The sequence below is a fragment of the Oncorhynchus kisutch genome, linkage group LG5 (genome assembly GCF_002021735.2).
Source record: "Oncorhynchus kisutch isolate 150728-3 linkage group LG5, Okis_V2, whole genome shotgun sequence".
Classification (NCBI taxonomy): domain Eukaryota; kingdom Metazoa; phylum Chordata; class Actinopteri; order Salmoniformes; family Salmonidae; genus Oncorhynchus; species Oncorhynchus kisutch.
The window spans coordinates 58,089,943-58,326,794 of record NC_034178.2 but is presented as its reverse complement, the minus strand read 5'-3'; the positions used below and the strand labels follow the sequence as shown (position 1 = coordinate 58,326,794).

The window sequence follows — 236,852 nt, the reverse complement described above, 5'->3', positions numbered from 1 at the left end:
TGTTTATTTTTTTTATTTTTTAAAAAATATTTAAATATTTAATTTATTTAACCAGGTAGGCCAGTTGAGAACAAGTTCTCATTTACAACTGCGATCTGGCAGAATAGCACAATGCAGAGAGATCAACCATCTCCTTTATTGTTTTTGTTTATGTCAACAGTTGGCCTTGTTATCTCGAGTTGGTTTCCTGCTGATCTGATTGTTCTCTTGTTGTTGGAAAACCACTACAGGGTCCGATTTTTGTTTGTCACTTATAAACCTCCCCGACTTCACGCGCCGACTTTCGTCTACAGCCGGCTTCGTTAGCCTTCCGGCTCGAACACACACACTGCAACACCACAGGATAATTGCCGCTCCCGAATGCAGCTCGAAGTGCTGCATGAGTTTTGGGATTTCGAGTGGTCACACCCATATTGATCAGACCACACCTCGCTGCTCCCACCAAACAGAAGCAAGTGTAGCTCCAAGGCTGTTTAAGAACAGTACGTACCGCTTCGGGGTAACGTGTTGTTCAGTACAAACTGTCACGAAACCTAGCAAATGTTGAACCAAACTGAACGCATCTGTCTGGCACCCTTTGAATATCGGAAGGCTCATAGATTTGGCAGAGTTAAATTTGTCTAATTAAGTGATAATGCCCGAGAAGCCAGTGTTTGGAGGATATTTTGGCACGGGTGTTGTTAGGCCCGAGACGAAGTCAATATATCCTCCAAACACCGACTTCGAGGGCATTATCAATTTCATACAAGGGGTTACCAACATACTCAAATAATGATTGACATATTTTCATTAAAAACTAAATAATTTTAATTTATTCATACTATTTTATCCTTTCACAATATATAGTCCTGAAACAAATGTAGGGTCGCTACCAGAGACACGACCCAGTCATTGTTCTAAATGTTCCATTACCATACTGGCTGGCAACGTTCTTTTCCCTTGCTTGCTAGCTAGCCAACTATGGATAACTTAGTCACGTCAAACAGTGCAGCCAGAATATCAGCAAAGTAGATCCATTTGCGTTTGTTTAATCTGTTTTCTAGTGACATTTATTTGCATACATCAATAACAATGAGTTAATGATGAGCGATATTGCCTGGTTCAGAAAATGTGCCCTCTCGTCAGGACACTGTTGTTCAGAGGAGCTAGACAACAACACAGCTCACACAATCACTTCAAACTGAAGCTGGAAATACTGCAAACTAGCTAAACTTCGTTTGACCTTTTTCCAATTGACATTTCTTTGTATATATCCATAAAAATTATGCCAGCTAATTCATGATTTCGACTGGCAGAGAAACGCTGCCTTACATGTCTGTCTCATCCCGACTCATTCATTACTAAAGGACAGTTGGAGTTCGAGGTATATACAAATCTATGCTGTTGAAAACATTTTAGTCTAAAAGAAATGTAACATAATGTCTAGATGCTTTTTATAGTGGAGATCAAGTTTATCAATTGCCTGGCTGGGCTGATGAGACAGTGGATTGCGCAGTCAGGTGGAACAGAGTAAATAGGCATTTTAAGGTCATAAATTTAGCCGGTGGTAATTTGTGGAATAGTCACCGGCTGGAATGTGGTTTTAACCAATCAGTATTCAGGATTAGAACCACCCTTTGTATAATACCAAAGAGAAATCCACTGGTTTCACAACCCGCTATGCCAAATAACCTCCCCCACCAGAACCACATTGCTTACATAAAATGTGGTTCTGGGTTGCCCAGATTATTATTCACTCAGACTATTGAGAAATACTTGAAGAAATTAGGAGATGGACATTTTAATTGCCAATAAATGGAGAAAGATTAAAATAACACCCAATTGACTTCCATTAACTCCTTGAAGGAGTGCACACATTGTCCCAGAAACGCCCAGAATGCACTGTGCGGCCCATTGACAATTTTGTTTTTATTCCACCTTTATTTAACCAGGTAGGCAAGTTGAGAACAAGTTCTCATTTACAATTGCGACCTGGCCAAGATAAAGCAAAGCAGTTCGACACATACAGCAACACAGAGTTACACATGGAGTAAAATAAACATACAGTAGAAAAAAATAAGTCTATATACAATGTGAGCAAATGAGAAGAGATAAGGGAGGTAATGGCAAAAAAAAAAGGCCATGGTGGTGGAGGAAATACAATATAGCAAGGTAAACACTGGAATGGCAGATTTGCAGTGGAAGAAAGTGCAAAGTAGAGATAGAAATAATGGGGTGCAAAGGAGCAAAATAAATAAATACAGTAGGGGAAGGGGTAGTTGTTTGGGCTAAATTATAGATGGGCTATGTACAGGTGCAGTCATCTGTGAGCTACTCTGTCAGCTGGTGCTTAAAGCTAGTGAGGGAGATGTGTTTCCAGTTTCAGAGATTTTTGTAGTTCGTTCCGGCCATTGGCAGCAGAGAACTGGAAGGAGAGGCGGCCAAAGGAAGAATTGGATTTGGGGGTGACCAGAGAGATATACCTGCTGAAGCGCGTGCTACAGGTGGGTGCTGCTATGGTGACCAGCGAGCTGAGATAAGGGGGGACTTTACCTAGCAGGGTCTCGTAGATGACCTGGAGCCAGTGGGTTTGGCGATGAGTATGAAGCGAGGGCCAGCCAACGAGAGCGTACAGGTCGCAGTGGTGGGTAGTATATGGGGCTTTGGTGACAAAACGGATGGCACTGTGATAGACTGCATCCAATTTATTGAGTAGGGTATTGGAGGCTATTTTGTAAATGACATCGCCTAAGTCGAGGATTGGTAGGATGGTCAGTTTTACGAGGGTGTGTTTGCAGCATGAGTGAAGGATGCTTTGTTGCGAAATAGGAAGCCAATTCTAGATTTAACTTTGGATTGGAGATGTTTGATATGAGTCTGGAGGGAGAGTTTACAGTCTAACCAGACACCTAGGTATTTGTAGTTGTCCACATATTCTAAGTCAGAACCGTCCAGAATAGTGATGCTGGACAGGCGGGCAGGTGCATGCAGCGATCGGTTGAAGAGCATGCATTTAGTTTTACTTGCATTTAAGAGCAGTTTGAGGCCACGGAAGGGGAGTTGTATGGCATTGAAGCTCGTCTGGAGGGTTGTTAACACAGTGTCCAAAGAAGGACCAGAAGTATACAGAATGGTGTCGTCTGCGTAGAGGTGGATCAGAGACTCACCAGCAGCAAGAGTGACATCATTGATGTATACAGAGAAGAGTCGGCCCAATAATTGAACACTGTGGCACCCCTCCAGACGAGCTTCAATGCCATATAACTCCCCTTGTGGCACCCCCATAGACACTGCCAGAGGCCCGGACAACAGGCACTCCGATTTGACACACTATCAGAGAAGTAGTTGGTGAACCAGGCGAGGCAACCATTTGAGAAACCAAGGCTATCGAGTCTGCCGATGAGGATGTGGTGATTGACAGAGTCGAAAGTCTTGGCCAGGTCAATGAATACGGCTGCACAGTATTGTTTCTTATCGATGGCGGTTAAGATATAGTTTAAGACCTTGAGCGTGGCTGAGGTGCACCCATGACCAGCTCTGAAACCAGATTGCATAGCGGAGAAGGTGCGGTGGGATTCGGAATGGTCGGTAATATGTTTGTTGACTTGGCTTTCGAAGACCTTAGAAAGGCAGGGTAGGATAGATATAGGTCTGTAGCAGTTTGGGTCAAGAGTGTCCCCCCTTTTGAAGAGGGGGATAACCGCAGCTGCTTTCCAATCTTTGTGAATCTCAGACGACACGAAAGAGAGGTTGAACAGGCTAGTAATAGGGGTTTCAACAATTTTGGCAGATCATTTTAGAAAGAAAGGGTCCAGATTGTCTAGCCCGGCTGATTTGTAAGGGTCCAGATTTTGCAGCTCTTTCAGAACATCAGCTATCTGGATTTGGGAGAAGGAGAAATGGGGAAGGATTGGGCGATGCATGGGTAACATACACAATGCCCGGTAATATGCATTGTATGGAGTTTCTTAAAATGTTTCTTAAAAGGCCGGTGCAGAAGGTTTTTATCTCAATATCAAATCATTTCTGGGTAACAATTACAGTGGGGCAAAAAAGTATTTAGTCAGCCACCAATTGTGCAAGTTCTACCACTTAAAAAGATGAGAGAGGCCTGTAATTTTCATCATAGGTACACCAACTATGACAGACAAAATGGAAAAAAAATCCAGAAAATCACATTGTAGGATTTTTAATGAATTTATTTGCAAATTATGGTGGAAAATAAGTATTTGGTCACCTACAAACAAGCAAGATTTCTGGCTCTCACAGACCTGTAACTTCTTCTTTAAGAGGCTCCTCTGTCCTCCACTTGTTACCTGTATTAATGGCACCTGTTTGAACTTGTTATCAGTTTAAAAGACACCTTTCCACAACCTCAAACAGTCACACTCCAAACTCCACTATGGCCAAGACAAAGAGCTGTCAAAGGACACCAGAAACAAAATTGTAGACCTGCACCAGGCTGGGAAGACTGAATCTGCAATAGGTAAGCAGCTTGGTTTGAAGAAATCAACTGTGGGAGCAATAATTAGGAAATGGAAGACATACAAGACCACTGATAATCTCCCTCGAGCTGGGGCTCCACGCAAGATCTCACACCGTGGGGTCAAAATTATCACAAGAACGGTGAGCAAAAATCCCAGAACCACACGGGGGGACCTAGTGAATGACCTGCAGAGAGCTGGGACCAAAATAACAAAGCCTACCATCAATAACACACTACGCTGCCAGGGACTCAAATCCTGCAGTGCCAGACGTGTCCCCCTGCTTAAGCCAGTACATGTCCAGGCCCATCTGAAGTTTGCTAGAGAGCATTTGGATGATCCAGAAGAAGATTGGGAGAATGTCATATGGTCAGATGAAACCAAAATATAACTTTTTGGTAAAAACTCGTCATGTTTGGAGGACAAAGAATGCTGAGTTGCATCCAAAGAACACCATACCTACTGTGAAGCATGGGGGTGGAAACATCATGCTTTGGGGCTGTTTTTCTGCAAAGGGACCAGGATGACTGATCCGTGTAAAGGAAAGAATGAATGGGGCCATGTATCGTGAGATTTTGAGTGAAAACCTCCTTCCATCAGCAAGGGCATTGAAGATGAAACATGGCTGGGTCTTTCAGCATGACAATGATCCCAAACACACCACCCGGGCAACGAAGGAGTGGCTTCGTAAGAAGCATTTCAAGGTCCTGGAGTGGCCTAGCCAGTCTCCAGATCTCAACCCCATAGAAAATCTTTGGAGGGAGTTGAAAGTCTGTGTTGCCAAGCAACAGCCCCAAAACATCACTGCTCTAGAGGAGATCTGCATGGAAGAATGGGCCAAAATACCAGCAACAGTGTGTGAAAACCATGTGAAGACTTACAGAAAACATTTGACCTCTGTCATTGCCAACAAAGGGTATATAACAAAGTATTGAGATTGTTATTGACCAAATACTTATTTTCCACCATAATTTGGAAATAAATTAAAAATCCCTATGTGATTTTCTGGATTTCTTTCCTAATTTTGTCTGTCATAGTTGAATCAAATCAAATCAAATTTATTTATATAGCCCTTCGTACATCAGCTGATATCTCAAAGTGCTGTACAGAAACCCAGCCTAAAACCCCAAACAGCAAGCAATGCAGATGTAGAAGCACGGTGGCTAGGAAAAACTCCCTAGAAAGGCCAAAACCTAGGAAGAAACCTAGAGAGGAACCAGGCTATGTGGGGTGGCCAGTCCTCTTCTGGCTGTGCCGGGTGGAGATTATAACAGAACATGGCCAAGATGTTCAAATGTTCATAAATGACCAGCATGGTCAAATAATAATAATCACAGGCAGAACAGTTGAAACTGGAGCAACAGCACGGCCAGGTGGACTTGGGACAGCAAGGACTCATCATGTCAGGTAGTCCTGAGGCATGGTCCTAGGGCTCAGGTCCTCCAAGAGAGAGAAAGAAAGAAAGAGAGAAAGAGAGAATTAGAGAGAGCATACTTAAATTCACACAGGACACCGGATAGGACAGGAGAAGTACTCCAGATATAACAAACTGACCCTAGCCCCCCGACACATAAACTACTGCAGCATAAATACTGGAGGCTGAGACAGGAGGGGTCAGGAGACACTGTGGCCCCAACCAATGACATCCCCGGACAGGGCCAAACAGGAAGGATATAACCCCACCCACTTTGCCAAAGCACAGCCCCCACACCACTAGTGGGATATCAACCACCAACTTACCATCCTGAGACAAGGCCGAGTATAGCCCACAAAGATCTCCGCCACGGCACAACCCAAGGGGGGGGCGCCAACCCAGACAGGAAGATCACATCAGTGACTCAACCCACTCAAGTGACGCACCTCTCCTAGGGACGGTATGAAAGAGCCCTAGTAAGCCAGTGACTCAGCCCCTGTAATAGGGTTAGAGGCAGAGAATCTCAGTGGAAAGAGGGGAACCGGCCAGGCAGAGACAGCAAGGGCAGTTCGTTGCTCCAGAGCCTTTCCGTTCACCTTCACACTCCTGGGCCAGACTACACTCAATCATATGACCCACTGAAGAGATGAGTCTTCAATAAAGACTTAAAGGTTGAGACCAAGTTTGCGTCTCTCACATGGGTAGGCAGACCATTCCATAAAAATGGAGCTCTATAGGAGAAAGCCCTGCCTCTAGCTGTTTGCTTAGAAATTCTAGGGACAATTAGGAGGCCTGCGTCTTGTGACCGTAGCGTACGAATCGGCTTTCTATTCCGCAACAAAGCCAGACCCACTGGCTCCAGGTCATCTACAAGTCCATGCTAGGTAAAGCTCCGCCTTATCTCAGTTCACTGGTCACGATGGCAACACCCATCCGTAGCACGCGCTCCAGCAGGTGTATCTCACTGATCATCCCTAAAGCCAACACCTCATTTGGCCGCCTTTCATTCCAGTTCTCTGCTGCCTGTGACTGGAACGAATTGCAAAAATCTCTGAAGTTGGAGACTTTTATCTCCCTCACCAACTTCAAACATCTGCTATCTGAGCAGTTAACCGATCGCTGCAGCTGTACATAGTCTATCGGTAAATAGCCCACCCATTTTTACCTACCTCATCCCCATACTATTTTTATTTATTTACTTTTCTGCTCTTTTGCACACCAATATCTCTACCTGTACATGACCATCTGATCATTTATCACTCCAGTGTTATTAATCTGCAAAATTGTAATTATTCGCCTACCTCCTCATGCCTTTTGCACACAATGTATATAGACTCCCCCCCTTTTTTTCTCTACTGTGTTATTGACTTGTTAATTGTTTACTCCATGTGTAACTCTGTGTTGTCTGTTCACACTGCTATGCTTTATCTTGGCCAGGTCGCAGTTGCAAATGAGAACTTGTTCTCAACTAGCCTACCTGGTTAAATAAAGGTGAAATACAATTTTAAAAAATGTACAGCAGGACCAAATCAGAGAGATAGGTAGGAGCAAGCCCATGTAATGCTTTGTAGGTTAGCAGTAAAACCTTGAAATCAGCCCTTGCCTTGACAGGAAGCCAGTGTAGGGAGGCTAGCACTGGAGTAATATGATCCATTTTTTGGGTTCTAGTCAGGATTCTAGCTGCCGTATTAGTTGAAGTGTACCTATGATGAAAATGACAGGCCTCTCTCATCTTTTTAAGTGGGAGAACTTGCACAATTGGTGGCTGACTAAATACTTTTTTGCCCCACTGTACCTGCTGGAGCACGTGCTACAGGTGGGTGCTGCTATGGTGACCAGTGAGCTAAGATAAGGGGGGACTTTACTTAGCAGAGTCTTGTAGATGACCTGGAGCCAGTGGTGAGGAAATTACTTTTAAAGAACGACCAGGAAGTTCTATTTGGTAGTTCTATCTTGACGGAAAATGTTGTAGTTGGGGATGGAAATCTCAGAATTTTTGGTGGGTACAGGAACACTGGTGGCAATCTTGAAACATGTGGGGAAAGCAAACTGGGATAGGGAGAGATTGAATATATCCGTCAACACACCAGCCAGCTGGTCTGCGCATGCTCTGAGGACGCAGCTAGGGATGTCGTCTGGGCCGGCAGCCTTGTGAGGGTTAACACGTTTAAATATCTTACTCACGTCGGCCATGGAGAAGGAGAGCCCACAGTCCTTGGTAGCGGGCCGCGTCGGTGGCACTGTATTATCCTCAAAGCGGGCAAAGAAGATGTTTAGTTTGTCTGGAAGCAAGACGTAGGTGTCCGTAACATGACTGGTTTTCCTTTTGTGATTGTCTGTATTCCCTGCCACATACTTCTCATGTCTGAGCCATTGAATTGCGACTCCATTTTGTCTCTATATAGACATTTTGCTTGTTTGATTGCCTTGCGGAGGGAATAACTGCACTGTTTATATTCTGCCATATTCTCAGTCACCTTTCCATGGTTAAATCCGGTGGTTTGAGCTTTCAGTTTTGCGCGAATGCCGCCATCGATCCACGGTTTCTGGTTAGGGTAAGTTTTTAAAGCCACAGTGGGCACAACATCTCCTATAGACTTCCTTATAAACTCACTCACCGAATCAGCATATACGTCAATATTATTTTCTGAGGCTACCCGGAACATATATCAGTCCACGTGATCAAAACAGTCTTGAAACGTGGATTCTGATTGGTCAGACCAGCATTGAATAGTCATTTGCACGGGTACTTCCTGTTTGAGTTTCTGCCTATAGGCTGTGTGCTTACGGTCATTGTCCTGTTGGAAGGTGAACCTTTGCCCCAGTCTGAGGTCCCTTAGCACTCTGGAGTAGATTTTATGACTCTAATCAATTTCATACAATCATATGGTTTCAGGGTGGAATATTCTAATCATTCATTTAAACATATAAATCTCATTGACAGCTGTAATGTAACCAAATGTGGAAAAAGTCAAGGGGTCTGAATACTTTCTGAATGCACTGTATATTTATAAACTGATGACAGCTTTGCACACTCTTGGCATCCTTGTTTTCCCATACTTCCAATGGTGAGACACGCTCTTCACATCTCCATCGCTCTTCAAAGTATTTATCCAAAGGTGTGTGTGTGTTATGGTTGGTCTGACACACTTAGATAGTGTGACATAGTTCTGTTCTTCTCTTTAAAGGGAATTACCTGTCCTATCTCACCTGTCACATTCCTTTTCCTGAACTTGTTGACTTCCAATCCCTACCAAGTCTCCCACAGATCCTTATGGTTAGTGAACAACATTTCCTGACATACTGTAAGTGCACAGTTGGATCATATAACCTCTGAACTATAGCGATGAGCTTACTTTGAGTCGCAAAACACAGTAGTCTTTGTGGCATCAGACAGTTAATTTCAGACATTATCTCGCTATGATATTAATATTTGCTGTTTACTTTTTGTTTTTGTTCGCTAAATTGAATCTGTAATCACATTCACAGGACAATATATATGATACCCAACAATTTGCATGATGTTGCTGATAAAAATTGAGTTGATGAAGTTGTAGATGTTCCTCGGTTGTTATGGTAGATATTTCCCATTTGTGTGTGAGTGTGGAGTTGTTGTACTAGTATAGTGGCAGTATTTCAGTGATTGTATTTCCCTCTAGATGGTTGAGGATCTCAATCCAGCTCCATATTTGGAGGAGGAGCACGTCAAGCAGCAACTTAATGAGGGCATGTTGATGTTGTTTTTACGGGCTGGCCATTCGAGTCCACACTAATCGTTATCTGGAGATGACTGATGTTTGGGGTCTTTAAAGTATGTCGTCTGCGTTTGATGTGAGTGTGTGTGTGTGTGCATACGTGTGTGATGTGTGTAATAGACAGACACGGCTGCAACTCAATCCCCCTCTCCCTGACTGTCTGTGACTCAGTCCCGGGCTCTTGTGTGAACCTTACTCTTCCCTAATCACAGAGAGCACACGCTCAGACCTGTCCCAGGCCACCCTGCAAATCACATCACATTTACATTTATTGTCATTTGAGTCATTTATAATTGTTTTAACTAAATAGAAAGAGTGAAGTCAAGAAATGGCTCTACTTTTTTATAAATGGCATGGTAAGAAACAAGTGGCACACAGAGTATCTTACATGTTCAACATACCACGATGAACACACAGAGTATCTTACATGTTCAACATACCACGATGAACACACAGAGTATCTTACATGTTCAACATACCATGATGAACACACAGAGTATCTTACATGTTCAACATACCACGATGAACACACAGAGTATCTTACATGTTCAACATACCACGATGAACACACAGAGTATCTTACATGTTCAACATACCACGATGAACACACAGAGTATCTTACATGTTCAACATACCACGATGAACACACAGAGTATCTTACATGTTCAACATACCACGATGAACACACAGAGTATCTTACATGTTCAACATACCACGATGAACACACAGCAGCAAACACAGTGCAGTGCAATCAATGCCATATAGTAAACACAATCAGATGATGATAAAGAACCATGTTGATTCAGACGATGGTTAATAGCAGAATCAGGTACTATAGCATTTACTGGGTCTGTGCATTTGCTCTGTTTAATTAATGGATCTACACTGAGTGTACAAAACATAAGAAACCCCTGCTCTTTCCATGACATAGACTGACCAGGTGAATCCAGGTGAAAGCTATGATCCCTTATCGATTTAACCTGTTAAATCCACTTTAATCAGTGTAGATGAAGGGGAGGAGACAAGTTAAAGAAGGACTGTTAAGCCTTGAGACAATTGAGACATGGATTGTGTCTGTGTGTCATTCAGAGGGTGAATGGACAAGACAAAAGATTTAAGTACCTTTGAACAGGGTATGGTAGTAGGTACCAGGTGCACTGGTTTGTGTCAAGAATTGCAATGCTGCTGGGCTCAACAGTTTCCTGTGTTTATCAAGAATGGTCCACCACACAAAGGACATTCAGCCAACTTGACACAACTTTGGGAAGCATTGGAGTCAACATGGGCCAGCATCCCTGTGGAATGCTTTCAACACCTTGTAGAGTCCATGCCCCGTGTAAATTCAGTGTATATTTCACATTGTAGGAGAACAGGAAGAGTGTGCTTTCTAGAAAGGGGGTCCACCCAATGAGATCCTTTATTTATTAAATATCTTCAGTGATTTCTATGGTTCTACCTAAATGACTAGACTGTTTAATCAGTGTTGGAAGTAGAGGATTAGGGATAGGAAACAGCAAACAGTCATTCTCAGGATGAAGCTCTGTGATTCTGCTCTGAACCAGTAAACCTGGCTATTACTCCAACTGACATTTAGTGGCAGTTTGAACAGTCCCTTCCTTTAAGACAATGAACAACAGGAGAAAAAAGGAGATGATCCTTAGTTGTCAGAACAATGTAATTCTCTTTAAGACAATGCTTACTGCAGTTGACTCAATCAGCAATATGAAATTAAACACAAATCAATAGTGTAATGAGGTTTTTTTCATGCTGAATTACTGGCACTCTCAGAGATCATTGAGTCCTGTGTGGATCAGTTGGTAGTTCATGGTGCTTGCAACACCAGAGTAGTGGGTTTGATTCCCACTGGGTCCAGTCTGGAAAGGTACCAGAATGTGTGCCCTTGCTACTGTAAGTTGCTCTTGATAAGGACGTCTGCTAAATCTGTCTGACTCGACATTACTTACTGCAGTGTTGACAAGCTTGTCATTAATGTCAAACTATCATTACATTCTTGAATTAAACATTGGGAATGGGTGTGTTTATAAAATTCCACTTCTTTATGCTACAAACACTTTCTTCATCTCAGTTGATTTCCCAACCATCTCATTGTGGGCGGGGCGTCCAGGGGTGAGAGCAGGTAAGAGCTGGGATCCACCTTCAACGTGACACACAACTACAGAGAGACCACACCACCACGGAATACCTGAGAGGGACCGCACTGAGGTCCTGACTGCAGAGAGAGACTACCCCAGGCTGGCTAAGGACTTTCCCGTCTCCCCCCTGAGCACCTGGAGGCCTGGCATTCAATGTGGAGGAACCTGAGTCTCATCTGTTCATCTGAAGGTAAGATGGAGAGAGTAGAATGAACACATCTGCAATGGAGGAAACACATTTGACTTTTTGCATTATGTACGAGTAGTCCAGAATCCATGCAAATAAATGCAATGAACTGTGTCATGTGACATGTAAATAATGCAGGATGAAGAGGTGTTAGTGTGGTCAAACAGTAAATATCCATAGTAGGCCTAAATATCTACAGTAAATATATATTATTTGTTCTGTCTTATATATCAGTAAGTTCGATTCAATGGACTGAAAAAGGATGCATTGTACATTATGCTTTAATATGATATCTTATGTTTGGTTCTATGATAATACGTAGAATGTAGATAGTATATAGATAGAGGTATATATAGATGGCGAGTATAGATAGATCATTCTTATTCGTAATATACTTTTAGATTATATGAATACCATTGTACTTATGAATTACAAGACATTGTAATTCTGCTTGTATTCCATCTATTCTATCTAAGTCCTAATACCTTGAGCAGCATCGCAATAGTGGAAACCAAGACTGTTCTCAGGGCAGACCAGGTTGTAGCTAGACATGTTTGAGTCACGTCAGGGACAATTTTAGCATTTTAGCTAACCCTATCCCTTGATGATTGTTTTTTTTCTCCAGTACTTCAAGATACAGCGTTATCTGGTGGGGGTGGTGTGTGCTTGTGTGTGTCTCTGTGTGTGTGTTTAAAATTGTTACTTCAAAAGACATATACAACTGTCAATGTTGTATACAATAACCCTCTCTTTCAAATGCCAAAGTGGTTTTGGCAGAAGTTCCACTGTCTTTGGGAAACCCAACACTGGCTTAAAGAGAGGGGAATTCCTCTTCTCTCTCTCTCTCTCTCTCTCTCTCTCTCTCTCTCTCTCTCTCTCTCTCTCTCTCTCTCTCTCTCTCTCTCTCTCTCTCTCTGTGTGTCTCTCTCTGTGTCTCTCTCTCTCTCTCTCTCTCTCTCTCTGTGTCTCTCTCTCTGTCTCTGTCTCTCTCTCTCTCTCTCTCTGTCTCTCTCTTTCTCTCTCTCTCTCTGTCTCTCTCTTTCTCTCTCTCTCTCTTTCTCTCTCTCTCTCTCTCTTTCTCTCTATCTGTGCAGTAGAGGGAGAGAAGAGAATGAAAGAAAGAGAGGAAAAGAAGAGGAGGGAGAGAGGGATTAGAAGATATTTTAAGATTATTGAGGGAAATTACAGTTCCGCCCACAATATTAACCCTTTCATGTGACGTCCATTGTTGCTTCTCAGAACAATTGACTTTTGATTTACAAAAAAGTCAAAGTAGATTAAAGCCAGAGTAGTCCAGAATTTGCATACTCTCATTGCAATAAAAAAATTAAGATTCTCAAGGAACCGAAAAGATCCTCAAGTGCAGCTACCTAATCCCTTACCTCTGAAGTTTATATAGCCTCACTTCATCTTTAAATACATGCAATAATCATCATTATCCTCAAAAAGTCCCTTGTTTGATGAAGGCGTCTCATTTAAATAAGCTCTAAACTTTCATCCTGTCTTAATTCATATCCACAGATCTACAAGAGGAGAGCAGAGGAGAGTGTTTGATGATGAAGCTTCACCTGGTTTCTCCTTCCACTTGAGGGGAACAAGTTCCCCAGAAAACTGGATGTCACAAGCGGAGGAAACAACAAAACAAAGTGATTCACTAACTTGCCTCTTCGATTCCTAATCCATCAATTTGTCCACAGAGGATCTCTATCTCTGTTCCTTTACACCATCAACATGAGTGCTGCCTTCTCCCACCCATTCGTAGATCAGCGGCCCACTTACCTTAACAGAGGCAGCATCCTGCCATACAGACTGTCTCCCTCTAGTAGCCACTCTGAGAACCGCACCCACTCCCATTCCCACCACCTCCACTCTGACCCTCTGGCCCACACCGTGCCCTTACTCCTCTACCCCACCACCATGGATCCCCGAAGCCTCTATGATGCCTCGTTCCGGGGCCCCCGAGGCCCCACCCTGCTCCCATACTTATCTCCCTTCCACCATGGGCGCTTCGGGGTGTATGAATGCCCCTTCGAGCCGGCGTTTCTACAGAAGAGGAACGAGCGGGAGCGTCAGAGGGTAAAGTGTGTGAACCAGGGCTATGCCAAGCTTAGGGACCATCTGCCAGGTGGCGCCAGTGAGAAGAGGCTCAGTAAAGTGGAGACACTCAGGGCAGCGATTCGTCATATTAAATACCTGCAGGGTCTGGTGGAGGGGCAGGGGAAAGGGAGAGAGGGGCATGAGGAGGAACAGGCATGCCACAGCCCCAGTTCTGCTCCATGTAGGACAGAGGACTCGGGACACAGAGATGGGGGGTCAACTCGCTCTCTCTCACACTCTTCCAGTATCTCCCCGGGGGTAGACTGTGGGGAGACAGAGGGCTCTGGGACCTAGGGGATTATGGGTAGTGTCGTTTGTGAGAGGGACTAGATGGACATTTGTAGAAAGGGTGTGAGTACCCCCTCTCCAAGGACTGCTCACCACAACATCACACCCTGAGCACAAAGATAAATAATGTAATACTTTTCCGCTTGATACTGTGTTATGTATTGGCAATGTGTATTGTTTTGTGACACTAAAATGTTGTACCAAACCACTTTGGAAATCTGATTATGTAAAAAAAAAAATACACTTCTGATTTTAAGATCAACACCTGAATCTCTGAGAGCAATTAATTCAATAATGCTTCTACACATGCATGCATTGCTTGCTGTTTGGGGTTTTAGGCTGCGTTTCTGTACAGCACTTTGAGATATCAGCTGATGTACGAAGGGCTTTATGAATAAATTTGATTTGATTTGAATAAGTATGCAATGTTTATTGTATTTCGAAATGAGAAACTGATCACTGTAGCGACACATTACGGTTTGTTATCAAAATAAACGTTCATTTTATTACAGCGCATGACTTCTTTTGGAAATTTCAGTGTGATATTGAGTGAAAAAACTGGAAATAAAGACATTTGATTCCTTTTTTAACACACATAGTCTTGGAAAAGAAGCAGATTCTACAACGGGACAACTGATACTGAAAGGGAAAAATAGTTTTGGTTAAACAGTATTTATGATAGTGTTCATCTAATTGTCTAATTAGTTGTAATAGTTTGGCATAATTGTGCTCATTCCTCAGACTTAGTTGACTGATGACTCAAACTAAATTTGTTTGCGAAACGTTCATAGGCTTGGGGTTAGGCCGGAGCAATGAGTCTGGGTAGCCAGGCAACGGACTAAGGGCCTGTCACAAATGTTTGGTTGCTGTATTTGGGTTCTACATGTATATATACAGCACAAAGCCTTTCACATATATTGCACAAAGCATTAGACATGATAGAGCACGAACTAATACTATAAATAGCAAGAGTCATAAGAGTGGCAACTGTTGACTTACACTACCGTTCAAAAGTTTGGGGTCACTTAGAAATGTCCTTGTTTTTGAAAGAAAAGCACATTTTTGTCCATTAAAATGACATAAAATTGATCACAAATACAGTGTAGACATTGTTAATGGTTGCTTTACTTTCTAAAACAAGGACATTTCTAATTGACCCCAAACTTTTGAACAGTAGTGTAGATCTCACTGGCAATAATTCCAACAAGATCTCATGGTTTGACACAGTCAATATTTGACATTTGTCCGGGGGGGAGAAACGTTGAGTTTTGATGGTTAAGTATAGGCATTAATTACGATTGGTGAAGTTAAAGGGGCAGTGCAGTCAAAACTTGATTTTCCAGTTTTTTTTAAATACCAGTCAAAAGTTTGAACACACCTACTTATTCAAGGGTTTTTCTTTATTTGTAGTATTTCTACATTGTAGAATAATAGTGAAGACATCAACACTATGAAATAACACATACGGAATCATGTCGTAACCAAAAATAGTTACTACATCAAAATATATATTATATTATGTCTACATTCAACTGGTAAATGTTGATTCTGATATGATTAAGATTTAAAAAAAAATCCTTAATAGGGTGTGGTGCCTGGCCTTAAACTAGAGATATCCTTTTCTTTGTATGGGCTGTGTCTCAATCCAACACATCCGCTTATGTCGGCCTTCCGCATCTGCGGTGGAAAGTGTCAGAGCTACAATGCTGTTTGTCAGAGCAGGAGGCATCCTGAAAATTGGTCTTCTCATGAAAATGGTTTGCCTACATACTAACCACTCTATGGAAAGATGAGACTCTGATGAACACAATGGTGTTCTCCGAAATAATGCATTCTTTATCCTTTTAGGGGCAATCTGGGAGGAAACCAAGACTATTATCCCCCTACTATTTGGTAGTAGTTGGGGAAAGACCAGAGAAGTGACCACTAATGGATGACAGTGAAAGTATGCTTGAATAAAACACACTACAGGTAAGTGCCCAGACGTCCAACGTTTTGGGCATAGAGGCTAAGGCCAGTGCATTGACGGGGCAATAGTGGAACAACAAAGCATTAGTAAATATATCACAATAATCTCATGTTTGCTCTTACCAGCGGAACAAGCAACACGCCATGACAACTATGTGCAATGTTTTATAAATAACAAAGCTAATACTTAACTGAGAGTCTTTTAGGTGCCCTTTGGCAAACTCCAAGCGGGCTGTCATGTGCCTTTTCCTGGGGAGTGGCTTCCGTCTGGCCACTCTACCATAAAGTTCTGATTGGTGGAGTGCTGCAGAGATTGTTGTCCTTCTGGAACAATCCTGTCTCGGGGCTCTACAGACAATTCCTTTGAACTCTTGGCTTGGTTTTTGCTCTGACATGCACTGTCAACTGTGGGACCTTATATAGACAGGTGTGTGCCTTAACCACTCTCTCACCACTAGCAAGACCTTAACCACTCTCTCACCACTAGCTAGGCCTTAACCACTCTCTCACCACTAGCTAGACCTTAACCACTCTCTCACCACTAGCTAGGCCTTAACCACTCTCTCACCACTAGCTAGACCTTAACCACTCTCTCACCACTAGCTAGGCCTTAACCACTCTCTCACCACTAGCTAGACCTTAACCACTCTCTCACCACTAGCTAGGCCTTAACCACTCTCTCACCACTAGCTAGGCCTTAACCACTCTCTCACCACTAGCTAGACCTTAACCACTCTCTCACCACTAGCTAGGCCTTAACCACTCTCTCACCACTAGGTAGACCTTAACCACTCTCTCACCACTAGCTAGGCCTTACCCACTCTCTCACCACTAGCTAGGCCTTACCCACTCTCTCACCACTAGCTAGGCCTTAACCACTCTCTCACCACTAGCTAGACCTTAACCACTCTCTCACCACTAGCTAGACCTTAACCACTCTCTCACCACTAGCTAGGCCTTACCCACTCTCTCACCACTAGCTAGGCCTTGCCTACTCTCTCACCACTAGCTAGGCCTTACCCACTCTCTCACCACTAGCTAGGCCTTACCCACTCTCTCACCACTAGCTAGGCCTTACCCACTCTCTCACCACTAGCTAGGCCTTACCCACTCTCTCACCACTAGCTACACCTTAACCACTCTCTCACCACTAGCTAGACCTTAACCACTCTCTCACCACTAGCTAGGCCTTACCCACTCTCTCACCACTAGCTAGGCCTTACCTACTCTCTCACCACTAGCTAGGCCTTACCCACTCTCTCACCACTAGCTAGGCCTTACCCACGTTCTCACCACTAGCTAGACCTTAACCACTCTCTCACCACTAGCTAGGCCTTAACTACTCTCTCACCACTAGCTAGACCTTAACCCCTCTCTCACCACTAGCTAGGCCTTAACCACTCTCTCACCACTAGCTAGGCCTTACCCACTCTCTCACCACTAGCTAGGCCTTACCCACTCTCTCACCACTAGCTAGGCCTTAACCACTCTCTCACCACTAGCTAGACCTTAACCACTCTCTCACCACTAGCTAGACCTTAACCACTCTCTCACCACTAGCTAGGCCTTACCCACTCTCTCACCACTAGCTAGGCCTTGCCTACTCTCTCACCACTAGCTAGGCCTTACCCACTCTCTCACCACTAGCTAGGCCTTACCCACTTTCTCACCACTAGCTAGACCTTAACCACTCTCTCACCACTAGCTAGGCCTTAACTACTCTCTCACCACTAGCTAGGCCTTAACCACTCTCTCACCACTAGCTAGACCTTAACAACTCTCTCACCACTAGCTAGGCCTTAACCACTCTCTCACCATTAGCTAGACCTGAACCACTCTCTCACCACTAGCTAGGCCTTAACCACTCTCTCACCACTAGCTAGACCTGAACCACTCTCTCACCACTAGCTAGGCCTTAACCACTCTCTCAACACTAGCTAGGCCTTACCCACTCTCTCACCACTAGCTAGGCCTTGCCTACTCTCTCACCACTAGCTAGGCCTTACCCACTCTCTCACCACTAGCTAGGCCTTACCCACTCTCTCACCACTAGCTAGGCCTTACCCACTCTCTCACCACTAGCTAGACCTTAACCACTCTCTCACCACTAGCTAGGCCTTAACTACTCTCTCACCACTAGCTAGGCCTTAACCACTCTCTCACCACTAGCTAGGCCTTAACCACTCTCTCACCACTAGCTAGGCCTTACCCACTCTCTCACCACTAGCTAGGCCTTACCCACTCTCTCACCACTAGCTAGGCCTTACCCACTCTCTCACCACTAGCTAGGCCTTAACCACTCTCTCACCACTAGCTAGACCTTAACCACTCTCTCACCACTAGCTAGGCCTTACCCACTCTCTCACCACTAGCTAGGCCTTGCCTACTCTCTCACCACTAGCTAGGCCTTACCCACTCTCTCACCACTAGCTAGGCCTTACCCACGTTCTCACCACTAGCTAGGCCTTACCCACTTTCTCACCACTAGCTAGACCTTAACCACTCTCTCACCACTAGCTAGGCCTTAACTACTCTCTCACCACTAGCTAGGCCTTAACCACTCTCTCACCACTAGCTAGACCTTAACCTCTCTCTCACCACTAGCTAGGCCTTACCCACTCTCTCACCACTAGCTAGGCCTTACCCACTCTCTCACCACTAGCTAGGCCTTAACCACTCTCTCACCACTAGCTAGACCTTAACCACTCTCTCACCACTAGCTAGACCTTAACCACTCTCTCACCACTAGCTAGGCCTTACCCACTCTCTCACCACTAGCTAGGCCTTGCCTACTCTCTCACCACTAGCTAGGCCTTACCCACTCTCTCACCACTAGCTAGGCCTTACCCACTTTCTCACCACTAGCTAGACCTGAACCACTCTCTCACCACTAGCTAGGCCTTAACCACTCTCTCACCACTAGCTAGGCCTTAACCACTCTCTCAACACTAGCTAGGCCTTACCCACTCTCTCACCACTAGCTAGACCTTAACCACTCTCTCACCACTAGCTAGGCCTTAACCACTCTCTCAACACTAGCTAGGCCTTACCCACTCTCTCACCACTAGCTAGACCTTAACCACTCTCTCACCACTAGCTAGGCCTTACCCACTCTCTCACCACTAGCTAGACCTTAACCACTCTCTCACCACTAGCTAGGCCTTACCCACTCTCTCACCACTAGCTAGGCCTTAACCACTCTCTCACCACTAGCTAGACCTTAACCACTCTCTCACCACTAGCTAGACCTTAACCACTCTCTCACCACTAGCTAGGCCTTACCCACTCTCTCACCACTAGCTAGGCCTTGCCTACTCTCTCACCACTAGCTAGGCCTTACCCACTCTCTCACCACTAGCTAGGCCTTACCCACTCTCTCACCACTAGCTAGGCCTTACCCACTCTCTCACCACTAGCTAGGCCTTACCCACTCTCTCACCACTAGCTACACCTTAACCACTCTCTCACCACTAGCTAGACCTTAACCACTCTCTCACCACTAGCTAGGCCTTACCCACTCTCTCACCACTAGCTAGGCCTTACCTACTCTCTCACCACTAGCTAGGCCTTACCCACTCTCTCACCACTAGCTAGGCCTTACCCACGTTCTCACCACTAGCTAGACCTTAACCACTCTCTCACCACTAGCTAGGCCTTAACTACTCTCTCACCACTAGCTAGACCTTAACCCCTCTCTCACCACTAGCTAGGCCTTAACCACTCTCTCACCACTAGCTAGGCCTTACCCACTCTCTCACCACTAGCTAGGCCTTACACACTCTCTCACCACTAGCTAGGCCTTAACCACTCTCTCACCACTAGCTAGACCTTAACCACTCTCTCACCACTAGCTAGACCTTAACCACTCTCTCACCACTAGCTAGGCCTTACCCACTCTCTCACCACTAGCTAGGCCTTGCCTACTCTCTCACCACTAGCTAGGCCTTACCCACTCTCTCACCACTAGCTAGGCCTTACCCACTTTCTCACCACTAGCTAGACCTTAACCACTCTCTCACCACTAGCTAGGCCTTAACTACTCTCTCACCACTAGCTAGGCCTTAACCACTCTCTCACCACTAGCTAGACCTTAACCACTCTCTCACCACTAGCTAGGCCTTAACCACTCTCTCACCATTAGCTAGACCTGAACCACTCTCTCACCACTAGCTAGGCCTTAACCACTCTCTCACCACTAGCTAGACCTGAACCACTCTCTCACCACTAGCTAGGCCTTAACCACTCTCTCAACACTAGCTAGGCCTTACCCACTCTCTCACCACTAGCTAGGCCTTGCCTACTCTCTCACCACTAGCTAGGCCTTACCCACTCTCTCACCACTAGCTAGGCCTTACCCACTCTCTCACCACTAGCTAGGCCTTACCCACTCTCTCACCACTAGCTAGACCTTAACCACTCTCTCACCACTAGCTAGGCCTTAACTACTCTCTCACCACTAGCTAGGCCTTAACCACTCTCTCACCACTAGCTAGGCCTTAACCACTCTCTCACCACTAGCTAGGCCTTACCCACTCTCTCACCACTAGCTAGGCCTTACCCACTCTCTCACCACTAGCTAGGCCTTACCCACTCTCTCACCACTAGCTAGGCCTTAACCACTCTCTCACCACTAGCTAGACCTTAACCACTCTCTCACCACTAGCTAGGCCTTACCCACTCTCTCACCACTAGCTAGGCCTTGCCTACTCTCTCACCACTAGCTAGGCCTTACCCACTCTCTCACCACTAGCTAGGCCTTACCCACGTTCTCACCACTAGCTAGGCCTTACCCACTCTCTCACCACTAGCTAGACCTTAACCACTCTCTCACCACTAGCTAGGCCTTAACTACTCTCTCACCACTAGCTAGGCCTTAACCACTCTCTCACCACTAGCTAGACCTTAACCACTCTCTCACCACTAGCTAGGCCTTACCCACTCTCTCACCACTAGCTAGGCCTTACCCACTCTCTCACCACTAGCTAGGCCTTAACCACTCTCTCACCACTAGCTAGACCTTAACCACTCTCTCACCACTAGCTAGACCTTAACCACTCTCTCACCACTAGCTAGGCCTTACCCACTCTCTCACCACTAGCTAGGCCTTGCCTACTCTCTCACCACTAGCTAGGCCTTACCCACTCTCTCACCACTAGCTAGGCCTTACCCACTTTCTCACCACTAGCTAGACCTGAACCACTCTCTCACCACTAGCTAGGCCTTAACCACTCTCTCACCACTAGCTAGGCCTTAACCACTCTCTCAACACTAGCTAGGCCTTACCCACTCTCTCACCACTAGCTAGACCTTAACCACTCTCTCACCACTAGCTAGGCCTTAACCACTCTCTCACCACTAGCTAGGCCTTAACCACTCTCTCACCACTAGCTAGACCTTAACCACTCTCTCACCACTAGCTAGGCCTTAACCACTCTCTCACCACTAGCTAGGCCTTAACCACTCTCTCACCACTAGCTAGACCTTAACCACTCTCTCACCACTAGCTAGCCCTTAACCTCTCTCTTCATAAAATAGGAAAGCACAACACAGTTGATGTCCCAACTGTCCAGCAACAGAAACCACAGTTCACGTCATCCTTCACTGTCATGGATACATCAAAGGCAGACTCAGAAGAAACACATTCATGGGAATGGGATCATTTATTTCCTCCGTTCATCATGTATGAACTAGCACTGCGCTTGATTCCCAAACATACATCAGAGGTCATGGAGGGTTCAGTCAGCCAATGAGGAGAATCCTCAACTCCAGTGGTAGAAGTCATGTCTGTCAAGGCAGCTAAAAAGTAATTGAAAGTCATACAGCAAAGCCAATGTCTGCTACGACCAATGACAGGACACCCCTCCAACCCTTTTAGCCAATGACACAATATTACTGTAGGCCCGAGAACGACATAGTACGTGTCTTACCCTGCCATACATTTCAGTCTTGATAAATGTACACACACACACACACACACACACACACACACACACACACACACACACACACACACACACACACACACACACACACACACACACACACACACACACACACACACACACACACACACACACACACACACACACACACATTCACCATACCTCCAGCCATGCCCACTCGCCCCTCTCATATATCTTTGCCCATGTCCCCCATGTCACCCCTCCACAGCAGAATGACAATGATTGTCTATATTTATTATTCCGCTGACCAACTGTTCCTCCAACCAATACTCTCACAGAGGCACAGTCCTGTCGTATCAGAAAGGGAGAGAGAGGGGGGGGGGGACCGGAGAGAGAGGGGAACAGGAGAGAGACAGTCAGACACTGTCAGTCATAGAGTGTATGACCAAGAAAGAGGACAGGGAGATATAGACAGCAGAGAGGAGAGAGGAGAGCAGACCCAGCAGGTTATGTGGAGAACTAGTAGGATTACCTTGTCAGAGCAGACCTAGATTAGCTGAGCTAGCTGACCTGGTGGAATACAGCACCGAAGGCAACCATCTTCACTTGGGCCACCTTGGGCCAATATCTGGAGGACCAGATCCGTTTGGGAGTACAGTAGGGGGCTGGCTGAGGAGGCCATTTTAGCGATCGACTTCACTTCATCCAAACTTTCCAGGTAGAGTCAAGATGGGGGACAGTGGTGGCGAACCGAACCTGCAGTCCTACATTATGGACGAGGAAACTCTGAAGAGAAAGCAGAAGGAGAAGCTAAAGAAGCTCCTGGCCACTGGAGGAAACCCTCGGCCCGCGCGCTCTCTCTTCTTCCTCACGCTGAAGAACCCTTTCCGCAAGGCTGCCATTAACATCGTGGAATGGAAGTATCCTTTAGTGGTCAGGGGCCAGGGGTCAGGGGTCAGGAGTGTGTGGGAAAATGGGATGGGTTGTCACTTGATAGCCATGCTCAGAGTCATGTAGACATGATGTAGCCTGGTCCCAGATCTGTTTGTGCTGTCTTGTCAACACAGCACAAACAGACTAGGTATCAAAAGGTTTTAACTATGAAGCAGGGTCATGCTCTTAGGCATTCATGGTTTGAAAGCACTGCACTTCTATTGTTTCTTACATGGCCAGATAGTGAAGCCTGTCTTTGGACTTGCAGGATATTAAATGACTGTTGATGACACTGATAATGCACCTTTAGTTTGGTCTTGTATTGATGGCCACTTCAACCCAGTAGTGTTTTCCACATGGTGGTCTGGATAACCCAGTAGTGTTTTCCACATGGTGGTCTGGATAACCCAGTAGTGTTTTCCACATGGTGGTCTGGATAACCCAGTAGTGTTTTCCACATGGTGGTCTGGATAACCCAGTAGTGTTTTCCACATGGTGGTCTGGATAACCCAGTAGTGTTTTCCACATGGTGGTCTGGATAACCCAGTAGTGTTTTCCACATGGTGGTCTGGATAACCCAGTAGTGTTTTCCACATGGTGGTCTGGATAACCCAGTAGTGTTTTCCACATGGTGGTCTGGATAAAGCCGTTGATGGACATTTTTGGACATGTAAAATATGAGCTTGTTAAAGTGGCGGCGTAATGATATTCCTAGGGTTGTACGGACACCTGTCCTCCCTCGTCACAGCCTAAAAACAGACATGCTAAGCTGTGAGAACGCTGCCTCAGATACAGACCGGTGGTGGGACTGGGTACCGCAGTCTGAGAGGGCACAGCATGATTTGTATTTATTTGATTTATTGAACCTTTATTTAACTAGGCAAGTCAGTTAAGAAGAAATTCTTATTTACAATGACGGCCTACCAAAAGGCAAAAGGCCTCCTGCGGGGACGGGGGCCTGGGATTTAAAAACATTTTTTAAATACAAAATAAATATATGACTAAACACACATCACAACAAGAGAGACAACACAACACTACATAAAGAGAGACTTAAGACAACAGCGTAGCAAAGCAGCAACACATGACAACACAGGATGGTAGTAACACAACATGACAACAACATGGTAGCAACACAACCTAACAACAACATGGTAGCAACACAAAGTGGTAGCAGCACAAAACATGGTACAAACATTATTGGACACAGACAACAACATAAAGGGCAAGAAGGTAGAGACAACAATACATCACATAAAGCAGCCACAACTGTCAGTAAGAGTGTCAAGGATTGAGTCTTTGAATGAAGAGATTGAGATAAAACTGTCCAGTTTGAGTGTTTGTTGCAGCTCGTTCCAGTCTCTAGCTGTAGCGAACTGAAAAGAGGAGCGACCCAGGGATGTGTGTGCTTAGGGGACCTTTAACAGAATGTGACTGGCAGAATGGGTGTTGTATGTGGAGGATGAGGACTGCAATAGATATCTCAGATAGGGGGTAGTGAGGCCTAAGAGGGTTTTATAAGTAAGCATCAACCACTGGGTCTTGTGCCGGGTATACAGAGATGACCAGTTTACAGAGGAGCATAGAGTGCAGTGATGTGTCCTATAAGAAGCATTGGTGGCAAATCTGATGGCCGAGTGGTAAAGAACATCTAGCCGCTCGAGAACACCCTTTCCTTCCGATCTATTAATTATATAAATTAATCTAGCATGGGTAGGATGGTCATCTGAATCAGGGTTAGTTTGGCAGCTGGGGTGAAAGAGGAGCGATTACAATAGAGGAAACCAAGTCTAGATTTAACTTTAGCCTGCAGCTTTGTTATGTGCTGAGAGATGGGCAGTGTACCATCTAGCCATACTCCCAAGTACTTGTATGAGGTGACCAAATCAAGCTCTAAACCCTCAGAGGTAGTGATCACACCTGTGGGAAGAGGGGAATTCTTCTTTCCAAACCACATGGCCTTTGTTTTGGAGGTGTTCAGAACAAGGTTAAGGGTAGAGAAAGCTTGTTGGACACTAAGAAAGCTTTGTTGTAGAGCATTGAACGCAAAATCCGGGTAGTGGCCAGCTGAGTATAAGACTGTATGATCTGCATATAAATGGATGAGAGAGCTTCATACTGCCTGAGTTATGTTGTTGATGTAAATTGAGAAGAGTGTGGGGCAAAGGATTGAGCCCCAAGGATTGAGCCTTGGGGTACTACCTTGGTGACAGGCAATGGCTGAGACAGCAGATTTTCTGACTATATACACTGCACTCTTTGAGAGAGGTAGTTAGCAAACCAGGCCAAAGATCCCTCAGAGACACCAATATTCCTTAGCCGGCCCACAAGAATGGAATGGTGATGATAATGTAGTTGTGGTATATCATCCATGATAGTACCCTGATTATGGCTTTGTATTTATTACACATCCAGGAGTGTAATACTACACAAGATTGACCATTTGAATGTGCTGTACTGAAGGGAGACAGATATTTGAACTCTCCACCATCTTCACCCGGTACAGCCAGAAGAGGCCTGGCCAACCCTCAGAGCCTGGTTCCTCTCTAGGTTTCTTCCTAGGTTCCTGCCTTTCTAGGGAGTTTTTCCTAGCCACCATGCTTCTACATCTGCATTGCTTGCTGTTTGGGGTTTAAAGCTGGGTTTCTGTACAGCACCTTGTGACATCTGCTCATGTAAAAAGGGCTTTAGAAATACTTTTGATTGATTGATTGATCTTTACCACAGGTGGCAATGTAAATAGGTCAGATTTTCTTGTAACTGACCCATTGTGTTGGCTTCAAACGTCTTCCAGTGTTTTAGATATGGGGACGTCCCTATTGAGGGGTTGGGTGGCACTAACATGCACATACAGCATACTCACTTTATTGATGACTCAGATTTTTATGATTCAGATTGCCAAGATTGCAATGGTTACTCTGTTAATAGTTATCCAGTAACCTAGTGTTTCTCAGCTCCTCCAATAGCCCTGAACAGCAGACATTGTTGTTGTAGCCCTGGACAAACAACTGACACAAAACTAGCTAGAGCACGAGTTCACTGTAACATGAGGCCTGTTAAACCATACTGTACATCTTAAGGCTATTTAGATCAGTCATCTGATAGTTGGGTGAGGTTGTAAGATCTCATCGAGATGCATGTGTGCTACCTGAAGGCCTCGAACAGTGGAATAGCTATCCATATCCATCCATACTGCTTGGTTAGGTAATATCAGTGTGTTCCTGTGTGTTTGAAAATAAATGAGCATACCCCACACACCGTTTAGATACTCTGTGAGCATCTCACTGTCTTTTGAAATGATATTAATACTATACATCTTGCATCCAGTGGTGTAAAGTACTTAGTTAAGTAAAAATACTTGAAAGTACTGCTTAAGTCGTTTTTTGGGGTATCTGTACTTTACTTTACTATTTATTTTTTTGACAACTTCAACTTATTTTTTCCTTATCCTTTTTACTCCACTACATCCCTAAAGAATAATAATGTACTTTCTACTCCATACATTTTCCCTGACACCCAAAAGTACTCATTGACATGCTTAGCAGAATAGGAAAATGGTCTAATTCACACACTTAAAAATGAAAATCCCTACTGCATCTGATCTGGCGGACTCACTAAACACAAATGCCTTGTTTGTAAATTATGTATGAGTATTGGCTATCCGTAAATTTAAAAAACAAGGTGTTGCTTGATATAAGGAATTTGAAATAATTTGAGCAATTACATTTATTTTTAATACTTAAGTACATTTAAAACCAAATACTTTTTGAATTTTGCTCAAGTAAGATTTTACTGGGTGACTTTCACTTTTACTTGAGTAATTTTCTATTAAGGTATCTTTACTTTTACTCAAGTATGAAAATGGGGTAATTTTTCCGCTAGTACTTGCATCTCTGTAATCCACTGGATGTGTGTAAACAGTGTAAGTTGAACCTTTCCTAAGTGTTTGCCTTCAGACCTTTCGAGATCATTATCCTGCTGACCATCTTTGCCAACTGTGTGGCCCTGGCTGTGTTTCTTCCCATGCCTGAGGAGGACAGCAACAACACCAACAGTAACCTGGTGAGTATGGACACGTATGGACCCAGTACCCATCTCACATCTCATATGATGCAGAGCATCTTATTCTACTAGTTGTGGTTGAATGAATTGAGGTTGGGAAGCAGGGTTTTCACAGGAAGCCTCCCTGTCTGACATGAATACACAGAACATGTATGTCTGAATGTGTAGTGAGCAACGCATTCCTACCTCGATCATGGAGGTGAATGAGCTGGTTATTTCGTGGCCCTACTGCAAATTGGTCACCGTTCTGTTGTAGGAGCACAGTTCATAAATCAATCAGACTGGGATCTGGAGCCTAGTGTGGCCATCTTGGCTCCACTTCTCATGACTTATAACAGGCACGAAGGCCTGGATGTTTGGTGTAATCCAGTTTCAGTGCAATTTGATCTAGCAGCAAAGGATTGAAATGTTGTGGGCCTGATGCCAGACTGGAACTAACTGCTATCCAACTATGATAGTTCTACTCATTTTGAGTTTTGTCTGAAAAATATAATGAATTCAACCACAAAATGCCCATTTAAGAAATGGGGAGACCGAGATGTCTATTTCTGAGTGACCCAGTCAGGAGATAAATATAGAGGTTGTCAAAACAGACGTGAAGAAGCCCTGCACCCTATCATCTCTGTATGTCATCATCAGTGGACATGTGTGAGTGTGGACTGCTGTACAATATGAGTATATTTGTGTGTCAGAGAAACCTGATGATGCATCAATATACTGTACTATGTCCATGTCCTCTGGGATGATAGTGACCTGTTGCTTGGTGTATGAATCCAGCCGTGTTGAAGCAGGGTGAGGGATACTTTTCGGCCCACTACACCCTATTACTGAGAATCATGTAGTGAGGGGGTGTGCAGTTTTCTTAATCAGCCACATGAGAAGCAGCTGCCATATGCTTTGCCTGGGGTGGAACCACTGACCTGATGCCTGCAGTATCTCAGTCATCCGTCACTTACAGTTACAGAGACACAGATCCAGGTTCAGTTTCATCTGCCTGTAGGTGGAAGGGATGGGGTGTTCTGTAACTGTAATGACTTGTGCTATTTGGGGTCTGGCTTTTTGAATGATCTAAGATACAGTTCACCTTTCGCCATGGCTGAATGTGCACTTTTCAAATATTGTGTGTACTGAAAAGAAAAAGATGTTTTTTTTTATGTAACATCAGTGCAAGATTTACAAGTGCTGTTGTAGTGTTGTTATACTGTGGTGTACTAGTTGGAATACTGTTATGGATAATTATAGTGGTCTCAGTTATTATAGGCTGTGAAATGCTGGGTCAGATTGTACTAGAGCTAAGTTGTCTACCCATCAAAGGCCATCTCCAAGAGGATATTTTTTGCATCCCTAATAAAGGCTGGTCATTTTTTTTAGCTCACAGACATCCACTAGAGAGTAGGCATAAGAACAGTATCATGAAGGAAATACAGACTGATGCTGTGCTGCGTCTTCTCTTTTGATAAGCTACAGCTGTACAGTAGCATGGGGCTGTCCCACTCCTCTCGTAGGTTTTTGCTTTATTTTTTGGATAGGAGAGATAGAGAGGAAAGAGAGTTTCATAGAGTTGCTGAAATAGCAGTGATCCAGATTCAAACTTTACATGTTTGCAATTGCAGCTTAGGCTACAGTAGAGTAAAAATGTATAGCTGTGAGCTTGATGCAACCGATTCCAAAATTGCCTCTTGGCTTAAAAAACATAATTTGTTCCTTCTAGTCATGATGTCTGTTCTACGGATCTTAACCTGGGCCACATTGTGATGTCAGAGACAGAGGGACTCTGTTCACACCAGAGCAGTGGCCATCAGGTTACAAAAGCTTTTTTTTACCTGTAAAGCACAGACCCATAGAGAGACTGGCCCTGTTCCTGCAGCATAATGTCCTCGACCCAGTTGACTGAGAGGGACAGGTGCTCCCTCTCCCCCTCCTGGTCCCCTCCCCTCCCCTCAGCTGGGTGTGTAAAGGCTATATATATAGACCGCCCCTCTTCCGTCCACCTACCACACCACATGGACTCAGTGGGGCACCAGAGGAATGTGTGACGCCACTGTTGAGCCGCATCATGTAATCAATATGTGTGTGTGTGTGTGTGTGTGTGTGTGTGTGTGTGTGTGTGTGTGTGTGTGTGTGTGTGTGTGTGTGTGTGTGTGTGTGTGTGTGTGTGTGTGTGTGTGTGTGTGTGTGTGTGTGTGTGTGTGTGTGTGTGTGTGTGTGTGTGTGTGTGTGCGTGTGTTAGTATGTGAAACCCAAAGACACATTCTATAAATGCCCCTATAGGAATGTTCATGACTTGACAGAATCTAACCCCAGTGTAATTTAGGTTCAGTGTGCAACATACAGTACAGCACTTTGAAGCGTTATTGAAGGTATTGTTTTTACGCTGTGAAACTGCTTACACATGCCCTTACCCTGGTGGGATGAATAGTCAGGCCCTATTAAGAAATCATACCTCAAATAGAACATGTTACCCATGGCCACTTGCTGGTGTATCTGTCATCACAGGCGTATTTATCGCTTGCCCATGCTCAAGATCCCGTTTCAAGTTCAACTTTAAGTTCATTTGCCAAGTTATGATACAGGCACAAAAGTATATACAAATGAGATGTTTTGTAAGTCAAGAGCCCCTATGTAACAGACCGTAAAATATAAATAAGTAGCCTGATTATTTGATATACTGCTTTGTAGATTTTAAAAAATGAAGTCAGATAATTGTGTATACTAATAACCATTATCTCTAAACTATAAGTCCCACGGAGATAAGGAAGCTCTGTCTGGAGGGAGACCTGGGTGCTGTCTGAGTATTATGTGAGGGATGTGAAGGGTTAATGAAATCAGACAGGGCGGTGAGTGAGTAGGTGCCATTTTAGGGACCTTAGCTCTGAAGTGTTCAGTTGTTAGTCCGCGGGGCCATTCCCTGTATGCCTGGCCTGTAATGGGAGAGGAGAGACACAGATACACAGATCAGGGAGCTGTACTGGGGGATTTTACCAAGCAGGATCAATGACTTAGTCAGATTAACTCTTGTAAATACTACAAAATTACTCAATATTCCCTGTGTAGTGTAAAAAGAATATACTAGAAATGGTTGTTATCAGTTATAGCATGTTTGGAGCATTTGCTACCAAGCGGAATCAATGAATTGTAGTCCATTACACATAGAAATATGGGAACTGTAGTTAGTACTTCATGATACCCTAACAAGCCGTCATTGATGTTTTACAGGAAAGTCTGGAGTATATCTTCCTCATCGTCTTCTCCATAGAGTGCTTTCTAAAGATAGTAGCCTATGGATTTCTATTTCACGAGAATGCATATCTACGGAACTGTTGGAACATACTGGACTTTGTCTGTGTGTCTGTTGGGTAAGTAGGGACAACGGATATGGAGATGGAAATGTACTGCCATGCTATAACTTTTCTTTCTGTGAACCCATATGATGTTGTTTATCTCCCTTTGTGCTCCTCATCTTTGAACTTCTTCCCTCTCCCTCTGTCTCTCCTCTCCCCTCTCTTCACCCCCTCTCCCTATCCTCCCCCCATTCTCTCCCTCTCCAGGCTGTTCGCAGTCATCGGGGACTCCATCACCTATATCAGTGGTGTGGAGGCTCAACCAGGGGAGAAGGGAGGAGGCTTCGATATGAAGGCCCTCAGGGCGTTCAGGGTGCTCCGGCCCCTCAGGCTGGTCTCTGGAGTCCCGAGTAAGGATCACTGTAAAATAGAGACCTTGTAGCAGTCATAAGGGCAGGAAATCAGCAGAAGGCAAGGCAGGTTAAAGTATAGATTTATTTACAAGTCTTGGTGATCCATATAATACAACATATTCAAACAAAAAGTAATCATAGTTTTACAATATAGATACAATGGCAACAGTCAAAATAAATAGCCTCTGAATCTGGCTTAACCAGTCCTGAATGGACACAGGTATATAGGGCAAGACAGCCTCCCCTTGAGAAACCAAAATGAATCTGCCTTTAAGGACCTCAAACACAAGGCCTATTGTATGCACTGGGCCCAACCAAATGGGCAATTACCAAGAAACTGGTTAATTTAGGGCCATTTTCATATCAATCATTACATAAAAAAACGAGTCAAAATTATACTTAATTATGATATAACATCACAGTTCCTAAACTGAACACTTTTATCTCAACTCACAGTAGGCATAGGATACTGACTCTGAGGAGTCACGTGACACCACGTATTTGTTGCATTCTATCGCAGTATTTGGTGCCTTGGCGTAACGGAGAAACCAGACAAACACGGAGCGATCCAAACAAAAGACATTAGAGAAATGTACAAAATAACCAAAACTTTTTTCTCACTAGTGTAGCCTAGTTTGTAAACTCTGCAAACAATATGTCTAAATTCTAAGTATGAGAACGGTAAATTAACTCGATAGCCCTAGCCTAATACATTTAATGAATTAACAGAAATGGTTGATATAAGCAAACACTAACATTCTAAATTACTGGGAAATTACGAGGATTAAGGACTAAATTATTTGCAGAGAATTCGGGCGCATTCAAAACAATGATCGCCCTATTGTCACGGGAAGCAGAGAGCCCGTTGCCCCCGTTACAGGAAGCAGAGAGCCTGTTGCTCCTTGTTACAGGAAGCAGAGAGCCCGTTGCCCCCGTTACAGGAAGCAGAGAGCCCGTTGCCCCCGTTACAGGAAGCAGAGAGCACGTTGCCCCCGTTACAGGAAGCAGAGAGCCCGTTGCCCCCGTTACAGGAAGCAGAGAGCACGTTGCCCCCGTTACAGGAAGCAGAGAGCACGTTGCCCCTGTTACAGGAAGCAGAAAGCACATTGCCCCCATTTCAGGAAGCAGAGAGCACGTTGCCCCCGTTACAGGAAGCAGAGAGCACGTTGCGTCTGTTACAGGAAGCAGAGTGCACGTTGTGTCCGTTACAGGAAGCAGAGAGCACGTTGCGTCTGTTACAGGAAGCAGAGAGCACGTTGTGTCCGTTGCAGGAAGCAGAGAGCACATTGCCCCCATTACAGGAAGCAGAGAGCACGTTGTGTCCGTTACAGGAAGCAGAGAGCACGTTGTGTCCGTTACAGGAAGCAGAGAGCACGTTGCCCCCATTACAGGAAGCAGAGAGCACATTGCCCCCATTACCGGAAGCAGAGAGCACGTTGCCCCCATTACAGGAAGCAGACAGCACATTGCCCCCATTACCGGAAGCAGAGAGCACGTTGCGTCCGTTACAGGAAGCAGAGAGCAAGTTGTGTCCATTACAGGAAGCAGAGAGCACATTGTGTTCGTTACAGGAAGCAGAGAGCACGTTGCGTCTGTTACAGGAAGCAGAGAGCACGTTGTGTCCGTTACAGGAAGCAGAGAGCACGTTGTGTCCGTTACAGGAAGCAGAGAGCACGTTGTGTCCGTTACAGGAAGCAGAGAGCACGTTGGTGGTGAGAGGAGCCTAGTGCTCACCACAACCACATTCCGAAAACACTTTCCTTCAGCAACAATGCTAGTGTCAAATTCTTGATTTGAATAATTCCAGTGAGTTTGCAGTCTGATTAAGTTAACTTAACATTGGTCGACTACAAGGCCTATGACGTTTATAATGTGTGGTCACCCTCCAGGCCTGCAGGTGGTGATGAATTCCATCCTGAAGTCCATGTTACCTCTGTTCCATATCTCCCTGCTGGTATTCTTCATGGTCACTATCTATGCCATCGTGGGACTGGAGCTCTTCAAGTGCAAGATGCACAAAACCTGCTACTACACAGGCACAAGTAAGGAACAGAACACACATTTATGCATAAACATGCACAAGCACACACACTCACCCTGCTCACTCATATATTTTCCCCAATTGTCCTTCAGATATCATAGCCACGGTGGAGAATGAGAAGCCATCTCCTTGTGCCCAAGCCGGGAACGGGCGGCGCTGCACCATCAACGGGACAGACTGTAGGGCAGGTTGGGCCGGACCCAACAACGGCATCACACACTTTGACAACCTGGGCTTCGCTATGCTCACTGTCTACCAGTGCATCACTACCCAGGGCTGGACCGACGTGTTATACTGGGTACTGTATTACACCCCCCCCCCCCCCCCCATACTCATATACTGTATATTACTAATGTATTGTATATCTCTGATTTACCCCACTTAATGAAGTTCAAATTTCAAAAAGGCACTTGCATATTTGAGCTATCTGGTTGTAAGAGCATGGTAACAACGACGTAACTTAAAAGAAAAGAGAAACCCGTACACTGCTCTTGCTAGTATCACTCTTTTTTTTATTGACTGTTACCCATCGGCCTCATGGCATTCGTCAAAAGCTCTGAAGAAATCCTAGAGGCCAACACATAAGCTTAAATAAAAAACAGTGATACTAGCAAGAGCAGTATGCAGGTTTATTGTTTCTTTTAAGTTGCCTCAATTAATGTAGCCCATATCTGTGCTATCACTCTGTCTCATGTCTGTCTCTCCATCTCTCTTTCTTTCTTTCTTTCGCTCTCTCTCTCTCTCTCTTTCAGTGCATGCTGGGAGTGGTTTGTAGTTGAGAGGCTGTGTGGAGGGTTCTGTCCTTACTTATTTTCTTGATTCTTTCCTTAGTCTTCTCTTCAAATTTTTATTTTCTATGGTGTAAGTTCAACGCACTGTTAGTTTAGCGGTACCCACAGTTTCTTTTTCAAAGTTAGGGAACAGGAAGAGGACAGAGTTTTAGTTTCCTGGGGATTTGAATGGTGTGGTATGCGCGATGGCTTCGCAGCCTAGCGCGGAGGAAACACTGTCGTTACGTCGTGGATTCAGGTGTGTCCTGATATGGTGGAGGAGGTTCAGCTCGCGGTCTGCGAACAGGCAGGAGCTGAATTCATACATTCCGCATCCAGAATGAACAAAGATGTGGTTGTGTTCGTGAAAATAGTAAATTTGGTAGGTAGTGCCAATTTCTCCTCTTTCGACTAGGGTGGTAGTTGCAAATCTGCCTCCATTTATTATGGCTGATCAAATCCGGAAAGAGCTGAGTCGGTTTTGTAAGTTTGCTAGCGGTTTTTGTGTACTGTCGGCAGGTTTTCAGGCAGATGCCATTAAGCATGTTGTTTCATTCCGGAGGCGAGTATTCATGTTTCTGAATAACAATGAGCAACAGTTAAATGTGCATTTTTAAAGTGGGGCATGGGGAGGAGCTCTACGTGGGGTTTCCTAGCACAGTGTGTGGGGATTTGCCAGTGTTTTAAGTGTGGGGATTTTGGGCATAAAGGCACATAAAGGCTGTAGACAAGGTGAGGGCACAAGCGCCAGTGGGGGAAATCAAGGTCAACGTGCAGGGGGGAATGAGACGCAGGCAGCAGAGGCTGGGCCTACTCATGCTATAGATTGTGGTGTAGATGAGGCTGGGTCTAGTCAGGCTATGGATGGTGGTGTAGATGAGGCTGGGTCTAGTCAGGCTATGGATGGTGGTGTAGATGAGGCTGGGTCTAGTCAGTCTATGGATTGTGGTGTAGATGAGGCTGGGTCTAGTCAGGCTATGGATGGTGGTGTAGATGAGACTGGGTCTAGTCAGGCTATAGATGGTGGTGTAGATGAGACTGGGTCTAGTCAGGCTATATATTGTGGTGTAGATGAGGCTGGGTCTAGTCAGGCTATGGATGGTGGTGTAGATGAGGCTGGGTCTAGTCATGTTATGGATGGTGGTGTAGATGAGGCTGGGTCTAGTCAGGCTATAGATGGTGGTATAGATGAGGCTGGGTCTACTCATGCTATAGATTGTGGTGTAGATGAGGCTGGGTCTAGTCAGGCTATAGATGGTGGTGTAGATGAGGCTGGGTCGTGAGGTGAGTCTGAGGAATAGGACAATGAGGAGGCTTTCTTTTCAGACTCTTCCTCAATGGGTCCAGAGCTGACAGCCTGTCAGGCAGAGGTGTCAAAGTACACGATGAGGGAACTGTCAAGGTTCCTGAATGAGACTGAAGGGAAAAAGGTTCATCTTGAAGCTTTTTTTGAAAGTTTGTAAGGTCAGAACAACACGCAATGAAAAATGAGGGGAATGGTATCCTCTTACCAAGGAAACGTTTTAGGTTGAGGAAGTGGGTCACAACCGTGCGTAAGGGTCGACCTTCAGATGCTGTTTAGATTAATAGTTTTTTTCTGGCACTGGGGCTTTTTGAGCTTTGTTATTGGTCTCTTTCATTGCGGGCCTTTCTCCCACTTATGGAGACTCTTCGGGTAGGCTCACTTAATATAAATGGTGCCAGAGATGCAGGAAAGAGGAGTGTGTGGGGTGAATAGTGTGTGGGGTGGCAGGGTAGCCTAGTGGTTAGAGCATTGGACTAGTAACCGAAAGGTTGCATGTTCAAATCCCCGAGCTGACAAGGTACAAAATCTGTCGTTCTGCCCCTGAACAGGCAGTTAACCCACTGTTCCTAGGTCGTCATTGAAAATAAGAATTTGTTCTTAACTGACTTGCCTAGTAAAATAAAGATATAAAATAAAAAATATGTAAAACCGAAAAAAGTACAGGTGTTGTATCTGCAGAAGACTCATAGTGATGTGATGAATGAAGTCAATTGGGGGCTCTGGTGGAAAAGGGTAAGTGTGCTGAGTTGTGGAACAAATGTTAGTGCAGGGGTGGCAGTCCTTTTTGCACCGGGTATGGTGGTAAGAATTTGCTCCGTAAAAAGGAGGTGTGTAGGGGTAGACTGCTTGTAGTAAAAGCAGACATTAACAACAAGGGTTTTGTCCTTATAAATGTATGCACCTAACACAGGGAGAGAGGGGGGGTGTCTTAGACAGGAAATCTCACAGGTAGCGCCTGAGGAGACGCTGGTGGTAGGCATGGACTGGAACTGTATGATGGATTTTTAGGAAAGATAGAAATGGGGAGGAGTCTCATTCAGGCTCAGTGTGGTGTTTAGAGACATCATTAAAAACATCTACAGGATCGGTGTCCTCCTCGTGGGACTGTTGAGCTAACGTAGGCTAATGTGAGTAGCATGAGGTTGTAAGAAACAAACAAAAAAATCTTAGAACATAGACATATCTGATGTGGGCAGAAAGCTTAAATTCTTGTTAATCTAACTGCACTCCAATTTACAGTAGCTATTACAGTGAAATAATACCATGCTATTGTTTGAGGAGAGTGCACAATAATGAACTTCAAAATGTATTAATAAATCATTTAGGCGCATTTGGGCAGTCTTGATACAACATTTTGAACAGATATGCAATGGTTCATTAGATCAGTCTAAAACTTTGCACATACACTGCTGCCATCTAGTGGCCAAAGCCTAAATTGCGCCTGGTCTGGAATAACACATTATGGCCTTTCTCTTGCATTTCAAAGATGATGGTACAAAAAAAACTAATGTTTTTTAAAATCTTTTACCAGATCTAATGTGTCATATTCTCCTACATTAATTTCACATTTCCACAAACGTCAAAGTGTTTCCTTTCAAATGGTATCAATAATATGCATATCCTTGCTTCAGGTCCTGAGCTACAGGCAGTTAGATTTGGGTATGTCATATTAGGTGAAAATTGAAAAAAAGGGTCAGAATCTTTAGAGGTTGCAGTTTGACCTAGTAGATGTTTGGAGAACTAAACATCCCAACACATGACAGTATACATGGGTAAAGGTCTTTGGGGCTAGGGTGAGTGCAGCCTGACTAGAGCTGTTTTACATGTCCAGGAATCAGAGCAATAGGCTGTTGGGCGCTACCATTCTCCCGGTGGGTTTTATGGATCGCCACATAACCATGGCTTGGCTGTCTATTTCACCAGGGCCTCGGCAGGAATCCTATTGGAAGTTTAATGTAAAGCTCTTACAAGATGCCACGTTTTTTTGCTCAGGTTTCCAGACTTTTTGGGAAAGGTGGGGGCAGCGAAGAGAGGAGTATGAGTCTTTGATTCAATGGTCGGATGTGAAAAAAGTCCAAATTCTGCTTTTCTGGTAACAGTATACAGCTCTCTCATCCTCAGAGGCTAGGAGAGTATTGGGGGAACTCGAGTGTAGTCAAATCAAATCAAATCAAATCAGTGAAGTGGAGGTAGAGCTGGTGGGGCAAGGCAATGTAGGCCTCCAGGCTAATTTAGCTGAATTACGTAGGGACCTGGGCAGTTTTTTCCAGGCATATTGTGAACCGGGACACTCAATCACGGACAACTTGTTCTTAATCAGGGACATGTTGGACTTGTCGAACGTTTCTAATGTGAACTTTGGACTGGTCTCTTTAGTATCTGTTCGATGTGATGTCTGTGTTTGGTGAAAGGTTTTTGGCTTGTGTGAAGATGTTGTATGCTGGGGCATCATGTATGGTCTGGATGAGGTGGGGCATTAGACAAGGATGCCCTCTATCGGGCCAGTGCCGCTGACGTTTCTGGGATAGTCAGTGATGGGCAGGATATGCAGGCACTAGAGACTAGTCTGAAGGTGTACGAGAGAGCTTCTTCAGCTAAGATGAACTGGGGCAAGAACAAAGCCCCCGCTACAACCCCCCCCCCCCCCACCGGTTTGCAACACATGATGGATTTTTTTCTGGTTGGGTCATCACTGGCTGAGGGAGGCAGTGTTGTACATGTCCGTCCACAAAGGAGATAGCAGATATTTTACCTAAGTCAAATATTGTGATTCATTGGGCTGCAGAATTTTACAAATTAATTGATATAAATGTTGAAAAGATTTGGATTCAAACTGCAGCCTTGTCTCACACCTCGACATTGCGAAAATAATAATGTTCTTTGGTTTTGGATTTTTATTGCACACATGTTTTCTGTGTACATACATTTTATTAAGTCATACACTTTACCGCCAAGCCCACTTTGGAGAATTTTGAAGAATAGACCTTCGTGCCAAATAGAATTGAATGCTTTTTTATAGTCAATATTGTAAGCAAAGATTTTGCCCTCTTTTTTTTCGGTGTATGTGTTTATTAATTAGTGTGTGTACAGTGTATATATGGAAAGTAGCGTGCTTTTTTATTTTACCTTTATTTAACTAGGCAAGTCAGTTAAGAACAAATTCTTATTTTCAATGACTGCCTAGGAACAGTGGGTTAACTGCTTGGTCAGGGGCAGAATGACAGATTTGTACCTTGTCAGCTCAAGGGGTTGAACTTGCAACCTTCTGGTTACTAGTCCAAAGCTCTAACCACTAGGCTACCCTGTCGCGATGGTTGGGGAGAAAGTCAATCTGACATTTACTTATAATATTTTTTCTTGAAGAAAGGTTTTAATTCATAACTTCAAAATGCTTTCCCAAGTTGCTGTTTATGCAAATTCCCCTGTAATTATCGAGGTCTGATTTGTCTCCACTTTTGTGGACACGGGAGATGAGCCTCTGGTTTCAGACATCAGGGAAGCAGCCAGAAGTTAGTACCATGTTGAACAATTTAAGCACAGCATTTTGCAACTCACATATGCTGTTTTTCAGCATTTCATTTCTGATGTTATTTTGACAACAGGCCTTCTTTGGTTTTATAGATTTTAGCTTTTCATTTAGTTATTGTTGGGTTATTGAGTAATCTAATGGATTTTGGTTGTTTTTAAATGACTGATTGAAGGATGTTAAACTTTGCTCAAATGTCTAATTGGGTATGCTGTAAGTCTTTTTGTGGGATGTTTTTGTATAGATTATCAAAATAAGTTTTCCAAATTCATTCATCTTGTAATGGCTAATTCTTGTAGCTTTGTTCTGCTTAAATTGTTCCACATGTCCCACAACTGATGTTGTTTAATTGCGTTTTCAATTTCAACAAGTGTCTTGCTGTTGTAATTCAATGTCTTGCATTTCAGTGTATGTTTATACTGTTTCAGAGTTTCAAACTATTCCTAGCATAGCTCTGGGTTGTTTTGTTACTTATGTTTTTCATTTTTACATTTGTTTTACATTGTTTTACATTCGTTATCAAAATGTTTTTTTGCTTCTAATGTTTTCTTTGGTTTTCTCTCTCTCTCCATCTCTCTCTCTCTCTCCATCTATCTATCTCTCCCTCTTCCCCTGTCTCTCCACCTCTCTCTCTCTCTCTCTCTCCATCTCTCTCTCTCTCTCTCCATCTCTCTCTCTCTCCGTCTTCCCCTGTCTCTCCACCTCTCTCTCCATCTATCTCTCTCTCTTTCTCTCTCTCTCTCCCTCTTCCCCTGTCTCTCCACCTCTCTTTCTCTCTCTCTCCATCTATCTATCTCTCTCTCTCCCTCTTCCCCTGTCTCTCCACCTCTCTTTCTCTCTCTCTCCATCTATCTCTCTCTCTTTCTCTCTCTCTCCCTCTTCCCCTGTCTCTCCACCTCTCTTTCTCTCTCTCTCCATCTATCTCTCTCTCTTTCTCTCTCTCTCCCTCTTCCCCTGTCTCTCCACCTCTCTCTCTCTCTCTCTCTCTCCATCTATCTATCTCTCTTTCTCTCTCTCTCTCCCTCTTCCCCTGTCTCTCCACCTCACTTTCTCTCTCTCTCCATCTATCTCTCTCTCTTTCTCTCTCTCCCTCTACCCCTGTCTCTCCACCTCTCTTTTTCTCTCTCCATCTATCTCTCTTTCTCTTTCTCTCTCTCTCCCTCTTCCCCTGTCTCTCCACCTCTCTTTCTCTCTCTCCCCATCTCTCTATCTCCGTCTCCTAGGTGAATGATGCTATTGGTATGGAGTGGCCATGGATGTATTTTCTGACTCTCATCTTGGTTGGCTCCTTCTTTGTGCTCAACCTGGTCCTGGGCGTGCTCAGTGGGTAAGTGGAGACACACACACACCACACACACATCACCTGGTCTGTCTCTCTTTCTCCTCCATTTCTCTCATTTTTATATTTTCTCTATCTCTCTTTTACCTCCGTCAGTGAATTCACAAAGGAGCGAGAGAAGGGCAAGGCGCGCGGAGAGTACACAGAGATGAGGGAGACCCAGCAGCTGGATGAGGATGTGAAGGGCTACATGGAGTGGATCACACAGGCCGAAGTCATGGACGCCGACGGGGAAGGACAGGGTACTTATAGCTTCCTAACCCAATCACCAACACACAACAGGATCAATTAGAATAGAATAGAAGAGTACAATATCAGTCAGCCCTTATCAAACCCCATGCAGTGACAACAGTGTCTCTTGTCCCAAGGCCTGCTACCCCTGGAAGATGGAGAATCTGAGGCAGGGAGTCTAAAGGACATGGACACAATGCAAAAAATCATGTACTACTAGTAAGTACACCAACACCTGCCTCTGACTGGGATAACACTCAGGTGTCTTAATGAAAGGACCTCATGAGTCTGACACATCTCCTAACATGACATCTCTTCCTCTCCTCTCCCTCATCTCTCACTGTTCAGCAAGCTTGCTCGTAAATGGAACATTTTCTTCCGGCGTAAGTGTCTTGTGTATGTGAAATCCCGTATGTTCTACTGGTGGGTGATCTTTCTGGTGTTTCTGAACACGCTGGCCATCGCTACTGAACACCACAAGCAGTCCCAGCAACTCACTGAGTGGCAAGGTCAGTATCTACACATATCTATAGCATATCTACACACATTTTTTTATTTTAAATTTTACCTTTATTTAACGAGGCAAGTCAGTTATAACAAATTCTTAATTTCAATGATGGCCTAGGAACAGTGTGTTAACTGCCTTGTTTAGGGACAGAATGACAGATTTTTACCTTGTCAGCTCAGGGATTTGATCTAGCAACCTTTCGGTTACTAGTCCAACTCTCTAAACAGTAGGTTACCTGCCGCCCCACACAAATCTATAGCGTGCCAACACATATCTACATCTACACATATCTATAGAATAAACTCACGGGTGGCAAGGTCAGTATCTACACAAATCTATAACATATCTATCAAATAAACTAACTGGTGGCAAGGTCACTATCTACGCATATGTATAGCATATCTACACATGTCTACAGTATGTATATAGAATAAACCGATATACATGTAACTGAGTTAGGAGTGTGCCATAAGCTTACTCTACAACTAGCTTAATTAAAATGTTGCCAATGTAGCTAGCGAATTGGATCCTTTTCTATAGCTCAATTGCTTGGTATGTTGTCAAGGAAGGCGGTCACGGGTGTTTGCGATTAGAGGATCACTAGTTCAAACCTGGTACGGGACAGGGACATTGGAGGAAGCAATACTGTTAGCGTCACATTAGCCTCACCAAATTGTATTAGTCACATTCACCAAATACAACAGGTGTAGACCTTACAGTAAAATGCTTACTTACGAGCCCCTAACCAACAATGCAGTTTAAAAAAATACGGATAAGAATAAGAAATAAAAGTAACAAGTAATTAAAGAGCAGCAGTAAAATAACAATAGCGAGACAATATACAGGGGGGTACCGGTACAGACTCAATGTGTGGGGGCACCGGTTAGTTGAGGTAACATGTACATGTAGGTAGAGTTATTAAAGTGACTATGCATAGATGATAACAACAGAGAGTAGCAGCGGTGTAAAAGGCCTTCCTCTGACACTCTCTCACTGCCTCTCCTTCTCTCTCCCTTCCTCTTCTCCTCTCTCACTGTCTCTCCTTCTCTCTCCCTGCCTCTCCTTCTCTCTCCCTGCCTCTCCTTCTCTCTCCCTGCCTCTCCTTCTCTCTCCCCCCTCCCAGACACTGCCAACAAGGTTCTGCTGTCTCTGTTTGCCATTGAGATGATAATAAAGATGTATGCTCTGGGCCTCCAGCAATACTTCATGTCTCTGTTCAACCGCTTCGACTGCTTCGTGGTCTCCACCGGCATTCTGGAACTCATCCTGGTCCGCATGGACGTCATGACCGTCATGGGCATCTCTGTGCTGCGCTGCATACGACTGCTAAGGCTGCTCAAAGTCACCAAGTAAGACTTTTACAATAGGCTGCATTAGGATTGCAGGTGTGTTAGTGATGGACTGGACCAAAAGCCTGCACACACCATGGCTCTCCAGATTGGTCCATTTAATTTATTGATACGTTGATTGATTGTGTCTTACATCCTCATCCCCCAGAGGGCAATAGCCAATCAGGAAGTAGGTAACACTCCCCCCCCCCTCCTCTCTCTCTCTCTCTCTCTCTCTCTCTCTCTCTCTCTCTCTCTCTCTCTCTCTCTCTCTCTCTCTCTCTCTTTTTCTGTGTGTGTATGTGTCAGGTACTGGACATCTCTCAGTAACCTGGTGGTATCCCTGCTGAACTCCACAAAGTCCATTGCCTGCCTGCTCCTCCTCCTCTTCCTCTTCATCGTCATCTTCTCTCTGCTGGGCATGCAGGTGTTCGGGGGAAAATTCAACTTCCCCAACCAGCCCAAACCCCGCAGCACCTTCGACAGCTTCCCCCAGGCCCTCATCAGTGTCTTCCAGGTAGGGAGGAATACACATCCAATCATCATTATAACACAATTAGCACACAATGTGGGAAAGATGATATGACCATCTGGAGTTGCATATGAAGTTGTATGATATGTACATGTTGGACATTAGAGCTTGCTTTTTGTTTGATTCCCTCTGGAAAAGGGTAATAATTTCTCTCTCTCACTCTGTCTCTCTGATAGATCCTGACAGGGGAGGACTGGAACGCTGTGATGTATGATGGCATCATGGCGCATGGCGGTCCCACAATGCCCGGGATCCTCGTCAGCATCTACTTCATCATCCTCTTTGTCTGCGGAAACTGTATCCTCTGTGTGTGTGTGTGTGTGTGTGTGTGTGTGTGTGTGTGTGTGTGTGTGTGTGTGTGTGTGTGTGCTGTGTGTCTGTGTTGAGTCTGCACACATGAATTGCTAGTCTATACTAAAACCAACCAAACTCAGTCCAACCCCTCTATCAGACAGAAATCTGACGGTCCTACTGTCCTTGGGTAAATAAGTGTCTCTCTTACATTGCCGACCGTAATTACCTTTGACCCTTAGCCCTCAGACATCCTGCTGAATGTGTTCCTGGCCATCGCCGTGGACAACCTGGCGGAGGCCGAGAGTCTTACCATGGCCCAGAAGGAGAAGTCTGAGGAGAAGAAACGCAAGAAGCTGCTCAGGGCTAACATGCCTGACAAGGCAACAGAGGAGAAGGCACTCCTGGCCAAGAAGTTGGCAGCAGAGAGGGCTAAAATAGAGGGCATCCCTACTACAGCCAAGGTCAGGACCCATGCGATCATAATATAATGATTATTATAAGGACATGGAGAACCTGATCCTAGATCAGAGCTCCTACTCTGAGATGCTTTATGAAAACAGGCCCAGATATTTCACACTGTCAACTATTGTCCACAGACAGACCTGCCCCACAGTGGACATCAATGTAGTCGGTGGGATTACAACCCATGCTCCCTCTAATAAAAATGTTGTTTATGTCACAGCTGAAAGTAGACGAGTTTGAGTCCAACGTGAATGAGATCAAGGACCCCTTCCCCCCTGCTGACTTCCCTGGTATATCCCACTATCTCACACACCTCTGGGCACATCCATGCAATGGAATCTGGATCTAACAGAATTCAGAATTTAGAACGTGTCACGTTCTTCTGTTCTTTCTGTCGTCCAGGCGATGATGAGGAGGAAGAGCCTGATATCCCTGACGCCCCGAGGCCCCGACCAATGGCAGACCTGCAGCTGAAGGAGGAGGTGGTACCGATTCCAGAGGCCAGCTCCTTCTACATCTTCAGCCCTGAGAACAAGTAATGATCATGATGTTGATGATGATCATGATGATTATGATTATGATGATGATGTTGATGATGATTGTGATGATGTGATTCTGTTGATAATGATGATTATGTTGATGATGATGATGATGATGATGGTGTTGTTGATGATGATGATGATGGTGATGATGATGGTGAAATAATTAGGATTATGAAGATGATGATGATGATGTTACTCAGTATAGAAGTCTGCAGCCTGTGATGTAAGCTGTGTCCCCCTCCAGGTTCCGTAAGCTGTGCCACCGCATCATCAACGCAACCACTTTCACCAACACCATCCTCCTCTTCATCCTCCTCAGCAGCATCTCCCTAGCCGCCGAGGACCCCATCGACCCCATGTCCTTCAGGAACCAGGTGCCCACAGATATGCCTGCTGTATCATTCACCCCCTTATCTCAAAGGGAAAATCACTTTTTTCAGTAAAGGGATAGAATTTTGACAACATAACTGACACAAGGGGGTTTCTCTACTTTATTGCTCTGTATTGTATGAGCAAAGTAAATAAAGCATCACTGTCTTAGTGTACACAGACTGCCTTACCTAGACTATAAGGAGGTCTACACTGGAGATTCTGCTAAAGGACTCTGGTGCACTGATACTGCTCTGAGATGATGTTGCCCTGTCTCTGCTGTGTAGGTGCTGGCCTCCGCTGACGTCGTCTTCACGTCAGTATTCACCGTGGAAGTTGTCCTCAAGGTAACCAGGCACGGCTTGTCTTTTCCTCTACTAGTAGAGTTGTACTGGTTGAAAAAAATCTCTTTTCTGAATGGGATCATGTCTTACATGAAAAAGCACATTTACATTACCAAGTACATTAATGGGTTAACCTTTTACTGCAGTGGGCTAAATCAGGGTCACACAGAGTGTTTCTTGGTAGTCTTAAACAAATCCACTGAAACAAAAATATACACATGGTTAAGGGCTTTAAAGAAAGAGGACACCTTTACCATGTCAGATATAGAGTTTAAATGTATCCAATGTTGAGTTTGCATCCCAATATTACACTTTATATACATAGACCAAACTGTTTGGCATACAAATACCGGATTTTCATCATAAAAAATAAATACATCATTAATTATGAAATTGTGAAAAATATGAATAACATTCCTCCCATGAGGCGAAAGAGGGTGCTTTCAGTCATTGACCCCAGGAAAGGGCTACACACTTAAATTGTTAATGTGACAAACTCTCTCGGCAATATGTTACATCCACTTTTGCAGCACTTAATAGATTTTTTATTGTGCACTGCTGAAGAGTTCTACAGTATATGTTTTCACATGAGCAGCTGTGATTCACGTGGGTTCATGGTTTGTTGCTTTGAGAGGGTTTATGTGTCAACCAATCTCATCATGTCAGAATCCATCCTCCTCTCCCCTAGATGACCGTATATGGAGCCATAATGCACCCTGGCTCCTTCTGCCGGAACTCCTTTAATATTTTGGATCTGATAGTTGTCACCGTATCCCTCCTCTCCATGCTCATGGAGTAAGTAGTCCCTGGGAATGTAAAATGTCATTGCACTCCTGTGACAACTGAATCTACCGTGCTCGATATATCATTCAGTTATGAGTGTGTGTCTTTGTCCAGGTAGAAATACAGATTATAGACAATCAAATGTTGTGCCTGCCCTATCTAGGTCCAGTGCTATCTCTGTGGTGAAGATCCTCAGGGTGTTAAGGGTGCTGAGGCCCCTAAGGGCCATCAACAGGGCTGAGGGTCTCAAGGTGAGCTTACCAGTGCAATCCACCTGTCCCCCTGTCCTCCTGTCCTACTGTCTACCCCTCACTTATCCCCATCACAACTCTACTCCTCCACACCTCTACTCCTTTACACCTCTACACCACTACTCCTCTACTCCTTTACACCTCTACACCTCTACTCCTCTAATCCTCTACTCCTCTATACCTATACACCTCTACTCCTCTACACCTCTACTCCTCTACATCTCTACTCCTCTAATCCTATACTCCTCTACACCTCTACTCATCTACTCCTCTACACCTCTACTCCTCTACACCTATACTCATTTACTCCTCTACTCCTCTACTCCTCTACTCCTCTACTCCTCTACACCTCTACACCTCTACTCCTTTACTCCTCTACACCTCTACTCCTCTAATCCTATACTCCTCTACACCTCTACTCATCTACTCCTCTACACCTCTACTCCTCTACACCTATACTCATTTACTCCTCTACTCCTCTACATCTCTACTCCTCTACTCCTCTACACCTCTACTCCTTTACTCCTCTACACCTCTACATCTCTACTCCTCTACACCTCTACACCTATACTCCTTTACTCCTCTACACCTCTACTCCTCTACTCCTCTAACTCCTCTACATCTCTACTCCTCTACTCCTCTACACCTATACTCCTTTACTCCTCTACACCTCTACTCCTCTACTCCTCTACACCTCTACTCCTCTACACCTCTATACCTCTACTCCTCTACACCTCTACTCCTCTACTCCTCTACACCTCTACTCCTCTACTCCTCTACTCCTCCACTCCTCTACTCCTTTACTCCACTGACACTGTAGTCACATTCATAATGGTCTTTTACATGTTCCCATTACCTAATGCAATAGTTAGACCAACCCAGCCGCCCCATGTTTTTCTAGTTCTGGTCATGGAGATCCGATCTGACATGCTGGTTTCTGCTGTCTCTTATGATCTAGCATGTGGTCCAGTGTGTTTTTGTGGCCATCAAAACCATTGGCAACATCGTGCTGGTCACCATGCTGCTAGACTTCATGTTTGCCTGCATTGGAGTCCAGCTCTTCAAGGTGAGCTCTAGATAGTTCTGTACATGGTGGCCTTTGAACCATATGATGAAAACAGAATTCCACCAAAGCTTTTAATATCACTCATGTATTGTGTTTGTGTTCATTCCTGAAGGGACAATTCTACTCCTGCACAGATCCTGACAAAATGACAGAGGAGGAGTGTAGGTAAGAGACCGGTGATATTGTCCTCGCACACAACATTACATGACAGTACAGAATGGGACATTACATGACAGTACAGAATGGGACATTACATGACAGTACAGAATGGGACATTACATGACAGTACAGAATGGGACATTACATGATAGTACAGAACAGGACATTGCATGACAGTACAGAATGGGACATTACATGACGGTACATTACATTTGTTCTGTTTTCTTTCTCTCTGCCACACTCTCACCTCTCCCATGCCCTCTCTTTCACTGATTAATCTCTCTCTCTCTCGCTCTTTCCCCTCTTCGCAGGGGTAACTATATTAGGTACCAGGAAGGTGCCATCCATCCAATGACGATCCATAAGAGAGAGTGGATCAACTCAGAGCTCAACTTTGACAACATCCTTGAGGGCATGCTGGCTCTCTTCACTGTCTCCACCTTTGAGGGCTGGCCAAAGTGAGCCTCACATACAAGCCTGGGAGTTTGTATACTGTACATCATGGCCTAATACAGTACTATGGAACACATGAAGGTGTATGTAATTCACACTTGCTAACATGCCTTTGTGTGTATGTGTGCAGACTGCTGTACAAGGCCATAGACTCTAACATGGAGGATGTTGGTCCCATCTACAACAACCGTGTTGCCATCTCCATCTTCTTCATCATCTACCTCATCCTCATCGCCTTCTTCATGATGAACATCTTCGTCGGCTTCGTCATCGTTACATTTCAGGAGCAAGGAGAGCAGGAGTACAAGAACTGTGAGCTGGACAAGAACCAGGTGTGTGTGTGTGTGTGTGTGTGTGTGTGTGTGTGTGTGTGTGTGTGTGTGTGTGTGTGTGTGTGTGTGTGTATGTTTTGTGTGTGTCTTTTTTGTTAGTTGTTTTAACACCCTCTTTCCAACAGCAGTGTGTAACTCCTGTGTGTGCTGTCCTCCATCTGACAGCGGGCGTGTGTTGAGTACGCCCTGAAAGCCCGGCCGCTGCGCTGCTACATTCCTAAGAACCAGTATCAGTACAACGTGTGGTACATCGTCACCTCCTGCTACTTTGAGTACCTGATGTTCCTGCTCATCATGCTGAACACCATGTGTCTGGGGATGCAGGTAACGCTATTGGAGGTGGTTCAGGGAACTGCGTTGGGGTGATGAGTATCTTTGACAAACATTAGCATTTCAAATACAAAACGTGAAACTTTAAAAGTACTTCTCCTGCATCACATAAATGTAATGCTCCTGCCAGAGGTTCCTACTAGAAGCATCCCTTCTTCATATCAAGGAGTTTTTTTACGTAGATTTTTTATTTGGACACTTGAAATGAGATGAGCATCTCAAGAGATTTCATCATTGAGGAGGCAGCGTAGCCTAGTGGTTAGAGCATTGGACTAGGAACCGAAAGGTTGCAAGTTCAAATCCCCAAGCTGACAAGGTACAAATCTGTCATTCTGCCCCTGAACAGGCAGTTAACCCACTGTTCCTAGGCCGTCATTGAAAATAAAAATGTGTTCTTTAACTGACTTGCTTTTCTGAAGCATAAATAAAGGTGACATTTTTGGGGAAAATGTCAAATAAAATCAACATCTTCCATTTGTCTTTTCCTTCTTCTCTCCCAGCACTGTAACCAGTCAACCCATGTGACCGACCTGTCTGACATGCTGAACGTGATCTTCACTGTGCTCTTCACTGTGGAGATGGTCCTCAAACTCATGGCCTACAAAGCTAAGGTCAGTTGTCCATAGGGATGTCCTGTATGCACTACATTACCCAAGATGCAGTGCAACTCAACGTAAGATCAGAATGATTCCAGAATAATAGGACTGTGGTTATGTAGAACAGTTACTTCATACCTCTTCATTGTGCACAACCCTCTTGTCAAAGTTCAGAGCTGGAGTGTGTAGATGAAGAAACCTTTTATACACACACTTCTGACAGATGCCCTTCCCTCTCCCTCCCTAGGGTTACTTTGGGGACCCATGGAACGTCTTTGACTTTGTCATCGTCATCGGCAGCGTTGTTGACGTCATCCTGAGTGAGGTCGATGTGAGTATTGTCATTGCGTAATGTTCACCAGAAATATGTAGGTATTGTCCATGATATGTACTATAATACACAGTTCCCACTGTTCCTAAAAGGTTTATATAACAGTTCAGGCAGACCCCATTTTTGTCCTCGCATTTTCATTTTTTCTCCCATTGGTTTCGGTTATTGTTTATAAGAAGCAGATAGTCAGGTTGGGGAACAGCTACAGACATTTCACAATAAAAGCTCTGTCCTGTCATCTGACTGTCTGGACTGTGTTTACACCCCTGTCTGACACCCCACCCACCCACCCACCCATCCATCCATCCACTTAGAGACATACAGGCCAGGCTCCCCTGTCAGCACTTGGCCCCAACAATATAGCACTGAGGATGTGGTCAGTATTCGTCATTGGGGTGACCCTCACACCAGCCACGGCTGCACCCTCACCCCCCCGAATACTAGTCTCAAAAACCCGACCCTAGTCACTGTGTTGCCCCCCGAAACCCTGCAGCACCTGGCTGCAGCTTGCCTCACCCACCTTCCACGCCTTGAAAGCCAACCCACAACCTGTCTGCTTGGTTACTTTATGCCCCTAACATAACACCTGGTCCCAGACCTGGTCATTTCCCTCATTGGTGTCACTGTTTAAAACGGGGATTTTTTTTGTTTTGTATTTTTAGTTAACCTTTATTTAAGAGATGGCTGATTCCAAATCAGTTGTTAAGGGCAGAAAACAACCACTGTCTTCTTGTTTCACCTCCCACCACCATATGTTCAGTGATCTCCAGCACTCCTGCTAGTAAGTAAGAAAGTAGTTTTTACTGTGATTCCTGTACAAGAGACTGAGCCAACAGGTTTGGCATCAGGTTCTAGATTTAAAGCAGCGTTTCACACTATCTTGCTTCAGAAAAGTAAAGGTCATTTTTTTAAATGAAAAGAGAGCTCAAGTTGCCACTACAGTAAACCTACAGAGACCCCATCAACCATTTTCACCTCTTCACCCCTCAGCCGTCATCCAGTCATTTATTACAACGTTGTCCTTGGTTGTCTTTGTGCTCACATGCCTTCTCTCCCTCCCTCTCCCTCCATACTGCAGTCTTTCATCCTACATTTTCTCTTCCAACTTTGCTCCATGCATACCTCCATGGCTGACTCCGCTCCCTTCGCCACTTCCTGTTCCACCACCTGTGTCTGATGATGTTGCTTCCTGTCTGACTTCACTTGGTGTGTCTCTGTCTTTCCCCCTCACAGGCAGCCCTGGCCTCCTCTGGAGGACTATACTGTCTCCACGGCTGCGCTGTAATTATTCGCCTGTAGACACTGCAAGAACATTGCATGAAATCATATGAAACATTGCATGAGCATGGTATACTAATTCTACGAGGCATTGCATGAGCATGGTATACTAATTCTACGAGACATTGCATGAGCATGGTATACTAATTCTACGAGGCATTGCATGAGCATGGTATACTAATTCTACGAGGCATTGCATGAGCATGGTATACTAATTCTACGAGACATTGCATGAGCATGGTATACTAATTCTACGAGACATTGTATGAGCATGGTATACTAATTCTACGAGACATTGCATGAGCATGGTATACTAATTCTACGAGACATTGCATGAGCATGGTATACTAATTCTACGAGACATTGTATGAGCATGGTATACTAATTCTACGAGACATTGCATGAGCATGGTATACTAATTCTACGAGACATTGTATGAGCATGGTATACTAATTCTACGAGACATTGCATGAGCATGGTATACTAATTCTACGAGACATTGCATGAGCATGGTATATTAATTCTACGAGACATTGCATGAACATGTATAAAACATAGGAGGAAACTTTGCAACAACACATTGCATGAGCATTGCAATTTCTTTGCCTGATCATCCATGTTTTCCTTAAACCCGTTCCGCTAGAGGAACCCCTCGCCAACAGCCAATGAAATTGCAGGGCGCCAAATACAAATCAACAGAAATCTCATGAATCAAATTTCTCAAACATACAAGTATTAGGCACCATTTTAAAGATACAATTCTCGTTAATCCAGCCACAGTGTCTTATTTAAAAAATGCTTTACAGTGAAAGCTCCACAAATGATTATGTTAGGTCACCACCAAGCCACAGAAAAACCCTGCCATCTTTCCAGCCAAAGAGAGGAGTCACAAAAAGCACAAATAGAGATCAAATTAATCACTAACCTTTGATGATCTTCATCAGATGACACTCATAGGACTTCATGTTACACAATACATGTGTGTTTTGTTCAATAAAGTGCATATTTATATACAAAAATCTAATTTAACATTGGCACGTTACGTTCAGTAGTTGTAAAACATGCGGTGATTGTGCTGAGAGCCACATGAATTCACAGAAATACTCATTATAAATGTTGATGAAAATTCTAGTCTTATGCATGGGACATTAGATACACTTCTCCTTAATGCAACTGCTGCGTCAGATTTCACAAAAACCTTACGGAAAAAGCATAATCTGAGAACGGCGCTCAGAGGCCAAACCAGCCAGAGAAATATCCGCCATGTTGGGTAGTCAACATTATTCATAAATAGCATTATAAATATTCACTTACCTTTGATGATCTTCATCAGAATGCTTGTTTTGTTCAATAATGTCCATCATTTATGTCCATTTATGTCCATTTATGTCCAATAGCTTCTTTTGTTTGGGCGTTTGGTAAACAAATCCAAAAGCACAATCTGGTCCAGTCGGACGAAACATTCAAAAAGTTATATTACAGGTTGAAGAAACTTGTCAAACTAAGTATAGAATCAATCTTTAGGATGTTTTTATCATAAAAGTTCAATAATGTTCCAACCAGAGAATTCCATTGTCTGTAGAAAAGCCATGGAACGAGAGCTAACTCTCTCGTGACCGCGCGTCATGAGGCTGTGACACTCTGCCAGACCACTGACTCAAAGAGCTCTCATCTGGTCCCACTTCACAGTAGAAGCATAGTTTCAAGTTTCTAAAGATGGTTGACATCTAGTGGAAGTCTTAGGAAGTGCATCTTGACTCATATCCCACTGTGTATTCGATAGGGCTGAGTTCAAAAATGACAAAACTCAGATTTCCCACTTCCTGTTTGGATTTCTTCTCAGGTTTTTGCCTGCCATATGAGTTCTGTTATACTCACAGACATCATTCAAACAGTTTTAGAAACTTCAGAGTGTTTTCTGCCCAATACTAATATGCATATATTAGCATCTGGGACTGAGTAGGAGGCAGTTTACTCATCCAAAAGTGAAAATGCTGCCCTCTATCCCAAAGAAGTGAAATGTCTGTATTTACAGCATGCTGACAATTAAGGTGTTTTTACAATCTTAGGAACCACTTCAACATGAAATGGTTCTATAATTATCTGAAGACAATGCACCCATTGCTTGGCTCCTTCTGACACTAACCAGACTCCTCCAGTACATGACTGCTCAGATACCCTGTGAGAGGTGAGACCTGTGTCCTTACAGACTGCTGGGTTTTGCTGGCATGTTGCCCCTATTGAACTAAAACTGTGCTAATTAGAGTAACAACATCTTAAATTTTAGTTAGAGCTGAAGCCAAGACTAGCAGCATTTTCAGTGACTGTTTATTTAATTTGTGCTTTCAGGAGGTGAACCCAATGCAAGCCATAGCGGCTTCGGAAAATGCCCGTGTGTCTATCACCTTCTTTAGACTGTTCCGTGTGATGCGTCTGGTTAAACTGCTGAACCGTTCTGAGGGGATCCGGAATCTTCTGTGGACCTTCATCAAGTCCTTCCAGGTCAAAGTTCATTCCAATTCTGTGCCTTCCATTCTGTGAGATACATGAAAATGTTGTTGTTCAAAATTCCCAGGTTTTGATTGGTCAGTGTGCGTGAGTCTGACGACGTGATTGGTTGCTGTGTTGCAGGCTCTGCCCTACGTCGCCCTGCTCATCCTCATGCTATTCTTCATCTACGCTGTTGTTGGGATGCAGGTACTGCACACACACAAACACACACACAAACATACACACACAGCACTCTCTGATGAGTTGTGTGTATGTCTCCTGTAGATATTTGGTAAGATAGCGCTGATAGATGGGACACACATCAACAGGAACAACAACTTCCAGACATTCCCCCATGCTGTGCTGCTGCTCTTCAGGTGGGTGATCTGATTTATCAGTCGCTCAGTCAGTTTCCATTATCTTCCATTGACTTTGCGGTCCCTTTACACAGCAGACTTGTATAGCAAGAGACCCTTACACTCAGTGATTACATTGATAACACAAAAGGGCTGAAAACAAGTTGTAATCTCTCTCTCTGCCCCACTCCCCTCTCTCCCACTTCCTCCCTCTCTCTATCCCTCTTTCTCTCTCTCTCTCCAGGTGTGCGACAGGTGAGGCGTGGCAGGAAGTGATGTTGGCATGTCTGTATGGGAAGAGGTGTGACCCTAAGTCAGACTACCTGCCTGGAGAGGAGATGACCTGTGGAGCCAGCTTCGCCATCATCTACTTCATGAGCTTCTACATGCTCTGTGCCTTCCTGGTAAATGATGCACAAACATGCATACACACATACATTAACAAACATACATGCATACACACATATTCACACACACACATTCGCATGCGCGCACACATACAGTCACACACATGCATATGATTCTGTTGTCCTCCACAGATCATCAACCTGTTTGTGGCGGTCATCATGGACAACTTTGACTACCTGACCCGTGATTGGTCCATCCTGGGTCCTCATCACCTGGATGAGTTTAAGAAGATCTGGGCAGAGTACGACCCAGAGGCCACGTACGTCTGTTTTTCTGTTTATTTTTTATAACCCCCTATAAGAATATATGATCAGTCTTTTCAATTCGTTTTTTATCCTCTCAATGTATTACTGCTGTTAGCTGTTGTTTCCCGTTCTGTCCTGCAGGGGCCGTATTAAGCACCTGGACGTGGTGACTCTGCTGCGTAGGATCCAGCCTCCTCTGGGCTTTGGAAAGTTCTGTCCCCATAGAGTGGCCTGCAAGGTGAGAAACTAAAAGGAAGGGATCTGTTTATTTATTTTGTGTGTTCATCTGACTTGTCTATTCATGCAGCAAACATATTTTTTTATGATATCTTTAATTATTCTGACTGCAGAGACTGGTGTCCATGAACATGCCACTCAACAGTGATGGAACGGTCACCTTTAATGCTACGCTGTTCTCGCTGGTCAGGACCGCATTGAAGATTAAGACCGAAGGTGTGTGTGTGTCAGTCAATTGCAGAGTACTGTATTTTTACTGGTATTTGGGCCAATTAAACGTTAAGCATCTATATTCCCACCTCACTGTCGTTATCTCATTGGTCAGGTAACTTTGAGCAGGCCAATGAGGAGTTGAGGGCCATCATCAAGAAGATCTGGAAACGCACCAGTATGAAGCTGCTGGACCAGGTCATCCCACCAATCGGAGGTGAGTTAAAACATTCTATTGTAATCCTCAACTTTATGGTCCCAAAACAAGCTGCCCATTCTAATTTGCTGGCATGTTTGATGTGTGTGTGTCAGATGATGAGGTAACCGTGGGGAAGTTCTATGCCACCTTCCTGATCCAGGACTACTTCAGGAAGTTAAAGAAGAGACAGGAAGAGTATTATGGCTTCCGCCCCACCAAGAAGAACGCCTCCAACGAGATACAGGTGAGCCCACACCAACCTCATAATGGGAAACCTGTAGGGCAATAAGCCATTAAATGTGATTGGCAACTCTTCTAGTGATGTTACTGATGTTTCATGTTATAATCCTGTACACGATCTAACAATTCTTCATTTTCATCACAATCTCATTCTTTCTCTAACCCCTCCTTTCCCCTCTGTCTCTCCCTCCACCCCAGGCGGGTCTGAGGAGCATTGAGGAGGAGGTGGCTCCAGAGTTGCAGAGAGCTATCTCGGGAGACCTGATGAACGAGGAGGAGATGGACAGAGCCATGGAGGATGCAGCGGAGGAAGGCATCTTCAGGGTGAGAGGAGAGAGAGAGGGAAGATGGGGGAGGGGGAGACAGGGAGACAGGGAGGCTGCAGAACGAGAGGAAGGAGGACAAGTTCAGAGTGAGAAGACAGAATAAAACTCTCTGAATGTTGTACCTTTCTGTGTGTTCCTGTGGTCAGCGGGCGGGCGGTCTGTTTGGGAACCATGTTGATTCCTTCACCATGGAGGAAGGAACCCATAACCCTAACGCTACACAGGTAATCATTTCAATAATTTCAGTGCCATCACCTCTAGTATGTAACCTTCTTCAGACTCAAAGTGCTTCACATAGTACTGTATGGACCTGGAGTTTTTTCACATCACATAGTCAGGAAAATCTCCTGTCCCCGTGGCGGTAACTCAGCCGTCTGTGTCTCTGTGTAGGTGACCAGCCAGCGGCCCCTGCAAATGAGCAAGTCAGATGAGGGGGAGGCGACCAGCTCACCTGCCTACCATGCAAACGAGGAATTCTTCCCCACAATGCCTAACAAAACCAACAACAACAATGTCAACAGCAATGCCAGGGAGAGGTGAGTTTGCGTGTGCTTGCTAACATTTGTGTTTTTGTTTTTCTTACTTGAGAGGTCAAATTACACAGTAATAAAGCAGTTATAACAATCTGACTGACTATTTGTCCTTCTGTAGTTTTCCCTATGAGACAGATGACAGGGTGCAGGTCTATACCATCTCAACCAGCAGAATTCCCCGAGACACCACAGACTGGCAGCTGCAGACAGTACCTGGACCCAGCCAGGACCATGAGACTCCCAGAGAGACCCCTAGCCCCCAGCAGGCCCAGACCCAGACCCCAGACAGCACCTTCGACACACTCATAAAGGAGGTGACTGGAGAGACCAGGCGTATAATATATTCCATTATTCCATAAATACATATTTTATCAATGACATTGACGTTAGGTACTTAGTCATCCCCTCTCTGTCCTCTATCTCTTCTTATGTCTTTCACCTCTACCAGGTCCTGATAAATGGAGGGTTGGAGAGCTTGGCCAGGGACTCTTGTTTTGTGTCGGTGACGAAACAGGAAATGGCCGAAGCTTTGAACTTTGACCCGGTGGAGATGGAGAGTTCCGCCACTGACCTTATGAATGGTCGTAGAGGGAGGGTCACCACACCTCCAATCAGGCCCCCTCGCAGATCACAGAGAAAGGCCAACAAATTAACAAAACCCACCGATCATGTTTAGGCCAATAGGCCTGTCCTGCAATGCAGCATGTCATCGATCTTGTTTAGGCCAATAGGCCTGTCCTGCAATGCAGCATGTCATCGATCTTGTTTAGGCCAATAGGCCCGTCCCGCAAAGCAGCATGTCATGGAGTGACTTCACGTGCTGAGTCATTAAATGTCACATTCTACAAATAGAACAGTCCTTTTTTGGTGCCTTTATAGCGAGTAATATCATCTGATTGGTTAAGCAGGCTTTATGGCACCTGTGACTTCATTGTTGTGGTGTCATTCAGACTGGATGATTTCTCTCTTGGTTCATTTAAAGAGGAAATACTCTTCCTGCTAGAGAGCAGACTTTCTTTACCATGTTTATTTTGTTCACAGTACAGACTACTGTTCGGACTTATGTTGACTTCAGGCGAACATCACGTTGTTCCGACTAACATGTTCTTGAGTCTCAACTTGAGGAATTTTTGCTGGCATTAAAGTTTGGCCCTGTTTGAAAACTAGTGTCCTTCCCTGTTCCCTCCCATCCTTGAAGTAATCACTGATCCACCGATAGCTGCATAGGTGTTGGCTGATGGAGGAAGAGAAGGGTGTTACTTGTCAGGGGGCATTCTCTGAGTTCTATCATGATGACAAGGCAAGACATGGCTGGACCACGATGTTTCTGGGCTGGATCATGTCTACACTGTCCATATAAGGACAATCTCTGTAGGCTATATGGAGAAAGCTAACGTGCATGTTCAAGATACACAGATTCTGCCCAGGTCTCCACACATCAACATATCTTCACAATACCTAGATATTTCTTTCACTTTAAATATCCTATATCTGAAACATGTACATCATCTCTAGTATAGACAGGATGGATGACCCTGTGGTGTAACATAAGGGGAAATATTTCTGGTGTAGTGTAGCCACTAGCTGGCCATGCTACAGTAGAATGCAACAAAGTGTAGATAAGAGGATGTGGTTAAAGATGAAGATGAATGGTAAGTTGAGGTACAGTGGTTGGAATCGTATATTTGTGACTAGAAAGCTGTGTGTAAGGGTCAGATATGGACAACTTATGGTGTAGAATACCAGGGGTGAAAGGTCTGATGATGCCATTTTGTCTATTAATCTATTTTCAACAAAATCGTTCATTTTCTTTTTGATGTAAGCCTTTTGGTTGAAACAGCCTCTTTTTGTGAAAATTTCCTTTTTGATTCTTCATAATTTTTTCAGTCTAAAAGAGATTAGGTTGTATTTTGAGAGACAGTGGCATGTCACTGTTATTTGGTTTAATAAAGGCTAAATAAAATAGCTGTAATGTGACGAAGGCCAAATAGAAGTAAAAACGTGAATCCCAAAAGGTTTTGAATAATAAAATCAGTTGTTCAATGAGGTGTTTTACATTCATCTAGAGTATGTACTACTGCCATTAACTTTTTAACAGACATTTTGTCATGGTCATTTTGATAACGTTATTTGAGACATTTTATTGCTTTCTCTCTGTTTCTGAGATCTGTTTCAATATTGTTTCTCTAAAGTTTAAACTATATGATCACAATAAAAAATATTTTATAAAGTGAGAATTCTTACATTTTCCCAGTCAAATTATTGGAGATTTTTATGGTTGGGTCTCGTGAGCGGGAGGTAGCCTAGAGTTTAGACTAGACCGTTGGGCCTTAACCAAACGGTCGCTGGAAGACAAGGTGAAAAATCTGTTGACGTGTCCCTGAGCAAGGCGGGTCCATCGTTCTGGTTGTGACAGACCGGGTATAGAGAACAGTGGTCAACACTAGACATTCTTGTGAGTCTGGTGGTTAGTCATTGTCTCTTCTCCGCCGAGATTAGTTTATGTTTTGGTAATATAATATGTCTGCAACTGTCTGAATGTTTATAAGGTATTTTATAATACCGCTCTGTATTTCGGTTATTACGTATGCAGACGGTGATGCGGCCACTTAAGCTCCAGACATTTAACATTTTATTTATTTATTTAACTAGGCAAGTCAGTTAAGAACAAATTCTTATTTACAATGACGGACTACCCCAGTCAAACCAGGACGACGCTGGGCCAATTGTGCGCCACCCTATGGGACTCCCAATCACCGCTGGCTGTGACATAGAGCAGCGTAATTCATATCTCTTTAACCTGGTCTCAGAGCATTTCTTATTATTCTTTACGTAAATCCGGTTCTATGTTACATTTGGTATGACACGTGTTAATTTGTGGATGTCCATCATCATCGTTCTGATTTATGCAACCATACCAACGTAACATATCATACTAATTTGTGTGTCCCGGATTGACATGTACTATGTTACGTGTAGTCTATGAGACCAGGCTACAACGTCAAGTTGCTATCTCAAGTCAGCAGGGATGGCCACAGATAAAGCGTCAACATCCTGGACGCAAACTAAAATGAATACGACAGTCACTGCCGTTGTTCAACTGGACCCCAACCCGATATACTGCATCTTAGTCTACCAGTTCTGTTACATTGCACCGTTCGATATTATCAGCTCTACTGAAAGTGTTATCATTTGAATCCCATCAAACAATTTGTTATCATTGTGTTACATAGAACCTGCCTGTCTGTCTTCCACCTGTACTGTGGAATGCTGTGCACAACATTATAGACCATTGTTACAAATCCTTCACTGCTTTTTATATGTAATATAAAAAAATAGTCCTACGAAGCAAGTAACTAATACAGGTCGCCAGGTGTACGGTGTTTCCTCCGACACATTGGTGCGGCTCGCTTCTGGGTAAGAAGCAGTGCGGCTTAGCTGGGTTGTGTTTCGGAGGACGCATGGCTCTCGACCTTTGTCTCTCCCGAGCCCGTACGGGAGTTGTAGCGATGAGACAAGACAGTAACTACTGACAACAGCCCTTTACAGTTTCAGCATGACAATGCCCCCGCGCACAAAGAGAGGTCCATACAGAAATGGTTTGTCGAGATCAGTGTTGAAGAACTTGACTGGCCTGCACAGAGCCCTGACCTCAACCCCATTGAAAAGCTTTGGGATGAATTGGAACGCCGACTGTGAGCCATGCCTAATCACCCAACATCAGTGCCCAACCTCACTAATCTTCTTGTGGCTGAATGGAAGCAAGTCCCCGCAGCAATGTTCTAACATCTAGTGGAAAGCCTTCCCAGAAGAGTGGAGGCTGTTATAGCAGCAAAGGGGGGACCAACTCCATATTCATGCCCATGATTAGGAATGAGATGTTTGACGAGCAGGTGTCCACATACTTCTGTTCATGTAATGTATGAACCCATGAGATGAACTGTGATTGCGCTTGTTCTTCCTCCAGACATTGAGATGTCAGACTTCCAACATGAGGGGAGGGGTGAGAAAAACCTCCCCCATGGGAGGGTGACCCTAATGGTGGACCACACCTTGTTCACAGACCACCCTGACACCATGCCGGGCCAGACCCCACCCTGTTTATAGACCACCCTGACACCATGCCGGGCCAGACCCCACCCTGTTTACAGACCAACCTGACACCATGTCGGGCCAGACCCCACCCTGTAACAGATCACCCTGACACCATGCTGGGCCAGACCCCACCCTGTTTACAGACCAACCTGACACCATGCCGGGCCAGACCCCACCTTGTAACAGACCACCCTGACACCATGTCGGGCCAGACCCTACCCTGTTTACAGACCACCCTGACACCATGCCGGGCCAGACCCCACCCTGTTTACAGACCAACCTGACACCATGCCGGGCCAGACCCCTCAGCAGCAATCATACTATTTTATTATAGTGTAATAGACTGGGCTAGCCCACTGAGCTAAATCTTCAGGTCTCAGGCAAGGTTACTAATCACTCAAGTGTGGTTCATCACCACGTCGAATACAATAGTACAGTCTATTATTAGCCCGGGGAAAGATATACAAGAAACACAAAGCCCTAAACCCTCAGCAAACATTTTAGAGTGGTTTGTTTCTAATCTCAAGAGAGTGATGTTTTTTTTATCTGACCCGGTGGCCATTTGGGTTCGTCTAAGCTAATAATCTGAGGTTGAGAGGAAAAGTTGTCTCATTAACACCTTCGCTCACACACACATTGGAAGCATTGTGATGATTCTGACAAGTTACACTGTACTAACAAAGGAAAGACTGGAATGGTAAATGTACATCGAACACAGACAAGGCTTTCAACAAGCACTGAACTCAGAAATTAATGTTGTGAGGACATTTAGTAGTACGTTGCATACAAATTTCATATTGTCCAAAGACTTTAGAAGAGAACATGATTAAATAACACATTTTAAATCTCATGGTGTTTGGTGCTGCCCATCACGTTACATGGCCGAACCCAAAGGGAGAGTAGAAGATCGCTGAGAGAATCGGAGCCAGCATCTTCAGTCATCCTGGTGAGTTACTCTTAAAATACAATCTTAGAAAAATAGGAGCAATCGAGAACCAAAAAGGGTCCTTCGGCTGCCCCCATAGGATAACCCTTAGAATAACTCTTTTTGGTTCCAGGAAGATCCCTTTTGCTTCCAGGTAGAACCCTTTTTGGTTCCATGTAGAACCCTTTCCACAGATGGTTCTACAAAACCCAAAAGAGTTTTACCTGGAACCAGAAAGGGTTCTCCTATTAGAACAGCCAAAGAACCCTTTTGGAACCCTTTTTCTGAGTGTAGTACACCTGAATTATTAAATGACATATATTCCTTTACCTTACCTACTCTAAATCAGACAAGGATAAGTTTATTTTTATGAGGCTTTGTTTCGTACCTTCACCCCCTTCTCTCAATTCTCTTTCTCGGGACTTTTACAAAGGGGGTATCCTGAAGTGTCCAGAGGGGGTGTCAGTGTCTGAGCTCAGGGAAGCTACCTCTGTATTAACTTTCACTACAGCACCTTCAAGTGCCAAGACCTCAGTGAGTAACACAGTCACACCTGATCTGACCAGGACTCTGTTCAAGACCGAAACGTTGAGTAATGTTTTGCAACGTTGCATGTACAACTAAATAACGCTACGGTAATCTGTTTTTAATTGCTTATTCTTCTTGAATGTTCTTCTTGAATGTTCCGTATTGAGATATATATTTTGCCATGCACAAGAGTACGTGAACTATCAACTATGACAACAAATCAGAGGTCATAGTTAAAATAATGTGACCTCTGTCTGTTCCTGTCCCAGGTGCGTTACTGCATGAGCTGTCTAATGATGGAGCTAAGCTTGAGTTTGAGGTGTTCCTTGGGGAGCTTGTTGTCCCTGTGATGATGTCCAGTGCTCAAGAGGGGAAGAGGGAGTGTCACATTGTGGTTCTCACAGATGATGACAGAGTGGATTGGGAGCGTGACAGAGTAGGTGCCATAGTACTACGCCCCTCTCAGAGTAATGAGAATGAATAATAAATGACTGATAAAATGGATCATTTAAATGTATATTTTGGACAGTGCTGTTCATCAAATGTTTATACTTTATATTCTTGAGGATCTAGCAACCCAGCCTAATTATGGAGTGAGCACGTTGTTTGATATTACTTCCTGTTTGATATTATTTCCTGTTTGCTCTTTAATGTGTCCAGTTCTGTACAGCAACAAGCTCTATTGCTTCTTCAAGTACATTGACAACAGAAACATGGCCAAAGCCCGACTGAAGGAGAGAGGACTGAAAAACATGCATTGGCATCTATAGGGTGAGTCACTTCCCATGCCCCAAATCAACCCCTTGGCCCTTAGCTGCTTCTCCTAGCCCCTTCCCCTTTGGTGTTTATCCTAAGGAAACAACCAAGTAAAGCAATCCAAGTGTTCCAATGCTATAGGCTACATAGACTCGGAACACTTTCTTACATCTATCCAGTATCCCTCAGATCTTCAAACCCTACAGAGATACTGAACATTATGTGTGTGTGTGGTCCTGCTGTATCCCAGGGTACCCCACCTGTAAGGAGAAAGTGAAGTGGCGCCCGGTCATCTATAAATACGTGCAGCGACCTTTCATCCAGCTGTCCTGGGAGAAGAAGGAAGGAAAGAGTCAAATCAAATCAAATGTATTTATAAATCCCTTCTTACATCACCTGATATCTCAAAGTGCTGTACAGAAACCCAGCCTAAAACCCCAAACAGCAAGCAATGCAGGTGTAGAAGCACGGTGGCTAGGAAAAACTCCCTAGAAAGGCCAAAACCCAGGAAAAAACCTAGAAAGGAACCACGCTATGAGGGGTGGCCAGTCCTCTTCTGGCTGTGCTGGGTGGAGAATATAACAAGATGTTCAAATGTTCATAAATGACCAGCATGGTCAAATAATAATAATCACAGTAGGTGTCGAGGGTGCAACAGGTCAGCATCTCAGGAATAAATGTCAGTTGGCTTTTCATAGCCGATCATTGAGAGTATCTCTACCGCTCCTGCTGTCTCTAGAGAGTTGAAAACAGCAGGTCTGGGACAGGTAGCATGTCTGGTGAACAGGTCAGGGTTCCATAGCCGCAGGCAGAACAGTTGAAACTGGAGCAGCAGCACAGCCAGGTGGACTGGGGACAGCAAGGAGTCATCATGCCAAGTAGCCCTGAGGCATGGTCCTAGGGCTCAGGTCCTCCAAAAGAGAGAGAGAAAGAAAGAGAGAATTAGTGAGAGCACACTTAAATTCACACAGGACAACGAATAAGACAGGAGAAATACTCCAGATATAACAGACTGACCCTAGCCCCCTGACACATAAACTACTGCAGCATATATACTGGAGGCTGAGACAGGAGGGGTCAGGAGACACTGTGGCCCCATCCGATGATACCCCCGGACAGGGCCAAACAGGCAGGATATAACCCCACGCACATTGCCAAAGCACAGCCCCACACCACTAGAGGGATATCTTCAACCACCAACTTACCATCCTGAGACAAGGCCGAGTATAGCCCACAAAGATCTCCGCCACGGCACAACCCAAGGGGGGGCACCAACCCAGACAGGAAGACCACGTCAGTGACTCAACCCTCTCAAGTGACGCACCCTTCCTAGGGACGGCATGGAAGAGCACCAGTAAGCCAGTGACTCAGCCCCTATAATAGGGTTAAAGGCAGAGAATCCCAGTGGAGAGAGGGGAACCGGATAGGCAGAGACAGCAAGGGCGGTTCGTTGCTCCAGTGCCTTTCCGTTCACCTTCACACTCCTGGGCCAGACTACACTCAATCATAGGACCTACTGAAGAGATTAGTCTTCAGTAAAGACTTAAAGGTTGAGACCGAGTCTGTGTCTCTCACATGGGTAGGCAGACAATTCCATAAAAATGGAGCTCTATAGGAGAAAGCCCTGCCTCCAGCTGTTTGCTTAGAAATTCTAGAGACAATTAGGAGGCCTGCGTCTTGTGACCGTAGCGTATGTACGGAAGGACCAAATTGGAAACATAGGTATGAGCAAGCCCATGTAATGCTTTGTAGGTTAGCAGTAAAACCTTGAAATCAGCCCTTGCCTTAACAGGAAGCCAGTGTGGGGAGGCTAGCACTGGAGTAATATGATCAAATTTTTGGGTTCTAGTCAGGATTCTAGCAGCCGTATTTAGCACTAACTGAAGTTTATTTTGTGCTTTATCCGGGTAGCCAGAAAGTAGAGCATTGTAGTAGTCTAATCTAGAAGTGACAAAAGCATGGATACATATTTCTGCATAATTTTTGGACAGAAAATTTCAGATTTTTGCAATGTTACGTAGATGGGAAAAAAGCTGTCCTTGAAACAGTCTTGATATGTTCTTCAAAAGAGAGATCAGGGTCCAGAGTAACGTCGAGGTCCTTCATAGTTTAATTTGAGACGACTGTACAACCATCAAGATTAATTGTCAGATTCAGATTTGGGTTTGGGATGTCAGATTTGGGTTTCCAATCTCCAAAAGAATGTGATGATCGATGGTATCAAAAGCAGCACTAAGGTCTAAGAGCACGAGAACAGATGCAGAGCCTCAGTCTGACGCCATTAAAAGGTCATTTACCACTTTCACAAGTGCAGTCTCAGTGCTATGATGGGGTCTAAAACCAGACTGATGCATTTCGTATACATTGTTTGTTTTCAGGAAGGCAGTGAGTTGCTAGTTTTTTATATTTTCTGGGTCTTTTTCAAGAGAAGCTTTATTACTGCCACTTTTAGTGAGTTTGGTACACATCCTGTGGATAGAGAGCCGTTTATTATGTTCAACATAGGAGGGCCAAGACGGACTTCCAGTGTGTCCCCAACATCATCGACTCTCTGGGGGAGACACCACGACCCGCAACCACAGGTTGACGAGCTGGATAGGCTGATCAGCACCGATCCCCACCCTCCAATGACAGTTGAAGGCATAGAAGTTGACCTTGTATAGGATAATTTATTCCCCATATTGGTTAAGGTCAGGGTTTGGCAAGGTTGAGCTGATCCTAGATCTGTGTTTTGGGGCAACTTCTACCCAAGACCCTCATCTGTTAGCCTGTCTCCCATTCAGGATATGTACATTTACAGACACACGCAAACAAACCTCAATGACTGTACAGTCCAAACCCATATACACATACCGAGACAGAGGAGCATGCAACACAGACATGTATACAGATGTTAGATCTTAATTTGGTCACTGAATAAAATAAATTCACTGGAAATCCACACTAATGCACAGTTGTATGAACAGTTTTGTACTTTTAATGTAGCTTAATTTTGTCCAGGTAATAGCCTAACCACCGATCAAGCAACATTACATCGGCAGAAAAGTGTGTATGTTCAAATCCTGTTGCTGCAGGATACTTTTGCTGCAACAATACCGGTCAAATTAAGATCCTACATCTGTACATGTACGCACACATACAAACACAGATTTGTGTTATATGTGTTATATTAAGTGTGTGTGCGGTTCTTTCCTTTTATGGCTGATTACATTTTATACTATGGAAATTGTTTATATGAAGGCTGCCGTTCAGTATTATTGTTTAAGGTTATGTACATAGTTTTTCTTCAAAGAATTTGTTCCAAGAATTTCACAGCTGCAGAGGAAATTTGAATAAATATGTTGACAACTGAACTAACTTTATGATTTTGTGTTTTGCCTAATAGAACCTAAAGTTGACATCTTATATAAGGGATAGCTGTCCTGACAAAGACATACAAACGAAGCCACAGACAGTATGCCACAGAGTTGTAAGAAACTTTTATTGAATGATGATATCATTTTAGCATTTAAAGCTTTTTTCTTTGCAGAGAAATGTGGTTGAGCTGAAAACATTCAAAACCTCATAGAAGTATTCAATAAGACACACACTCACATCTATGCATAGTATACTGCATGTGTCATCCAGCAGAGAGAAATGATTGCGGTTTATACATGTAGTCATTTGCATATGGATATCTGTTAAACACATCAGCAGACATAATGGAAAGTAATGTACCGCCTGTTTGTCACATGTACCTTTTCAAACAGCACTACAGTAGTAAGGCTGCATTTACAAAGGCAACCCAATTGGTATCTTTATTCCACTTATTGGTCTTTTGACCAATCACATCAGATTCTTTTCACATCAAATCAATATCAGAGCTGATCTAATTAGTGAAAAAAATAGCAGAATTGGGCTGCCTGTGTAAACGCAGCCGGTTTGTCTATCATTCTAAGCAGCTGCTCAGGGCTTACTTCTCCGGCAATAAAAACACCTTAAAGCACTCGAGTCAAAACTAGAATTAGTAGAAAACTACACTTTAACGTCATTCAGTCGTCCATCTGGAAAGGACACTTTACAAAGGTATTACTAAAGGGTAACTATATGGGAATTACCTTTTGTAATGACCTTTAAGCATAAGAAGTTACATAGCACTTAGCATTGTATTCTCTTGAAAATTCTAAGACTTTGAACAAATGGTTAGTGTTCCATAGCTGTACTACTACCAGATGGCATAGTAATTAGATGATTTACTAGTTACTCTAGTAAAGTCTCCTGTAGTTACTCTAGTAAAGTGAGAACAAGTTTACACACACACACACACACACACACACACACACACACACACACACACCTGAAAGTGCTATAAACACAGATATATGAAAGTTGAAATTCCATATTTAGGGAAGTTCTAAAATGTACACGAAATTCATGAATAACCAGCATTATTCATAAAACAGTGGTACCTTTGTGAGTTAAAAATACTAGATGGAAAAAAACTGAAGACTAAAATAAGAATCCTTTCTTTAAATACCAGCTTTAGAAAGTCCGGCTGTAAAAAAAATCAAGTAAGTAAGTTGTGAGAGCGAAAGTCCAGATCTTTCCATCATGCAATGAAACAACTTGACATTAAAGAAGGGGGATTCAAATGTTAAACTACTGTACAGCTCCTGTAGTTCTTTGGGTAAAGGCAGATTCAGACAGCTCAACATACACACACAACCAGCATTAGTTATATCCCTGAAAACTAATACTATTTCAATCCAACAGCATTTAGAATCAACCTTATTGAAAATGTCTGTATTATACAAAATTAGAGAAGAAAAATAACTGGGCACAACAAAGGCAGTAAAGGAGAAGTGGTTCTTGCTTATATTTCTAGAGGAGTAGCAAGACCACGATGGAATTTTCTGTCCTTTGTTGAAAATTCTCACTCACTAACTGGTGACATCACAAAAATCCCCAAAATAGAACCCTAAAATAGCAATCGTCTAACTCCTCCCTTGAAGGCAAGCAGTGATCTGATGACATCACAGGGGAAGTGATACAGACTGCTGGGAACCTGCCAGCTCCCAGAGAACAGTAGAGACGTTTTCCTATGAACAGTCTGACTGGTTGAGGAGAGGAATAGGGAGAAGGTTCTGGAGGGGCACAAAGGGGGCGGCTCTACGGCTGTTCAGTGCTGCTGGGAAGGTTAGAGTTAGGCTTCAGCTTTGAGACATTGGGTCCTACTCAATCAAAGCTGCTATCCCGGTTTCTAAGATCAAGTTTTACATTCGCAGAAAGGTCAAACAGTGGTCACAACCATTTATTCACCGGCTATAATGAATCCTGGTTCAGGAGGCCTGCAGGGAATATACTTACCCCATGAACACAGTTTAACTGAACTGTTGAAATAAACTGAGATTTAGCTTTTTTCATATTTGTGGTAATATGAAATAGAACAGTGAAGTGAAGACATCTGGATGTTGCTGGGAGGTGAGGGGTGTTGCTGGGTGTTGCTGGGAGGTGAGGGGTGTTGCTGGGAGGTGAGGGGTGTTGCTGGGTGTTGCTGGGAGGTGAGGGGTGTTGCTGGGAGGTGAGGGGTGTTGCTGGGAGGTGAGGGGTGTTGCTGGGAGGTGAGGGGTGTTGCTGGGTGTTGCTGGGAGGTGAGGGGTGTTGCTGGGAGGTGAGGGGTGTTGCTGGGTGTTGCTGGGAGGTGAGGGGTGTTGCTGGGTGTTGCTGGGAGGTGAGGGGTGTTGCTGGGAGGTGAGGGGTTCAGGGGGCCATTGCAGTGCAAGTTATTGGGTCACAGTTCATCTCTTACTTCCCTTCATGTAGGAAGGGATGGCTCCCCTGGCTGTCAGGCCCTCAAAGCGCTTGTAAGTGTAGTTGATAAAGACCCAGTCCTTATTCTTATAGTCAGCCTCTGCTGCAGCTGCTGCTGCTGGGGACTTGGTGGGAGCTGCTGCAGCTTGGGAGAGAGAAGAGGGAGAGGAAAGAGGGAGTGGAAATAGATAAGGAGAAAGGGAGTGAGCTTTATAGTTGATAGTCACGGGGTATACTGTACAACCACACACACACACAGAGTCAGAATAATAATCAACTGAGACACAGGAAAATAGTTTCTGCTGAAACTGTCTGTCTTTCTCTCACCTGTGGGTGAAAGGATGTCTGACTCAGGGAACTCGTCGAAGTTTGACGTGTCGTCGATGCTTTTAATCTCAATGGGGATCGCTGCAGGTCTCTCCCTGTGATGGGTGACAAATGCAAAACTGTAGTGAGGCCTGGACATTTGGACCACTGAGGTATAAAAACCTCATTGATTTAGATATAAACTGTTCCTTGTAAGTAGTCCCTGTGTACCTGATGTGGTCATAATCGACTCCCTCAAAAAACAGGTTTCTCTTGATCTCCTCCACTCCTGTCGCCCCGATCCGATGGTCTCCCTCACAGCAGAACCTAAGCAGTAAAATAGACATGTTTAGATCCTGAGAACAACCACAGAGGGATATAGAAGTGTGCTTGCCATAGATACAGAACTAGCTTGAGATTACATTGTAACCATTTAGTTGATGTTCATTCTTCTCAAGAGCAACATGCTGTACAGTAAGCTACAGAATGTTTATTCATCTCGCTCTATTTTTCAACATGTTGATATGTAGTACTGGTGTTGACCTGAGGATGAGATCCTTGGCCCTCTCTGAGATAGGTACTTCTGGAGGGAACACCAGAGTCTCCTTCCAGTTCATCACTTTCTTATAGGTTTCCTGGGGCGTCTCTGAACAGAAAGGGGGGTAGCCTGGAGAGAGAGAGGGACATTTAGACAGCAATCCTAATTCAATCATAACTTGCGTCAAACTGACATAAATGCATGATTTACACAAAGGTTTCAGTTACTAATGCCACTCTTGAGTTAGGGCCTCTGTGTTTCCAATCAACAGATATCCCTCCTACCAATCAACATCTCATACATGATGACCCCCAGGCTCCACCAATCACAGAGCTTGTTGTATCCAGTCTGCATGAACACTTCTGGGGCAATGTAGTCTGGAGTTCCCACAGTGGAGAATGCCTGAGAAATGGTGAGAGGAGAGGAGAGGAAAATTGAGAGAGGGAGAGGAGAGGGTGGGAAAATTGAGAGAGGGAGAGGAGAGGGTGGGAAAATTGAGAGAGGGAGAGGAGAGGGTGGGAAAATTGAGAGAGGGAGAGGAGAGGGTGGGAAAATTGAGAGAGGGAGAGGAGAGGGTGGGAAAATTGAGAGAGGGAGAGGAGAGGGTGGGAAAATTAGAGAGGGAGAGGAGAGGGGGGAAAATTGAGAGAGGGAGAGGAGCGGGGGGGAAATTGAGAAAGGGAGAGGAGCGGGGGGAAAATTGAGAAAGGGAGAGGAGCGGGGGGAAAATTGAGAGAGGGAGAGGAGCGGGGGGAAAATTGAGAGAGGGAGAGGAGCGGGGGGAAAATTGAGAGAGGGAGAGGAGAGGGTGGGAAAATTGAGAGAGGGAGAGGAGAGGGTGGGAAAATTAGAGAGGGAGAGGAGAGGGTGGAAAATTAGAGAGGGAGAGGAGAGGGTGGAAAATTGAGAGAGGGAGAGGAGAGGGTGGGAAAATTAGAGGGAGAGGAGAGGGGGGAAAATTGAGAGAGGGAGAGGAGCGGGGGGAAAATGAGAGAGGGAGAGGAGGGGAAATGAGAGAGGGAGAGGAGGGGAAATGAGAGAGGGAGAGGATAGGGGGGGAAATGAGAGAGGGATAGGATAGGGGGGGAAATGAGAGAGGGAGAGGACAGGGGGGAAAGGAGAGAGGGAGAGGAGTAGAGAGGAGAGAGGGTTAAGGTGCCTGCAGACTAGGTTCTTACTGCAATATTACTGTATGACCCTCTTGAGACACCATAGCAACAACATAGCCAGTAACACTGCTTCAAAATAGTCAGAATTAATCTAAGATAAATCAAGAAATCTGTAATAGATGTTGACGTTTTTGCAGAGGAGGTCTTAGTCGGGAAAAAACCTTCAGAACATCAAAATGTCACAAAATGTGACTACCTCCATAGCCCAGACAGTAGAACAACCTCCATAGCCCAGACAGTAGGATAACCTCCATAGCCCAGACAGTAAAACAACCTCCATAGCCCAGACAGTAGAACAACCTCCATAGCCCAGACAGTAGGACAACCTCCATAGCCCAGACAGTAGAACAACCTCCATAGCCCAGACAGTAGAACAACCTCCATAGCCCAGACAGTAGGACAACCTCCATAGCCCAGACAGTAGAACAACCTCCATAGCCCAGACAGTAGAACAACCTCCATAGCCCAGACAGTAAAACAACCTCCATAGCCCAGACAGTAAAACAACCTCCATAGCCCAGACAGTAGAACAACCTCCATAGCCCAGACAGTAGAACAACCTCCATAGCCCAGACAGTAGAACAACCTCCATAGCCCAGACAGTAGAACAACCTCCATAGCCCAGACAGTAAAACAACCTCCATAGCCCAGACAGTAAAACAACCTCCATAGCCCAGACAGTAAAACAACCTCCATAGCCCAGACAGTAGAACAACCTCCATAGCCCAGACAGTAGGACAACCTCCATAGCCCAGACAGTAAAACAACCTCCATAGCCCAGACAGTAGAACAACCTCCATAGCCCAGACAGTAGGACAACCTCCATAGCCCAGACAGTAGAACAACCTCCATAGCCCAGACAGTAGAACAACCTCCATAGCCCAGACAGTAGAACAACCTCCATAGCCCAGACAGTAAAACAACCTCCATAGCCCAGACCGTAAAACAACCTATAGCTCACAAGTTAAATTTGCATTACCAGAAAAGTAATGAATTGACCAAATCGACCTCAGACATTTCTCTAACGATGCCATACACTTGCTGCGGAAATGTAACTGACGTAACAGTGAGTGTGCTGTATATCTCCTTACAGGGACAGGACTCCAACCACCTGCACATCAGATGTGTACTGTACTGTGTCTGTGCTCCTACGCTGCCCTTCCTCACTTCATCCAGAGACTCCATCCAGAGACAGTCTCTACCGAACAACAGGCTCTCTAGCGTAACAAAATTGATTTTCTTTGGAGCTGCTATACTCTTTCACATGAGAGAACATGAGAGAACACTTTTTCCTATGAGTAAATAAACACAACCAACACTGTTTTTTAAACATAGGTCATTGTGAAACTGTATACTACAGTCATCCCTGTTTTGTTTATGAGGAGGTTTAAGGTAAGCTGAGTAGTAATTGAAGGTAGCCAGAGCTCCATGACACCCACCAGCTGGCGTCTGTTCCTCTTCCAAGTCTCTGCTTTCCTCTTGGAGTTCATGTACTGAGATGCTGTAAAGAAAACATTATTTGTCACAGGCACAACTCAATTACAACTACACACATCGGTGGAAAATGTACGACAAATCATGACAAATAAGTGCCTTCAGAAAGGATTCATACTCCTTGACTTATTCCACATTTTGATGTGTCACAACCTGAATTCTACATTTATTAAATAGATAGTTTTTCTCACTCATTTACAAACAATTTCCCATAATGAAAATGTGAACAAAATGTTTTTAGAAATGTTTGTCGATTTATTGAAAATGAAATACAGAAATGTATAATTCACTTAAGTCAATACATGTTAGAATCACCTTTGGCGGCGATTACAGCTGTGAGTCTTTCTGGGTAAGTCTCTAAGAGCTTTGCACACCTGTACAATATTTTCCCCATTATCCTTTTCAAAATGAATTGTTAGATAAACATTTTCAAAACTGTAATTCAGCTGCTCAGGATCATTCACTGTCCTCGGTAAGCAACTCCAGTGTAGATTTTGCCTTGTGTTTGGAAAGCAGCCTGAAACAGGTTTTCCTAGGATTTTGCCTGTGCTTAGCTCCATTTACTTTATTTTTTTTATCCTGAAAATCTACACAGTCCTTTACAAGCATACCTATAATATGACGCAGCCACCACTATGCCTGAAAATATGGAGAGTGTATTGTGTGTTGTATTTGCCCCAGACACAACATTTTGTACTCAGGACAAAAAGTGAATTGCTTTGCCATAATGTTTTGCAGTATTACTTTATTGCCTTTTAGCAAACAGGATGCATGTTTGTATTCTGTACAGGCTTCCTTCTTTTCATTCTGTCATTTAGGTTAGTATTGGGGAGTAAATACAATGTTGCTGATCCATCCTCAGTTTTCTCCTATCACAGCCATTACACTCTGTAACTGTTTTAAAGTCACCATTGGCATCGTGGTGAAATCCCTGAGTGGTTTCCTTCTTCTCCAGTAACTGGGTTAGGAAGGATGACTGTATCTTTGTAGTGACTGGGTGTACTGATACACCATCCAAAGTGTAATTAATAACTTCACCATGCACAAAAGGGCTCCCAAATGGCACAGTGGTCTAAGACAACCTGGTTCGAATCCAGACTACAGTGGGGCAAAAAAGTATTTAGTCAGCCACCAATTGTGCAAGTTCTACCACTTAAAAAGATGAGAGAGGCCTGTAATTTTCATAGGTACACTTCAACTATGACAGACAAAATGAGAAAAAAATTCCTGAAAAATCACATTGTAGGATTTTTAATGAATTTATTTGCAAATTATGGTGGAAAATAAGTATCTGGTCAATAACAAAAGTATCTCAATACTTTGTTTATATACCCTTGGTTGGCAATGACAGAGGTCAAATGTTTTCTGTAAGTCTTCACAAGATTTTCACACACTGTTGCTGGTATTTTGGCCCATTCCTCCATGCAGATCTCATCTAGAGAAGTGATGTTTTGGGGCTGTTGCTGTGCAATACGGACTTTCAACTCCCTCCAAAGATTTTCTATGGGGTTGAGATCTGGAGACTGGCTAGGCCACTCCAGGACCTTGAAATGCTTCTTACGAAGCCACTCCTTCGTTGCCCGGGCCGTGTGTTTGGGATCATTGTCATGCTGAAAGACCCAGCCACATTTCATCTTCAATGCCCTTGCTGATGGAAGGAGGTTGTCACTCAAAATCTCACGATACATGGCCCCACTCATTCTTTCCTTTACACGGATCAGTCGTCCTGGTCCCTTTGCAGAAAAACAGCCCCAAAGCATGATGTTTCCACCCCCATGCTTCACAGTAGGTATGGTGTTCTTTGGATGCAACTCAGCATTCTTTGTCCTCCAAACACGACGAGTTGAGTTTTTACCAAAAAGTTATATTTTGGTTTCATCTGACCATATGACATTCTCCCAATCTTCTTCTGGATCATCCAAATGCTCTCTAGCAAACTTCAGACGGGCCTGGACATGTACTGGCTTAAGCAGGGGGACACGTCTGGCACTGCAGGATTTGAGTCCCTGGCGGCGTAGTGTGTTACTGATGGTAGGCTTTGTTACTTTGGTCCCAGCTCTCTGCAGGTCATTCACTAGGTCCCCCCGTGTGGTTCTGGGATTTTTGCTCACCGTTCTTGTGATCATTTTGACCCCACAGGGTGAAATCTTGCGTGGAGCCCCAGATCGAGGGAGATTATCAGTGGTCTTGTATGTCTTCCATTTTCTTATAATTGCTCCCACAGTTGAATTCTTCAAACCAAGCTGCTTACCTATTGTAGATTCAGTCATCCCAGCCTGGTGCAGGTCTACAATTTAGTTTCTGGTGTCCTTTGACAGATCTTTGGTCTTGGCATAGTGGAGTTTGGAGTGTGACTGTTTAAGGTTGTGGACAGGTGTCTTTTATACTGATAAATTCAAACAGGTGCCATTAATACAGGTAACAAGTGGAGGACAGAGGAGCCTCTTAAAGTTGCCTCTTACAGGTCTGTGAGAGACAGAAATCTTGCTTGTTTGTAGGTGACCAAATACTTATTTTCCACCATAATTTGCAAATAAATTCAGAAAAAATTCCTACAATGTGATTTTCTGGATTTGTTTTCTCATTTTGTCTGTCATAGTTGAAGTGTACCTATGATGAAAATTACAGGCCTCTCTCATCTTTTTAAGTGGGAAAACTTGCACAATTGGTGGCTGACTAAATACTTTTTTGCCCCACTGTATATCACAACCAGCTGTGATTGGGAGTCCCACAGGGCAGCGCCCAATTGGCCCAGCATCACCTGAGTTTGGCCGGTATAGGCCACCTTTGTAAATGAGCATTTGTTCTTAACTGACTTGCCTAGTTAAATAAATAACAAAAAATATTCAATGTCTGCTTTTTTTAAAACTCACCTACCAATAGGTGCCCTTTATTGTGAGGCATTGGAAAACCTCCCTGGTCTTTATTTGAATCTGTGTCTGAAATTCACTGCTCAACTGAGGGACCTACAGATCATTTTATGTGTGGGTACAGAGATGAGGTAGTCATTCAAAAATCATGGGGTATTGTGTGTTTAGGCAAGCGACAAAAAAAAAAGAAGATTGAATCAATTTTATATTCAGGCTGGGAAAAGTCAAGAGGTGTGAATACTTTCTGAAGGAATTGTATACTGTAAGTTGTATAGTTTTATCAACTGAAATGAATCACGTATGGCTTTATTGTTGTACTCACTGAAGTCATTGGAGATGCTGTGGTTGAGGTTCCTGTAGAACTCTGTCCGATGGGCTTTCTTCAACCCTGTACACAGGCCAAAGTCTGACAGCTTCACATGGCCCTGGAAAACACACACGGTTAGCTGTACTACACTACTTCCTGGGGATGTTTCAGTAATACTGTGCGACAACACCAGAGAGTGTTTCTGAAATCACACTTCCTGTGGATGTTTCAGTAATACTGTGCGACAACACCAGAGAGTGTTTCTGAAATCACACTTCCTGGGGGGATGTTTCAGTAATACTGTGTGACAACACCAGAGAGTGTTTCTGAAATCACACTTCCTGGGGATGTTTCAGTAATACTGTGTAACAACACCAGAGAGTGTTTCTGAAATCACACTTCCTGGGGATGTTTCAGTAATACTGTGCGACAACACCAGAGAGTGTTTCTGAAATCACACTTCCTGTGGTGACTGTGAAACTGTGTGTGGATTTATTCATCTAGACAGGGTCGACAGACAGATCACCACATTATAATGCTGATGTCACTCTCCTGTCTGTGTGTGTGTAATGATGTCATTTCAACCATATTTAAACCTGTGTGTAATGATGTAATTTCAACCATATTTAAACCTGTGTGTAATGATGTAATTTCAACCAGGTAGTGTGTATGTGTACCTTAGAGTCCAGCAGTACATTGTCAGGTTTGATGTCTCTGTGTATGAAGCCCATCTGGTGTATAGAGTCTATGGCCAGTACTGTCTCAGCCACATAGAACTGAGTCTCCTCCTCTGACAGAGTATCCTTCTTCATCAGCAATGTCATCATGTCACCTGCAGGGGATGCAACACAGACCATCAGCATCACACACACAAACACGACTGCAAACATGCACATGGACAAACATAACACCCACATCTCCAGCAGTGGAGGCTGGTGGAAGGAGCTATAGGAGAATGAGCTCATTGTAATGGCTGGAATGTAATGCATGGAACAGAGTCGAACATGTGGTTTCATATGCTTGATACCTTCCATATATTACATTCCAGCCATTACAATGAGCCCATCCTCCTATAGCTCCTCCCACCAGCCTCCACTGACCTCCAGGTAGGAACTCCATGAGTAGGTAGAGGTTAATCTTGTCCTGGAAGCTGTAGAACATCTTGACCACCCACAGACTGTCTGCCTGCACCAGGATGTCCCTCTCAGCCCGGATATGGCCCACCTAACATAGAAATACAACACAGATCATGCAGAATTACCAGAGATATTCTCTCTACACTCATTAGCACTGAGCGAATAGTGCTTTTTGAGGTCGCTCGTTTTCGGTTCGATTATTTAAAAAAATACTTTTGTTTACGATTATTTTTAAACATTAAATTAATTAAGAAATAATGACAAAACTATTTCAGATTTGATTTATGGAAATTCCAAAGGAAAAAATATTGAACATTCAACTGCCAAAACATTGACAATTTTCCATTGTCTCTGTCAGGTCCACACTGAGCAGACATCAATAAATACAATATTTCAGTTGTGTATATAACTTCCTTTTTTATTTCATTACTTTATTATTTTCCATTCCAAGTCATCATCTCTGCTCAGGCAGTAGCAACCAGCCAGCCAGACAACGCTATCTCTGCTCGGGCAGTAGCAACCAGCCAGCCAGACAACGCTATCTCTGCTCATGCAGTAGCAACCAGCCAGCCAGACAACGCTATCTCTGCTCATGCAGTAGCAACCAGCCAGCCAGACAACGCTATCTCTGCTCATGCAGTAGCAACCAGCCAGCCAGACAACGCTATCTCTGCTCATGCAGTAGCAACCAGCCAGCCAGACAACGCTATCTCTGCTCGGGCAGTAGCAACCAGCTAGCCAGACAACGCTATCTCTGCTCATGCAGTAGCAACCAGCCAGCCAGACAACGCTATCTCTGCTCGGGCAGTAGCGACCAGCCAGCCAGACAATGCTATCTCTGCTCGGGCAGTAGCAACCAGCCAGCCAGACAACGCTATCTCTGCTCGGGCAGCAGCAACCAGCCAGCCAGCGCTATCTCTGCTCGGGCAGCAGCAACCATCCAGCCAGCCAACGCTATCTCTGCTCGGGCAGCAGCAACCATCCAGCCAGCCAACGCTATCTCTGCTCGGGCAGCAGCAACCAGCCAGCCAGACAACGCTATCTCTGCTCGGGCAGTAGCAACCAGCCAGCCAGACAATGCTATCTCTGCTCAGGCAGTAGCAACCAGCCAGCCAGACAACGCTATCTCTGCTCAGGCAGTAGCAACCAGCCAGCCAGACAACGATATCTATGCTCAGGCAGTAGCAACCAGCCAGCCAGACAACGATATCTATGCTCAGGCAGAAGCAACCAGCCAGCCAGACAACGCTATCTCTGCTCAGGCAGTAGCAACCAGCCAGCCAGCCAACGATATCTATGCTCAGGCAGTAGCAACACACACACACACACACAGTACTAAAAGTTTACTTGTTCAATGAATCGGAAGAAGAAAAAGAGTCAGCTGTTTTCTGTTATCCATTATCTCACTAGGAACAACTTAGTAGTAACTGTAGTTCTGACTGCGCTATTCTTTCTTTTTGCAACATGAAATCACTATCAGTCAGCATGTGGAACATTCAGGGCCTAAACTCAACCTTTGGACTGAAGAGTTTAGCACTGGAGTTAAATCTTAAAGATGTTGACATCATCATTCTGCAGGAGACATGGTGTAAGGCTGACATTGTCATTCACTGCCCCACAGGCTACAGAGAGGTAATCATTCTGCAGGAGACATGGTGTAAGGCTGACATTGCCATTCACTGTCCCACAGGCTACAGAGAGGTAATTGTGCCGTCACAGAGTCACAGCTCTGTCAATAGAGGCAGAGACTCTGGAGGTTTGATAATTTGGTACAAATCCAAACTACAACATCTAATTGATCCCCTCAAAATGTGTAAATATCACATTCGGTTAAAACTGAAAAACATAAGATATTCCCCACCCTTGAGGTAGCGACGTGCCATTTACAGGCCCAGGGAAATGTGCTCATCTGTGGGGACACAAATGAGTGCACAGGACCCCTACCCGATCTAACAACCACAAGGGGGGACAGCTTTATTACAGGCCATACTGTTTCTAACTGTCTTCATCTCCCCCATAGAAACAACAGTGACAGCACAATCAACAACAACGGAAGGGATCTGTTGCAGCTCTGTAGAAGCCGGGGTCTGTACTTTGTCAATGGTACGGGGGGACTCTTTGGGGAGATGCACCTACTGCTCACCTCTTGGCCACAGCACAGTAGACTATATGATCACAGACATTGACCCCTTCTCTCTCAGCTCATTCACTGTCAAGCCACTAACACCTCTGTCTGATCACAGCCAAATTACCGTGTTCCTCAAAACCACACATTCACAGCCCAGACGAATACCAGAAAGCAACCAGTAACCAAAAAATCCAAACACTCTTAGATAACTTTCTGGATACCACACCCACTCAGAGTAATTTTTTTTTACAAAAATGATATATTCAGGAAAACTGCCAAAGAAGCACAACTGAAATTGATATTTTTTTTTAAGTTAAAAAAAGACCACAGATGACAACTGGTTAGATGCAGATTGTAAAAGTATATGGAAAAAACTTAGAACACCTCCAACCAAAAGCACAGAGACTCAGATAATTGTGAATTACGCCTTAATTACTGTGAGACATTAAAACTCTATAAACGTACACTCGTAACCAAAAAAGCACAGTACAACAGCAAACAGCTGACACTAATTGAGGAGTCCATAAACATATCAACTTCTGGCAAAATTGGAAAAACCTAAATAAGAATCTAAACTAGAGGAATTAGAGATACAAAATGGACAACCCCCATTTTAAAACACTACAACACTGTTCAAATTGACAAACGCAGAACAATGCCAAATTCATGAGAAGTTGAATTACTGACCAGATGCTCAATAAGAAACTTCAGGCCCTCACATTTAAAAAAGCATGAGGACCTGATGGCATCCTAAACGAGATGCTCAAATTAACTAGTGCAACATTTCAATTGGCTATATTGAAACTGTTTCATTTGATACTGAGTGTAGGTTATTTCCCTGACATCTGGAATCAAGGACTCATAACCACAATCTTTAAGAACGGAGACAAATTTGACCCTAACAATGACAGAGGCATTTGTGTGAACAGCAACCTGGGGAAGGTTTTCTGTAGTATTATAAATGTAAGAGTTTTAAACTTCCTTAATAAGCACAATGTCTTGAGTAAAAGCCTAATTGAATTTATACCAAAACCTTGCATGACCGATCATATTTACACCTGACACAACCTGATAGATAAACATGTCCAAAATAATACCAAAATATACACTTGCTTTATCGACTTCCAAAAAGCATTTGACTCTATTTGGCATACAGGACTGTTCTACAAAAGTATTGAAAATGGTGTATGGGGTAAAATATATGACATAATTAAATCAATGTATACTGTCAATACATGCAGCATTAAAATGGGCAAGAAAACAACAGAATTCTTTAACCAGGGAAAGGACCTTCGCCAGGGTTGCAATCTGAGCCCTGCACTGTTCAATATTTACATTAACGAATTGGCCACTATTCTAGAAAACCCACGTGTGTTCTGGTGTTAGTCTCCACAATTCAGAGGTTAAAATGCCTGCTCGTCGCAGATGACCTGTGCCTGCTGTCACCCACAGCACATGGCCTACAGCAGAGCCTAGACCTGTGAGAGCAGTAGTGCCAGACCTGGGACCTGTCAGTAAACCCCAAAAATACAAAAATAATGATTTTCCAGAGAAGATCCAGATCTTAGGGAATTAGTTCTCAATTGGTACAAAATATATAGAGTACTGCACACACTGCAATTACTTATGTTTAAAAATAAGCTCAATTGGACACCTTAATGAGGCAGTGAATGAATTGAGAGAAAGCACGCAGGGCATTCTACGCCATTAAAAAGCTAATTCAGGCCTCCCGAGTGGCGCAGTGGCTTAAGTGTGAGATTCTGGGTTTGAGTCTAGGCTCTGTTCTAGCCAGCCGCAACCAGGAGACCCATGGGGCGGCGCACAATTGGCCCGGCAAGGATGTTCTTGTCCTACGGCGCACTATCGACTCTTGTAGTGGGCCGGGCGCAGTGCAAGCTGACACGGTCGCCAGGTGTACAGTGTCCTCCGACACATTGGTGCGGCTGTTTTCCGGGTTAAGTGGGCATTGTGGCAAGAAGCAGTGCGGCTCGGTTGGGTCGTGCTTCAGAGGACGCACGGCTCTTGACCTTCGCCTCTCCCGAGTCCGTACGGGAGTTGCAGAGATGAGACAAGACTGTAACTACCAATTGGATACCACGAAAAAGGGGTAAAAAGTTTGTAAAAAACCTACCCATAAATATTTGGCTACAACTAATTGAATGTGTCATTGAACCAATTTATGACAGCGAGGTGTGGGGTCCACTTGCAAAACAAGATTTCCCCCAATGGGACAAACACCCCATTAAAATCCTGCATGCAGTGTTCTGTAAGATTCTCCTACATGTCCAGGGGAAAACTACAAACAATGCATGCAGGGCAGAATTAGGCCAACACCCACTAATAATAACAACAACTAAAAAGAGAGCAAATAAGTTTTAGAAAAATCTAAAATACAGTGACCCCATCTCATATCATTACCAAGCCCTGCAATGCCAAGAGCTGAGCAAAGAAAAGAGCCCCCTCATCCAGCTGGTCCTGTGGCTGTTCACAAACCTGTTCTACAAACACACTGAAGCCTCGGGACCCGAACATCCAGTCCATCAGAATAAACCAAATTACAACACAGTCAAAATAAAACTACACTGCTTATTGGGAAACACAAGCACAAAGCAAAATGCAGTGCTATCTGGTCCTAAATTGACAGAACACGGTGGCTAACTATTTACCCATGGTTACTGATCAAAACCTTGACAAAGTACAGGCTCAGGGAGCACAGCCTTGCCATTGAGAAGGGTAGACACAGGAAAACCGGGCTCCCTGTAGAGGAAAGGCTGTGCAACCACTGCACCACAGCAGAACCTGAGACAGAGCTGCATTTCCTGACAACATTTAAAAAATATATAAAACAATTAGAGAGTGTAATTTCCCCAAATTGGAAACCCTTATTCAAGGTTTCAAATACCTCTCTGATGAGAATAGGCTACCCGTCCTGTTGGGGGAGGACACAGAGAGCTGTGGGTTGGCAACGCACTACATTGCTGCCTCCCATAAGATGAGGAAAAGTGTCTAGCAGAACAATCAACCTGCACATGTCCTTTATGCTTATTGTTATTGTTCAATGTATGGTTATTCTGACCCTTGATTATTGTTATTACTCTTGTCTTGTTGACAATATTGTAAATCTACAAAGTAAGTTTGGCAATATGTACATTGTTACGTCATGCCAATAAAGCAAATTGTATTGCGAGACAGAGAGCAAGACGGAGAGAGAGTAAGACAGAGAGAGAGAGAGAGACAGACCGAGAGAGACAAAAGGGAGAGAAGGAGAGACAGAAGGGGGAGAGAGAGGGAGAGACAAAATGAGACCGAGAGGGGGAGAGACACACACACACCTGTTCCTTCTCCAGCATGTCAGCCTTGCGCAGGATCTTCATGGCGTAGATGTGGCCTGTGTCCTTCTTCTGGACCAGACGCACCTGGAAGTCAGGGGAAAAAGGTCAAAGTTGAGCCAACATGGCAGCAAGAAGTTCCCGAGGTCATAGCCAATGCAAGGGTATTTACACTACCGTCATCAATACATTTTCTGAAACAGTGGATTAGGCAGTTGTGCGGTTTTTGTGTTCAGACGTGTTCAGAATTCTAATAGCTCCATGTATGCTTACCTCTCCAAAAGCTCCTCGACCAATCACCTTGAGGGACTCAAAGTCATCCAATCCCAGCCTGGTTCTCTTCAGCCTCAGGAACTCTGTCTCCTTACGCGCGTGCTGGGAGCGCCGAATACGCTTCTGCAACACAGGTTGTGTGTAAGTGTGTGTGTGTGTGTGTGTGTGAGCACCTGCCACTGCTAGAACTATACTCACCTCTTCATCAGGCAGCCCCTCCTCCTCCATCACCATCTCCAGCTTCTGTTGCCTGGCAACGAAATAGGGGTTGAGGGTCAAGAGGCAAAGGTTATGGTTATGGTCAAATATGCTGATTCAGGAAGACACCTCCCAACCTACTGATCACTACACTACCTGCTGTTTCATTTCTACAGGACAGTTATGGAGGAACGGTAACAGAATTGGAATGGCCCATTCATACATTCTCAAAGAGAAACAAACCATAAACATTGGTGGGTAGGTTGAGCTGTGACCAATGTTCCCTCCAAGCTGCATGCGAGCGCGGGTACACAGCTCCCCCGGGACTGCCCCGCAGAAGAAATAGCAGCCCGCGTAGAGAAGCACGAGATTGAACTGCACTCAACTTTCTAGAGTTTTCCCCGTTACTTAACACTATCAACGTTTCCCTTTACTGTGGGAATTGTGATCGAATCAACATAATAAAAGCCACTTTCAATGCAACAAACCAAAACAAAATAAACTATGCAAGACTTAGCATGCAAAACTAACTATGCAAGAGTTTTTATTGTAAGAAGAACAGAGTAGGATTCTATTGCATTGACAGGCAAAACTGAGGCCTGTACTCTTCACAGACCGGTAAGCCATACCGCAGATGGCCTATATGCACATAGACCATTGCCATATATGGATCTGTGCCATTCACTTTGAACTGGACTGTGTTTACAGCAGGAGAAGTTGTGAGTTGATCCGCGTGTTTTGAGATCAAAGCTAGAGCTACATGTAGCCAGGTGTGTATATTTGACCTTTACTAGTTAGGAACTTATTAACATTGTTATAGATAATTTGTAGTCAGCAATGGGGGAGTGGTTGCTCCCTACAAGATCACAAAACATGTGCATTTCTAGCCATCTTTGAAAAGCGAGTCAGGTAAAGAACAGTGTTGTATTTTGAGACTGGCTTGAATACGCTATGTAGCCAATAGGCAGAAGGTAGCATTATTTGTCTGATTCTCTGTAATAATGGTATGGGAATAATGATGCATTCTATTTTATGGTTTCTTGCATCAAACAACACAACAACATTTTCAGTCACCTTGTCTGAAAGACAACTGGAATAAACAGGTTAATGTCAAGCCATGATATTTTTTCAAAAGTCTCATGGAATGAAGGCCTCCATTAAACACCCCATATTGGCTGCAACTGTAGGCTGTAAAATTCAACAGCTATTTCCATGTTAAAATGTTATGGGATGCATTTTCTCCATCGTTTTTGGTAGGTCTACATTATGATCAAATACCCACAGTAACCAACTTGACCAAACGGGTACAGCTTCAGTGTTCACAGCAAACGCGCGCCAGAAGTTGCACAGAATTTTCACAACAAAGTTTGCGCTCAGCAGACCTTAAAAAAAATTAGGCACTGAGCGAATTTGAGGGAACATTGGCTGTAACTGGGAGTTTGCTTTGGGCATAACTTCCTTTTCAGACGTCTGTAACGGCTTCTAGCCCCTGAGCTAACTGTATAAAACACTGTCTCTCTCTTCCTTCCTCTTTCTTTTTCTCAACCACACACATACTCTCTTCCTAATAAGGGGTTTCCATAAAGAAATGGTGTGATAAAGTTACAATCCACCAACACACACACACACACACACACACACACACACACACACACATCACCAGGCAGTGTGGGGCTCTAAGCAGAGAGAGATCATGTGATGTGTCACACCTCTACTCTCTTCTCCTCATGTGTGGCAAGCCACTGTGCTGCCTTCTTAGCTTCTGACATGTTTTCAGGAATCATCTTTGCTTTTCAGAGTTCCAGTTTGTGTGAGCATGGTGCAGAACACCCACCTCATCTCTCTCTCCTCATGCTGGTCTATCAGGTTACAGTAGAAGTTCTCCAGGGTCACCATAGCCATGTTCACTCTCTCCTTGGTGTGGTTACTCATCGAGGAACATGAGGAATGACCCCTCGTTGCCATGGTTACCTACCCCCACACACACACACACACACACACACACACACACAATTAGTGTAAAGTGTCCTATGCCCTACTGTCTACAGATGTCCCCTATTATGTAGCCTCCAGCTGGTCACCACATCTCTCTGATGGATATGAGTGATAGATAGCATAACTGATGGCGCTAAATTGAACCACAAATTCACAATAAAAATGATACCAAATTGATTCATTAATTTTAGCGCCTTTCAAATATCATACCATGAAAAGATGCCCATATTATGCCAACTTAAAAGGTGGGGTAAAATAATTGGTTATTCTATGTTACAGTGAACTTTGAGTGCATATAACTAAAGTTTTCCACAAACAAAATGGCAGGTAGTACATCATTAATACGGTGTGATGACTATTGCCTAAGTCAATTCTAATTCAATTTTAACACAGTAAAAATGGATGATGAATATTCTCACGTGTTCCACTAGTAGATCAACAACACAGTGTGATTAACACGAGGGGGCAAAACTGGCATCAAAGCAAAGGGTGACTACTTTGAAGAATGTCACATATATTTTGATTTGTTAAACAATTTATTGGTTACTACACGATTCCATATGTGTTATTTCATAATGTTGATGTCTTCACTATTATTCTACAATGTAGAAAATAGGAAAAAATAAAGACAAACCCTGGAATGAGTAAGTGTGTTCAAACTGACTGGTACTGAATATATATATGAATTTATATTTTTTAAGAACTCAGTCCAGCTTTCAACTTACTCTTGAAAGTTGTAATAATAGAATGCATAAGGTGCTATTTGGGTAGTGCATCAAGTTTTCCTCTTAGAGAGCTATTTATATCTTGTCATAAATGTCCAAGTCAACTATCTCATATCAGCTAATGTGTTTAGCTAGGTTTTGTTAGCCTATACAGTTTGTTCTAATGTTTGAGTCACTCAAATATCACATGAATAGACATTAGAAATTGCAAAATGTATAGAATTGCAAGAAAATGTGCTTAAAAAACTGCCAAATTGTCTCTGCACCCCCTGACAAAATGTGTAGAATTGCCAGAAATAAGCTTTAAACCTGTAACATTTTCTCTCCGCCAACAAGAGGGGTGTGAACAGCAGAATGTTCCCCATTGCTGGAAGAGGGTCCTGAGTGAAAAAGTTTGGTAACCCCTGCTGTAGAGTAGGAATGATAAAGGGGAAAACTAAATGGCATTTTTTCCCCACCAGAAATTAGTATAGGGGATTTCAAAAGGCTTCTAATCTTATGCCTATATTTATATAACTCTGTGTGTTATTGCACAAAAAAAATATTTTAACTTTATAAAAGTTATTGCAGGGAGGAAGGGGTGGGTTATAACCATAAATATTGCTTTATTCCAAATGGACACCTACTCCCTAGGCACTTCAAGTAGATCTTCTCCAGTCAACTCATGTACAATTATTCATGTACAACACACCTATACAATTATTGGCACCATTCACAAACCAATTGTTAATTCACCACAAAATCAACATTTTGCTGTTCTGTCCTAGGAGTGAGGGTAAACGTAGGCATGTTCTCTGCTATCCACTTTCTGTTTTGTTTATACTTTTGGGTATGGGGGGGGGTTCACTTTCTCATTTTCAAGCGTTCAGGGATGGTCGGGTAAAAATATATTTTCCTCAAGGGAGGGCCATCCATTTTCATTTTCAGAGGTCAACTGTTCTCCTGGTATCGTTCATTATAAATAATGTACAGTCCCTAATCGGTTTTTAACATAGTTGCAGCCAACAGTAATTTGCAGTGACAGCACGTTTGAAAGAGGGAGTAGCCCCACCGACGTTTCCTATGCTGTCCCTTAAGACAACATAGTCACATTCATTTTCTGTAAAGCCCCACAGTGGAGTCACCTCTTCCTTGAAAGATTTAAACGGTTATGAAAACGTCACGCCAGGGTAAGCCTACACGAAACACAGTCCATAAGTGTTTCTAAAATGAATGGTGAAAAACATTTCCTTGTTTAACCGCTAGGTTTTATGGGTATTACGACTCACACTGCGGTATTCTGTGGACAAAACACACACATATGTCCCCTGTCTCTTTCGCGAATGTTGAATACAATTCCATTTTCATTTTGTGTGTAGAAATTTGAGACAAAGTATCGACAGTAAAGTACTTTCAAACCGAATCTAAAACGAGGGTCTCTGTGTGGCTATCACGATTTGTATCACACGCACAAGACGGAAGTACCGCGATGCATGAACAACTTCAGTAGTTGTACAAAACGGAACTCAAGAGCGTTTGGAGTAAACACCATAGAGCCTTTGTTTTACTATTAAAGACTAATGTGATCACAGTGTGATTGTCAGTCAGGAGAGATGAGCCTTTGTTTTACTCTTACGTTATCTAACATTATCACAACTTTCTAAAGTAGCCTAAATCTCCATATCTCCCACGCAAAGTATCAATAAAACAACGTTCATAAAGTAAGTTCGTATGGTACATCTACAACGTGTACATGATCATTGTCAAATTAAATGTTACTCTCACCTCCTCCGTTATGGTATTAATCGTTGAAATTCAATTCGGATCTGCTCCTCTCGTCTGATGACGGTCGGTATCCACTCGTAATTACGGGAAGTGAAGTGCCCCTCCCCGCGGAGTTCCAAATTATCCCGGGCCATGTTCGGGTAGGCTACTCGGGTCTTATTCAGGTAACGATGATGTTGTTAGTCTGACCCTTAGAATTCAAAGAGGAATGGCAGAATTATTTGGGTTTCAAATATTACTATAACATACCCTACTATGTGATGAAACCTCAAATATCAATTTAAATTGTATTTGTCACATGCGCCGAATACAACAGGTGTTGTAGACCTTACCGTGAAATGCTTACTAAAAAAAGTAAAGTGACTATGCATAAATAATAAACAGCTAGTAGCAGCAGAGTAAATCCCTCTAAAGACGAGGATTCCCGAGTGGCGCAATACAAGAGCCGTCTCTACAGTCCCTGGTTCGAATCCAGGCAGTATCCCATTGGGCTGCGGACAATTAGCCCAGCATCGTCCAGGTTTGGCCGGGGTAGGCCATCATTGTAAATAAGAATTTGCTCTTAACTGACTTGCCTAGTTAAATAAAAAAAATATTCACAATCTCTGTCAAAACGTGTCCTATATACGATACTGGTTTAAATTTTTTATTATCCATTTGCTTATTTCATCCTTTGACATTCACGTGGTGTACAGGTCTGATCATCATATGATCATTTATTTTGAGTGATACTCTTGTCTATTGTTTGTCTCAGGTGTAATTTGTGCAACGTTTCCAACAATACTTATTCCTGCGTACATGGACAGTAGGTGATGTGATATGTCTGCAATAAAGTAACCTTGAAAGCCCATTTTGTTTGAAGGCAGGTCAGTAACTGTTCAATTATCATAAATCCGCTAAACAAATTTCAGAGGCACGCAACAATTCAATCTCGAACAAGGTTACGACATTATTTGTAAATGTTCTTTTAAAAAAAAATTTTTACACACAATGAAAAATGCAGGTTTGACGTTCTTGAACACGCTGTGTTCTCGACTGCTACGGAAGTGCGGTGTTTTTCCGACAGTGTTATCATCAACCAAAGATTATGGATATGCTGACAAGATAGGTCTACATGTCTTTCAGCCCCAACAATGGGAACATAATAACAAATCATTTGTAGACTGCAAGAAACCTAAACATATATTTGACTAAAACATCATTTCAAACATTGCTTACATTTTTATATGATCATGTGTCTCTCTTATGAGTGTAAATACTTGGGAACAGATTTCCCAAATTAAAATCAACTGGAGTTGATTTCCTGGTGTTTTTACATTTGTTTTATCTCCAACAATGAACATGTAAAAAATCATTTGTATCATAATAATACAGTGTTTTTTTGCTCAGTAAATTTGAGGAGCCAAATAAAACCAACCGTGGGCCAAATTTTGCATGCGGGCCGCCAGCTGGGGAACCCTGTGCTACGCTATAGTCTCATGCCATGAATCTCGAGACAACTCTGACATAGGGTTTTTTCTCAAAGTTGCCGGGATGTCATGTGTCCTACTTATATCAGTACACTCGTAAAAACGTATATTTGATCAAATAAACCTCACGTAGCAAATAATCCATTCATTTTATCGTTGACCAAATTTGACACACTCATTGACCTCCATACCAAAACTCCTTGCTTGGTACGCCACCTGCTGGAGGGAGACAGATTTTCTGCTGAGTCTCTTCTTCTTCCTCTCTGCATCAACTTTGCAATTGGGCTACTTTGAAAACGAATGTGCGGGTGAAAATGTATTGTTTTTTTTTGGCTACTTCTAAATTGCACCGCTACCGCCATTTAATTTATCTTGTTTAAAAAAATATATATTTTAATTTCACTGTGACCTGATACTTCTCACGGTCAGGCAGTGATGCAGGCTATTGAGTACCAGGTGGACAAGGGGACTTTTATCAATATATTTACCTGTATTTACCCCCAAAATATGTAACGTTAATTAGCTGCTAATTTGGCTATCATAAATAACTACAAATGCCATGATGATCTGGGCGAGACTGCCGAATCGAGACAAAGGTAAGATTTTCTGGATTAAAGATCTAATATTAGCTAAATGTAGTAATGAATAAATTGGCTACATTTCTTTAAATATACAATTCTGTGAACTGTCTTGTGAAAATGTTAAATTGACACAATACCTGTTAGCAAAGGTGTCAGCTAGAAATGACATGCAGGAGCTTGCAGAGATTTATAGTTTTGCATGATGTCTATTTTGATGCTAATTGGCATTTTCGAATCTGAGAATAAATAGAGCCGAATATATTGATAAAAGTCACCTTGCTGATGAGTGGTTTGATGGTTTGAGGGAGTTGGAGGTTGGCCTTTCTGTGGTGAAGGGGATGTTCCTCCATGGTTACTCCCGAATCCTGTCAAATATTTGAAATTGTTATTTTATTGAACCTTTATTTAACTAGGCAAGCCCGTTATGAAGTAATATTTACAATGACGGCCTACCAAAAGGCAAAAGGACTTTTGATAGGACAAAACACACATCACGACAAGAAAGACAACACTACATAAAGAGACCTAAGACAACAACATAGCAAGGCAGCAACACATGACAACACAACATGACAACAACATGGTAGCAACACAATATGACAACAACATAGTAGCATCACAAAACATGATACAAACATTATTGGGAACAGACAACAGCACAAAGGGCAAGAAGGTAGAGACAACAATACATCACGCAGCCACAACTGTCAGTATGAGTGTCCATGATTGAGTCTTTGAATGAAGAGATTGAGATAAAACTGTCCAGTTTGAGTGTTTGCTGCAGCTCATTCCAGTCTCTAGCTGCAGCGAACTGAAAAGAGGAGCGACCCAGGGATGTGTGTGCTTAGGGGACCTTTAACAGAATGTGACTGGCAGAATGGGTGTTGTATGTGGAGGATGAGGGCTGTAATAGATATGTCAGAAACGGGGGAGTGAGGCCTAAGAGGGTTTTATAAGTAAGCATCAACCAGTGGGTCTTGCGACAGTTATACAGAGATGACCAGTTTACAGAAGAGTATAGAGTGCAGTGAAGTGTCCTATAAGGAGCATTGGTGGCAAATCTGATGGCGGAATGATAAAGATCATCTAGCTGTTCGAGAGCACTCTTACCTGCCGATCTATAAATTATGTCACCGTAATCTAGCATGGGTAGGATGGTAATCTGAATCAGGGTTAGTTTGGCAGCTGGGGTGAAAGAGGAGCGATTACAATAGAGGAAACCAAGGCTAGATTTAACTTTAGCCTGCAGCTTTGTTATGTGCTGAGAGATGGGCAGTGTACCATCTAGCCATACTCCCAAGTACTTGTATGAGGTTACTACCTCAAGCTCTAAACCCTCAGTGGTAGTAATCACACATGTGGGGAGAGGGGCATTCTTCTTACCAAACCACATTACCTTTGTTTTGGAGGTGTTCAGAACAAGGTTACGGGTAGAGAAAGCTTGTTGGACACTAAGAAAGCTTTGAACACAAAATCAGAGGGGCCTGCTGAGTATAAGACTATCATCTGAATATAAATGGATGAGAGAGCTTCCTACTGCCTGAGCTATGTTGTTGATGTAAATTGAGAAGAGCGTGGGGCCTAAGTTCGAGCCTTGGGGTACTCCCTTGGTGATAGGCAGTGGCTGAGACAGCAGATGTTCTGACTTTATACACTGCACTCTTTGGGAGAGGTAGTTAGCAAACCAGGCCAAAGACCCCTCAGAGACACCGATTCTTCTTCGCCAGTCCACAAGAATGGAATGGTCTACCGTATCAAAAGCTTTGGCCAAGACAATAAAAAAGCAGCACAACATTGCTTAGAATCAAGGGCAATGGTGACATTATTGAGGACCTTTAAGGTTGCAGTAACACATCCATAACCTGAGCGGAATCCAGATTGCACACCAGAGAGAATACTATGGACATCAAGAAAGCCAGTCAGTTGATTATTGACAAGTTTTTCCAACACTTTTGATAAACAGGGCAAAATAGAAATAGGTGTATAACAGTTAGGATCATCTTGAAGTCCCCTTTAAATAAAGGATGAACCATGGCTGCCTTCCAGAAAGGAGAGACAGGTTAAAAAGGTCAGAGACGGCCTTGGCGATGATGGGGGCAGCAACCTTAAAAAATAAAGGGTCTAAACCATCTGACCCAGATGTTTTTTTTTTGGTCAAGTTTCAGAAGCTCCTTTTGCACCTCGGACTCAGTGACTGCCTGCAGGGAGACACTGTGGCATGGCAGGGGAAAAAGAGGGAGAAGCATCAGGGATAGTCACATTAGAAGGGGTGGGAGATGAGGAAATGTTGGACGGGCAAGGAGGTATGGCTGATTCAAATAGGAATCCTGACCTAACGATGTGATTAAAGAGCTTAGCCATGTGCTTCTTATCAGTAATAACCACATTAAGGGACATGGGCAGCTGTGAGGAGGATGGTTTATTGATCTTGGACACACAGAGAGAGAACTGCTCCTTAAAGTAACTAACTTTGGCCTTCCGGATTGCCTGAGTGCACTTATTTCTTATTTGCCTGAACGAGACCCTGAGTATGCGTGTGCCGAGCCTTTCACCAAGAGCAATTCTTGAGGTGGAGTAACTCTGCTAGATCACGGTCGAACCAGGGGCTGAACCTGTTTTTAATTCTCGTTTTCTTTATGGGGGTGTGTTTGTTAACAATACCACTGAAAATATAAAAAAGAAGGTCCAAGCGTCTGTGACAGAGGGAATCAAGCCGATTCTATACCAATTTACAGAGGCCAGTTCATGAAGGAAGCCTTGATCATTCAAGTTTTTTACCAAGCGTCCATGACAAATCAGGACAGGTTGTTTCAATGAGCCATTAGGAACACAGACTGTAAAACAGTGATCACTAAGGCCATTACAGAAAACACCAGACTGATACCTATCAGGATTATCTGTGAGGATAACATCGAAGAGAGTAGCCACAGGAGCAGGCGTTTACATTCCTGAATATGATGTGCAGATATGTAGAAGACTAACAGATGAACTGTCAATACACTCAGTTGAACTGTTGGTGATAATAGTTGCCCTCCAGTGGGTGGAGGACGTACAACCTGTTAGAATTATAGTAGACTCAGATTCTCTGTCTGGATTGAATAGTTTATCATCTGGTAAATCTAATAGGAGTGACATACTATTAGAGGTATTTATGTTATAATGGAGAATTGAGAAAATGGGTATAGTAGTGAGATTCTGCTGGGTCCCAGCACATTTGTGTGTGGAAGGGAATGAAAATGTACACCAGTTAGCCAGAAAGGCTTTGAAACAAGATATAATTTATATTAATGTTCCACTGGGTAGAAGTGAGGCCAAATAATTTAAAATCAGAGCCATTTTGATAGATGTGTGGCAGAAGAGATGGGACTCTGATCCCAAGGTCTGGCATTTATTTGCCCTCCAAAGAAAGGTTGGTGGTGGACCAACATTCAAAGGTCAGATTAGAAAGGAAGAGGTGGTTGCTCGATTGCGCTTAGAACATTGTACATTGAATTCGTCATTACATCTGGTTGGCAAGCATGTGAATGGTTTGTGTCTGGGGTGTATGGTCGATGAAACAATGGAGCATGTGTTGTTATATTGTTGTAAGTATGTTGAAGAGAGGGAAAGATTGAAGTATAGGGTCATTGCGGTTGGGGTTGGGGGGATTTGGAAGGGATTTTGGGAAGCGTTAATAGGGCTGGGCCTCCCAAGTGGTACAGCGGTCTAAGGAACTGCATTGCAGACCTGGGTTCGATTCCAGGCTGTATCACAACCGGTCCCATAGGTTGGCACACAATTGGTCCAGCGTCGTCCGGGTTAGGTGAGGGCTTGGCCAGGGGGTGCTTTACTTGGCTCATCGTGCTCTAGCGACTCCTTGTGGCGAGCCGGGAGCCTGCAGGCCGACCTCGGTCACCAGTTGAACGGTGTTTCCTCCAACACATTGGTGCAGCTTGCTTCCGGGTTAAGAAGCGTTGTTTGGACGTATGACTCGACCTTCACCTCTCGAGCCCGTTGGTGATTTGCAGCGATGAGACAAGATCTAAATTGGGGAGAAAAAAGTGGTCTTTTTTCTTTTACAATTATAGACATAGAAGTTAGTAGAGCTCTTTTTTTATTTTCTAAGAAGTATATTCTTAGGTAGGAGGATTTAGAAATGTTGTAAACCGTGATTGACCATACACTCCAGCACAGTAGGTGGCGGCATGCACCTTTAATGTTGGTTGGCAGACTGCCATTATATCATAGAAGAAGAACCCTGAGTGGGAAAGAGTTTGATAGCAAATGGAGAAGAATTTAAGAAGTTTATACATGATTTAGATTTTTACCGGACCTGGCGTGTGTACAAGAAACAAGATTTAAATGTCAATTGGATTGTACTACCTGGGTTTATCGCCGTGAGAAGTGATAGAGCTGAGGGCTTAGGTGGTGGGTGTGCTAAATTTATCAAAGAAGGTGTAGCACATCGATTAATGGTTTCAAAGAACACGAATGTGTGGCTGTGGAGATTTGTTGAAAAAGGAAATATCACTTGTTTAATTACTATAATCCTTGTAAGCCCATCTCTGTATCTGAGACATAGTTGCCAAATCCAGGAAAGGTGCTAAGGAGACATGGTGTGGAAATTAATTCACTTAACAGCTTGTGGGGCAGCAATACCACAGATGCCAATGGTTTTGTGGTTGAAGATTTTATCAAGTGGGGGGGACTAGTTTATATAAATAATGGTCGGAGGACACGGTTAAATGTAACTAGAGGTACATCATCATGTTTAGATCTTACATTGGTGTCCTGCATCGCTGGTATATGTGAGTGGGAAGTGACAACAGAATCCACAATCGGCAGTGATCATTTTCACGTCACGTGAAACGTAAATACGTATGACAAGCAAACTGGGAACTTTTTTTATAACATTTTACACTTTGTGAACGGAAAGTTATAAATTGTCAATGTAAGGGTTGGTAGAACACTGCTGTAGCTGTGAATTTAGTCAAATTGGATGCTGCCTTGACTATTCCAATAATAGGGGGGTAGACTAAAGATATTTTCTTGGGGGACTGAAACATGTAATAAAGCCATCGATGAGCGTCATAACGTTTTTAAAACTTTGAAGAATAATTTGACATTTGATAGCATGATAGTCTTTCAGAGAGTGTTGTCTAGGACTCTCATTTTATTTATTTAACCAGGTAGGCTGCGACCTGGCCAAGATAAAGCAAAGCAGTTCGACACATACAACAACAGAGTTACACATGGGAATAAACAAACATACAATAAATAATACAGGAGAAAAATATATATACAGCATATGCAAATGAGGTAGGATAAGAGCTAAGGATAAACCGTTGGGTGGAGCGTGCAGAGATTGACAGGGAGGCTTTAGTCTGCAAAAACAACTTTACTAAGACAGAAAATAAATATATCAAAGAAATAACTTAAGTTTTGCTCGGTCTTTCTTAACTGGTGTCCGTCTCTCTCCCTTCTCTCCCGTGGTGTGCCATCGTGCTCCTTTTATTTAGCCTCCACGGCTGGTTGGCACTTTCCTGTAATTACCTCCACTTAGCTGTCCGTGTCGGGGTGCCCAGCTCCCGTATTCCCAGCAGAGGGAGCCAACGTCGCCTCACGTACCTCCCCTCTATTACCATCCCCCGGGGTAGACCTCCTGGGATACCACAATAGGCTATGGTGGCAAATTAATTACAATATAGCAATTAAACACTGGAATTGTAGGATGTGCAGAAGATGAATGTGCAAGTTGAGATGCTGGGGTGCAAAGGAGCAAGATAAATAAATAAATACAGTATGGGGATGGGGTAGTTGGATGGGCTGTTTACAGATGAACTATGTACAGGTGCAGTGATCTGTGAGCTGCTCTGGTGCTTAAAGCTAGTGAGGGAGGTAAGAGTTTCCAGCTTCAGATATTTTTGAAGTTCGTTCCATTCATTGGCAGCAGAGAACTGGAAGGAGAGGCGGCCAAAGGAAGAATTGGCTTTGGGGGTGACCAGTGAGATATACAGTGGGGCAAAAAAGTATTTAGTCAGCCACCACAATTGTGCAAGTTCTCCCACTTAAAAAGATGAGAGAGGCCTGTAATTTTCATCATAGGTACACTTCAACTATGACAGACGAAATGAGAGAAAAAATCCAGAAAATCACATTGTAGGATTTTTTATTAATTTATTTGCAAATTATGGTGGAAAATAAGTATTTGGTCCCCTACAAACAAGCAAGATTTTTGGCTCTCACAGACCTGTAACTTCTTCTTTAAGAGGCTCCTCTGTCCTCCACTCATTACCTGTATTAATGGCACCTGTTTGAACTTGTTATCAGTATAAAAGACACCTGTCCACAACCTCAAACAGTCACACTCCAAACTCCACTATGGCCAAGACCAAAGATCTGTCAAAGGACACCAGAAACAAAATTGTAGACCTGCACCAGGCTGGGAAGACTGAATCTGCAATAGGTAAGCAGCTTGGTTTGAAGAAATCAACTGTGGGAGCAATTACTGGAAATGGAAGACATACAAGACCACTGATAATCTCCCTCGAGCTGGGGCTCCACGCAAGATCTCACCCCGTGGGGTCAAAATGATCACAAGAAAGGTGAGCAAAAATCCCAGAACCACACGGGGGGACCTAGTGAATGACCTGCAGAGAGCTGGGACCAAAGTAACAAAGTCTACCATCAGTAACACACTACGCCGCCAGGGACTCAAATCCTGTAGTGCCAGACGTGTCCCCCTGCTTAAGCCAGTACATGTCCAGGCCCGTCTGAAGTTTGCTAGAGAGCATTTGGATGATCCAGAAGAAGATTGGGAGAATGTCATATGGTCAGATGAAACCAAAATATAACTTTTTGGTAAAAACTCAACTCGTCGTGTTTGGAGGACAAAGAATGCTGAGTTGCATCCAAAGAACACCATACCTACTGTGAAGCATGGGGGTGGAAACATCATGCTTTGGGGCTGTTTTTCTGCAAAGGGACCAGGACGACTGATCCGTGTAAAGGAAAGAATGAATGGGGCCATGTATCGTGAGATTTTGAGTGAAAACCTCCTTCCATCAGCAAGGGCATTGAAGATGACACGTGGCTGGGTCTTTCAGCACGACAATGAACCCAAACACACCTTCCGGGCAACGAAGGAGTGGCTTCGTAAGAAGCATTTCAAGGTCCTGGAGTGGCCTAGCCAGTCTCCAGATCTCAACCCCATAGAAAATCTTTGGAGGGAGTTGAAAGTCTGTGTTGCCCAGCAACAGCCCAAAAACATCACTGCTCTAGAGGAGATCTGCATGGAGGAATGGGCCAAAATACCAGCAACAGTTTGTGAAAACCTTGTGAAGACTTACAGAAAACGTTTGACCTCTGTCATTGTCAACCAAGGGTATATAACAAAGTATTGAGATAAACTTTTGTTATTGACCAACTACTTATTTTCCACCATAATTTGCAAATAAATTCATTAAAAATCCTACAATGTGATTTTCTGGATTTTTTTTTCTAATTTTGTCTGTCATAGTTGAAGTGCACCTATGATGAAAATTACAGGCCTCTCTCATCTTTTTAAGTGGGAGAACTTGCACACTTGGTGGCTGACTCAACACTTTTTTGCCCCACTGTATGTCTGTGGAACTTGTTCAGTTTATGTCTCAGTTGTTGAATCTAATGTTCATACAAATATTTACACATGTTAAGTTTGCTGTTGCGCCTTGATAGGATGCAAGCGAGGGCACTCAGGATGTGTGATGGTGCATTAAAACTACACCGGTTGAAGCTTTACAAGTAGATACTGGGGAAGTGCCCTATCCCTTAGAAGAGTTAAATAGGTCATGACTGGCCTCACACTCCAGTACAGTAGGTGGCGGTGTATGCACATGTCAGTTGGTTGCGATTCGACAATAAAACTTAAAGAAGAACCCTGAGTGGGACCCGAGGTGTTGTTGATCCTACCTGCAGTAACGCTCGCTGAGGGCTTTTGCATCTTTACCCCCGCCGTGAACGGAAGACTACTGCTGCAACGCTACCAAGGAGTCATTCGACGCACTGTGAAGTGCCCCGAACATCGGACACCCTGCCCTCTTTACTAGCCAGGTCAGCGTCTCCTTGGCAAGCTGATATCTTACTGCTAACTAACTAGCAAGAAAGCTAGCTAGCTGTCATTTTGGTTCTGGAGGGAGAGAGAGGGGGGGACAAATCAACTGATGGATTTCTAGAGCTCGGTGAAGGAAACATTGGCAGTTATCTACGTTGTCATTTCATCGAGGGATAGGTATCATTAGCTAACTATGTGTCGTGTTGTCATTTGCAAGTGCTGTTAGTTGTCCAGACGTTCTGTAATTTACAGTGAGACTGTTTAGACAGACAGGTTTCAGAGGCAGTGTCGCAGAACATTTGTATTGCATATGTTTGCTATCCATTCCCATTGATCTCCCCTTTTGTCTTTGATATTCATTGATGTCAGTATCGAACTCAGTTACTTTGCAATACTTTTATGATGGTGCTACAAGTGGAAACGAGTTAAACCTGGAATGACCTGGGGGTCTGACTGACTGCATCATTGATACATTTGTTGCTTTGCTATAAACAACAAGGTCTGCAACATTGGTCAAACATTGGTTTGGTCGGTGGGATCACAAGAAAGGGGTCTGACCAAGTTTAGACACCACTGTTGTAGAGGAATTTCTGTGGTTACTGTGTGCAGATTGTGACTCTCCGATGATACGGAATTCTCGGTGGCTAAGATTTGTTTGGGAAGCCTCGTGTTCAGTGGATTGTGAGGGCGGGGCCTGCCGTATCCCGCCCCGTTGTATCTTTAGGGGTGTGACTGAACAGTGTTTTATAACTCAGAACTGGGTGAACATGAGTGTGGGTGTCAATAGATAGCCTAGCTTGACACTATGGTTAATTTGTATTCTCTTTCATTATCAACTCTTTTTCTAGCTATCCCACCCACCACATCGTGCCTCACTTTCACTCAAGTTGAACTTGTATGAGATTAAATTATTTCAGTAAAACAGTTAAAGAAGCAGCTGGTGAGAGACCACTACTAGAGCCAACTGAACTCCAAGTACCATTTCAGCACCTAGTCTTCATGTGAGCCAACCTTTCATCACATGACCTGTTCTCTCCTCTTCCACCCACCAGTGTGCAGCTCCATTGTGGAGCCCCAGCAAGTGGTGGGGGAGGCTGAGGCAGCCTGAAGTAGAGGGCACTGTGCTAGCAGGGCCATGAGCACCACTGGGTACCAGCAGCAGCAGGGGGGTGTTCGGACACGCCGAGGCCCAGTGAAGGAGAGGGATCCTGGGCAGGGTGTGGGCATGGAGGCGGCCTGCTGGCTGGCCCCTGGAGCCCTGCGCAGGCTGATTGAGCTGCCCACTCCCCCGCTCGACCGCCAACAGCTGAAGAGACTGGAGGAACACAGGTACTATCATTTGTAAAACCTAAGATCAATTATATCCTTATTTAGCTTTGATGTGATGATCACACAATGTGTTTTGTGCTTAGTGTTACATCAAGCACTTTGGGATGAAAATGTGTTCAATCTGGTTAATCGTTCTGGGGTCCTGGTTCACCCTCTACAGGTACAGCAGTGCAGGTCACTCCCTGCTGGAGCCTCTGATGCAGTGCTACTGGGAGTGGCTGGTGGGCCATGTGCCCACCTGGATTGCCCCCAACCTCATCACCATCGTGGGCCTGGCCACCAATGTATTCACCACCCTGGTGCTGGTCTACTACTGCCCCACTGCCACTGAACAGGTAACAATGGCAACAATGTAGCACCTATTCAGGTAGGGTGTAAGTCAGCATTTCCCAAACTCAGTCCTCGGGACCCCAAGGGGTGTACGTTCTACTGTCCTGCCCCACTGAATAGGCTGGTTATACACTGCCTGGCTTCGTGCCATTGGACAGGTATGGTTGGAGGGCTCAAGTAAAGTGCTACCGTATTGTATTTGCCTGTCGGGCACATTGGAATAAAGTTTTCATCACAGACTGTCAGATAATTGAACTCTGTGTTGCTCAAATGTTTGAAAACACTTTTTTAGGTTGATCTCTAAAGCTACAAACAAACATTCAATACAACATTATCAGGGGTTCATACTTCGTATAGCATTTGCATTGTTTTTTTTTACTCAAGCATTCCCCCTCGTCAGTTATTTTGTCTCAAGGTTCTGTGAATGTGTTTTCTGTCAGCAATGGTTTTTATGGTACGTTTGTCTGGCTTTTTGTTTGTTTACCATCTCTGTGCTGTTGAGAGTTTGGCATAGCTCAGGCTTTCTGTTCTGGATGAACATCCCGTGCCCATAGCTCTCAGGTTACAGCTAGTCTGCACCTGATACCCCGACCCCTTCCCCGGCCAACACACCACAGCACTGCAGCGATGAGTGCACACTAAGGACCGGGAATAGAGAGGAGACAGCAAAACATACAAACTGTTAAGCTTAGTCGTTTCCCTCCAGAACTGAGAACCTAGGATAACTTTGTCTTTCCACAAGGGAATTTAATTTGTGATATCAGACTTTTTAATGTACATAAAATTAGATTGCGTTCAAACTGAGGCATACAAAACAGCCTAATGCAATATAATGCATTTTGTTTGTCTGAGGTAAAGGAGTCAATGGAACGCGGACGTTCTATTGACCAGATTGTCGTGCATAAAACAAATATGATCTAACAAAGTGGATATTCTTCCAATCCGTCATGATTTATGTATTGTAACAGGCCCACAATGTGGTTACTTAACTCCGATGTTGTTTTCACAAAAAACAATGATTGCAAAGTTAAACATACCATGCAACTCTATGCACAAGGACTACTAGTAAACCATTTCCACTGAACATTTTACAAAACGCATTTACTTGAAGAATAGTGCAGATGCAAAGTTTGGTAACAGAATAATGGCACATATCACATTCATTCTGTTACCGTGGAAAAGCACATGAGCCAAGTGTATGAGGCTCACAAAGACTTAGTCACTGTAAACATAAACTTATACAGTTGAAGTCGGAAGTTTACATACACCTAAGCCAAATACATTTAAACTCAGTTTTTCACAATTCCTGACATTTAATCAAAGTAAAAACTCTCCGTCTTAGGTCAGTTAGGATCACTGATTTATTTTAAGAATGTGACATGTCAGAATAGTAGAGTGATTTATTTCAGCTTGTATTTCTTTCATCACATTCCCAGTGGGTCAGAAGTTTACACACACTCAATTAGTATTTGGTAGCATTGCCTTTAAATTGTTTAACTTGGGTCAAACGTCTCAGGTAGCCTTCCACAAGCTTCATAAGTTGGGTCCAAACAGAGCTGGTGTAACTGAGTCAGGTTTGTCGGCCTCCTTGCTCGCACGCGCTTTTTCAGTTCTGCCCAGAAATGTTCTATAGGATTGAGGTCAGGGCTTTGTGATGGCTACTCTAATAACTTGACTTTGTTGTCTTTAAGCCATTTTGCCACAACTTTGGAAGTATGCTTGGGGTCATTGTCCATTTGGAAGACCCATTTGCGACCAAGCTTTAACTTCCTGACTTATGTCTTGATGGCTTTGCATCAATATATCCACATAATTGTCCTGCCTCATGATGCCATCTATTTTGTGAAGTGCACCAGTCCCTCCTGCAGCAAAGCACCCCCACAACATGAAAATGCCACCCCTGTGCTTCACAGTTGGGATGGTGTTCTTCAACTTGCAGACATAATTATGGTCATTATGGCCGAACAGTTCTATTTTTGTTTCATCAGACCAGAAGACATTACTCCAAAAAGTACGATCTTTGTCCCCATGTGCAGTTGCAAACCGTAGTCTGGCTTTTTTATGGTGGTTTTGGAGAAGGCGCTTCTTCCTTGCTGAGCGGCCTTTCAGGTTATGTTGATATAGGACTCGTTTTAATGTGGATATACACTGCTCAAAAAAATAAAGGGAACACTAAAATAACACATCCTAGATCTGAATGAATGAAATATGCTTATTAAATACTTTTTTCTTTACATAGTTGAATGTGCTGACAACATAATCGCATATTATCAATGGAAATCAAATTTATCAACCCATGGAGATCTGGATTTGGAGTCGCACTCAAAATTAAAGTGGAAAACCACACTACAGGCTGATCCAACTTTGATGTAATGTCCTTAAAACAAGTCAAAATGAGGCTCAGTAGTGTGTGTGGCCTCTACGTGCCTGTATGACCTCCCTACATCGCCTGGGCATGCTCCTGATGAGGTGGCGGATGGTAACCTGAGGGATCTCCTCCAGACCTGGACCTGGACTAAAGTCCAGACCTGGACTAAAGCATCCGCCAACTCCTGGACAGTCTGTGGTGCAACGTGGCGTTGGTGGATGGAGCGAGACATGATGTCCCAGATGTGCTCAATTGTATTCAGGTCTGGGGAACGGGCGGGCCAGTCCATAGCATCAATGCCTTCCTCTTGCAGGAACTGCTGACACACTCCAGCCACATGAGGTCTAGCATTGTCTTGCATTAGGAGGAACCCAGGGCCAACCGCACCAGCATATGGTCTCATAAGGGGTCGGAGGATCTCATCTCAGTACCTAATGGCAGTCAGGCTACCTCTGGCGAGCACATGGAGGGCTGTGCGGCCCCCCAAAGAAATGCCACCCCACACCATGACTGACCCACTGCCAAACCGCTCATACTGGAGGATGTTGCAGACAGCAGAACGTTCTCCACGGCGTCTCCAGACTCTGTCACGTGCTCAGTGTGAACCTGCTTTCATCTGTGAAGAGCACAGGGCGCCAGTGGCAAATTAGCCAATCTTGGTGTTCTCTGGCAAATGCCAAACGTCCTGCACGGTGTTGGGCTGTAAGCACAACCCCCCCCCCTGTGGACGTCGGGCCCTCATACCACCCTCATGGAGTCTGTTTCTGACCGTTTGAGCAGACACATGCACATTTGTGCCTGCTGGAGGTCATTTTGCAGGGCTCTGGCAGTGCTCCTCCTGCTCCTCCTTGCACAAAGGTGGAGGTAGTGGTCCTGCTGCTGGGTTGTTGCCCTCCTACGGCCTCATCTATGTCTCCTGATGCACTGGCCTGTCTCCTGGTAGCGCCTCAATGCTCTGGACACTACGCTGACACACAGCAAACCTTCTTGCCACAGCTCGCATTGATGTGCCATCCTGGATGAGCTGCACTACCTGAGCCTCTTGTGTGGGTTGTAGACTCCGACTCATGCTACCACTAGAGTGAAAGCATCGCCAGCATTCAAAAGTGACCAAAACATCAGCCAGGAAGCATAGGAACTGAGAAGTGGTCTTTGGTTACCACCTGCAGAACCACTCCTTTATTGGGGGTGTCTTGCTAATTGCCTATAATTTCCACCTGTTGTCTATTACATTTGCACAACAGCATGTGAAATTTATTGTCAATCAGTGTTGCTTCCTAAGTGGACAGTTTGATTTCACAGAAGTGTGATTGACTTGGAGTTACATTGTGTTGTTTAAGTGTTCCCTTTATTTTTTGAGCAGTGTAGATACATTTGTACTTGTTTCCTCCAGCATCTTCACAAGGTCCTTTGCTGTTGTTCTGGGATTGATTTGCACGTTTCGCACCAAAGTACTTTCATCTCTAGGAGACAGAATGAGTCTCCTTTCCTGAGCGGTATGACGGCTGCGTGGTCCCATGGTGTTTATACTTGCGTACTGTTTGTACAGATGAACGTGGTACTTTCAGGCGTTTGGAAATTGTTCCCAAGGATGATCCAGACTTGTGGAGGTCTACTATTCTTTTTCTGGGGTCTTGGCTGATTTTTTTTACAATTTATTTTCCCATGATGTCAAGCAAAAAGGCACTGAGTATGAAGGCTGGCCTTGAAATACATTCACACTTACACCTCCAAGTGACTCATGATGTCAATTAGCCTATCAGAAGCTTCTAAAGCCATGACATAATTTTCTGTAATTTTCCAAGCTGTTTAAAGACCCAGTCAACTTGTGTGTATGTAAACTTCTGACCCACTGGAATTGTGATACAGTGAATTGTAAGTGAAATAATCTGTCTGTAAACAATTGTTGGAAAAATTACTTGTGTCATGCACAAGGTAGATGTCCTAACCGACTTGCCAAAACTATAGTTTGTTAACAAGAAATTTATGGAGTGGTTGAAAAACAAGTTTTAATGACTCCAATCTGAGTGTACATAAACTTCCAACTTCAACTGTATAATCTACTTATTTGTTATAGAAGCCAGTTTAACCATGGGAGAAAACAACATGTTTATTATCCCTACAATTCTAGCTTTCCCAGCTAGCAGCTGACTGCATATTTGACCATTTGAATTTAATCCACAAATAACCTTGAAAAGTAGACCAAGCATTATCCGCAAGGCAAAACATGTTCTCATTTTAGGAGTCTTTTTAATGCAGATGTTCTTTCATCCTGGCCCTGACACCCACAGGGGGTGCAGGCTACTGTTACGACCCAGCAGTATCACACTTGATTGAATGAATCAAGGGCTTGATGATTAGTTGAATCCGGTGTGTTAGTGCTGGGCTGGAACAAAAGCCTGCACACCCTGTGGGTCTCCAGGAGGCAGGTTTGCAGATCACTGCTGTGTCACCTGACTTCCACTGTGCTGCTTAACAGGTCACTGCTTCAACAGTCGGCAACTAAAAGGTGGGTTAGAGTAGTTTTAATTCAGAAAAGTTACAGGATTTGATGACAGGCGTAACTTGTTTTCCCCCTCTGTAAATAGAGCTCTGTCTCTGAAGTTATCCACCCCCTCCACTGTTTCCTTTTGTAGGACAACGGTTGAAAAATCACTCTGCATGCATATTTTCTCACAATGTGGAGCAACAAAGGAAGGCAAAACAGAGAATGTAATTTACTGGACTCGCTAGACTAGAGAATTGAGTTTATCCCAGAGAACATGCTCGGTAGGGTACTACTTCTGGAGGGAGAATCTCAGTGACTGTGTACCTATGTCACAACACCTCTTATAATGTCCATGTTCATTGTTGTAAGAATGATTCAACGCCTGACATAATAGGTGATCATTCTGTTAACAGGTTAGAGGTGTGATAGTTAAAGAGCTTAAACATTAGTGGCAGCACTGTTTCATAGCCCAGAGAAGTTGGTATTTACTTAACATGCTGTACTAGTCAGTGTCCTGTTTCTGATGACCCAGGTCAGCCCTGTGCCCTGTGTGTGTGTCAGTGTTTTATGAGTATACAGTGCAGCTGATACCTGGTGTTTTCCGGACTGAGTTTGTCACAGTGTCCTGTTTGAACAGAAAGTACACTTGCTCTAGGGCCTCTTAGTTTCACAGCCCTGTCATCTTGCCATTAAATTCATAATCAAATGTTCACTGATAACACAGAGGCAGTCAGCAGATATTTCCACCCTGTTCTACTTTTCAATATCTCCATGCCAACCCCTTACTTCTCTCCTGCTCCCCAAATCCCTGTTTTTGCCTGAGGACCTGAAAGAATAAAAAGCTTAATGTATGAGGCTATGAGCTGCTCTGCAATAACAGGGTGGTTATTTGTATGAATGCCAAGTGGGAAGCCTCTAAATTGTAGGCCAGGACGTGTCATATTCCGGTTGGTTTTGGTCTCTGTGTAAACTGCTGTCAGCTCATCATAGACCCAGTGAAAACGGGACAGGAAATGAAGGCATGACACATTGATGATGCTGTGAAACTCTCCATGCTGGTTAACTAATGAAGGACAAAGCCCTGCTGTGTTCCAAATCTATTTAGAGGGAAACAAACCACACATCAACCTCTTTTACTCAAGTTCCAACATATCTTCTTTGTGTAGTCTACAGCTGCCAGAAGATCAAGTTTTATGTCAGATGATTCTCTATTGATGATAATACCCACCGATTCTCTGAGAACACAATTTATACATGTTTTGAGAGATTACACTATCATCACCCTCCAAAAAATCCATTGGGAGGAAGGCACTTTTTTAATAGTATTCATTAAGTATTCTTTGGTGTTGTCTTTTTTCATCAGGCACCGCTGTGGGCATACCTGCTGTGTGCGGTGGGCCTGTTTGTGTACCAATCACTGGATGCCATTGATGGGAAGCAGGCCAGACGAACTAATAGCAGCTCTCCGCTGGGTGAACTGTTTGACCACGGCTGTGACTCCCTCTCCACAGGTACAGCTGCCCCTCTGTGTGTGTTCCATATAACTTTGTTTACCTTATTAGGATTTAATTTACTCTGTTTCCATTTTCTCTCTCTCTTTCAGTGTTTGTGGTCCTGGGCACCAGTATAGCAGTGCAGCTGGGTACCAACCCTGACTGGATGTTCTTCTGCTGTTTCGCTGGCATGTTCATGTTCTACTGTGCCCACTGGCAGACATACGTCTCCGGCACCCTGCGCTTCGGCATGTGAGTGTGTATGGGGAGGAGGGACAAGAGTGGCTTTAGAGAAGTAGAGTGATGCTGGTAGTAGGTGAGGGAGTGGATATGGGGAATTAAGGGAGAGGTAAGTGATGGGTTAGAATGAAAAGTGAAAGATAGGATCTACTCTGCAGTTCTAGTGTAGCGAAGAGCGTCAGGGGTTCTCAAAGGCATTCCCAGATTGTGGGTCAGAGTGGTCCCCCGTGGCCTCAGCTGGATAGTTAGGCTACTTACTAGTTTGCTACCTACTAAGCTTTTGTATAATTTCAGTCAGTAGTTTTGAAAGTAGTGCTCATTACCCAAAACGTGACCTCAAATTGTGTACTATGTCAATTGTTGCGCAACATGAGCTCATGGGCTCTCATGAAGTGATTTCCAAATACATTTGCATTGATGTCAGAGTGATTAGAGGGACAATAGAGTGCTGAATACCAGGCAGTTAGCAAGTTTGGTAGGCTACTAATGACCATCAGCAGCATCCGAGCTTGGAGAAGTCTAATTACCGTGACTAAACGGTCACGTGGAATTTGACTGCCTTCATGACTCGTGACCGGCGGTAATACGGTCACAGTAACAGCCCCATGTGTGTGTAAGCATCCGTATGATCAAGTATTTATATCCTTTATTCTCAAAGTGGAGTGCATTTTGAAAAATTTTCTCTGTGTGTAGATTTGATATTACAGAGTTACAGATCTGTCTAGCGCTGTTACAGATGCTGACAGCCACTGTAGGCCCCTTCTTGTGGAACGTGACGGTAAATCTCTGACGGACAGCATCTTGGCCTGACAGATATGCAGTGAGCCTCAGCCAATTAGATCCCTGCTTCCCCACACACTGACCTCTAGCCACAAGCTAATGGGAGGGAGGAAATCTTTGCACTTGCCCGGTCTGAAAACAAACCATTTCATGAGTAGAAACGGACTAGATCCATGCTACTGAAAGAATACCAAAACATACACTAAGTGTGCAAAACATTATGAACAGCTTCCTAATATTGAGTTGCACCCCCTTCACTTTGCCCTCGGAACAGCCTCAATTCATCAGAGCATGGACTCTGCAAGGTGTCGAATGCGTTCCACAGGGATGCTGGCCCATGTTGACTCCAATGCTTCCCACAGTTGTATCAAGTTTGCTGGATGTCCTTTGAGTTGTGGACCATTCTTGATACACAAAGGGAAACCGTTGAGTCTGCAAAAAAGCCAGCAGTGTTGCAGTTCTTGACACAAACCGGTGCGCCTGGCACCTACTACCATACCCTGTTCAAAGGCACTTCAATCTTTTGTCTTGCCCATTCACCCTCTGAATGATACACACACACACACACACACACAATCCATGTCTCAAGGCTTTAACATCCTTCTTTAACCTGTCTCCTCCCCTTCATCTACACTGATTGGAGTGGATTTAACAAGTGACCTCAATAAGAGATCATAGCTTCCACCTGGATTCACTTGATCAGTCTATTGTATATAGACATCATACGATGTCATGGAAAGAGCAGGTGTCCTTAATGTTTTGTAAACTCTGTGCATATGTTTGCCATAAGTGCATCATGATGTGCATCATGATTGACATCTGACTGGAAGAGCTGTGGTTAGTGTTTGGGCGAAGACGCACTAGTGCAAGCTTGTGCCGCTGTGCATATGGACAGAGTTGATGACTGTTCTGACTAACCTCTCCTCTCTGCCTGCTCCTCTCAGCATTGACGTGACTGAGGTGCAAATCTTCATTATAATCATGTATTTGCTGGCTGCCGTGGGAGGATCCGCTTTTTGGCAGTCACTGGTAATTCTGAATGGCTCAACTTTCCACTGATTGCCTTTTGGTAACTGAAATGAATGGCATGACTAACTGAATGATGAAGCCGTAACACTGGTAATAAAATGGTCGCGCTGCCCGCATCGGTATGTTCTAATTCTGTGTAGAGTGTAATTCCTTACTATATTAAATGCAATTTCACTCTGTAATGAAAGTGTTTTTTTGAATTAAATAAACCATCTCACTAACAATGTTTAGAGTTGTGAAATGTACTGAACACTGATGGTGTTGACTGGCTGTAATAAATGGTATCTTGCTCCCTCACCTCCACAGATCCCAGTCATAAACATCCAGATGAAAATAGTTCCAGCCATCTGCACTTTCTTAGGGGCTATCTTTTCCTGTACTAATTACTTCCGGGTTATATTTACCGGAGGTGTGGGCAAAAATGGATCAACAATAGCAGTAAGTCTACAATTGACCTGTAACTTAGTCCCTGACCTTCATAAAGAACTGAATAGGCTTAAGCAAAATGGTAGTCCCCACCTTTCCCTTTGACGGTCTCTGTGTTTTCTTTTGATGTATTGCTCACATCAATCCAGTCCTTAACATGATTTTTGTTTTCCCAAGATGGCGTAGCAGTGCAGACGTGGTTTGTCGTCCTCTCGTTTACTTTTTGTATTTTTCGTCTTTTTTGTATACATTTCCATTTATTTTCAATCTCTTTTCCATTTTAAAATTAAATATACCTTCCGGTAACCCGCCTCACCCAATGTGACACCTATCTGCAATTTTTTTTTAGACCAGAACCTCCATCAGAAGCTAGCCAGCTAATTAGCTACTAGCTATTTAGTCATTGTTGGCCACTGCTAGTGGCCTTTACCTTCTGCACAGACACCAGATGTTTTTTTTTAGCTTGCATAATACTTGCCAGCCTGCCAGTATCAGACTGTTTTCTCCACCTCAATGCCGGATTCCTGCCGTAAACCCTGGACCATTACTCCTGATCATCACAGCTAGCTGCCACCGAGTGACCCAGCCCCGAAGCTAGCCCTGTGCCAGGCCCACCTCCCGCCCTACTCTGTGATCACTCGGCTACTCAGCCGATGCCTCCCGGACTCTACCCCAACATGGCTAGAATCCACTACTCCACCGGATCCTTGCCGTAAGCTCTGGACCTTTGCATCGGATCATCACTGCTACCAAGTGGCTATAGTGGCTAACGCCCCTGCCCCGAAGCTAACACCAGTTAGCCGCGAGCCAGGCGCATCTCCCGGCTAGCAAACAAAATTACTGCAACTACAATACCTCTTTCGCCATCTGGTCCGTACCCTTTGTCGACACGGCACCCCGCCGTACCACGACTGGTCCGCCGACGTATCTCCGTCCGCTGTGCCCTCAAACGGACTTTGCCAGGCATCGGAGCTGACGCTTCTACTTACCCCGGCCTGCTAACTTTAAACGCTGTGTCTCCTGCGTGCCAGCGTAGTAACCACTACCCCACAGCTTCCCTGTTCCATTTATTGCTGTTCACTAGACCCTATGATCACTTGGCTACATAGCTGATGCCTGCTGGACTGTTCATTAATCACGGTACTCCATTTAGTTTATTTTTTGTTTATCTGTTGGCCCCAGCCTCGAACTCAGGCCCTCTGTGTAGTTAACCGACCCTCTCTGCCCATTCATTGCCATTTTACCTGTTGTTGTTGTCTTAGCTGATTAGCTGTTGTTGTCTTACCCATTGTTGTCTTAGCTAGCTCTCCCAATCAACACCTGTGATTGCTTTATGTCTCTCTCAAATGTCAATATGCCTTGTACACTGTTGTTTAGGATAGTTATCATTGTTTCAGTTTAATGCGGAGCCCCTAGTCCAACTCAACATGCCTCAGATACCTCCTTTGTCCCACCTCCCACACATGCGGTGACCTCACCGAGCATAACTAGCCTGTCCAGAGATGCAATCTCTGTCATCACTCTGTGCCTGGGTTTAGCTCCACTGTATCCGCACCCCACCATACCATATCTTAAATAAGTATGCCCTTTTGAAAAAATGTAGAACTAAGAACAGATGTAGCCCTTGCTTCACTCCAGACCTGACTGCCCCCGACCAGCACGAAAACATCCTGTGGCGGACTGCACTAGCATCGAATAGTCCCCGCGATATGAAACTTTTCAGGGAAGTCAAGTACCAATACGCAGTCAGTCAGGAAAACAAAGGCTAGCTTTTTCAAACAGAAATGTGCATCCTGTAGCTAACTCCAAAACGTTTTTGGACACTAAAGTCCATGGAGAATAAGAGCAGCACCTCCCAGCTGACCACTGCACTGAGGTTAGGTAACACTGTCACCGCCAATAAATCCACGATAATCGAGAATTTCAATAAGCATTTCTCTAGGCTGGCCATGCTTTCCTCCTGGCTACCCCAACCCCGGCCAAAAGCTCCGCGCCCCCCCGCAGCTACTTGTCAAAGCCTCCCCAGCTTCTCCTTCACCCAAATCCAGATAGCAGATGTTCTGAAAGAGATGCAAAACCTGGACCCGTGCAAATCAGCTGGGCTAGACAATCTGGACCCTCTCTTTCTAAAATTATCCGCCACCATTGTTGCAACCCCTATTACCAGTCTGTTCAACCTCTCTTTCGTATCGTCCGAGATCCCTAAAGATTGGAAAGCTGCTGCGGTCATCCCCATCTTCAAAGGGAGTGACGCTCTAGACCCAAACTGTTACAGACCTATATCCATCCTGCCCTGCCTTTCTAAAGTCTTCGAAAGCCAAGTTAACAAACAGATTACTGACCATTTTGAATCCCACCGTACCTTCTCAGCTGTGCAATCTGGTTTTCGAGCTGGTCACAGGTGCACCTCAGCCACTCAAGGTACTAAACGATATCATAACTGCCATCCATAAAAGACAGTACTGTGCAGCTGTCTTCATCCACCTGGCCAAGGCTTTTGACTCTGTCAATCACCGCATTCTTATCGGCAGACTCAACAGCCTTGGTTTCTCAAATGACTGTCGCCTGGTTCACCAATTACTTCTCAGACAGAGTTCAGTGTGTCAAATCGGAGGGCCTGTTGTCCGGACCTCTGGCAGTCTCTATGGGAGTACCACAGGGTTCAATTCTCGGGCCGACTCTTTTCTCTGTCTATATCAACGATGTCGCTCTTGCTCCGGGTGATTCCCTGACCCACCTTTACGCAGACACCATTCTGTATACATCTGGCCTTTCTTTGGACACTGTGCAAACAAACCTCCAAACAAGTTTCAATGCCATACAACACTCCTTCCGTGTCCTCCAACTGCTTTTAAACGCTAGTAAAACCAAATGCATGCTTTTCAACCGTTCACTGCTCGCACTCGCCCGCCCGACTAGCATCAATACTCTGGACGGTTCTGACTTAGAATATGTGGAAAACTACAAATACCTAGGTGTCTGGCTAGACTGTAAACTCTCCTTCCAGGCTCATATTAAATATCTCCAATCCAAAATTACATCTAGAATCGGCTTCCTATTTCGCAAACAAAGCCTCCTTCACTCACGCCGCCAAACATACCCTCGTCACACTGACTATCCTACCGATCGGCGATGTAATTTACAAAATAGCTTCTAATACTCTACTCAGCAAACTGGATGCAGTCTATCACAATGCCATCTGTTTTGTCACCAAAGCCCCTTATACCACCAACCACTGCAACCTGTATGCTCTAGTCGGCTGGCCCTCGCTACTTATTCATCGCCAGACCCACTGGCTCCAGGTCATCTATAAGTCTATGTTAGGTAAAGCTCCGCCTTATCTCAGCTCACTGGTCACGACAACACCCACCCGTAGCACGTGCTCCAGCAGGTATATCGCACTGGTCATCCCCAAAGCCAACACCTCATTTGACCGCCTTTCCTTCCAGTTCTCTGCTGCCAATGACTGGAACGAATTGCAAAAATCACTGAAGCTGGAGACTTATATTTCCCTCACTAACTTTAAACATCAGCTAACCGATCTCTGCAGCTGTACATAGCCCATCTGTAAATAGCTCACCCAATCTACCTACCTCATCCCCATATTGTTTTTATTTACTTTTCTGCTCTTTTGCACACCAGTATTTCTACTTGCACATCACCATCTGCTCATCTATCACTCCAGTGTTAATTTGCTAAATTGTAATTACTTCACTACTATGGCCTATTTATTGCCTTACCACCTCACGCCATTTGCACACAGTTTCTTTTTTTTCCTATTGTGTTATTGACTGTACGCTTGTTTATTCCATGTGTAACTCTGTTTGTCGCACTGCTTTGCTTTATCTTGGCCAGGTCGCAGTTGTAAATGAGAACTTATTCTCAACTAGCTTACCTGGTTAAATAAAGGTGTAATAAAAAATACATTTAAAAAACATCTACAAAAATGCCTAGGGTGAATTCTCCCAAATACAGTTGAAGTCAGAAGTTTACATACACCTTAGCCAAATACATTTAAACTCAGTTTTTCACTATTTCTGACATTTAATCCGAGTAAAAATTCCCTGTCTTAGGACAGTTAGATTCACCACTTTATTTTAAGAATGTGAAATGTCAGAATAATAGTATAGCGAATTATTTATTTCAGCTTGTATTTCTTTCATCACATTCCCAGTGGGTCAGAAGTTTACATACACTCAATTAGTATTTGGTAGCATTACCTTTAAATTGTTTAACTTAGGTAAAACATTTTGGGTAGCCTTCCACAAGCTTCCCACAATAAGTTGGGTGAATTTTGGCCCATTCCTCCAAACAGAGCTGGTGTAACTGAGTCAGGTTTGTAGGTCTCCTTGCTCACTCACTCTTTTTCAGTTCTGCCCACAAATTTTCTATAGGATTGAGGTCAGGGCTTTGATGGCCACTCCAATACATTGACTTTGTTGTCCTTAAACCATTTTGCCACAACTTTGGAAGTATACTTGGGGTCATTGTCCATTTGGAAGGCCCATTTGCGATCAAGCTTTAACTTCCTGACTGATGTCTTGAGATGTTGTTTAAATATATCCACATAATTGTCCTGCCTCATGAAGCCATCTATTTTGTGAAGTGCACCAGTCCCTCAACATGATGCTGCCCACCCCCGTGCTTCATGGTTGGGATGGTGTTCTTCGGCTTGCAAGCGTCCCCCTTTTTCCTCCAAATATAACAATGGTCATTGGCCAAATAGTTCTATTTTTGTTTCATCAGACCAGAGGACATTACTCCAAAAAGTACAATCTTTGTCCCTATGTGCAGTTGCAAACCGTGGTCTGGCTTTTTTATGGCGGTTTTGGAGCAGTGGCTTCTTCCTTGCTGAGCGAGCGGCCTTTCAGGTTATGTCGATATAGAACTTGTTTTATTGTGGATATAGATACTTTTGTACCCGCTTTTGTACCCCTCCAGCATCTTCACAAGGTCCTTTGCTGTTGTTCTGGGATTGATTTGCACTTTTCGCACCAAAGTATGTTCATCTCTAGGAGAAAGAACGTGTCTCCTTCCTGAGCGGTATGATGGCTGTGTTGTCCCATGGTGTTTATACTTGCGTACTATTGTTTGTACAGATGAACGTGGTACCTTCAGGTGTTTAGAAATTGCTCTCAAGGATGAACCAGACTTGTGGAGGTCTACTATATTTTTTTTCGGAGGTCTTGGCGGATTTCTTTTGATTTTCCCATGTCAAGCAAATAGGCACTGAGCTTGAAGCTAGGCCTTGAAATACATCCACAGGTACACCTCCAATTCACTCAAATGATGTCAATTAGCTTTTCAGAAGCTTCTAAAGCCATGACATAATTTTTAAAGCTTTTTAAAGGCACAGTCAACTTAGTTTATGTAAACTTCTGACCCACTGGAATTGTGATGTGAAATAAAAAAATTTTTTAACAATTGTTGGAAAAACACTTGTCATGCACAAAGTAGATGTCCTAACTGACTTGACATAACTAGTTTGTTAACAAATGTATGGAGTGGTTGGAAAAAACAAGTTAATGACCCCAACCTAAGTGTATGTAAATCTCTGACTTCAACTGTAAATGTTTACCAACTTTGACACAATGTAGTTTACAATTAATATGAAAGAAATGACAATGTACTTTTTAGATGACGATGCTGGCTTGATGACTGTGCTTGTTTGTCAGTTTCATCCATTTGCCTGAGCTGTCTATTAGCTTCAGAGGAAATTAAGGATGTGTATTAAGACTGTTGGACCTGATCCCAGCTCCGTTCAGTTGGCCGAGCGATATGAGTGTTTGTCACTTGACAATATTTATTTTAGGCAGGGCCACCCATGTTTTCCTTCGGGGGAATTACTGTGTATTATGACTTAACACCTAGATGTGTCCACCAGCATTCCTTACTGTGTGTTTTCTTTCACCAAGCTGCACTCACATATCATCTAGGCCTATTAATAATGTCCACTGATTTGGACTCTTCTTTCTCTCTCTCCTCTCCAGGGAACCAGTGTCCTATCTCCCGTGTTACATATAGGCTCAGTAATAATACTGGCCATGATGATCTATAAGAAGTCCGCTATCCAGCTCTTTGAGAAGCACCCCTGTGTTTATATCCTGGCCTTTGGTTTTGTGTCAGCCAAGATCACCAACAAATTAGTTGTAAGTGTGGTGTGCTGCTTATTGGTGGAATTAAATTCCCGCCCACCCTGAACATTGTACTGTTGATGTAAATGTACTTGATGCAAGAATGTTTATGATGTAAATGAATATCATCCATGTAAATGTGCTTGCTGATTAAACCACGACTCTTGCCTGTGTCTTGTTTGTTTCAGGTAGCACATATGACAAAGAGTGAGATGCATCTACATGATATAGCATTCCTGGGGCCAGGCCTGCTGTTCCTGGACCAGTATTTCAACAGTTTTATTGATGAATACCTGGTGCTGTGGATTGCAGTGGTGAGTACACACACACTTCCATGGTATAGAGGTCCATAGTACCTGAGCAAGGCCAGGGTGGTCATTCCACAACAAAGTAAGAGGACATGCAATCTACAGCATTTGTTCACATGAGAACATTTTCTTTGAAATTAACCATCAGTCATTTCACATGCAATACTGATTTGCTGTACCTTTTTCAGAGGCACATGTTTTCAGTCTAATGCCACATTTATTTGTAACTAATAGCACAACCCTTTGATACTTCGGCATCATCCATCCATCTACTCACAGGGTCCATTATCTACAGTTATGTCTATCATGTTTTCTGACTTAATTTTCTCTTCCGCTTTCTGTCTGCAGATCCTGTCATTCGTTGACTTGGTGCGTTACTGTGTCAGTGTTTGCAACCAGATCGCCTCCCATCTTCACATCTTTGTCTTCAGAATCAAGCCATTGACCCCCTCCACCCTTCAGTGAGGACACAGAACTATTACACTCTTTCTCCCCCCCCCCACCTCTCTCTCTCTCTTCATGTTAGATTGCTAGTCGTCACTCTTTCTTTACCCTTTTTACATGTGTTGGGGTGGATCTATTACCGGTAGAGGTTCAGAGTGACTGAGGGGATAGATGAAACATGAGGTGTTACGTTATTTTCCATCACTGGTTTGTGCAATTTGTGTTGATTTCATCTTATTATAGTAGTCAGATTCCTAGACAATTATGATTTGTCCCTTTTTTCTGCAGTGAATGGTCACATATAGGAAATGTACTGAGTGGTCTCCTCTGTGCCAGTGAGGGTAAATTAGTACAAGAATGCAATGGGTTTGAATAGGTGCTACCTTATTCATTTAATAATTCTGTTATTGTACTTTAAAACAAACATTTCTTGTTGATGGTGTGTGTTTGTTCTCTACAAGAAAATGTAGAGCATAGGAAGTGATTTACACAGGATGTCTGTCTGCTTTCAGTTTTGTTTTGTAATATTTGCATAACCTTACTTTTCAGTTTCATAAATATATAACTATTAGTGTTGATAGTTGTGCTGTTCTATTATTTCAAAATGTCTCACCTGGCACATCTATCAATCTTGCATAAGTGGTATTATTAACCCTGCAATAATTATGATTGCATTTAAATTCGGATTTCTGTAAAACATTACATATGTAACATGTTATTTTAGGGTGCCCCTGATCAATGGCTTACAACAAATTATTGTAAAGTATTCAAATAGTATTGCACCTTTTGAAAAGATGGGTGTCTCGAGCCTCGTTTCCCTCAAATGGCTCAAGCATTTGTCTCTAAAGCCACAAACATTACACAACACTTATAGCACCACATGCAAGATTGCTAATGGTTGTCTTGGGAATACTATTCTGTATATCCTGTCTAATATTGCTTTTAAAAAAGAAATAGTTTAATGTTTAACAAATCATTTAAAAAAAACTTGCAGCAGTTTTCTTGCTTTAGATTTTTGTACCCGTTTGTAATTTTTTTGGCCTGTTGCATTTCTGCCCTCAGATACTGAAGCATTGCAATTTGCTCAGAATGCTCAACGAAAATGGCAAGTGTTGATGCACCCTTAATTAATGAAGAAAAGTAATGATGCGATTCTCTCCCCCAAAAGTAGTCATTCTTATCATTTGAAGCTAAATATGTTGTCTGCGTTGTTTTTCTGCTAGCGTTTGTTCAATGGTGTGCCTGATACCACAGCTAAATGACAATTAGTAACTTTAGTCCTACAGCCTGTTTCTAAATGTTTTTTTAAATTAGTCTACTTGTAAAAAAAGTTTTTTATTTAGGTAGGAAAGTCAATTAAGAACAAATTCTTATTTACAATGACAGCCTAGGAACAGTGGGTTAACTGCCTTGTTCAGGGGCAGAACGACAGATTTTTACCTTGTCAGCTTGGGAAACTAGCAACATTTTGGTTACTGGCCCAATGCTCTAACTAGGCTACCTGCCGCCCCAACACAATGTGTTGAAAGGTGATTTTGACTGATAATGTAGGGCTATCCAAAGCTTGTTTATATCTACAATCTAAGGACATGTTTTCTGAGTCTACTTTTTTTAAATTTTATTTTATGAATTTCCTTTAAAATGACCTAACACAATAACAACTTTCTTTATGTAGCACGATCTGCACTGTGCCAGGTCCACATACAGCAATTAAGTGTTTTGGGAGATTTCGTGTGAAACAAAAAGGATTATCTGACTGTGCCCTAATCATATTTGTCTGTACCATGTTTTTGCATCTACATACCTGGCAGTCTGCTTATAATTCAGTCATCAGAATCAATAGAAACTGACTTTTATTTCTGTGTGTAATGTTATTATGTAAGTAACTGAGCTCATACAATGTGTGTGTAGTTTCTGATGTCAGATCAGTGCTCTCATTGTACTAGTCATTCTCAGATAAGTAAAAGGATGCCTTAAACAGTTTGTTTAATTTTCTGTTGTTTGATAGTCAAGCCTCTTAACATGCCCCTAATTTGTTTCCTTTGTGTGTTTGTACTGTGTTTTCACTCGTTACTGTTTTTATTTTGGCCGGACTGTCAAGCTCCGGTATATTCGTTTTCAGACAAGTATGTTCATAGGTTGTGACAAAAGAACAACAAGATCACGCTACAATCTCTCCCTCACTAACGCAAATAAAAATGTAATATTCACACATGTAAGTTGCTACCTAGTGTCATTTGTGATAAATGTTTATATACTTACAATAACAGATGGTCTTAATTCCTGACAACATTTTAGCAACTAAAGTCACATTTAATTTCTCCATCCCTGTCTCAATCAGGGTTTAATTAAGTAGATTTAACATAGAATGAAGCAGTTGATAACAGAAATGCAATGCTACATGTACACACCATACTTCCATAAATGTAAGATTTCAAAACTCCCATCTCCCTGGAACCATTACTGGTATTTGCATATTAAAGAATCAAGGTTGATATTGTTCCTGAGATGTTTAACACTTCTCTGGCCATTGTAAAGGTCTATCTGGAACACAATCATAAACTAAAGCAGTACAGACAACCCAGCTTTGAAATGTACACACACAAAGCATTTGGATGGAGTTGATTCCTCTTGGCTCCCTTCAATCTAAATAATTTACATCAGCATTGTCTGCAGAGACTTGCGCACTGTAGCCATCTCTTGCTGTTGCTGTTAATAAAAAAGTATTGTTTGTTGAAATCTGACCTAAATGATTTATGATGAATAGTGTCATTTTCTAAATACTATGCTCATGCTCATAATACACTAATTTTCAAAACTGCACATCAATTTGTATCATTATCAACGTTTCAGCTAAGCTACGGGTGACATAAGGCATGTAAAACAATGTGTTTAGTAAGTTGATCTGTCATGTTACTTACTGTGTCCATGAGGATCTTTTTCTGAAACAGTGCCATTTCCTGGCGCAGCTCGCCCTGTACAGCACCCTGCTGGCTGATATGGGTCTTCTCCATTGTATCAAGGCTCTACCAGCAGTGAAACAAGGTGGTGTGAGAACCAGCTGGGACATATATTTAAAATCACAAAGTCTACTATGTGAGAATATACCTGGATGTACTGCTCTAGCAGCTGCTTGAGAGTCTTCAGTCTCTGGCTTTGGGAGGCCCTCATGTGCTGAAACATTTTCTGCTGGTGCTGGAACATGCTCTATGGCCAGGAATACACACACCTATGCTTAGATGCCTTAGTTACGCCAGTGTAACTCTGTATTAGGTAGAGAATAGAAATAGGTTGAAGATTTTTCAGAGGCTTGACAGAGCAATACCAGTAGTTTCTCCTCGTTATCCTTGGACTTCTGCACATCTGTGTCCCACTGGTTGAAGACTGCATTGAACTGGGTGCAGTAGTCTTCTGTCACTTTACTCCTGCAGAATTGATATCATATAAATCAGGTTACACACACACACACACACACTTGCACCCTTCTTTCACTCTAGTCTAATCACCTGTCTCTTTGTTGGACCCTCCATAACTGCTCAATCTTCTGATGGCTGGTCTTCACAGAGGACTTGGTAAACGTTTCCAAGCGTTTGCGTTTTGCCAGGAAAGCTTTGTTGATGTCCGCTAGCAGTAAGAAGAAAAAGAGGCTCATAGATGCAAAGCAAAATTCAGTGATGAGAAACAATCCCTATACCAATCAGTGTGCAAGGCCAGAGTATGGAATATAAGGACAGAGAGATTAGAGAAGATTCTAGTAGAGAAGAGTCATGAAAATCAGATTATCCTTTGGAAAACCCGATACCTCCAAATCTGTCCAACATGGTCATCATATCCCCTCTGTGGATGAAGACATAATATATTAATTGAATGACAACAATGTGAACCATAACTTAACTCACACAGGATAATACTGTATGTCCTACACCTCAGTCAAATTAATGTCATTTTTTCATTGGTGGAAAAAGTACCCAACTGTCACACTTGAGTAAAAGTAAATATACATTACCTTCATAGAAAAGGACTTAGGTAAAAGTGAAAGTCACCCAGTAAAATACTACTTGAGTAAAGGTATTTGGTTTTCACTATACTTAAGTATCAAAAGTAAATGTAATTGCAAAAATATACTTAAGTATCAAAAGTAAAAGTATAAATCATTTAAAAATCCTTATTAAGGGATGGATCAAAATTTACTGGGAGGGAGGGGCAATCCAAAATAGGGGAGGGTTGTCAAACTTTTTTTTGTAATTTGAGGAGAGTTGTTTTTTTTCTTCCTATAAACAATGACTTGACGTAATTTTGATATTACCGTAATAAAGTTTAGAAACGTTTGTGGAGGTTTGGTATGGTGTGTCTATTATTAAGCTTTAGCTACTGCAGGCATATGATATGAAGGCAGTGCACCCCGGCGCTCCAACTGACTCTGACAATTAAACTTGTGAGGAAGAAGGAAGGAAGAAGAATGTTTCAGGCCTACCAGTTACTCCTATCATCTAACAATATAATTATCTTCATACAAAATATTCTGATTGAACATTAACAAATTACCCTCCTTCTGTACGTCTATATCTGTATAGCAGACGAAGTAGCCATCTGACATAAAGAAATGTATGTCGGTCTCGAACATTGCCACCGGCATATCTATCTCTCTGGGGTTAGGTCTAAGCGTCACTTCCTTTATATATATATAGAAAGTATTCAGACCCCTAGACTTTTTCCACATTTTGTTACGATGCAGCTTTATTCTAAAATTGATTAAATATTTATTTTCCCTCATCAATCTACAAACAATAACCCATAATGACAAAGTGAAAACAGGTTTTTAGACATTTTGGCAAATGTATTACCAATAAAAACAGAGCTCAGGTGCATCCTGTTTCCATTGAACATCCTTGAGATGTTTCCACAACTTAATTGGAGTCCACCTGTGCTAAATTCAATTGATTGGACATGATTTAGAAAGGAACACACCTGTCTATATAAGGTTCCACAGTTGACAGTGCATGTCAAAGCAAAAACCAAGCCATGAGGCCGAAGGAGGCCGAAGGAATTGTCCGTACAGCTCCGAGACAGGATTGTGTCGAGGCATAGATCTGAGGAAGTGTACCAAAATATTTCTGAACCATTGAATGTCCTCAAGAACACAGTGGCCTCCATCATTCTTAAATGGAAGAATGGCAAGACTCTTCTTAGAGCTGGCCGCCCGGCCAAACTGAGCAATCGGGGGAGAAGGGCCGTGGTCTGCGAGGTCACCACGATTCTGATGGTCACTCTGACAGAGATCCAGAGTTCCTCTGTGGAGTTGGGAGAACCTTCCAGAAGGATAACCATCTCTGCAGCACTCCACCAATCAGGCCTTTATGGTAGAGTGGCCAGACGGAAGCCACTCCTCAGTAAAAGGCACATGTAAAAGACAGCCTGCTTGGAGTTTGCCAAAAGGCACCTAAAGGACTCTCAGACCATGAGAAACAAGAATGTCTGGTCTGATGAAACCAAGATTGAACTCTTTGGCCTGAATGCCAAGTGTCACATCTGGAGGAGCTCTGGCACCATCTCTACGGTAAAACATGGTGGTGGCAGCATCATGCTGTGAGGATGTTTTTCAGCGGCAGGTACTGGGAGACTCGTCAAGGGAAAGATGAATGGAGCAAAGTAAGGAGAGAGCCTTGATGAAAACCTGCTCCAGAGCGCTCAGGACCTCAGACTGGGGCGAATGACCCTAAGCACACAGCCAAGACAATGCAGGAGTGGCTTCGGGACAAGTCTCTGAATGTCTTTGAGTGGCCCAGTTAGATCCCGGACTTGAACCCGATCAAACATCTCTGGAGAGATCTGTAATGTCTGTATCTATGTAATTGTAAATGTTTTTACGTAAAAAACAGGGACCACAATCTAAATAAGTCCCTGACTTTATTGTGCATTATCGGTCACTTAAAAAAATCTTGGGGTATATATGCATTTTTTTAAACTGATAAATACAATCAATCAATCCAAACTGTGTGGCAGCCATAGTCTATTTATTGTGGTGTTGAAAACGCAAACCATGAAATTGAAGTGCCAGAAGTTGGTATGCTTGTTTATTGGTTGTGTGGTGCATTGGCACAGAAACCTGTTGGTGGCAAATTGGTTGCATATATTTTATATAATTATGAATGTCATCAGAATGTTGAACATCAGAGTTCGCCCTAAATCAAAGCACATTCTATTGGTCACATACACGTGTTTAGCAGATATTATTGCGGGTGTAGCGAAATACTTGTAAATTCCCAAGAGCTAGAAGCAAGGCAGCCCTCTCTGTCGGCACCATTTTTAACGTAGGTGCACACAGGGTAAGCTCTAGCTGATCCTTGTCTGATTGTAGTGTAATGAAACAAGCAGGGGGAGTGAGCTCGTCTGTGGTGGTTGGTGAACCCTCAACCTTCTGACCCGAAGCCCCGCGTGACATCAAATGTGCCACAAAAATCTGCTGGTGGCAAAGTCAATATTCACATTTATAACCACAGCATCGCTACAGTCATTGTTTGTTTGTGCTCGTAAACATTATTTTGAGTTAATTCTGAGGGGGAAGGTTGTTCAATTTATATTACAGTACAAGGGGAGGGTCATGTGAAAATAGTTTGAACTTTAGGGAGGTGGTGCGTTTTTTTAATGACACCTTGAGTTGAACCAGCCCCTTCCCCCGAGTCAATTTCGGTCTGTCCCTAAGCAAACAACATGGCACAATTTTCGTTTTTTAAATGTATTTATTGACAGCCAGGTGCACACTCCAACACTCAGACATAATTTGCAAACAAAGCATTTGTGTTTAGTGAGTCCACCAGATCAGGGGAAGTAGGGATGACCAGGGATGCTCTCTTGATAAGTGTGTAAATTGGACCATTTTCCTGTCCTGCTAAGCATCCAAAATGTAACGAGTACTTTTGGGTGTCAGGAAAAATGGATGAAGTAAAAAGTACATTATTTTATTTTGGAATGTAATGAAGTAAGTTGTCAAAAATATAAATAGTAAAGTAAAGTACAGACACCCAAAAAACTACTTAAGTAGTACTTTGAAGTATTTTTACTTAAGTACTTTACACCACTGCACTTTGTGACAAATGCTTGGCCTACCCTTTGGTGATGTCAATGTCAATGTCATCATCTGCCTCTGAGAGACGTTTCCTTCCTCTCAATGTCTCAGCCTCAACTACTGTAACAAAAAAGAAAGTAGACTATTAGATAGTATGTCATGAAGAAAAAAAAACATGATTTATAAGCTACGTTAACTACCTTGAAGGTTTTCTTTGTTGAAACTCCCATTGAAGTCCTCCATATGGGGTTTGCCTGAGGTGGTTTTAGTGCCTTTTGCTTTGCCTTTCAGAGCACATCCCTTGTGAGTTGCCATCTTTTGTTGGTTGACAATAAAGAAGATAAATGTGCTACAGAACTGGTTCAACTGACAGCTTTAGCCTATCGCTAACGTTGTGCTAACCTCGAACCTAGCTAGCTAGCTACGTTAACTAGCTTGTGTGAAAGCAACCTGACCTATTTTGGCCGAAACAAAACAGGCTATCAAAGTAAAAATCCTTATTTTGCTAAAGACTTTTGTTTTAAACTTGTTGAAATATATGGTAATATAAAAGCGAGCTACCTTCACTGCCCAACCATTTCTTTGGTTAAAAGTAATTTACTAGGTTCGAGAGCTTGCGCTGAAGTGAACATAAAAATCTGCGCGTGAGAAACGTTGACGCGCCAACTGAGCGCGGGAACAAATTACGTCACTGTTGGTGGATAGGGTATAGGATACAATGTTTTTCTTGGTAGAAACATTGTTACAATTTGAGACTGCTCTCTAGTGTAAAGTGTTGATATCTGGTTGTAATGTCTATGGATGATATTTATACCGTTTGTGACTTGTAGTTGATTCAATGGTCCATACTAAATTGTTCAGTAAATTGCACAGGGTAGTGCTATTACCGGTATAAATATAGGGATTTGTATTAAGTGCTTTTCTTGACAGAAGCCCACGAGCTGAGAACAGGTGTTGTGCCAAAAAGCTCCCCCCTGCCAGAATCCCCCCCTTCGTGTGAACGCGCACGCACTCAATTCTTCATTACTGTGACTTGCTTGCTAGTTGAGATTTCTGCGTTTCATTTTATTTTTATGTTTGTTTGATCGCGGGGAGGCACTAGTAATGTCTGTACTTGTGTCAAGTGTATTAGTCTATAAATAAATCTCTTTGCCAAAATTCGTCACCTCTCCCATGTCTTATTCGACTAGTAGTTGTTCTGAAATGTTTATTGCTTGACTACATTTTACTCCCTCCTCTATGTTTAATACAACACACATATATTAATTATTAATTGTGGTTGCCTATCCTGATATGAAGTTTGTTCTATAGAAAGTATTTGACTCTGATGTGTTCCACACATTTTGGTAGCTCATGTTGACCAGTAGTGTGTGCCACAGAAAGCAAAATTAGAGTATAAAGAAACATAAACATTTAGAAACATTTTGTAATGTTTAAGAAAATAATTATAATACACAAATATTATCACACAATAACACAAAACATCACAGAAAGTTAAGTTTGTTAACAAACATTAAATAAGAAATACAAATTTCGATATTTGCATAATAAGATACAAAATAGCAATAAATCGAATATAAAAAGACAATAAATAACATAAACAAATATTGGAAAGCTGATCGACTGAACATTTAGTCCAATTTTTATGGAAGTTGACCAGGGAATACCATTGCCTGGAACTCAAGCCTAACCTAGTCCTGACAGGCAGCGCAGACATAATCCTCCAATGGTGAGATGGTTTTCATACAGGATTGGTGGAACCAATCACAACCAATCTATATTATATATTTAAACCATTAAATACATTCTCTGGAATTACAATGATTTAATTATCAGACAAAGCGGATGATGCTACCTCTAGAAATATTACTACTTATACAAATTCATACTCCTAAAAATGTGACTTTAAAATTGAACAAACAATTACCCAGTTAGTGTCTTCCTCATTATTGTCCCCCTCCACACAGGAGAGGCACCGTTGGCTCAGATCATCAAGCAAAACATAATGTCAAGTAGTCTATACATCTTTACTTGTATTTTTCTGAGCATACAGGGAACAAGAGAATAGTATGGGTTTCTTGTAAGAGAGAGAGATGGTTGTTTCTCAGAAAGAGATTTGGTATGTATTATGTTAGTTGTTGCTGAGGGATCCGATTGGTTATGTCTGTTGCGTGTCTATAGGATGCAGTGAAATTGTTTGTAATATTCTGTTTTGTTTGTTCCCAGGGGTGGAAGGGGAAGGCACCTAGGGAGTGCTTAGGTAAGAGGCCCGCGGGCATACATATACCCGTAGTATATTCACTGTCTAGGCACACTAGGTAAGACCTGGGCGGACCACCCCCTGTATTTTGGTTAGGGCACCAGGTGGTGCTAAATTAGATAAGTAGTGGGTAGGCAGGGTAGATGGGAGACCGGGCTTTGACATTTACGTTCTTTGCTTTGGTTCCGTCCAGCCCCTTTTCCCCATATTACCGTGTGACGGAATAAATTCCTTCTAAACCGTACCACTCTCTGCCTTTGTCATCCTTACTCGCACCTACAGTCCCATACCGCTTTCACTTCACGGGGAGTTGAGTTGTAGTAGGATGTTGGGTTCCCTCTTCACAGAGGCGTGCGTAACAGTGGCTTTCTAGGTACGAAGTTGGATCAAAGACCCTTGAAAGATCCATGTGTGTTTTTTTTTTATCTACAATTTATATTCAATTAAAAATGGAACATTCCGGTGTTTTGGAGGAGAGTGACTGCTTACGTCTCTCATGATAACATCTTTGTCCACATTTGTAAAGACAATCGACTCCTCCAGAACACATTCAGCAAACCGGGGAAAATGTTTATGGGCATTTCAGTTTTCCCCAACAAAATGATGTTACACAAGATTCTAATTCGCAAGTATACAAAGACACAGCTGTAATATAATTTGACAGTTCTGTTTTGCCTTTTAGTCAGTGCACTTTCAGTAGGTTAATTGTATATTACTTATCCTCTCATACTTAACATCTTGTTGGCATGGGTGAGGAAGGGTACCACGTGCTCATCTGGAGATATTACACCCCTTCTCTCTCAGGAATGATCTGAACATATAAATTATGTTAATAAAAGTACAGAATTTTGAAACACTTTATTGATTACAATATAGAGATTAATAACAGCGGGGAATCTGAGAATGCAGGGATTACAGCAGGGTGTGAGTTGAAGTAGTCAAATCTGGAGCTGACAAAGGCTGGAATGTAAATGACTTGTGAGCATCTCGGATTGTCTAACACCTGAGAATGGGCAGGCATTCCCTTGGATGAAGAGCATCTCCATCTTGCTGATTATGTGCTGTCATTCAGGTGGAAATGTCACCTACATATCTAATGTAGGAAAAGAGAATAGTTGAATGTCCTGTGAATATGTATATGTACTGTACGTGTGTGTGTGTATATATGTATCTTGGTATATCTTTTTAAAATTTGAATGTCTATCATTGTATTATGTGGTTGTGGGGGATGGGGATGGTGTAGGTGCTGGGGGTGTCCTATTGAGGGCAAAGGGACCTATTGGGGAGGGGATTCTTCATGGAGGCACATTCAGTCAGTTTTGTTTACTACATTATTATTATTTTTTGTTCTATTATAACAGTTTACTGTGATTATGGGTATGCACTCATCTAGCTTGGTCACTCTATCTGATTTATATTTGAACTTTTTCGCCCAGAGTACAAATTGTATTATTTTATTACTACTGTACCTACGTTCTTAAAAACTAAAACGGATAAAGTGTACAAAAAAATGTAGGAAAAGCCATAAGAGGGAAAAGCACGATGGTATGGGGGATTGAGGAATGGATAGAGAGAACAGAGGGCTCTGAAAACTATTATTGCTGAAATAACCACTTCCTTTTTGTGACTAGTCTAATACTTCCTGTGGCACACAACACCGGCACCTAAAATGTTGTACCCTTTGAGCTCACATTCCTCGTATAGAATAAGTAAGCATTTCATGGTAAGGTCTATGCTTCTTGTATTTAGCGCATGTGACAGTTTTATTTTATTTTCTCAAAAGTATTCTGGAGCTCCTGCACCTAAATGTAAACAGTACCGGCAGACAAAATGACTACCAGAACCTATTTCAGTCCAAGTCAAGCACTGTTTGTAAATATATTTATCATTTAAGTAACAGACAGCATGCAAGCAATTTTTGTCTCTGCTGTCAGATTATTGACATGAAAATCCTCTGACGTTCGCTAAAAATCCGGGTATTTCAAGGCCACGCCTCTTCTGAAACACTAACAGGAAGTAAAGGGATTAGGTTTTTGGTTGAGAGAGCATGACATAAACCCTAATCCGTGTCATGTACATTTAATTATAGCGATCAGAAGAGTAAACTACAACTTTGCTTTTCTGCGTTCTCGCAGAACGCTGACGTGTGATGAGGTGACAGCAAAGGAACTACCGAAGGTACAATAGGGTCATATTGGCAGAGTTCCAGTTATTTTACACAAATCTGTTTGACTACGTGTTCTATGTAGCTTGTTCACTCTATTTATCCGATTAAACAGTATCATGTACGCATTGTGGCCTAGCAAATGTAACCGTAACGTTTCTGTATCTCTAAAGTTACTTGCCAGTACATCGAGGCACAGAAACAGTAGTAGAGGAAATGAGATCACGTGGGAGGAATGCATAGTCTCTTATTAATAATGTGATTTTATCCAGAATGATGAAACAAAAGTGTGCAGATTTACTTAAGTGTGTGTGCCCACAGCGCACTCTGGCACCTTACATAACCTCATGCTCTACAGGTGAAGACAACACACCAGCACAAGTGGTTTAACTTGGATAGGCTACTGGTGGATTGACACACACAGAACAGAGGACATGTGGTGGTTCCAGGAAGGTCTGTGTATTCTACCAGTAGCTCTGGTATTATGGACGACAGCCACGTTCATCTTCGATTACATCACAGCTGTGGTGCTGAGACATGTGGACCCACTGGTGCCATACATCAGGTCAGATATAGGCTGATTCCCAAATGCAAACAACATCCTCCTTGTATCCTTGTCTTTTTACATTTATACCTGAAATCACGTATGTTCCTAAGTAGGCATTGCATTGTAATAGGAGGTGACTGACATTCTGCTTGTCATGTTTCTGTTCACAGTGACACAGGGACAGTTGCCCCAGAGAGATGTGTGTTTGGAATCATGCTGGATATGTCAGCCTTCCTAGGTAACATCACCTTTACCTCCCTGAGTCCTCTTTTGAATCTAGCAATCAATTTGAAATCGTGTATATCGGACTGAATTTGTGACTGTTTTAATGTGTGATCATGTTTGTTGTGGCAGGTGTAGCCACCGTGTATGTACGCTACAAGCAGGTCCAAGCCTTGACAGACGAAGAGGAGTCAAAGCTCCATAAACTCAACATCTTGGGCCTGGTGCTGGGATGGACCAGCTCCTTTGGCATGTGCATCGTCGCTAACTTCCAGGTACCCATTGAGTTGTGTCCTGTTGTGTATATCTGTCTCTCGATTTCTTTCGGTCTCTTCTACAGTCCTTGTTCCAGTTTTTCCTATGATGACAATCATGTATGTAGCTGTGAAACTGTAAATCAATACCTCTCCTCCCCCTCTACAGAAAACCACTCTGTTCTTCATGCACCTGGTGGGGGCGACATTGACGTTAGGTGTGGGGGCCCTGTACATCCTGGTGCAGACGCTGGTGTCGCTGTACATGCAGCCTCACGTTCACGGGAAGAGTATATTCTGGGTCCGACTCAGCATTGGAGTCTGGACCTTTGCCAGCATTATCAGCAGTATCCTCCACTATATTTCTGCCAAACATGAAATCATGATTCATTGTTGCTTATAGATTGTTGTTGCTATTAGACAATTACAGTGAATTTAAGCTGATAACTTGCACAAATTGGAAGGACCTCTGACAACTGCATGAGTTGCCCTCTGTTACATAGCTCTAGCTCCTGCCTGTTGTACTCCTTGACTTCTTCTCTGTGTTTGTTTCATCTGTCATCATGTACAGCAGTCTGCCTGGAGTGGACGTGGCCCATAAACTGCACTGGATACCTGGAGAGACGGTTAGTAGCCTTATTCTCTGTGTGTGTGTGTGTGAAACAGTTATGTTTGTTGCAGGGCTACATCCCTCACATCATCAGCACCATCTCTGAGTGGTCTCTGGCTCTGTCCTTCGTCAGTTTCTTCCTCACCTACATCCGAGACTTCCAGGTACTACAGCTCTCTTCCTCATTTCCTCTATTCACTTACTTTATCACTAGGGCCACATTTGCTATTGCTGGGCTGCAGTAAAATCCTGCATACCCCATAGCTCTCCAGGGCAGAAGTTGAAGACCACTTTTCTAACAACTGTGCTCCATTTCCCATCTGTAGAAAATAACGCTGCGGGCAGAGGCGGACCTAAGGAGTAATCACATGTATGATTCACCGCACTACAGAATCACCACACCTCTCAACCAATCAGTGACCTCTCCACTGCTGGCGGGGGGCATCTGAACAAGACCACTCCTAGTAGTGTGATTGAGTCGAGCTGTAAATGTCAACATACTGAATGGAATAAATTAGATTATAATGCGGATGGTTTGAGCGCTGAATGCTGAAAGCCGTGGTATATTAGACCGTATACCACAGGTATGACCCCAAAACATTTTGTGTTCTAATTTAGTTGGTAACCAGTTTATAATAGCAATAAGGCACCTCAGGGGTACTCGCCGTGGTATATGGCCAATATACCACAGCTAAGGGCTGTATCCAGGCACTCTACGTTGCATCATGCCTAAGAACAGCCCTTAGCCATAGTATATTCGCCATATACCACACCTCCTCTGGCCTTATTGCTTAAACATAGAATGCTGAGTGTGCAAGCACAAAGATACTGCTGATAAGCCTAATTCTTAGGTACAGTAGAAATGCCACACTCCATTTTTAAACTGACATGCCTTTTGATGTCAACTGCACTATTTTCACTGACATTTGGTTCTTGTGTTATGAGCGGTACATATTTGTATTGGGCCTAACGTCATCATCTGACAAATGTCATCTGTGGTGTGTTAAAGGTTTTTATACCTTGTACTTTTTTTTAGTATTCAGAACACAACTATGCTATTCTTATCAACCACTGGATGGTGCCAAAGAGACAGCAACATGTTTGGTTCTGCTTTCTTACAAGTCTAGCAACCCCCTCAACACAAAAATAGATATGAGCATTTGTTACGTGAGCTTACGTTGATTGTCTTTCATGAGAATTTATATTATTAAGTGTTTTGAAGCAAGGCACTTGAACTAATTATCTAGAAGTATAATGATGCGTTTACTCTACTTCACTTGTGCTTTGGAATGCTAAGTTATTGTGCTCTGGCTGTGAAGCCCTCAGTGTTAATGTAGGAGAATAAGGAAATAAGTGTGTTTTAGATTTGATCATTACTGAATGGATTGTATTTTTTTGTACTTTTCTATTTGGTTTTGTGCTTTTCTATTTATTCCCCAATTGTGATTTAAATTACTTCCATACACACCCATGAAAAAGTAAGTCATCTCTTTCACATTGAATGGATAAAATATAGGGGATGTAAGCAGGTTGAACATTTTACTGAACCTCTATGATTCTCTGATTATTCATTTTGTTTCTACTAAAAGTGGATTTTGTTGTATTAAAAAAATGGCAGCTGGCTACTTGTATTTGCACAACAAACACTTGTCTCAAATACATAATTACAGTTGTTGGTTAGCTGGTGAATTTTAGCCCTAATAGCATTGATATGAATTCAGTCAAAACACATCAAAACAAAACATGGTATCAAGAACAAGATGAAACGAGTCACAATTCCCCACATGGTAGTTTCTTGTCATTGTTGGTGGCCATCTGGCCATCCAGAATTACAACTCATGGACTGCTGCCCCATTGAACTGTGAGGATCTTTTGTGTGACGTTGTCAGCTAACTCATCTATGATGCTCTGGTTATTCATTTGTTTTCTACTAACAGGTATATTTTGTTTTATAAAAAATGGCTACTTGTAGCCACCTGTTTCTATGACCACACTGGAGGTGTGTGGAGGAGGTATTACCATCATTGCTGTTAACTGACGGAAATATTTTAGGCAAATCTGATGTTCCATGTTTCCTAATAAATGGTCACATCTGCAGTAACTACATAGGAGCTTTAATTGTCTTGTCTCCATTCTCAGGAATGGCATGCGTCATACGTTCACTGTTGTATATGAAGGCTTTATAACGGAATAAAAACCTTTTACTTGTATCTAGCTCTGTTACGGTGGCTACTGGCCATTTTACCGCCACACCGGCGGTCACGAGTCATGACAGCAGTAAAATTCCATGTCACTGTAATTAGGCTTTTCCAAGCTCTGATGCTGCTGATGGTCATTTATAACCGACCAAACTTGGTAACTGCCTCTCTGTCCCTTTAATCACTCTGACATCAATGCAAATGTCATCAAAAATCTAATAGAACACTTCATAAGAGCCCATGAGCTCATGTTGCGCAACATTTCTATAGGCTATGCAATTGCATGAGAAAACAGTGATGGCCTTTTAAAAAGAGGAGGATCCTATCATCTTTCGATAGGCTAGGCCTACTATATTGATTTCTCAACTTTCCTAATATATCATGCGACTTATTTCAAATCATCAGAGTCGCATCATGCAGCTATAGAATATATTAAAAATCAAACCATATAAGCCCAACATTTGTATCACAACATAAATAACTAAATTAAGCATACAGTGCCTTCGAAAAGTATTCAGACTTAATTTTTTCCACTTTGTTACATTACAGGCTTATTCCAAAATGGATTAAAAACAACAAAAAATGTGTCAGTAATCTACACACAATACCCCATAATGACAAAGCGAAAAACAGGTTTAGATATTTTAGCACATTTATAAATGTAAAACAGAAATATCTTATTTACATAAATATTCAGACCCTTTGCAGACCCTTTCGAAATTGAGCACAGGTGCATCCGGTTTCCATTGAACATCCTTAAGATGTTTCCACAACTTAATTGGAGTCCACTTGTGGTAAATTCAATTGATTGGACATGATTTGGAAAGGAACACACCTGTCTATATAAGGTTCCACAGTTGACAGTGCATGTCAAAGCAAAAACCAAGCCATGAGGCCGAAGGAATTGGCTGTAGAGCTCCGATACAGGATCTGGGGAAGAGTACCAAAAAATGTCTGCAGCATTGAAGGTTCCCAAGAACACAGTGGCCTCCATCATTCTTAAACGGAAAAAGTTTGGAACCAACAAGACTCTTCCTAGAGCTGGCCGCCCGACCAAACTGAGCAATCGGGGGAGAAAGGCCGTGGTCAGGAAGGTGACCAAGAACCAGATGGTCCCTCTGACAGAGATCCAGAGTTCCTCTGTGGAGTTGAGAGAACCTTCCAGAAAGACAACCATCTCTGCAGCACTCCACCAATCAGGCCTTTATGGTAGAGTGGCCAGACGGAAGCCACTCCTCAGTAAAAGGCACATGACAGCCCGCTTGGTTTGGTGGCAGAATCATGCTGTGGGGATGTTTTTCAGGGACTGGGAGACTCGTCCGGGCCAAGGGAAAGATGAGCGGAGCAATGTACAGAGAGATCCTTGATGAAAACCTGCTCCAGAGCACTCAGGACCTCAGACTGGGGCAAAGGTTCACCTTCTAACAGGACAACCCTAAGCACACAACCAAGACAACGCAGGAATGGCTTCAGGACAAGTCTCTGAATGTCCTTGAGTGGCCCAGCCAGTGGCCGGACTTAAATCCGATCAAACTTTCCAATCTCTGGAGAGACCTGAAAATAGCTGTGCAGCAACACTCCCCATCCAACCTGACAGAGCTTGAGAGGATCTTCAGAGAAGAAACACCCAAATACAGATGTTCCACGCTTGTAGCGTCATACCCAATAAATCTCAAGGCTGTAATCGCTGCCAAAAGTGCTTCAACAAAGTACTGAGTAAAGGGTCTGAATACTTATGTAAATGTATTATATGTTTTTTTTATTTTTTTTTATAAATTATCAAACATTTCTAAAAACCTGTTTTAGATTTGTCATTACGGGGGTATTGTGTGTAGATTGATGAGGAACATGTTTTAATCCATTTTAGAATAAGGCTGTAACGTAACAAAATGTGGAAAGTCAGGGGGTCTGAATACTTAACGAATGCACTGTAGGAGTACCTGTTTCTTTGTTAACAGCTCAACACAGAATAGCCGCATGTGCGCACTCCCTCAAATTGTTTGGAGAAAATATCCTTTATTTTATTCAGCTATGTTCAATTGTATTCTTCATACTATAAAATTAATTCCCCGGACGTATAAGCAATTGCTGTCTGCTCAATGAACTAGTGTAACCCACAGTCATATGGAATAGCCAGATCAGGGCTATTCCGAGTATGCCGTTCTGTTACAAAATAGACTACATTTTTCTTCATATCATGTTTCTTTAGACCAGCCTAAAATTATTTATGGATTTATATGGATTTATTGTAATGGTGTAGGCTAAATTACATGGATTTCTTATATTTTTTAAATGTAGATGTCCCAGAGGTCTGATTCAGTGGCTTGTAGGCTCTGGGTGGCTTGTAGGCTCTGGGTGGAAGCCATGAGATGCTAAATGGGTTTGTTAATTAATGGCTAATCCCGTGAGACCGACAGTTATTTGATTGACAATCCCCGGGTGACAAAATGTAATGACCGCGATAGCCCTACTTGTAACAGATGTTTTCATTACATTATACATTAAAGCATGAATAAGCAAAATCCAGGTCTGACATTTATTGGTATATTGAATCATATTTACATGATCGTACTATATTATACAGTATATATTTAGCCATGCTGTATGTTCTTCAGGTGCTTCATAAGAATGAGGAAAGTCATACACACATCTCATACTAGGATCTGACACTACATTACAAGGAACAGTGCAGACATTATAGGAACGAGAATACACCAGCAGCTAACATACAACTCTTACTCGAGCGATAAAGAGCTCTGCCGCAGCGTCCTCAAACTCCTTGGCGTCCATGTTTCCCCCGGCTGGCTCCGCTCCAGCCATAGCCTGGGCCAGCTTACCGGGTGAGATCTTAGCACTCGCCTCCAGGTAGCGGCTAACCTTAGCCTCAAGGTAGGGATTAGCCTTAGCGTTAGCATTAGAGTAGTGGTTAGCATCTGAGGAGCCACCATCAGACCGGGAGGTCTCCAGGGCTTCATGGAGGGTGCCCAGCACAGCCAGACATAGTGTCCGACCAGCAGGCCCCTCAGCTGGGCCGCAGACCTCCGCGTACAGCCTCTGCGCTCGCCGGATGTAGTCAGAAAACACAGCACACGTCAGCACACCGTGCCTGAAGATGTCGTAGGGCACGGCCTCATGGTCCTGGCAGTGGAGCCGGCGTAGCAGAGGGGTTGAAGTGGAGATGGGGACACCTCCCTCGCTGCAGAGACACTTTAGAGTAGAATATAGCAGAACGAAATACTTAGACGTCCATCTACAACAGAAATTGGAATTGTACTCTGCTCCCAAATACAGTGGGGCAAAAAAGTATTTAGTCAGCCACCAATTGTGCAAGTTCTCCCACTTAAAAAGATGAGAGAGGCCTGTAATTTTCATCATAGGTACACTTCAACTATGACAGACAAAATGAGGGAAAAAAATCCAGAAAATCACATTGTAGGATTTTTAATGAATTGATTTGCAAATTATGGTGGAAAATAAGTATTTGGTCAATAACAAAAGTTTTGGGGCTGTTGCTGGGAAACACGGACCTTCAACTCCCTCCAAAGATTTTCTATGGGGTTGAGATCTGGAGACTGGCTAGGCCACTCCGGGACCCTGAAATGCTTCTTACGAAGCCACTCCTTCGTTGCCCGGGCGGTGTGTTTGGGATCATTGTCATGCTGAAAGACCCAGCCACGTTTCATATTCAATGCCCTTGCTGAATGTGTGATTTTCTGGAATTTTTTTTCTCATTTTGTCTATCATAGTTGAAGTGTACCTATGATGAAAATTACAGGCCTCTCTCGTCTTTTTAAGTGGGAGAACTTGCACAATTGGTGTCTGACTAAATACTTTTTTGCCCCACTGTACCTCAGACAACACACAAACACAGCACTTGAGAAGACCACACAGGGTTAGCTGCAGAGGTTAAGGGCTAGATTCTATCCGATCTCCCCTTTTCGGCTATGCACCATATGTATAATATATATCATATTTATTTATTGTCACCTGCACTGAATACAACAGGTGTAGACTTTACAGTGAAACTTAAAAGGCAATGTTTCCTCATTCATGGAAACCACATTCACGGTAAATGCTGCATCTGTCAGCTCAATCAAAAATTATCTTAAATGTCAATCACGCTATAACGCTTAGCTAAGTGCCTTGCTCAAGGGCACAATGGAAATGAATGGTTTCTGAAACCAGCAGTGTTTACAGTATGACTTGTCAATTGTATACCCTACCTGGAGGGTGTGTGTGTAGAGGCGGCCCCTGACCCCCCCACCTGGGCTGTTAGAGCTGCATTGACCAGCAGGGCCACTGGGACCCACTGCTCCTCGCCGCTGGGGCCCTGTCTGCGTTAGCAGGTCGTAGGCCACACGGACGTTGTTACTGAAGGCAGATCTGAAGACATACACACGTGGACATACACATCACAGGAGGACGGGCTCGTGGTAACGGCCGGAGCGGTTGAATGATGCCAAATACATGGTTTCCATGTGTTTGATGCTATTCCGTTGGCGCCGTTCCAGCCATTATCATGAGCTGTCCTCCCCTCAGCAGCCTCCACTGGTACACTTGCACAGGCACACATGGATCATTTCCACTGGGAACAGACATCAGTTCAACGTCTAGTTATGATTAACATTTGGTTGAGCAGTTGTCAACTAACTTAATTCAACCAAAAATGTCACCTGGTCATTGGATTTAGGTTAAAAAGTTAGGTACAAAAATATAATGACTTTTGCAAATCCAATCAGTTTTCCACGTTGATTCAACACCACATATTTTTTTTATTAACATCACATGGAAACACGGTTGATTGAACCCGTTTTTGCACAGTGGGTTGTGTTATTTCATTGTGAGATAAAACGAGAACATACACTTGAGCTTGGCAGTCGCAAAATGCATGTTCTTTCTGGTTTACCTCTGAGAGTGATGCGCTAGACGCAGGTGCCATAGGGCTCGGCTCAGCTGCTGCTGCTCGTGTGCGCCTGCGCCGAGGTTGAGCAAATCTCCATCGCTGCAGCATCCACCAGTCCCATTCTCAGCCTCGGAGGCCTGATTACAGAAATGGTCTGCCAAAAACCCCATTGGGTCCTCCGACCTGGCCTCTACCATCTTTAGCAGAGCCCCTCGGAGTAACTCCCCGACTCCCGCCTGCGATAGGAACTCCAGCTCGGTGTCGGTCTTGGTCGGTTTCGATTCGGACATCCCCGAAGTTCCCCCGGACCGACGTTTCTCCGCCATAGTCGTTCTAGGTAGTGACGGAAGTAATTCGTTCCTCAGGACAGCTCCGTTTGGAAAACGTAATCGTTGTGGATGCTCATCCTGCTCCACTGCACACCGCATTAATGTAAAATCACCTTGAATGTAAAAATATGTGTGCTTAATCGTGATGATAGATAAAAACTCGACAAATTATTGATTTGTCTCTCGCTCTCTGGCACTGGTTGCTAGGGACGCTATTTCATACCCCGGATGTGATGTGTGAGTGTCAAAGATCATCTCAATGGTTGCTAAAATGGGAAGAGGTCTGGCCATGTAGCGTTGCTCTTTCTTCTTAACATCTCAGTTGACCAGACAGGTCGTACAGGCCCTAGTTTTGTCGCACCTGGACTACTGTATGGTCATGTGCGGCAAAGAAACAGAAACCCATTGGTAAATTGTAGTTGGTCCAGAACAACGCAGCACGTATCGCACTTAGAATGTATACAGAGGGGAAGTGTCAGTAACAAGCATGTAAGTCTCCTGGCTCAAAGTTTAGGAGAGATTTACTGCATCACTATTGGTTTTTGTGCAAGGTATTGATGTGTTGAAGGGAACTGTCTGTTCAAGCAGTTGGCACACAGTTCGGACACAAGACATGCAACCAGAGGCCACTTTTCACAGTCCCCAGGTCCAGAACAGAGGCTGGGAAAAGCACAATATTAAATAGAGCCATGACTACATGGAACTCTGCCACCCTACGTAACTCAAGCTACCAATACAACCAGTTTAAATAAACATAAAATAACACCTTACTGCACAAAGGGGACTGTGAAAAGAAAGCCATTTCATATATATTGAATTGCAATTTGCATTGAACCATGTATTAGACCTAGTTTGTGTGTATGTACTGATATGTAGGCTGTGTGTGACATTTTAAATGCATGTATTTCAGTCCTTGACTAATACTGTTCTGTACTATGTGGACCCCAGGAAGAGTAGTTGATGCTTTTACAGTGGCTAACGGGAATCCTAATATACACCAATCTCGTGAATGCTAACTTAAAAGTCATGTTAAAACATCATTGGTCCAACTTTTATTCACCATTTTTAAAAAGTGCTTATTCACATCCTAACTTCCACATTCATACCCACAGCTTAAATAAACAAAATAACAATTTATAAGGCACTCAGTATTCTAAATATTTTGTGTTTATGCCTACTATGAAATACTCATAGGTATGTTTAGTTATAAGAGCATATATATAAGAGCATCTTGCAGCACAAAAGTGCAATAAATAAACCTTTTGCCAAGTCATCACAACAGAAGTAACACATCCTTCAATAAACGTAGAAACATTGACAAAAACATGTGTTTCTTCATCTTTAGCACACATTCAGTCAACATGACACGGGAGTAGCCTACAATTTCTACAGGCAAGAGAAAATACTGCAGACTTAGATTGTCACCATCTTCGCTCCACAGACAGGAGCAACGTCCTGTAGCGTCACCCTTATCCAGCATCACAAATGTACACATGATCAGAATCAATTTGTCTGAGGACGCCTACATTTACACCACAAGTCCTCTCACCCAGCCTCTCTTTGCCTTCTCTTTCTTCTTACTTTGTTGGTACTCTGCAATTTTTTGGTGGAAGAATCCTACAAAAAGGGGAAAACAAAATGATTCATTGCTAGGTAAGTGAATCTTGGTAAGTGAATATGCTCCTATGAAAAAGTAATTTTTTGTTGTTAACCACACATCTTCCTCCAGCTTTGGTCAGTGCTTGGCCCAAATCTGTTTGTTGTACATCAATGATCTACCATAGATCTGCCCAAGTGCCAGCCTTCAAATGTAGACCAATGTAAAACCTGTGCCAGCCTTCAAATGTAGACCAATGTAAAACCTGTGCTGATGTGCTGATGTCTCTAAACAACTGACAGAACATCTGGACTCGGTGGCTTGCAACAGTGCCGAGACCCCTAGAGAGAGTCACTGTTCCAATGCTTTGAAAATCCTGGACCAAAAGCTTATACAGTGCCATCACGGTCACATCTTGAAAAAGTAATGTACTGAGCTTTGAACACTTAAAATCAGATTTGCACATGTGAAGCTTGTGTTTAAAATGTCTCAATGGTCTTGAGAGGTTCTAAAAAATAAAAAAAGTGTAAAAAATTAAAAACATGTCCCGAGCTACTTATTTTTTCCTAGCTTTCAAAAAGGCACATTCTTCTAATCTCCTCTCTTACAACTCTTCCCCGGGCCTTAGTGTACAAGAGAAAGTAGTGCACTATATTTTCTGTCAATATACACAAATGTATGTGGACACCACTTCAAATGAGTGGATTTGGATATTTAAGCCACACCCATTGCTGACAGGCCTCACTGAAGAGCTCAGAGACTTTCCATGTGGCCCTGTTATAGGATTCCACCTTTCCAACAAGTCAGCTAGAGCTGCTAGAGCTGCCCAGGTCAACTGTAAGTGCGGTTATTGTGAAGCGGAAATGTCTAGGAGCAACAACGGCTCAGCCACGAAGTGGTAGGCTACACAAGCTCACAGAATGAGACCGCCGAGGGCTGAAGCAACACTCACTACCAAGTTCCAAACTGCCTCTGGAAGCAACGTCAGCGCAAGAACTGTGCGTCAGGAGCTTAATGAAATGGGTTTCCATGGCCGAGTAGCCACACACAAACCGAAGAGCACCATGCGCAATGCCAAATGTCGGCTGGAGTGGTGTAAAGCTCGCCGCCATTGGACTCTGGAGCAGTGGAAATGCGTTCGAGTGATGATTCTCGCTTCGCCACTTGGCAGTCCGACAGATGAATCTGGGTTTGGCGGATGCCAGGAGAACAGTACCAGCCCCAATGCATAGTGCCAACTGTAAAGTTTGGTGGAGGAATTATGGTCTAGGGCTGTTTTATGTGGTTCGAGCTAGGCCCCTTAGTTCCAGTGAAGGGAAATATTAATGCTACAGCATAAAATGACATTCTAGATGATTCTGTGCTTCTAACTTTGTGGCAACAATTTGGGGAAGGCCCTTTCCTGTTTCAGCATAACAATGCCCCTGCGCACAAAGCAAGGTCCATAAAGAAAATGGTTTGTCGAGATCGGGGTGGTAGAAATTGACTGGCCTGCAAAGAGCCCTGACCTCAACTCCGTCAAACACCTTTGGGATGAATTGGAACGCCGACTGCGAGCCAGGCCTAATCACCCAACATCGGTACTCAACCTCACTAACGCTTGTGTCTGAATGGAAGCAAGTCCTCGCAGCAATTCCCCAACATCTAGTGAAAAGCCTTCCCAGAAGAGTGGAGGCTGTTATTGCAGCAAGGTGGGGGGACCAAGTCCATTTTAAACGGCCATGATTTTGGAATGAAATGTCCGAATAGCAGGTGTCCAAACTTTCAGTCATGTAGTGTACCTTTTAAAATAATGATTCATAAACTACTACGGGTGTGCCCTCTTAAATCTGAATTACCCCCCCCAAATTTTGTTTTATATTTTCACAAATTATGTTCAGTTAAATATTTTCTGGTTTTAGATGGTCGTTTTTCACTCCTAATTTGTTTTTACAGTTGTTCATAGAGAAACAAAGAAATTGGAATTTCTGAGTCCATGGCAAGAAGACAATAACTTTCTAGGTCTGGAAAAAACTGATTTCAATGTAATAACCCTTTAATTGTGCATCTAGTGAATGAGGAATGTGCAGGTCTAGTGAGGTTTCAGATCTGCTGCTTCTCATTTCATGGCAAAGATAACAAATAACGTTAGACAAATTCTACAGTCGTGGCCAAAAGTTGAGAATGACACAAATATACATTTTCATAAAGTATGCTGCCTCAATTTGTATGATGGCAATTTGCATATACTCCAGAATGTTATGAAGAGTTATCAGATGAATTGCAATTAATTGCAAAGTCCCTCTTTGCCATGCAAATGAACTGAATCCCCCAAAACATTTCCACTGCATTTCAGCCACAAAAGGACCAGCTTGATGTCAGTGATTCTCTAGTTAACACAGGTGTGAGTGTTGACGAGGACAAGGCTGGAGATCACTCTGTCATGCTGATTGAATTCAAATAACAGACTGGAAGCTTCAAAAGGAGGGTGGTGCTTGGAATCATTGCTCATCCTCTGTCAACCATGGTTACCAGGAAGGAAACACATGCCGTCAGCATTGCTTTGCACAAAAGCGTTCACAGGCAAGGAGATTGCTGCCAGTAAGATTGCACATAAATCAACCATTTATCGGATAATCAAGAACTTCAAGGAAAGCGGTTCAATTGTTGTGAAGAAGGCTTCAGGGCCCCCAAGAAAGTCCAGCAAGCGCCAGGACCGTCTCCTAAAGTTGATTCAGCTACAGGATCGGGGCACCACCAGTACAGAGCTTGCTCAGGAACGGCAGCAGGCAGGTGTGAGTGCATCTGCACGCACAGTGAGGCAAAAACTTTTGGAGGATGGCCTGGTGTCAAGAAGGGCAGCAAAGAAGCCACTTCTCTCCAGGAAAAACATCAGGAACAGACTGATATTCTCCAAAAGGTACAGGGATTAGACTGGTTTCTTCTCAGCCAAGGGAGTGGGCTCACTCACAATTATGCCTAAGAACACAGCCATGAATAAAGAATGGTACCAACATCCTCCGAGAGCAACTTCTCCCAACCATCCAGGAACAGTTTGGTGACGAACAATGCCTTTTCCAGCATGATGGAGCACCTTGCCATAAGGCAAAAGTGATAACTAAGTGGCTCTGGGAACAAAACATCGATATTTTGGGTCCATGAGCAGGAAATTCCACAGACCTTAATCCCATTGAGAATTTATGGTCAATCCTCAAGAGGCAGCTGGACAAACACAAACCCACAAATTCTGACAAACTCCAAGCATTGATTATGCAAGAATGGGCTGCCATCAGTCAGGATGTGGCCCAGAAGTTAATTGACTGCAGGCCAGGGCGGATTGCAGGTCTTGAAAAAGAAGGGTCAACACTGCAAATATTGACTCCTTGCATCAACTTCATGTAATTGTCAATAAAAGCCTTTGACACTTATGAAATGCTTGTAATTATACTTCAGTATTCCATAGTAACATCTGACAAAAATATCTAGTCACTGAAGAAGCAAACTTTGTGAAAATTAATATTTGTGTCATTCTCAAAACTTTTGGCCACGACTGTATACTTACTCTTGATATATTTCTACCAGGTAAGCATACTTCGCAGTTAAATGTTAATTGAGGTTTTGGGGAAAGTACTTCTGTCAACCCACAAGACAGTTATCACAACAACTGGCCACACACAAAGTGATAGACAAATGCACGCGCCACACAAACGGGGGCAATATTGCTGGAAATTAATTGGCAGATATTGTGTTAAGGTTGGCCTTTTAAACCAATAGTGGCTAACCAGGGGTGGGATAATGTTGCGTTGACTACATATTAGCTGGGAGCGTGCGGTGTCTGATAATTGTGAGATTTGTTTATGACCGTTTGCGGAGAAAATGGCCCAGAAGTGAAAATTGCATGTACTTTCAGAATTGTTTGGCGAGGTACTCATAGGTGGACTGCTAGCTACTGGTAGCTCACGATCAAACTGTTGGAGACCCCTGCTCTGTATAAAGCTTCTATAGGCCATTCTTTCTCCTACAGAGGAGCACATGCATGGAACACTTTATCAGAACAAACTATTTAACATTTGAATACATTAAAAATAAATACCGAAAACTTGTTGCTACAGCTCCACCAGTGCAATCATGTATGAACTGACGGGCATTATCCAACAGACCCATTAAGACCCTCCAAGTCATACACAGGCCTAATAGAGGTGGGTGGGTATGTTTGTACACACACACACAGTTGAAGTTGGAAGTTTACATACACCTTAGCCAAATACATTTAAATTCAGTTCAGTTTCACAATTCCTGACATTTAAAATTCCCCATCTTAGGTCAGTTAGGACCACCACTTAATTTTAACAATGTTAAATGTCAGAATGAGATAATTATTTCTTTCTTTCAAATCACATTCCCAGTGGGTCAGAAGTTTACATACACTCAGTTAGCATTTGGTAGCACTGCCTTTAAACGGTTTAACTTGGGTCAAACGTTTCAGGTAGCCTTTCCCAAGCTTCCCAGAATAAGTTGGGTGAATTTTGGCCCATTCCTCCTGACAGAGCTGGTGTAACCGAGTCAGGTTTGTAGGCCTCCTTGCTCGCACACACTTATTTAGTTCTGCCCACAAATGTTCTATAGGATTGAGGTAAGGGCTTTGTGATGGCCACTCCTATACCTTGACTTTGTTGTCCTTAAGCCATTTTGCCACACCTTTGGAAGTATGCTTGGGGGTCATTGTCCATTTGGAAGACACATTTGCGACCAAGCTTTAACTTCCTGACTGTTGTCTTGAGAGGTTGCTTCAATATATCCACATAATTTCCCGACTTCATGATGCCATCTATTTTGTGAAGTGCACCAGCCCTTCCTGCAGCAAAGCACCACCACGATGCTGCCACCCCCGTGCTTCACGGTTGGGATAGTTCTTCGGGCTTGCAAATCTCCCCTTTTTCCTCCAAACATAACAATGGTCATTATGGCCAAACAGTTCTATTTTTGTTTCATCAGACCAGAGGACATTTCTCCAAAAAGTACAATCTTTGTCCCCATATCCAGTTGCAAACCATAGTCTGGCTTTTTAATGGCGGTTTTGGAGCAGTGGCTTCTTCCTTGCTGAGCGGCCTTTCAGATCATGTTGACATACATTTGCCAGCAGCATACCACCCTGCAATGCACCCTACACTGCCCTGTGTAGGGTGCTGTCTTTCGGATGGGACGTTAAATGGGTGTCCTGACTCTGAGGTCATTAAAGAGCCCATGGCACTTATTGTAAGAGTAGGGGTGTTAACCCCGGTGTCCTGGCTAAATTCCCAATCTGGCCCTCAAACCATCACGGTCACCTAATAATCCCTAGTTTACAATTGGCTCATTCATCCCCCTCTTCCCTGTAACTATTCCCCAGGTCGTTGCTGCAAATGAGAACGTGTTCTCAGTCAACTTACCTGGTAAAATAACAGATAAATAAAATATACGACTCGTTTTACTGTGGATATAGATACTTTTGTACCCGTTTCCTCCAGCATCTTCACAAGGTCCTTTGCTGTTGTTCTGGGATTGATTTGCACTTTTCGTACCAAAGTACGTTCATCTCTAGGAGACAGAACACGTCTACTTCCTGAGCGGTATGACGGCTGCATGGTCCCATGGTGTTTATACTTGCTTACTTTTGTTTGTACAGATGAACGTGGTACCTTCAGGCGGTTGGAAATTGCTCAAGGATGAACCAGACTTGGAGGTTTACAAATTTTTTCCTGAGGTCTTGGCTCATTTCTTTTGATTTTCCCATGTCGTCAAACAAAGAGGCACTGCGTTTGAAGGTAGGCCTTGAATTACATCCACAGGTACACCTCCAATTGACTTAAATGATGTGGGGTAACTGTCTACCTGTAGCTCTGTCTTAAACGTCTCACAGTACAGACATTGCAATTTATTGCCCTGGCCACATCTGCAGTCCTCATGCCTCCTTGCAGCAAGCTTAAGGCACGTTTGCACAGATTAGCAGGGACACTGGGCAGCTTTTTTTTGGTGTTTTTCAGAGCCAGTAGAAAGTCCTCTTTAGTGTCCTAAGTTTTCATAAATGTGACCTTAACGACCGTTCCACAGGTACATGTTCATTAATTGTTTATGGTTCGTTGGACAAGCATGGGAAACTGTGTTTAAACCCTTTACAATGAAGATGTGTGAAGTTATTTGGATTTTTACAGATTATCTTTGAAGGATAGGGTCCTGAAAACGGGAAAAAAAATTTTTTTGCTGAGTTTATATTTGTGGGTCTGTAACTTCCTCACTCATTATTTACGACCAATTCAGGACTATCCATATCCCAATTCTTTTGGTCCCCAAAAATGGGGGGACCATATACAAGAAATGCTGTATTTTCTGAACGGCTTACCCAATATCGATGAAAACACACTCAAATGCAAGCTGACAGTATGCACTTAACCTCAGTCAATGTATCATTTCAAATCCAAAGTGCTGGAGTACAGAGCCAAAAAAAGGAACATGTTACTGTCCCAATACTATCCAGGTCTGTACCCAAACAATTTGAACTTCTACTTTTAAAAATCCACCTCTCTAAAAACAAGTCTCTCACCATTGCCGCCTGCTATAGACCACCCTCTGCCCCCAGCTGTGCTCTGCACACCATATGTGAACGGATTGCCCCCCAATCAATCTTCAGAGCTCGTGCTGCTAGGCGACCTAAACTGGAACATGCTTAACACCCCAGCCATCCTACAATCTAAGCTTGATGCCCTCAATCTCATACAAATTATCAATGAACCTACCAGGTACCACCCCAAAGCCATAAACACGGGCACCCTCATAGATATCATCCTAACCAACTTGCTCTCTAAATACACCTCTGCTGTTTTCAACCAAGATCTCAGCGATCACTGCCTGCATCAGTAATGGGTCAGCGGTCAAACGACCTCCACTCATCACTGTCAAACGCTCCCTGAAATACTTCAGCGAGCAGGCCTTTCTAATCGACCTGGCCGGGGTATCCTGGAAGGATATTGAGCTCATCCCGTCAGTAGAGGATGCCTGGTTATTTAAAAAAAATGCCTTCCTCACCATCTTAAATAAGCATGCTCCATTCAAGAAATTTAGAACCAGGAACAGATATAGCCCTTGGTTCTCTCCAGACCTGAATGCACTTAACCAACACAAAAACATCCTATGGCGTTCTGCAATTGCATCGAACAGCCCCCGTGATATGCAACTTCTCAGGGAAGCTAGAAACCAATATACACAGGCAGTTAGAAAAGCCAAGGCTAGCTTTTTCAAGCAGAAATTTGCTTTCTGCAACACAAATTCAAAAAAGTTCTGGGACATGGAGTCCATGGAGAATAAGAATACCTCCTCCCAGCTGCCCACTGCACGGAGGATAGGAGACACTGTCATCCACTATAATAGAGAATTTCAACAAGCATTTTTCTACGGCTGGCCATGCTTTCCACCTGGCTACCCCGGTCAACATCACTGCACCCCCCACAGCAACTCGCCCAAGCTTTCCCCATTTCTCCTTCTCCCAAATCCAGTCAGCTGATGTTCTGAAAGAGCTGCAAAATCTGGACCCCTACAAATCAGACGGGTAAAACAATCTGGACCCTTTCTTTCTAAAATTATCTGCTGAAATTGTTGCCACCCCTATTACTAGCCTGTTCAACCTCTCGTGTTGTCTGAGATTCCCAAAGATTGGAAAGCAGCTGCGGTCATCCCCCTCTTCAAAGGGGGGGGCACTCTTGACCCAAAACTGCTACAGACCTATATCTGTCCTACCCTGCCTTTCTAAAGTCTTTGAAAGCCAACAAACAGATTACCGACCATTTTGAATCCCACCATACCTTCTCCGCTATGCAATCTGGTTTCAGAGCTGGTCATGGGTGCACCTCAGCCACGCTCAAGGTCCTAAACAATATCTTAACCGCCATCGATAAGAAACAATACTGTGCAGCCGTATTAATTGACCTGGCCAAGGCTTTTGACTGTCAATCACCACATCCTCATCGGCAGACTCGACAGCCTTGGTTTCTCAAATGATTGCCTCGCCTGGTTCACCAACTACTTCTCTGATAGAGTTCAGTGTGTCAAATCAGAGGGTCTGTTGTCCGGGCCTCTGGCAGTCTCTATGGGGGTGCCACAGGGTTCAATTCTTGGACAGACTCTTCTCTGTATACATCAATGATGTCGCTCTTGCTGCTGGTGAGTCTCTGATCCACCTCTACGCAGACGACACCATTCTGTATACTTCTTGCCCTTCTTTGGAGACTGTTATCAACCCTCCAGGCGAGCTTCAATGCCATACAACTCTAGTTCCGTGGCCTCCTATTGCTCTTATATAGAGTTTTAAAAAATGCAGGCTCTTCAACCGATCGCTGCCTGCACCTGCCCGCCTGTCCAACATCACTACTCTGGACGGCTCTGACTTAGAATATGTGGACAACTTCAAATACCTAGGTGTCTGGTTAGACTGTAAACTCTCCTTCCAGACTCACATCAAACATCTCCAATCCAAAGTTAAATCTAGAATTGGCTTCCTATTTTGTAACAAAGCATCCTTCACTCATGCTGCCAAACATACCCTTGTAAAACGGACCATCCTACCAATCCTCGACTTCAGCGATGTCATTTACAAAATAGCCTCCAATACCCTACTCAATAAATTGGATGCAGTCTATCCCAGTGCCATCTGTTTTGTCACCAAAGCCCCATATACTACCCACCACTGCGACCTGTACGCTCTCGTTGGCTGGCCCTCGCTTCATACTCATCGCCAAACCCACTGGCTCCAGGTCATCTACGAGAACATGCTAAGTAAAATCCCCCCTTATTTCAGCTCGCTGGTCACCATAGCAGCACCCACCTGTAGCATGCGCTCCAGCAGGTATATCTCTCTGGTCACCCCCAAAACCAATTCTTTCTTTGGCCGCCTCTCCTTCCAGTTCCCTGCTGCCAATGACTGGAACGAACTACAAACATCTCTGAAACTGGAAACACTTATCTCCCTCACTAGCTTTAAGCACCAGCTGTCAGAGCAGCTCACAGATTACTGCACCTGTACATAGCCCATCTATAATTTAGCCCAAACTACTACCTCTTTCCCTACTGTATTTATTTTGCTCCTTTGCACCCCATTATTTCTCTCTACTTTGCACATTCTTCCACTGCAAATCAACCATTCCAGTGTTTTACTTGCTATATTGTATTTACTTCACTACCATGGCGTTTTTTTTGCCTTTACCTCCCTTCTCACCTCACATTGTATACAGACTTATTTTTCTATTGTATTATTGACTATGTTTGTTTTACTCCATGTTTAACTCTGTGTTGTATGTGTCGAACTGCTTTGCTTTATCTTGGCCAGGTCGCAATTGTAAATGAGAACTTGTTATCAACTTGCCTACCAGGTTAAATAAAAAAATACTTCGAGCTCACTGTATGCATGATATTTACTTTGTGCATATAATTGCGTTACTGTAGTGATATGTGATTTAGTGATTATGCATTTCTTTCTTTTGTTTCTATTAGAACCTTAGAAAGACATGCACTGGACCATTGTTTATTCAATGTGTTTGTACTTTGTTTGTCCCTATCCAAATAAACCAAATTAAATTAGAGTTGTAGTCTATTCTATTCCATCCTATTGTTTCAGAAAGTGATGCAACCAGACCTTCCTGTGTGGGCTGTCTCTCCACTTCCTGGATGAAGAGGTCAAACATCTGTGTCTGGATGAAGCGTTTGACAAATTGGCGGCTGGCCTTCGGCTCGGAGGCCTTGCAGAAGCTGTTGATCTGGAATACTCCAGGCTGCCCGCCGCTTCTGCGTTTAACATGGGAGGGGAAGTGACCCACAGTCTTCACAAAGAAGGAGAGGAAGGCCTCCGAGACCACCTTATTCAACTCCTCCGAGGCTAGATAGAAAACACAGAGTACAGAGAATACAGATGATACAGTCAGGATGCTGAGGTGGTGTCTACAAACACTGGTTGAAAGGCCTCAGACAACACCCCTCATATATTCTGAGGCTGGACACAGTGTACAGAAGATTGTCCATTTTTAAGTGGCGTCTTCTTTGAGATAGCCAATATGTTGTTGACACAATCATAGTTTGGAAAGCCTCCAAGACAACTTTGTTAAGCTGTGTGGCAACCACAACACATGGTGGATTGGCATGTGTGTCGATGGGGGTTGGGTTTGTGTGTGAGCACTGAGGGATTTCAGAAGTGCATCTGTGTCTGAATCCACTTAGGCACCGTCAACAGTATCCAGAATAGAATTTCCAGGGTCGTGACGCTGGTCAAACCCTGGGTGTATGTTTCTACAGTATTTTCTCCAACATCACAACCCTCCCACACACACACACTCAGACTAGCATAAACTTGGGACATTCCAGGGTTCATACTGTGTGGTATGTGAGAGGTTTATGTTCATATTACAGCAACCATCCAGAACATTTCTTTGCACATCCACCTCATCATTATTTCTCTCATTCTGCACAGAGGATCTCACTTCTATCATTGGGTTTGTATGGACTATGATAAAGGATCTCACTTCTATCATTGGGTTTGTATGGACTATGATAGAGGATCTCACTTCTATCATTGGTTTTATAAACTATGATACTGCCTCATGTGGTTTGATTTGTTGCTGATGGAGTCCGTCTTATCTCAAATCGAATGAAAGCCTGAGTCACTGTGTTTACAGAATCCTCTTAAGCCCTATAAACAAGAGTAAAAATTCTAGTCAGTCATCAGAAAAAAAATGGAGAATGGGTCCACTCACTGGAGTTGTCTTTCCTGCAACACAAGGCCTGGAGAAGCTCCTCCTGTAGTTTCTCTGGTAGGATGGTGCTCTCGTCTCCTATCTGTGCCAAAGAGAGGACAGAGGAATCTGAGAGGTTGTTGCCAGACCAGCGAGAATGTTTTGGTATTTCTGAGTATACACACATTCAGCCAGACAGGGAAGAACATTTGAACTGAACTGGTCTGAACCACACACGATCAAGTTGGCTTTCAAAATGAGAATCATGGGAGTAGTGACGCTAGTTTACTAATCTGATTGTGAGATAAGCGTTTTAGTTTATTTATGTACTTTTGTTTGTGAACTTGAGGGGAAATGGGACATGCAATACTTACACAAGTGATGAAGGTGTTCTCTGCTCCCTCTGTCAGATCTACAATGAGCATCTGTTTATAAGACAGAAATACACACACAAAATCTTCAGGTCGGAGATAATACGCACACTGGCTGGTTTCCATAGGCTGTAATTGTGTTAGTGGTAGCTTAATGAGTGTCACTGGATATATATTCCCCCATCTGCAGTCAGTCACAGTGTAGAGACAGGAATGCCTGATCCCAAACGTAACAGTAAAACATTGTTTACAGCAATCAGCAACTGCCCTTAACTTTCTTTAAAAATCAGTCTTTGTCCCCAAAACATTTCATCAATTAGTATTTTCTGAAGCCGACGTGTACAGTACGTATACAAAACACATTTCCCTCTGCCATACACACTCACGTCGCTCTGGTCAATGACATCATCCAGTTTGTTCTTTTGCACACCAAGCAGGTAGGGAGTGGGTGCCATGACGACATCAATCAGCACTGAAGGAACGATGGAGATGAAGGTGTGTTGCCATGTGAACGGATAGAGCAGCGCCGCAACCGCATGCAACACCTGGGACAGGGTACTGTTGGAGGGGAAGCAGGTACAAACTTTACACCCATTCAACATGCAGACAACAGGCCTGCCCTTGTCCCAGACAACCCAGGGTCAGTGATGTCCTTTTGGCGTTAGGATTAGGGTTGGTGCTGTACCTGAGTTCGTCAGCCATGAAGATGATTCGTCGTTCAAGAACGGTGGAGGCAAACACCCGCAGCACCTCCTCGTCTGTGAGACAGCGGAACAGTGTCCGGAAATCCACATGCTCCAACCACGAGTCCAACGGCCTTGTCAAACTGATGACCTGGAGACACACAGGCCAGGAACAGAGACACAAAAGGTCTTTAGGAAAAGAGAGAGAGCGAGATAGAGATCTGAGAGCTCTCGTTGAGTGTTGGACTCTAGGATGAAGGTCTTGATCCTCATTGTGATGCCAAGGGCTTTGTGTGTGTCTCCAAACTCCACGTGTCCTCAAGGGCTGCGGGTTTTTGCTCCTTCTCTGTACTCGATTGATCGATGAAGGTTGATTAATTAATTAGGAACTCCCCTCACCTGGTTCACTAGGTTTTAATTGGCCATGAATTTAAAGGAATTAACAAAAAACAGAAGACACACAATCCTCTAGGAATTGAGTTAAATACCCGTTATTGATAACTTTGACACCTTCTGGAAACAGAAGATACTCTACAGGAATGACGGAGTCCATCCAAATCATCTTGGCTCCTGGACTCTGTCCATGCATTTCAAGGCTGCGTTGAAACAATGACTGGTAAAATGATCCAAGACCAGCTTCATTAATCCCTACCATTGTGACAATGAGTCGTCATAATGCATGATCTTAGGGGCATTGGCAAACACAGTGCAAGTCATTTAATTTATGTATCCCTAATTGCGTCAAATACATATGTTTATCCTACAGCTAATGTAAGCAGTAATCATGAGAATATAAGCCAGAGTTAGAGTTACATTGTTAGCACTGAGGCGGTGTGCAATAGTAGGAAGACCACTTCATGCAGTTCACCCTGCACTATCAGCTCCAATGTAAATAACATGAGTAAATCTACCTCTGTTTTTAATGCTTTACTGGTACGCTTATCAATCAAACAACCCAGAAAATCACCACTTTATTTTATTTATTTCTTTCAGCTTTAATTTCTTTCATCACATTCCCAGTGGGTCACAAGTTTACATACACTCAATTAGTATTTGGTAGCATTGCCTTTAAATTGTTTAACTTGGGTCAAACGTGTCGGGGAGCCTTCCACAAGCTTCCCACAATAAGTTGCGTGGTGTAACGGAGTCAGGTTTCTAGGCCTCCTTGCTCACACACGCTTCTTCAGTTGTGCACAGAAATGTTCTATAGGATTGAGGTCAGGGCTTTGTGATGGCCACGCCAATACCTCGACTTTGTTGTCCTTAAGCCATTTTTCCACACCTTTGGAAGTATGCTTGGGGTCATTGTCCATTTGGAAGACAACCAAGAGCTAACAGTCAGTATCTGGATAATGTGTGTGAAATCAGAGGTATATTTTCTGGGTGACCTAAATACTGACTGGCTTTCATCAAGCTGCTCACTCAAGAAAAAGCTTCAAACTGTAACCAATGCCTGCAACCTGGATCAGGTTGTCAGTCAACCTACCAGCGTATTTACAAACAGCACAGGAATTAAATCATCAACATGTATTGATCACATCTTTACTAATGCTGCAGAAATTTGCTTTAAAGCAGTATCCAAATGATGTAGCGATCACTTCAGATATTTAATTAGATTTTTCAGTTAGAATCAGGAATTCCCCAGCTTAGATGTTTAGGCCCCTTGCTTTATTACCATTTTTACTAACGACATGCCACTGACGGAGTAAAGCCAGTGTGTCTATGTATGCAAATGACTCACGATGAATGTCAGCTACCGAATTGACTGCAAAACTCAACAAAAAGCTGCAGTTAGTTTCAGAGTGGAGTTAGCCCTAAATATTTCTAAAACTAAAAGCATTGTATTTGGAACAAAACACTCACTAAACCTCAACTAAATCTTGTAATAAATAATGTGGAAATTGAGCAGGTTGAGATGACTAACCTGCTTGGAGTAACCCTAGATTGTAAAGTGTCATGTTTCAAAACATATTGATGCCGTAATAGCTAAGATGGGGAGAAGTCTGTCCATAATAAAGCGTTGCTCTGCCTTCTTAACAACACTATCAACAAGGCAGGTCCTACAGGCTCTAGTTTTGTCGCACCGTGACTACTGTTCAGTCGTGTGGTCAGGTGCCACACAAAAAAAGAGTTAGGAAAATTGCAATTGGCTCAGAACAGGACAGCCCGGCTGGCCCTTGGATGTACACAGAGAGCTAAATATGAATCATGTGCATGTCAATCTCCCCTGGCTGAAAGTGGAAGACAGATTGACTTCATCACTACTTTTATTTATGAGAGGTATTAACATGTTGAAAGCACCAAGCTGTCTGTCTAATCTACTCGCACACAGCTCGGACACCCATGTATACCCCACAAGACGTCTCTTCACAGTCCCCAAGTCCAGAACAGACTATGGGAGGCACACAGTACTACATAGAGCCATGACGACATGGAACTATTACACATCAAGTAACTGATGCAAGCATTCAAATTACATTTTAAAAAACCACAAAAAAAAAAAAACTTACGGAACAGCGGGGACTGTGAAGCAACAAACATTGGCACAGACACACAAGATAACATACATACACATGGATTTAGTACTGTAGGTGTGGTAGTGGTGGAGTAGGGGCCTGAGGGCACACAGTGTGTTGTGAAATCTGTGAATGTATTGTAATGTTTTGAAAATTGTATAAACTGCCTTAATTTAGCTGGACCCCAGGAAGAGTAGTGCTGCCTTGGCAGCAGCTAATGGGGATTCATAATAAATACTCCATACCTCTGTTCCAGACTCTGGTATGAAGCTCTTGATCTTGACAGTGTTTCCGGGAGCAGGGAACGGCGCCTCCCTCAGGCTCTGCATGAATGGATAGATCATCGCCATGGAGATCTGCCTGCGCTTCTCCACCTCATCAAAGATCTGAAAAACACATTTAGAATTATATCAATTGTGAGCACCAATCATACTGTAGTAAAGCTCTGTTATGGGTAGACCAGCCTCCATATTAGGCCTACCATTTAGAATGTGTCATCAGCTCTATGTAAAGGTATTGCAACCTGACTTTTGATGAATGCTATACTCATCTAGTTAACACTTATCCCAACTAGTCAGTGTATGTAGAAGAGTGGCTCTCAGGTTCTAAATATAGTTGTTCATAAACAGTTTGACTCATCCTGGAATTTTGGCCTAATGAAGTAGTAGGGAATGTCATTACTAGTCCAGCCCGTTCCTCTCTTCGTCTGACACACCACTCTACTTGCCTGCCGCAGCATAGATCATCTACTGTAAGGGATAGAAGTCACCCTGGTGGATGAGGACATCAGTTGAACAACCCTCAGTGAAGATTGCCTTGCTACAACAGGGCATGGAGCTGAAGAACACCCCATTCTCTGTTAATGAACAAGTTCCCCATTCAATAGTGGAGAGAAGACATGCCCTGTACCCCATTTTCAAGTCTCAGAGCAGAGAAGAAGAATGTCTACTGGTCGATAAATTGTACATAAACAACCAAGAGTTCAAGGACTCGAAGATTACAACGTGGCTGTGAGTGATAGCTACCTCCTGCTGAAATCGTCCCTGATACATGATTGTAATGTGGTGCAATGTGTATTAAGTGTTTAAATATTTTGATTCATGCAGTGCAGAACCGTGTGGACTTAAAATCAGGTTTGGATCTAGGGGAAGACTAAGGAGGGTAAGGCTGACCGTGTTCCTTATTTTTGTTTATTTAAATTTGAAGACTGCACAGGTAGTAGAATGCAAAACCAAGGTTGTTTTGAGTTTGACATAATATGGCACAATTGTAAGAATCAGGGTATACTAGGACTTAAAAGTGGTTATATAGTGCAGCGCTTTTTGGGGATGTGAATCGGAACTAATAGAATTTAAGCTATACGATCCTAATGTGCCATTATCTTTTTTCCATTAAAAAAAATAGAGATCTTAAAAATGTAAACGGAATATTGTTCCGATACACACCGGCAGATGGATTGGTTATTGTCAACAGGGTTGTTGTCTATATTAGTGTGCTGCTGGATTGGTTAACACTGGGTTAAACTGACTAAAGTTAATGGTAGAGCCAGCACAATAACTGGCTTATGGAAGCACTTCTCTAAGTGAGAAGTGTATTATGTTTTTACATGAGCTACCGCTGAAGTCGAAAGTTTACATACACCTTAGCCATATATATTTAATCTCAGTTTCCCAATTCCTGACATTTAATCCAAGTACAAATTCCTTGTCATAGGTCAGTTAGGATCACCACTTTATTTTAAGAATGTGAAATGTCAGAATACTAGTAGAGAGATGATTTATTTCAGCTTGCATTTCTTTCATCACATTCCCAGTGGGTCAGAAGTTTACATAAACTCAATTAGTATTTGGTAGCACTGCCTTTAAATGGTTTAACTTGGGTCAAACATTTTGGGTAGCCTCCCACAATAAGCTGTGAACTTTGGCCCATTCCTCCTGACAGAGCTGGTGTAACTGAGTCAGGTTTGTAGGCCTCCTTGATCGCACACGCATTATCAGTTCTGCCCAGAAATGTTCTATAGGATTGAGGTCAGGGCTTTGTGATGGCCACTCCAATACCTTGACTTTGTTGTCCTTAAGCCATTTTGCCACAAATTTGGAAGTATGCTTGGGGTCATTGTCCATTTGGAAGACCCATTTTCAACCAAGCTTTAACTTCCTGACTGATGTCTTGAGAAGTTGCTTCAATATATCCACAATTTCCCCTCATAATGCCATCTATTTTGTGAAGAGCACCAGTCCCTCCTGCAGCTAAGCAACCCCACGTTGCCACCCCTGTGCTTCACGGTCGGAACGGTGTTCTTCGGCTTGTTATCCTCCCCCTTTTTCCTCCAAACATAACGATGGTCATTATGGCCAAACAGTTCTATTTTCATTTCATCAGACCAGAGGACATTTCTCCAAAAAGTACGCACTTTGTCCCCATGTGTCCTCATCTCTAGGAGACAGAACGTGTCTCCTTCCTGAGCGGTATGACGGCTGCGTGGTCCCATGGTGTTTATACTTGCGTACTATTGTTTGTACAGATGAACGTGGTACCTTCAGGTGTTTGGAAATTGCTCCCAAGGATGAACCAGACCTGTGGAGGTCGACAATTATTTTTCTGAGGTCTTGGCTGATGTCTTTTGATTTTCCCATGATGTCAAGTAAAGCACTGAGTTTGAACGTAGGCCTTGAAATACATCCACAGGTACACCTCCAATTGACTCAAATAATGTTGGCTTTAGAAGCTTCTGATAGGCTTCTAAAGCTGTTTAAAGGCACAGTCAACTTAGTGCATGTAAACTTCTGACCCACTGTAATTGTGATATAGTGAAAAGTGAAATAATCTGTAAACAATTGTTGGAAAAATGACTTGTGTCATGCAAAGTACAGTCATGGCCAAAAGTTGAGAATGGAAATTAATATTTTGTGTCAAAGTTTGCTGCTTCAGTGTCTAGATATTTTTGTCATATGTTACTATGGAATACTGAAGTATAATTACAAGCATTTCATAAGTGTCAAAGGATTTTATTGACAATTACATGAAGTTGATGCAAAGTCAACATTTGCAGAGTTGACCCTTCTTTTTCAAGACCTCTGCAATCCACCCTGGCATGCTGTCAATTCAGTTCTGGGCCACATCCTGACTGATGGCAGCCCATTGTTACATAATCAATGCTTGGAGTTTGTCAGAATTTGCTGGGTTTTGTTTGTCCACCTGCCTCTTGAGGATTGACCACAAGTTCTCAATGGGATTAAGGCCTGTGGAATTTCCTGGCCATGGACCCAAAATATCAATGTTTTGTTCCCCGAGCCACTTAGTTATCACTTTTGCCTTATGGCAAGGTGCTCCATCATGCTGGAAAAGGCATTGTTCGTCACCAAACTGTTCCTGGATGGTTGAGAGAAGTTGCTCTCGGAGGATGTGTTGGTACTATTCTTTATTCATGGCTGTGTTCTTAGGCAAAAGTGTGAGTGAGCCCACTCCCTTGGCTGAGAAGAAACCCCACACATGAATGGTCTCAGGATGCTTTACTGTTGGCATGACACAGGACTGATGGTAGCTCTCACCTTGTCTTCTCCGGACAAGCTTTTTTCCGGATGCCCCAAACAATCGGGAAGGGGATTCAGAGAAAATGACTTTACCCCAGTCATCAGCAGTCCAATCCCTGTACCTTTTGCAGAATATCAGTCTGTTCCTGATGTTTTTCCTGGAGAGAAGTGGCTTCTTTGCTTCCCTTCTTGACACCAGGCCATCCTCCAAAAGTCTTTGCCTCACTGTGTGTGCAGATGCACTCACACCTGCCTGCTGCCGTTCCTGAGCAAGCTCTGTACTGGTGGTGCCCCGATCCTGTAGCTGAATCAACTTTGGGAGACGGTCCTGGCGCTTGCTGGACTTTCTCGGGTGCCCTGAAGCCTTCTTCACAACAATTGAACCGCTCTCCTTGAAGCTCTTGATTATCCGATAAATAGTCGATTTATGTGCAATCTTACTGGCAGCAATATCCTTGCCTGTGAAGCCCTTTCTGTGCAAAGCAATGATGACGCCACGTGTTTCCTTCCAGGTAACCATGGTTGACAGAGGAAGAACAATGATTCCAACCACCACCCTCCTTTTGAAGCTTCCAGTCTGTTATTCGAACTCAATGAGCATGACAGAGTGATCTCCAGCCTTGTCCTCGTCAACACTCACACCTGTGTTAACGAGAGAATCACGGACATGACGTCAGCTGGTCCTTTTGTGACAGGGCTGAAATGCAGTGGAAATGTTTTTTGGGGATTCCGTTCATTTGGCAAAGAGGGACTTTGCAAATAATTGCAATTCATCTGATAACTCTTCATAACATTCTGGAGTATATGCAAATTGCCATCATACAAACTGAGGCAGTAGACTGACTTTGTGAAAATATATATTTGTTCTCAAAAATCATTCAAAACTTTTGGCCACGACTGTAGATCTCCTAACAGACTTCCCAAAACTATAGTTTGTGAACAAGAAATGTGAACATGAAACTCTTAAATTCTCAATCCTAATGATATAGGCCTGTGTGTAAATCAGCCAAAGTGATAGAGCAACGACCCTGGAATAAAAACAAAAATGTGTGGGTAGAGGTTGGTTTAACAGGTTCTCTCACTAGATTGTCATGTGGTTGTATGGAAAATAAATATATTTTGTCATGGGCAAAGAAACTCAAGGGGGGGGGTATATTTATTAACAACAATTTTGATCTAATAGTGCAAACAGAGCAAGGAAGATGGATTCTTTTAAATATGCTATTGGACCAAAAATAGATCTGGTAAATGAATCTGTACGTGCCAAATAATGATGATTCACACTTCTTCGAAAATATATATAATAATCTATTGAGCTCACAAGTAACAAATTAATCTATTATTATGGGGGGAAATTATAATATGGTTTTAAGTACCTCAATGGATCGAAAAGGAAATCACCCTCATGCACTTGAGATAACAAATATCCTGGATACATTATAACTAGTGGATATATGGAGGCTGAAAAACCCTGACCTAGTGAGATATACATGGAGGTTTAATCAAGCCAGCAGTCTTCATTACTTCATTGTCTCATTTTTTCCTGGCATTAAAAGTTAAGTATTAGTAGGAGACAGAAAGCAATCAGACCATCATCTAATTGGCCGTCACATAACTCTTACAGAATTTCCATGCGGACAGGGGTATTGGAAATTTAATCATAGCATACTGGATGACAATTTGTTCTTTACTAAGACAAAATCATTCATAAATGGACTTTTCTGCACAACATAGGATCAGTAGATCCTCTTATTGTACGTGACACTTTCAAAATATACTTTAAGACCATTCAATACTCATTAAAACAAAAGCAGTTTAGGTCAAAAGAGAAGACTAAAAGCAAACAGAAGAAATAACAGCGCAGGTAGATGGCAATAAAAACCTGTACTAGTGGCACAAAATAAGTTGGAGGAAAAACATTGAGGCACTTAATCAAGAAATATCAAGTCAATTTATAACAAAAAAGTGAATTGAATGGAAAATAGTGCAAAATGCATTGCGTTTTTCTTGAATGTTCAACATAGAAATGCTACAAAAAATAATTTACAGAAACTCATTACCAATGACTCAGTCATTGGTAATGATTCACCAAATTACATATTTGATAGAGGAAGCAAAATATTTTAAGAATACAGTGCCTTCGGAAAGTATTCAGACCTAGACTTTATCCACATTTTGTTACGTTAGAGCTGTATTCTAAAATTGATTACATATTTTTCCTCAGCAATCTACACACAATATCCCATAATGACAAAATGAAAACAGGTTTTCAGAAATGTTCGCAATTGTATTTACTTAAAAACAGAAATACCTTATTTACATAAGTATTCAGACCCTTTGCTATGAGACTCCAAATGAAACTCTGGTGCATCCTGTTTCCATTGAACATCCTTGAGATGTTTCTACAACTTGGAACCCACCGGTGGTAAATTCAATTGATTGGACATGATTTGGTAAGGCATACACTGGTCTATATAAAAAGGTCCCACAGTTGACAGTGCATGTCAGAGCAAAAACCAAGCCATTAGGTTGAAGGAATTGTTCGTAGAGCTCCGAGACAGGACCGTGTTGAGGCACAGATCTAGGGAACTGCATGCCAAAGTTTTTTTTCTAAAGTCCGCAATCTGGATCCCTACAGTCCCATTGAGAGCTTGATCACTTTTCTAGCCTCTCTGGACTAAAACCCAATTATGACAAGTATTACCATATTATGTATTGATCGTTAAAAGACAATGTTCACACATCCTTGTAGTTTACCAATACTATGAGCGGATGGGGAAGTAGACATACTTGGTATTCATCTAAAAAGATAAATGAACGTAACAATTTCAATAGAAAAATCCCATTGATTAACTATCTCAACTTCACTTTATTTGGAATGCTAACCCAGAAAAATTAAATGTGCCCATTTATATAATGAATAGAAGTTTGGGGGCTAAAATTATTAAAATAGTAAACCTCACTAAAAGCTATACTTAATCTACTGGAGAACCAGCTGGGTTTAAGGCAGGCTCATCCTTTGTTAAATTGCCTTTCTACAAAATGTCAACTTTCGACCAATTGAAAATGAAACTGTTTAAAGTATCGCCCTTTCTTAAAGAAGTCATACAAAACTGGTTACAATTTTGTCCTCCAGAAAATATCATATTTGTACTATGGTTCAAATCAAATATACTGATTGATATATTTTTTTTTTTAATCTAGCTTGATTTCATTATATTTATTAATAATATTATGAATATAAACTGGAGTTAAATCACATATGCAGCTATCGAAAATATATGGGAATAACTGCTCAATCCAAAATTACAACCAACTGATTGCAGCATTACCGCAAAAATGGATGAAGCAAGTGGAAGAAGGTAGAGAACTTGTTTGTCTACATATATTAAAATATAGAAATTGGCTGAAAAGGATTGGCATAAATAGAAAAATACCAGTTTCATTTGAGGACAAAAAAAATAAATCTCACAGCTGAGCCACAGGTTGCTAAATAAATGGGAAGGGATTTTATGATTTCCCGATTCCAAGGCACATGGTATATGAACTGAAAAAAAACAAAAAAAACACTTGATTCAACATGCTTCTACACCGGCATTGCTTGCTGTTTGGGGTTTTAGGTTGGGTTTCTGTACAGCACTGAGATATCAGCTGATGTACGAAGGGCTATATAAATACATTTGATTTGATTCAACACTGAGTTGTTGACTATAAATGATAGTACAAAATGCTATAAAATATATATCATAGTCTAAGCTCTGTAGATTTAGCTGCAAACAGACAATCACTCAATCATTTATTTTGGTATGGCCCCTTTGTAGCTAATTTCTGGTAACAGGTTCAGGAATTAAAAAGATTCACTTCAAATTAACCTTACAAATTGCAGTGTTGGGCGATTTGGAACGTCATAGGAAAGGTTGTCATCTTTAAACTCACAATATGTGGATACTATGGGAATAGAAAGGTTCAAAATTGATGTAAAACATCACAGCACAAAAAAAGACATGGCACATGGAAACCAAACGAGGGTGGTCCACAGTGATAGGTGGGATGGGCTGAGAGTTGAGGGGTGGGATTAAAGAGCTCGATGTATTATTGTTATGTGGTTGCTGTATATTAAAAGTAGCACCTATGTAAAATGTAGCAAAAAAGCTGTACAAATATATATATATATGTCCTCTGAAGGGGGGGGGGCAGATCGTGGATGAGTTACTAATAATAAATAAATAAAATAAAATATGAGTGAGTGAGTGAGTGAGTATACACTGCTCAAAAAAATAAAGGGAACACTTAAACACAATGTAACTCCAAGTCAATCACACTTCTGTGAAATCAAACTGTCCACTTAGGAAGCAACACTGATTGACAATAAATGTCACATGCTGTTGTGCAAATGGAATAGACAACAGGTGGAAATTATAGGCAATTAGCAAGACACCCCCAATAAAGGAGTGGTTCTGCAGGTGGTGACCACAGACCGCTTCTCAGTTCCTATGCTTCCTGGCTGATGTTTTGGTCACTTTTGAATGCTGGCGGTGCTTTCACTCTAGTGGTAGCATGAGACGGAGTCTACAACCCACACAAGTGGCTCAGGTAGTGCAACTCATCCAGGATGGCACATCAATGCGAGCTGTGGCAAGAAGGTTTGCTGTGTGTCAGCATAGTCCAGACCATGGAGGCACTACCAGGAGACAGGCCAGTACATCAGCAGACATGGAGGAGGCCGTAGGAGGGCAACAACCCAGCAGCAGGACCACTACCTCCACCTTTGTGCAAGGAGGAGCACTGCCAGAGCCCTGCAAAATGACCTCCAGCAGGCCACAAATGTGCATGTGTCTGCTCAAACGGTCAGAAACAGACTCCATGAGGGTGGTATGAGGGCCCGACATCCACAGGTGGGGGTTGTGCGTACAGCCCAACACCGTGCAGGACGTTTGGCATTTGCCAGAGAACGCCAAGATTGGCAAATTCGCCACTGGCGCCCTGTGCTCTTCACAGATGAAAGCAGGTTCACACTGAGCACGTGACAGAGTCTGGAGACGCCGTGGAGAACGCTCTGCTGCCTGCAACATCCTCCAGCATGACCGGTTTGGCGGTGGGTCAGTCATGGTGTGGGGTGGCATTTCTTTGGGGGGCCGCACAGCCCTCCATGTGCTCGCCAGAGGTAGCCTGACTGCCATTAGGTACCGAGATGAGATCCTCAGACCCCTTGTGAGACCATATGTTGGTGCGGTTGGCCCTGGGTTCCTCCTAATGCAAGACAATGCTAGACCTCATGTGGCTGGAGTGTGTCAGCAGTTCCTGCAAGAGGAAGGCATTGATGCTATGGACTGGCCGGCCCGTTCCCCAGACCTGAATCCAATTGAGCACATCTGGGACATCATGTCTCGCTCCATCCACCAACGCCACGTTGCACCACAGACTGTCCAGGAGTTGGCGGATGCTTTAGTCCAGGTCTGGGAGGAGATCCCTCAGGAGACCATCCGCCACCTCATCAGGAGCATGCCCAGGCGTTGTAGGGAGGTCATACAGGCACGTGGAGGCCACACACACACTACTGAGCCTCATTTTGACTTGTTTTAAGGACATTACATCAAAGTTGGATCAGCCTGTAGTGTGGTTTTCCACTTTAATTTTGAGTGTGACTCCAAATCCAGACCTCCATGGGTTGATAAATTTGATTTCCATTGATCATTTGTGTGTGATTTTGTTGTCAGCACATTCAACTATGTAAAGAAAAAAGTATTTAATAAGAATATTTCATTCAGATCTAGGATGTGTTATTTTAGTGTTCCCTTTATTTTTTTGAGCAGTGTATAATGTGAGTGCGTATTATGACGCCCTCCCCGCTCACCTTGGAGAAGAGTCCAAAGCAGGCCACCTGGCTGATGATGCAATAGGCCTCCGGAGGCCGTGCCCCTTTGCCACTGGGCTGCAGGAAACAACATCATGTCATGAGAAACTAAACACCGGAGAGAAATTCTCATGTCCTATGAATGACACCATGGATCATTTACCAGTAACCTCCTGCAGTAGCCATTCCTCCTACTGCCGTCGACCTCTGTCAACACGAAGGAGAATGTCTCACTGCAGAGAGAGAGAATAGAACATGTTGATCAACTGCACATTTTTGTTCTTAGTACTCAAGAGGAAAAGGTTCAGATTGAGGCTCAGAAGAATACTCAGATGTCATCATGATTAGTTCTTTAATCTTTTTTTTTTTTACCCCTTTTTCATGATATCCAATTAGTAGTTACAGTCTTGTCGCTGCAACTCCCGTACGGACTCGGGAGGTGAAGGTCGAGAGCCGTGCGTCCTCCGAAACACAACCCAACCGTACTGCTTCTTGACACAATGCCCACTTAACCCGGAAGCCAGCCGCACCAATGTGTCGGAGGAAACACCGCAAACTTGGCGACCGTGTTAGCGTGCACTGCGCCCAGCCCGCCACAATTGTGCACGGTCGTGGCCGGCTGCGACAGAGCCTGGACTTGAACCCAGAATCTCTAGTGGCACAGCCTTAGAACACCGCACCACTCTGGAGGCCCCATCGGAGTAGTTTTCATTCAGATTTTGTAGCAACGCTAATGAATGCATCCATTCCTCTTGGTATTCTTGCAATTGTCAATTACGCACACAATCACTGTGTACTCCAAGTAGGTCAGAGTATATAACATTGAAATTATAATTAGAATAGATTAATAAATAGAATGACCCACCCTGTTCTTCATTCACAATTGGTGGTTACATAATTATGCTTCCTCGCGCTCATCAACTCATCCATCCTCCCCCATCATACTTTAGCCTACATCATTTGTTTTAATCCGATATAATAGCCTGTGTGTGAAAACCATAAACAAATGACAAGCCCTCTTTAAACTGTACAACACCAGTTATGTTTGTGATATTAAGATTCTAACAAGGACTGTGTATTATATACACATATTTAGGTAAAGCCAGCCAAGGATGAGGGGATGCAGGACTTAAATTATGGCAGAGTAATACTTTTAAATTCATGAGCAAATGACTGCTTTAGAGGTTTTATAGTAGGGACATGTAATCTAACTGGAAAAATGTATTAACCTACCTTTTAATGTGGCATGAACACAACCTGTCATGAGGTCATCGGCTTAAAAAACTAATCACTTCAAAAGTAGGTTACCTTGGAACATTAGTCCAAAATAGAATCCGATCAACTGAAACAGCACCCTTCTGTCTTACAGTATGTACCATTTAACTATGTCATGCCATACTCTTAGTCCAGATCGCATCAGATACATGGGCTACACATACTGAGAGAGACAGGCTTGCTCTGATCAATATTTAAATACTTTATTTGGATGGGCAAGGAGGTACGGTATGGCTGGCAAGGCCTCCAAAGGCCTGCCCATAACACTGACCCTGGTCAAAGCTAGGTTGTTTGCAGTGGTGTAAAGTACTTTAGTAAAAAATACTTTAAAAGTACTACTTAAGTAGTTTTTTTGGGGGGGGGGGGGGGGGGGGGGGGTATCTGTACAACTTTTACTTCACAACATTCCTAAAGAAAATAATGTACTTTTTACTCCCTACATTTTCCTTGACATCCAAAAGTACTCCTTAGCAGGACAGGAAATGGGCCAATTCATACACTTATCAAGACAACCCTCATCATCCCTACTGCCTCTGATCTGGCAGACTTAAACACAAATTAATCTTTTATAAATTATGTTTGAGTGTTGGGGTGTGCCCCTGGCTATCCGTACATTATAAAAACAAGAAAGTGGTGCTGTCTGCTTTGCTTCATGTAAGTAATTTGAAAGGATTTATATACTTCTGTGATACTTGAAGTATTTGGTTCTAAATATACTTCTCTAGTATTTTAATGGGTGACTTCCACTTAATTAACCGTCTATTAAAAAAAGTATGACAATTTGGTGCTTTTCCACCACTGGTTGTTTGCAAGAGATGACAGATGATGCTTTGCTGTTGTCGCACACAAACATTTCATACAGTCATACACAATGTAAGCAGATTTGTTCTGCGTGTAGGTAGAACGGTTCATGTAAAGCTCACTGGAAACACTTCACCACATCCTGAAAACACTCTGCACAACATTGGGGGTGTGGGTTGATGAAGAAAGTTGATGTGTGTGATTGTTTGTCCCAGGTATGATTGCATGTGCACACACACACACCACACACACACACACACACGAGAAAGCAGGTGTGGTTATTTTCAGTGTGACACTAAACTGAAAAAAATTGTTGAAAGAGAATACGCTCAGTGAGGGGGACCCAGAAACAGAGATCATCACAGAGAAAGAGAGATGAGCACAGAGAGAGATGGTGAGAAGTGGCACGTACCTGGCGTATTCAGTCAGGGGGGCCCAGTTCACCCCCTCTGGGAAACAGAAAAGGAGGATGGCTTTCAGGGACTTCTCTTCTTCCTCTCTCTGAGAGCGCCTCATGTTAGCTAGCTAAAACACATTTTAGATTAGTGCTAATTTACTATCACAAATACTTCCTCAATGTATGTACACAGCTGAAGTGGGAAGTTTACATAGACTTTAGTAAAATACATTTAAAACAATTCCTGACATTTAATCCTAGTAAAAATTCCCAGTCTTCGGTCAATTAGGATCACCACTCAAATGATGTCAATTAGCCTAACAGAAGCTTCTAAAGCCATGACATCATTTTCTGGAATTTTCCAAGCTGTTTAAAGGCACAGTCAACTTAGTGTATGTAAACTTCTGACCCACTGGAATTGTGATACAGTTAATTATAAGTGAAATAATCTGTCTGTAAACAACTGTTGTAAAATCAACTGTTGTAGATCTCCTAAACGACTTGCCAAAACTACAGTTTCTTACCAAGAAATTTGTGGAGTGGTTGAAAAACGAGTTAATGACTACAACCTAAGTGTATGTAAACTCTGACTTCAGCTGTATGTATGCATGTATGTGTGTATGTACATACAGTGGGGCAAAAAAGTATTTAGTCAGCCACCAATTGTGTAAGTTCTCCCACTTAAAAAGATTAGAGAGGCCTGTAATTTTCATCATAGGGACACTTCAACTATGACAGACTAAATAAGAAAAAAAAAATCCTGAAAATCACATTGTAGGATTTATGAATTTATTTGCAAATACTTTTTTACCCCACTGTATGCATGCACGTTTGTATGCATGCACGTTTGTATGCATGCACGTTTGTATGCATGCACGTTTGTACGCATGTATGTATGCATGCATGTTTGTACGCATGTATGTATGCATGCATGTTTGTACGCATGTATGTATGCATGTATGTATGCATTTCAGTTTGACCTTGGGGAACTGATATGTGATCTGGGGTTCGTACGTTCCTTCTCCTCTCTTCTTCCGTAGGCTGACCACCACCAGGTACTCAAAGAAGAGGTGACTCTGGTTCTGGGCTGAGGTCACCACTAGGGCTGGGGCTATAGGCCGAGGCAGGGTGGAATCCCTATCACTCCCTAAAAGACAGACCGAAGACAGCAGTGAAGACAATTATTCATAAACCTCAATACTAACGGTGGCATGGACTCCAAGGCAGCTTTTCATTCCAAACATCACTCGGCTGGGAACTGAAAATAGTACTTTGGTATGCAGCTAGTCAAGTAGGCCAAATAACTAAATCATGCATTGATGTTTATGGAATAATACATAAATAAAATTAATGTTAGGATTTAGCACTGTGTAAGTATACTGAATAAATGGCATATCAAGAAGCTGATTAAACAGTATGATCATTACTTAAGTGCACCTTGTGCTGGGGACAATTAAAGGCCACTAAAATGTGCAGTTTTGTTACAATGCCACAGAGGTCTCCAAGTTCAGGGAGCGTGTAATTGGCATACAGACTGTAGGAATGTCCCCAGAGCTATTGCCAGAACATTTTCATTTCTCTACCATAAACTGCCTCCAACGTTGTTTTAGGGAATTTGATCACGTAACCCCGCTAGCCGGGGACCTACACATCAGGCTTCTTCACCTGCAGGATCAGAGACTGGCCACCTGGACAGCTGTTGAAACTGTGGGTTTGCACAACAGAATAATTTCTGCAAACAGTCAGTAACAGTCTCAGGGAAGCTCATCTGCGTGCTCGTCGCCCTCACCAGGGTCATCTGACTGTAGTTTGGCATCGTAACCGACTTCAGTGAGCAAATGCTCAGCTTCAATGGCCACAGGCATGCTGGATAAGTGTGCTCCTCACAGATGAATATTGGTTTCAAGCGTCTTGTGGGAGATCGGTTTGTTGATGTCAACGTAGTGAACAGTGCCCCATGATGGTGGTGGGGTTATGGTATGGGCATAAGCTACGGACAACAAACACAAATGCATTTGTTTTTAATGCACAGATATACCGTGACGAGGTCCTGGAAGTCCATTGTTGTGCCATGTATCTGCCGCCATCATGGCAGACAAGTTTCAGCGTGATAATGCACGGCCCCCGTCGCAAGGATCAGTACACATTTCCTGGGATCTGAAAATATCCCACTTCTTCCATGGCCTGCACACTCACCAGTTTGAGATGCTTTGGATCTACATGTACGACAGCGTGTTCCCGTTCCTGCCAATATCCAGCAACTTCACACAGCCATTGAAGAGGAGTGGGACAACTTTCCACATGTCACAATCAACAGCCTGATTAACTCTATCCGAAGGAGATGTGTCGTGCTGCATGAGGCAAATGGTGGTCACACCAGATACTGACTGGTGTTCTGATCCACGCCCCTACTTTTTTTTTTTAAGGCATCTGTGACCAGATGCATATCTGTATTCCCAGTCAAATGAAATCCATAGATTAGGGCCTAATGAATTTATTTCAATTGACCGATTTCCTTATATGAACTGTAACATAGTAAAATCTTTGTTGCGTTAATATTTTTGTTCCGTGTAGTTCAAGAGGGTGGCTAAACCATGCTCAAAAGATTTTAAACACACAATACTCAAAGGAAACCACAGAGCTAAAGAACTAAGAGGGAAACTGTGTTAACCAACCGAAACCACACAGATATACAAGACTGTATATGTGCACAACTAACCTTCAGGGGACACAATTCAGTCCCATTCAAAACCCTATTTTCCCAAACCCCTAATCTAAAAACATAACCTTAACACTAAAAACGAACCCCCCTAGAAATAGTATTTGACCTTGTGGGGAATAACAAAATGTCCCCACTTGGTCAAATCTCTCCCTCCCTCTCCCTCATGTGTATGAAGTACCACGTTGTCACAAGGCGGTCTGCCATAGACAGGTAGTGGTGGCCTGATGGGTAGAAAATGGCACAGCAGTGTTTCCCATATATTCATTTAGCAGTGACAGGCCGCTGCAGCTAAATCGTTGCCACTACTCCAAAAAAATAGGATTAAAAAAAGTCCGTCGGGAGAATCTAAAATTTCATTTTATGGGGTCCCCATTGATTTTGTTACAATGTTTGAACCGCTCATGTCCAGCATGGTCAAGCATCAGGCTGGTTCTCTCAAAAATTTGAATTCCTCACATATCTCCAGAATAAGTGAATTTAGGAAAATGTGCCTGTTTCATAAGTGTTTATAAGAGGTGTCCTTTGTTTTATGAATCCAATGGGTTTGCCTGAGTGAGAGGGGAACAAAGCAGTCGAGGCCAAATCTTTGTATGCTTGACAGGCATGTTTAGTTCATGACCAGCCTGATTCATGCTTGCCTCTTACTGTCTGTTTGCTTAGAGTTCTGTGTTTAACCTTTTCCAATAATGTATAATTTGTGTTCTATACACACACTTGGGATCAGTTCCATTTGAACCCATAGCCATTTTCCCTAACCCCAAGTCACAATAGGCCCAAAATGGAACGGACCCACTTCCATACAAGACACTCACGGTCTCTGTGGAACTTCTCCTGGAGGGACGAGAACATGGTAGTGAACAGTTTCATTGGCCCATGGTCCCCCGCATCACGCTCATTGGACATCTTGGCGCCTGCAGAGGAAGGAAGAGCAGGGGAGTGAAGGACTGATAAGAGGATAGAAAGTAGCATGTTAAAATGGTAGAAAGCTCCTAGAGTTACTTTCACTTATCCTTATGGTTAGAAAGAAAAGGTTGGAGGGGATAATTCAGTGATTATTATCATGTTACAGATTGATAGTAGGAAAAATGACCCTCACTTTAAGTTTTACTTCCCTTTTCTGTTGAACTCAGACAATAGTTAAGGGACAGGATGTTGACATCAGGAAATTGACCAATAGGTCATTAATGAGAATGTGTCATCTTTTGTTGATGCCCTCTACACGGAGGTTGAAAACTACATGAGAGAGAGTGCAAGAGAAGAGGTGAAGGAGACAAAGGGAGAGAAATAGAGAAACATTTGGTTGACAGAGATTGAGTATGTGAGAGAGAGAGAACTCCCAACTTGAAAGTAGGTAAGAAAGACTGCTTAAACGTGTGTTGAAAGATCAAGCACAACACTTCCCACTTATTCAGCCCCTAAACCACAAGCCTTCAAATCAATTAAGCCAGGACAAAAATGTGGATATGAGTTAACATGTCACATGCTGTAATTCAACATTCACGGTGTATCATACCAATATATGATAGCAATCTGGAATGGCATTTATTCTGTGGAGGTTGGATCTATAATCAAGCCTGACAATATAGTGGGGGTAAACAGGAGGCATTTCAGGTGAAGTTGCACAAGTCTTATGACCAGCTTTCCATGACAACAAATCACAGTGGATCTGAAAGATTTGGATAGGTATTAGCACAGCCCTTTTGGTAAGGTATGGTTATAGCTCTGATCATCTGAGTTGGATCACTAATCCCTACAAGACAATGTGGATCGCACTACTATAATATTATTTGTGTGTAATTAATGTACCGTCTAATGTATTGTGATTGTACACTAATGCCAGACATCTGAAATGGTCTCTGGAAAATCCAGTTCTATTCTACAGAAGTGACAAAGGCAATTTCTTTCCAGCCAGCTGTCACTGAACCAGTAGCACCAGATTGGTGAGTTTTGTTTTTCAAAGTTATTGCCCCGACACACTTATGTAACCATTCGAACAAAGTCCCTAAGTTGAATATAAAAAAGTGTGTTAGTAAGAAAGACTAAACAGTCAGATCCTGTAACAGACAGCCATCTAGAATGGCGTAGTTAGGGAAGATGGTTTCTTACTGTCGTCAACAACAGCCATACTTTTACTCATAGGTATCTGAGTAACCCTGGATTGATTGCTTAAATCTGTAAGCGCTTCAGTAAGATTGAAACGTGTAGATGAACTTCAGACCGTAAAACAAGCTTACTTTACAGTTTTGATTTTTCAGTATTTGATGAGGCGGCATTCTGCCTTCTCCCTACAGTTCTCAGCCATTAGCGTCACCCAAGATGGGCTCATGTGAACTATAATCCTGACACTGTGTTAAGGTTTAGAAACATCAATAATCATCACTTGCAATATGGCTTTCGAAACATATGGCCCTCATCTTTCATCAGCGAGAATGAATCCTTAAAATAATGATACAGTAAGTGTTGCACAGAGCCAGACAGCTATGGGTGCCTCCATCTGATGAAAGTACACTTCTGCTATACACTTCCCGAGTCACGCTTTCGCAGATGTTCGGAGCAGGATAATTAGCACAGTGGTCACCTCGTCTTCCATAAACAAGCACTGTTACGTGGAGATATGGCTGTGTGGGAACACTAGCCCTACCAAGGCGTGTATCAATTTAACCTTTAATTTTTTTGAAAATTATTTCTCGTTGAAATGAAAGAGAATGTCCTCATGCTTCCAAAACTGGGAAGCGACACGTGTTAATGTTCAGATTGAGCATAGGGGCTGTTGAAGCAGAAATCCATGATGTCAAACAATTCCAAATGATAAACCTTACTCCTTGGCTGGAGCTAAGAGTAAAGAATCTTCCTTCAGACCCTCTAAGACAAAACGGGCCAAACAGGAGTGACTGAAAGATAACACACACGGAAGTGAAAAGGTTTCTAGTAAGTAACAAATGAGAGTTGGCCTTGGTGCCATTGAGATTTTAACTGTGGAGATCTACGCTTCCGCTTTAATATTTCACCATCAGTCTCACAGACCTCTCATTATCCCTGTCTGACATACAATGCCTTGAGAAAATATTCATACCCCTTGACTTCTGTGTTACAGCCTGAATTTAAATGGGTTAAATTGAGATTGTGTCACAGTCCTGTATACAATACCCCATAATGTCAAAGTCAAATTATTATTTAACAAATGTATTCAAAATGAAAAGCTGAAATATCTTAAGTCAATATGAATTCAACCCTTTTGTTATGGCAAGCCTAAATAAGTTCAGGAGTAAGAATGTACACAAGTCACATAAAATCCTAGAGGAACACCTGGTGCAGTCTGCTTTCCAACACTGGGAGCCAAATTCACCTTTCAGAAGGTCAATAACCTAAAAACACAAGGCCAAATATACACTGGAGTTGCTTACCAAGACAACATTGTATGTTCCTGAGGCCTACTTACAGTTGACTTAAATGGGCATGAAAATCTATGGCAAGACTTGAAAGTGGCGATCTAGCGAATGTTCAACCACCAACTTGACAGAGCTTGAACAATTAAAAAAAAGAATAATGTGCAAATATTGTACAATCCCTGTGTGCAAAGCTTTGAGTTACCCATTTTCAATTGCCATTTACAAAGCACAGCATATACAGTATACAGGTGGAACTATATGCCATTACCAACAGTTGGAGCAATGTTGAGTATAGTTGAGAATACTATTGTAACCATTGAAAATCAATACATGCGGATGTGAAAGGTGTCTCTGTGTCTAACAAGCATATCATATGTACAGTTTTCATTAAACAAACAAAAATAATTAAACTTAGATATACACAACCATTACAGCAAGAAATAAACTGTATCAATGGCAAATACTCACTTTCCGCTGAATAATTCAATCAGTTGCTTAAAGTTCCTCAAACGTTTTAGTCGCTGTTCAATATCTGCAGTCTTTCACACCACATAAACAAGCAAGCAACCAGTCGTTCAAATGCCTTCTTAACTAACTACCCCCGCACACATGCAATCGATTTCCAGGAACCGTTTCTATTCCGCTCAGTGCTAGATGTGCCGCATTCTGCGGATGAACACTTGTGGAAGACAGCTAAAGACTGGGCTCTCTTTATTCAGAGACTTTCATTTACAACACAGTTCCTTTGATGTGTAGCGTGAGTAGCCTACGGTTAAATTGGTTGATAGAATATAACCGTACGCAGGTTATCGAGACGAAAATAAAACTAATTGACCCACGTCAGATGTGTGAACAAAGGGGACACCGACACGCCCTTTTCCAAAGGTTTCTTAAAGCCTATTGAAGGGCGCGTTGTCTAATTAATTTAAGGAGGTTGGTCTGCTTTAGAGAATATGGAAATAATGGGGATAGTATTATTTAGCCTATCCATGTTTCCTCTAGGCTCTATGGTGATGTATTAAGCTAACTAATGTATATTCTCACACTGCACTAGATACTGACATTCGTACATATGAACCATACTCTCTTTCCTAGCTGTCTTTGAACGTGATGCGTAGGTCATCTTTATATTGGGGGTGTGTTTACACAGGCAGCCCAATTATGATTTTTTTTCCCACTAATTGGTATTTTGACCAATCAGATCAGCTCTGCAAAAGCTCTGATGTGATTGGTCAAAATACGAATTAGTGGAAAAAATATCAGAATTGGGCTGCCTATGTAAACGCAGCCATAGTATCACGACTGATTTCTCACGTCTATGCTCTCATATTATCTGACATGAATACAACAGTCAACAAGCAGGCTATGTTTCTCATGTTCCTGGTTGACTATTATGTTTTCCTTCTCCCTCCTACCATTTTATAGTCATACTTATTAAAAATGCATGCATGGGGCAATGGATCATGTACTGTAAATGAATGGCATAGCAGAGGCCCATAGGAGTCATCTTGAGACATTTAACGGAAATGACTCCCCCTGGTGGAAAAGATAAGGATAGCAAAGGCCACTAACATTCCTTGATATCATCCTTTGTCAGTGCAACAAATGTCCCCTTTATTCCCTTATAATGATACAGTATTTTTTCTTTGTCACTGTAACCTCTAAATCCTGTTTGGGTGTTTTTTTGCATTTTCTCTGATAACTTGAAAACAAAGTTCTAGTATTGAACTATGTTCCTCTACCTGCTCTCCTACAGATGAATCAAGAGCTTGCTTTGTCCCTGAGCATACACACACTGTTGTGTGTTTGCATAAGAAGCCAACCAGATTCACCCAGCCACCACCGAACCATCCACATGTTCCGGAAGGTGCCTGCTTCTCCGTGATGTGCCCGTTCCTGGTGGGGCCACTGGAGTTGTCAGCGTGTGTGTACCCCATCATCCTGGACAGGCCCTTCATAGAGGGGGGCATGTGCACCGGGGCCCTGCGCTGGAGATTCCTCATGCAGGTCAGTGGGTTAACTAGGGTATCCCGATGAAGGGTTTGTAGTAGCACATACAGACATTACCTAGCCTATTAAGTGATTGTTTGGAATTGTTATTTTTATCTGATAGAAAGCAATACAACTCAATATGTTATGAAAGGGACTAGTTGGTCTCTAGAAATGTTAATAGCAACAAGATTCCTATGTCTTGCTTGTTCTATGTTGCTATTGTCTATATTGTAATTGTTTTTAATAACCTGCCCAGGGACTGAGGTTGAAAATTAGCCGGCTGGCTAAAACCGGCACTTTTACTGAAACGTTGATTAATGTGCACTGTCCCTGTAAAAATAAAAAATTAACTAAAACTAAACAAGATGCACCAACAGAACTGCAAAATGAGTGGTCGGTCCATACAGAATGGTTTGAAATCACATTGACATGTTATTCTCCTTGGCCCTGCAGTGTCTGGAAAACCTCCACCGTAGCCTCCAGGCCCTGGGCTCCATACTGTATGTGCTCCAGGGGCCCTACCAGGGGACAGTGAGGTGTCTGGTGGCCCAGTGGGGAGTCACCCAACTCAGCATGGACACAGAGATAGAGTCCCACACGACACCCAACTGGACCAGGACCTTCACATCATGGCCTGGGAACTGGGCCTCAACATACACACCACTGTGGCACACATGCTCTATGATGTCCAGGGCCGGATTAATGCAGAGGCTTACCGGGGCTGAAGCCCAAGAGGCAGCAAAAAAAAAAAGGGGAAAAAAAATGTACAAAAAAAGCCATACGTATATACATTATATATTAAATATGTAGTATATGTATATATATTTTTTTACTGAAACCGCCAACCACAGGAGGAGCCTCAATGAGGGTAGATTAGTAGAGCGACAGCAGACAATCGTCAGATGGGATGGGAAGAGTTGATAGGGCCCCCCATCGTGGGCCCCCTGCCTTGATTGGGTAACTGATAAAAATAAAAAAACTGCATAATAGCCAAATGTGACTGGTCAGTTGTGTGAGTCAGGGCCCAAGCCCATAGGGAGCCCATGAGGTTAATGTTTTATTTAATCCATTTTAGGTTAAGGATGTAACGTAACAAAATGTGGAAAAAGGGAAGGAGTCTGAATATTTAACAAAAGGCACTGTATATATAGATGAATGGCATACATAAAACAAATCCTCTGCAATCTGCACACATTACCCCATAATGACAAAGTGAAAACAGGTTTTTGACATTTTTGCAAACGTATTAAACATAAAAACTTAAATACTTTATTTACATAATTATTCAGACCCTTTTCATCCTGTTTCCATTGATCATCATTAAGATGTTTCTACAACTTCATTGGAGTCCACCTGTGGTAAATTCAATTGATTGATTGGACATGATTTGGAAAGGCACACACCTGTCGATATAAGGTCCCACAGTTGACAGTGTATGTCAGAGCAAGAACCAAGCCATGAGGTTTTAGGGATTGTCAGTAGAGCTCCGAGATAGGATTGTTTCGAGGCACAGATCTGGGGAAGGGTACCAAGACATTTCTTCAGCATTGAAGGTCCCCAAGAACACAGTGGCCTCCATCATTCTTAAATTGAAGATGTTTGGAACCACCAAGACTCTTCCTAGAGCTGGCTGGCTGGCCAAACTGAGCAATCGGGGAGAAGGGCATTGACCAAGAACCCAATGGTCACTCTGACAGCGCTCTAGAGTTCCTCTGTGGAGATGGGAGAACCTTCCAGAAGGACAACCACCTCTGTAGGACTCCACCAATCAGGCCTTTATGGTAGAGTGGCCAGACGGAAGCCACTCCTCAGTAAAAGTCACATGACAGCCTGCTTGGAGTTTGCCAAAAGGCACCTAAAGGACTCTCAGACTGTGAGAAACAAGATTCTCTGGTCTAATGAAACCAAGATTGAACTCTTTGGCCTGAATGCCAAGTGTCACGTCTGGAGGAAACCTGGCACCATCCCTACGGTGAAGCATGGTGGTGGCAGAATCATGCTGTGGGGATGTTTTTCAGCGGCAGGGACTGGGAGACTAGTCAGGATCGAGGGAAAGATGAACGGAGCAAAGTATAGAGAGATTCTTGATGAAAACCTGCTCCAGAGCGCTCAGGACCTCAGATTGGGGAGAAGGTGCACCTTCCAACAGGACAACAACCCTCAGCACACAGCCAAGACAATGCAGGAGTGGCTTCGGGACAAGTCTCTGAATGTCCTTGAGTGGACCAGCCAGAGCCCAGACTTGAACCCGATCGAACATCTCTGGAAAAACCTGAAAATAGTTGTGCAGAAACGCTCCCCATCCAACCTGCAGAGTTTCAGAGGATCTGCAGAGAAGAATGGGAGAAACTCCCCAAATACCCAAGAAGATTCGATGCTGTAATCGCTGCCAAAGGTGCTTTAAAAAAGTACTGACTAAAGGGTCTGAATACCTATGTAAAATGTAATATTTCAGTAAATTTTTTATAAATTAGCAAACATTTCTCAAATCCTGTTTTTGCTTTGACATTATGGGGTATTGTGTGTAGATTGAGGGGAAAAACGACTTAATCGATTTTCGAATAAGGCTGTAACGTAACAAAATGCGGAAAAAGTGAAGGGGTCGGAATACTTTCTGAAAGCACTATATATTATTGGTCCGCGGTTGCCCATCCCTGCACTAAACGAAGCGCTAATTTAGATCAATTAACATTCAGACGTATCCTTATCCCCGTCTCCCTCTCTCAAGCAAAGACAAGCTTCCCCTGGATCGACGCCATCATGACCCAGTTGAGGCAGGTATGATGGATCCACCACCTGGCCAGACACGCTGTGGCCTGCTTCCTCACCAGAGGAGACCTGTGAATCAGCTGGGAGGAGGGCATGGAGGCAGGGAAGGATGGGGAGGGATGGAGGGATGGAGGAGAGGGAGACCTGTGGATCAGCTGGGAGGAGGTCATGAAGGTACCAAAAATGAGGAGAAGGGGGGCAGCATGACTGCTGGCTCTAAAATCAGTCACTTTACAAGGTGTCTCCAGTTGTTGGTGTGCTACAGTAGCTGACTGTGCTTCTCTCTGCATCTCCCTATGCCCTCTGTGTGTGTCAAGTGTTTGAGAAGCACCTGTTGGATGCAGACTACAGTATATTCACTTATAGTGTATTATTATTATTATTATTATATATTTTTACTTAACCTTCATTGGGCCAATTGTGCACAGCCATATGGGACTCCTGATCACGGCCAGTTGTGATACAGCCCGGGATCGAACCCGGGCCTGCGCCTCTCAGGATCCATTTTAAAGTAGTTAAAAGGTTAGAATTTTTGACTACAATCTTGTTGGATGCATTTTCAGCTTGTTTTGGATGATGTTTTGCTCAATCGGAACTGCATGGTGAACAATGTATTGTGTCATTTTGAAAACACTTTTATTGGAAATAAGAAAATACGATTTTTCTGACACTTCTACATTCATTTGGCTGCTACCATAATTATGGATAATCATGAATGAATCATGAATAATGATGAGTGAGAAAGTTAGAGGAACAAAGATAGTACCACCCCACAAAAAAGCGGGGGTAAAACGAAAATGTAGCTCAGTTGGTAGAGCATAGCGCTTGTAACGCCAGGGTAGTGAGTGGGTTTGAGTCAGACGTAAAATGTATGCACACCTAACTAAGTCACTTTGTATGAAAGCATCTGCTAAATGGTATATATCATTACTTATTATTAGATCAGCCTAACCTAGTAATTTTCTTGTGTTACAGCTTTGACGAACGGGTTGACACCAAATAGACTACACTGAGTCAGTCATGTGTGTCAATAAATGAGGGTCAACACATGGATCATGACACCTGTGTCTTATCTGAAAAGCAGGTCACCACCTGGGGAGGTATCCAGACCACCCACTGAGATGGAGGGTGAGATAGTTCTGGAACACCAGTGGCCCAGTTCAGATACTTCTAGAATGCATTTGGAGAGATGTTTAACTGGGACCAGTGGCGGTCAGTGCTGTTTAAAATGAGGGAGGACAATTTTAAAGCTATTACATGATACTCAAATTTTCCCTATACCCACCATGAGGTTGCTACAACCTAGCCAATGAATGAAAGTTTGCAACGTACAGTTGAAGTCGGAAGTTTACATACACCGTAACCAAATACATTTAAACTCAGTTGTTCACAATTCCTGACATTTAATCCAAGTACAAATTCCTTGTCTTAGGTCAGTTAGGATCACCACTTTATTTTAAGAATGTGAAATGTCAGGATACTAGTAGAGAGAATGACTTATTTCAGCTTGGATTTCTTTCATCACATTCCCAGTGGGTCAGAAGTTTACATACACTCAATTAGTATTTGGTAGCACTGCCTTTAAATTGTTTAACTTGGGTCAAACTATTCAGGTAGTCTTCCACAAGCTTCCCACAATAGGTTGGGTGAATTTTGGCCCATTCCCCCTGACAGAGCTGGTGTAACTGAGTCAGGTTTGTAGGCCTCCTTGCTCCCACACGCTTTTTCAGTTTTGCCCACACATTTTCTAAAGGATTGAGGTCAGGGCTTTGTGAGCGCCACTCCAATACCTTGACTTTGTTGTGCTGAAACCATTTTGCCACAACTTTGTAAGTATGCTTGCAGTCATTGTCCATTTGGAAGACCCATTTGCGACCACGCTTCAATTTCCTGACTGATGTCTTGAAATGTTGCTTCAATATATCCACATAATTTTCCCGTCTCATGATGCCATCTATTTTCTGAGGTGCACCAGTCCCTCCTGCAGCGAAGCACCCCTACAATATGATGCTGCCACCCCCGTGCTTCACGGTTGGGATGGTGTTCTTCGGCTTGACAGCCTCACCCTTTTCCCTCCAAACATAACGATGGTCATTATGGCAAAACAGTTCTATTTTTGACCAGAGGAATATTTCCAAAAAGTATGATCTTTGTCCCCATATGCAGTTACAAACCGTAGTCTGGCTTTTTTATGGCGGTTTTGGAGCAGTGGCTTCTTCCTTGCCTTTCAGGTTATGTCGATATAGGACTCGTTTTACTGTGGATAAAGATACTTTTGTACCTGTTTCATCCAGCATCTTCACGAGGTCCTTTCCTGTTGTTCTGGGATTGATTTGTACTTTTCGCACCAAAGTACGTTCATCTCTAGGAGACAGAACATGTCTCTTTCCTGAGCGGTATGACGCCTGCGTGGTCCCATGGTGTTTATACTTGCGTACTATTGTTTGTACAGATGAACATGCTCCCTTCAGGCATTTGGAAATTGCTCCCAAGGATGAAACAGACTTGTGGAGGTCTACAAAAACAATTCTGAGGTCTTAGCTGATTTATTTTGATTTTCCCATGATGTCAAGCAAAGAGGCACTGATTTTGAACGTAGGCCTTGAAAGACATCCACAGGTACACCTCCAATTGACCCAAATGATGTCAATTAGCCTATCAGAAGCTTCTAAAGCCATGACATGGAATTTTCCAAGCTGTTTAAAGGCACAGTCAACTTAGTGTATGTAAACTTCTGACCCTCTGTAATTGTGATACAGTGAATTATAAGTGAAATAATCTGTCTGTAAACAATTACTTGTGTCATACACAAAGTAGATGTCCTAACCGACTTGCCAAACTATAGTTTGTTTACAAGAAATTTGTGGAGTGGTTGAAAAACGAGTTTTAATGACTCCAACCTGAGTGTATGTAAACTTCCGACTTCAATTCTAGGTGCACACAGGTCAAGAGAAAAAATGTAGGTGACAGACAGTGACACATTCAATACCGCCTTGCACACTCTTGCCTGCATCTAGCTGATATAGGGTGTAATTATTAGTCCAACAGTTGCAAACAAGATAAAAGTTTTTCAACAGAATTGGCAGAATGAATACACCCCTGATCACTCGTAAACACAATTCACTTTCATAGCAGCCACGTTGTATTCCTTCTCGCATCTATGCACTCTCCTTTTCTCACCTTTTCCCTCGCTTGTGGACTTCAATGCACAACACATCAGCTGTATGTGACCAGGCAAAAACAAACTTCCCAAGCCAAACCATATAATAACTGCAAAACACAGCCTAAATCGTTGTCACCATATTAGTTAAAGTAACATCATAGTCAACATAGCTTATAGAACTAACATGTTAGTAAACCTGCTACAATAATGCAGTAAGGTTACAGTGTGCAGTCAGTAAACAGTTTAGCAATGGCCCGGTGGCAATACATTAGTTAAACCAAAAGCTTACCTTGACTTGGAAGAGTTCCAGTGTTGTGTTGGATAGTCATAGCCAGCTATCTAACACAGCATTCTTCTGTTTGAGCAGGGTGTTTCAGTAGGCTAAACTAGCTAGCTGCATTTGCTAACTCAGTAAGTGAAGCTGGAGAAAAAAAAATGTAATCTCAACTATTGTCTTTCTCTCTCTTTGAGTTAACTACTCACCACTTTTTATGCACTGCAGTGCTAGCTAGCTGTAGCTTCAGTACTAGACGTATTCTCTGATCCTTTGATTGTGTGGACAACATGTCAGTTCATGCTGCAAAAGCTCTGATAGGTATGAGGATGTCCTCCGGAAGTTGTCATAATTACTGTGTAAATCTATAGAAGTGGGTGAGAACCATGAGCTTCTTAAGTTTTATATTGAAGTCAATGTACCCAGAGGAGGACGGAAGCTAGTTGTCCTCCGGCTACACCATGGTGCTACCCTACAGTGTTATTAAGGCTACTGTAGACCTTCATTGCAAAATAGTGTGTTCTAATCAATTATTTGGTGACGTGATTATATTTAGTATAGTTTTATCTAAAAATGATAACTTTTTTAATGTTTTATCATGTTTATTTGTATGAAATTCACTGAGGAGGATGGTCCTCCCCTTCCTCCTCTGAGGAGCCTCCACTGACTGGGACAGATAGAGCTCTTGAACCAGGGTTTGCCATGACATGTATTTATGAATTAGGATGCTGTTACCTAATGATGAACACAATAGAGAATTTCCTTCTCTGAAACACAGGATTTCTGTGATAAGGGTCCATATAGAGTTATTATATTGTTGGTATGGTGTAACATATCTTATCAAACATGGACAAATGCTATATAAACAAACGTTATATATTACTATATATTACTCACCTGTTGTTATTTAGTTGAATTAATGTATTACCAAAATATAAAACATGTACTGATTCTTCTGAATTATATGCAATGTTGTGATTTTTTTGATAGCTATAGTCCAAAGGGTCAATGAAAATTCGTCCATATTACATAACAATTTGTCATTTTCTCTTTAAGTGAAGCCTGAAAAAGTAAATATGTAGTCCATGTAGTACACGTAAGAAGTGTAGCACTCATGAAGAGAAACAGGCCGCAGCCCGTTTTAGGTGACGCAAGATCCGGAGATCCGGAGCAAACGAGCGCAGTAGTTGAGGCGCCACGTCGGCAGAACCAACAAGATAAACCGTATACTTTTTTTGGGGGGGGAAAAGTTTGAAGCCTCACAAGTACGATTATACGTGCGTTGAAATAGAGGGCAGGGCGTTATTCGTAAAGAGCAGCGTTTAATATATATATTTTTAACAAAAGTAAGAACTCAGAGGCGGAACATTGCGATAGTATTTCTCAAGGAGACAAACGAGCGCACCAGTTATTCTTTGTCTCAGGTGCGTTTTTTTTTTTTGAAGACGTAGCATTCTGTTCTGCAAGCGGCCATCGGAAAGTACTGGAAACATGGTGAAGGTAAGGATTTGTTTGGTCTATTATATCGATTTCATTTTCACAATGCATTCCTATGTGTTTCGACAAGTAAAGTGATACTGCATATAGATTGGGGTATGATAAACAATTGCGTACGAACGAAATGCCAAACCGAATTGATTAGATCCAGAGTGATGCACAGCTAGTCGTTTTACACAACAGGTTAAAAAACTAAAAAGAAATATAGTAAAAACGAATATGATTGACGTTTTGCTGTTCGTTATCCACTTTTCGTGAGTTATTCACTCAGCGCAGCATACGTATTCCAAACAGAGAAGAGCTTTCACGGCGGGGAGACTTTTTAAGAGCCTTGTTGTTAAAAACCTGTAGCCTTGGCTCTCTTTATTTGTCTTTTGATTAACAAAGGGGCATTCATCTACACGAAACAGCCAAGGGTTATTGCCTATTGTTTTACAACAAGAGCATTAACTTTTAAGATCAACAAGCACAGGTTTTGAACATTGTTTTTGCTTGACGGGCCCCGACAAATTGAACGTTTTGCGCAAGGAAGCCTCAATTATAGCCTTTCTAATATGCTGTTACTTAACCTACTGTATTATGCACGTAGAACGTTTTTCATGGCTGCCCAGTAGGCCTACAGGGTAAAGCCTGAACGCACCCCCAACGTGGCAGCGAACATTTTGGATCAGAAAATGTGCACTTATTTCTATTGAGAAATGTATTTCCAAGTGAGTTTGATAATACTCTTTTGACTTTGCCTGCAGAGATGTTGCCTATTGCTTATAGGGCTAGTGGTGGTTTAACAACGTCTAAGATATACTACGTGTATCATATATATATATATATATATTTTATTTTGATAATACTCTTTTGACTTTGCCTGCAGAGATGTTGCCTATTGCTTATAGGGCTAGTGGTGGTTTAACAACTTCTAAGATATACTACGTGTATCATATATATATATATATATATTTTTTTTTTCCTGTGTCAGAAGGTGAATGCCACCCCAGAGCCCCAGCCTGAAGGTTGTCTTATTGGAGAAGAACTGGAGACCACTGAAAATGACCCCACATCAGGTAACTAGGCACAGAACACATCAACAGTGCACTCTGCATTGCGCAATCTTTCTCTGCTGCATCACCCTTGGTGGGAATTTTTAAAGTGCCAGTTTGTCAAGGGACCCTTTAATCATCTGGGATATGGTGCAATTCAGGGTAAAGGGTTGGCTGTTGCTATTTAAGCAACTTGAGAGATTTATCAAGGGAATATGTTTGTTTGTGCAAGAGGAAGGGTAAGAGACTGACACGCAGTACAACCATCTTGTGGAAAGATTTCTCATTAAGTGCATTATGTAGAATACCTCAAAGTATTGACATGTTACTATTGTTTAACAATATGATTCAATGTGTGTAGGTATAAGCCTACTTCTAAAAAAGCAGCCTCTTGAGTGTCTATCCAGGCACAACCTGTTTTCTGTCTGGTCTCTCACACTGGTGATTGTCAGTCTCATAAAAATGGTCTGTCTCTTTCTGAAACTCTACCGAGGTGTTATTTTTGTTGTGTGTGTGTGGTCTTTCTAAAAGCTATCTCTTTCTTCTAGATGATGAAGGGAAGGAGCACCCCGTGGCCCAACCAGGCATGATCTGGCGGGTCGGGGGTGGCCTGTTCAGCGCCAGTAAAACGATGGTGGGCGCCACGGTAGGAGGAGTCGCCTGGCTGGGTGGGAAGAGTCTGGAGTACACCAAATCAGCAGTCACCTCTGTCCCCTCAATGGGCGTCGGCCTGGTGAAAGGGGTTGCTGGGGGTGTGTCATCGGTTGCTGGGGGCGTGTCATCGGTGGGTTCCACTGTAGCCAGCAAAGTTCCGTTCAGATCCAAGACTAAGGACAAGGCAGAGTGAGGAGGAGGAGGAGATGATGGACACAACACACAATGCATTGCCCTCCCCCCCCTCCGACTGAGCCATAAGAGGATGTGATGAGTTGAGACAAAGCTAGTCACCGTGTTTTCGAAGTTCAATGGACATTTATATTTCTTCTGTTAGTTTGTACAGCACATTCACTAAGTTGTACTTAGGGAACTTGTTCAGTAGTGCCTTCTGTAGCCTCCCCTTTTCCCCTTTTTTTTGTTCTGTTCTCTTAGTCTGTAACCATGTTTTTATGCAAGTAAAGACATATCGTATAAACATTTTAAAATCACGACAGCTGTGATGGAAACAGGTTTTGGTAATTTGCTATTTAACGCAACTGTTATTCTGACAACTATAGGTAGTTGAAAATGAGAACATTGAAGTTGAGATTTTTATTGGTACATGAAAACTTCAAGGGAAAAGTACATTTTGTGTGCACTACATCATCACACACTAACTTATCTGCAACAAGTATGTTTGGTGGAAACGCGTGTTTTCTTTATTTGAATATTCGCATCAATCTGTCGCCAATTGGATGGAAACGTAGCTGGTGTTGAGGGAGATTCTTGTTATTCAGGGCAGGGGTCACATACGTCCCCTTTTTCTGCTGTCCTTACCCCCCTCCGTTTGCCCTCAACACAATTTTGCTGTGCAATGTGTACAAGGGCTCGTCATCTAATACAACATGGGCCCCTGAAGCCTTAAGACATTGTCTTGCAGTTCGAGACAGACATGCTAAGCCGGGTTCTTCTCCAACCAACTAAAGCCTGGTTTATGATGTGCTGGTATTTTTGTTTGATCTTTTGTGAGAGCTGTCCTAACAGAACATTGCTCGTTTCAAAATGCTACAGTGAACATGTGTTGAAGATATAGCTGTTTGGGACTTCTGAAAAGAGTTTGATAGCGTTTACAAAATAAGAGTTGGAGGTGGTATGATTCCGAGAGAGACAAGGGCCCTGTTAGTTTGCGGTGGTGGCATTATGATAACTTGGACCTTTGTTTTATTCAATTGATTCAAATATGAACTGGAAATGTCATCAATTTTATATTTAAAAAATATTTATTGATGAAAGGGTAGTTTCTCTACTGCCTGTCTGTTTTGGCCCTTTATGTTTGAACATTTCTATGGAAATTCAGCATTTCAATACAACATTTTGGGTTTGTCTGCATTCTGCCATGACTGGGCTGTTGCTGGTAGAGAATACTGATGTGAATGACTTGTTTACTTTCTGACATAGTATTAAAGTGTCATAGGGAAGTTTAACTTTGCCTCTGTCTTATTCACAACGTGATGTACCTTGTGGTTTCAAGTCAAAGGCTACCCAAATCTGTTCCTTTGCTAAATTATTGGTCAATGAACTAAGCAGACCAGACCCAGCTGCTATTGCATTTGTGTCTATGGGAGAGCCACCCTGTTAAACAGACCAGTTTTGTTCAATGGTTAACTGCCTGAGTAGGACATCATTTATCCACGGTCTTTGGTACCACCACTAGATGAGGGTAGTCCATTGGGAACTGCATTTCTCTAATGGCATACTCTTGTGTTTGTGTAATGTCTATGTTGCCATGTTGAAAGGCTGAGTGTTGCTGATCCTCAAGGGTCTGAGTGTTCGGGTCAACATGGAGTCCTATTATTAGCCTGGGTGCCAGACTGTTGCTGCATGACACAGCACTACATCACTATGGACAAGACAACAGGTTGACTAGTCTATACCTCAAACTAACTGGCAACCTGCCAGACAAGATATAGAATCCTCTCCTGACAAGTAATTCTTTACTGCTCTACATGTACCAAAAGGAGATGTGTGCTAAATGACAAATCACGTCTTTTTCAACAGGTTGCTGATAAACCAATGGTGTCTTGTATGTTGTCTCAGGGAGGGATGTTTACAGATGCTTGCCTGCTCCATATCCTTGGTGTCAGTCTGGAACCAAGATGGTCTCTCAAGTCAACTATTTCCAAACACAGGAGCAGATGAGAATGAGTGCCCCAGCTAAATGATTATAACTTTATTACCAGTATCTCTTATGAAATAATTAATCAAATGTTGCAAATTCCTAAACAGAAATTAAAATACCCTTAGAAATTGGACAAGATGGAAACAAATTGAAAAGTCGTGTATAGAGTTGAACCATTTAATATCAGTTGAAATAGAATAGTCTACATAGACTAGCAGAGATGTTTACTGTATATACAATACATTATTTGAACATGTATATCTGAAGGCTATTTTGGTAATTCTGTAAAAACAAAACCAGCCATACAAAGTGCCAGAGGGAAGAAAACATGTACAAAAGCAACACTTATTTATGGAAACAAGTTGTATGATACCAGACACCATAACATACACTAGCATTTTCAAACTGAAGATTGACGTCCTGCATGCTGGTCACTGATATTACATTTGAGCGAGTTGACATTACACTGGAAAACGGTATAAAGGAATGTAATGGTAATACATATTTCAGAATCTGGTGAATCTAAGGTTTTTCAACAGCTGGACTGCTGGATAGATGGAACATTACTGCTGTGTCTAATACTGTCTAGTATAGGACACTGGTCTACCAATAGAAGTACCACTGACCTCGTCTTGGCACTTCATATTCTATACCCAGAATAGCATTCATTCTTCACCCTCCATTTTAGCAGAAATTAAGTAACATGGACAGCCATATGCTATAACACACACTTTCGCTACAGAGAGCAGCTGGTTTGATTTGACCAATCCGCTTGCTGTGATTCTCAGGGTTAGAGGTCAAAGGTAAACACTAAAGGTAATGGGTGATCCAGATCTAAATATCAGGTCTCCTGTGAAATGGTTATATTATTCGTCTATCTGCTCTGTCAGAATAATTCCAGATGGAATTTGTCTTCAGGCTATCAGGCTGTTTCACACATACAGTACAGAAGTAAAGCTACAGTCTTACTGACATTTACATCATCAGTTATGTTCAACCTATGTGAGGAATTTAGAGTCCTAACCTTGGGCTCCAAAAATTAGATGTCAAAATGTTTTCAAATTTATATAATACATTTTTGAGATCACAAATCTGAAAACTAAGACTCAGGGACTTTCATGTCACATCTCATATAGGAACAGAGGCTTTTCCTTGATACAAAAGTGTAAAATATTTATTTAAACATTATGTACAGTATGTATAATAATATCCATTATGACGGCAGCAGCTTATAAAGACACAGTCATCCTCTCATCCTGCTGACCCGTACTCTTCTGAAACACAGAACAAAGGACACATTATTATTATGCTTTACTAAGTAAATACCAGATGGGTTTACAGTATCACAATGCAGAATCACTGATAAACTGAGTGTAAAATAAAACATTTAAAAGCCTGGACTTTTCCCCCTACTAGCTCACACTTTGCTGATAGCTACATTATTGAGGAACAATGTACTTACTATGACTGTGATGTGTGGTTGTTCCACCTAGCTATTTTAAGATGAATGCACAAACTAAGTCTCTCTGGATAAGAGCGTCTGCTAAATGACTAACTTCATGAACTCAGAAACATGAATATTCCGATTTTTTTGTAACTTATGGATCCCCCCCAGGTACATTACATTATGTTTTCTACAGTCTATGTTAACACACACATTCTCCCCTGACTTACCTGTTTATTGTGTCGCTGCAACTTGAAGGCGTAAGACAGAGAGTCGTTGTCTCCGACCACTTCCTGTTCCAACTCCCGTCTCCTCTTCCTAGACCTGCACCCGGCCTGGCCCCGGACCAGATAACCTGGATACTGAGGCACAGCAAAGTCATGGGCACATCCTGTCCGACAGAGTTCCTGATTGGACAATTGGGCCTGTTCTGTGTGCGCCATTCCACAGCCTGCAGTGACAAAGAGAAAAACAGAAATAGACATAAGAATTTCCTGCTCAACATAATACTGTAAGTGACTGTTGTGTCTAGTCTGATATACTGTCTCTAGTTTGATATGATATAACGTGTCTAGTCTGATATGATATCCCGTGTCTAGTCTGATATGATATCCCGTGTCTAGTCTGATATGATATCCCGTGTCTAGTCTGATATGATATTTGATTTTTTTTTTTTTACCTTTATTTAACCAGGAAGGGCTCATTGAGATTAAAATATCTTTTTCAAGAGCGCCCTGGCCAAGATAGGCAGCACCAAGTCATTACAGACAGACAACATGAAAAACTACAAGTAATCTAGTAAAAACCATTGAATTCACAAGAGTATAAAACAGCAAATTAAAAACATTGACTGGTCAGGAATCAACCTCAAAAGTTCTTCCAGTTTAAAAGTATTTTGTAAGGTGTTCCAAGACGATGGCGCAGACTACATAAAAGCCCTTTTACCAAATTCAGTTCGGACATTTGGAACAGTTAGCAGGATAAAGTCCAGCGAACGAAGAGAGTACCCACCACATTTCTGAACAATAAAAATGCACAAATAAAAAGGTAGTAAACCCAAAATGGCTTTGTAAATAAAAGTATACCAGTGACTGAGCCTACGAGTGGAGTGACAAGAGAAGGCCAGCCAACGCTGGTATACAAAGTGCAGTGGTGCGTAAGGGTTTTGCAGTTTAAAATAAATCTCAAAGTGCCATGGTAAAGAGTGTCAATTGATCTCAAACACTGAGCGGAAGCATTCATATATAAAATATCCCCATAGTCTAGTAAAGGCATAAATGTAGCTGATACTAGCCTTCTTCTGGCTTCAAAAGAAAAATCCCAATTTCAGCTTCAATTTTTTTGTAAGTTGTTGAATATGCCATTTAAAAGAGAGGCCGTCGTCAATTAAAATTCCAAGATATTTATATGAGGTTACAACCTCAATCTCCTTGCCCTGACAGGTAGTAATAGGTGAAAGGTTCAGAGGTCTATTTCTTGCATTAGAAAACACCATTAGTTTAGTTGTCAGTATTGAGGATAAGCTTCAATTGACACAAGGTATGTTGAACAGTATAAAAACCGGTTGCATGTTCTGTTAATAACAGTATCAACAGCATAAAAATGAAGTTGTGCATTTTGGACATTTTTGTCTAAATCGTTTATATAAATAGTGAATAAGAGAGGACCAAGTACAGAGCCTTGGGGCACACCATTCAAGACAGACAATTTAACAGACATAAGCCCATCAAATTGAGTGCACTGAGTTTTATCAGACAGATAGCATGCAGTTGCATGGTTTGCTAACTACGAAAGACCTACACTCGACAATCTCTGCCTTAGTATAGGATGATCAACTGTATCAAAAGCCTAAGAGAGATCAATAAAAAGTGAGACAGTGCTGTTTTTTGTCAATGGCTTCAGTGATATCATTTAAAACCTTCATGGCTGCTGTAATTGTGCTATGCTTCTTCCTGAAGCCCGATTGGTACATTGATAAAATAGAGTTAGTAAATAAAAACTATTTTAGCTGTTCCCTTACAAGGGTTTCAAGTATTTTCACCAGGGGTGACAGCTTTGAGATTAGCCTATAATTATTTAAGAGTTGGATCTCCCCCTTTTATAAGTGGTAGGAGAAAATGCTGATTTCCAGATCTTTGGAATTTCATTACATTCCAGGGTTAGATTGAACAGAGATGTAAGTGGTTCAGCTATGAAATCAGCTGCCTGATTTAAAAAGCAGGGATCCAAAAGATCAGAACCTGCAGGCTTTCTCAGATCTAAGGATTTCAGGGCTTTATGTACCACCTGCACTGAGAATGGCAAAAAGCTAAAAGTTTGACCAGCTCTCGCTGTTTCATCCACACAGGGTTGTACAGAGACAGAGGACACTGAATCAAACAGCCTACCAGATGATACAAAGTGCTCATTGAAACAATTCAGCATTTCAGTTTCGTCATATATAGCAACATAGTCCTTCAAAACACATGATGGTAATTCATTAATATTACTGTTACCAGACATAGATTTAATTGCCTTCCAAAACGTTCTAGGGTCATTCAGGGTATCAGTGGTAACAGACATAAAATATTCAGACTTGGCCTTCCTGAGAAGAAAAGAACACTTGTTTCGGAACTGCCTAAAAATAAGCCAATCAGCATCAGAATATGATTTCCTTGCTTTAGCCCAGGCTAGATTACGGTTGTGAATAATACAAGACAGCCATGATATACCGTGTCTAGTCTGCCATGATATACCGTGTCTAGTCTGCCATGATATACCGTGTCTAGTCTGCCATGATATACCGTGTCTAGTCTGCCATGATATACCGTGTCTAGTCTGCCATGATATACCGTGTCTAGTCTGCCATGATATACCGTGTCTAGTCTGCCATGATATACCGTGTCTAGTCTGCCATGATATACCGTGTCTAGTCTGCCATGATATACCGTGTCTAGTCTGCCATGATATACCGTGTCTAGTCTGCCATGATATACCGTGTCTAGTCTGCCATGATATACCGTGTCTAGTCTGCCATGATATACCGTGTCTAGTCTGCCATGATATACCGTGTCTAGTCTGCCATGATATACCGTGTCTAGTCTGACATGATATACCGTGTCTAGTCTGACATGATATACCGTGTCTAGTCTGACATGATATACCGTGTCTAGTCTGCCATGATATACCGTGTCTAGTCTGCCATGATATACCGTGTCTAGTCTGCCATGATATACCGTGTCTAGTCTGACATGATATACCGTGTCTAGTCTGACATGATATACCGTGTCTAGTCTGACATGATATACCGTGTCTAGTCTGACATGATATACCGTGTCTAGTCTGACATGATATACCGTGTCTAGTCTGACATGATATACCGTGTCTAGTCTGACATGATATACCGTGTCTAGTCTGACATGATATACCGTGTCTAGTCTGACATGATATACCGTGTCTAGTCTGCCATGATATACCGTGTCTAGTCTGCCATGATATACCGTGTCTAGTCTGACATGATATACCGGGTCTAGTCTGACATGATATACCGGGTCTAATCTGACATGATATACCGTGTCTAATCTGACATGATATACCGTGTCTAGTCTGCCATGATATACCGTGTCTAGTCTGCCATGTTATACCGTGTCTAGTCTGCCATGATATACCGTGTCTAGTCTGCCATGATATACCGTGTCTAGTCTGACATGATATACCGTGTCTAGTCTGACATGATATACCGTGTCTAGTCTGACATGATATACCGTGTCTAATCTGACATGATATACCGTGTCTAGTCTGACATGATATACCGTGTCTAGTCTGCCATGTTATACCGTGTCTAGTCTGCCATGATATACCGTGTCTAGTCTGCCATGATATACCGTGTCTAGTCTGCCATGATATACCGTGTCTAGTCTGCCATGATATACCGTGTCTAGTCTGCCATGATATACCGTGTCTAGTCTGACATGATATACCGTGTCTAGTCTGACATGATAGTCTGACATGATATACCGTGTCTAGTCTGCCATGATATGCCGTGTCTAGTCTGCCATGATATGCCGTGTCTAGTCTGCCATGATATACCGTGTCTAGTCTGCCATGATATACCGTGTCTAGTCTGCCATGATATACCGTGTCTAGTCTGCCATGATATACCGTGTCTAGTCTGCCATGATATACCGTGTCTAGTCTGCCATGATATACCGTGTCTAGTCTGCCATGATATACCGTGTCTAGTCTGCCATGATATACCGTGTCTAGTCTGCCATGATATACCGTGTCTAGTCTGCCATGATATACCGTGTCTAGTCTGCCATGATATACCGTGTCGTGTCTAGTCTGCCATGATATACCGTGTCTAGTCGCCATGATATACCGTGTCTAGTCTGACATGATATACCGTGTCTAGTCTGACATGATATACCGTGTCTAGTCTGACATGATATACCGTGTCTAGTCTGACATGATATACCGTGTCTAGTCTGCCATGATATACCGTGTCTAGTCTGCCATGATATACCGTGTCTAGTCTGCCATGATATACCGTGTCTAGTCTGCCATGATATACCGTGTCTAGTCTGACATGATATACCGTGTCTAGTCTGCCATGATATACCGTGTCTAGTCTGACATGATAGTATGACATGATAGTCTGACATGATATACCGTGTCTAGTCTGCCATGATATGCCGTGTCTAGTCTGCCATGATATACCGTGTCTAGTCTGACATGATATACCGTGTCTAGTCTGACATGATATACCGTGTCTAGTCTGCCATGATATACCGTGTCTAGTCTGCCATGATATACCGTGTCTAGTCTGCCATGATATACCGTGTCTAGTCTGACATGATAGTCTGACATGATATACCGTGTCTAGTCTGCCATGATATACCGTGTCTAGTCTGACATGATATACCGTGTCTAGTCTGACATGATATACAGTGTCTAGTCTGCCATGATATACCGTGTCTAGTCTGCCATGATATACCGTGTCTAGTCTGCCATGATATACCGTGTCTAGTCTGCCATGATATACCGTGTCTAGTCTGACATGATATACCGTGTCTAGTCTGACATGATATACCGTGTCTAGTCTGACATGATATACCGTGTCTAGTCTGACATGATATACCGTGTCTAGTCTGACATGATATACCGTGTCTAGTCTGACATGATATACCGTGTCTAGTCTGCCATGATATACTGTGTCTAGTCTGCCATGATATACCGTGTCTAGTCTGCCATGATATACCATGTCTAGTCTGCCATGATATACCGTGTCTAGTCTGACATGATATACCGTGTCTAGTCTGACATGATATACCGGGTCTAATCTGACATGATATACCGTGTCTAATCTGACATGATATACCGTGTCTAATCTGACATGATATACCGTGTCTAGTCTGCCATGATATACCGTGTCTAGTCTGCCATGTTATACCGTGTCTAGTCTGCCATGATATACCGTGTCTAGTCTGCCATGATATACCGTGTCTAGTCTGACATGATATACCGTGTCTAGTCTGACATGATATACCGTGTCTAGTCTGACATGATATACCGTGTCTAATCTGACATGATATACCGTGTCTAGTCTGACATGATAGTCTGACATGATATACCGTGTCTAGTCTGCCATGATATGCCGTGTCTAGTCTGCCATGATATACCGTGTTTAGTCTGCCATGATATACCGTGTCTAGTCTGACATGATATACCGTGTCTAGTCTGACATGATAGTCTGACATGATATACCGTGTCTAGTCTGCCATGATATGCCGTGTCTAGTCTGCCATGATATGCCGTGTCTAGTCTGCCATGATATACCGTGTCTAGTCTGCCATGATATACCGTGTCAAGTCTGCCATTATATACCGTGTCTAGTCTGCCATGATATACCGTGTCTAGTCTGCCATGATATACCGTGTCTAGTCTGCCATGATATACCGTGTCTAGTCTGCCATGATATACCGTGTCTAGTCTGCCATGATATACCGTGTCTAGTCTGCCATGATATACCGTGTCTAGTCTGCCATGATATACCGTGTCTAGTCTGCCATGATATACCGTGTCTAGTCTGACATGATATACCGTGTCTAGTCTGACATGATATACCGTGTCTAGTCTGCCATGATATACCGTGTCTAGTCTGCCATGATATACCGTGTCTAGTCTGCCATGATATACCGTGTCTAGTCTGCCATGATATACCGTGTCTAGTCTGCCATGATATACCGTGTCTAGTCTGACATGATATACCGTGTCTAGTCTGACATGATATACCGTGTCTAGTCTGACATGATATACCGTGTCTAGTCGACATGATATACCGTGTCTAGTCTGACATGATATACCGTGTCTAGTCTGCCATGATATACCGTGTCTAGTCTGCCATGATATACCGTGTCTAGTCTGACATGATATACCGTGTCTAGTCTGCCATGATATACCGTGTCTAGTCTGACATGATAGTATGACATGATAGTCTGACATGATATACCGTGTCTTGTCTGCCATGATATGCCGTGTCTAGTCTGCCATGATATACCGTGTCTAGTCTGACATGATATTCCGTGTCTAGTCTGACATGATATACCGTGTCTAGTCTGACATGATATACCATGTCTAGTCTGACATGATATACCGTGTCTAGTCTGCCATGATATACCGTGTCTAGTCTGACATGATATACCGTGTCTAGTCTGCCATGATATACCGTGTCTAGTACTGCCATGATATACCGTGTCTAGTCTGCCATGATATACCGTGTCTAGTCTGCCATGATATACCGTGTCTAGTCTGACATGATAGTCTGCCATGATATACCGTGTCTAGTCTGCCATGTTATACCGTGTCTAGTCTGCCATGATATACCGTGTCTAGTCTGCCATGATATACCGTGTCTAGTCTGCCATGATATACCGTGTCTAGTCTGCCATGATATACCGTGTCTAGTCTGCCATGATATACCGTGTCTAGTCTGCCATGATATACCGTGTCTAGTCTGCCATGATATACCGTGTCTAGTCTGCCATGATATACCGTGTCTGACATGATATACCATGTCTAATCGGACATGATATACCGCGTCTAGTCTGACATGATAGTCTGACATGATATACCGTGTCTAGTCTGCCATGATATTGCCGTGTCTAGTCTGCCATGATATACCGTGTCTAGTCTGCCATGATATACCGTGTCTAGTCTGCCATGATATACCGTTGTCTAGTCTGCCATGATATACCGTGTCAAGCCTTGACATGATATACCGTGTCTAGTCTGCCATGATATACCGTGTCTAGTCTGCCATGATATACCGTGTCTAGTCTGCCATGATAGTCTGACATGATATACCGTGTCTAGTCTGCCATGATATGCCGTGTCTAGTCTGCCATGATATACCGTGTCTAATCTGACATGATATACCGTGTCTAGTCTGACATGATATACCGTGTCTAGTCTGACATGATAGTCTGCCATGATATACCGTGTCTAGTCTGCCATGATATACCGTGTCTAGTCTGCCATGATATACCGTATCTAGTCTGCATGATATACCGTGTCTAGTCTGCCATGATATACCGGGTCTAGTCTGCCATGATATACCTGGTCTAGTCTGCCATGATATACGGGTCTAGTCTGACATGATATACCGGGTCTAATCTGACATGATATACCGTGTCTAGTCTGACATGATATACCGTGTCTAGTCTGCCATGATATACCGTGTCTTAGTCTGCCATGATATACCGTGTCTAGTCTGCCATGATAAACCGTGTCTAGTCTGCCATGATATACAGTGTCTAGTCTGACATGATATACAGTGTCTAGTCTGACATGATATACCGTGTCTAGTCTGACATGATATACCGTGTCTAGTCTGACATGATATACCGTGTCTAATCTGACATGATATACCGTGTCTAATCTGACATGATATACCGTGTCTAATCTGACATTATATACCGTGTCTAGTCTGACATGATATACCGTGTCTAGTCCTGCCATGATATACGTGTCTAGTCTGCCATGTTATAACCGTGTCTAGTCTGACATGATATACCGTGTCTAGTCTGACATGATATACCGTGTCTAGTCTGACATGATATACCGTGTCTAGTCTGACATGATAGTCTGCCTTGTTATACTGTGTCTAGTCTGCCATGATATACCGTGTCTAGTCTGCCATGATATACCGTGTCTAGTCTGCCATGATATACCCGTGTCTAGTCTGCCATGATATACCGTGTCTAGTCTGACATGATATACCGTGTCTAGTCTGACATGATAGTATGACATGATAGTCTGACATGATATACCGTGTCTAGGTCTGCCATGATATGCCGTGGTCTAGTCTGCCATGATATACCGTGTCTAGTCTGACATGATATACCGTGTCTAGTCTGACATGATATACCGTGTCTAGTCTGCCATGATATACGTGTCTAGTCTGCCATGATAGTCTGACATGACTATACCGTGTCTAGTCTGCCATGATATGCCGTGTCTAGTCTGCCATGATATACCGTGTCTAGTCTGCCATGATATACCGTGTCTAGTCTTGCCATGATATACCGTGTCTAGTCTGCCATGATATACCGTGTCTAGTCTGACATGATATACCGTGTCTAGTCTGACATGATATACCGTGTCTAGTCTGACATGATATACCGTGTCTAGTCTGACATGATAGTCTGCCATGTTATACCGTGTCTAGTCTGCCATGATATACCGTGTCTAGTCTGCCATGATATACCGGTCTAGTCTGCCATGATATACCGTGTCTAGTCTGCCATGATATACCGTGTCTAGTCTGCCATGATATACCGTGTCTAGTCTGCCATGATATACCGTGTCTAGTCTGCCATGATATACCGTGTCTAGTCTGCCATGATATACCGTGTCTAGTCTGCCATGATATACCGTGTCTAGTCTGCCATGATATATACCGTGTCTAGTCTGCCATGATATACCGTGTCTAGTCTGCCATGATATACCGTGTCTAGTCTGACATGATATACAGTGTCTAGTCTGCCATGATATACCGTGTCTAGTCTGACATGGATAGTATGACATGATAGTCTGACATGATATACCGTGTCTAGTCTGACATGATAGTCTGACATGATAGTCTGCCATGATATACCGTGTCTAGTCTGACATGATATACCGTGTCTAGTCTGACATGATAGTCTGACATGAATATACCGTGTCTAGTCTGCCATGATATACCGTGTCTAGTCTGACATGATATACCGTGTCTAGTCCTGAACATGATAGTCTGACATGATAGTCTGACATGATATGCCGTGTCTAGTCTGCCATGATATGCCGTGTCTAGTCTGCCATGATATGCCGTGTCTAGTCTGCCCATGATATACCGGTCTAGTCTGCCATGATATACCGTGTCTAGTCTGCCATGATATACCGTGTCTAGTCTGCCATGATATACCGTGTCTAGTCTGCCATGATAAAACCGTGTCTAGTCTGCCATGATATACAGGTCTAGTCTGAATGATATACAGTGTCTAGTCTGACATGATATACAGTGTCTAGTCTGACATGATATACCGTGTCTAGTCTGACAGATATACCGTGTCTAGTCTGACATGATATACCGTGTCTAATCTGACATGATATACCGTGTCTAATCTGCCATGATATACCGTGTCTAGTCTGCCATGATATACCGTTGTCTAGTCTGACATGATATACCGTGTCTAGTCTGACATGATATACCGTGTCTAGTCTGACATGATATACCGTGTCTAGTCTGACATGATATAACGTGTCTAGTCTGACATGCAGTATACCGTGTCTAGTCTGACATGATGATTACCGTGTCTAGTCTGACATGATATACCGTGTCTAGGTCTGACAATGATATTACCGTGTGCTAGTCTGACATGATATACCGTGTCTAGTCTGACATGATATACCGTGTCTAGTCTGACATGATAATACCGTCTGTCTAGTCTGAAGATATACCGTGGTCTAGTCTGAAAACAGATATACCGTGTCTGTATGACATGATATAGTTTGTCTAGTGACATGTTATACCGTGTCTGTTCCATGTTATACGTGTCTAGTCTGCATGATATACGTGTCTAGTCTGCCATGACTCTTCCGTTGTGTCTCGTCTGCCATGATATACCGTTGTCTAGTCTGCCATGATATACCGTGTCTAGAGCCATGAATACCGTGTCTAGTCTGACATTGTGATATACCGTGTCTAGTATGACCTATGATATACCGTGTCTAGTCCTTGACATGCTAGTATGACATGATAGTCTGACATGATATACCGGTGTCTAGTCTGACATGATATTACCGTGTCTAGTCTGACTGATATACCGTGTCTAGTCTGCCATGATATACCGTGTCCTACGTCTGCCATGATATACGTGTCTAGTCTGACCATGATATACCGTGTCTAGTCTGACATGATATACCGGTGTCTAGTCTGACATGATATACCGTGTCTAGTCTGCCATGATATACCGTGTCTAGTCTGCCATGATAGGTCTGACATGATATACCGTGTCTAGTCTGCATGATATGCCGTGTCTAGTCTGCCATGATATACCGTGTCTAGTCTGCCATGATATACGTGTCTAGTCTGGACATGATATACCGTGTCTAGTCTGACATGATATACCGTGTCTAGTCTGACATGATATACCGTGTCTAGTCTGACATGATATACCGTGTCTAATCTGATATGATATACCGTGTCTAGTCTGACATGATATACCGTGTCTAGTCTGACATGATATACCGTGTCTAGTCTGACATGATATACCGTGTCTAGTCTGACATGATAGTCTGCCATGTTATACCGTGTCTAGTCTGCCATGATATACCGTGTCTAGTCTGCCATGATATACCGTGTCTAGTCTGCCATGATATACCGTGTCTAGTCTGCCATGATATACCGTGTCTAGTCTGCCATGATATACCGTGTCTAGTCTGCCATGATATACCGTGTCTAGTCTGACATGATATACCGTGGTCTCCGTCTGCCATGATATACCGTGTCTAGTCTGCCATGATATACGGTGTCTAGTCTGACATGACTAGTATGACATGATAGTCTGACATGATATACCGTGTCTAGTCTGCCATGATATACCGTGTCTAGTCTGCCATGATATACCGTGTCTAGTCTGACATGATATACCGTGTCTAGTCTGACATGATATACCGTGTCTAGTCTGACATGATATACCGTGTCTAGTCTGACATGATATACCGTGTCTAGTCTGCCATGATATACCGTGTCTAGTCTGACATGATATACCGTGTCTAGTCTGACATGATATACCGTGTCTAGTCTGACATGATATACCGTGTCTAGTCTGCCATGATATACCGTGTCTAGTCTGCCATGATATACCGTGTCTAGTCTGCCATGATATACCGTGTCTAGTCTGACATGATATACCGTGTCTAGTCTGACATGATATACCGTGTCTAGTCTGACATGATATACCGTGTCTAGTCTGACATGATATACCGTGTCTAGTCTGACATGATATACCGTGTCTAGTCTGACATGATATACCGTGTCTAGTCTGACATGATATACCGTGTCTAGTCTGACATGATATACCGTGTCTAGTCTGCCATGATATACCGTGTCTAGTCTGCCATGATATACCGTGTCTAGTCTGACATGATATACCGTGTCTAGTCTGACATGATATACCGTGTCTAGTCTGACATGATATACCGTGTCTAGTCTGACATGATAGTCTGCCATGATATACCGTGTCTAGTCTGCCATGATATACCGTGTCTAGTCTGCCATGATATACCGTGTCTAGTCTGCCATGATATACCGTGTCTAGTCTGCCATGATATACCGTGTCTAGTCTGACATGATATACCGTGTCTAGTCTGACATGATAGTATGACATGATAGTCTGACATGATATACCGTGTCTAGTCTGCCATGATATACCGTGTCTAGTCTGCCATGATATACCGTGTCTAGTCTGACATGATATACCGTGTCTAGTCTGACATGATATACCGTGTCTAGTCTGCCATGATATACCGTGTCTAGTCTGCCATGATAGTCTGACATGATATACCGTGTCTAGTCTGCCATGATATGCCGTGTCTAGTCTGCCATGATATACCGTGTCTAGTCTGCCATGATATACCGTGTCTAGTCTGCCATGATATACCGTGTCTAGTCTGACATGATATACCGTGTCTAGTCTGACATGATATACCGTGTCTAGTCTGACATGATATACCGTGTCTAGTCTGACATGATAGTCTGCCATGATATACCGTGTCTAGTCTGCCATGATATACCGTGTCTAGTCTGCCATGATATACCGTGTCTAGTCTGCCATGATATACCGTGTCTAGTCTGCCATGATATACCGTGTCTAGTCTGACATGATATACCGTGTCTAGTCTGCCATGATATACCGTGTCTAGTCTGCCATGATATACCGTGTCTAGTCTGCCATGATATACCGTGTCTAGTCTGCCATGATATACCGTGTCTAGTCTGCCATGATATACCGTGTCTAGTCTGCCATGATATACCGTGTCTAGTCTGCCATGATATACCGTGTCTAGTCTGACATGATATACCGTGTCTAGTCTGACATGATATACCGTGTCTAGTCTGACATGATATACCGTGTCTAGTCTGACATGATATACCGTGTCTAGTCTGCCATGATATACCGTGTCTAGTCTGCCATGATATACCGTGTCTAGTCTGCCATGATATACCGTGTCTAGTCTGACATGATATACCGTGTCTAGTCTGACATGATATACCGTGTCTAGTCTGACATGATATACCGTGTCTAGTCTGACATGATATACCGTGTCTAGTCTGACATGATATACCGTGTCTAGTCTGACATGATATACCGTGTCTAGTCTGACATGATATACCGTGTCTAGTCTGCCATGATATACCGTGTCTAGTCTGCCATGATATACCGTGTCTAGTCTGCCATGATATACCGTGTCTAGTCTGCCATGATATACCGTGTCTAGTCTGCCATGATATACCGTGTCTAGTCTGACATGATATACCGTGTCTAGTCTGACATGATAGTATGATATACCGTGTCTAGTCTGCCATGATATACCGTGTCTAGTCTGACATGATATACCGTGTCTAGTCTGCCATGATATACCGTGTCTAGTCTGACATGATATACCGTGTCTAGTCTGACATGATATACCGTGTCTAGTCTGACATGATATACCGTGTCTAGTCTGACATGATATACCGTGTCTAGTCTGCCATGATATACCGTGTCTAGTCTGCCATGATATACCGTGTCTAGTCTGACATGATATACCGTGTCTAGTCTGACATGATATACCGTGTCTAGTCTGCCATGATATACCGTGTCTAGTCTGCCATGATAGTATGATATACCGTGTCTAGTCTGCCATGATATACCGTGTCTAGTCTGCCATGATATACCGTGTCTAGTCTGCCATGATATACCGTGTCTAGTCTGACATGATATACCGTGTCTAGTCTGACATGATATACCGTGTCTAGTCTGACATGATATACCGTGTCTAGTCTGACATGATATACCGTGTCTAGTCTGACATGATAGTCTCCATGATATACCGTGTCTAGTCTGCCATGATATACCGTGTCTAGTCTGCCATGATATACCGTGTCTAGTCTGCCATGATATACCGTGTCTAGTCTGCCATGATATACCGTGTCTAGTCTGCCATGATATACCGTGTCTAGTCTGCCATGATATACCGTGTCTAGTCTGCCATGATATACCGTGTCTAGTCTGCCATGATATACCGTGTCTAGTCTGCCATGATATACCGTGTCTAGTCTGCCATGATATACCGTGTCTAGTCTGCCATGATATACCGTGTCTAGTCTGCCATGATATACCGTGTCTAGTCTGACATGATATACCGTGTCTAGTCTGCCATGATATACCGTGTCTAGTCTGACATGATATACCGTGTCTAGTCTGACATGATATACCGTGTCTAGTCTGACATGATATACATGATAGTCTGCCATGATATACCGTGTCTAGTCTGACATGATATACCGTGTCTAGTCTGACATGATAGTCTGACATGATATACCGTGTCTAGTCTGCCATGATATACCGTGTCTAGTCTGACATGATATACCGTGTCTAGTCTGACATGATATCTCTAGTCTGACATGATATACCGTGTCTAGTCTGCCATGATATACCGTGTCTAGTCTGCCATGATATACCGTGTCTAGTCTGCCATGATATACCGTGTCTAGTCTGCCATGATATACCGTGTCTAGTCTGCCATGATATACCGTGTCTAGTCTGCCATGATATACCGTGTCTAGTCTGCCATGATATACCGTGTCTAGTCTGCCATGATATACCGTGTCTAGTCTGACATGATATACCGTGTCTAGTCTGACATGATATACCGTGTCTAGTCTGACATGATATACCGTGTCTAGTCTGACATGATATACCGTGTCTAGTCTGACATGATATACCGTGTCTAGTCTGACATGATATACCGTGTCTAGTCTGCCATGATATACCGTGTCTAGTCTGCCATGATATACCGTGTCTAGTCTGACATGATATACCGTGTCTAGTCTGACATGATATACCGTGTCTAGTCTGACATGATATACCGTGTCTAGTCTGACATGATATACCGTGTCTAGTCTGACATGATATACCGTGTCTAGTCTGACATGATATACCGTGTCTAGTCTGACATGATATACCGTGTCTAGTCTGACATGATATACCGTGTCTAGTCTGACATGATATACCGTGTCTAGTCTGACATGATATACCGTGTCTAGTCTGACATGATATACCGTGTCTAGTCTGACATGATATACCGTGTCTAGTCTGACATGATATACCGTGTCTAGTCTGACATGATATACCGTGTCTAGTCTGACATGATATACCGTGTCTAGTCTGCCATGATATACCGTGTCTAGTCTGCCATGATATACCGTGTCTAGTCTGCCATGATATACCGTGTCTAGTCTGCCATGATATACCGTGTCTAGTCTGCCATGATATACCGTGTCTAGTCTGCCATGATATACCGTGTCTAGTCTGACATGATATACCGTGTCTAGTCTGACATGATATACCGTGTCTAGTCTGACATGATATACATGTCTAGTCTGACATGATATACCGTGTCTAGTCTGACATGATATACCGTGTCTAGTCTGACATGATATACCGTGTCTAGTCTGACATGATATACCGTGTCTAGTCTGCCATGATATACCGTGTCTAGTCTGCCATGATATACCGTGTCTAGTCTGACATGATATACCGTGTCTAGTCTGACATGATATACCGTGTCTAGTCTGACATGATATACCGTGTCTAGTCTGCCATGATATACCGTGTCTAGTCTGCCATGATAGTCTGACATGATATACCGTGTCTAGTCTGCCATGATATACCGTGTCTAGTCTGCCATGATATACCGTGTCTAGTCTGCCATGATATACCGTGTCTAGTCTGACATGATATACCGTGTCTAGTCTGACATGATATACCGTGTCTAGTCTGACATGATATACCGTGTCTAGTCTGACATGATATACCGTGTCTAGTCTGACATGATATACCGTGTCTAGTCTGACATGATATACCGTGTCTAGTCTGACATGATATACCGTGTCTAGTCTGACATGATATACCGTGTCTAGTCTGACATGATAGTCTGCCATGATATACCGTGTCTAGTCTGCCATGATATACCGTGTCTAGTCTGCCATGATATACCGTGTCTAGTCTGCCATGATATACCGTGTCTAGTCTGCCATGATATACCGTGTCTAGTCTGCCATGATATACCGTGTCTAGTCTGCCATGATATACCGTGTCTAGTCTGCCATGATATACCGTGTCTAGTCTGCCATGATATACCGTGTCTAGTCTGCCATGATATACCGTGTCTAGTCTGACATGATATACCGTGTCTAGTCTGACATGATATACCGTGTCTAGTCTGCCATGATATACCGTGTCTAGTCTGCCATGATATACCGTGTCTAGTCTGACATGATATACCGTGTCTAGTCTGACATGATATACCGTGTCTAGTCTGACATGATATACCGTGTCTAGTCTGACATGATATACCGTGTCTAGTCTGCCATGATATACCGTGTCTAGTCTGACATGATATACCGTGTCTAGTCTGACATGATATACCGTGTCTAGTCTGCCATGATATACCGTGTCTAGTCTGCCATGATATACCGTGTCTAGTCTGCCATGATATACCGTGTCTAGTCTGCCATGATATACCGTGTCTAGTCTGACATGATATACCGTGTCTAGTCTGACATGATATACCGTGTCTAGTCTGACATGATATACCGTGTCTAGTCTGACATGATATACCGTGTCTAGTCTGACATGATATACCGTGTCTAGTCTGACATGATATACCGTGTCTAGTCTGACATGATATACCGTGTCTAGTCTGACATGATATACCGTGTCTAGTCTGCCATGATATACCGTGTCTAGTCTGCCATGATATACCGTGTCTAGTCTGACATGATATACCGTGTCTAGTCTGACATGATATACCGTGTCTAGTCTGACATGATATACCGTGTCTAGTCTGACATGATAGTCTGCCATGTTATACCGTGTCTAGTCTGCCATGATATACCGTGTCTAGTCTGCCATGATATACCGTGTCTAGTCTGCCATGATATACCGTGTCTAGTCTGCCATGATATACCGTGTCTAGTCTGACATGATATACCGTGTCTAGTCTGACATGATATACCGTGTCTAGTCTGACATGATATACCGTGTCTAGTCTGCCATGATATACCGTGTCTAGTCTGCCATGATATACCGTGTCTAGTCTGACATGATATACCGTGTCTAGTCTGACATGATATACCGTGTCTAGTCTGCCATGATATACCGTGTCTAGTCTGCCATGATAGTCTGACATGATATACCGTGTCTAGTCTGCCATGATATACCGTGTCTAGTCTGCCATGATATACCGTGTCTAGTCTGCCATGATATACCGTGTCTAGTCTGCCATGATATACCGTGTCTAGTCTGACATGATATACCGTGTCTAGTCTGACATGATATACCGTGTCTAGTCTGACATGATATACCGTGTCTAGTCTGACATGATAGTCTGCCATGATATACCGTGTCTAGTCTGCCATGATATACCGTGTCTAGTCTGCCATGATATACCGTGTCTAGTCTGCCATGATATACCGTGTCTAGTCTGCCATGATATACCGTGTCTAGTCTGCCATGATATACCGTGTCTAGTCTGCCATGATATACCGTGTCTAGTCTGCCATGATATACCGTGTCTAGTCTGCCATGATATACCGTGTCTAGTCTGCCATGATATACCGTGTCTAGTCTGCCATGATATACCGTGTCTAGTCTGCCATGATATACCGTGTCTAGTCTGCCATGATATACCGTGTCTAGTCTGACATGATATACCGTGTCTAGTCTGCCATGATATACCGTGTCTAGTCTGACATGATATATGACATGATAGTCTGACATGATATACCGTGTCTAGTCTGACATGATATCTGACATGATAGTCTGCCATGATATACCGTGTCTAGTCTGACATGATATACCGTGTCTAGTCTGACATGATAGTCTGACATGATATACCGTGTCTAGTCTGCCATGATATACCGTGTCTAGTCTGACATGATATACCGTGTCTAGTCTGACATGATAGTCTGACATGATAGTCTGACATGATATACCGTGTCTAGTCTGCCATGATATACCGTGTCTAGTCTGCCATGATATACCGTGTCTAGTCTGCCATGATATACCGTGTCTAGTCTGCCATGATATACCGTGTCTAGTCTGCCATGATATACCGTGTCTAGTCTGCCATGATATACCGTGTCTAGTCTGCCATGATATACCGTGTCTAGTCTGCCATGATATACCGTGTCTAGTCTGACATGATATACCGTGTCTAGTCTGACATGATATACCGTGTCTAGTCTGACATGATATACCGTGTCTAGTCTGACATGATATACCGTGTCTAGTCTGACATGATATACCGTGTCTAGTCTGACATGATATACCGTGTCTAGTCTGCCATGATATACCGTGTCTAGTCTGCCATGATATACCGTGTCTAGTCTGACATGATATACCGTGTCTAGTCTGACATGATATACCGTGTCTAGTCTGACATGATATACCGTGTCTAGTCTGACATGATATACCGTGTCTAGTCTGACATGATATACCGTGTCTAGTCTGACATGATATACCGTGTCTAGTCTGACATGATATACCGTGTCTAGTCTGACATGATATACCGTGTCTAGTCTGACATGATATACCGTGTCTAGTCTGACATGATATACCGTGTCTAGTCTGACATGATATACCGTGTCTAGTCTGACATGATATACCGTGTCTAGTCTGACATGATATACCGTGTCTAGTCTGACATGATATACCGTGTCTAGTCTGACATGATATACCGTGTCTAGTCTGCCATGATATACCGTGTCTAGTCTGCCATGATATACCGTGTCTAGTCTGCCATGATATACCGTGTCTAGTCTGCCATGATATACCGTGTCTAGTCTGCCATGATATACCGTGTCTAGTCTGCCATGATATACCGTGTCTAGTCTGACATGATATACCGTGTCTAGTCTGACATGATATACCGTGTCTAGTCTGACATGATAGTATGACATGATAGTCTGACATGATATACCGTGTCTAGTCTGACATGATATACCGTGTCTAGTCTGACATGATATACCGTGTCTAGTCTGACATGATATACCGTGTCTAGTCTGCCATGATATACCGTGTCTAGTCTGCCATGATATACCGTGTCTAGTCTGACATGATATACCGTGTCTAGTCTGACATGATATACCGTGTCTAGTCTGACATGATATACCGTGTCTAGTCTGCCATGATATACCGTGTCTAGTCTGCCATGATAGTCTGACATGATATACCGTGTCTAGTCTGCCATGATATGCCGTGTCTAGTCTGCCATGATATACCGTGTCTAGTCTGCCATGATATACCGTGTCTAGTCTGACATGATATACCGTGTCTAGTCTGACATGATATACCGTGTCTAGTCTGACATGATATACCGTGTCTAGTCTGACATGATATACCGTGTCTAGTCTGACATGATATACCGTGTCTAGTCTGACATGATATACCGTGTCTAGTCTGACATGATATACCGTGTCTAGTCTGACATGATATACCGTGTCTAGTCTGACATGATAGTCTGCCATGATATACCGTGTCTAGTCTGCCATGATATACCGTGTCTAGTCTGCCATGATATACCGTGTCTAGTCTGCCATGATATACCGTGTCTAGTCTGCCATGATATACCGTGTCTAGTCTGCCATGATATACCGTGTCTAGTCTGCCATGATATACCGTGTCTAGTCTGACATGATATACCGTGTCTAGTCTGCCATGATATACCGTGTCTAGTCTGCCATGATATACCGTGTCTAGTCTGACATGATAGTATGACATGATAGTCTGACATGATATACCGTGTCTAGTCTGCCATGATATGCCGTGTCTAGTCTGCCATGATATACCGTGTCTAGTCTGACATGATATACCGTGTCTAGTCTGACATGATATACCGTGTCTAGTCTGACATGATATACCGTGTCTAGTCTGACATGATAGTCTGCCATGATATGCCGTGTCTAGTCTGACATGATATACCGTGTCTAGTCTGACATGATATACCGTGTCTAGTCTGCCATGATATACCGTGTCTAGTCTGCCATGATATACCGTGTCTAGTCTGCCATGATATACCGTGTCTAGTCTGCCATGATATACCGTGTCTAGTCTGACATGATATACCGTGTCTAGTCTGACATGATAGTCTGCCATGATATACCGTGTCTAGTCTGCCATGATATACCGTGTCTAGTCTGCCATGATATACCGTGTCTAGTCTGCCATGATATACCGTGTCTAGTCTGCCATGATATACCGTGTCTAGTCTGCCATGATATACCGTGTCTAGTCTGACATGATATACCGTGTCTAGTCTGACATGATATACCGTGTCTAGTCTGACATGATATACCGTGTCTAGTCTGACATGATATACCGTGTCTAGTCTGACATGATATACCGTGTCTAGTCTGACATGATATACCGTGTCTAGTCTGACATGATATACCGTGTCTAGTCTGACATGATATACCGTGTCTAGTCTGACATGATATACCGTGTCTAGTCTGCCATGATATACCGTGTCTAGTCTGCCATGATATACCGTGTCTAGTCTGCCATGATATACCGTGTCTAGTCTGCCATGATATACCGTGTCTAGTCTGCCATGATATACCGTGTCTAGTCTGCCATGATATACCGTGTCTAGTCTGACATGATATACCGTGTCTAGTCTGACATGATATACCGTGTCTAGTCTGACATGATATTATGACATGATAGTCTGACATGATATACCGTGTCTAGTCTGCCATGATATACCGTGTCTAGTCTGCCATGATATACCGTGTCTAGTCTGCCATGATATACCGTGTCTAGTCTGCCATGATATACCGTGTCTAGTCTGCCATGATATACCGTGTCTAGTCTGCCATGATATACCGTGTCTAGTCTGCCATGATATACCGTGTCTAGTCTGCCATGATATACCGTGTCTAGTCTGCCATGATATACCGTGTCTAGTCTGCCATGATATACCGTGTCTAGTCTGCCATGATATACCGTGTCTAGTCTGCCATGATATACCGTGTCTAGTCTGCCATGATATACCGTGTCTAGTCTGCCATGATATACCGTGTCTAGTCTGCCATGATATACCGTGTCTAGTCTGCCATGATATACCGTGTCTAGTCTGACATGATATACCGTGTCTAGTCTGACATGATATACCGTGTCTAGTCTGACATGATATACCGTGTCTAGTCTGACATGATATACCGTGTCTAGTCTGCCATGATATACCGTGTCTAGTCTGCCATGATATACCGTGTCTAGTCTGCCATGATATACCGTGTCTAGTCTGCCATGATATACCGTGTCTAGTCTGCCATGATATACCGTGTCTAGTCTGACATGATATACCGTGTCTAGTCTGCCATGATATACCGTGTCTAGTCTGACATGATATATGACATGATAGTCTGACATGATATACCGTGTCTAGTCTGCCATGATATACCGTGTCTAGTCTGCCATGATATACCGTGTCTAGTCTGACATGATATACCGTGTCTAGTCTGACATGATATACCGTGTCTAGTCTGCCATGATATACCGTGTCTAGTCTGCCATGATATACCGTGTCTAGTCTGCCATGATATACCGTGTCTAGTCTGACATGATAGTCTGACATGATATACCGTGTCTAGTCTGCCATGATATACCGTGTCTAGTCTGACATGATATACCGTGTCTAGTCTGACATGATATACCGTGTCTAGTCTGCCATGATATACCGTGTCTAGTCTGCCATGATATACCGTGTCTAGTCTGCCATGATATACCGTGTCTAGTCTGCCATGATATACCGTGTCTAGTCTGACATGATATACCGTGTCTAGTCTGACATGATATACCGTGTCTAGTCTGACATGATATACCGTGTCTAGTCTGACATGATATACCGTGTCTAGTCTGACATGATATACCGTGTCTAGTCTGACATGATATACCGTGTCTAGTCTGCCATGATATACCGTGTCTAGTCTGCCATGATATACCGTGTCTAGTCTGCCATGATATACCGTGTCTAGTCTGCCATGATATACCGTGTCTAGTCTGACATGATATACCGTGTCTAGTCTGACATGATATACCGTGTCTAGTCTGCCATGATATACCGTGTCTAGTCTGCCATGATATACCGTGTCTAGTCTGCCATGATATACCGTGTCTAGTCTGCCATGATATACCGTGTCTAGTCTGACATGATATACCGTGTCTAGTCTGACATGATATACCGTGTCTAGTCTGACATGATATACCGTGTCTAGTCTGACATGATATACCGTGTCTAGTCTGACATGATAGTCTGACATGATATACCGTGTCTAGTCTGCCATGATATACCGTGTCTAGTCTGCCATGATATACCGTGTCTAGTCTGCCATGATATACCGTGTCTAGTCTGACATGATATACCGTGTCTAGTCTGACATGATAGTCTGACATGATATACCGTGTCTAGTCTGCCATGATATACCGTGTCTAGTCTGCCATGATATACCGTGTCTAGTCTGCCATGATATACCGTGTCTAGTCTGCCATGATATACCGTGTCTAGTCTGCCATGATATACCGTGTCTAGTCTGCCATGATATACCGTGTCTAGTCTGCCATGATATACCGTGTCTAGTCTGCCATGATATACCGTGTCTAGTCTGCCATGATATACCGTGTCTAGTCTGCCATGATATACCGTGTCTAGTCTGCCATGATATACCGTGTCTAGTCTGCCATGATATACCGTGTCTAGTCTGCCATGATATACCGTGTCTAGTCTGCCATGATATACCGTGTCTAGTCTGACATGATATACCGTGTCTAGTCTGCCATGATATACCGTGTCTAGTCTGACATGATATACCGTGTCTAGTCTGACATGATATACCGTGTCTAGTCTGCCATGATATACCGTGTCTAGTCTGCCATGATATACCGTGTCTAGTCTGCCATGATATACCGTGTCTAGTCTGCCATGATATACCGTGTCTAGTCTGACATGATATACCGTGTCTAGTCTGACATGATATACCGTGTCTAGTCTGACATGATATACCGTGTCTAGTCTGACATGATATACCGTGTCTAGTCTGCCATGATATACCGTGTCTAGTCTGCCATGATATACCGTGTCTAGTCTGCCATGATATACCGTGTCTAGTCTGCCATGATATACCGTGTCTAGTCTGCCATGATATACCGTGTCTAGTCTGACATGATATACCGTGTCTAGTCTGCCATGATATACCGTGTCTAGTCTGACATGATATACAGCTGTCTCTTATACACATCTAAGAGACATGATATACCGTGTCTAGTCTGCCATGATATACCGTGTCTAGTCTGCCATGATATACCGTGTCTAGTCTGACATGATATACCGTGTCTAGTCTGACATGATATACCGTGTCTAGTCTGACATGATATACCGTGTCTAGTCTGCCATGATATACCGTGTCTAGTCTGCCATGATATACCGTGTCTAGTCTGCCATGATATACCGTGTCTAGTCTGACATGATATACCGTGTCTAGTCTGCCATGATATACCGTGTCTAGTCTGACATGATAGTATGACATGATAGTCTGACATGATATACCGTGTCTTGTCTGCCATGATATGCCGTGTCTAGTCTGCCATGATATACCGTGTCTAGTCTGACATGATATACCGTGTCTAGTCTGACATGATATACCGTGTCTAGTCTGACATGATATACCGTGTCTAGTCTGACATGATATACCGTGTCTAGTCTGCCATGATATACCGTGTCTAGTCTGACATGATATACCGTGTCTAGTCTGCCATGATATACCGTGTCTAGTCTGCCATGATATACCGTGTCTAGTCTGACATGATAGTCTGCCATGATATACCGTGTCTAGTCTGCCATGATATACCGTGTCTAGTCTGCCATGATATACCGTGTCTAGTCTGCCATGATATACCGTGTCTAGTCTGCCATGATATACCGTGTCTAGTCTGCCATGATATACCGTGTCTAGTCTGCCATGATATACCGTGTCTAGTCTGCCATGATATACCGTGTCTAGTCTGCCATGATATACCGTGTCTAGTCTGCCATGATATACCGTGTCTCTTATACACATCTAGATGTGTATAAGAGACATGATATACCGTGTCTAGTCTGACATGATATACCGTGTCTAGTCTGACATGATAGTCTGACATGATATACCGTGTCTAGTCTGCCATGATATGCCGTGTCTAGTCTGCCATGATATACCGTGTCTAGTCTGCCATGATATACCGTGTCTAGTCTGCCATGATATACCGTGTCTAGTCTGCCATGATATACCGTGTCTAGTCTGCCATGATATACCGTGTCTAGTCTGACATGATATACCGTGTCTAGTCTGCCATGATATACCGTGTCTAGTCTGCCATGATATACCGTGTCTAGTCTGCCATGATAGTCTGACATGATATACCGTGTCTAGTCTGCCATGATATACCGTGTCTAGTCTGCCATGATATACCGTGTCTAGTCTGACATGATATACCGTGTCTAGTCTGACATGATATACCGTGTCTAGTCTGACATGATAGTCTGCCATGATATACCGTGTCTAGTCTGCCATGATATACCGTGTCTAGTCTGCCATGATATACCGTGTCTAGTCTGCCATGATATACCGTGTCTAGTCTGCCATGATATACCGTGTCTAGTCTGCCATGATATACCGTGTCTAGTCTGCCATGATATACCGTGTCTAGTCTGACATGATATACCGTGTCTAGTCTGACATGATATACCGTGTCTAGTCTGACATGATATACCGTGTCTAGTCTGCCATGATATACCGTGTCTAGTCTGCCATGATATACCGTGTCTAGTCTGCCATGATATACCGTGTCTAGTCTGCCATGATATACCGTGTCTAGTCTGACATGATATACCGTGTCTAGTCTGACATGATATACCGTGTCTAGTCTGACATGATATACCGTGTCTAGTCTGACATGATATACCGTGTCTAGTCTGACATGATATACCGTGTCTAGTCTGACATGATATACCGTGTCTAGTCTGACATGATATACCGTGTCTAGTCTGACATGATATACCGTGTCTAGTCTGCCATGATATACCGTGTCTAGTCTGCCATGATATACCGTGTCTAGTCTGACATGATATACCGTGTCTAGTCTGACATGATATACCGTGTCTAGTCTGACATGATATACCGTGTCTAGTCTGACATGATAGTCTGCCATGATATACCGTGTCTAGTCTGCCATGATATACCGTGTCTAGTCTGCCATGATATACCGTGTCTAGTCTGCCATGATATACCGTGTCTAGTCTGCCATGATATACCGTGTCTAGTCTGCCATGATATACCGTGTCTAGTCTGACATGATATACCGTGTCTAGTCTGACATGATATTATGACATGATAGTCTGACATGATATACCGTGTCTAGTCTGCCATGATATACCGTGTCTAGTCTGCCATGATATACCGTGTCTAGTCTGACATGATATACCGTGTCTAGTCTGACATGATATACCGTGTCTAGTCTGCCATGATATACCGTGTCTAGTCTGCCATGATAGTCTGACATGATATACCGTGTCTAGTCTGCCATGATATACCGTGTCTAGTCTGCCATGATATACCGTGTCTAGTCTGCCATGATATACCGTGTCTAGTCTGCCATGATATACCGTGTCTAGTCTGCCATGATATACCGTGTCTAGTCTGACATGATATACCGTGTCTAGTCTGACATGATATACCGTGTCTAGTCTGACATGATAGTCTGCCATGATATACCGTGTCTAGTCTGCCATGATATACCGTGTCTAGTCTGCCATGATATACCGTGTCTAGTCTGCCATGATATACCGTGTCTAGTCTGCCATGATATACCGTGTCTAGTCTGCCATGATATACCGTGTCTAGTCTGCCATGATATACCGTGTCTAGTCTGCCATGATATACCGTGTCTAGTCTGCCATGATATACCGTGTCTAGTCTGCCATGATATACCGTGTCTAGTCTGCCATGATATACCGTGTCTAGTCTGACATGATATACCGTGTCTAGTCTGCCATGATATACCGTGTCTAGTCTGACATGATATATGACATGATAGTCTGACATGATATACCGTGTCTAGTCTGACATGATATACTGTCTAGTCTGCCATGATATACCGTGTCTAGTCTGACATGATATACCGTGTCTAGTCTGACATGATAGTCTGACATGATATACCGTGTCTAGTCTGACATGATATACCGTGTCTAGTCTGACATGATATACCGATGTCTCTTATACACATCTAGATGTGTATAAGAGACAGGATATACCGTGTCTAGTCTGCCATGATATACCGTGTCTAGTCTGCCATGATATACCGTGTCTAGTCTGCCATGATATACCGTGTCTAGTCTGCCATGATATACCGTGTCTAGTCTGCCATGATATACCGTGTCTAGTCTGCCATGATATACCGTGTCTAGTCTGCCATGATATACCGTGTCTAGTCTGCCATGATATACCGTGTCTAGTCTGACATGATATACCGTGTCTAGTCTGACATGATATACCGTGTCTAGTCTGACATGATATACCGTGTCTAGTCTGACATGATATACCGTGTCTAGTCTGACATGATATACCGTGTCTAGTCTGACATGATATACCGTGTCTAGTCTGACATGATATACCGTGTCTAGTCTGACATGATATACCGTGTCTAGTCTGCCATGATATACCGTGTCTAGTCTGCCATGATATACCGTGTCTAGTCTGACATGATATACCGTGTCTAGTCTGACATGATATACCGTGTCTAGTCTGACATGATATACCGTGTCTAGTCTGACATGATATACCGTGTCTAGTCTGACATGATATACCGTGTCTAGTCTGACATGATATACCGTGTCTAGTCTGACATGATATACCGTGTCTAGTCTGACATGATATACCGTGTCTAGTCTGCCATGATATACCGTGTCTAGTCTGCCATGATATACCGTGTCTAGTCTGCCATGATATACCGTGTCTAGTCTGCCATGATATACCGTGTCTAGTCTGCCATGATATACCGTGTCTAGTCTGCCATGATATACCGTGTCTAGTCTGACATGATATACCGTGTCTAGTCTGACATGATATACCGTGTCTAGTCTGACATGATATACCGTGTCTAGTCTGACATGATATACCGTGTCTAGTCTGACATGATATACCGTGTCTAGTCTGACATGATATACCGTGTCTAGTCTGACATGATATACCGTGTCTAGTCTGACATGATATACCGTGTCTAGTCTGCCATGATATACCGTGTCTAGTCTGCCATGATATACCGTGTCTAGTCTGACATGATATACCGTGTCTAGTCTGACATGATATACCGTGTCTAGTCTGACATGATATACCGTGTCTAGTCTGCCATGATATACCGTGTCTAGTCTGCCATGATAGTCTGACATGATATACCGTGTCTAGTCTGCCATGATATACCGTGTCTAGTCTGCCATGATATACCGTGTCTAGTCTGCCATGATATACCGTGTCTAGTCTGACATGATATACCGTGTCTAGTCTGACATGATATACCGTGTCTAGTCTGACATGATATACCGTGTCTAGTCTGACATGATATACCGTGTCTAGTCTGACATGATATACCGTGTCTAGTCTGACATGATATACCGTGTCTAGTCTGACATGATATACCGTGTCTAGTCTGCCATGATATACCGTGTCTAGTCTGCCATGATATACCGTGTCTAGTCTGCCATGATATACCGTGTCTAGTCTGCCATGATATACCGTGTCTAGTCTGCCATGATATACCGTGTCTAGTCTGCCATGATATACCGTGTCTAGTCTGACATGATATACCGTGTCTAGTCTGACATGATATACCGTGTCTAGTCTGACATGATATACCGTGTCTAGTCTGACATGATATACCGTGTCTAGTCTGACATGATATACCGTGTCTAGTCTGACATGATATACCGTGTCTAGTCTGACATGATATACCGTGTCTAGTCTGCCATGATATACCGTGTCTAGTCTGCCATGATATACCGTGTCTAGTCTGCCATGATATACCGTGTCTAGTCTGACATGATATACCGTGTCTAGTCTGACATGATATACCGTGTCTAGTCTGCCATGATATACCGTGTCTAGTCTGCCATGATAGTCTGACATGATATACCGTGTCTAGTCTGCCATGATATACCGTGTCTAGTCTGCCATGATATACCGTGTCTAGTCTGCCATGATATACCGTGTCTAGTCTGACATGATATACCGTGTCTAGTCTGACATGATATACCGTGTCTAGTCTGACATGATATACCGTGTCTAGTCTGACATGATATACCGTGTCTAGTCTGCCATGATATACCGTGTCTAGTCTGACATGATATACCGTGTCTAGTCTGACATGATATACCGTGTCTAGTCTGACATGATATACCGTGTCTAGTCTGACATGATAGTCTGCCATGATATACCGTGTCTAGTCTGCCATGATATACCGTGTCTAGTCTGCCATGATATACCGTGTCTAGTCTGCCATGATATACCGTGTCTAGTCTGCCATGATATACCGTGTCTAGTCTGCCATGATATACCGTGTCTAGTCTGCCATGATATACCGTGTCTAGTCTGCCATGATATACCGTGTCTAGTCTGCCATGATATACCGTGTCTAGTCTGCCATGATATACCGTGTCTAGTCTGACATGATATACCGTGTCTAGTCTGACATGATATACCGTGTCTAGTCTGCCATGATATACCGTGTCTAGTCTGCCATGATATACCGTGTCTAGTCTGACATGATATACCGTGTCTAGTCTGACATGATATACCGTGTCTAGTCTGACATGATATACCGTGTCTAGTCTGACATGATAGTCTGCCATGATATACCGTGTCTAGTCTGACATGATATACCGTGTCTAGTCTGCCATGATATACCGTGTCTAGTCTGCCATGATATACCGTGTCTAGTCTGCCATGATATACCGTGTCTAGTCTGCCATGATATACCGTGTCTAGTCTGCCATGATATACCGTGTCTAGTCTGACATGATATACCGTGTCTAGTCTGACATGATAGTCTGCCATGATATACCGTGTCTAGTCTGCCATGATATACCGTGTCTAGTCTGCCATGATATACCGTGTCTAGTCTGCCATGATATACCGTGTCTAGTCTGCCATGATATACCGTGTCTAGTCTGCCATGATATACCGTGTCTAGTCTGACATGATATACCGTGTCTAGTCTGACATGATATACCGTGTCTAGTCTGACATGATATACCGTGTCTAGTCTGACATGATATACCGTGTCTAGTCTGACATGATATACCGTGTCTAGTCTGACATGATATACCGTGTCTAGTCTGACATGATATACCGTGTCTAGTCTGACATGATATACCGTGTCTAGTCTGCCATGATATACCGTGTCTAGTCTGCCATGATATACCGTGTCTAGTCTGCCATGATATACCGTGTCTAGTCTGCCATGATATACCGTGTCTAGTCTGCCATGATATACCGTGTCTAGTCTGCCATGATATACCGTGTCTAGTCTGCCATGATATACCGTGTCTAGTCTGCCATGATATACCGTGTCTAGTCTGACATGATATACCGTGTCTAGTCTGACATGATATACCGTGTCTAGTCTGACATGATATACCGTGTCTAGTCTGACATGATATACCGTGTCTAGTCTGCCATGATATACCGTGTCTAGTCTGCCATGATATACCGTGTCTAGTCTGCCATGATATACCGTGTCTAGTCTGCCATGATATACCGTGTCTAGTCTGCCATGATATACCGTGTCTAGTCTGCCATGATATACCGTGTCTAGTCTGCCATGATATACCGTGTCTAGTCTGCCATGATATACCGTGTCTAGTCTGCCATGATATACCGTGTCTAGTCTGCCATGATATACCGTGTCTAGTCTGCCATGATATACCGTGTCTAGTCTGCCATGATATACCGTGTCTAGTCTGCCATGATATACCGTGTCTAGTCTGCCATGATATACCGTGTCTAGTCTGACATGATATACCGTGTCTAGTCTGACATGATATACCGTGTCTAGTCTGACATGATATACCGTGTCTAGTCTGACATGATATACCGTGTCTAGTCTGCCATGATATACCGTGTCTAGTCTGCCATGATATACCGTGTCTAGTCTGCCATGATATACCGTGTCTAGTCTGCCATGATATACCGTGTCTAGTCTGCCATGATATACCGTGTCTAGTCTGCCATGATATACCGTGTCTAGTCTGCCATGATATACCGTGTCTAGTCTGCATGATATACCGTGTCTAGTCTGACATGATATACCGTGTCTAGTCTGCCATGATATACCGTGTCTAGTCTGCCATGATATACCGTGTCTAGTCTGCCATGATATACCGTGTCTAGTCTGACATGATATACCGTGTCTAGTCTGCCATGATATACCGTGTCTAGTCTGCCATGATATACCGTGTCTAGTCTGACATGATATACCGTGTCTAGTCTGACATGATAGTCTGACATGATATACCGTGTCTAGTCTGCCATGATATACCGTGTCTAGTCTGCCATGATATACCGTGTCTAGTCTGACATGATATACCGTGTCTAGTCTGCCATGATATACCGTGTCTAGTCTGCCATGATATACCGTGTCTAGTCTGCCATGATATACCGTGTCTAGTCTGCCATGATATACCGTGTCTAGTCTGACATGATATACCGTGTCTAGTCTGACATGATATACCGTGTCTAGTCTGACATGATATACCGTGTCTAGTCTGCCATGATATACCGTGTCTAGTCTGCCATGATATACCGTGTCTAGTCTGCCATGATATACCGTGTCTAGTCTGCCATGATATACCGTGTCTAGTCTGACATGATATACCGTGTCTAGTCTGCCATGATATACCGTGTCTAGTCTGACATGATATACCGTGTCTAGTCTGACATGATATACCGTGTCTAGTCTGACATGATATACCGTGTCTAGTCTGACATGATATACCGTGTCTAGTCTGACATGATATACCGTGTCTAGTCTGCATGATATACCGTGTCTAGTCTGCCATGATATACCGTGTCTAGTCTGCCATGATATACCGTGTCTAGTCTGACATGATATACCGTGTCTAGTCTGACATGATATACCGTGTCTAGTCTGACATGATATACCGTGTCTAGTCTGACATGATAGTCTGCCATGATATACCGTGTCTAGTCTGCCATGATATACCGTGTCTAGTCTGCCATGATATACCGTGTCTAGTCTGCCATGATATACCGTGTCTAGTCTGCCATGATATACCGTGTCTAGTCTGCCATGATATACCGTGTCTAGTCTGACATGATATACCGTGTCTAGTCTGACATGATATACCGTGTCTAGTCTGACATGATATACCGTGTCTAGTCTGCCATGATATACCGTGTCTAGTCTGCCATGATATACCGTGTCTAGTCTGACATGATATACCGTGTCTAGTCTGACATGATATACCGTGTCTAGTCTGCCATGATATACCGTGTCTAGTCTGCCATGATAGTCTGACATGATATACCGTGTCTAGTCTGCCATGATATACCGTGTCTAGTCTGCCATGATATACCGTGTCTAGTCTGCCATGATATACCGTGTCTAGTCTGCCATGATATACCGTGTCTAGTCTGCCATGATATACCGTGTCTAGTCTGACATGATATACCGTGTCTAGTCTGACATGATATACCGTGTCTAGTCTGACATGATATACCGTGTCTAGTCTGACATGATATACCGTGTCTAGTCTGCCATGATATACCGTGTCTAGTCTGCCATGATATACCGTGTCTAGTCTGCCATGATATACCGTGTCTAGTCTGCCATGATATACCGTGTCTAGTCTGCCATGATATACCGTGTCTAGTCTGCCATGATATACCGTGTCTAGTCTGCCATGATATACCGTGTCTAGTCTGCCATGATATACCGTGTCTAGTCTGCCATGATATACCGTGTCTAGTCTGCCATGATATACCGTGTCTAGTCTGCCATGATATACCGTGTCTAGTCTGACATGATATACCGTGTCTAGTCTGACATGATATACCGTGTCTAGTCTGACATGATATACCGTGTCTAGTCTGACATGATATACCGTGTCTAGTCTGCCATGATATACCGTGTCTAGTCTGACATGATATACCGTGTCTAGTCTGACATGATATACCGTGTCTAGTCTGCCATGATATACCGTGTCTAGTCTGCCATGATATACCGTGTCTAGTCTGACATGATATACCGTGTCTAGTCTGACATGATATACCGTGTCTAGTCTGCCATGATATACCGTGTCTAGTCTGCCATGATATACCGTGTCTAGTCTGCCATGATATACCGTGTCTAGTCTGCCATGATATACCGTGTCTAGTCTGCCATGATATACCGTGTCTAGTCTGCCATGATATACCGTGTCTAGTCTGCCATGATATACCGTGTCTAGTCTGCCATGATATACCGTGTCTAGTCTGACATGATATACCGTGTCTAGTCTGACATGATATACCGTGTCTAGTCTGACATGATATACCGTGTCTAGTCTGACATGATATACCGTGTCTAGTCTGACATGATATACCGTGTCTAGTCTGACATGATATACCGTGTCTAGTCTGACATGATATACCGTGTCTAGTCTGACATGATATACCGTGTCTAGTCTGCCATGATATACCGTGTCTAGTCTGCCATGATATACCGTGTCTAGTCTGACATGATATACCGTGTCTAGTCTGACATGATATACCGTGTCTAGTCTGACATGATATACCGTGTCTAGTCTGACATGATATACCGTGTCTAGTCTGACATGATATACCGTGTCTAGTCTGACATGATATACCGTGTCTAGTCTGACATGATATACCGTGTCTAGTCTGACATGATATACCGTGTCTAGTCTGACATGATATACCGTGTCTAGTCTGCCATGATATACCGTGTCTAGTCTGCCATGATATACCGTGTCTAGTCTGCCATGATATACCGTGTCTAGTCTGCCATGATATACCGTGTCTAGTCTGCCATGATATACCGTGTCTAGTCTGACATGATATACCGTGTCTAGTCTGACATGATATACCGTGTCTAGTCTGACATGATATACCGTGTCTAGTCTGACATGATATACCGTGTCTAGTCTGACATGATATACCGTGTCTAGTCTGACATGATATACCGTGTCTAGTCTGACATGATATACCGTGTCTAGTCTGACATGATATACCGTGTCTAGTCTGCCATGATATACCGTGTCTAGTCTGCCATGATATACCGTGTCTAGTCTGACATGATATACCGTGTCTAGTCTGACATGATATACCGTGTCTAGTCTGACATGATATACCGTGTCTAGTCTGCCATGATATACCGTGTCTAGTCTGCCATGATAGTCTGACATGATATACCGTGTCTAGTCTGCCATGATATACCGTGTCTAGTCTGCCATGATATACCGTGTCTAGTCTGCCATGATATACCGTGTCTAGTCTGACATGATATACCGTGTCTAGTCTGACATGATATACCGTGTCTAGTCTGACATGATATACCGTGTCTAGTCTGACATGATATACCGTGTCTAGTCTGACATGATATACCGTGTCTAGTCTGACATGATATACCGTGTCTAGTCTGACATGATATACCGTGTCTAGTCTGACATGATAGTCTGCCATGATATACCGTGTCTAGTCTGCCATGATATACCGTGTCTAGTCTGCCATGATATACCGTGTCTAGTCTGCCATGATATACCGTGTCTAGTCTGCCATGATATACCGTGTCTAGTCTGACATGATATATGTGATAGTCTGACATGATATACCGTGTCTAGTCTGCCATGATATACCGTGTCTAGTCTGCCATGATATACCGTGTCTAGTCTGACATGATATACCGTGTCTAGTCTGACATGATATACCGTGTCTAGTCTGACATGATATACCGTGTCTAGTCTGACATGATAGTCTGCCATGATATACCGTGTCTAGTCTGACATGATATACCGTGTCTAGTCTGACATGATATACCGTGTCTAGTCTGCCATGATATACCGTGTCTAGTCTGCCATGATATACCGTGTCTAGTCTGCCATGATATACCGTGTCTAGTCTGCCATGATATACCGTGTCTAGTCTGACATGATATACCGTGTCTAGTCTGACATGATAGTCTGCCATGATATACCGTGTCTAGTCTGCCATGATATACCGTGTCTAGTCTGCCATGATATACCGTGTCTAGTCTGCCATGATATACCGTGTCTAGTCTGCCATGATATACCGTGTCTAGTCTGCCATGATATACCGTGTCTAGTCTGACATGATATACCGTGTCTAGTCTGACATGATATACCGTGTCTAGTCTGACATGATATACCGTGTCTAGTCTGACATGATATACCGTGTCTAGTCTGACATGATATACCGTGTCTAGTCTGACATGATATACCGTGTCTAGTCTGACATGATATACCGTGTCTAGTCTGACATGATATACCGTGTCTAGTCTGACATGATATACCGTGTCTAGTCTGACATGATATACCGTGTCTAGTCTGACATGATATACCGTGTCTAGTCTGACATGATATACCGTGTCTAGTCTGACATGATATACCGTGTCTAGTCTGACATGATATACCGTGTCTAGTCTGACATGATATACCGTGTCTAGTCTGCCATGATATACCGTGTCTAGTCTGCCATGATATACCGTGTCTAGTCTGCCATGATATACCGTGTCTAGTCTGCCATGATATACCGTGTCTAGTCTGCCATGATATACCGTGTCTAGTCTGCCATGATATACCGTGTCTAGTCTGACATGATATACCGTGTCTAGTCTGACATGATATACCGTGTCTAGTCTGACATGATATACCGTGTCTAGTCTGACATGATATACCGTGTCTAGTCTGCCATGATATACCGTGTCTAGTCTGCCATGATATACCGTGTCTAGTCTGCCATGATATACCGTGTCTAGTCTGACATGATATACCGTGTCTAGTCTGACATGATATACCGTGTCTAGTCTGACATGATATACCGTGTCTAGTCTGACATGATATACCGTGTCTAGTCTGACATGATATACCGTGTCTAGTCTGACATGATATACCGTGTCTAGTCTGACATGATATACCGTGTCTAGTCTGACATGATATACCGTGTCTAGTCTGACATGATAGTCTGCCATGATATACCGTGTCTAGTCTGCCATGATATACCGTGTCTAGTCTGCCATGATATACCGTGTCTAGTCTGCCATGATATACCGTGTCTAGTCTGCCATGATATACCGTGTCTAGTCTGCCATGATATACCGTGTCTAGTCTGCCATGATATACCGTGTCTAGTCTGCCATGATATACCGTGTCTAGTCTGCCATGATATACCGTGTCTAGTCTGACATGATATACCGTGTCTAGTCTGACATGATATACCGTGTCTAGTCTGCCATGATATACCGTGTCTAGTCTGACATGATATATGACATGTCTAGTCTGACATGATATACCGTGTCTAGTCTGACATGATATACCGTGTCTAGTCTGCCATGATATACCGTGTCTAGTCTGACATGATATACCGTGTCTAGTCTGACATGATATACCGTGTCTAGTCTGCCATGATATACCGTGTCTAGTCTGACATGATATACCGTGTCTAGTCTGACATGATATACCGTGTCTAGTCTGCCATGATATACCGTGTCTAGTCTGACATGATATATGACCGTGTCTAGTCTGACATGATATACCGTGTCTAGTCTGACATGATATACATGTCTAGTCTGCCATGATATACCGTGTCTAGTCTGACATGATATACCGTGTCTAGTCTGACATGATAGTCTGACATGATATACCGTGTCTAGTCTGCCATGATATACCGTGTCTAGTCTGACATGATATACCGTGTCTAGTCTGACATGATATACCGTGATAGTCTGACATGATATACCGTGTCTAGTCTGCCATGATATACCGTGTCTAGTCTGCCATGATATACCGTGTCTAGTCTGCCATGATATACCGTGTCTAGTCTGCCATGATATACCGTGTCTAGTCTGCCATGATATACCGTGTCTAGTCTGACATGATATACCGTGTCTAGTCTGACATGATATACCGTGTCTAGTCTGACATGATATACCGTGTCTAGTCTGACATGATATACCGTGTCTAGTCTGACATGATATACCGTGTCTAGTCTGACATGATATACCGTGTCTAGTCTGACATGATATACCGTGTCTAGTCTGCCATGATATACCGTGTCTAGTCTGCCATGATATACCGTGTCTAGTCTGACATGATATACCGTGTCTAGTCTGACATGATATACCGTGTCTAGTCTGACATGATATACATGATAGTCTGACATGATATACCGTGTCTAGTCTGCCATGATATACCGTGTCTAGTCTGCCATGATATACCGTGTCTAGTCTGCCATGATATACCGTGTCTAGTCTGCCATGATATACCGTGTCTAGTCTGCCATGATATACCGTGTCTAGTCTGACATGATATACCGTGTCTAGTCTGACATGATATACCGTGTCTAGTCTGACATGATATACCGTGTCTAGTCTGACATGATATACCGTGTCTAGTCTGACATGATATACCGTGTCTAGTCTGACATGATATACCGTGTCTAGTCTGACATGATATACCGTGTCTAGTCTGCCATGATATACCGTGTCTAGTCTGCCATGATATACCGTGTCTAGTCTGCCATGATATACCGTGTCTAGTCTGACATGATATACCGTGTCTAGTCTGACATGATATACCGTGTCTAGTCTGACATGATATACCGTGTCTAGTCTGCCATGATATACCGTGTCTAGTCTGACATGATATACCGTGTCTAGTCTGACATGATATACCGTGTCTAGTCTGACATGATATACCGTGTCTAGTCTGCCATGATATACCGTGTCTAGTCTGCCATGATATACCGTGTCTAGTCTGCCATGATATACCGTGTCTAGTCTGCCATGATATACCGTGTCTAGTCTGCCATGATATACCGTGTCTAGTCTGACATGATATACCGTGTCTAGTCTGCCATGATATACCGTGTCTAGTCTGACATGATATACCGTGTCTAGTCTGACATGATATACCGTGTCTAGTCTGACATGATATACCGTGTCTAGTCTGCCATGATATACCGTGTCTAGTCTGACATGATATACCGTGTCTAGTCTGACATGATAGTCTGACATGATATACCGTGTCTAGTCTGCCATGATATACCGTGTCTAGTCTGACATGATATACCGTGTCTAGTCTGACATGATATACCGTGATAGTCTGACATGATATACCGTGTCTAGTCTGCCATGATATACCGTGTCTAGTCTGCCATGATATACCGTGTCTAGTCTGCCATGATATACCGTGTCTAGTCTGCCATGATATACCGTGTCTAGTCTGCCATGATATACCGTGTCTAGTCTGACATGATATACCGTGTCTAGTCTGCCATGATATACCGTGTCTAGTCTGACATGATATACCGTGTCTAGTCTGACATGATATACCGTGTCTAGTCTGACATGATATACCGTGTCTAGTCTGACATGATATACCGTGTCTAGTCTGACATGATATACCGTGTCTAGTCTGCCATGATATACCGTGTCTAGTCTGCCATGATATACCGTGTCTAGTCTGACATGATATACCGTGTCTAGTCTGACATGATATACCGTGTCTAGTCTGACATGATATACCGTGTCTAGTCTGACATGATATACCGTGTCTAGTCTGACATGATATACCGTGTCTAGTCTGACATGATATACCGTGTCTAGTCTGACATGATATACCGTGTCTAGTCTGACATGATATACCGTGTCTAGTCTGACATGATATACCGTGTCTAGTCTGACATGATATACCGTGTCTAGTCTGCCATGATATACCGTGTCTAGTCTGCCATGATATACCGTGTCTAGTCTGCCATGATATACCGTGTCTAGTCTGCCATGATATACCGTGTCTAGTCTGCCATGATATACCGTGTCTAGTCTGCCATGATATACCGTGTCTAGTCTGACATGATATACCGTGTCTAGTCTGCCATGATATACCGTGTCTAGTCTGACATGATATACCGTGATAGTCTGACATGATATACCGTGTCTAGTCTGACATGATATCTGACATGTCTAGTCTGCCATGATATACCGTGTCTAGTCTGACATGATATACCGTGTCTAGTCTGACATGATATACCGTCTGACATGATATACCGTGTCTAGTCTGCCATGATATACCGTGTCTAGTCTGACATGATATACCGTGTCTAGTCTGACATGATATACCGTGTCTAGTCTGACATGATATACCGTGTCTAGTCTGACATGATAGTCTGACATGATATACCGTGTCTAGTCTGCCATGATATACCGTGTCTAGTCTGACATGATATACCGTGTCTAGTCTGACATGATAGTCTGACATGATAGTCTGACATGATATGCCGTGTCTAGTCTGCCATGATATGCCGTGTCTAGTCTGCCATGATATACCGTGTCTAGTCTGCCATGATATACCGTGTCTAGTCTGCCATGATATACCGTGTCTAGTCTGACATGATATACCGTGTCTAGTCTGACATGATATACCGTGTCTAGTCTGACATGATATACCGTGTCTAGTCTGACATGATATACCGTGTCTAGTCTGACATGATATACCGTGTCTAGTCTGACATGATATACCGTGTCTAGTCTGACATGATATACCGTGTCTAGTCTGCCATGATATACCGTGTCTAGTCTGCCATGATATACCGTGTCTAGTCTGACATGATATACCGTGTCTAGTCTGACATGATATACCGTGTCTAGTCTGACATGATATACCGTGTCTAGTCTGACATGATATACCGTGTCTAGTCTGACATGATATACCGTGTCTAGTCTGACATGATATACCGTGTCTAGTCTGACATGATATACCGTGTCTAGTCTGACATGATATACCGTGTCTAGTCTGCCATGATATACCGTGTCTAGTCTGACATGATATACCGTGTCTAGTCTGACATGATATACCGTGTCTAGTCTGCCATGATATACCGTGTCTAGTCTGCCATGATATACCGTGTCTAGTCTGACATGATATACCGTGTCTAGTCTGACATGATATACCGTGTCTAGTCTGACATGATATACCGTGTCTAGTCTGACATGATATACCGTGTCTAGTCTGACATGATATACCGTGTCTAGTCTGACATGATATACCGTGTCTAGTCTGACATGATATACCGTGTCTAGTCTGACATGATATACCGTGTCTAGTCTGACATGATATACCGTGTCTAGTCTGACATGATATACCGTGTCTAGTCTGCATGATATACCGTGTCTAGTCTGCCATGATATACCGTGTCTAGTCTGCCATGATATACCGTGTCTAGTCTGCCATGATATACCGTGTCTAGTCTGCCATGATATACCGTGTCTAGTCTGCCATGATATACCGTGTCTAGTCTGACATGATATACCGTGTCTAGTCTGCCATGATATACCGTGTCTAGTCTGACATGATATACCATGATAGTCTGACATGATATACCGTGTCTAGTCTGACATGATATACCGTGTCTAGTCTGCCATGATATACCGTGTCTAGTCTGACATGATATACCGTGTCTAGTCTGACATGATAGTCTGACATGATATACCGTGTCTAGTCTGCCATGATATACCGTGTCTAGTCTGACATGATATACCGTGTCTAGTCTGCCATGATATACCGTGTCTAGTCTGACATGATATACCGTGTCTAGTCTGACATGATATACCGTGTCTAGTCTGACATGATATACCGTGTCTAGTCTGACATGATAGTCTGACATGATATACCGTGTCTAGTCTGCCATGATATACCGTGTCTAGTCTGACATGATATACCGTGTCTAGTCTGACATGATATACCGTGTCTAGTCTGACATGATATACCGTGTCTAGTCTGCCATGATATACCGTGTCTAGTCTGCCATGATATACCGTGTCTAGTCTGCCATGATATACCGTGTCTAGTCTGCCATGATATACCGTGTCTAGTCTGACATGATATACCGTGTCTAGTCTGACATGATATACCGTGTCTAGTCTGACATGATATACCGTGTCTAGTCTGACATGATATACCGTGTCTAGTCTGACATGATATACCGTGTCTAGTCTGACATGATATACCGTGTCTAGTCTGCCATGATATACCGTGTCTAGTCTGCCATGATATACCGTGTCTAGTCTGACATGATATACCGTGTCTAGTCTGACATGATATACCGTGTCTAGTCTGACATGATATACCGTGTCTAGTCTGACATGATATACCGTGTCTAGTCTGACATGATATACCGTGTCTAGTCTGACATGATATACCGTGTCTAGTCTGACATGATATACCGTGTCTAGTCTGACATGATATACCGTGTCTAGTCTGACATGATATACCGTGTGTCTAGTCTGACATGATATACCGTGTCTAGTCTGACCATGATATACCGTGTCCGATATACCGTGTCTAGTCTGCCATGATATACCGTGTCTAGTCTGCCATGATATACCGTGTCTAGTCTGCCATGATATACCGTGTCTAGTCTGCCATGATATACCGTGTCTAGTCTGCCATGATATACCGTGTCTAGTCTGACATGATATACCGTGTCTAGTCTGCCATGATATACCGTGTCTAGTCTGACATGATAGTATGACATGATAGTCTGACATGATATACCGTGTCTAGTCTGACATGATAGTCTGACATGATAGTCTGCCATGATATACCGTGTCTAGTCTGACATGATATACCGTGTCTAGTCTGACATGATAGTCTGACATGATATACCGTGTCTAGTCTGCCATGATATACCGTGTCTAGTCTGACATGATATACCGTGTCTAGTCTGACATGATAGTCTGACATGATAGTCTGACATGATATACCGTGTCTAGTCTGCCATGATATGCCGTGTCTAGTCTGCCATGATATACCGTGTCTAGTCTGCCATGATATACCGTGTCTAGTCTGCCATGATATACCGTGTCTAGTCTGCCATGATATACCGTGTCTAGTCTGCCATGATATACCGTGTCTAGTCTGCCATGATATACCGTGTCTAGTCTGCCATGATATACCGTGTGTCTAGTCTGACATGATATACCGTGTCTAGTCTGACATGATATACCGTGTCTAGTCTGACATGATATACCGTGTCTAGTCTGACATGATATACCGTGTCTAGTCTGACATGATATACCGTGTCTAGTCTGACATGATATACCGTGTCTAGTCTGACATGATATACCGTGTCTAGTCTGCCATGATATACCGTGTCTAGTCTGACATGATATACCGTGTCTAGTCTGACATGATATACCGTGTCTAGTCTGACATGATATACCGTGTCTAGTCTGACATGATATACCGTGTCTAGTCTGACATGATATACCGTGTCTAGTCTGACATGATATACCGTGTCTAGTCTGACATGATATACCGTGTCTAGTCTGACATGATATACCGTGTCTAGTCTGACATGATATACCGTGTCTAGTCTGACATGATAGTCTGCCATGTATACCGTGTCTAGTCTGCCATGATATACCGTGTCTAGTCTGCCATGATATACCGTGTCTAGTCTGCCATGATATACCGTGTCTAGTCTGCCATGATATACCGTGTCTAGTCTGCCATGATATACCGTGTCTAGTCTGCCATGATATACCGTGTCTAGTCTGACATGATATACCGTGTCTAGTCTGACATGATATACCGTGTCTAGTCTGACATGATATACCGTGTCTAGTCTGACATGATATACCGTGTCTAGTCTGACATGATATACCGTGTCTAGTCTGACATGATATACCGTGTCTAGTCTGACATGATATACCGTGTCTAGTCTGACATGATATACCGTGTCTAGTCTGACATGATATACCGTGTCTAGTCTGACATGATATACCGTGTCTAGTCTGACATGATATACCGTGTCTAGTCTGACATGATATACCGTGTCTAGTCTGACATGATATACCGTGTCTAGTCTGACATGATAGTCTGCCATGATATACCGTGTCTAGTCTGCCATGATATACCGTGTCTAGTCTGCCATGATATACCGTGTCTAGTCTGCCATGATATACCGTGTCTAGTCTGCCATGATATACCGTGTCTAGTCTGCCATGATATACCGTGTCTAGTCTGCCATGATATACCGTGTCTAGTCTGACATGATATACCGTGTCTAGTCTGACATGATATACCGTGTCTAGTCTGACATGATATACCGTGTCTAGTCTGACATGATATACCGTGTCTAGTCTGACATGATATACCGTGTCTAGTCTGACATGATATACCGTGTCTAGTCTGACATGATATACCGTGTCTAGTCTGACATGATATACCGTGTCTAGTCTGACATGATATACCGTGTCTAGTCTGACATGATATACCGTGTCTAGTCTGACATGATAGTCTGCCATGATATACCGTGTCTAGTCTGCCATGATATACCGTGTCTAGTCTGCCATGATATACCGTGTCTAGTCTGCCATGATATACCGTGTCTAGTCTGCCATGATATACCGTGTCTAGTCTGCCATGATATACCGTGTCTAGTCTGCCATGATATACCGTGTCTAGTCTGCCATGATATACCGTGTCTAGTCTGCCATGATATACCGTGTCTAGTCTGCCATGATATACCGTGTCTAGTCTGACATGATATACCGTGTCTAGTCTGCCATGATATACCGTGTCTAGTCTGACATGATATGACATGATAGTCTGACATGATATACCGTGTCTAGTCTGACATGATAGTCTGACATGATAGTCTGCCATGATATACCGTGTCTAGTCTGACATGATATACCGTGTCTAGTCTGACATGATAGTCTGACATGATATACCGTGTCTAGTCTGCCATGATATACCGTGTCTAGTCTGACATGATATACCGTGTCTAGTCTGACATGATAGTCTGACATGATAGTCTGACATGATATACCGTGTCTAGTCTGCCATGATATACCGTGTCTAGTCTGCCATGATATACCGTGTCTAGTCTGCCATGATATACCGTGTCTAGTCTGCCATGATATACCGTGTCTAGTCTGCCATGATATACCGTGTCTAGTCTGCCATGATATACCGTGTCTAGTCTGCCATGATATACCGTGTCTAGTCTGCCATGATATACCGTGTCTAGTCTGACATGATATACCGTGTCTAGTCTGACATGATATACCGTGTCTAGTCTGACATGATATACCGTGTCTAGTCTGACATGATATACCGTGTCTAGTCTGACATGATATACCGTGTCTAGTCTGACATGATATACCGTGTCTAGTCTGCCATGATATACCGTGTCTAGTCTGCCATGATATACCGTGTCTAGTCTGACATGATATACCGTGTCTAGTCTGACATGATATACCGTGTCTAGTCTGACATGATATACCGTGTCTAGTCTGACATGATATACCGTGTCTAGTCTGACATGATATACCGTGTCTAGTCTGACATGATATACCGTGTCTAGTCTGACATGATATACCGTGTCTAGTCTGACATGATATACCGTGTCTAGTCTGACATGATATACCGTGTCTAGTCTGACATGATATACCGTGTCTAGTCTGACATGATATACCGTGTCTAGTCTGACATGATATACATGTCTAGTCTAAGAGACATGATATACCGTGTCTAGTCTGCCATGATATACCGTGTCTAGTCTGCCATGATATACCGTGTCTAGTCTGCCATGATATACCGTGTCTAGTCTGCCATGATATACCGTGTCTAGTCTGACATGATATACCGTGTCTAGTCTGACATGATATACCGTGTCTAGTCTGACATGATATACCGTGTCTAGTCTGACATGATATACCGTGTCTAGTCTGACATGATATACCGTGTCTAGTCTGACATGATATACCGTGTCTAGTCTGCATGATATACCGTGTCTAGTCTGCCATGATATACCGTGTCTAGTCTGACATGATATACCGTGTCTAGTCTGACATGATATACCGTGTCTAGTCTGACATGATATACCGTGTCTAGTCTGACATGATATACCGTGTCTAGTCTGACATGATATACCGTGTCTAGTCTGACATGATATACCGTGTCTAGTCTGACATGATATACCGTGTCTAGTCTGACATGATATACCGTGTCTAGTCTGACATGATATACCGTGTCTAGTCTGACATGATATACCGTGTCTAGTCTGACATGATATACCGTGTCTAGTCTGCCATGATATACCGTGTCTAGTCTGCCATGATATACCGTGTCTAGTCTGCCATGATATACCGTGTCTAGTCTGCCATGATATACCGTGTCTAGTCTGCCATGATATACCGTGTCTAGTCTGACATGATATACCGTGTCTAGTCTGCCATGATATACCGTGTCTAGTCTGACATGATAGTATGACATGATAGTCTGACATGATATACCGTGTCTAGTCTGACATGATAGTCTGACATGATAGTCTGCCATGATATACCGTGTCTAGTCTGACATGATATACCGTGTCTAGTCTGACATGATAGTCTGACATGATATACCGTGTCTAGTCTGCCATGATATACCGTGTCTAGTCTGACATGATATACCGTGTCTAGTCTGACATGATAGTCTGACATGATAGTCTGACATGATATACCGTGTCTAGTCTGCCATGATATACCGTGTCTAGTCTGCCATGATATGCCGTGTCTAGTCTGCCATGATATACCGTGTCTAGTCTGCCATGATATACCGTGTCTAGTCTGCCATGATATACCGTGTCTAGTCTGCCATGATATACCGTGTCTAGTCTGCCATGATATACCGTGTCTAGTCTGCCATGATATACCGTGTCTAGTCTGACATGATATACCGTGTCTAGTCTGACATGATATACCGTGTCTAGTCTGACATGATATACCGTGTCTAGTCTGACATGATATACCGTGTCTAGTCTGACATGATATACCGTGTCTAGTCTGACATGATATACCGTGTCTAGTCTGACATGATATACCGTGTCTAGTCTGCCATGATATACCGTGTCTAGTCTGACATGATATACCGTGTCTAGTCTGACATGATATACCGTGTCTAGTCTGACATGATATACCGTGTCTAGTCTGACATGATATACCGTGTCTAGTCTGACATGATATACCGTGTCTAGTCTGACATGATATACCGTGTCTAGTCTGACATGATATACCGTGTCTAGTCTGACATGATATACCGTGTCTAGTCTGACATGATATACCGTGTCTAGTCTGACATGATAGTCTGCCATGATATACCGTGTCTAGTCTGCCATGATATACCGTGTCTAGTCTGCCATGATATACCGTGTCTAGTCTGCCATGATATACCGTGTCTAGTCTGCCATGATATACCGTGTCTAGTCTGCCATGATATACCGTGTCTAGTCTGACATGATATACCGTGTCTAGTCTGACATGATATACCGTGTCTAGTCTGACATGATATACCGTGTCTAGTCTGACATGATATACCGTGTCTAGTCTGACATGATATACCGTGTCTAGTCTGACATGATATACCGTGTCTAGTCTGACATGATATACCGTGTCTAGTCTGACATGATATACCGTGTCTAGTCTGACATGATATACCGTGTCTAGTCTGACATGATATACCGTGTCTAGTCTGACATGATATACCGTGTCTAGTCTGACATGATATACCGTGTCTAGTCTGACATGATATACCGTGTCTAGTCTGACATGATAGTCTGCCATGATATACCGTGTCTAGTCTGCCATGATATACCGTGTCTAGTCTGCCATGATATACCGTGTCTAGTCTGCCATGATATACCGTGTCTAGTCTGCCATGATATACCGTGTCTAGTCTGCCATGATATACCGTGTCTAGTCTGCCATGATATACCGTGTCTAGTCTGACATGATATACCGTGTCTAGTCTGACATGATATACCGTGTCTAGTCTGACATGATATACCGTGTCTAGTCTGACATGATATACCGTGTCTAGTCTGACATGATATACCGTGTCTAGTCTGACATGATATACCGTGTCTAGTCTGACATGATATACCGTGTCTAGTCTGACATGATATACCGTGTCTAGTCTGACATGATATACCGTGTCTAGTCTGACATGATATACCGTGTCTAGTCTGACATGATAGTCTGTGTCTGTCTAGTCTGCCATGATATACCGTGTCTAGTCTGCCATGATATACCGTGTCTAGTCTGCCATGATATACCGTGTCTAGTCTGCCATGATATACCGTGTCTAGTCTGCCATGATATACCGTGTCTAGTCTGCCATGATATACCGTGTCTAGTCTGCCATGATATACCGTGTCTAGTCTGCCATGATATACCGTGTCTAGTCTGCCATGATATACCGTGTCTAGTCTGACATGATATACCGTGTCTAGTCTGCCATGATATACCGTGTCTAGTCTGACATGATATACCGTGTCTAGTCTGACATGATATACCGTGTCTAGTCTGCCATGATATACCGTGTCTAGTCTGACATGATATACCGTGTCTAGTCTGACATGATAGTCTGACATGATATACCGTGTCTAGTCTGCCATGATATACCGTGTCTAGTCTGACATGATATACCGTGTCTAGTCTGACATGATATACCGTGTCTAGTCTGCCATGATATACCGTGTCTAGTCTGCCATGATATACCGTGTCTAGTCTGCCATGATATACCGTGTCTAGTCTGCCATGATATACCGTGTCTAGTCTGCCATGATATACCGTGTCTAGTCTGCCATGATATACCGTGTCTAGTCTGCCATGATATACCGTGTCTAGTCTGACATGATATACCGTGTCTAGTCTGACATGATATACCGTGTCTAGTCTGACATGATATACCGTGTCTAGTCTGCCATGATATACCGTGTCTAGTCTGACATGATATACCGTGTCTAGTCTGACATGATATACCGTGTCTAGTCTGACATGATATACCGTGTCTAGTCTGACATGATATACCGTGTCTAGTCTGACATGATATACCGTGTCTAGTCTGACATGATATACCGTGTCTAGTCTGACATGATATACCGTGTCTAGTCTGCCATGATATACCGTGTCTAGTCTGACATGATATACCGTGTCTAGTCTGACATGATATACCGTGTCTAGTCTGACATGATATACCGTGTCTAGTCTGACATGATATACCGTGTCTAGTCTGACATGATATACCGTGTCTAGTCTGACATGATATACCGTGTCTAGTCTGACATGATATACCGTGTCTAGTCTGACATGATATACCGTGTCTAGTCTGACATGATATACCGTGTCTAGTCTGACATGATATACCGTGTCTAGTCTGACATGATATACCGTGTCTAGTCTGACATGATATACCGTGTCTAGTCTGACATGATATACCGTGTCTAGTCTGCCATGATATACCGTGTCTAGTCTGCCATGATATACCGTGTCTAGTCTGCCATGATATACCGTGTCTAGTCTGCCATGATATACCGTGTCTAGTCTGCCATGATATACCGTGTCTAGTCTGCCATGATATACCGTGTCTAGTCTGACATGATATACCGTGTCTAGTCTGACATGATATACCGTGTCTAGTCTGACATGATATACCGTGTCTAGTCTGACATGATATACCGTGTCTAGTCTGACATGATATACCGTGTCTAGTCTGACATGATATACCGTGTCTAGTCTGACATGATATACCGTGTCTAGTCTGCCATGATATACCGTGTCTAGTCTGCCATGATATACCGTGTCTAGTCTGCCATGATATACCGTGTCTAGTCTGACATGATATACCGTGTCTAGTCTGACATGATATACCGTGTCTAGTCTGACATGATATACCGTGTCTAGTCTGACATGATATACCGTGTCTAGTCTGACATGATATACCGTGTCTAGTCTGACATGATATACCGTGTCTAGTCTGCCATGATATACCGTGTCTAGTCTGACATGATATACCGTGTCTAGTCTGACATGATATACCGTGTCTAGTCTGACATGATATACCGTGTCTAGTCTGACATGATATACCGTGTCTAGTCTGACATGATATACCGTGTCTAGTCTGACATGATATACCGTGTCTAGTCTGACATGATATACCGTGTCTAGTCTGACATGATATACCGTGTCTAGTCTGACATGATAGTCTGTCTAGTCTGCATGATATACCGTGTCTAGTCTGCCATGATATACCGTGTCTAGTCTGCCATGATATACCGTGTCTAGTCTGCCATGATATACCGTGTCTAGTCTGCCATGATATACCGTGTCTAGTCTGCCATGATATACCGTGTCTAGTCTGCCATGATATACCGTGTCTAGTCTGACATGATATACCGTGTCTAGTCTGCCATGATATACCGTGTCTAGTCTGCCATGATATACCGTGTCTAGTCTGACATGATATACCGTGTCTAGTCTGACATGATATACCGTGTCTAGTCTGCCATGATATACCGTGTCTAGTCTGCCATGATATACCGTGTCTAGTCTGACATGATATACCGTGTCTAGTCTGACATGATATACCGTGTCTAGTCTGACATGATATACCGTGTCTAGTCTGACATGATAGTCTGTCATGATATACCGTGTCTAGTCTGCCATGATATACCGTGTCTAGTCTGACATGATATACCGTGTCTAGTCTGCCATGATATACCGTGTCTAGTCTGCCATGATATACCGTGTCTAGTCTGCCATGATATACCGTGTCTAGTCTGCCATGATATACCGTGTCTAGTCTGCCATGATATACCGTGTCTAGTCTGCCATGATATACCGTGTCTAGTCTGCCATGATATACCGTGTCTAGTCTGACATGATATACCGTGTCTAGTCTGCCATGATATACCGTGTCTAGTCTGCCATGATATACCGTGTCTAGTCTGCCATGATATACCGTGTCTAGTCTGACATGATATACCGTGTCTAGTCTGCCATGATATACCGTGTCTAGTCTGACATGATATACCGTGTCTAGTCTGACATGATGATATACCGTGTCTAGTCTGCCATGATATACCGTGTCTAGTCTGACATGATATACCGTGTCTAGTCTGACATGATATACCGTGTCTAGTCTGACATGATATACCGTGTCTAGTCTGCCATGATATACCGTGTCTAGTCTGCCATGATATACCGTGTCTAGTCTGCCATGATATACCGTGTCTAGTCTGCCATGATATACCGTGTCTAGTCTGCCATGATATACCGTGTCTAGTCTGATATACCGTGTCTAGTCTGCCATGATATACCGTGTCTAGTCTGCCATGATATACCGTGTCTAGTCTGACATGATATACCGTGTCTAGTCTGACATGATATACCGTGTCTAGTCTGACATGATATACCGTGTCTAGTCTGACATGATATACCGTGTCTAGTCTGACATGATATACCGTGTCTAGTCTGACATGATATACCGTGTCTAGTCTGCCATGATATACCGTGTCTAGTCTGCCATGATATACCGTGTCTAGTCTGCCATGATATACCGTGTCTAGTCTGCCATGATATACCGTGTCTAGTCTGCCATGATATACCGTGTCTAGTCTGCCATGATATACCGTGTCTAGTCTGACATGATATACCGTGTCTAGTCTGACATGATATACCGTGTCTAGTCTGCCATGATATACCGTGTCTAGTCTGCCATGATATACCGTGTCTAGTCTGCCATGATATACCGTGTCTAGTCTGCCATGATATACCGTGTCTAGTCTGCCATGATATACCGTGTCTAGTCTGACATGATATACCGTGTCTAGTCTGACATGATATACCGTGTCTAGTCTGACATGATATACCGTGTCTAGTCTGACATGATATACCGTGTCTAGTCTGCCATGATATACCGTGTCTAGTCTGCCATGATATACCGTGTCTAGTCTGCCATGATATACCGTGTCTAGTCTGCCATGATATACCGTGTCTAGTCTGCCATGATATACCGTGTCTAGTCTGACATGATATACCGTGTCTAGTCTGACATGATATACCGTGTCTAGTCTGACATGATATACCGTGTCTAGTCTGACATGATATACCGTGTCTAGTCTGCCATGATATACCGTGTCTAGTCTGCCATGATATACCGTGTCTAGTCTGACATGATATACCGTGTCTAGTCTGACATGATATACCGTGTCTAGTCTGCCATGATATACCGTGTCTAGTCTGCCATGATATACCGTGTCTAGTCTGCCATGATATACCGTGTCTAGTCTGACATGATATACCGTGTCTAGTCTGACATGATATACCGTGTCTAGTCTGCCATGATATACCGTGTCTAGTCTGACATGATATACCGTGTCTAGTCTGACATGATATACCGTGTCTAGTCTGCCATGATATACCGTGTCTAGTCTGCCATGATATACCGTGTCTAGTCTGCCATGATATACCGTGTCTAGTCTGCCATGATATACCGTGTCTAGTCTGCCATGATATACCGTGTCTAGTCTGACATGATATACCGTGTCTAGTCTGACATGATATACCGTGTCTAGTCTGACATGATATACCGTGTCTAGTCTGACATGATATACCGTGTCTAGTCTGACATGATATACCGTGTCTAGTCTGACATGATATACCGTGTCTAGTCTGCCATGATATACCGTGTCTAGTCTGCCATGATATACCGTGTCTAGTCTGCCATGATATACCGTGTCTCTTATACACATCTAGATGTGTATAAGAGTCATGATATACCGTGTCTAGTCTGCCATGATATACCGTGTCTAGTCTGCCATGATATACCGTGTCTAGTCTGCATGATATACCGTGTCTAGTCTGACATGATATACCGTGTCTAGTCTGCCATGATATACCGTGTCTAGTCTGCCATGATATACCGTGTCTAGTCTGACATGATATACCGTGTCTAGTCTGACATGATATACCGTGTCTAGTCTGACATGATATACCGTGTCTAGTCTGCCATGATATACCGTGTCTAGTCTGCCATGATATACCGTGTCTAGTCTGCCATGATATACCGTGTCTAGTCTGACATGATATACCGTGTCTAGTCTGCCATGATATACCGTGTCTAGTCTGACATGATATACCGTGTCTAGTCTGACATGATATACCGTGTCTAGTCTGACATGATATACCGTGTCTAGTCTGCCATGATATACCGTGTCTAGTCTGCCATGATATACCGTGTCTAGTCTGCCATGATATACCGTGTCTAGTCTGCCATGATATACCGTGTCTAGTCTGCCATGATATACCGTGTCTAGTCTGCCATGATATACCGTGTCTAGTCTGCCATGATATACCGTGTCTAGTCTGCCATGATATACCGTGTCTAGTCTGCCATGATATACCGTGTCTAGTCTGCCATGATATACCGTGTCTAGTCTGCCATGATATACCGTGTCTAGTCTGACATGATATACCGTGTCTAGTCTGACATGATATACTGTCTAGTCATGATATACCGTGTCTAGTCTGACATGATATACCGTGTCTAGTCTGACATGATATACCGTGTCTAGTCTGCCATGATATACCGTGTCTAGTCTGACATGATATACCGTGTCTAGTCTGCCATGATATACCGTGTCTAGTCTGCCATGATATACCGTGTCTAGTCTGCCATGATATACCGTGTCTAGTCTGCCATGATATACCGTGTCTAGTCTGCCATGATATACCGTGTCTAGTCTGACATGATATACCGTGTCTAGTCTGACATGATATACCGTGTCTAGTCTGCCATGATATACCGTGTCTAGTCTGACATGATATACCGTGTCTAGTCTGCCATGATATACCGTGTCTAGTCTGCCATGATATACCGTGTCTAGTCTGACATGATATACCGTGTCTAGTCTGACATGATATACCGTGTCTAGTCTGCCATGATATACCGTGTCTAGTCTGACATGATAGTGTCTGTCTGCATGATATACCGTGTCTAGTCTGCCATGATATACCGTGTCTAGTCTGCCATGATATACCGTGTCTAGTCTGCCATGATATACCGTGTCTAGTCTGCCATGATATACCGTGTCTAGTCTGCCATGATATACCGTGTCTAGTCTGCCATGATATACCGTGTCTAGTCTGCCATGATATACCGTGTCTAGTCTGCCATGATATACCGTGTCTAGTCTGCATGATATACCGTGTCTAGTCTGCCATGATATACCGTGTCTAGTCTGACATGATATACCGTGTCTAGTCTGACATGATATACCGTGTCTAGTCTGCCATGATATACCGTGTCTAGTCTGACATGATATACCGTGTCTAGTCTGACATGATATACCGTGTCTAGTCTGACATGATATACCGTGTCTAGTCTGACATGATATACCGTGTCTAGTCTGCCATGATATACCGTGTCTAGTCTGCCATGATATACCGTGTCTAGTCTGCCATGATATACCGTGTCTAGTCTGCCATGATATACCGTGTCTAGTCTGCCATGATATACCGTGTCTAGTCTGCCATGATATACCGTGTCTAGTCTGCCATGATATACCGTGTCTAGTCTGCCATGATATACCGTGTCTAGTCTGCCATGATATACCGTGTCTAGTCTGCCATGATATACCGTGTCTAGTCTGCCATGATATACCGTGTCTAGTCTGCCATGATATACCGTGTCTAGTCTGCCATGATATACCGTGTCTAGTCTGCCATGATATACCGTGTCTAGTCTGCCATGATATACCGTCTAGTCTGACATGATATACCGTGTCTAGTCTGACATGATATACCGTGTCTAGTCTGACATGATAGTCTGTCATGATATACCGTGTCTAGTCTGCCATGATATACCGTGTCTAGTCTGCCATGATATACCGTGTCTAGTCTGCCATGATATACCGTGTCTAGTCTGCCATGATATACCGTGTCTAGTCTGCCATGATATACCGTGTCTAGTCTGCCATGATATACCGTGTCTAGTCTGACATGATATACCGTGTCTAGTCTGCCATGATATACCGTGTCTAGTCTGCCATGATATACCGTGTCTAGTCTGCCATGATATACCGTGTCTAGTCTGCCATGATATACCGTGTCTAGTCTGCCATGATATACCGTGTCTAGTCTGCCATGATATACCGTGTCTAGTCTGACATGATATACCGTGTCTAGTCTGACATGATATACCGTGTCTAGTCTGACATGATATACCGTGTCTAGTCTGACATGATATACCGTGTCTAGTCTGCCATGATATACCGTGTCTAGTCTGCCATGATATACCGTGTCTAGTCTGCCATGATATACCGTGTCTAGTCTGACATGATATACCGTGTCTAGTCTGCATGATATACCGTGTCTAGTCTGACATGATATACCGTGTCTAGTCTGCCATGATATACCGTGTCTAGTCTGACATGATATACCGTGTCTAGTCTGCCATGATATACCGTGTCTAGTCTGCCATGATATACCGTGTCTAGTCTGCCATGATATACCGTGTCTAGTCTGACATGATATACCGTGTCTAGTCTGCCATGATATACCGTGTCTAGTCTGACATGATATACCGTGTCTAGTCTGACATGATATACCGTGTCTAGTCTGCCATGATATACCGTGTCTAGTCTGACATGATATACCGTGTCTAGTCTGACATGATATACCGTGTCTAGTCTGACATGATATACCGTGTCTAGTCTGCCATGATATACCGTGTCTAGTCTGCCATGATATACCGTGTCTAGTCTGCCATGATATACCGTGTCTAGTCTGCCATGATATACCGTGTCTAGTCTGCCATGATATACCGTGTCTAGTCTGACATGATATACCGTGTCTAGTCTGCCATGATATACCGTGTCTAGTCTGACATGATATACCGTGTCTAGTCTGACATGATATACCGTGTCTAGTCTGCCATGATATACCGTGTCTAGTCTGCCATGATATACCGTGTCTAGTCTGACATGATATACCGTGTCTAGTCTGCCATGATATACCGTGTCTAGTCTGCCATGATATACCGTGTCTAGTCTGACATGATATACCGTGTCTAGTCTGCCATGATATACCGTGTCTAGTCTGACATGATATACCGTGTCTAGTCTGCCATGATATACCGTGTCTAGTCTGCCATGATATACCGTGTCTAGTCTGACATGATATACCGTGTCTAGTCTGCCATGATATACCGTGTCTAGTCTGCCATGATATACCGTGTCTAGTCTGCCATGATATACCGTGTCTAGTCTGCCATGATATACCGTGTCTAGTCTGCCATGATATACCGTGTCTAGTCTGCCATGATATACCGTGTCTAGTCT

The 236,852-nt window shown here is 43.0% G+C and overlaps 9 protein-coding genes, 1 long non-coding RNA gene and 1 pseudogene across 18 annotated transcripts; 7 read left to right on the top strand and 4 right to left on the bottom strand.

Annotated features, from left to right (window-relative positions):
- Positions 1-11,799: 11,799 nt before the first annotated feature.
- Positions 11,800-14,947, top strand: LOC116374227 (achaete-scute homolog 5-like). Its single transcript, XM_031825503.1, has 2 exons — positions 11,800-11,975; positions 13,494-14,947. Exon 2 carries the CDS (start codon positions 13,704-13,706, stop codon positions 14,361-14,363), a length of 660 nt encoding a protein of 219 aa, XP_031681363.1. The 5' UTR covers positions 11,800-11,975; positions 13,494-13,703; the 3' UTR covers positions 14,364-14,947.
- Positions 14,948-22,646: 7,699 nt separating this feature from the next.
- LOC109891316 (dihydropyridine-sensitive L-type skeletal muscle calcium channel subunit alpha-1) lies at positions 22,647-56,498 on the top strand. Of its 2 annotated transcripts, XM_031825494.1 has the most exons (43): positions 22,647-23,148; positions 27,118-27,223; positions 30,440-30,579; positions 30,772-30,914; positions 32,807-32,959; positions 33,051-33,256; positions 39,784-39,887; positions 39,996-40,141; positions 40,268-40,349; positions 40,479-40,639; positions 41,762-41,987; positions 42,276-42,483; positions 42,675-42,795; positions 43,039-43,253; positions 43,475-43,544; positions 43,657-43,789; positions 44,041-44,170; positions 44,453-44,512; positions 45,198-45,304; positions 45,456-45,543; positions 46,502-46,609; positions 46,722-46,774; positions 47,080-47,226; positions 47,352-47,553; positions 47,719-47,877; positions 48,384-48,494; positions 48,727-48,810; positions 50,044-50,091; positions 52,438-52,590; positions 52,720-52,785; positions 52,864-52,955; positions 53,179-53,338; positions 53,474-53,601; positions 53,729-53,825; positions 53,938-54,040; positions 54,150-54,251; positions 54,347-54,477; positions 54,672-54,797; positions 54,946-55,023; positions 55,190-55,335; positions 55,451-55,646; positions 55,781-56,008; positions 56,056-56,498. In XM_031825494.1, the coding sequence occupies exons 1-42, from the start codon at positions 22,958-22,960 to the stop codon at positions 56,006-56,008; spliced, it is 5,508 nt and encodes a 1,835-aa protein (XP_031681354.1). In that variant the 5' UTR covers positions 22,647-22,957; the 3' UTR covers positions 56,056-56,498. The 2 variants fall into 2 exon arrangements, with proteins under 2 accessions (XP_031681354.1, XP_020339345.2); XM_020483756.2 differs by having other exon boundaries at positions 55,781-56,498.
- A 2,744-nt stretch (positions 56,499-59,242) lies between these two features.
- Positions 59,243-65,053, top strand: LOC109891619 (BTB/POZ domain-containing protein KCTD20-like; annotated as a pseudogene).
- A 43-nt stretch (positions 65,054-65,096) lies between these two features.
- Positions 65,097-85,775, bottom strand: LOC109891315 (serine/threonine-protein kinase 38). 3 transcript variants are annotated; one of them, XM_020483753.2, is made up of 14 exons: positions 85,659-85,775; positions 83,009-83,145; positions 81,175-81,226; positions 80,977-81,099; positions 80,707-80,790; positions 75,211-75,334; positions 74,788-74,942; positions 74,126-74,228; positions 70,879-70,940; positions 68,555-68,672; positions 68,276-68,399; positions 67,964-68,059; positions 67,754-67,848; positions 65,097-67,565 (listed from the first exon to the last, which is right to left on the bottom strand). In XM_020483753.2, the coding sequence occupies exons 2-14, from the start codon at positions 83,137-83,139 to the stop codon at positions 67,414-67,416; spliced, it is 1,419 nt and encodes a 472-aa protein (XP_020339342.1). In that variant the 5' UTR covers positions 83,140-83,145; positions 85,659-85,775; the 3' UTR covers positions 65,097-67,413. The 3 variants fall into 3 exon arrangements, with proteins under 3 accessions (XP_020339342.1, XP_020339341.1, XP_020339343.1); XM_020483752.2 differs by having other exon boundaries at positions 65,097-67,571; positions 85,659-85,774; XM_020483754.2 differs by lacking the exon at positions 83,009-83,145 and having other exon boundaries at positions 65,097-67,571; positions 85,659-85,745.
- On the bottom strand, positions 65,099-83,687 carry LOC116374226 (uncharacterized). Its single transcript, XR_004210088.1, has 2 exons — positions 83,166-83,687; positions 65,099-65,972 (listed from the first exon to the last, which is right to left on the bottom strand). It is a non-coding gene; the product is annotated as an uncharacterized LOC116374226 (long non-coding RNA).
- A 9,760-nt stretch (positions 85,776-95,535) lies between the features above and the next one.
- Positions 95,536-115,367, top strand: LOC109891314 (choline/ethanolaminephosphotransferase 1-like). Of its 3 annotated transcripts, none has more exons than XM_020483750.2 (10): positions 95,536-95,778; positions 96,832-97,108; positions 97,269-97,443; positions 103,658-103,805; positions 103,898-104,039; positions 105,752-105,836; positions 106,143-106,274; positions 112,253-112,411; positions 112,585-112,710; positions 113,053-115,367. In XM_020483750.2, the coding sequence occupies exons 2-10, from the start codon at positions 96,915-96,917 to the stop codon at positions 113,167-113,169; spliced, it is 1,278 nt and encodes a 425-aa protein (XP_020339339.1). In that variant the 5' UTR covers positions 95,536-95,778; positions 96,832-96,914; the 3' UTR covers positions 113,170-115,367. The 3 variants fall into 3 exon arrangements, with proteins under 3 accessions (XP_020339339.1, XP_020339338.1, XP_031681353.1); XM_020483749.2 differs by lacking the exon at positions 105,752-105,836 and adding an exon at positions 104,721-104,805 and having other exon boundaries at positions 95,610-95,778; positions 113,053-114,148; XM_031825493.1 differs by lacking the exon at positions 95,536-95,778 and adding an exon at positions 95,839-95,956 and having other exon boundaries at positions 113,053-115,362.
- A 69-nt stretch (positions 115,368-115,436) lies between these two features.
- Positions 115,437-120,889, bottom strand: LOC109891313 (synaptonemal complex protein 3). Of its 2 annotated transcripts, none has more exons than XM_020483748.2 (8): positions 120,415-120,889; positions 120,256-120,331; positions 116,951-116,985; positions 116,655-116,772; positions 116,474-116,573; positions 116,257-116,355; positions 116,070-116,174; positions 115,437-115,857 (listed from the first exon to the last, which is right to left on the bottom strand). In XM_020483748.2, exons 1-8 carry the CDS (start codon positions 120,527-120,529, stop codon positions 115,804-115,806), a joined length of 702 nt encoding a protein of 233 aa, XP_020339337.1. In that variant the 5' UTR covers positions 120,530-120,889; the 3' UTR covers positions 115,437-115,803. The 2 variants fall into 2 exon arrangements, with proteins under 2 accessions (XP_020339337.1, XP_020339336.1); XM_020483747.2 differs by having other exon boundaries at positions 120,256-120,334; positions 120,415-120,888.
- A 3,577-nt stretch (positions 120,890-124,466) lies between these two features.
- LOC109891312 (DNA damage-regulated autophagy modulator protein 2-like) lies at positions 124,467-128,377 on the top strand. The gene is made up of 8 exons (XM_020483746.2): positions 124,467-124,652; positions 124,997-125,203; positions 125,356-125,423; positions 125,540-125,682; positions 125,831-126,008; positions 126,205-126,287; positions 126,343-126,435; positions 126,598-128,377. Exons 2-8 carry the CDS (start codon positions 125,073-125,075, stop codon positions 126,718-126,720), a joined length of 819 nt encoding a protein of 272 aa, XP_020339335.1. The 5' UTR covers positions 124,467-124,652; positions 124,997-125,072; the 3' UTR covers positions 126,721-128,377.
- A 2,614-nt stretch (positions 128,378-130,991) lies between these two features.
- On the bottom strand, positions 130,992-168,701 carry LOC109891310 (DENN domain-containing protein 2D). Of its 3 annotated transcripts, XM_020483743.2 has the most exons (16): positions 168,038-168,665; positions 165,277-165,413; positions 164,993-165,091; positions 162,439-162,605; positions 161,474-161,586; positions 159,149-159,218; positions 158,986-159,063; positions 149,844-149,984; positions 147,085-147,233; positions 146,786-146,957; positions 146,403-146,453; positions 146,050-146,131; positions 144,939-145,178; positions 133,376-135,318; positions 132,693-132,852; positions 130,992-131,676 (listed from the first exon to the last, which is right to left on the bottom strand). In XM_020483743.2, exons 3-14 carry the CDS (start codon positions 165,081-165,083, stop codon positions 135,230-135,232), a joined length of 1,443 nt encoding a protein of 480 aa, XP_020339332.1. In that variant the 5' UTR covers positions 165,084-165,091; positions 165,277-165,413; positions 168,038-168,665; the 3' UTR covers positions 130,992-131,676; positions 132,693-132,852; positions 133,376-135,229. The 3 variants fall into 3 exon arrangements, with proteins under 3 accessions (XP_020339332.1, XP_020339331.1, XP_031681352.1); XM_020483742.2 differs by lacking the exon at positions 165,277-165,413 and having other exon boundaries at positions 168,038-168,701; XM_031825492.1 differs by lacking the exons at positions 144,939-145,178; positions 146,050-146,131; positions 146,403-146,453; ... (8 more) ...; positions 165,277-165,413; positions 168,038-168,665 and having other exon boundaries at positions 133,376-135,029.
- Positions 168,702-169,272: 571 nt separating this feature from the next.
- Positions 169,273-170,526, top strand: LOC116374225 (cryptochrome-2-like). The gene is made up of 2 exons (XM_031825491.1): positions 169,273-169,576; positions 170,015-170,526. The coding sequence occupies exons 1-2, from the start codon at positions 169,454-169,456 to the stop codon at positions 170,369-170,371; spliced, it is 480 nt and encodes a 159-aa protein (XP_031681351.1). The 5' UTR covers positions 169,273-169,453; the 3' UTR covers positions 170,372-170,526.
- A 6,321-nt stretch (positions 170,527-176,847) lies between these two features.
- Positions 176,848-180,418, top strand: LOC109891308 (transmembrane protein 263-like). The gene is made up of 3 exons (XM_020483741.2): positions 176,848-177,267; positions 178,238-178,322; positions 178,847-180,418. Exons 1-3 carry the CDS (start codon positions 177,259-177,261, stop codon positions 179,143-179,145), a joined length of 393 nt encoding a protein of 130 aa, XP_020339330.1. The 5' UTR covers positions 176,848-177,258; the 3' UTR covers positions 179,146-180,418.
- The last annotated feature ends 56,434 nt before the right edge of the window (positions 180,419-236,852 follow it).

Bases quoted from the DNA above. Each gene is read 5' to 3' on its own strand.
- LOC109891308 (XM_020483741.2), top strand. The intron at 178,323-178,846 runs GTAACTAGGCAC...TCTTTCTTCTAG, and splicing joins TGAAAATGACCCCACATCAG to ATGATGAAGGGAAGGAGCAC.
- LOC109891315 (XM_020483752.2), bottom strand. From the start codon at position 83,139: ATGGCAACGAGGGGTCATTCCTCATGTTCCTCGATGAGTAACCACACC. The intron at 68,060-68,275 runs GTCAACACCAGT...TTTACTGCTTAG, and splicing joins GCCAAGGATCTCATCCTCAG to GTTCTGCTGTGAGGGAGACC. The intron at 67,849-67,963 runs GTACACAGGGAC...CACCCATCACAG, and splicing joins GTCGATTATGACCACATCAG to GGAGAGACCTGCAGCGATCC.
- LOC109891314 (XM_020483750.2), top strand. From the start codon at position 96,915: ATGAGCACCACTGGGTACCAGCAGCAGCAGGGGGGTGTTCGGACACGC. The intron at 103,806-103,897 runs GTACAGCTGCCC...TCTCTCTTTCAG, and splicing joins CTGTGACTCCCTCTCCACAG to TGTTTGTGGTCCTGGGCACC. The intron at 112,711-113,052 runs GTGAGTACACAC...TTCTGTCTGCAG, and splicing joins TGGTGCTGTGGATTGCAGTG to ATCCTGTCATTCGTTGACTT.
- LOC109891313 (XM_020483747.2), bottom strand. From the start codon at position 120,529: ATGGCAACTCACAAGGGATGTGCTCTGAAAGGCAAAGCAAAAGGCACT. The intron at 120,335-120,414 runs GTAGTTAACGTA...TTTTTGTTACAG, and splicing joins CAACAAAGAAAACCTTCAAG to TAGTTGAGGCTGAGACATTG. The intron at 116,356-116,473 runs GTATTGCTCTGT...TCCTGGCCATAG, and splicing joins ATAACGAGGAGAAACTACTG to AGCATGTTCCAGCACCAGCA.
- LOC109891312 (XM_020483746.2), top strand. From the start codon at position 125,073: ATGTGGTGGTTCCAGGAAGGTCTGTGTATTCTACCAGTAGCTCTGGTA. The intron at 125,424-125,539 runs GTAACATCACCT...TTGTTGTGGCAG, and splicing joins GGATATGTCAGCCTTCCTAG to GTGTAGCCACCGTGTATGTA. The intron at 126,436-126,597 runs GTACTACAGCTC...TCCCATCTGTAG, and splicing joins CCTACATCCGAGACTTCCAG to AAAATAACGCTGCGGGCAGA.
- LOC116374227 (XM_031825503.1), top strand. From the start codon at position 13,704: ATGAGTGCTGCCTTCTCCCACCCATTCGTAGATCAGCGGCCCACTTAC.
- LOC109891316 (XM_031825494.1), top strand. From the start codon at position 22,958: ATGGGGGACAGTGGTGGCGAACCGAACCTGCAGTCCTACATTATGGAC. The intron at 46,610-46,721 runs GTGAGCTCTAGA...TCATTCCTGAAG, and splicing joins TTGGAGTCCAGCTCTTCAAG to GGACAATTCTACTCCTGCAC. The intron at 47,227-47,351 runs GTGAGCCTCACA...GTATGTGTGCAG, and splicing joins ACCTTTGAGGGCTGGCCAAA to ACTGCTGTACAAGGCCATAG.
- LOC109891310 (XM_020483742.2), bottom strand. From the start codon at position 165,083: ATGTCCAATGAGCGTGATGCGGGGGACCATGGGCCAATGAAACTGTTC. The intron at 162,606-164,992 runs GTGAGTGTCTTG...TCTGTCTTTTAG, and splicing joins GGAGAAGTTCCACAGAGACC to GGAGTGATAGGGATTCCACC. The intron at 135,319-144,938 runs GTCTGGTTGCAT...CCCTTTTTGTAG, and splicing joins GAGACAGCCCACACAGGAAG to GATTCTTCCACCAAAAAATT.
- LOC116374225 (XM_031825491.1), top strand. From the start codon at position 169,454: ATGTGCCCGTTCCTGGTGGGGCCACTGGAGTTGTCAGCGTGTGTGTAC. The intron at 169,577-170,014 runs GTCAGTGGGTTA...TTGGCCCTGCAG, and splicing joins GCTGGAGATTCCTCATGCAG to TGTCTGGAAAACCTCCACCG.